The sequence below is a fragment of the Podarcis gaigeae genome (assembly GCF_964106915.1).
Source record: "Podarcis gaigeae genome assembly, chromosome: 10".
NCBI lineage: Eukaryota > Metazoa > Chordata > Lepidosauria > Squamata > Lacertidae > Podarcis > Podarcis gaigeae.
The window spans coordinates 11,714,904-12,001,437 of NC_139686.1; the positions used below are offsets into that span (position 1 = coordinate 11,714,904).

Sequence of the window (286,534 nt, forward strand, 5' to 3'; positions counted from 1 at the left end):
AAGGGAGGGAGAGAACACACATTGTATTCAGGACATAGAATTGTAGAGGTGGAAGGGGGACCCCAAGGACCATCTAGACTAACCCGCTGCAATGCAGGAATCACTGCTAATATTTGCAACTTATTTATTAAATTCATTAGCCATTTTGGGTTCAGGTGAGTGATCTATATACAATAAAAACAGTGATTCATCTTTCATTTACAAACGTCATTTCATTGTGCTTTTTACATTTTGCAAGTTACTCTGGGAATGACATTGAAGAGCCGGGATTGCGGGTGTAACTCTGAAAATTATGGGAGAATTCTCAAGAAATCACCACTGGCTAAATTCCATCTCCTCCCCACACAAACCCCAATTGCTGAAACAGGAAAAGAACAAAAACAGATCTTGAGAGGCACAATTACTAGATTGCAATGCTGGAAATCCCTTCAGGCAATCTTACGCATCCCTACTTTGAAGTAAACCAAACCCAAAGGGGTTTACTACCAAGACATTTTGATTAGAGCGAGGGGCTGCAGTTCCAATCGGGGCTCTCCACCCCAAACCCATTTGCTGCTTTCAAAAAGAAAATAAAGAGAGCATTAGGATGCACCATTTGTTATGAACACCAAGACAAATCAGTAAGGCTTGGCAGGTCCCTGGGATTTGGTGCAATTTTCCAAGGCATGCCAAGCGACTTGCTGCAGGCAGCCAGCTAGCTAAATAGGTAGGCTGCACTTACGAAACACCTTTGCAACCCATTACAGCCTAATACACAAACACACAAACACACACACACACACACAACACAGCTGACTGCACCGCATACATAGGTACACACAGATAAAGATTTTGTAACACGCCCTTCTTCCTCCTCACCAGCCAATAACAGAGTAGGTGCCTGTTATTTTGGAACCTGCCTTGGGCAGAGAAGTTGAATTGTATGTACGTCCTGGAAACAGCAAAAGCATCACGGGCTGGAGACAGAGACAGGGGTAAGAGGGTTGTGTTTGTGTGTGTATGGGGAGGGGGGGGACCGTGTACAAAGGGGGGAGGATATTTGGGGGCAGTGGACGGGGTCCCCATCTGTATAATTATTTGCCTCCCCCCAATGTTTTCTGAAAGGCCTGAATGCTACATTAATGATTACTGGCTGTTAAAACCAAGGGGTGGTGGTAGTTATTCCAGAAGTATTAATTCAGAGTATTTTTTAAAAAATAAGTGGCATTATGCTTCACCATTTATGTAACGCATAAAACACTTGACGTTGTAATTCATTCGTCTATCTGTAAATCCAGTTCCGGATCGCCTTATTGGTTTTATGGTATATATTCTGTTTGATCAGCATCCGTTTAGTTCATCGGATTTTGTAGGATAATTATCGGAGTTCTGTGCAGCGGTCCGAAATGCTTTACAGGGTGATGTAAATGGATCTCGCATACGATCAGTTTCAATTCTGCATGGCTGTCACATTTCTCGGCAAAAGGGAAGAGGGGAAAACCACACACGCACCATCCTTACCTCGTGTGACTTGTTCCTGGTACGTTTTCGCGTCATTTATAGTTTCCACAGCATTTAAAGGTAACTGTTTGTTATTTACATCATCTTGACAGATCGCCACTTTATTCACCAACACGGCATGCTCCTCCCATAGACAAACGTACTTTACAGTCTTTTTAAAAATCCCAATAACCTGCTTCCCGGGTGATTTTTGGTGCCTTCAGGCCGTCGTTCATCCGCTGTGATTTATTTTGCCATCGTCTTTTATTAATAATGACAGGTCGGGATTCTTTTCATTTTGATAACCCACCGCTAAAAAATCAAAAGAAAAACCCCACAACCATCACCTGCCCAGTTCAAAGCAGCTGCATTTTTATTTTTTAAAAAACGCATTTTAGAAGTGCCAACTCGACCGTCTGTGCGTGTTTACTTGGAAGCAAGCCATCCCCTCCGCCCCGCCCCGGCGCTCAGCGGGTACTGGGAGGGCAGCGCGGAACCTGCTGCAGTATGCCTATCAATTACTGTAAAAAAATAAAAATATTTAATATATATATATATCTCCTTGCTGCAAGCCCGGTTTGCAACGCACGCTTACTCGGATGCAAAACCCCCGTGCGTGCAATGGAGGTTTGCTTTGCACCCAAGGAAGCGTGCAAGCGGTTGGCAGAGCTCCGCCGTTTTATATAACCGGGTCTGGTGCATCTACAAGGCGCGCGGCTGCTGCTGCTGCTGCTGCGCGAGGGAGAAGCGAATCTTGCTGCAAGAATCCCGGGCTGCGGCTCCTCTCCAGCCCCGCCCACCCCTCCTCGCCCCGCCCACTCCTCCTCCTCCCTCCTCCTCCTCTGCCTGATCAGGCCGGAGAATCGAGCCGCCGAGGGCATCGATGGCTCCCTCGCTCCCACACTCTCTCTTTTAAAGCGCACCCCTTCATCCGCTTCTCGGCGCTCGGCAGCGCCAGCCCCGGCTCCGGCCATTTCGCGCAGCGGCGGCGGCGCCTCCGGAGAGACCCGGGAAGAGGAGGAAGAGGAGGTAGGTGCTCCCCAAGGGGCTAGGGGGGTGCCTTCTTCAGAGGAAGCCCCGGGACCTATTCGCACCCCGCGGGAAAGTGACCCGGGGTTCAGGGGCGACTCCCACCTCTCTCCCCCCCCCCCGCCTCTGCCCCAGGACCTAGTGGCAGCCGCGCCTTCAGAAGCCTTGCCTTTCCCTGCCCCGGGACCTAGTGGCATCCCGGGATGAGCCCCCCCCCCCCCAGGTCTACTGGCACTGATTCGGGGGTTTAGCCGCCTCCCGCTCAGCTGGCTCTGCCCCGGGACTTAGTGGGCAGCCCCTGCCTGCCCCGGGACTTAGTAGGAGCCCCTGCCCGCCCCTGCCCCGGGACGTAGTGGGCAGCCCCTGCCCGCCCTGGGACTTAGTGGGAGCCCTTGCCCGCCACTGCCCCGGGACTTAGTGGGCAGCCCCTGCCCCGGGACTTAGTGGGCAGCCCCTGCCCGCCCCTGCCCCGGGACTCAGTGGGAGCCCCTGCCTGCCCCGGGACTTAGTGGGCAGCCCCTGCCCGCCCCGGGACTTAGTGGGCAGCCCCTGCCCGCCCCTGCCCCGGGACTCAGTGGGAGCCCCTGCCTGCCCCGGGACTTAGTGGGCAGCCCCTGCCCGCCCCGGGACTTAGTGGGCAGCCCCTGCCCGCCCCGGGACTTAGTGGGCAGCCCCTGCCCGCCCCTGCCCCGGGACTCAGTGGGAGCCCCTGCCTGCCCCGGGACTTAGTGGGCAGCCCCTGCCCGCGACTTAGTGGGGAGCCCCTGCCCGGGGACTTAGTGGAAGCCCTCCCCCTTCGGCCGCCTCTGCCCCGGGACTTAGTGGGCAGCCGCGCCTTCAGAAGCTTCGCCTTTCCCTGCCCCGGGACCTAGTGGCATCCCGGAATGAGCCCCTGCCCCAGGTCTACTGGCACTGATTCGGGGTTTAGCCGCCTCTCGCCCAGCTGGCTCTGCCCCGGGACCTAGTGGTATGAAGAAGCCCCCCACCCCCATTCGCCTCTGCCCCGGGACTTAGTAGCCACCGCGAGAAGCAGCCGCGCCCTCTCCCGGCGTCGGGACTCGGTGGGCTCCCCGTGCGAAGGAGCCCCCGAAGCCAGCCGCTTCTGCCCCCGGACCTAGTGGCATGCAGCTGCCGCCCGCGCCCTTTCACTTGGGTCTTTCCCCTCCCTGCTCTGCTTGTCCTTCATTGCGGGGCTTCCCCCCCTCCCCTCGTCCGTCTTCGAAGGAAATAAACGCGGGGGGAGAAAATGAATGAGAAGGGGGTGGAGGAAAACACACGCACGCGATGGTGACTCTTCCTTGGTTCAAAATGGCAAAAATGGAAACATTCAAAAAGTTAGACATCTTTTCCTTCTCTCCTCCTCCCTCCTCCTCCTTCCTCCCTACTGCAAAGTCTTTCCTGGTAGATCAACTTTCCTGAGATTCATTCCGGCTCCCATATAGGGCGGCGGGGATACTTTTTGGGTGTGTTTTTGGTGTGTGTGTGTGTGGGGGGTCTGCCTTCCTTCCCCGCCACCCCTTGAAGGAAGGAAGGAAGTAAGGAAGGGGACCTTCTTGCCCATTCCATCCTGGATGCGCCCCACTTCCTCCTCATCCCTCCCGGACATTGTTCCTCTCCTGCGTGGGGTCCCCCTTCCTGGAAAATCTGCCTTCCATTTCCCCCCTTGGGGGGCAGTATTTTGCAAATATTCCTTTTGTGCTTCTGTCTGCTCTAATCTGTCGGAACCTTCATATTTGCTATGTACATCCAATGAGATTTTATGTAGTCTCTTAGGTCCATCGGGAAAGGAGAGAGACCCTCCTGATACCCCAGGGATATGGGGTCTTTTTGATATTAAGGCATGAGACTCTTAATCTCAGGGCCATGGGTTCGAGTGGCTGCAGAACCCAGCCAGATGAGTGGGGTATAAATAATAAAGTTGTTGTTGATGAGCGGGGTATAAATAATAAAGTTGTTGTTGATGAGCGGGATATAAATAATAAAGTTGTTGTTGATGAGTGGGATATAAATAATAAAGTTGTTGTTGATGAGCGGGATATAAATAATAAAGTTGTTGTTGATGAGTGGGATATAAATAATAAAGTTGTTATTGATGAGCGAGGTATGAATAATAAAGTTGTTGCTGATGAGCGGGATATAAATAATAAAGTTGTTGTTGATGAGTGGGATATAAATAATAAAGTTGTTGTTGTTGTTGTTGTTGTTACTATTATTTGAGCCTCAGGTTAGGCAAAAGGCTCCTGCACTGCAGGGGCTTGTACCGGATGATCCCGGGGGTCCTTTCCAACTGTATAATTCCATTGTGGGTGGAGTAACAGACAAAAAGTGGGTGGGGCCAGAGGCAAAAGGGGGCGGGGCTGCCTTATACTCCACAAGCCCATTTGGCTGAGTGTCCTCTGCACTGACCGGCAGCTGTTCCCCAGCGCATCAGGCAGGGGTCTCTATTACCCCCTACCTGGAGATGCCTGGGATTGAGCCTGAGATCTTGTACCTGCAAAACCACTGAGAGATGAATATGAACAAATATTGGGGATGAGGAGTTTAAACTTTAAACCAAACGAAATTTTGTTTTCTATATAGTGGTACCTTGGTTCTCAAACGCCTTGGTACTCAGACAACTTGGAACCCAAACACTGCAAACCCGGAAGTAAGTGTTCCAGTTTGCGAACTTTTTCTGTGTTACGCGTCCGTCTTGAGTGTTATGCTTCTGATTTGAGTGTTACGCTGAGGTCTGCTCTTTATTTTACGTTTTTGCGGCTCTTTTTCGTTTCGTTTTGCTGACTGTGTGGAACCCAGTTCAACTACTGATTGATTGTGTGACTGCAGCACATTGTTTATTACTTCCTTTTTATGGATCAATGGTCTCGTTAGATAGTAAAATTCATGTTACATTGTTGTTTTAGGGGTTGTTTTTAAAAGTCTGGAACAGATTAATCCATTTTGCATTACTTTCTATGGGAAAGCGCACCTTGGTTTTGGAACACTTTGGTTTTGGAACGGACTTCCGGAACAGTTTAAGTTTGAGAACCAAGGTACCACTGTATTGGGCAAATCTAGATGCCGAGTAGTACTGAAGACCTTGTGGATGTGCCATTTCCCTGTTCTTGTGGCGAGTGACCTGCCTGCTGCTTACTGTAACCAGAGTATGCAGGGTGGTAAAGGTTTTTGCGGAGTCCCTGTGGTTCAAATTGGAGAGGTCCTGAGTGCTGGATATGCAGAGATGGCCATATTGGGGAATTCCTGAGTGGTTAAAGTTTCCCACCACCCTGTCCATAGATGGCTTCTGTAATGTTTATTAACGTTCTGTAACTATTATTTCCTATTTCTTAAATGTGGCAAGCTTGGCTAGGATAAAGTATAATCCGGCAAAGCAGCTCAGCCTGGTGAAAAATGTCTGCGTAGCTCTAAAGCTCACCTCCGGTATTTTTAAAGTCTGGCTCGCGCAAGAAAAGACACTGTCTCATTGCATAGGCATCGTGTGAACCAGGTTTGGATGTGTTTGTTGTGGCAGCTCCAGTCCTTGTACCTTCCAAAGACTGCTGGATGTAGTTGTGGAACCTTTGTGGCACGTGGAACCCATAGAATCATAGAAATGTAGAGTTGGAAGGGACCCTGACGGTCATCTATCCCAACCCATTGCAATGCAGGAACCTCAGCCAACACATTCTAGAGTTGCAGGGATGGAGGGAACTTATGACCCTCTTAGATGCCCGTTGGATTCTAGCTCCCATCATCCCTGGCGACTTTAGCCAAGATGAACCTTAGCCCAACTTTAGCCAAAAAGAACTGGAGAGTGTCGTATTAAGCTACCCTTGTTCCGTTGTTCCAGGCATCATAAAGGTGTTTTCCAGCACTACTAACATTTTCTTCCAATTCTTACGGTGTCTTCCTGACGTTTTGGACTACAACTCTCATACGCCTCAGCTGGCATGCCCAATAGTCAGCCGTAATCACACATATAGAAATGTTTTTGGATGTGGATTTTTATGTGGATGCAGATGAATGTGGGACTGTCACGAAGAGATCAGTTATGATGGGCAACTTCCCCTGAAAAATGCTTTGCCCGCTGGTATCTATTTTCAAACCTAGACAGTATCTTAAAAAGTAGAGACATCACCTTGCCAACAAAGGTCCGTATAGTTAAAGCTATGGTTTTCCCAGTAGTGATGTATGGAAGTGAGAGCTGGACCATAAAGAAGGCTGATGGCCGAAGAATGGATGCTTTTGAATTATGGTGCTGGAGGAGACTCTTGAGAGTCCCATGGACTGCAAGAAGATCAAACCTATCCATTCTGAAGGAAATCAGCCCTGAGTGCTCACTGGAAGGACAGATCCTGAAGCTGAGGCTCCAATACTTTGGCCACCTCATGAGAAGAGAAGACTCCCTGGAAAAGACCCTGATGTTGGGAAAGATGGAGGGCACAAGGAGAAGGGGACGACAGAGGACAAGATGGTTGGACAGTGTTCTCGAAGCTAGCAGCATGAGTTTGACCAAACTGTGGGAGGCAGTGGAAGACAGGAGTGCCTGGCGTGCTCTAGTCCATGGGGTTACGAAGAGTCGGACACGACTAAATGACTAAACAACAACGCAAAGGGAGAATATTCTTTCTTTGTACATATTCAAAGGAATATAGGGTTGTATTGGGGCCATGTTGTCCATGCACAGAGCTCAAGCTGAGGCTCAGCAGGTCTGCTTAGTGCACAGGTGAGCTGGCTGCACACCTTGCAACATGTGCCAGAATTCTCGGCAACTTGCAGAGGTTCCATCAAGAGTTTTATCTGGCAAGCAAGTCCAAAGCAGAAACGGTTCCTTGAAGGCTGAAAAACTGAAAAGCACTTGGCTGGTATCTTCAAGTTTGGAAGTGAGAAACATCGACTCTAATCCCAGTTTATCCCGTATTGGCTTTGGGGAAGAAGCAGCCGCAATGTGTTTCCGCCTAACCTACGTCACGTAATCTGTTATGAATTTATTAAAAGCTCTTTGCTGAGTAAGTTTTATCGGTCTGATGAAGAAAGAAAATAGGATGTTTTTCTCTGTTAGATTAGCACCTAAACGAAGTAATATGGAATTTGTGAGTTTCATTTAATTACAGCAGGCACTGCATCATGATAACGATGTGTTTCTCAAGTTCAAAGTACAAGAAAAGTCCCTCTTTGGTATATATTGGCTCATAAATTACCTAACTAGATAAAAATGGACTTTAATAGGCGAGAACATGACAACCAACAGCAGCACTACAATAATATTGTTTGAAGTCGTAAATTTAAAAATAGGTTTTGCCGGTGCCATCAGAGTAAATGCATTTTTTTTTTTACAGATAAGACATTCAACATTCAAGTGTTCATGATAAAAAAGTCACGTAACTTGATAGCAGTTTGTGTGTGTGTGTGTGTGTGTGTGTGTCAGTGATAATTTTTCAAAATTGTGTTTTAATTGTGGTGGTGGTGGTGGTCTGATTTACTATAAATTGCTGTGGAATCTTTTCAAGTGTAAAGTGATATACAGCATTATTTTGTTGTTCTTTAGTGGTTTAGTCGTGTCCGACTCTTATTTCCTTCAGAATGGATAGGTTTGATCTTCTTGCAGTCCATGGGACTCTCAAGAGTCTCCTCCAGCACCATAATTCAAAAGCATCCATTCTTCGGCGATCAGCCTTCTTTATGGTCCAGCTCTCACTTCCATACATCACTACTGGAAAAACCATAGCTTTAACTATACGGACCTTTGTTGGCAAGGTGATGTCTCTGCTTTTTAAAATGCTGACTAGGTTTGTCATTGCTTTTCTCCCAAGAAGGAGGCGTCTTTTAATTTTGTGATTGCTGTCACCATCTGCAGTGATCATGGAGCCCAAGAAAGTAAAATCTTTCACTGCCTCCACTTCTTCCCCTTCTATTTGCCAGGAGGTGATGGGCCCAGTAGCCATGATTTTTGTTTTTTTTTGGATGTTGAGCTTCAAAACATATTTTGCGCTCTCCTCTTTCACCCTCATTAAAAGGTTCTTTAATTCCGCCTCACAGCATTATTAGGTATGTAAATAGCTCTAAAGTGATTCCTGAACCTGATTCAGTGAGTACACTGGCCTTGGAATCAGGAAACCATGGTTCAGATCCCTCTTACTCACATAGGCCATGGTGGAGCTGCCTTTAGTTAATTTCTGTCACTTTTGAGGTATGTTGCCAGGGGCTGTGCTTCTGGCCAATGCTCTCAATACGGCAAGCCCACAACTTATGAACATTTAACTTGTGTACATTCAGCTTTACGCGCATAGCAATTTTTTTAAAAAAGGGCATTGGAAAACCGGGCAGGGATCCAGGAAAATTGACTTTGGCAACCCCACCTGCCATTGAACCCAATGTGTTTTGATAATAAGAGATTTTGGCTCAAGTTTGATCCCTGGAACACAGCCCCTGCGTGAGCTGCAGGCTTACTGTACAATAAATGCCTCTGCTTCTGGCGCCTGATGACATAGAATAATAGAATTGTAGAGTTGGAAGGGACTCCAAGGGTCATCTAGTCCAACCCCCTGCAATGCAGGAATCTCAACAAAAGCATCCCTGACAGATGGCCACGCAACCTCTGATTAAAAACCTCCAAGGAAGGAGAGATCACCACTTTCTGAGGGAGTCCGTTCCACTGTCAAACAGCTCTAACTGTCAGAAAGTTCTTACCGATGTTTATTAGGAATCTCCTTTCTTGTAACTTTAAGCCAGGCATAGGCAAACTCGGCCCTCCAGATGTTTTGGGACTACAACTCCCATTATCCATGGCTAACAGGACCAGTGGTCAGGGATGATGGGGGTTGTAGTCCCAAAAATAAAATAAATGTCAATGTTATTTGGGGTTGGGGAGAGAGAAGGTTGCTCGCTGTCTCCGTCCCTTAAATCTTCTGATTCAGAAAGTCCTTGACTTTCTTTCCTGAGGAGGGGGAATCTGACGCCAGGGTACATTCATGGCAGCCACTTGGCACCTCCCCCCAAAAAAGGGATGTGAGAGCACATAATCACGTAATATTTGAATGTGCCGATTTGTATATGCAGGTTTGGATTTAGGCATCATTTAAATGCCATGCACAACATCTTGCCATAGTGTGGAAGGCTGTGTCTGCTGTCTAGATGTCCACAGTTGGTGGGCAGTGCCCCATTTCTCACTCCTCCAAGCAGTGCGTACCTTCAGATAGAGGACTGTCCTCTGTAAAGGAGGACACATGGCTGCCCATACTTCACTGCAGTCTCCCACAGTAATGAGTTTCCTATTATTATTATTATTATTATTATTTAGTTAGTTGCTGTATCTTGCCCAGGGCAACTAAAAGCGACTTACAACCAAACAGCCAAACAGATTTGTCATGATGTGAAGTGATTTGACTGATGACATGAATACCAACAGGATTGGGGGTGGGGAAGAGAGAAGGTTGCTGCTCTCTCCTTCCCTTGGCAATTGTTGGCTCAGTAATTTTTGGACACTAAATGTATTCATGGAATTACAAAGGTAAAGGGACCCCTGACAGTTCAGTCATGAACGACTCTGGGGTTGCGGTGCTCATCCGCAGACAGTTTTTCTGGGTCATGTGGACAGCATGACTAAGCCGCTTCTGGCGCAACGTAACACTGACACCAGAGCAGCGCACGGAAACGCCGTTTACCTTCCTGCTGGAGCGGTACCTATTTTGGTGTGCTTTTGAACTGCTAGGTTGGCAGGGGCAGGGACCGAGCAATGGGAGCTCACCCCGTCTTGGGGATTAGAACTGCCATCTTTCCAATCGGCAAGCCCAGGAGGCTCAGTGGTTTAGACCACAGTGTCACCTGCGTCCCTTATGGAATTTTAGGGATGGTGATTTAACTTCTCCTGAACAGGTCTGGAAAAATACTTGAAGGTGGTCAGTTATATACTTGGAATCTTAAAGTAATTTTTCCCCTGTGCACTGAACTTGAATTCCTGCTAGCCATTCTTTTGGGATGTGTTTGAAGCACAACTCTCACATTGTCTGATCTGCTGTGGCATTGTTGCCCCGGCATGCTCATTGGCATAGTGAGATGACCAAAACTTGAGTATTTGTGTCACTTGGCTGTTGCCTTTGAAGGTCATCTGAATGAATGGCAGCAATTTGGCCAAAGCTATACAGTGCCATCTGTCAGTTACGTTGATCTCCACTACTGAGACTTGAATTTTCAGTTGTACATGCCATTTTCAATGAGATTGAGTGTGGCAGGACGGCAAACACTCTTTTGAACGCTGCTGGTCATACAGTGGTACCTCAGGCTAAGTACTTAATTCGTTCCGGAGGTCCATTCTTAACCTGAAACTGTTCTTAACCTGAGGTACCACTTTAGCTAATGGGGCCTCCCGCTGCCGCCGCGTCACTGGAGCACGATTTCTGTTTTCATCCTGAAGCAAAGTTCTTAACCCAAGGTACTATTTCTGGGTTAGCGGAGTCTGTAACCTGAAGTGTATGTAACCCGAGGTACCACTGTATGTACAGAACGTGCCATGTATATGCATGCTCTGAATATTCGAATTTTGCATTGTGAATCTCATGCTTTACTGGCTGAGCTAAATGAATGATAGTCGAGTTTAGTGAGTCCTTTGGTCTGGAATTCTGTTCCGTATTTATTTACTCTAATTACGAGAGAAGTAGCTCAGCTGTTTATAGTAAAAAGAACAGCCAAGAGCCTTGTGGCTCCCTGAAGACTAACAAATATGGGACGGCTTCATATTCCTGCATTGCCAAAGGGTTGGACTAGACTAGAGGATCCTCAGGGTCCCTTCAAACTCTTTCATTTTATGATTTTATTAAATGCGAGTCCATCTTTCTTGGACTTCAGGGAGGAGCAGGTTGCCCCATATGGTGGAGACCACCAGTCGCCTTCTGCTGGGCCATGGCTGCGGTCTGGCAGGAGTGAGGGTTCGGCAAAGTCAGGCCTTTGCAGCTGCATTGGTGCGAGTGCCAGACACGTTTTCACAGTGTGCTGGTGCAACCCGGACCTTGCTGCCGCTTCGACTCTTCTGGCAAGTGCAGGAGGCCATTGCTGTGGCTTCACCCCACTAGGTGAACCACTCTTATGTTCAGATACATGAGACTGGGAGCAGGATGGGCGTATATGAGGATATCGGAAATTCAGGTATTTCTGATACCCTCATATACGCCATTCTGCTCCCACTCTCATGTATCTGAACGTAAAAGTCCAGTCAGAGACCAGCTTAGCTGTATAATACTGTTGGACAATTTATCGATAAATCGTCCAAAACTGGTTTCAAGTCCATATTGTAATATTAGTTTCATAAATTTTGACCTGACAATATATCGTGAATCACTGTGTGTGTGTGTGTGCTTTGCAAAAATCATGATGCAGGAAAAACCGTGAAGCTGGCCAATACCTCTACAAAGTTGCATCCTTATTTCAGACATGGTGATATATCAGTATATCACAATGTTTAGCTGGTGATATATTGTGATGTTGAAAACCAGATATTGCCCATCCCTACTCTACAACCCTAAAAGCAAAATAATTGCAATGGCCGATTAAACAAGGTGATGAAAGAAACATCCCAGCATTGGTGGTGTAAGGAGTGCAATCAAAAATCCACAATCTTGATTCAAGACCCAGCTGACATAATTCATAACTGCCTGATGAATTGCAGTTCAGCCCCCTGGTGTTTCCTTTTGAAGTTATTTTGTTCTAGGGTGGTTAAATGCAAGGTTGGTTGGAGAGTGTCTTGGTATACCGAGATGCCCTCCTGGTTTCTGGAATATTGCCATTTCTGATGTTGGATTTGGAAAACGAAGCCATGCAAACCTTTGCTTATTTGACGGCAGCATCCATTTCTTGTGGTTTCTGTGTCTTTGGACCTGCGAATAAAGGCAACGAGAAGAGTTACCTGTAGCCAAAGGGCCTCTGGTGTTCCATTGAATAAAACTGATATTTCTGCTTCATCTTCAACAGGCCTACAGAAGATGACGGAGTACAAGCTGGTCGTTGTTGGAGCTGGTGGCGTGGGCAAGAGTGCGCTGACGATACAGTTGATTCAGAACCATTTCGTAGATGAATACGACCCTACAATAGAGGTAAATGATTTCCTAATAAGTGAATAGGAGTCTGCAAGGGCCTTCTCGGCAGTGGCAACTGCCCTGTGGAACGTCCTCCTACCAGATGTCAAAGAGAAAAACAACTACCAAACTTTTAGAAGGCATCTGAAGGCAGCCCTGTTTAGGGAAGCTTTTAATGTTTAATAGGTTATTGTATTTTAGTGTTCTGTTGGAAGCAGCCCAGAGTGGCTGGGGAAGCCCAGCCAGATGGGCAGGGTATAAATAAATTATTATTATTATTATGCAGGAATCTTGTTTTCTCCTTTTCCATCTTGGCTGGGCTCTCCTAGGATGCATTTAGCTCTTGGATTTTGCATATGTTCATAGTGATAACAGAGATAAAGGATTAACCTTTTTTTTTAACCTTTAATCGTCTATTAATTCTTCATGACTCTCTGTCAAAGATGGATTGTCGATGTTCCTCTAGGCATGGAGCTGTGCTGTGTTTGTGCTATTCACAGACTTGGGCCCATTCATTTCAATGGATCTGCTCTCAATTCTGCTCTCGGTCTAACTTACTTCCCTAACCACCCATGGACTGTGGGAGTCATCTGGCAAAAGCCACTGGGGGAGGTGGCTTTTCTCACTGACTGACTTGCAGGGGACAAAAACGGTTTAACCCAGCAGCCTTCTTCCTTGAGTTGTGGAATTTCCCGAAACAGCTTCCGTGAGCAATGGGAGTGCTCCCAGCATGCAAATATAGGGTGGGAGATTAAGGGACGGGTCCCCAAATGCATCTTAAAAGCGTGTTCCTGCATCTGGAACGCATGGTCTTTGGCAGGTGGGTGGGGACCTTATCTCTCTCGCCCTGACCTAGCCACTGTGATCCATGTGACGGTCACCTCCAGACTGGATTATTGTAACTCGCTCTACGTGGGGCTGCCCTTGAGACTGACCCAGAAACTCCAGTGGGTGCAGAATGCCGCGGCGAGACTGCTTATGGGGTCTTCGCTGCAAGATCACATTCATCCGGTACTATATCAGCTGCACTGGCTCCCGGTGGAGTACAGGATCAGGTTTAAGGTGCTGGTTTTAACCTTTAAAGCCCTATACGGCCTAGGACCCTCGTGCCTACGGGACCGCCTCTCCTGGTATGCCCCACAGAGAAACCTACGGTCTGCAAATAATAACATCCTCAAGGTCCCAGGCCTCAGAGAGGTTAGACTGGCCTCAACTAGAGCCAGGGCCTTCTCGGCTGCGGCTCCAATCTGGTGGAACGTTCTGTCACAAGAGACTAGGGCCCTGCGGGACCTGACATCTTTCCGCAGGGCCTGCAAGACAGAGCTGTTCCACCAGGCCTTTGGTCAGGGCGCAGCCTGACTCCCTCTTCTGGCAACCTGCACAGAATTTTGCTTAATCGGTTGCCATCAATTTGATTTTAATTAATTTTTATAATGAAATATTTTTAGAATGTGTGATTATTTGACTGTTTGATTATTTGATTGTTGTTAGCCGCCCTGAGCCCGACTTCGGCTGGGGAGGGCAGGATATACATAAAATTTATTATCATTATTATTATTATTATTATTATTATTATTATTATTATTACTGGGGCATGTGGGGTCTAGTGTGGTGCAATGGGTCAGTGCGTCTGGCTGTTAACCAGAAGGTTGGTGGTTTGAGCCCCACCCCCAGAGACGGCTGTGTGCAGGATCCCTGCATTGAGAGGGGTTCGACCAGATTACACTTGAGGTCTCTTCCAACTCTATAATTCTATGAGTCTGTTGCCGGTTGGTTGGTTTGTAAGTTGCGATGGGCTGCCCCGGGCGAGATAAAGCAACTGACAAATTTAATAAACAAATAACATAATTGAAATGGCCTGGCCTGTGGTGGGTTGCAACAGCAGCACTGCCACCATAGGCAAATATGGTAAAAAAAAAAAAAGTTAAGAAAGGCATTAGTGCTCTGATGGTGTTTCCTGCTTGGCAGGGGGTTGGACTCGATGGCCCTTGTGGTCTCTTTCAACTCTATGATTCTATGATCTCCAAATGCAGGATTGAGTTACAGGTGGGTCCCATGTTTGAAGCGGTTGAAGACTATGGATTTAGAAGATACAGTGGACACTCGGGTTGCGAACATGATCCGTGCGGGATGCACGTTCGCAACCTGCAGCGGCGCGTCTGCCCACACGCAGGTTGTGATTTGGCACTTCTGCGCATGCACAAAGCACGATTTAGTGCTTCTGCGCATGCGCGACCACTGAAACCCAGAAGTAACCTGTTCCGGTACTTCCGGGTTTCGGCAGGTGTGTAACCTGAAAAAACACAACCTGAAGCAGCTTATAGCACTATAGTAGCTAGGTGCTGCCATTCCATAAAATGTGACCTGTTTACGTAACTGCTACACCAGGGGAACTGCTGGGTATTTAAAACACCCGGCCACTGATCCGTGTCACAGATTTGCGCCTGCTAATTGATATGCATAGATGCCCTTCGGCAAAGTAAGAGGGTGGTTGGTTGGGGTCTCGCAACCTACTTGTGACCTTCTTGGAAGCTCCTGGCCGGCCAAGAACAACGACAGTTTGCTGGACTAGGTAGACCTTAGTTCTGATCCAACAAGGCCAGTTCTTAAGGCCCTATTAACAGAGTTGAAAATCTGTTAACAACACCTGCTGAAACCCCAGAAAGCGGGGCGCATGTGGGAATTGGCAGGAATCCCTTAAGTCAGGGGATGAGACATTGGGCAAGGGACATTCTCATCGCCACCTGGAGATGCGTAGAACTGAAACCGGGACCTCCTTCTGCATGCAAAGCAGATGTTCTGCCGTTGCATCTCTGGCCTTGCCCAGAGTTTTCTTAATGTAGGGCTGCCATACCTCTGGGTTTTCCCCGATGCATCTGGGGATTGGGCTGCAAAATGGCGTCTGGGCGTTGTTGTTGTTTTCACCCCTGAATTGGCAAAATGTCTGGGGAAACCCAGATATATGGCAAGTAGGGCGATTCTTAAAAAAAAAAAAAAATGCTTAAAAATCCCCCCAAAGCCAAAAAAATTAAATTTAAATTAAAAAAACAAACCACAACCTAGTTAATGGGAGTTGCTAGCAATGTCAGTAGTTCAATCTTTGAGCAGGGGATGGAGGCATCTTGCCTCTATTGCACAGGAGTATTAAGGCACCGTAGGGCGAGAACCTCATATAATCAGAGAATTGTAAGGGAGTTGGAAGGGACCCCAGGGGCCAATGCTAACAAAGCCCTGTCATTTTGCCTCTTGCAGCCACGCTACTGGCAGAGTTGTTCGCCTTTGTTTAATTCACATCCAGCCTCCTTTCAGAATAAGATTATTTCCAAGGCATCCTACAACTTGGCATGAAAGAATTTCAAAACAGAGCAGCTGGCAGAGAGGCAAATAAGACTTAATTGTTTCTTTAAAAAAGTCTGGCAGAACAAAAAAAAAAGTTTTAATAGCATGTCTGAAGACGGCATGAGAGGTATCTTTTGAATTGTGAGAATACATTGTCAGGCGATTATGTATTTTTAACGTGTTATTAACGGAAAGAACAGGCATTTTCTGTGCTTTTAAATTAGCAGAGGGCAGACGGTGGAAGAATAAGTGAATATGGCAAGAACCTTCAAGTAAAGATGTAAAAGAGGTGATCCTTGGTTATGAGCACTGGGGTTTTTGCAAGGTCATCTGTCGTTATCTGTGAAGTGCTGCTGCTTTCTGGTCCTCCTGTAGCCTTCAAACTGTCCAGGGAAGTCAGATAGGTTTTCAGGTTCCAAAGTCCTTCCAGATCTTTTGGGCTACAACTCCCATCAGCTCCAGCCAGCACTGCCCAAAAGATATGCAGGGCACCCATCTGTGAAAGGCTATGGTATTGTAATTTGGTAACCAAGGGATCGAGTGATGAACTAGGAAGTCCCGAGTTCAAGTCCTGCGGCTGATCAAAACTTGCTTGACGGCCCTTGGCAGGACTGTCTCTTCTAGGCTTGTCCTACAAACACAGGAGGATGAAATGGTAGAAATAACTAGTAGAAATAATGGTAGTTGGTTTGCTTGTTGTGGACCATTTTGCAGCGAGTGTTTGCAGAGCTGGCAGATGAGCTGAAGAGCTTACCTTCTTGGCAGGTGAAGACTGAGCAGGCAAGCCATTTTGCTCCTTGTATAGAAATCCAACATTGCTTTATAAGCAGCCATCTAGATAGAGAATGCATATAATAATAATAATAATAATAATAATAATAATAATAATAATAATAATAATTTATTATTATTTATACCCCGCCCATCTGGCTGGGTTTCCCCAGCCACTCTGGGCGGCTTCCAACAAAGTATTAAAATACAGTAGTCTGTTAAACCTTAAAAGCTTCCCTAAACAGGGCTGCCTTCAGATGTCTTCTAAAAGTCTGGTAGTAGTTTTTTTCTTTGACATCCGGTGGGAGGGCGTTCCACAGGGCGGGTGCCACTACCAAGAACGCCCTCTGTCTGGTTCCCTGTAACTTGGCTTCTCGCAGCGAGGGAACCGCCAGAAGGCCCTCGGCGCTAGACCTCAGTGTCCGGGCAGAACGATGGAGGTAGAGACGCTCCTTCAGGTATACTGGACCTGTGTTGCTAGGCCAGACGAGCCACCTGCTATCCCACAGTAGCCAAATGGACGAACGCAGAAAGTTACCTTACACCGATTTGGACCATTGGGCTACCTAGCCCAGTAATATAATAATAATAATTTTATTATTTGTACTCTGCCCATCTGACTGGGTTGCCCCAGCCACTCTGGGCGGCTTCCAGCAAATATAAAAGCATAATAAAACATCAAACAGGGCTGCCTACAGATGTCTCCTACAAGTCATGTTTATCTGTTGGACATCTGATGGAAGGGTGTTCGTTGAACAGGGAGGGTGCCACTACCGAGAAGGCCCTCTGCCCGGTTCCCTGTAGCTTCTCATCTTGCTGTGAGGGAACCTCCAGAAGGCCCCCGGAGCTGGACCTCGGTGTCCGGGCTGAACAGCAGGGGTGGAGACGCTCCTTCAGGTCATTTAGGGCTTTAAAGGTCAGCACCAATGCTATGATTCTTTAAGCCACTTCTGCTACTTGCCTTCACAGTGTATCCCCCACTGAGGCCCATCAGGGCACTGATCCTGTATTACAAGGCCTCCTAATCAAATGCAAGCAAGTTTGCATCAAAGATGGGAACAAATGCGATCGGATAACTGGAGGTTTTTATCACCTTCCTAGCAGCCTTGAGCTGGAGGATTTCACACAATGGGCTCTTGATAGTTGAATGAGTCGCTGACTTTTAAGTCATCCTCCTACCTCATTCGTCTTTGTCCCTTCAAGCCTCGCTTAGGGGAGGGCTGGTCTGCGTTACTTCAGCAAAGTAAGCGGATTAAGGACCTGAGGTTTGAATTCAGATTGACACCTGACTTTCTCACAAAGGCGACATGCCAATTTTCCTCCCGTTTCTTACATTATAATCCCACCTGAGAAGCTCAAGGTGACTTGTGTGGAATTGGTCCCATTTCATCGCCATGACAACCGTGAGAGGCAGACTCTTTCTGGCCCCCAAGTCACCCACTTAACCCTGGTCCCCGTCTAATGCTTTGTTCCACTCCCTCTTGAAGATCAGTTCCTGAGTGATCTTATATGATGCTTAAATAGATACCACAAGTGGTTAAAAAAAATAATCTCTGGAATGGCGTTTCCTCTTCCGGAAATGGCATCTAGAGGAAAAATTAAAGGAGTTACAAGTCAATCTGAGGCCCAATACAGTGGTACCTCGGGTTACATACGCTTCAGGTTACATACGCTTCAGGTTACAGATTCCCCTAACCCAGAAATAGTACCTCGGGTTAAGAACTTTGCTTCAGGATGAGAACAGAAATTGTGCTCCGGCGGCGCGGCAGCAGCAGCAGGAGGCCCCATTAGCTAAAGTGGTGCTTCAGGTTAAGAACAGTTTCAGGTTAAGAACGGACCTACGGAACGAATTAAGTACTTAACCCGAGGTACCACTGTAACAGGATTATTACTGGTGATACACTGATAGGGATAATGAGTCAGAGAGTTGCTTTCTTACAGAAGATTGGGTTTAAGCCCCATGTGGGGCAAAAGATTCGCGCATTGCAGAGGATTGGACTAGATGATATTATTATTATTATTATTATTGTTGTTGTTGTTGTTGTTGTTATTATTATTTATTAATTTATTATTTATAACCCGCCCATCTGGCTGGGTCTCCCCAGCCACCCTGGGCGGCTTCCAACAAAGTACCGTATTAAAATACTTTGGCCCTAGGGATCCCTTCCAACTATATGACAAAAGCCTCCTGACCTGCGTAAGATGTTCTGCTGTGATTTTTCGCATGCAATCTACTCCCTTTTGGTGTAGATTCATAATAGGGTGAGAGAGGATAGAAGAAAAGCGAATGCCAAATTCTTTCTTCAGTGAGCTGACGGGCGTAAAAAAAGAAAGAAAAAAAGGGAAAGCTCTTGGAGACGGATATCTCTTTATGTATCGTATTTTTCGCTCTATAGGACGTACTTTTTCCCCTCCAAAAATTAAGGGGAAATGTGTGTGCGTCCTATGGAGTGAATGTCAGCTCCTTGGCATCAGCGATAGCAACGCGAAGCCTCCGAAGCGCAGAGGGAGCGCTCCCTCCGCGCTCTGGAGGCTTCGCGTTGCTTTCGCTGAAGCCTGGAGAGCGAGAGGGGTCGGTGCGCACCGACCCCTCTCGCTCTCCAGGCTTCAGGGATAGCCACCTGAAGCCTTCGGAGCGCAGCGCAAGTTCCCACTGCGCTCCACAGGCTTCGGGTTCCTTTTGCTGAAGCCGGGAGAGCAAGACTCTCCTGGCTTCAGCAGAGAGGGAGAGCTGCACAGTGCCCCTTCAGCAAAGTAGGAGGAGAAATGGAAGGGGTTCCGTTTCTCCTGCCGCTTCGCTGAAGGGCCGCTGAGCAGAGAGGGGGAGAATTTTTTCCCCCTTGTTCTCCCCCTCTAAAACAAGGTGCGTCCTATGGTCCGGTGCGTCCTAGAGAACAAAAAATATGCTGCCGCTGACCCTTTCACGTAAGATGTGAGTGTGGCATGGGCCTAGTAATTTTAAAAAATACATATATTTATAACGACAGCTATACAGAAACAATAGCAGCAAGCAACAAAACCGGCAGGACGTGAAATCTGCATCCTAGCAGGACAGCTGAAATGAAAACCAGCAGCCCAAGTTCACAGAGTGCCCTCTGCTGGTCAAATGGCTCTCTTGCTTGACCCAAAGAGAAGCCCACAGTTTTTCTCAAGCCTCTGGATGTGACAAACCCCCTTGGCTGGTGAACCCAACAGAAGTTTTTTTCTTGGTTATCTGCAGGTTCCGCCTTTCTTATTAAACAGACCAACCCCAACGAGGGCACAGAGTAGTAGGAATTGAGCGGTAACGGCTCACGCGAGGGTGTGACCAAAAGTGCTGTGTGCGGGTGCAGAGTGCCACTTCCTTGGTTTGTGTGACCAGTGTGTATTTGTGTGTGTGTGTGTTGCCTCCCCACCCACAGCTTTTGGGAGCCTCCCCAGTGATGCTGATGCTGGGCGTCTCACCTGGGTGACCTGTGGGAGGTGTTGGGTTTCCTATCATCCTGGCTGGAACTGAGGTGGACTTGCATGTCTAAAGGAAGCGAAGGAGTGGGGGAGACACTGGGAAGGGCTGAGTTGGACCCATTTATCTTTGCGCTTTTTTTTTTTTGTATTTGCATTACTTTTTAAAATAAATCAAACTCTGCCTTAAGACGTAAAAGCCATCTTTTATATATATATTTTTATTAAATTTTTTGTTTTACAATTTAAAATATTTTACATCCTTACATACAAGACTTCCCTTCTTCTCTTTGCATGGTTCATTTTTCATATCATAAATCCCTGCATATTTTACAAAAACTATACCATTCAGTATTCCGCTATTGCATCCATCACAACTTGTTTACACTGTTGAATTTATCTTAATGCTGCCAGCATTGTCAGCTGTATGCAATTATTTCCCATATATTCAACAAACGTTTTCCAATCGTCTTTAAACGTGTGTTCTTCTTGTTCTCTTGTTCTATATGTTAAGTCTGCGAGTTGTGCATATTCTGTCAACATGAGTAGCCATCCTTCTTTGGTTGGGACCTCACTCTTTTTCCATTTTTGGGCTAACAAAAGTGTATGTAGTTGCATACATAAATAACTTTTTTGGGGGACACCTGGGGAGATGTAAAAGCCATATTAATGTAACCTGAGTTACCCGAGGGTAACGTAAGCCGAGGTGCTACTGTAATTCATTTGTACAGTGGTACCTCTGGTTGTGAACGGGATCTGTTCCGGAGGCCTGTTCGCAACATGAAAAGCCCGCAACCTGAAGCGCTGTATCTGCACAGGTGCACGGCGCGATTTGGCACTTGTGCGCATGTGTGAAGCACGATTTAGTGCTTCTGCGCATGCGCGAGCGACGAAACCCGGAAGTAACCCTTTCCGGTACTTTCGGGTCGCCGCGGGACACAACCTGAAAAAACATGACATGAAGCAAACGTAACAGGAGGTATGACTGTAATTATAAAATGCACTTGATTATAACTGCAGCATCGAAACAATTAGCACGTCAGTAATAGCTACAGCTAAAAATGGGGCGCGGATGGTGCTGTGGGTTAAACCACAGAGCCTAGGGCTTGCAGATCAGAAGGTCGGCGGTTCAAAACTCCACGACGATGTGAGCGCCCCCTGCTCGGTCCCAGCTCCTGCCAACCTAGCAGTTCGAAAGCACGTCAAAGTGCAAGTAGATAAATAGATACCACTCTGGCGGGAAGGTAAACGGCGTTTCCGTGTGCTGCTCTGGTTCGCCAGAAGCGGCTTAGTCATGCTCGCCACATGACCCGGAAGTTGTACGCCGGCTCCCTCGGCCAATATAGCGAGATGAGCGCCGCAACCCCAGAGTCGGTCATGACTGGACCTAATGGTCAGGAGTCTCTTTACCTTTAATAGCTAAAGCCGTTGCTGTAAAATGTAAAACCAGCATCTGTCGGAGGCAGACTGAGACATCTTGGTCGGGGTGGGCAACTGGGGGCTTGATGTGACCTTCAGGCAATGCTGCTCCCTGACCCCCACGTCTCTCTGGCCTGGCATACCCCACATTGAGTTCTTATGTGGGGCTATGCCAGGCTGGAGGGACGTGGGGGTCGGGGAGGGGCATGTGTCCTTGAACTGGGATCATTCTTACTGACTCTCCGATTTTTAGGATCAGCTGAGGGGGCTTCTTGGTAGTTCTCCCACTCCTGGAAGTGTGGGGAACCATAGGGCAGCAGAGGGTATTCTCAGTGGCAGCCCCTGAACTGTGCAACTCCCTCCCTAAAGAGATGCACCCAGGGTGGCTCAGTTGGTTAGGGCATGGTGCTGAGAACGCCAAGGTTGGAGGTTCAATCCCCATATGGGATGGCTGCATAGTCCTGCATTGCAGGGGGTTGGACAAGATGCCCCTCATGGTCTCAGCTCCGTGATTCTATGATTTTCGCTGTATGGCATTTGCCATATGCTGGGAAAATGTACCTCTTTACCATGGTGTTCCACAGCGAAAGTATTTTGTTTTGTAGCGCCCGCCTCTGGTCAACTGGCTTTACCTGTTTTTATCGTTGCAACTGTTCTGTCGGTGTTGTTTGCACGTTGTTTCTTGTATTGTGCAATCGGCCCTGGGACCTTTATGGTGAAGGGTGGGTAAGAAATCTCATAAATAAGGCTTTCAGTTCTCCTGGATGGAGAGAGGTATGTGTAGAAATCTGTGAGCTTGTAGTGCGTGCTAGTCCTACTCCGACCCGCTGATGTCAATGGGCGCTACTTACTCAGGGCTATTAATTTCAGTGGGTCTACTCTGAGTACTGAACTCAGTGCCATTCCGCCTGGGGCTGATAGGAGTTGTAATCTAAAATACCTGGAAGGCAACATATTGCCATGCTATGGTTATCTCACGCTTGGACTACTGCAATGGCGCTCTATGAAGGTGACTTGGAAACTAATCCAGAATGCAGCAGCTAGACTGGTGACTGGGAGTGGCCGCCGGGACCACATAACACCGGTCCTGAGAGATCTGCATTGGCTTCCAGTACGTTTCCGAGCACAATTCAAAGTGTTGGTGCTGACCTTTAAAGCCCTAAACAGCCTCGGTCCAGTATACTGTACTTGAAGGAGCATCTCCACCACCATTGTTCTGGACACTGAGGTCCAGCGCTGAGGGCCTTCTGGTGGTTCCCTCATTGCGAGAAGTGAGGTTACAGGGAACCAGACAGAGGTCCTTCTCGGTAGTGGCACCCACCCTGTGGAATGCCCTCCCTTCAGATGTGAAGGAAATAAGCAGCTATCTTATCTTTCAAAGACATCTGAAGGCAGCCCTGTTTAGGGAGGTTTTTAATATTTAATGCTGTATTGTTTTTAACACTCGATTGGGAGCCGCCCAGAGTGGCTGGGGAAACTTAGCCAGATGGGCGGGGTATAAATAATAAATTCTTATTCTTATTTTATTTAATTGTCCCTGCCTTTCAGCTGCTGGAAACAGAATGCTAAAACTAGATGGGTCTTTGGTCTGATCCAGCCATGCTTTTTCTTGGTGCTTATGCTCCTTCAGCTCAGAACGAGGCCTGCTGTGTGTTTTTATTTCCCTGAGACGCCCTCCCAGGAGCTCTCACCCCGGCACTGATTCCCTTTCTCCGCTCCTTCTGCCTGCAGTGGAAACGCTCTGAAAAAGAATGAGACCGGTCACGTCATACCCGTGAAATGCGCAAGGAATTCTTGTAGGTGTGCCATGGGTGAAAGGACTCTGAGATCTTGGCATCCGCCGCTCTGATCCGTTTTGCTTTTATATAATTGCCCCTCTGTTCTGGTTACGTAATCAAGATTGCATTCAGCACGGAGCAAGCAAGATAAAATAAAAATAAAATCTGCTTCTCACCCAAGCTCTTGTTGGAACCGTGGGAAGAGAGGTGGCTGGAATGTCAGGATGCTACTTCGTCCAAACACATTTTTTTCTGGAAAATTAAAGCGTGTGGAGGAAGGTTGTGTGCCCTGCTGATGGGATCAGCGCTGCTGCAGTCCTGACCAAGAGGGACAAGGACTTTTTGTGTGTGTGTGTGTTTATTATTATTTTTTAAAGATACAGATTCGCAAAAGAAATAACATGGCATAGCTGAGAGTGAGTTTGCTGGCTGGCCGACTCTGCAAAAGTACTAGGAGAGGTTAGATAAGGTGCAGGCAAATGCAGAACGGAATGGTGGGAAACGTAATCTGGAATATCTAAAAGTAGCAAGGGGTTAAAAGGTAAAGGAACCCCTGACCATTAGGTCCGGTTGTTACCGACTCTGGGGTTGCGGCGCTCATCTCACTTTATTGGCCGAGGGAGCCGGCGTACAGCTTCCGGGTCATGTGGCCAGCATGACTAAGCCGCTTCTGGCGAACCAGAGCAGCACACGGAAACGCCATTTACCTTCCCGCCACAGTGGTACCTATTTATCTACTTGCACTTGGACGTGCTTTCAAACTGCTAGGTTGGCAGGAGCTGGGACCGGGAGCTCACCCCATCGCAGGGATTCGAACCACCGACCTTCTGATCGGCAAGTCCTAGGCTCTGTGGTTTAACCCACAGCGCCACCCACGTCCCTAGCAAGGGGTTAGGGTCGCTTAAAATACGGATCCATAACTGAGGCCAAATTAGCTATTTGTGCAGCACTGATTCCTCCTGCCCCGATTGTGAGAAAAGCATTGGTCTGGTTTGCACGCCCCAGTAAACCAAACCATAGTTACCAGGACTTGCAGGCTCCTGGAGGAGAATTAGCTGTTGTTTTGCTTCTCTTTTTTCACTCCCACGCTGCCTTTGGCATGTGGTCCGAACTTGGACTTCAGCTGTCTCCTCAGCAGCCATGAGCTGTGCCCACGTTTGCACAGCGTGCTAAACCTTGGCTTATCTTTGCAAAGTGTGGCAGTCGAAAAGTCTTGGGAGGAGGAAGCAGCTTGTGAGATCCTCTTGAGAAGCGACACGTGTTTGCATGATCCTGTTAAGCCCAAGGATCAGGTCCCTCGAGGTTCCGAAGCTGAATGCGAGACTCATCCTTCCCATAGCCCCATCTCACACTAGTCCTCTTTCATGCCCTCCTTTAATAATAAATAATAATAATAAACTTTTATTTATACCCCGCCCTTCCCGGTTCAGAAAACCGGGCTCAGGGCGGCTAACAACAAATTTAAAACACTTAATTGATGCAACAACTAAAAACAGCATAAAATACAATATAAAACGTGAATAACAATAAATTCGGAATTCAAAAATTCAAAAAATGCCTTTCCCTAGGTGGAATCTGCCCTTGAATTCCGACTGCAGCTTTTTCTTGCCTGGATCAAACGCAAAGAGGGGTGTGTATAAGTGCATAATGGTTCGCATAAGTGCAAGATGGTTTGAGCGTAATTACACTGATCTTGGAGTGACTGCACTGGCTGCCAATTAGTTTCTGGGCCCAAATCAAAGTTCTGGTTTTGACCCATGAAGCCTTAAATGCCCCATGAGTGCAATACCTCCAGAACTGCCTCTCCCCATATGAACCTACCTGGACCTGAGATCCACCTCTGAGGCCCTTCTTTGTGTGCCTCCTTCATGTGAGGCCCAGAGGTTGGAAACATGAGAACAGGGCATTTCTGGGGTGGCTCCCCGTTTGTGGAATGCTCTCCCCAGGGAAACTCACCTGGCACCTTCACTGTATGATTTTTAGGTGGCAGGCAAACACTTTCCTCTTCAACCAGGCCTTAGGTTGATTGACATCCATTGCCCTTTTTAATGTGTTGTGGGAGACCTGTGAGTATATGGTGGTATTCAAATGGTTTTGTTTTTGTTCTTATTTTTATAACGCATTTTGTTGTTTTTGTATTGCAATTCTATGCTGTGAGCTGCCCTGAGATCTACGAAGGAAGGGCGGTATACATAAAAATATAAGTGTCTGTAGAAGCCAGCCTCCTGTAGAAAGCTAAAACTCAAGTTTATTGCCCCACTCACTTTTTAAAATTTAATTTAATTTATAATTTTCAGGTTTATACATTTCAATGATTTTGCAGCCATTTTAACATTTCAGAACTTGACTTCCTTCCCCTCTTTCTGCGGTTCCCTAAATTTATTGCTCCACTTGCTTTTGCCTGTGCCTCGCCTTCCTCCATTACTGTGTGATCCCTGAAGGTCGCTCAGAAGGGAATATAGGCTGTAAAACGTTTCCCATCCCTGCGTTTAGCCACATTTTGGCTTATGGTGATGTGCAAACCAGGCCAATGTGCAGCGGGACAGGGCAGGGAGAAACCTTATAGGCTCATCACATCACCTGATTCCAGCTGCAGTACCACCCCCAACCACACTAAGCGCTGCTCGTTTTCTGGTTGCACCATTCTGCTTGCCCTGCAGGCACAATGTCTCCGGTGCGAAGGATGCTTCCAGCTCTGTAGTATTGGTGCCGCCTAAGTTAGGTATATATGAATAATCAAAAAGCGTTTTCTGCCTCCCCTCTTTTCTTCCCACCTCTCTCAGGATTCGTACAGGAAGCAAGTCGTCATAGATGGCGAGACCTGCCTCTTGGACATTCTAGACACAGCCGGCCAAGAGGAGTACAGTGCGATGAGGGACCAGTACATGAGGACGGGCGAAGGCTTTTTATGTGTATTTGCTATAAATAACACAAAATCTTTCGAAGATATTCATCATTATAGGTAAGCTTCACTTGGGTTGCGGCTCCCAGCATCCCATTGTTGGGCTTTACAGATGGCTGTTTGCAAGGCCACCTAACTCAGGTTTCCCTCCCTAGACCCAGGGGTCAGCAAACTTTTTCAGCAGGGGGCTGGTCCACTGTCCCTCAGACCTTGTGGGGTGGGGCGGACTATATTTTGAAAAAAATAATAATGAACGAATTCCTATGCCCCACAAATAACCCAGAGATGCATTTTAAATAAAAGCACACATTCTACTCACGTAAAAACACCAGGCATGCCCCACAAATAACCCAGAGATGCATTTTAAATACAAGGACACATTCTACTCATGTAATCCTGGTTTAGGTCAAATCTGCTTTTAGGGCTTCAACGGTTGAATTGTGCCCAGAAGCAAAATGGAAGCAAAATTCCAGCAAGCATTTTAAGTTATTTTCTCTTTTCATTTCATGGTTGAGCTGGTTTTTATCTCTGTCGTATCTTCCCACTACCTTATTGTGCACTGCTTAGAGCTGCGGTGTTAAGCCCTCTATACGTTGCTGCAATAAATGAATGTGTAAGACGCTCACAACACCGTGTTTTCATTGCTCCTTGCCAGGGGTCAGCAAACTTTTTCAGCAGGGGGCCGGTCCACTGTCCCTCAGACCTTGTGGGGGGCTGGACTATATTTTGAAAAAATAAATAAACAAATTCCTTTGCCCCACAAATAACCCAGAGTTGCATTTTAAATAGGAGGACACATTCTACTCATGTAAAAACACGCTGATTCCCGCACCGTCCGCGGGCCAGATTTAGAAGGCAATTGGGCTGGATCTGGCCCCCTGTGCCTTAGTTTGCCTACCCATGCCCTAGATCTGAATGCAGGACTCTCTCCTGGGTTGTGCGGATCCGCACATCCTCTGCTCACGTTGCAGCAGGTATCACCCTGAGCAGGTAGGGCAGATTATCTTGCTTCGGGCTGCAGGTGGGAGAAATGCCCCCCCCCACTTTAAAACAAACAAACAAACAAACAAACAAACATACTGAAACCTCCCTGCTGGACCAGGAGCCTGGGAGACCTGGGTTCAAATCCTCCCTCAGCCTTGAAGCTCGGTGGGTGATCTTGGGCCAGTCGCTGCCTCTCAGCCTAGCCTACCTCACAGGGTTGTAGCGATTATCAAATGGAGAGCTTGTGATGGACGGGGAAAGCATGTCCGCCACCTTGAGCATCTTGGGAGACAATAATAATAATAAATAATAAATTTTTATTTATATCCCGCCCTCCCCAGCCGAAGCTGGGCTCAGGGCGGCTAACAACAATAAAATAATACAACATTCTAAAATCATTTCATTATAAAATTAATTCAAATCAAAGTGATGGCAACCATTGGGCTAGAGTTCTGTGAAGATTGCCAAAGGAGGGAGTCAGGCTGTGCCCTGGCCAAAAGCCTGGTGGAACAGCTCTGTCTTGCAGGCCCTGTGGAAAGATGTCGTCAAGTCCCGCAGGGCCCTAGTCTCTTGTGACAGAGCGTTCCACCAGATCGGGGCCAGTACTGAAAAGGCCCCGGCCCTAGCTGAGACCAATCTAATCACCTTGCGATGTGGGACCTCCAAGATGTTGGAGGTGGGGGGATATAAATGAAATAAACAAACCAACGTGGGTTTGACGTCTGTTCCGATTTAAAATACGTAGAAGCGGTACTCATTCTGCTTGTTGTACACTCCGGAGTCCCTCAACTTCCCAAGCCTTTCTTGCGCATTACACAGAGTGAGGTGAGCGTGTGAGAGCATGACACCCTCTACCTGAAATGTTCCAGTGCAGAATCTCTGCAGGGTCTCCAACTTAAGGATCTCCCTGCAAGTAGTAAGCAAGCGTACCAGCGACGGAGTGATGCATACTGGTTCAATAGCTTCGTACATGTAGGAAACCCCCCGGAGAGCCTCTGCCAGTCAGTGCAAACAGTATTGAGTTGGATGGACCCAGAGGTCTGGCTCTGTGTAAGGAAGTGTGTGTGTGTGCGTGTTTCTATTGATTTTTTTTCTTCCTTGTTCTGCATAATATGTACATTGGCTCTAAACAAATGCTCTCTGGTCCACCCCCCCCCTTCAGCTGCCTTAAATGCATGCTAATTAGGAGGGTGTTGACTAGAAATGGGACTCTGTTGCGATTTGCGTCAAACGAAAGCCCATAAAGACTTGCCATGTGATTGCAGCAAACGCCCTCTTTCAAACTGCTCAGTTTGAAAGCAGCCTTTTTTTGAGTTATTTTTAATCCTGGCTCCAGAACCCACTGATTTCAGGATCTGTGTGGCGCTGTGAGAAGCCACACGGAGTGATCGTGAGAAGGTAGCTGTGGTTGTGTAACTTTGCCTCTCAGCCACCTCCAGTCCAGTTAACATCTTGAGCTTCTACACACTACCCTGAATTGAGCTTGTGTCTGCCTCAACCAGTCTACCTAGTCCCTTTCTTTTTGCCTTCACTGTATGACTGTTGAAACACCTGAAACTTCTAAACACATTGTAAATAATAGGCTCTAAGGAGCCATTTTCAACCTGTGGGTCCCCAGATGTTGTTGGACTACAACTCCCATCATCCCTGAGCTCTGGCCTTGCTAGCTAGGGGTGATGGGAGTTGTAGTCCAACAACATCTGGGGACCCACAGGTTGAAAATGGCTGCTCTAAGGACCCTTAAAGCCTTTTATCTTTATTTGAAGTATAGAAATTCAATAAATAAATAATAATTACACTAAATGACCCTCAGAGTCCCTTCCAACTCTACGATACTACAATCTCTGCTTGATCACCAAGTTCTGTTGGGCGAATGCTGTTTACTGCCCCCTGTGTAAATAAGGCTGCTTGGTAGCTATGAGAAATACAGTGTTTAGTGTGGACAGTCCAGCAATGTGGAACGTCCTGCCGATGGAAACCCACCAAGCATCCTTCTATATTTTTTGGTATCTTTTGAAGCCTTTCTTCAGGCGACGGGCCTTTGTACTTCAGGCGATGGGCCTTTATATCTGCTGTATGTAACCCTTTGTGGATGATTTTGTATGTGAGTTAGCAGTGTAAAAATAAAATAAATCAGTGAGCCTGGGGATGTGCTGAATGCAGATGAAAACCTTGGTAGTAAACAAAACAGATGGATTTAAACAACTTGCTTCTTTTTCTTTTTAAAATCTCTCCCTTCAAAGAAGTAACCGTGGCAACTCCACAGATATTACTTTGCTCTAAAGTGGTCTCTCACTCTTCTCTTATTTCCCCCCTCCCCGCCCCTCCACAGGGAACAAATAAAAAGAGTGAAAGATTCTGAAGATGTCCCCATGGTGCTAGTAGGAAACAAATGCGACTTGCCTTCGAGAACCGTAGACACAAAACAAGCTCAGGACTTAGCTAGAAGTTACGGAATTCCTTTCATCGAAACCTCTGCGAAAACGAGACAGGTAACATTATGTGTGTTGTCTTGCGTGTTAGAACAATCGTCCCCGGTTGAGGTTGAGAACAGAGTTTTCTGTTCGAATAATGGGTAGGATTCCTAGTACCTGCGAATCCATGTTCTTGAGAGATCCTACATCTCTCTCTCGATATGGTCTTTCCCCAAGATAGCTGAGATTCAAGAAAGCAGGCAGAGTCATGTTCCATTTTATTTGACTCTCGAGAGCCAGCTTGTATATCTGAGGTCCCATCTGCAGCCTACGCTTAAAGCAGTATCGCACCGCTTTAGCCGGTCATGGATTCCCCCAGAGAATCCTGGGAAACTGTAGTTTGTTTCTGGTGCAAGGAACTGTAGCTCTGTCAGGTATAAACTACAGTTCCCAAGAGTCTCTGGGGGAATCCGTGATTGGCTAAAGTGGTATGCTGCTGCTTTAAAGTTAAAACTTCAAAATCTCTGTGTGTGTTCTATGTGGCTTCCACTTTTAAAAAAGAAAGAAAGAAAAAACCATGCTGGATGTTACCCAGGATGGTAGTGGTGAACCTTGCACAGATTCCTTATGGGAAATAGACGTGATGACGTCTCTGTGTCTGGATTTTACCACCTCAGACTCACATCACCCGAATTCTGAGGCCAAGAACAGAATCCAGGGCAAGATTTCATATACAAGCATGCAGTTTGACTTCTCCAAGCATATATCCTTCTTTTATTGCGCTAAATAAGTCCCAGAGCAGCACTTGCCTGGTAGCCTTGTCTTCAAATTCGGAAAGGCATTGGGTTCAGAGGTCTGACTCTGCAACCCTTGCGATCCCTTTAAGATGCTGAAATAATTTGTCTGGCGTGAATTCGTAGGAACATCTGATGCATGCTAAGTGGCAGGATGTTGCAGCTGAAGCCTTGTCTGAGTTATTTTTAGTCGTTTTCATAACGGCAAGAGTTATCTGAACGTTTCTCTCCAGCTGCGCAGACCGTGGATTGTCGGGGGACAGTAAGTGCCCCGATTAACAGTTTCCCTGAACACGCATATGAACATGCTGAGTAATACTGGAATTGCAAACTGCCTGTGTGGGATTTTTTAATGTTTATAAGCTATCGAAGGTAAAAATTGAAATAAGGACTAGAGAATAGTAGCAAATGCTGCTTTGCGTCCATTTTTAAATGGTTTTCACATCCTCTCAACTCAGTAATTGCCCGGCCTTAATGCAGAAATCCCTTTCCCCCTGTATTCCTTTTCACCGAAAATAAATGTTCAGAAATCCGCTGTAGTGTTGGAATGTGTCCAAGGCTGTGTGTACACACTGCAAAAAATGCAAAATCCCGCAAGTACAGAACTGGAAGCGCGAGAACAGGCGGCATCTAATCCCCATGGGGTTTTTTTTGTAAACGGCTTGAGAAGGAAACCCACGGGCGGTGTTTTTATTGAACGGAACAGGGGCTTCTGTGATTCATGCAGCTGCATGCTCGTGATCCAGAGACGAACCTGGCTGGATTTCTTCACATAGCAAGTCCCTCCTTCCTTCTGCATCTCCTTGGTTCCAGCTTGGAATCTCAGGAACAGCATGCAGTGTGTCACTTTAGATGCTGCTGTTTGCGAGAGAAAACACCTGTAAAAAGCAGGGGAGGGAGGAGAGAAGGAGAGCAGTCTCTGCTCTGACTTTTGCCAGAGTTTCCAATGCGTGCAGACAATTCTCCTGCCTCCCAAGTGTTTTCCTTCTTCCTTTAGTGGGGAAAGATGAAGGATGTTGCCGTGGGATGGTTGAGGGCATATTCCCTTTGCCCAGGAGCCCCACTTGCACAGGAGAACGCATGAGGCTCCAGCTGAGGAAGCCCCTTCTTTACTTCTTGCCTTCTCCTCTTAGCATCAAATAATTGCAGAATCGGAAGAGACCCCAAGGGACATCTTTGGGTTGCCTTCTTTCCCCTGGGCTTTGGTAAATAAAACTCATACTTGAGTACACTTTGAAAGTAAATTATAGTGCTATGGATGTGCACATGACTGCCTGCAGAAAAACAAGAGCACAAGTCACTGCCTCAAGGAGCTTACAATCTAAAATTTGACCTGTGCGCTTCCTTCCCTTGCGCGCATAGCTTTTGAGTCCTGTTTGCAGTGCAGAATACAGCCCTGGATATATTTTGTATGGCTATGGTTACCTAGCCTGTGTGCATCATCTGTTTTTTTTTTTTTTGGGTTTTTTTCTAATCGTTGCGAAGTTGCTGGGCTTAAATCTCTGCTTGCTTTAAAAAAAAAAAATGTTGATTTTGCTCTGCGTTACAATCCACTTGCTTTGCTCTTCTAAGAGCCTGTGATTTCCACTTCACCTCTGCTCGATGATACATTTCCTTCAGGCCTTTTTAAAGAGCTGCATCAATGTATTATACCCCAAATCATAGTTGGTTGACCCGGTTCTAAATAGGTGAAGTTGCTTTTGCTGTTTGGGACTAAACGTATTTACCTGGCATCCTTGGACACCTGCCATGGCCCTGATGGGCACTCGCCAACACTGAAGCCTGCCTTGTGCCCACCCCCTCCTTCTGTGGTTGGCAGGGGGCAACTACGAGCCGCCACTTAAAATTTTCTTCAGTGCTCCTAAGATCACATTCCCACCGTCCATTTCAAGCACACTGTGTTCCACAAAGAATCCTGGGAACTGTGGTTTGCTAAGTGTGCAGGGGATTGTAACCCTGTGAGGGGTAGACTATAGTTCGCCAGATGCTTTGGAGCAAGCCACGACTGCTAAAATGGTATAAAATTCCTTTAAATGTGTGGCGTGAATGATTCTGCTCATACGGCTTAGGACCTATGTCATAAATTAGTTCCTGTACCCATTGAAAGGCATTTTATTCCATCCCGAACGTGTGGCACACTTAGTGGTAAGGGGCAGGCTTATTACTATAAAAAGTTCCAGTTACAGATAGGTAGCCGTGTTGGACTGCCATAGTCAAAACAAAAAAAATTCCTTCCAGTAGCACCTTAAAGACCAACTAAGTCAGTTCTTGGTATGAGCTTTCCTGTGCATGCACACTTCTTCAGATACAACAGGTGTATCTGAAGAAGTGTGCATGCACACGAAAGCTCATACCAAGAACTGACTTAGTTGGTCTTTAAGGTGCTACTGGAAGGTACTATAAAAAGGTAAAGGGACCCCTGACCGTTAGGTCCAGTCGTGGCCGACTCTGGGGTTGCGGCGCTCATCTCGCTTTATTGGCCAAGGGAGCCGGCGTACAGCATGACTAAGCCTCTTGTGGCCAGCAAGTGTGGCCAGCATGAGTAAGCCGCTTCTGGCGAACCAGAGCAGCGTACGGAAACGCCGTTTACCTTCCTGCCGGAGCAGTACCAATTTGTCTACTTGCACTTTGACGTGCTTTCAAACTGCTAGGTGAGCAACAGGAGCTCACCCCGTTGCGGGGATTCAAACCGCCAACCTTCTGATCGGCAAGCCCTAGGCTCTGTGGTTTAATCCACAGCTCCACCCACGTCCCTGCTGATTACTATGGGTTGGAGTAAAAACCCAAGGAACCTAGTATCCCCATCTCCACTGGTGTTTTCCAAGAACTCAGGATCTAGCCATTTACCCATCATCTCTCCCACTTTCTGGCATTTAGAAATACTTGTACTCTTAAGAGGACGTATCAGATGCTGGGAATGCTGCCATAAGCCCACTGATAACACCATTCCTGAATTTTTCCAATCTATTCTAAAAAACCAAACCAGCCATCTCAGTTACACAGCTGGCTATAACAAACGTCTCTTCTTCTTTGGCGATCACTTGTAGCCGAGTAAGATTGTCTTCCATAAACACGGTTTTAACAATGAGTCCGTAGGTGACTGTGGAGGCCAGTTCTGGATCCACACATCCTTCCACAGTGGGGACATTGGTTTCCGGGCGGGAGTTGATCACGGTGAGGGTTTGCCAAGCGTGTCTTCCTCTTAGCACGTTTTTCCCTTTCGTCCTGAGTTCAAGCGTCTTCAAAGTCCATGACACCTTTGGTAAAGGCTGTTCTCTAACTGGAGCGCTTGCAGGCCAGCATTTCCCAGTTGTCAGTGTTTATACCACAATTTTTTAGGTTTGCCTTGAGAGAGTCTTTAAACCTCTTTCGTTGACCACCAGCATTACGTTTTCCATTTCTAAGTTCGGAATAGAGTAGTTGCTTTGGAAGACGATAATCAGCCATCCGTACAACATGACCAGTCTAACGACTATAACAAACGTCTAATGTGCTCTGACGCACATTACAGGTTCTGCCTGTCAGCTTTTCTGTAGCTAAGCAACAAAGTGCAGGCTGTGAGGTTCTGCACCCCCTCTAGCCCCATACTTTTGGGGCATAAACCCCCCAACTTTTAACTGCATCTGGGGGTTCCATTAGAAACAGTAATTTGTTGGGAGTCCTGGGAGTTGTGGCTCTGTGAGAGGCAGTTCCCAGAATTCTTTGGGTGAAACAGTTTGCTTTAAATGTATGGTTATGTATGCAGCTTAGATGAGCTTTACTGTGTGGTTCCCCCTCGTGTGGAGAGAATGGGAAATTACGATGACAATTTCTTTTCCCCCCTTCCTTTGAAAACTAGTGTTCGTTTGAGGGATCTGGTAGATTTTTTGTTTGTGGGGTGGGTGGGAATATAGTTTTCCAGTAGAGCAGAGATGGGTAACATCACCCTGAGCTATGGCTCCTCCTATGTTTATTTTCCCTTTCTTCAGTAGCATGGTTGCTTTTTTTTTTTTTTTAAATGTGGCTTACTGCTCTTTGTGTGTGCTGAGGAGGGATTTGATGTAAGAGAGAAAGGCATGGGAAAGGTGTTTTTTGAGGGGTAGTAAGAGAGAAAGGTGGTCACTCAATGGAGCAGGAGACTTTTGGGTGGCTGAGGGTGATGCAGCTGGAGGAGTAAAAAGCCACAAACACAAAATATCTGGATGTGGGAGCAGATTGAGAAGGGAAAAACATGGCTGCAGAATGGGGCCGTAGGAAGCTGCGAAGAGGAGTTTGTGCTGGATCTGGGACTGCAGGGACATGGCTGTAGGAAAGATGGAGGAGCAATATAGCTCAGTGCTCTAGAATTTGTTAGAGCATGCAGACGGTCCCAGGCTGTGTTAGATATATAAGCTAGGCACCAAATGGCTCCTTAAATCGAGGTTGCCGTTGCCAAAACGGAATGTCTAGTCGCCATTTTTGGACAATACGGCTCTAAAATCTTATTTTTCATATGATGGACTGACTGTGTTAAACATCTGGCTAGTTCAGATGACATCCTTCAGCTCGGTTAAGAACTCTGAGCACTTACTATTTTTCTTAATGGTGACACACAGACCATTCATAACGTAAGAATATTCTTCACAACTGTGAGCAGGGAGAGAGCCAGTGTGGTATAGTGGTTAAGAGCGGTGGACTCATAATCTGGGGAACCGGGTTTCGCGTCTCCGCTCCTCCACATGCAGCTGCTGGGTGACCTTGGGCCGGTCACACTTCTCTGAAGTCCCTCAGCCCCACTCACCTCACAGAGTGTTTGTTGTGGGAGAGGAAGGGAAAGGAGACTGTTAGCCGCTTTGAGACTCCTTCGGGTAGTGATAAAGCGGGATATCAAATACAAACTCTTCTTCTTCTTCAGGGCAGTGGGGTGGGGTAAGTGAAGACAAGCTACAACAAAGCGTTTGGGTTCCTGAAATCCATCCCGATTGTGCAGATATAATATAACTGATAGAATTCTACAGGATGGGGTATTAGTGTGTGAAAACAGCCCAGATCCAAGAATCCCCAGGCATGAACCTCCTGGTGGCAGAGATGTCAGGCGCCATCTTGGTGCCCTGGAATATTCACTTGGTCGCAAGTGGCCGGTAGCCAGGTGCAAAATGCGCCTGGCACCTGGCTAATTTCGATCAGTGGTCCCAGGTTCAATCCCCAGCATCTCCAGGTAGGACTGGGAAAGACCTCTGTCTGAAACCCTGGAGAGCAGCTGCCAGCCAGTGCAGACAACACTGAGAGCTCGATAGACCTGACTCAGCATGGAGCGTTTTCCTCTGTTCCAGTGGCAAATGCTACAGCATTTTTCTTTGGACTCAAGCTCTGATCAGCTCCTGCCAGCACAGCCAGTCCTGTCAATGGCAACGGGAGTTGCAGAGCAGCAGCAGCATCTTGAGGGCCACCGATGAGCAAACCCTGTTCTAGAGGATGCCCCTTCCTCTTGTGGTGCTCCCTTTCTAGTTTCCATAAAGTTGTCGGAAAGCACATGCATGCCTTTGTGTATGTGTTTCTCTGTGAAAAACCTCTCCTATGTTGCAATGCTCGCCTGTAGCAAAATTGCCACTTCCGTGTTTTCTGTGGGATACAAGCAAAGTTTCAACAACTTACTCAAATGCTTCCCCTGTGTGGCTGGCTCTTTAAAAACCTTTTCCCCCAAGCCCTGCTTCTTCTTTTTGTGGTGAACTGCTTTGCCCCGAATGGGCTCCTCTCTAGTCAATCTTTTGCCTTTTTTGGTGTTGATCTCTTTCTCCATCTTGTCTGCATTGCTGAAACAAAATCACAACTCCTGCTTTCGGTGATCGGATGGAGGCGGTGGGCCCAATTGCCTTGAAATGGTTCCTGAGGGACCTCCATTGAAATGAGCTGGGCGGGGGGTGGATACACAGTCAATGAAAGATGTCCGTCCTCCCCACATTCTCCCTCCCCAGGGGTTTTGGGGAGGACACCTTCCCAGGTATTGGGCCCTTTTGGGAAGTGAATGAAATAGCATCTCGAATAATCGTGGCAATCAAAACAGTTGGATCGGATGGGTGCGCTTGTGATTATGGAAAATTTTCTGTGCTTTTCTTCTTCTTTCTCTTATTGCAAGATGGGGATGTGACTGTTTAGCTCAGAACCTCGCAGATGGCTTTCTGGGGAGCCTCAGAATTTCCTCGCTGTTTGGTGCAGCAGACAAACTTTCTGGATACTGATCTTTCCCTCTGCAATGCGCAGCCATAGGGCAGTGCTGAATTCATTCCTGGGTGCACACACTGCATTCAAAACATTGCCAGGGTGAGGCCTAAAAAGCCTGGCTAGTGTCTTGGATTAACTGTTTGTGATTGCACTTATTTGACTTAATTTGGCCCACCAACCCCTTCCATCCAAACGACTCGCGAGTGCAGCTTAAGCAAACTTCCAGTCATGCGATGTCATTTGTCATAGGTTCATCTTTAAAGGCAGTATGTATTTCGCTTACATTTTATGCACCTCAATCTCCCTACAAGGGAATCGAATGGGAAAACAGCATTACAAACAGTGTAAAATGTATGTGGAAAATATGTAGTGTTTCTTTCCCCCCTTTCGGCCTCGCCTGTCACCAGAACTTTTGTCTCCAGAAGGCTGGTGAAGTTTGAATCTAGCCGTTGGGCTCAAAGTGGTTCTTCAAATCCCTGCCCCAGAATCTTTGGCAAAGGACTTGGGTTCCTTGGCAGATGACGTCACATTGAAAGGGTTTCCTGAAGGGAAGAAATTTTTAAAATCCAGCTCCTAAAATGTTTTTGAGAATGGAGGCTCTGTTGCCATTTGCCCTGAATGCTGGACACAAGCGAAGCTCTAAATCTTAGGAAATCAAGTGTGTTAACATCTAAACAGGTGTGAACGTGACGAATAAAGGGTCTGACTAACCTGTGATATTGTTGGGACTCCCATCATCCTTGACCATTGGGCAGATTTGCTGAGGTTGCTGGGAGTTGAAGTCCATCAACATCTGGAAGGCCACAGGTTAACCACCCTTAGTCTAGATCAGGGTTTCCCAAACTTGGGTCTCCAGCTGTTTTTGGACTACAACTCCCATCATCCCTAGCAAGTCAGGGATGATGGGAGTTGTAGTCCAAAAACAGCTGGAGACCCAAGTTTGGGAAACCCTGATCTAGATCCTTAAGGACTGGTATATTTTGATATCAAAAATAATGAATATGGGATTGTACCTAAAGCCTTTCCCCCACATGTAGCTAGGTATATTGCTTCCACGCTGCTTTTCTTAGGAGTGTAGCTGCTAATTTTCAGTTTTCCTCTGACGACTGGGCCCCCACCATCTTCATCCTGGTTAACCAAAGCTGGCTTTAAAGGAGTTGTGTTTTACAATGCAGAGAGTGGAGGATGCATTTTATACATTGGTGCGAGAGATCCGCCAGTACAGATTGAGAAAAATCAGCACAGAAGAAAAGACTCCTGGGTGCGTGAAAATTAAAAAATGCCTTTTAATGTGACAGGGTAAGTTTTGTTCTTGTTTAAGAAGAAAAGAAAAAAAAGTTCGGCGGGGGGGAAAAATCTGATCACCAATACGAATCAAATCTAACTTGCAAACTTCTCTTTGGTGATTCCAGTAATTTCAAAATGATTGTAAGTATCAGCCAATCTGTTTTACTGTCGCCACTCTCCTTTAAGAATATAAAGGTTTTTCTCTGTGGTTTCACCTGTGGATGAACTTGTACGGTGCATTGAGAATGCGCCTTTCTCTTTTGGAAACCTCTTTCTGGTGGGCCAGGAAGTTTAGAAACAGACTTTGTTTGGAGCCAGTTCACAGGAGGCTGCAAACTCCTTGCCCCTTGAATTTTCAACACTTGGTTTTGCTCTCAACCATACCGGGGTGAGCAGCTTCCATGCCTTCTATTTCTGCGTGCCCCAAAGGCCCTTCTCTCGTTCTCTTCCCTTAGCAGAGCCATGTGCAGTTGCCCCGGTTAACGGGCTGCTTTCTTTAGAATTGTGGGCCAAATCCCACGCGTCTGCCGTGATTTGGCAAAGGTCAACTTATACGATCCAGGGTTCAAAGAACAAACCGCTCAACTTTTGATGTCTGTCCCTTGAAAACAGATAACACATGCTTACCCGCTCAGACCTAGGAATATTCACTGATTAGAATCCAGCGCACTTATGCATGCAGTGTTCTCCTGGGAGGTTGTGCTCCTCTCTTGAACGCAGAAGAAGGGCATTTCTCGATTTCAACCAGCCTTGCTTCCCACCTTCCTTGAGTGGTTTTGCCTGGTGGGATGTATCCTTAAACTCCAATGATGAGCTCTTGTTTGCCAGGAGATGGGTGTGTAGAAACTAGTGTAAGGTAAAGGTAAAAGGACGCCCGACCATTAGGTCCAGTCGTGGCCGACTCTGGGGTTGCGGCGCTCATCCCGCTTTATTGGCCGAGGGAGCCGGCATACAGCTTCCGGGTCATGTGGCCAGCATGACTAAGCCACTTCTGGCGAACCAGAGCAGCGCATGGAAACGGCGTTTACCTTCCCGCCGGAGCGGTACCCATTTATCTGCTTGCACTTCGATGTGCTTTCGAACTGCTAGGTTGGTAGGAGCAGGGACCGAGCAACGGGAGCTCACCCCGTCGTGGGGATTTGAACCGTCAACCTTCTGATCGGCAAGTCCTAGGCTCTGTGGTTTAACCCACAGCGCCACCCGCCTCCGAAGAAACTAGTGTACAAAGGGGAAATTGACATTCCTTGCTGTGCCCCTGTCTGCCTTTGGTCTCTCCCACCACGGGTGTGCGGCCCCCGCCACCAAATGTTGCTCAGAAGGTAAACTTTCATAGGGTTGCGCTCCATGAACTGCTAATAAGATGCAAGGAAGGCAGGCGTTGTCTTCGTGATATGTTGGATGGAGCTTTATTACCTGAAGAGTGAGCTCTTCTTCTTCTTTGGCGATCACTCGTAGCCGAGTAAGATAGTCTTCAATAAACACGGTTTTAACAATGAGTCCATAAGTGACTGTGGAGGCCAATTCTGGATCCACACGTCCTTCCACAGTGGGGACATTGGAAAGGTGAGCACTGCTAACCTCACTCAGGAAGGCAACGGGACCCCGCTTTGCCTTCTGGACCGCTGGTCAACCATGAACATAGCTATCAACTTTTCCCTTTTCTTGCGAGGAATCCTATTCGGAATAAGGGAATTTCCCTTTTAAAAAAAGGAAACGTTGACAGCTATGACCATGAAAAGGAAACTGAAGGCTGTGACAAACGAGAACTTTGGGGATGGTCCGATATAATAGAGCTGCCATCAGATGGTATAACTAGGTTGGCTCAAGTTAGCCAATCTCCTGAGATGAGATGGTTAATATAGAGCTGTTTATGAGGAAGAAGACATATACGAAACCAAACTTGATGTAAGCATGTTCCCGTTCTCTGATGCAAACAGAGCGGGATACTTCATTGGGTGATGGTTTCTGGTTGGCTAGCCTGAGAGCAGATTTGATGTGATGGTGAAAAAGTGTTTCCTGCCCTTCAATGATGCCCTGTTGAAGCATCAGAAATGTAACATCTGGGGAACAGGATGAGCTTCCTTACATGAGATGATGTCATGGGAGTGATAGAGAGGTCTTGCTGGCATAATCAGTTTGACATGTCAGCAGAATGAATGGACTGATGAGACTTAAATTGAGGTATGTTTCCCTTTTAAAAGAAAAACTTTAGTCTTGCTTCTTCCATTGGTGCTATTTTTAACATGCTCTCTGTCTTGCAGACGTGTTCTTGGTCTTGCTTGCTTTGTACTTATCACTTTTGGATGAATAGAATAATAATAATTTGGGTGCAATGGGACTAATAGGATTTCTCTGGGTATAAAAGACCCCATTTCACTGTCAAAAATTAGTACTTTGGGTCATTTCCAGCTGTACAACTTTCTCTCTTTTTAGTTCAAATTCAGACCTCCCATAATGTTTCCAACAGCTGTGAATTGCTGCTTTGATTACAGTATTTGTTTCAGTATTTTTTTTTAAAAAGTGATTTTTGCCTATAAAAGACCTGAGACCAGTGTTTCGCCAGTGATTTTGCCTTGTGGATATTTGAACTGCCTGCAATATGATCTCTGCGCACACCAGTAGACTACATTTATGGACACAATGGTCTCCCGCCATCTTGGATTAAACAATCCAGGACACTGGCACCCATCTTTGATAGTACGATAATAAACACCCAGGGGTAATGTTTTGCCTCAGAAATATTACTTCAGTTGAGAGCATCAGGTACCTAGGATAAGAGAGGGGAAACCTGATGTAAAATACACAGACAAGACAAAACTTGAGATGAAACTGTTTTGTTTTCTTTATATTTATTTTAGTTACAAAAATATTTTTAGGCTGTCAATTCATATCAACTATATGTGGTGTACAACAATATATACAAATAGCAGGGCACATAAAATACTATAAGAACAATACAAAATAATGATTTTATCGTTAGAATTGGGAAAACAATACTCTTAAATTCATTTTATGCACATTTAGTACCAGCTACATAGCAGTTTGTGTGAGTGATGTTCTCACTCATTATTTACATACATCATAGAACTTTTTTAATTATATTGTCCCAAATTCGGTAGAAAATATGGACAGCAAGAGACACAGATCCTTAAAAGTTGCAAAAATTGGAAACCAGGCTTCAAACTTCTTAGTCCTGAGTGAGAAGGGATATATTGGCTAATTGAATCCTCAAAAAGGAGCAAGTCCTTTGAGCAAGAACCACACCTGGGCCACTATCTGTAAAAAATAAAATAAAATAAATCCTCTCTCAGCTCTTCAGAAAACATGATAAAAGTGCACAAGTACCAACCATTGTTCAATTTCTCATGACTATTAAAAAGATGACTGCCTTATTGAAATTGCTTGTAGCATTTTCATTAGCTAAACGAAACCCCGGCCAATTCAAGTGAAAAGGCGTCATTTGGTATTAAAAGGTCTGACATTTCTTTGCAGGGTGTTGATGATGCCTTCTACACATTAGTCCGGGAAATCCGAAAACACAAAGAGAAGATGAGCAAAGACGGCAAAAAGAAGAAAAAGAAGTCGAAGACAAAGTGTATAATTATGTAAATGCAATTTAACCCTTCGTCCTTAAGGTGTACGTCGGTAAACGTGATTCATTTTTGTACCATTACACTAAATTATTAGCACACACGTTTCTAGCATCACTTTAAAACACACACCTTCCCTCTGTCCCTGCTTTGTGAACCCATCGGATGCCTTTTCTGGATGCTTGCTATTAAGTGACAGTGGAAAGCATTCCTAAAGTGCCAGTATTCCTGGAGTTTCGGTTCTTGAACCTCGCGATGCCTGTGATCCATCAAGAACAAGCGAGAACATTTTATTCAGTGATTTGGGTGCATGCGAAACTTGCTAATGTCTTCTGATTCCCCCACCTACTCCTCATTTCTTTTCTTTTCTTAGGAAGTTGTGACTGGCTGTTGTTGCTATTGTTTTTGCAGGAACTGCCTTACTGGTAGAACTGCCTCTGCTTGGGGCAATTGTTTCCCGGGGTTGGGGTGGGAGTCCCTTCATCCAAGAGCAGGAGGGGTGAATGAGAAGACGGGATGCTTCTGGTGGCACTCCATTCCCTGTTACATCCCATGGATCTCCTCCTTCGACATAGGTTGGAGGAGAAGGAGGAACAGGTATCTCATTCGAATCACTGTATTTCTCGCTCTATAAGACGCACCAGACCACAAGACGCACCTAGTTTTTGGAGGAGAAAAACAAGAGAAAAAATATTCTGAATCTCAGAAGCCAGAACAGCAAAAGGGATCGCTGCGCAGTGAAAGCAGAGATCCCTCTTGCTGTTCTGGCTTCTGGGATAGCTGCGCAGTCTGCATTCGCTCCATAAGACGCACACACATTTCCCCTTACTTTTTAGGAGGGAAAAAGTGAGTCTTATAGAGCAAAAAATGCGGTATCTAGAGCATGGTGAGGGCTGAGAGGGCCGACAGTAGCGGTTGAGCCACAGAGGCCCTGTGTAAAGTTTTGAGTTCCTGTTGAAATTCAGCACTTTAGACCCAGGTGATTTACAGGAACAGGGCGTTCCTGAGCAGGCGAGGACCATGACACGGTAGGATCAGGGCCTCTGCGCTATACAGAGAGTCGAGTGGAAACAAGCTGGTTTTTACGACCACGGGAGGCCTGCTGCAGGCGAGGAAAATGGACCTCAAGTTGTCACAAGAGGGGAGCTGGGAAACCTTCCACCTATGCATGGACCAACGTACTGTGTTAGGGGTGCAAGGATCAAGAGCTCCTCAGGACCCAACATTTAGGTAAGAGATGGTTCTTGTAGGAAAGGGGTAGGAGAAGAAGCCCCTTTCAGATGTGGGATGCCAGAGCTGGCTGAGTTGGCAACGGCCTCAGGAGTAGCCAACATTGTACCCTTCAGATGTTGGACTCCGAAACCCATCATCCCTGACCAGTTCCAGCCAGCATGATGGGAGTTGTAGTCCAGCATCATCTGACTCTTGCGGTTGCTGGGGTGTAGGTGTAGGTGATGGGAGCCCCTTGCCTGAAGCTGGTCCTGGGTCTTCGTTAGAAAACTGAAGTGGTTTAGCCTGCAGCCTCCCAGGTGTTGCTGGACTCAAATGCCCATCAGCAAAAATGGCCAGTGGTCAAGGATGATAGTTGTTGTTGGGAATGCAATGGCGACAGCTTCCCTGTCCCTGTGTGGTATAAAAGGCAACCTCCTGTTGCCTTTTATATAGGGCGGGGAGATCTCCAACTTATTTTCTGCTGTGTTTGTGATAAAAGGACTGATCAGCGCAAGTGATCCTGGTTTTCCAACATACTTTTTTTGCAAAACGGTTTTAATTCTGCTGACTGCAATATTGATAACACCTCCTTAGCCTTTCTTATGTACAATTTCTGCTTCGGGCCACCATTTATTGTAGCGTTTCCAATCAACTTGGAATGAATGTAAGGATTGCGGGCTTTTCACAGAAGCAAGTTTCTTTCCCCCACCCCTCCCAACCTCACTTCCCCAAGGCTGTTTGCCGTGGGTCACGCTTAAAAATCTAACTATTTTTTCTATTAAAAGTGAAAATGTAAAAAAAAGAGAGAGAAAATTCAAATTGGGTTGATTTGTTGAAATGAGCTATCTCTGCCTTCTGGCTAAGATCAAGTGTGTGCATATAGAATATACACAGGGGGGAATTTCACAAAAGCGTTGAGGTGCCAAGAGTAGCATTTTGTTTTGTCTTTTGGAAGATGATGTCAGAATCAATGAGCAGCAGTAACTTGGTGGGCTGTGCCCTTAGGTTGTACAGTTTTCCCAAACCTGCTTAACAATTTAATTTAATTCCATTGTCGTGTTTTTATGTTGAAAATAAGCCTCCTTCCCACCTTTCGTCTCTCTCTCTCGAGTGCCAAATCTCCTACTAGGACTATTTCTTAAAATGCAATGTGTTTACCGAGAATGTATTTTAACTATTTTTGTATAGTATAAACTAAAAAAAAAAATAAGAAAAATACATGTGTCAGGACTGTTTTGTACATTGTGCTTTTTGTTTTCATTTGAGGCAAAATATATGCAATGTGACCCAGGTGATGGACATTTTTTTGGGGGGGCGGGGAGAACCCCCCCCGTCTTTATTTCAATCCTGTGACCTCGAAACATTAAGTCACACCTGAAGAATGACCACTGTTCATTTAAACCCTTACAGATGTTTTTATCAGCAGCATGTGCTGTGAAGCGATATGAAATCTGTCAAGTTTGTCACAAAACAACACTGCTCCTGTTGTAATTAATAAATAAAAAAGTCTGTGTTTCTACAGTTTGTTTTTACCTCTCAAAAGCAGAATTTATTTATGTTTTGATCCTCTTCCATCATAGAACAGAAGGCATGTGGCTTACACACCCGGACACTTCGCAAATCCAGACTTGCTTCGCTTCCACAGGGGGGTGACTTCATGTGCCAATATTATTTATTAAATTTGTATACAGTGGTGCCCCGCAAGACGAAAAACCCGCTAGATGAAAGGGTTTTCCGTTTTGGAGGCGCTTCGCAAAACGAATTTCCCTATGGGCTTGCTTCGCAAGAAGAAAGCCCATAGGGAAATCTCCGGGGACCTCTTTTAAATGCTAGCGGTGGGGAGCAAAGCCTTCCCCCCCCTCCGGCCTTCAGAAGAGGTCCAGGAAGGCCGGCGGGGGCCGAAAGGCTTTGCTCCCCACCGCCAGCATTTTAAAAGCCGTCCGGGATAGCAGGCAAGCGCTTCCCGCCATCCCGGACGGCTTTTGAAGGCAGGCAGGGGAGCAAAGACTTTTGCCCCCCACCCGCCTTCAGAAGAGGTCCTGGACCTCTTCTGAAGGCCGGCGGGGGGCAAAAGTCTTTGCTCCCCCCTGCCTGCCTTCCCGGGAGAGCGGAGAAACGCAGCGCGTCTCTCCGCTGTCCCGGACGGCTTTTGAAGGCAGGCGGGGGGAGCAAAGACTTTTGCCCCCCGCCAGCCTTCAGAAGAGGTCCAGGACCTCTTCTGAAGGCTGGCGGGGGGCAAAAGTCTTTGTCCCCCCTGCCTGCCTTCCCGGGGGCTTTTAAATTGCCCCGGGACAGCAGAGAATTCCTCCGCTGTCCCGGGGCGATTTTAAAATGCTGGCGGGCGGCAGCGAAGCCTTCGCTGCCGCCCGCCAGCATTTTAAGATCGCCCGGGACAGCGGAGAAGTCTCTGCTGTCCCGGGAAGGCAGGCGGCGGGGGGGAAGCAAAGACTTTCGCCCCCCGCCGGCCTTCAGAAGAGGTCGGGGGACAGACTGTCCCCGGACCTGGTCTGAAGGCGGTTTCCATAGGAACGCATTGATTGATTTTCAATGCATTCCTATGGGAAACCGTGCTTCGCAAGACGAAAAACTCGCAAGACGAAAAGACTTGCGGAACAAATTAATTTTGTCTTGCGAGGCACCACTGTATAACCTTCCGTCCAAAGTTCTCAGGGTTCACAGTAACTGCAACGGTTCACAATAAAACCGCAAAGTGAAAAACAAGACCAAAAGAACACAAGAACACCCCCTGCAAACATTTAAAAGGACGTAAGACTGTTAATCAGCTCATGGCAAGGTTAAAAAGGAACATTTTTGCCTGGCACCTAAAGGTGAATATTGAAGGCGCCAGGCGAGCCTCCCTGGGGAGAGCATTCCACAGAGAGGGAGCCACTGCAGAGAAGGCCCCGTTCTCGTGTTGCCACCCTCTGGACCTCTTGAGGAGGAGGCACATGAAAAAGGGCCTCAGAAGATGATCTTAGGGTCCGGGTAGGTTCATATGGAAAGAGGCGGTCTTTTAGATCATACCCTATAGTAGCTGTTAGCTGTTTACAGAAGTGGTGGACAACCTGTTGCCTGACTCCAGCCTCCATCAGCCACAGCCAACATGAGCTGTGTTCAGGGATGATGGGAATTGTAGTTCACCTGGGAAGGTGTAAGTTCTGCACCTTTGGCATTTAAAAGGCCGTACTTCCTCTTTGTGAGCTTGAAAGTTGAAAACAGAGGCAGATAGGACTAGGTGTAAAATCTAGCTTTGCTTCGCCCAGGATACGGGATTCTCTTTAACATAACACACAGCCAGCCGTACCTGTTCCCACCCTCTTCCCAAGCTCCTTATGCATACCTGATTTCAATTGTACCGGCTTCTGAGTAGGCGTGCACAAGATTGTGTTGGGTAACTAAATCCCAGCCACTCCTGCTCTCCCCACTGAACAGGCTATTCTCTCATTCTTGCCCACTTTCCCAAGATGTTAGCAGACCTTTTCAGTTCTTTGCGGGGAGAGGAAAGGCGCAAGGGTCCCTCAGCATAGATGTATGTCCAGCTGAACATCCAACTGCAAGAGCAGTGGTTGTAGAAATTAGAATTGTAGAACTGTAGCGTTGGAAGGGACCTTGAGGGTCATCTAGTCCAACCCCATGAAATTCAGGAATCTTTTGCCCAACATTGGGTTCAAACCCACGGCTCTGAGATTAAGCGTCTCGTGCTCTAACTGTGCTATTCCAGGTGAAATGAAGTGTCACTAGCACAAGGGGAAAGTCTCCCCACCTCCCTTTTTAAATGCACAACTGGGAAGAAGGCTTAAACCACGGACATGTGTAGTTATGTACAGCAAAGCTCTTTTTGGGTGCTCTTTGGTCGCGTCCTCAACACGGGAGCAACGGCACACCAAACAGCTCCCCACCTCTGAGGCCACTTGCTTGCCCCCTGACAACTGAACACACAGCAGAAACATCTGTGTGGAGCTGGGGGTTGCATGTGCGAATACTTCCCCCAAAATAATAATAATAATTTATTATTTATACCCCACCCATCTAGCTGGCTTTCCCCAGCCACTCTGGGCGGCTTCAAACAAAACACTAAAATACAATAACCTATTAAACATTAAAAACTTCCCAGAACAGGGCTGCCTTCAGATGTCTTCTAAATGTCAGATAGTTGTTTATCTCTTTGACATCTGATGGGAGGGCGTTCCACAGGGCAGGTGCCACTACCGAGAAGGCCCTCTGCCTGGTTCCCTGTGGCTTTGCTTCTCACAGTGAGGGAACCGCCAGAAGGCCCTTGGTGCTGGACCTCAGTGTCTGGGCAGAATGATGGGGGTGGAGACGCTCCTTCAGGTATACTGGGCCGAGGCTCTTTAGGGATTTAAAAGTCAACACTTTGAATTGTGCTCGGAAACGTACTGGGAGCCAGTGTAGGTCTTTCAAGACTGGTGTTATATGGTCTCGGTGGCCACAAATGTGGATTTGCATTCCTCCCCTACAGCCGGCTGCGAAAAAAGAACCAAAGCAAGAGTTGCTGTACTTCAACTTAAAACAAAAAAACACATTACCTTCGTTCAATAGGCAATCTATACTTTTTTTTTAATTGTAGATCAGTCCCCCCCCCCCCCCGACACTTTAACCTATGGCCTGGGCAATCGTTTCGAACCGCAATGCACATCATTTGACATCCTCTTCGTAGTAACGCTGTTTCAGAGTTCGGTATTTCCTGAGGAAGTATAAGGCCTCCAGCTCTTTCATGACAAACTCCCCTCGGGCAAGGAGTTCTTTGATTTTCTCGGGCTCCTTCACGTCCTTGTTTTTCAAGAAGGCCGCCTTCAGCCGGGTCCGAAAGTAGTCTGCCCCTTTGGGGTATTCCTTTCCGAGGTACAGCAGCTTCAAAGCACACAATGCAAAAAAACAAAAAGGTTGAGAGTCACACAGGGCGCAGAACACGGGCAAAGCGTTTTGTTTGCATCTGGCTTCCACTCCTCAGGACTTACATTTTTGTAAAGGTTCAGCACTTCGTATCTTAGCGGATTGGTCATGTTCAGTTCACACACTTAACTCATGCGCGCTGGCATTCACCTGAAGAACAATCATTCGGAGATTAGCTACACAATGGAGCCTGACTTAGGAACAGTTACTGGTGCTTTGGATGCTGGCAAACTGCTTGACACGACTCCTTGAGGATTTGATTGATTTCCTTCAGTTTTAGGGGCCATCTAGCCAACTGCAGCAACCTACCCACTCCACAGACCTTCCACTTCCGCAAGCCCCTACTAACAGCGCAGCAGCCAGATGCAATGGGCATCTTCCTTGCGCTTGCAAAATATAATGTGCGGGCCCTAATGCAACCACCATTATTATACTCTGAAAGTTTTTCTTTTCTTTATTTTTTACCAACAACCAAAACCCAAACAGTGAAACCCCCCAGGTGGCTGATACATTGAGTATACATAATCAATGATAACATATTCAAATTGACCATATGTGCAATTCTATATACAATAACGCTCCTCGCTCCACAAGGTTTATTTAACTTTTTAATTGCCCCAAATTGTTCAAACCTACTCATATAATTCAATATCTTCTCTAACCAATCCTCCTCTTTCTCACTGACCTTAAACCCTTTCATTCTGTGTATCTTCACAGTTAGATATTCTAAAATTATAATATTATTCAATTATTCATTTTTTCCCTCCATTGGTTCACCCCTAGCTCTTCTGCATTTTTCCAGTTACTCGCTATAACCTGTCTGGCTGCAATTACCATCAATTTTACCCATTTACATTCCTCTTTTGTTTTTAACTCGGTTCTACTCAGGCTAATAAGAACCATTAATTTATATATATATGGAAATATCTAAATACTCTGAAACAGATAACATATTGATGGAAGAGGGATCGGAACAAAGACCATTCCAGTCCAGCATCCTGTTCTCACATTTTGAAGCAGGGATGTGGATCCTGCAGCTGTGGATTACAACTGTCACAATCCCTGAGCATTGGTTGTGCTGATGGGAGCGGGAGCTGAATAACATCTGGGCAGCTGCAGAGACTCTCCATCCCTGTTTTGAAGGATGGGCCCTGCTTTGCGGTTGGTTGGCATCCGTCTGTCTGGAGAGACAATGGAGTGTTGCCTCTGGGGATGAAGTCAAATGCTGCATTAACAGCACCTAAGTGACCTCTTTGGGGGGCAAGCCTGGGCAGTGTGTGAGGAGGTCCTAGGCTGCCCAGAAGACAAGACCCCCTTCTCGGACTCACTGATGTGGTCTAGAGGAAAGCAGAGCTGAATGGGGCAACTGTGCCCCTGAAGGACCAGGTGCACAGCCTGGGAGTCACTTTGGACTCACAGCAGTCCATGGAGGCACAGGTCAATTCTCTATCCAGGGCAGCTGTCTACCAGCTCCACCTGGTTCCGCAGGCTGAGACCCTACCTGCCTGCCCACTGTCTCGCCAGAGTGGTGCATGCTCTAGTTATCTCCTGCTTGGACTACTGCAATGTGCTGTATGTGGGGCTACCTTTGAAGGTGACCCGGAAACAACAACTAATTCAGAATGCGGCAGCTAGACTGGTGACTGGGGGCGGCCACCGAGACCACATAACACTGGTCCTGAAAGACCTACATTGGCTCCCAGTACGTTTCCAAGCACAATTCAAAGTGTTGACTTTTAAATCCCTAAAGAGCCTCGGCCCAGTATACCTGAAGGAGCGTCTCCACCCCCATCATTCTGCCCAGACACTGAGGTCCAGCACCAAGGGCCTTCTGGCGGTTCCCTCACTGTGAGAAGCAAAGCCACAGGGAACCAGGCAGAGGGCCTTCTCGGTAGTGGCACCTGCCCTGTGGAACACCCTCCCATCAGATGTCAAAGAGATAAACAACTATCTGACATTTAGAAGACATCTGAAGGCAGCCCTGTTCTGGGAAGTTTTTAATGTGTGACATTTTAATGTATTTTTAATCTTTGTTGGAAGCTGCCCAGAGTGGCTGGAGAAACCCAGCCAAGTGGGCAGGGTACAAATAAATTATTATTTGGCACCAGCTTGGCTGCAGGAGTTGCCGGAACGAGGCATACAAGGTGCCATCCAACTGTCTTAGGGACCCTGCTCCGGATTTGTGTAGGGTTTACTCCTTAATCTTCTCCTGTCCTGAAGATATCCCACAAGGCAGTGGAGGTCTAGGATCAGTTTTCCTTCAACTGGATGGGCTCCCTTCCCAGGTACACGAGCCCCATCTGCCCCTTACTCCCCCCTACAGCACAGGCAGAACTGCTTTCTGGACCGCTGGACCCAGTATTGGTCTCGTTCACTCAATCCTCCTGAGCCTGTCTTCGCATGCAGGGGAAGTTCCTAATTCACAGAGGGTTTGAGACCCCTCAGCTACCCTCGCCTGGTTTAGCAGGCCAGTCGAAGCTGTTCCCGGGGTGTGGTTGCTGTCGAATGCTGACAACTTCTCGGAGCCACAGGTGAGAGCTGAGTGCAGGGTGGGGACCAAAGGTGCATAAACTAACCCAGAAGGAGCATGATGTGTCCCTCCAACCGAGGTACTACCCTCTCCCCTAACACATTATACACCCCATTTTTCTACCTGCCTACTTAAAATCTGATGACACCTAATACACTAATTGAAAAGCAGGGGCTTTACAGTCCACTCACTTACAATGCCTATTTCAACATAATTTCCATTGGGCTCCATGGAGTTAACAATCTGCTCCCACTTAACCTAAAACAGCTGGTGGCAACCTAGCTCAGTCCCCATGCTCAGAGACCCAGCCAAGCCCTAAAATGGATCATTTCACTGAAGCATTGCAAAACAACTTAAGAAACAAACCAGTCCTTGCTTTTTACGACTAAGGTGAGGCACTGAGTAGCTTTGATACTGCATTTTGCTGTTTTCACTGGTGTTATATTTACAGGATTGTCAAATGTTGGTTGAATTGTTCTTTCTCCCAAGCTCCTAACTAGAACAGAGCTTGAAATAAATTATCTAAAGACGTAGATGAAGGTCACCTTCCACCCCACCCCAGAACCTTTCCAGAGCAAATAGTTCTTGTCTATTTTAGTACTAGAGAACAAGAGAGTGGAAGTTATTCTGGAGTAGTTAAATCAGTAAGAAAAGGGTATATAAACCTGCAATTTAAATGATTAAAATTGCATTTTTTATTTTGGTAAGGTTAGGATTTATTTTGTTTAATTGGACCACTTTTTCTTTTCTTTTAAGTAGTAGAGCAGAGTGTTGTGTATTGCAGGATATATTATTATCAACAACGTGATATATTAAGGAACACCTGTAGCCAGTGCTTTTTTTCCCTGGGGGTACGCATACCCCTAAACATTTTGTGAATCTAAGTTTGGCCTCATTAAGGGGCAGTATTTCTTTCTTTTTTTTAATAATATTTTTTATTAGTTTTATGAAATACAGAAAAAAGAATAAAAAGCATATTATAGAAGTAGAAAGGGGGCAGTATTTCAATATGAGTAGGAAAATGAGAGTATATTTCTTTAGAGAGAAAAAAGCATTGCCTGTAGCTCATCTGAAGCAAAACACCAAATTGTCCTGCAATATGAATACACAAAGTTTCCAACTGGTTGGTTCTGATTGGGGACAACACAGCATAAATCCGCTCCTCTGCCTTTCTCCAAGAGTTTTGATCTGTAGAAGTCAATGCCTGATGGTTTTCCTGGCATGGGAACTAATAACTATTGTTGTGCAATGTTCAGGGTGTTGAACTAAGCCCCGGAAGAACCAGCTTTGCTTCCCTGCTCTGCGTGAAGCTCTCTGGGTGACCTTCGGCCAGCTGCCAGTTCCACCCACCTACCTCAAAGGGTTGTTATGAGGATCAAATGGGCCTGGATGAAAAATAAAATAAAAATCCTATACTGCCTCGAGATAACTTGGCCTGGGGGGAAAGAAAGCAAACAGCACCTGCTCATTGCTTCTGTGAAAGGAGCAGTTTCATGGAGAGCAGTCCCTCAAGTTGGCAGTGTGGTGTAGTGGTTAAGAGCGGTAGTCTCGTAATCTGGGTAACCGGGTTCGCGTCTCCGCTCCTCCATATGCAGCTGCTGGGTGACCTTGGGCCAGTCACACTTCAAAGAAGTCTCTCAGCCCCACTCACCTCACAGAGTGTTTGTTGTGGGGGAGGAAGGGAAAGGAGAATGTTAGCCGCTTTGAGACTCCTGAAGGGGAGTGAAAGGCGGGATATCAAATCCAAACTCCTCCTCCTCCTCCCCCTATAGGCATAGCTGTCAACTTTCCCCTTTTCTTGCGAGGAATCCTATTCGGAATAAGGGAATTTCCCTTAAAAAAAGGGAAACCTTGACAGCTATGCCTATGGGGCAGGAGCAGTCAAAACTGGATTAAAAGGGGAGAATTTTTGCAACTGCAGCTTTCCTCATTTTTGCAAGGCAAGCTACTCTCCCCACCCAGGAATATCTTAAAGGTACAAAATAGAGTTAAAGGGGGAGAATTTTTGCAAGCCCAGCTTTTCTCATTCTTGGAAGACAAGCAGTCCACCTCCCACCCTAATAATAATTATTATTATTATAATTATAATAATAATTATAATCCGCCCTCCCCCGCCAAGACCAGGCTCAGGGCGGCTAACACCAAATATAAAATTGATTGAAATACAGCTTAAAAAACAAGAGTAAAATATACCATTAAAACATTAAAATGCAGCCTCATTTCAGTCTTAAAAACTCTTAAAGGTACAGGAACCTCTTTTTTTGGGTCAAGGTGGAAACTTCCCCACTTTCTTCTCTCCACACAACTTTTACAAAACAGGCAGCCCAAATCCCGACTCCCTCCCAAAACAGAAGCTTTGGGTGGGGAGATAATTATGTACACTGTATTTACCTTCGCAGCCCATGGCTTGCTAGCCTGCCCAGCTGTTGGAGAGGCGGGGCGTAGCAAACGACTACTGCGCCTGCGCGGGAGTTTCAAGAGGCGTCGGCGTCGGGTGTTGGCTCCGAGCGTCCTAGTGCGGCTGCGCGGGATTGCAGGCAAGGTGCTGGGCAGCGTAGAGATATGAAAAGTGTAGACCTGATTTCTGCAGTGTCACCCTTATTCTCCCCACGGAAGCAGGTTCCACTCAGTTCAGTTTAGTGTGGTTTGCCCTCCTAGTGGGTAGTATTTCGTAATATCATTTATGAATATTATCATTAGTCGCCTGATATGTAAAAAAAAAGTCCTACGCAACTTACAAAGATTTAAAAACATAAAATAGAATAATAGAATTATTGGGAGGGACCTCCAGGAGCCATCTAGTCCAACCTCCTCCAATGTGGGAACCCAGTCAGATAAGTGGAGTAATAATAATAATAATAATAATGGCTGTTCTTGGTGGCACCAGCCGGACCCCACTGGGAACAGCTTGCCATACTCACCTGACTCTCAGCCTAATCTATATTACATGGTTGTTGTGAGAATAAAATGGGTTGGAGAAGTATGCTCACCACCTTGAGCTCCTTGGAGGAAAGCTGGGCTAAAACTGCAATAATTAAATATGTATGGGGTTTTCTTTTTTTAAAAAAAGCCTTGCAGACAGCATCTACTCAGCCTTCTGAGCGGTTTGTGGCAGAGTGGCTCCACACAGTGCAGCCAGTTCATGTTTACTCAGAAGTAAGCCCCGCTGCCTTCAGTGGGACTTACATCCCAATATGCACGCTTTGGGTGCTGCTGAACTACTGCAACGGTGTTGAGTTCTGATCTTCTGCATTGTGTCTTTATTGACAGGAAAGAGTTAGTAAAGGCTTCAAAAATAACCCCGAAATCTGAACTGTAGACAAAAGGGCTTTTGCTGCTTAGACTCAGAGCAAGCGACTTAAATAATAGCGATTAGGGAGAAAAGTTAAAGAGGTAGAGTGAGAGTTACACTTCCGGATTCCATTTGGAGCCCCCTTGCGGGGCAAGCAGAAAACCATGGCACTTGGAGGAATCCCAGATCTTTTTAGACCAGTGGTTCTCAACCTGTGGGCCCCCAGATGTTGTTGGACTACAACTTCCATCATCCCTGAGCTCTGGCCTTGCTAGCTGTGGGTGACGGGAGTGGTAGTCCAACCATTCTATGGTATTTATGAGGGTTTCTTTGTGCATGTGTCTCACTTTCGAACCGGAAGTATGTTACAGTTTTGCGCCTTAGCCCCTTGGGAGAATTTCCTCCCTGGAGGGATTTCAATAGGCTGCAAGCGGAGGGCGGAGCCAAGGGCTAGTGGGCGGGGCTCGTTGCCTGGGAAACAGAGGGGAGGGGCTGTAAACAACTTTCCAGCCACCCTGGTCTGGGCGAGCAGAGGGAGGAGGCGAGATGGTGAGAGGGGGAAGGGGGGCAGAGGCAGCCCCAGTGGTTTGCAAGGACCCACTTCCACCCCGCTTGCACCCACATCAAAATGGGGGGGGGGGAGGAGTGGGTTGTGTCATTAGCATAAATCTGCATACCCAAATTAGGTGCGAGTCAAATAAATGGCCATCTCCTCCTCATCTGCCCTTTGCAAAATGCTTTAAAGAATCCTTTTGACAATGGGCTCCAGTATGTTTTATTTTATGCAAAGCACATAATTATGCATGCTTTAAATTCTTCAGAAATAGCAAAAATATAATTCGTTTAAACCTGGGGCGTGGTGCCCCCTTCTGCTACTACTAGGGTTGTGAAAATCTGGACACAAAAGGTGTTGAGCTTTTTGAGCAATTTTTAAAGGGTTGACAAATGTCCATTTCCCCAGACATTTCAGAGATTTCCAACCAGACACTGTTTCCAACGGCCAAATCCCGGCTGTGTCCAGGATATTCCAGACGTAGGGCAACCCTAGCCGCGGCCCCCCGTGGTATATATGTATATATATTTCCAGTTTTGACTGTTTGTTTATGATACCTGCTTTCTTCTGACTTTCTCTCTTCTTTTGCCTTGCAACATTTAGGGTCCAAAAAAGAAAAAGGTAGGTAGGTTGCTAGTTAGGTAGGTAGTCCAGTAGATCACCTGCGTATTGTTGCCACAACTGCATATAGTTACAACAACCCAAATACCAAGTATTGATATTGCATGCTTAATATTATTTCAAGTTTGTATCCTGCTTTTCTGCAAGAAATTATATTAAACGCTGCTTGTATGGTCACTTGGCAGAATCAATAATATATATATTGTTAGTGAATAATATATTTCAGTTCAAGAACTTCTTTGGTTAAAGGTTGTGGTTATTATTTATAAGGTGGCAATTATTTATATCAGCTTTTCCCAAGCTGGTACCCTCCAGGTGTTGTTGAACTACAATTCCAATCATCCCTGAAGATTGGCCGCACTGGCTGGGGCTGATGGGAATTAGAGTCCAAAACATCTGGAAGGCATCAGGTTGAGGGAGGCTGGCTTTACATGATAGTTGGCCTTGCTGGCTGGGAATTATGGGATGTTCTCCCTTTGTGTTGTTGTTTAGTCGTTTAGTCATGTCCGACTCTTCGTGACCCCATGGACCAGAGCATGCCAGGCACTCCTGTCTTCCACTGCCTCCTGCAGTTTGGTCAAACTCATGCTGGTAGCTTCGAGAACACTGTCCAACCATCTCGTCCTCTGTCGTCCCCTTCTCCTTGTGCCCTCCATCTTTCCCAGCATCAGGGTCTTTCCTAGGGAGTCTTCTCTTCTCATGAGGTGGCCAAAGTATTGGAGTCTCAGCTTCAGGATCTGTCCTTCCAGTGAGCACTCAGGGCTGATTTCCTTCAGAATAGATAGGTTTGATCTTCCTGCAGTCCATGGGACTCTCAAAAGTCTCCTCCAGCTCCCTTACTTGGTTACAATTAGCATTTTTTAAAAAGGTTCATTGCTACCTATTTTAGCTGGTCGCTCTGTCCCTAAATACTTGGCCTTGAATCACATAAGCACAGACTTGTACAGTTGGATGGGAGCACAAGGCTCATCTTTTGCAAACCCCTGCAATTTAGGGATCTTTTGCCCAATGTGAGGCTCGGACCCATGACCCAGAGATTAAGAGTCTCATGCTCTACTGACTGAACTATGGCTCCCAATGCAATACAGTCTTTGCTTTTCATCCAAACTGCTAATGTTAGGTCCTCCATCCAAACCACCTGCCGCTCCTAGCTAGGAGAGATATGCAGAAACTCTGGGTCTTAGACAATCCACATTGTTTCACTGGAATTTATCCTGCCACAGTGGTGCCCCGCAAGACGAATGCCTCGCAAGACGGAAAACCCGCTAGACGAAAGGGTTTTCCGTTTTGGAGGCGCTTCGCAAAACGAATTTCCCTATGGGGTTGCTTCGCAAGACGAAAAAATCTTGCGAGTCCCTGCGGGTTTTTTCCGCTTTCCCCCCCTTTTCCTAAGCCGCTAAGCCGCTTAACAGCTGATCCACTGATAAGCCGCTTAACAGCTGATCGCTAGAAGCCACTAGACCGCTGTAGCGCTAATCCGATAAGCTGTCAATGGGCTTGCTTCGCAAGACAAAAAAACTGCTAGACGAAGAGAATCGCGGAACGGATTCTCTTCGTCTTGTGAGGCACCACTGCATTCTATATCTATATCTGTATATTTATATTTGTCAACTGGTATGTTTGTAATGGAGATTGTTCTGCTGCCGTCCTGCTTCCAGTCTTCTTCCTCCTGCTCTGCTGTGAGCTAAGCCCTGGTTTGACTTCACTCCTCCAGGCAAACCTGTAAACCATGGTTAGGCAAACTAAGGACTGGGTCCGGATCCGGCCCAATTGCCTTCTAAATCCAGCCTGTGGACAGTCCAGGAATCAGTGTGTTTTTACATGAGTAGAATGTGTCCTTTTATTTAAAATGCATCTCTGGGTTATGTGTGGGGCATAGGAATTCGTTCATTCCCCCCCCCCCCAATATAGTCCGGCCCCCCACAAGGTCTGAGGGACAGTGGACTGGCCCCCTGCTGAAAAAGTTTGCTGACCCCTGCTGTAAACCTTAAAACAAACCTTGGTTACAGCTCATGGCTTGTCTGGAATGTGACAAACCACAAGCCTTGGTTTGGATGGTATACTAAGGCAAACCGTAGCTTCCTAAACAGCAGGACAGCAGCACTAGGAACTAGAGCAGCAGCAAAGCAGCAGTGATCTCTCTTTGTCCGCAGCCTTGTTTGTTCGCACTAAAGCCTTATTTTGGCTCTGTGCCACATACAAACCAACTCTGTATCTAGAGATGTGTGTTTCAGTAATGGACAGGGAAAACCACTGCCTCCTTTTCCTTCTAAATTCCTCCTGTTTTGTTCAGTGAAGTTTGCTAAATGGATGGTTTTCAAACAGTGCCCCTGGTAACTGTAGAAGTACCTTTCAAGTTAAATTGTTAGGCAAAACTGTTTGCAATACAGTGGTGCCCCGCAAGACGAATGCCTCGTAAGACGAAAAACTCGCAAGACGAAAGAGTTTTTCGTTTTTTGAGTTGCTTCGCAAGACGATTTTCCCTATGGGCTTCCTTCGCAAGACGAAAACGTCTTGCGAGCTTGTTTCCTTTTTCTTAAAACCGTTAATACCCAGGGAATCCGTGCTTCGCAAGACGAAAAAATCGCAAGACGAAACAACTCGCAGAACGAATTAATTTCGTCTTGCGAGGTACCACTGTATTGCAATATAAACTGTATCCCACAAATAAATATCCTTACCCCAACATTGGGAATAAAGCATTGAGCCCCAATTGTGCTACCGACTCTCTCTCTCTCTCTCTCTCTCTCTCTCTCCCCTAAAAAAATGTTTAGGGTTTCTCTCATTTTGACTCAAGAAAATCACCATTTTGTAGTTCAGATTGGGGAAAATAAATACAGTAAATGGACAAAAGTACAAAGATTCACAAAATGTTTAGGGGTACGCATCCCCCTGCATTCCCCCTAGAAAAAAAGCACTGAGAAATAGTAATATATGGGTTTCCCCTCTTTTTAAAATTCAGTCAGCTGGTGGTAAAAAGAAGCTTAGCAAAGCTGAAAAGATGAGGCTGCTGAAAGAAGAAGAGGAAAGAAGACTTCTGGAGGAAGGTAGGGCGCATTTCGCACCATGTTCCCATTTTAAATTGGTGGAGTAAGAAGGCCGGAAGCTCCATCATCCTTCTGCTTCTGGATATTTGAATATTTAGCCTTGCGCTAAGTCTTCATGTGCTGACATAGTCGGTGTGTGCAACAGTTTGCTCGCATTATTAAACTCCTTTCCGTCTCACTGTTGACAATCTCTGTTTCCCCCCCTATTTTTTCAGAGCAGGCCCGAGTCCGTGCCGAGCTAGAGGAAGCTGCACGACTCGAAAAGGAAAGGATTGAACGAGAGAAGACGGAACGGCTGGAGGCCAAGGTTAGTGCACACACAGAGAAAGTTAGAAATTGCCTTCGGTTGAGTCTGACCATTTGTCCATCTGTTGTCTACACTGTCTGGTGGTGACAACGGAGGGACATTCCTAGCTCTGGCTGAGATATTGAACCTTGGATATTGTTAATGAGCTGCAGCTTTCCCCAGGCTTTGCTTCCGAGTCGCTGTGGTCGGTACCAGGATAACAGGATGATGGTTTTCATGGGATGTGAATAAGGCTGCACAGTCAGGCTTGCAGACTCCCCTTCTCTTGTTGCGTGGCTCTAAGGAGTAGGTACATGTCATGGCTCTGTCAGGCAAGGAATGTCCAGAGGAAGGAATTAACTCTCCATTGTCCTGAATACCCTTCAGAAACTGGGTTTTGCTCCTCAAGCCCTTCTAAGTCTGGGGTTGGGCCAGGCAAAAGCTACGGTCAGGCAAAGAATCATAGACCCCGAGAGACAACAGGACTGCTCAAGGTGCCCCAGCTATAAAATTGGAGAAATTGAGAGAGATATAGCCACACCGGCAGCATATCTCTTCTTTCTCGTATCAAAAAATGCAAGAAGGGCTTTTATACTCGCCATAAGCTCAGCTCTGCCCTCGCCGGTCCTGGAAGGAGCCTTTTAAAACGTCCCATTTGCTCAGAGACTTTGCGCCTGTTCATTGGGGGATATAGGAAGCCCAGAGCCCTTGTTCTTTAGATATCCCTTTTATGATGAGCCACATAGTGAGACCATTGATCCCCTGCTGGTGAGGCTCACTGACCTCCCGGAAAAGCAAAAATTTGACCTTTTCCTGTTAGGCAAAGATCATAAGGCGACCCGGATGGTCAACAGATTTTGTGTACAGATCTATAGGCACAGACCACCCCCCCGGCCCAAACTAGTTTGTTAAGAAAACCCCCAAACCCGGTTCCATGGGTGACTCTGGGTCATCTCTCTACGGCAGCTCATCTTAAAGTTTTAAGGGTTTATACACTTATTGCATTTATAAATTTTAAATTTATTGTTGTACATTGCTTTAAATGTTTGTTTTCCTTCTGGATTGTACCCCCATGTGTGTTTTATAAGCTGGTCTCCGACCGTAATAAATTATCTATCTATCTATCTATCTATCTATCTATCTATCTATCTGTCTATCATCTATCTATCTATCTATCTATCTATCATCTATCTATTTATCATCTATCTCCTCATTGCCAGAAGTACAAGTTAGGGACAGTCCTGTTCATCCTATGGACCTGTCCTGTCCTATGTCTCTCCACTACTCTTAGGTGTGCCCCCGATGAGGCAGGTGCAGCAATAGAGAGACCCCCACCCCAGACCTTGGCTTATGTATCTTCCCCACCAGAGCTGCTCACAAGCAGGTGAAGACTATGCCTGCGTGTAACCTGCCCCTGCTCCTCCCTCTTCAGCCCTCTCCTGGTCCTGGGAGACAGCGGAGCAGCAGGAGGAGATGTGGAAGCACTTGGCTCCACACCAGCCTGACTTCTCTCTCCCTCCTCCTGCACCTGTTCCTCATTCTCCAATCCTGAAGCTTCTCCTGCCTGTGGCTCTCGTCTCCTGGTTGTTGCAGGCTCGCCCAGTTTACGGATCCTTCCTTCCAAGTCAGTCTCCAACCTTCCTTTCTCTTGGTGATCAGTACCTCACCTCCAGCCAGTCCCTGGCAATACACTTCCAATGACAGCTTTAGAACAGCTCTGCATCACACCAGGGATTGCCAACCTTTCCGGACCTGGGACCACATTTGCAAACTGTTACGAAAAAGGAGCAATACAGCAGCGAGCTGCAGCTGGCTGGAAAGCCAAACAGAATGTTGATGTATGGGACTGTACCATGGGAGCGAAGGGACAGTCTATTTACTGTACTGAGCACTGGATGTGAGCTCAGTGTGTCATCTGACCTGTACTGGAAGAACAGGGGTGGAGTTTACTCTCTCTGCTGTTGGTGTTTGGAGAGTGCAGACGTGTTTCTCTGTACTGCTGCATAGACAGAAATAAAGGCATGTAAATACATTTCTGTCTGTCTCTTTCCCCCTCCTGGGGAAGACAGGGAGGAGGGAAGAGTGGTGTGTCCTTCTCACGTTTGAGGAGGATCGCCGATAGAGACCCCGCCTGTCTCCTGCCGGGAGTCGCTGACAGGGAGGTCAACAAGTGACCTAAGCCGAGTGCCTGGAGAATGGCACATTCCTCTGACTAGGCTTGAAGATTACAACACAAACTGGAGAAGCTGTCATGGGCAACCAAGCACATAAAGCAGCCTAGTGCTTGTTTCAGGCCTAATGTAACGGATTGAGGGAGCACTGCAGGCACCTCCAAGGCCAAGAGCCAGGAGTGATGGGAGTTGTAGTCCAGCAACAGTCACAGGACCATCCGTTCCCCATCCTTGAGGCCGTGGATTGCTGAATAAATAGCTCTTCAGACAGGTGCTCCTTACCATGCAGTTCAAAATAAAACCAACCTGGTTATGTTCCATGCAGGATCAAGAACGCAGAGGGATTGAACTTTCCGAAATTCATGTTCTGGAGGAAAACTTTCTGACTGCAGCCCAGTGGAAGTCGAAATACAGAGCTCTCGCTCAGGTAGACGTGGGTCTCGAATCACACAGTGTTAATAGCCATAGAATACTTCAGCTCTGGTTTCCTTAAGAAAAATAAAAATGGAATCAAAAGTGAAATTTTATTTTATTTATTTTTATTTTATTGGGAATTTTATTTACAACATAACATAACCTCCCCAGTACAGAAATACAATAAAGATAACAAACAACAATACAAACAAACAAACAAGTAAAAGACTTCCTTTATCCTGTGTCTGGCCTCCTTATTTACTTCTTATAAGCTGTTTCCTTTATGAATAATTATTAAGATTTTTCTAATTATAACTTAAATATCCACAAAATTTCCTGCAGACATTACCGTATTTTTTGCCCTATAGGACGCACTTTTCCCCCTCCAAAAATAAAGGGGAAATGTGTGTGCGTCCTATGGGGCGAATGCAGGCTTTCGCTGAAGCCTGGAGAGCGAGAGGGGTCGGTGCGCACCAACCCCTCTCGCTCTCCAGGCTTCAGGCAGATATCCGCAAGCCTTGCGAGCAGCAGCCTGCAGCCCAAAAGCTCGGAGGACAGTGGGGAGGCGCAGCGCTGCCACCCCGCTATTCCCCGACCTGATCTGGAGGCTGGCGGGGGGGGGGGGGAGAAGCAAGCTTCCTTCTCCCCCCCCACCAGCCCCACAAGCTCGCGGGATAGTGGGGAGCCGGAGCGCCACCACCCCACTATTCCCCGACCTGATCTGGAGGCTGGCGGGGGGGGGGAGGAAGCTTGCTTCTCCTCCCCGCCAGCCCCACAAGCTCGGGGGACAGCGGGGCAAGCCGCTGCCCCACGGAGGCTAGAGAGGCTGTCCCTGAAGGCAGAAGAGGGAGACGGAGCGCTCCATCTTCCTCTTCTAGCTTGGGGATGGCTGCACAATCCTGGGGGGGAAATAAAAATTTTCCCCTTGATTTTCCCCCCAAAAAACTAGGTGCGTCCTATGTGCCGGTGCGTCCTATAGGGCGAAAAATACGGTAATCAAAATACGTCCAGGTATGTATTTTAGGGCACTGTTTTGTGAAGTATTCTCTGCATTTCCCCCATGCTTTTTGAAACTCTTGTCTAGTGTGTTCTCTAATTGCCTCTGTTAATCTAGCCAGTTCAATATAATCTAATAGTTTGTCTTGCCATTCCTTTTTTGTTGGCACAATTTCTTTTTTCCAGTTTTTAGCAATTAGGATCCTTGCCGCTCCTGTGGCATAGAGGAATATTTTCTGATCTTCTCTTGCTATACCTGTGTCCGTTATCTCTAGTAGTATTTTTCCCCCCTACAAGAGCGAAATTTTAAATTCTGGAGATGCCATGCAGCCTCCTATTAAAGATATAAGTTTATAACAGCAGTGGAAATGGTTAGTCACCTCAAATCTGGGAGACCATAAAACGCATTTATCCAGTTGCCTTGATAACTCCCTATTAATTGATTTCTTCTTTACGCCACAGTGAGTATTTCGTGTCTTAATTCCTCCTAGTGGAACCACTACACAGGCTGCGATGGGAGCCCAGACCCAACCATCCCCCAGGATATCAATACTTTCATGAGCTTGTGGAAAGAAGACCCAAATAATGACATCCAGCTTGTTATTGCAAAGGGCAACCAGGTGCTGGAAGTAAGTCTCTGTCATTTGGGAGAAACAGCTTCCAAATAACACCTTAAGAAGTTCCTCCTGGATCAGGCCCACAGCCCATCTAGTCCAGCACCCTGTTCTCACAGTGGCTGAACAGTTGCCTGTGGGGAACCAGCAACCAGGATTCGAATACAAGTGTGTCCTCCCTTCCCCTGTTCTTTCTAGCAGCTGGCATTCAGAAGAATTGCTGCAATAAATGAATGTGTAAGATGCTCACAACACTGTGTTTTTATTGCTCCTTGCCAAATCTACAGGAGAGCAAAACCACCCCCTCTCCTTCTCCCTTGATCTCTAGCATGCAGAGTATTATTATTATTTATTATTATTATCAAATAACGGAGAAAGTTTAAATGTCTCCTAGCTAATCGAGAAGTTGGAATTTTTCATCATGGACACTCCTTTCCACGAGCTCTCTGCGAAGCATGTCACGCAGTACACGGAAACCATCCAGCAACTGCAGTCTCTCCTTCATGACAAATACAACGCAGCCACAGAACAAATGCTGAGGGTAAACAGATGCTGATATTATTTCAGATCTTGAGGTGTTGCCTTGAGGTTGCCTGTTGCTTCTTACCACCGGTGGGACAGCTGGGGGGTTGTGAATGCAGCGGCGCTGTGGTCTAAACCTCTGAGCCTCTTGGGCTTGCCGATCGGAAGGTCAGCGGTTCGAATCCCCGCGGCGGGGTGAGCTCCCATTGCTCTGTCCCAGCTCCTGCCAACCTAACAGTTTGAAAGCACGCCAGCGCAAGTAGATAAATAGGTACCAATGCGGTGGAAAGGTAAACGGTGTTTCCGTGTGCTCTGGCTTCTGTCACGGTGTTCCGTTGTGCCAGAAGCGGTTTAGTCATGCTGGCCACATGACCAGGAAAGTTGTCTGTGGGCAAACGCTGGCTCCCTTGGCCTGAAAGTAAGATGAGCACCACAACCCAATAGTCGCCTTTGACTGGACTTAACCGTCCAGGCGTCCTTTATCTTTTACCTTTTTAGGAGGCCAGATTGCCTCCACTGGTGCATTTGCACTGTGTAGACCTCCCTGTCCTAGGAAGCTGCATGTTTTCACTCCTGAGAGGTCAGGTAAGCTGCCTCCAGCCCACCTTCCACTAGTGCAGCCTTTCTCAACCTGTGGGTCCCCAGATGTTGTTGAACTACAACTCCCATCACCCTAGCTAGCAAGGCCAGAACTCAGGGATGATGGGAGTTGCAGTCCAACATCATCTGGGGACCCACAGGTTGAGAACTGCTGCGCTAGAGTCTTGAGGGCTGATGCACACATTATGGCTCATTTGGTTTGAATTACACCTAAAATGTAATGTGTGTATGGGCACAAGGGTTTAGAAACCTGTATTACCATGTGGGCAATACATATCGTAGACTGTATTGGCTGCAGATACTTGCCAGTTATCCCTTGGTTTGAAAACTTGGTTTTGCTCCACCTAATGTGTTGAAAGTACCCCAAAGTAATTGGTGTTATAGAACCGTAGAACTGTAGAGTTTCTGCAATGCAGGAATCGTGTGTCTACAGCCGTTCCTGGGAGGGCTCGAACCACTGACTTTCTGGCTAACAGCTGGATGCACTGACCCATTGCACCACAATGACAGGAAGAAAAATGGGTGGGATCATTTGTAAGGGTCCTGAGAATATGTCAGTTAAAATGTGACTTGCTCTCAAGAAGGGTCTGTGTGCATCACTGATTTGTGCAGCAAGTCTTTATATATATATTTATATATATATTTATTAGTTTTTTACCATATCATTTTCAACAGTAATTAAACATACTTTTACATCTTATACTTTTTTTTGTCTTCCATCAATCACATCTGAAAATTTTCTAATCTAATCACTTAATATACATTTCTTACTTTCCCTATTACATTTAAATCTCATAGCTAATATCTCTATTCTTTTTCTACTTTGTAACACTTCTTATATTTCTCCTTACAAAACTTCTTGTAGTCCTACTAGCGTAATTTGTTGATTACCATTGCTTTTCAGATAGTTCATATACTTCTTCCAATCTTCTGTGAATCTCTGGTCCCGCAGGTTTCGAATCCTTCCTGTCATTTTATCCAGTTCTGCATAGTCCATTAATTTCGTCTGCCATTCCTCTTTCGTTGGAATTTATTCTTGCTTCCATTTCTGGGCTAGCGGTACTCTTGCCACTGTTGTTGCATATAAAAGCCAGTTTAACATCTTGCCTATTAATATCCTGACCTAGATTTGTGCAGCAAGTCTTAATTCTCTCCGTTTCAATGTCCCGTGCAGGAAGCCAGCAGCTATGCAGAATCCGAAAGTGGGAACATGGAGGTTGTCATTAAGGAGAAGAATGTTACACTGTGCATTTGGGCAAATCTCAAGAAAGTTCCAAAGTAAGCGTTTGAAGAGGAGAGGGGGCTTGTTGAAGAGCTTTCCTTTTCGCCTGGGAGCCATGATAACACAGTCTGGTCCCATGTCCTGGTCAGCTAACATTTGACATATTGATCAAGTGGAGTTGCTAGATGGTGGTTACTTAGGAATTAGCACCATGTAGTCCAACCTCTTTCGTGAAGGCCAGATGCTCTCTGTTTGAAGCATCTTGAAATCCTGACAAGACAGAAGTACTGTTTTGGGGGGACAGGGGGCGGGCAGGTGTGGGGGACTCCCTGGTCCTGAATGGGGCAACTGTGCCCCTGAAGGACCAGGTGCGCAGCCTGGGAGTCATTTTGGACTCACAGCTGTCCATGGAGGCACAGCTTAATTCTGTGTCCAGGGTGGCTGTCTATCAGCTCCACCTGGTATGCAGGATGAGACCCTACCTGCCCACAGACTGTCTCGCCAGAGTGGTGTATGCTCTAGTTATCTCCTGCTTGGACTACTGCAATGCGTTCTACATGGGGCTACCTTTGAAGGTGACCCGGAAACTGCAACTAACCCAGAACGCGGCAGCTAGACTGGTGACTGGGAGCGGCCGCCAGGACCACATAACACCGGTCCTGAGAGATCTGCATTGGCTCCCAGTACGTTTCCGAGCACAATTCAAAGTCTTGGTGCTGACCTTGAAAGCCCTAAACGGCCTTGGCCCAGTATACCTGAAGGAGCGTCTCCACCCCCATCGTTCAGCCCGGACACTGAGGTCCAGCGCAAGATTTACAGAATAGATGCGGGAAAGATATTGAGATGGGTCAGAGTTTGTAAGAACGTTCTTGTGGTCCATAATTGTGTCTGCATTCTTCGCAACCAGGTTCCGCAGCCAGATCTTTTACGACGACCAGAGGGAGCCGTGGAACGGGTTTGAGCTCCCGAAGGCGCTGGCCATTTGCGATGTGGCGGTGCGCATCTTGCACACCCATTACGACCATTTGTCCCCTTTCCGGACTTTCCCTAGCGAGCCCCCAAAGCTGGAGATGCCACCGATCAAAACGGTGAAATCCGTGAGTAGTGCGGTCAAGAAAGGGAAAAAGGGCCGTAAGCTGGTAGGAGAAGTTAGTCAGGAAAGCAAGACAGAACATCTAAAGGTAAGGGTTGGCTGAGGGGGAAGAAGGCATCATAGTGTAGTAGATTGATAAGAGACAAGAGTTACAAAGCAAATTGCCTCTGTAGTAGGAATGTACGGTTGTTTCCATCATGGCATTTCACTCACACAGCAGGGACTTCCCCTTCCTCTCCGCTTCTGTGGACCCCAAAAATCTATCCCTGAAGTTTCCCCAAGCCTCTGTGGCAGATTTTACCTCAAGGTTCGCCTCTCTCCATATGAACCTACCCGGACCCTGAGATCATCTTCTGAGGCCCTCCTTTGTGTGCCTCCTCCATGAGGGTGGCAACATGAGAACAGGGCCTTTTCTGCAGTGGCTCCCCATTTGTGGGAAGGTCTCCCCAGGGAGGCTGACTTGGCACCTTCATTATATATTTTTAGGCACCAGGTAAAACCTTCCTCTTCAACCAGGCTTTGGGCTGATTGACCTCCAATGCCCAATTAAATGTGTTGCAGAAGGGGAGATTATTCTGTTCCTATTTTTGTTATGTACTTCGCAATTTAATACTGTAGTTTTATGTTGTGAACCTCCTAGAAATCGACGGGTATAGGGCTGTATGCAAATTTAATAAATTACAATAATTTTAAGGGGGTGCAGGGGAGGGGGGAGTGGAAGTCTGTTCCCTGGTGGAAAGACAGAGTTGGATGCAACCCACAAAGAAGAGACCAGCTGCATCTGATAGAAGATCCATCTGGTTTAACATCCTACTTTTCACAGTGGCCACCCAGAAACCTCTGGAAGCTTGCACTAGCCCTTTCCGTTTGTTCCCTGCCCGCACCAGCAACTGGTGTTCAGGGCTATAATGCCTCTGTCTATTGTTGTTGGCACATATCTGTCTTGAGAGACAATGGAGTGCGCCTCCAGGGATGAATTCAAACCACTGGAGAATCACGGCGCCTGCTGTGGCCGCAGAGACTGGTAACTTCTTGTACCTGCCGCCTCCTGTGTTGCTTTTGCCGTGCTATCAGGACCAAAGCAACCTTCTCAGGGTGCAAGCCAGACCAGAGAGAGAGGCAGGCTCTGGTGGATTGAGCGACGAGAGCCATAGTGTCACGGTTTCTGCATGTGATGCAGAGGGAAGGGAGGGACAGATGGGCTTTGTCAACCTGGGGAGGGAGCCCATCTAGGAGAAGGAAAACTCTGATCCTAAACTCCTGCTTCCTTGTGGCTGTACGCAATGTAGTTTATTGTACAAAACTCACATATACATGTACAAAACTCACATACAGTGGTACCTCGGGTTACATATGCTTCAGGTTACATACCCTTCAGGTTACAGATTCCGCTAACCCAGAAATATTACCTTGGCTTAAGAACTTTGCTTCAGGATGAGAACAGAAATCAAGGCCCCATTAGCAAAAGTGGTGTCTCAGGTTAAGAACAGTTTCAGGTTAAGAAGAGACCTCCAGAACAAATTAAGTATTTAACCTGAGGTACCACTGTATACATACATTAGTAATGGATATGACCTCCACTATTTTTAAGCAGCACTTGAACACGGTTTGGCATGGAGTCTACTAGTTTTGAACAGTCACTGTTGATTTTTGGATCCCTGTACCATACTTGAATGAGTGCCTGAATGAGCTTCTCCGTAGTCGTACAGTCTGCAGCACAGAGGTGACTTTTGCATATAGCCCACAAGTTCTCAATGGGATCTACGTCCGGGGAGTTCCCTGGCCAATCAAGTACCTGTATTTGCTGCTCTGTCATGAATTTCTTCACCGCTTTCGACGTGCGACAGGGGGCTAGGTGCTGCTGCAATATGCCAGTACCGTCAGGATACCTCTTTTCCAGCTCTGGAATAACACTCCTTTGTAGAACCTCAATATATTGCGGCGAGCGCATCATTCCTTCTGTTGGCTGCAGGCTTCCGACACCATAATGACCAACTGACTTTTCGTGTTTGTTTTGAGTACAGATAGAAAACATGTTTTGTTTCAATTAATTTGCAGAAGGGTGTACTCATTCGTGCGATAGCCTTTGGGAGTAAACCTGGGGGGCCGGGGGACCCGCTGCCTTGTGGAACATTTTTGGGAGAAGAAAAGGCTAAGGAGCAAACCCTACACAAATTTGGAGCGCAATCCCTAAGATGGTTGGATGGCGCCTTGTCTGCCTCCTTCCGGCAACTTCTGTAGCCAAGCTGGTGCCAATTGTCTTGCTCTGCTTTCCTTTGAACCACATCAGTGAGGCCGAGGGGGGTGGGGTCTTGTTGTCTGGGCAGCCCAGGACCTCCAGGCACACTGTCCACCGAGATTGTGGACCGAAAAGCTCACCTCTGTATATAAAAGTTCCATTTTTAAAATATACTTGGAATTGAGTGTGAATTTCATGTTCTTTATTCAGCTTATAGCAACAATGAATGAAACTATCCCCAAAATGTCTAGCTATATATACAGTGGTGCCCCGCAAGACGGAAAACCTGCTAGACGAAAGGGTTTTCCGTTTTGGAGGCGCTTCGCAAAACGAATTTCCTATGGGCTTGCTTCGCAAGACGAAAATGTCTTGCGAGTTCCTGCGGGGTTTTTCCCCTCCCCCCCTTTTTCTAAGCCGCTAAGCCGCTTATCCGCTTATCTGCTAAGCCAATAAGCCGCTAAAAGCAGCTAAGCCGCTATTAGCGCTAATCCGCTAAGCTGTCAATGGGCTTGCTTTGCAAGACGAAAAAACAGCTAGACGAAGAGACTCGCGGAACGGATTCTTGTCATCTTGCGAGGCACCACTGTACATTATTTACACAATGGGCCCCACGTGATTGGTTAATTCCGGGCTGCTCCTGCAGGCCAATCAGGTTGCGGATTCACCTCCTCCAGATGCCTGATTGGCTGCTCCTGCAGGCCAATCAGGTTGCTGATTCACTTCATCCAGGAGCCTGACTGGCTGCTCCTGCAGGCCAATCAGACTGCTGCATTCTGGATCTTATTGTACTGGGATTCAGCTCAGTACATAACAATTTTGCTATGGCTAATAGCCATGGATAGACCTGTCCTATGTGAATTAGCCTTGCCCCCCACTTTTAAAGCCATTTAAGCTAACGGTTATCATCACGTCTTCGCGGCATCACGTCTTCGCTTTTGCACTGTGTAAAGAAATCCTTTATTTTGTATGCCCGGAACTTCCTGCCATTAAATTTCATTGGATAACCCTGTGCGGTAATATTACACAGTGGAGCAGGTACTGGCACTGGGAGATTCTGGCCCCCTCCCCCCCCCCTTTTGGGCATGTGTAATAAAGGGGAAACATTTTGTCAACTGGTTTCCACAGTTCTCCAAGAGATATTCTGTGCCCTTAGATCTTCTGTTGTGTTTACTAAACTATCTAAAAGAGCACACAAGAGTAAACCAACAACATCAGGCTCTATATTTCATGAGTCTAGATGGAATACCTGACTCATGCCAAGGTGTGTGTGTGAGAGAGCAAGAAATCAGATGAATAAATTTGACTTAATGAGGAAGTTTAATATTGTTAAACTAGAGGCTCTCCTTAAGGAGGGAGAGAGGTTTAGCAGAAGTATTTGTGAGTGGAACCTGGTATCTTTCATCAAAGGAGAGTTGGGAATTTCAGGGCAGGGAACTGATCATGTGCTCCTATATGGATATGAAATTAAGGTATTCAAGGAAAATTCAAAAGCTTTAAACAAAATGAAGAACACGTCAGATACCAGCTGAAGTACCTGCAGCCTTTTAGTTTCATTGACATCTGTCTATAACGTTTATTTTTTTGCTCTGTAATGGTAAAATGGTTTATTTTTTATATAAAAGATTAAAAAATTAGTTCTTTAAATATGGACGCTCTTAGTACTTTGGACATGTAGATTGTGTATTGATAATCTGCACTAGTAAAGTTTATTTGAAAACGACTGCAGAGATGAAGTCAAGACCCTAGCCCTCATTGTGCCCTGAGAAGTTTCCCATCCACAGTTTCCCTAACAAAGGATGTAGCAGACCACATCTGCAGCAAGGTGTTTGTTTATTGTTTTCAGAGTGCCCTGCATAACTCCTCCATCTCGGAAACGAAGAGCACCAGCGAAGAGGAGGGGAGTGCGGGCAAAGTTTTTGACAAGAGCTCCAACATCTTGAAATCTGTTTCCAGAGGTACTCAGTCAAGCTTTCTGTGCGCTGACTGTTGAATAATGGTGTTGGTTTAAAGCAGGGATGAGGATGTAGTCAAGGAATCATAGAACTATAGAGTTGGAGGGTCACCTAGTCCAACCCCCTGCAATGCAGGAATCTTTTGCCCCATGTGGGGCTCAAACCCATGACCCTGAGATTAAAAGTCTCTAACAACTGAGCTGTCCCAGAACTGGCCCATGTGATAATAATAATAATAATAATAATTTATTTATATCCTGCCCTCCCCAGCTGAAGCTGGGCTAAGAGCGGCTAACAACAGTATAAATAACGCAGTTTACATAAAATCATAATCATTTAATTGAAATACATTCTAAAATCAATTCATTCTAAAATCAATTCAGAATCAAATTAATGGCAACCATTGGACTGCAGTGGTGCAGTGGCAGCAGGAGGCCCCATTAGCTAAAGTAGTGCTTCAGGTTAAGAACGGACCTCCAGAATGAATTAAGTACTTAACCCGACGTACTACTGTAATTAATACTACTACTACTACTACTAATAATAATAATAATAATGTTTGCCTTTTTAACTCAGTCATTGCAACTGATAATTTCTGATACAACCGTACCTCGGTTCTCAAACAATCGAAAACCGGAAATGAGTGTTCTGGTTTTCAAACGCCCTTTTGGAAGCCGAACGTCTGATGGGGCTTCCGTGGCTTCTGATTTGCTGCAGCAGCTTCCGGCAGCCAATCAGAAGCCACACTTTGGAAGTCGAATGTTTTGGAAGTCGAACGGACTTCCGGAACAGATCCCGTTCGACTTCCGAGGTACGACTGTATCTGGAATACATTTACTGATACTTTGCAGTCAATGTTTTTGTCAATGTATCGTGCCAAACATGGCCAGTGTTTGTTCTTCACTCTGTGATTTCTGCATCGCAGGGGGTTCGACTCGATGACCCTTTGGGATCCCTTCTGATCCTACAATTCTAGGATTCTATTTGTATTTAAAGCCCGAATCAATTTGGGACCCAAAAAATAAATAAATTAGGGGTCAGCAAACTTTTTCAGCAGGGGGCTGGTCCACTGTCCCTCAGACCTTGCGGGGGCCGGACTGTATTTTTTTGGGGGGAAATGAACGAATTCCTATGCCCCAAAAATAACCCAGAGATGCATTTTAAATAAAAGCACACATTCTACTCATGTAAAAACACGCTGATTCCTGGACCGTCTGTGGGCCGGATTTAGAAGGCGATTGGGCCAGATCCGGCCCCTGGACCTTAGTTTGCCTACCCATGCCCCAGACAGTTTGGGTAAGGTCATTAATAAAAGGTATTTCCATTAACACGTCCTCCCTGTAGCTATCTAACACAGATTATAGCCAAAGGCTAACTTGCCACAAATAGAAGGGTATTTACAGTGTACTTTATTTTGTGCTGACTCACTCCCACAAGTTTGCTGACTCACGCTTGACCAGCTGCAGGGGGCAAGCACACCCAAATCAACCCTTTCTTGTCCTTTTTCTCTGCATGCATAAACTTGCATACACTAACAGTGGGTGGGGTTTTCCTCCCCCAGTTCACATCTCATCCCTGCGGATCATTGGCACCAGCGAAACCGAACCTTTGGAAGAGCACGTCGTGGATTTGAACCAGTTCATGCCAGTGGGCGGAGTTTACTATTTTGATGCCCTGAAGCTCCCGCCTCAAGCCAAACTCGTCAAAGGCTGGACCATGGTGGAAGTGAGTTTCATCTTAAGAGGAAATGAGTAGAAATGTGCTTTGCTTGCCAAAAGAGCCCTTCTCACCTGGACACTGGGTTGTTGGGGGTGGAAGGCAAGGAAGAAGATCCATGAGGACTAGGTAAAGGTAAAGGGACCCCTGGCCATTAGGTCCAGTCGTGTCCGACTCTGGGGTTGCGGCTCTCATCTCGCTTTACTGTCCGAGGGAGCCGGTGTACAGCTTCTGGGTCATGTGGCCAGCAGGACTAAGCTGCTTCTGGTGAACCAGAGCAGCGCACGGAAACACTGTTTACCTTCCCGCCGGAGGGGTACCTATTTATCTACTTGCACTTTGACGTGCTTTCGAACTGCTAGGTGGGCAGGAGCAGGGACCGAGCCACGGGAGCTCACCCCGTCGTGGGGATTTGAACTGCCAACCTTCTGATCGGCAAGCCCTAGGCTCTGTGGTTTAACCCACAGCGCCACCTGCATCCCGAGTTCAAGGTACTGGTGTTCAAATTCCTATACAGCTTGGGACCAGGATACAGAAAAGATGGTCTCCTGTGCTCTGCAGCAGAGGGAATGTTCCAGATGCTGCCTTATCAGAAGGTCTGTTGTGCCCACTGTAGGAACTTGGCCTTTAACTTGGTGGCCCCTTACCTTTTGAAACTCCCTCCCACTATGTATCAGACAGGCACCATCTTTGTTGTTGTCATTTCAAAGCCTGTTGGAAACCTTCCTTTTTAAGCAGCCTTTTCAGTGGAGATTTTTAAATCTCATTTGGTATCTGCATTGGATTTGAAATTCATTATTTTTGATGATGTTTTTCTTTTTAAAAACGCGTTTGTATATGAAGGATTTGTTTATATATATATATAGCTTTTACTGTGGATTTCACAGTCCTGTTATCATGAAGCGGCTTCACGGGAAGCGATTCAGAAATGAAATTTGGCAGAGGAGGGAGATTTGGGTTCTCCTCCAGCTTAAGTTTTGATCTGGATGGGGAAAAAATGTTTTGAACTTTAGCCCCTCACATCTGAAATGAGCGGCTCAGGCTACTGAAATTCGTACTTCCAAGCCAATAAATATATTTGGTTGCTTGGGAATGCAAATCAGAAGTGAGCCTGACTTGCTGGGTGAAATAGGACCATTTTCCAGACTGCAGTGATGTTTCACGGTGCAAAATCAAAGACAACTGTAGACAACTGAATGATTCTTAACAAACACGGCTGTTGCGTCTTCTCTGCTACTTGCCAAAGGTGCTGGATACAGGCTTGGAGATCTATCCCTACGAGGCAACATGTGACGAAAATGAGGATCCTTCTTCCGTGACTGTAGGGCTCACGGTCCGACTGCTTGACAGCGTGATCTATTTTGAAGAGCCTCTGATTGCAAGATGGGATGCCAAAGGTCTGATACGCCCATAAATGGCTGATGTAACCAGTTGCTCAATTCCAGCCTTTATCTACCTGGTGACGCCAATGGAGGGGTAGAGCGTTTGCAGGGGGAGAACTGGCGGATCGGGATTGCTTAACCCTTTCTCGCCCTGTCAGTTCTCCTCTGCCACTCTTTCTCCATACAATTATTTTTTACCTCCAGCTGCCTTGCAGGTTACAAATAGGCCTCTCTCTCTCTCTCTCTCTCTCTCTCTCTCTCTCTCTCTCTCTCTGTGTGTGTGTAGAAATCAGTATGAGTTGCACACCTCCTCCAAGAAAAGGGTTAATCACCTCCTGCCCACCTCCCCACCAGACCTCCAAATGATGCCCAGAGGTATTCCTGGTAAAGTGAAGATGATAGACAGCTAAAACCTCTGTCTACACTTTGCAGTGCATTTGAATGCTTTATTAAAAGGATAGAAAAAATACAGTGGTACCTTGGGTTACAGACGCTTCAGGTTACAGGCTCCGCTAACCCAGAAATAGTACCTCGGGTTAAGAACTTTGCTTCAGGATCAGTGGTGTAGTGTGGGTTGTCAGCACCCGGGGCAAGGCAAGTAATTTGCGCCCCCTAACCCGTGGATTCGCGCCCCCTTACCCTAACCCCCAGATGTTGCGCCTGGTGCGACCGGCCCCCCTGCACCCCCCACGCTACGCCACTGTTCAGGATGAGAACAGAAATCGTGCGGCAGCGGGAGGCCCCATTAGCTAAAGTGGTGCTTCAGGTTAAGAACGGACCTCCGGAATGAATTAAGTTCTTAACCTGAGGTACCACTGTATACCGTTTCAGAATGAGTAAACAACGGAGGGGGAAACAGCTTCGCACGTGCCACAGGCAGGTGTCAGACGCGCAACATTGGGGAACATTTGTCCTGAACATTTCGGGGGAAGGGAAGGATGGCAGAGAACGCGCTTTGATAGTTTCTGTCCTGGGGGGATCTCCAACTAAAACGGGGTGAGGAACAAATTCTGGCCAGTGGGCTGGATTCTGACCGCCCCACCCCCTGCAGGTCATTTTGAAGGTTGCCCACTCATCAGTTGCTGAGATTAGAACAATGTCAGATGACCCAGGGTAATGTTTTGCTTTCTGAATAATATCCCCTGCATCACTAATTTGAATTCAGACCAGCAGTGGCAAAGTCATATTTTTTGCTTTCGGCTTTCCTGTAAGCGTTGATCCAAGCAGGGCTTGCTAATCAGCATTGACAGGAAGCTCCACTTGCAAAAGGAGCAATTGAGAATGCATAGTTCTTGGTCGATCCTTTGCAGCCATAACTCTATCTGCCCCACACCTGCTGTCACATGTGGGGCAGATGGGCTGGGGACGGGGACGGGGGGGGATTGGCCGCGTGGGTCAAGCTGGGACCTGTGCCCGGTCCAGTTTTGCTTCCAGGCTGGTTAATAATAATAATAATAATAATATATTATTTATGCCCTGCCCATCTGGCTGGGTTTCCCCAGCCACTCTGGGCGGCTTCCACAGAGACCAATAATACACTAAAATGTCACACATTAAAAGCTTCCCTGAACAGGGCTGCCTTAAGATGTCTTCTGAATGTCAGATAGTTGTTTATCGCTTTGACATCTGATGGGAGGGCGTTCCACAGGGCAGGTGCCACTACCGAGAAGGCCCTCTTCCTGGTTCCCTGTAGCTAAGCTTCTCGCAGTGAGGGAACCACCAGAAGGCCCTCGGTGCTGGACCTCAGCACCTCAGCGTCTGGGCAGAGCAATGGGGGTGGAGATGCTCCTTCAGGTATACTGGACCGAGGCCGTTTAGGGCTTTAAAGGTCAGCACCAACACTTTGAATTGTGCTTGGAAACGTACTGGGAGCCAGTGTAGGTCTTTCAAGACCGATGTTATGTGGTCTCGGCGGCTGCCCCCAGTCACCAGCCTAGCTGCTGCATTCTGGATTAGTTGTAGTTTCCGAGTCACCTTCAAAGGTAGCCCCACGTAGAGCGCATTGCGGTAGTCCAAGCGGGAGATAACTAGAGCATGCACCACTCTTCCTCAAACAAAACCCTCTTCCTTTGTTCCTTTGAAAGCGAAATATTGGAGAACGGACGACATTGGGGATGTGGTGTACAACATGCAAGAGAAAGAGATCGCTTTCAAAATGAACGGCTTCTTCACTGTAACGCTGATGCAAGACGCTCACCTCAACATGCCCTACCAGTCGTGGGAACTCCGGCCCAATGGGACCGACGAAGCCTTCCTCACCATCCTCACCACCTTCGCTGAGGTGCAGATTCAAATCAAGGTATACCACTTCATCGTGTAGCCCAATTCCGTCTGTATGTTAACTAGGAAGGAAGTCCTGCACAATGCAGTGGGACTTAGGGGCATAGAGTTTGCAGGATCATAGAGTTTGCAGGATATTTCAGGGGCCTTTTTAGAGCTTTTTAAAAATAAAAACTTTCCTTCTTTTCTTTTTTAAAAGAAAAAGTATTCCTCTAGCCCTTTTACTTGTGGCCATACAAGGAAAAATAGGTGTAGGGACAATTCTACCCTACTTCTTATCCAGTACATTGAGTGGTTAATGTGCATAACAGCCAGTCATTGTGCACATTCACCAGGCCTCATGTAGAACGTGCCCATAATCTGTCCATTAGGTTGTGAACTGCCCTGAGATCTATGGATGAAGGGTTTCAAACAAATTTAATAAATGAATAAAATGAAATAAAGGGGGAATTGTGCACATTTCCCAGCCAATATGCATAATCTCCAATGGGTGTGTGATCAGGGGAGGGACTGCAAGAGTTTAGCTTCCCAGTGGCCTGTGGTTCCCTGGCACATAGATGCCAACATATACATCCTATCTGCCCTGCATACTGATTGGTAAAAGGTAAAGGGACCCCCGACCATTAGGTCCAGCCGCGGACAAATCTGGGGCACGGAAACGCCATTTACCTTCCTGACGGAGCAGTACCTATTTATCTACTTGCACTGGCATGCTTTTGAACTGCTAGGTTGGCAGGAGCAGGGACCAAGTAACGGGAGCTCACCCCGTCGTAGGGATTCAAACCGCTGACCTTCTGATCGGAAAGCCCTAGGCTCTGTGGTTTAACCCATAGCACCACCCATGTAGTAGTTCTTAAATTTATTATTTACATCTGCAATGTAAAGTTAGTTACAGGGTGGCCACCTGTATCTTTTTACAGTCAGACGTCCCGAATTGGCCTGCATTGCATTTTTCAGCTGCTTTTGCTTCTGTGCCACAACAGAACTATCTGCTCTTGCAAAGGGAATGCCTCACCTCCATTTGACTTGCTGTCGTGGGCTTGTTTACATCCATGCCCACATCAGAGACTCTGGGAGAGAAGGATGTTGAACACCGGCTCCTCTCTGAGAATAGCCAGGAATGTGGAATCGGTGGCTTTCAAGATGTTGCCTGTCTGCAACTCCCATCATCTGTGACCTGTGGCCATGCTAAGCTGGGGCTGATGGGAGTTGGAGTCTTAACAGCACTGGGGTGCCGCAGATTCGCCGGCTGGCAGTGCGATATTTCCCTGTACTCCAGAAGTAACCCTCCTCTTCTGTAAGGTGGAAAGTGCCCTTCCATCTTCAATTTGGGAGGGCAGAGGAAGAAGTGTGCATTGGCTGCCAGATGTTTATGGCATGATGGCAGCAAACTGATGATAACCCTTGCTTTGCTCCCGGAGGCAGCTCAATCAGTGTATGTTAGCTGGAATCACCACCATGGAAGACACCACTCTTCTCTCTGACCTGAGAGGGGTGTGGATGAGCCCCCTAGCTCTCACCATTGCTCTGAAAAGGGCTGGAATGAACATCTTCCCGGAGGAATACTCTCCTAAGTATGTCTCCATCAACAAAAAGGTAAGAGACCAGGGCTAAATGTCTACATCCATTCATATTTTACTTTTGGTTGCAATGCCTCATTTTTCAGAAGAGTCCAGGGCAGTGTACAAAAAGCGTGAATGGAAACGAAAAGCTGAGCTGCCAAATAGATGACCAGGAAGGTCAAAACGAAACTTGAGTGGAGAAGGCACATTAGCCTAAAGTATCGCTGTGGGTTAAACCACAGAGCCTAGGGCTTACCGATCAGAATGTTGGCGATTCGAATCCCCGTGACGGGGTGAGCTCCCATTGCTCGGTCCCTGCTCCTGCCAACCTAGCAGTTCGAAAGCACGTCAAAGTGCAAGTAGATAAATAGGTACTGCTCCAGCGGGAAGGTAAATGGCGTTTCCATGTGCTGCTCTGGTTCGCCAAAAGTGGCTTAGTCATGCTGGCCACATGACCCAGAAGCTGTATGCCGGCTCCCTCGGCCAATAAAGCGAGATGAGCGCCGCAACCCCAGAGTCGGTCACGACTGGACCTAATGGTCAGGGGTCCCTTTACCTTTTATCATTGGAAATTATGCAAACTCTCAACTACAGATGGAGAATTGCACCCATTCAGCATTCTGAAGCAATCTGAGCTGATTCGTGTTCAGAATGGATTTTGCAATGGATTTTGGGCTCAAAAATGAACCAAATGCATTTTGAAGGGTGTATTGTAGGATAAAATACATTTAGAAATGTGTGCATTGGAACACGCCCCCCCCATATTAAAATATATTCTGTGCTAGAATACAGAACTTAGATATGAATTTCTGTAGCCCCATCAGCCCAAGCCAGCATGGCTCCATTATCCAAGGGTGGTGAGAATTGTTGCCCAGCCAAACCTGGAAGGCCAGAGCTTTCTGCAGCTCTGCCCCATCCTCCTTACCTTTATATGTTGTTGGCATCTGTCTGTCTCGGGGGACAATGGAGTGTACCTCCACGGGTGCAAGGCTAGGCAGTGTATACAGAGGTCCTTGGGTGCCCATATGAGAAGACCCCCATCTCAGCCTCACTGATGTGAAAAGCAGAGCAAGACATTTAGTAGCAGCCTGGCTGCAGGAATTGTTGGAATCTGGTGTACCATCCAACTGTCTTAGGGACTCCACTCAGGATTTGTATGGGGTTTTCTCCCGAGCCTTTTCTTTTCCCAAAGATATCACAAAAGGCAGTGGAGGTTTAGGGTTTTCCTTCTCCTAGATGGGCTACCTTCCCAGGTTGATGAGCCCCATCTGCCCTTGACTTCCTTCTACAGCGTGTGCAGAAACCGCCTTCTTGACCGCTGGACCCACGATTGGTCTTGTCTGCTCAATCCATTGGAGCCTGTCTTTGCATGTTATAATAATAATTTGTTATTTATACCTCGCCCATCTAGCTGGGCTTCCCCAGCCACTCTGGGCGGCTTCCAACAAAATACAGTAATGCATCAAACGTTAAAAGCTTCCCTAAACAGGTCTGCCTTCAGATGTCTTCTAAAAGACTGGTAGTTGTTGTTCTCTTTGACATCTGGTGGGAGTGTGTTCCACAGGGTGGGTGCCACTACCGAGAAGGCCCTCTGCCTGGTTCCCTGTTATAACAAGTAAACATAGAGTGGTGGTTTGTGTTTGCATGCCTCATGTTGAGAGCGATGGCCAACATTTATTTTATTGATCTGGGAGCATAGAGTACACAAGATCCCACCTTCCATTAAAGAGAGACGATGTCGAATGCTTTCAGGTGGAGAGGTGTTTCAGTCTTCTGTTTCTATCTACTTGTTTTCAGACACTTTTAGCAGAAATCACCAGTTACCAGCAAATGGCACTCATCGCATCTTCCTTTGCCTTCAGCTGGAGCAAGTGGAACTTGCTGAGCGGAGAGGAAAATGTGGTCTTCAGGGTACGTATGGGCTATGCTACTTTTGGTTTCGTTTTCAAGCTCCCTCCCTGCATTCTACAAACAGGAGCAGGCAGCTTTCATGTGCCTTGCCCTCATCTCCTGTGCAAGTAGGTAGCCATTGATGGTGGTCGGGGGGGGGGGCAAGGTAGGAAGAGAAGACCACCTGGTAGAGGCATTTTGCCCTCTCAGAATCTGGACATAGACACCCAGTGCTGATGGTGAGTGTGCTGTCATCGCTAACCCTGCGTCAGGGATCAGAATGGTGCCTGGCTTCCCCTTTGCACTCTGGGAAACACAGGGTTAAGCAAACCAAACTTGGGTCTCCAGCTGCTTTTGGACTACAATTCCCATCATCCCTGACCACTGGTCTTGCTCGCTAGGGAGGATGGGATTCCAAGAATAGCTGGAAACCCAAGTTTGGGAAACACTGGTTTAAACCATGGTTGTACAGTGGTACCTTGGGTTAAGTACTTAATTCGTTCTGGAGGTCCATTCTTAACCTGAAACTGTTCTTAACCTGAAGCACCACTTTAGCTAATGGGGCCTCCTGCTGCCGCTGCACAATTTCTGTTCTCATCTTGAAGCAAAGTTCTTAACCCGAGGTAATATTTCTGGGTTAGTGGAGTCTGTAACCTAAAGTGTATGTAACCTGAAGCGTATGTAACCCGAGGTACCACTGTATAGCATTACATGAGGGACACGGGTGGCGCTGTAGTCTAAACCACAGAGCCTAGGACTTGCCGATCAGAAGGTCGGCGGTTCGAATCCTGTGACTGGGTGAGCGCCCGTTGTTCGGTCCCTGCTCCTGCCAACCTAGCAGTTTGAAAGCACGTCAAAGTGCAAGTAGATAAATAGGTACTGCTCCGGCAGGAAGGTAAATGGCCTTTCCATGCGCTGCTCTGGTTCGCCAGAAGCGGCTTAGTCATACTGGCCACAGCTTCCGGGTCATGTGGCCAGCATGACTAAGCCGCTTCTGGCGAACCAGAGCAGCGCACGGAAAGGCCGTTTATCTTCCCGCCGGAGCGGTACCTATTTATCTACTTGCACTTTGACGTGCTTTTGAACTGCTAGGTTGGCAGGAGCAGGGACCGAGCAACAGCAGCTCACCCTGGCGCGGGGATTCAAACTGCCGACCTTCTGATCGGAAAGCCCTAGGCTCTGTGGTTTAACCCACAGCACCACCCGTGTCCCGTCCCACAGGTTAGCCCCTCTGAAAAAAGGAGATTTTGGTGCCACCCTCCAGCCCCCCATTTTTCTAAACAAACAAACATTACTACTTCCAAGCCCATCAGGTTGTTGGCTGTAACAACTCCTGCCTGTCCTGTCGGTAGATCTGTGAACACCTTACAAAAGAGCCAGTATGGGATAAAGAATGGGCCCTCCTGATGTTCAACGGGCAGAGAGCTCAGAGGCTCCAGCTCACCGAGGAAAGTGACAACTTCTCAAAGAATATAGCAGAGGACACGGAATTCCACTCCACCCTTTACCACCTGATCAAAGACTTTGGCAGCGAAGAAGCAATGGAGAGAATTAGGCAGGCCCACCATCTATTCATCGACGTCGTGTACCAGCTACTGCTGTCTACCAAGCTACTAACGTACTCTTGAGAAGCCATGCACCGCTTAAGAACTTTATTGAGTCGAAGACACTCCTGTCAATAAAATAAGAGGTTGACGTTTGCGACAGGTTCAACATTTCAGATGCATTTTTTCCTCCAGAAAAAAATAAATACCATACTTTGTAATCTGTTGTGGACAAACTATATTCACTCCCAAGTGTTTCCTAAAACACGTTTCCTAAGAGCTTGCAGCTTCGGTACAATTTGGGGGAGGGAGGGAAGAGAGATTTTTAAAAATTCAGAAGGTGCCAGAAAGCATCAAACTGTGTTTCGTTTTGAACTGAATTATCAGGAAATAACTTGCAAGGGCAGGGCCTCCAGAAAAATTGAGATGTTGCATCTGGAAGCTGCATGGGGACCTTGGATGATGTTAAAAGTTCAGAGAGCTTGAAATATTTTCTACCCCTTTGCACCTGCCCATTGAAAACCACATGGCAGGACAGCTCCCCATCTTGATGTCCAAAAGGGACCTCATCTTGAACTCCCACCAGTGAATTATACGGGAGGTGGAGCTTGGTGCTGGAGGCGAGTATATGGCCACAGCAGCTGCTGCACAGATGTCCAAGCGTCGCCTGTCCCGACAGGGGCTCCTTCTGCTGGCCTCTGGAAGGAGAAGCCCAGGAGGAAGGTGGAAAGAACAGCAAGGAGCACCACCGCAAAGATGGAGACGAAGAGAGTCTTGCTGGTCCTGCAGATGGTAATCTGGAGAGAGGAGGCCCAAGAGGAGAATCTGCTATACCTGTAGGGAGGAAAAAGATGGTGGCTATCTGCAGACTAGTTGTACTGCAGAAGGCGTGCTGGGGAGACCACACATTACAAGCAACACAAAATAACTAAGGTAAAAGGTGACCCCTGACCATTAGGTCCAGTCATGGCCGACTCTGGGGTTGCGGCGCTCATCTCGCTTTACTGGCTGAGGGAGCCGGCGTACAGCTTCCAGGTCATGTGGCCAGCATGGCTATGCCACTTCTGGAGAACCAGAGCAGCGCACAGAAACGCCGTTAACCTTCCCGCCGGAGCGGTACCTATTTATCTACTTGCACTTTGACGTGCTTTCGAAATGCTAGGTGGGCAGGAGCAGGGACCGAGCAACGGAAGCTCACCCCTTTGTGGAGATTCGAACCGCCGACCTTTCGATCGGCAAGTCCTAGGCTCTGTGGTTTAACCCACAGCACCACCCGCGTCCCTAAAATAACTGTAGCTAGGTTTTAATAACAAAAACTCATTTTACATTAATTATAATATATCAGTAAGCATGACCCATCCACCAACCCAACCACCAGGGAACAGAGAGAGCTAGGTGTTGCTCTTTATATACTATACCCAACAGTTTAATTAACATAACTTAACAGCACCTGCTATACTGCTTCACAGCTGTAAAACTAGGTCACGTTCTTTGCTCTGGCCCTTAAAGAAATACACATCTTGTGGAACAATAATGAACCTTCACATTTAAAGAGACAATTCAACAAAAGCATGTGGGGAGGAGACTTTTGGTGCTTTAGGCTAGGACTCAGTTGGCAACAGCATAGGCGATCAATACTTGCAGCAACTTGTTGTGTTGCAGCATGTGCTAAAGTAAATCTGAAGATCTTCACTGGATTCATGGAGCGAGGACCTGCTGAAATGTGCTCCAATTTCCCTTTTTAGAATTTTGGTTTTAGGATGGTTGAGTCGCCATCAGAAATGGACCAAAATGGGTAGGTAGGCGAGGAACAGAGGACAAAAGAAGGGGGGGGGAGTCAGGATCTGTGTCTTAACATTACAGCCCCACAATTTAACAACGTAATGTTGTTAACCTCTCCCAGGATCTGCGTGGGCAATGGGAAATCTCTTCCATGTTGGTGGACATCAGAAACAAACGCCGGCCACACCATGTGTATGTTCACCTTTAAATGTGAGCTGAATTCCTCCCCCTCCCTGCTCAGAAGTTGCCTTTATTTGCTGCCACCGACTGATTCAGTCGCTTGAAAACCCCCAAATTCCAAGCATGCCCTTTCCCTCTGCTACTTACAGTGAGTGCAGCCCCCATTTTGATGAGCTGCTTTCCTTTTCGCTCAGTTTCCAAGCTTTGCTTCCTCGCGTCTCTGGAGCCGGTGGTTCCAAGGGAGTGTTTCTGTAAGGGAGAATTTCATGTAAGGGTGCCGTCGGCTGGCGAGATTATGCATTGCTTTGGCAAAAGGATTAGTCCCTCAAATGCTCCTCCCTTTTTCATTGCAACCGTATGAGGGGGAACTATACGGTCTAGGACCCTCGTACCTACGGGACCGCCTCTCCTGGTATGTCCCACGGAGGACCTTACGGTCTTCAAACAAAAACATCTTGGAGGTCCCGGGCCACAAGGAGGTTAGGCTGGCCTCAACCAGAGCCAGGGCTTTTTCGGCTGTGGCCCCGATCTGGTGGAACGCTCTGTCACAAGAGACTAGGGCCCTGTGGGACTTGACATCCTTCCTCAGGGCCTGCAAGACAGAGCTGTTCCACCAGGCACAGCCTGACCCCCTCCTTTGGTAATTCTTCACAGAACTCTAGCCCAATGGTTGCCATCAATTTGATTTGAACTGCTTTTATAATGAATTGATTTTAGAATGCTGTATTATTTTACTGTTGTTAGCCACTCGGAGCCCGGCTTCGGCTGGGGAGGGTGGGATATAAATAATATTTTATTATTATTATTATTATTAACTACCTTATGTGCTTCAGGTTGCTACACAAGATTCCCGGAGGGCATAAGAGGGATTTGCCAAATGCAAAGTTTCTATTCCTCTGCAACATTTCCTTCCCAATGCTTTTCCTCCAGAATATTATCATCCTTACAGCTTTAATCCATCTGCCCAGCCAAACTGGCCCCCAAGGCAGCTCACAATATTAAACACAACCCAGTCCAACAGCAGGCAGTTAAGCTTTAATTGAAATTGTACAGCCAACTACAAATACCAACAAGAGAAAGCCTACAGACAGCTTTGATATCATGGTCCGGATCCGGGGTCGCCACCTTGGTGACCTCCAAATACTGTTCCCACCATTTGTGACCATTGACTTAAGAGTTAAGAACCACTCCACTCAATAGGGTCAATTGCCGCATCCAGTTCTCACAGAGGCCTCTGGGAAGCCTGCAAGCAAGAATCAAGCCCAACAGCATTTTCCAACTTTGGAATTGGAGCCCAAAGAGTACTATGTTAGCTACCCCTGGTCTAGACAGTATCTAGACCACAAAAACTTTCAATAATAATAAAAACAATAATTTTTATTATTTATACCCCGCCCATCTGGCTGGGTTTCCCCATCCACTCTGGGCGGCTCCCAACAGAGGACTAAAAACAGAATAAAACTTCAAACATTAAAAACTTGTTTTTTGTTTTTAAAGTGAATTTCAGGGGTTCAGGAGCAGAGACACAGGAGATGGAGCAAATGGAGAGTGAGGAGGAATCCAAGGGGGGTGTAGGCAGTGACAGTGGTCAGAGAGATTCCACGAGTCTCTCCAGTGAATCGGAAGATTCACAGAAAGGAGCGCCGATGGCCAGGGCAAGGGGGGTGCCAAGGGGGAAACCCCAGAAGGAAGGGGCCAGCGGGGACTCCCTGAGCAGCAGTTGGAAATCAGGACCAGCTTCCCCACCAGAGCGCAGTGGGGGGGGAGGAGTCCCAGGCATCGGGACCAGTGTTCTCACCACCAGAGAGAGGAGATGAGTCAGGATTGACCACGCCTCCATCGGAGAGCGGGGAAACGGTCAAGAGGAAAGTCACAGGCTGGGCGCGCGTGCCAAGTTCAAATGTACAGGCGAGCGGCACAGCAGGTAGCCCGGATAGGGAGCCAGGTCCTAAAGCCCGCCGGAAGGAAGGGCAAGACTCAGGGGGGTCAGCGTCAGAAGAGTCCAGGAAGGAGGAAACGCCAGGGGGCAGAAGGACCCAGAGGAGGAAGGAACAGCGCAGGAGGTGGAGCCGGGCTAGGATCTTAAACTGGTGCGGAAGGGATAGTGACTCAGAGGGGACTTCGCCGATCTAGAGTCAAGACGTAGGGCTGCACGCTCTGGGGTTTGAAATGGAAACTAAACTTCAATAAAGACTTTTGTACATTACATCAACCGGGCGTTGGTCCTCTGTGAGCTGGGACCCAGAGGCAGCTCTGACAGTGAATATAAAGCAGGCTTTCTTAATGGACTAAAATACGCTGGCTTGGAAGGGAGCAAGACAAAAAAAGGGGCCACTATAGAGAAGGACCAGTATCTCAGGTACTTGCAATCACCTTCTCTGGACATGTGTAACTTTTGGAAAGAAGCTTATGGGGAGACGCTACTCCTTCAAAATATTTCCATTGGATGATCTCTTGATATAAGGAACTCGCAGAAACTTTCATCTCTCACACACAAATGTGCTATATAAACTATAGCTTAAACCAAGGTTATCCAACTCTGAATGGACCAATCTGTCCATTTCCATTTCTCTTTTTTAAGTTTCAGAACTCCACATCAGTTTGCAACAAATTTTTTCATTCATCGGTGAATTTCTTCTAATAGACACAACTTTGCATTTAATTTCTCTTATTAGACTCTGCAAACCAATTTCCCCCTAACGCAGTGCATTTTGTATGTTATCTTCACTAACATATGCATTTCTACTCACGCTTTTCCCATATAGATTTTTGTGCCCATTACATGGCTCGGAAACAACATTGCACAATTTGGAGAAGTGCAAATTTCGAATTAGGCAGGTTTGCCTTTAAATGTGAACTGAATCAAATTCTCTTCCCCCAGACTTAGCAGTGACCTCCAGGTGTTCTAGACTACAACTCCCAGATACACAGGTGCTTTCTAGGTAGGGAGTTAGGAGGAAAACAATTACCACCATTCATCAGAAAGCAATACCCTGGCGGGGGGGGGGGGGAGACATATGAGGTACAATTTTGACATTGGCTTCTAGGGCCAGACAATGTGCAAGAAGCATAGAAACTTACTTGGGCTCAGTGTGCTCTTCCTCCGACTCAGCCCAGGAAGGCGAACTTACGTACCTCTGCAACAAAGGGCGCTTCTCACCTTGCTTTGCTCCCATTAAGCCCCTGTTGGAAGAAGAGGTTGGATCTGGTTACTTTGCCCTTGCAGAGCAGACGCTGCCAGATTTATGCATAAGCTAAACAAGCTATAGGTTAGGGCCCCACTCTCTTGGGGCCCCCCCCCAAAATAAAGGAAAAACAAACCTGGTTGTACATTTCAAAAATATAAGATAAAAAACAAATAGAATAAAACCCACATACAGCAACCGTGTTTTGTTTTGTGTTGTGTTGTGTAGGCTCCTATGATGGAAGTCATGGGCCCCGCCTGCTAGCCTGCTCCCCAAAATATCACTGGTTTGCTCATTTCTATATACAGTGGTACCTATATACAGTGGGTTAAGTACTTAATTTGTTCCGGAGGTCTGTTCTTAACCTGAAACTGTTCTTAACCTGAAGCACCACTTTAGCTAATGGGGCCTCCTGCTGCCGCCGCGCTGCCGGAGCACGATTTCTGTTCTCATCCTGAAGCAAAGTTCTTAACCCGAGGTACTATTTCTGGGTTAGCAAAGTCCATAACCTGAAGCATCTGTAACGTGAGGTACCACTGTACAGTGGTTCCTTGGTTCTCAAACTTAATCCGTTCCGGAAGTCCGTTCCAAAACCAAAGTGTACCAAAACCAAGGCCGGCTTTCCCATAGAAAGCAATGCAAAATGGATTAATCCATTCTAGAGTTTTAAAAACAACCCCTAAAACAGCAATTTAACATGAATTTTACTATCTAATGAGACCATTGATCCATAAAATGAAAGCAATAATCATATAAAAAAATCATTTTAAGTTAGAGCTTAATAATTATTTCACTATTACTATACCTCTTCTTTATTGTATTTCACTATTAATATACTTCTTAACTGTATTTCAAACAATTACTTTGATAAAATACATATTTTGTTATGTGCAAATAGATACCTACTAGGTCCATAAATGACCATATAGCATATGTTCAACGCAAAAAACGGGCAATTTGTTGTTGACCAAGGACAGCTGGACATAGAAAGGGCCCCACTGCCTTCAGTAGCTTAGGGCCTCATCAAACCTAAATCCGACCCTGGGAGCAGATCATTGCCATATATGCAGAATACCTTCGGCAGCGGTGAAAGGAAGGTCCAGACACCTCCCTAATGCAGAACATTATGGATTTATCACACAAAAGCTAAACTACGTGTTGTGGGGCAGTTAATCACAAGTAAGGTTGGACATATCATTCAAGCTTCTCTCATCTTTCTGCAACAATTTGTGTGTTTTTTTATTTTAAAAAAATCGACAAAAATTCACAAGCATTTTAGCATTATTTTCTCCTACAACATACAATTTTGTATCTGGGTTTGACTAATATGCACCAGCCATTTCCCCCCAACACAATGCATTTCGGTATGTTATTTTTTTACAAATGCATGGGCTTGTACGCACATTTCCCTCAAACTGTTCTTCCAAAGAAGTTTGCCTGGAGCTGTTATTATATATCTTTAGATGCCAGGCAAAAACATGCCACATTAAATAATCTATGGCCTGCGAAAATGTAGCTATTACGATGACTATTTTATGATTAGGCTGCCTGTCAGTATACTTTTTACTATGCTTTTATCACTGATGTTCCGTAATGTGCTTTTAATGCTGCACACTGCCCTGGGATCTTTTGATAAAGGGCGGTATGTACATTGAACAAATAATGCTAAATAATAATAATAGTTTTCTTAGCACAGAAGAGAGGACGCAGGTGGCGCTGTGGGTTAAAGCCTCAGCGCCTAGGACTTGCCAATCGAAAGGTCAGCGGTTCGAATCCCTGCAGCGGGGTGCGCTCCCGCTGCTCGGTCCCAGCGCCTGCCAACCTAGCAGTTCAAAAGCACCTCCGGGTGCAAGTAGATAAATAGGGACCGCTTACCAGCGGGAAGGTAAACGGCGTTTCCGTGTGCGGCTCTGGCTCGCCAGATGCAGCTTTGTCACGCTGGCCACGTGACCCGGAAGTGTCTCCGGACAGCGCTGGCCCCTGGCCTCTTGAGTGAGATGGGCGCACAACCCCAGAGTCTGTCAAGACTGGCCCGTACGGGCAGGGGTACCTTTACCTTTACCTTTACCTTAGCACAGAAGAGAGAGGAGCAAATGTGTTTCTTCCTGACATTCCAAATCATTGTATTCAAACCTGCTCAAAAGGCCAGTATGAAGGCATTTCAATAGGTGGTGTCCAAGTTCAGATACATTTCACTAGGCTAGGGTCCCAGAAGCATGTTTCACAATATAGCTCCTGCCTGTATTGGGAACTGAAGTACTGTATTTTCTGGCGTATAAGACTACTTTTCAACCCAGGGAAATCTTCTCAAAAGTCAGGGGTCGTCTTGTACACCGGCTACAGCAGCAGCTCCTGCAGCAACTCCCCACCAAAGGACAAAACGACAGCAAATTTAATTAGAGGACATCAAGCTCTCTAAATGAAGCAGGAATACGCTTGAAAATTGGCTCCAGAAGCCCCCCCCCAATCACCAGCAACAGAACGACCCTACTTTCCTGGTAGTAGACCACTAGCAAATTCCACAAGAGCGGCTCAACAAAAGCAGTAAAAAATCCCCCCCAAATGCTTCAGCAGGTCCGACAAAAGCAATAACCGAGCGAAGTTCAGCGACGTCCTAGCGATTGAGGAAGCGAGCCAAAGAGGAAGCCATCTGGCTTGCTCCTCCATTTAAACGGACCCGGCCAGGCCAGGCCCACCCCCCCGGGCCACTGGGAAGTGGAGCAGATTTCCGAGCCGAACTGGAGACTGGTTTTTAAAATTTTTATTTGGTGTGCGTTGGAAGAGGGGTAGTCTTATACGACGTGTATATCCCAAACTCTGTATTTTAACTGGAAAAGTTGGGGGTCATCATACACCCAGTCGTCTTATACGCCGGAAAATACGGCACTTGAATTCCAAACATTTTAAAGGTATTAGTGAACACACACAGTGCATATCCATCTCTTTCAACCACACAAACTCCTTTCTTACCAACTAGGGCGCCTGTTGAATTTGTCACTTTTGTCACTTCCATCCGTTTCATTTAACTGGGCCTTTGGAGAAAAAAGGAGAGGAGAGTTCAGCATGTATGTATCCGATACATCAATGGTAATAAACTATCGGTACTGGAAAATGCCTACATACCAGCGGCAAAACAGCATTTCCAGTATTCCTAGGCAAGGTTGCAATGCTAACTCGGCGTAGGGATGAAGGCTACATAAAATAAGAGACACTGTTTGTTGGGTTCTGCCTTCAAGAGCTTACAAGCCCTGTGGTTTTCTATGCAAAAGGAACACTCACATGAACCAAGTACAACTTAGCAATATATAAGAATAGATGCCATTGTTATTCTTATTTCAATATGTCCTTCTGCAACTCTTCAGCTGTGTAAGAATACCCGGTCTCACAAATGTGTACAAGTTAGTACAGGCTGGTCCAATGCAACATTTGACAGGCCCCCCCCTCGCCGCAGCCCTCCCACTGGCTTCCCAAAGCTGGTTAAACGAGGTGCTGGGCTTTGGAAAGGGGGTAATTGACAGGGTCCTAGAGCAGGCATAGGCAAACTCAGCCATCCAAATGTTTTGGGACTACAACTCTCATGATCCCTAGCTAACAGGACCAGTGGTCAGGGATGGTGGGAATTGTAGTCCCAAAACATCCAGAGGGCCAAGTTTGCCTATGCTTGTCCTAGAGTAACCCCGCCTCCTTCCCCAAACCTAGGTTAATGCTTTCCGAGCTTTGGGAAGGAGGTGGGAGGGTGCTAGGATCTTCTTCCCAAAATCCAGCACCTCACTTAGTTGGTTTTGGGAATGTAGTGCAAGAGCTGCAGGGTGTGTGTGTGTGTGTGTGAAATTTTGGCCCTGCTCCTTCTTCCCCTTTCCCGCGCAACATGGCAGTGTGCAGCTCACAGCTTCCATGCTGAAGCATTATTGCAGCCCACTTGCTATGAAAAATTGGGGCTTTTAATCTTTTGTTGGAAGCCGCCCGGAGTGGCTGGGGAGGCCCAGCCAGATGGGCAGGGTATAAATAATAAATTATTATTATTATTACACTCATACCTTGAGTTGAATGTGCTTTGGGTTTAATGCGTTCGAGTTGCACTTCCGGGTTTCGCCACTTGCGCATGCACAGACGCTCAAAATGACGCCACGTGCATGTGTGGAAACAGCGAAACGCGACTCGCGCACGCACAGACATGCCATCGCATCTTGCATTCCATTCAGGATGTGAACGGGGCTCCAGAACAGATCCAGTTCGCATCCCAAGGTACCACTGTATTACTTTTCATTGAGCAAATATCTCTCCTTGGAAGTCCACTTGGGACCCAAGCTGATAAGGTGCCTCAAGGAATAGATGATTCCATTGATGTTAGTTTCTCATATATATATTTTCAAATCTTCATTGCGGCTCTTCACATTTTCCATGTCAGTTTGCAATTTTGTTTTACAGCCTTTGCAAAAACCCACCAACCTTTTAGTGCACAATCTGCCCTCCTCATACATTTTTCTCCTAAACATACACATTTTTGAGAGCAAGCGCCCCTAACAAAACACATTTTTTGTACACGTGTGGTTGGAGAATGGCATTGCAAAATTTGGAGGCGTGAGCGTGTCAAAGCACTGCTGCATTTCAGTTCTCATATTTTTTCAGAAAAATGCAAATCGGGCATTTTCATGCAAACCAAACCGAGCACCAGCCGCATCTGTAGATGCAAACCAAACCAAATTTCTTCCCTGTCCCTAGATGTTAATCGCATGTCAGCTCCCTTTTCTGAAATGAGTAGCACTTGACCACAGACACATAATTTCACATCCCCTGCCTCTCCCCGATAGAAGCCATTGATGTGGGTTGGAGATAGGGACATTCAGAGTGCCATGATGTTATGACACAGATAAAATATTACCAGGTTGCCTTTTGAAGCAGCACCAGATGTGCGGCTAATTGGGGCTTACCTTGGAGAGTGCAAGAAGAATAAAAACCAAGTGGCAAGGAATAACAGGTCATGTGAACGAAACTTCAAAAGGAAGAGCATGGCTGTGCAAACTATTGCCAGTTGAAGAAGCAACTCCTCCATCCAATTCCTTAAAAAGGCTACTCAGCAAGAACACCAAAATGTTGCCCGATTGTAAATTCCAATTGTCTTTTGGAAGGGAGGGACTTCTTTTCAAGATTCTTTGCTGTATTACATTTCAGGTCATTTAGAGGCATAAGCATACCATGAGAAAAACCAAGCCTGAATTTCTGCAGTTCAGGCAGCCAACTGTTTTTGAGATTTGTAATCGCAGGGATTTTCCAAGTTCCCAAAAGTTCACTCAGAGGGGTTTTTTTAAGGGCATCTTCCTCCTTGTGAGTTCCTTCAACTAGGGAATTAGGTGGCAGAATATGGAGAAGCAGAACAGAGGGAAAGGCAAAGAGCGAGCAAAGCGCAGCAGCAGGTCATGTTCAGAATCAGCTCCAATTTGAGCATTTATGTCTAATGTCCCTGCTAGGTTTACTTGAAAGTGTGTTAATGTTGGTTTCTTATTTTCCCAGGCTAAGTTCAGTTCACACTGTTTTTGCATACATTTGTGGAGTAAATAATTTTTTAAAAAATCATGTGAATATCCATGTGCATTTTCATGCCTGTCTCTGACACACCTCTTTTTGTATCCAACACATGCATTTTTGCAAGCAGTTTTCCCTTAACAGAAGGCTTTCTTTGTGCAATTTTCACTAATGTTACACATTCTGCTATCTGCACTCTTTGGCTGGAGAACGACACAAAATTTTAAAGGAGGAAGTGCAAATTTGGCGAGTCCGCATCAAAATGTGAGCCAGACGAATTTCTTCCTCATCCCCCCTTGAAAGTACTTAAAGGTACTCATTAAACTTTCAACACAGGATGCACCGCCAACAAACTTGAAAATCTGTATTTTCAGGGTTGCGGCCACTGTTTGCACAACTCTTGAGTTCCACTTGAACCATCAGCACTAGAAAAACAAACTCCTATCAGTAACTTGCATTTTAACTCCAGACCAGCATGTTGTATTCTTCTACAGAAGCTAATCTCATCAGAACCTATAGCCTACAGTTTGTTTCTTCAACGACTGATGCTGAGAATATTCTACTCTGTATATATCACCTGCATCAGCTCCACATACAAACCAACTCCAATTATTTTGCTTCGGCCAGTGGTGGTAAGGGAGCAAAGTTACCATGCAGAATATTGATTCTCCCTCCCGCTTGAGGCTTAACCAGACATTGCCCACACTTTCAAAATATCACAGCCCTATGAGCTAGAACGTAAAATTTTCTTTATAAAAAGCAAGCAGATTGTCAAAATGCCAACTTCTGCAAAGGATGGCAATTTGGTTGTTTGTGTAGAATAATTAAAAAAGGGAATCTAGTTCAAGAGACATCACACACCCAAATTTGATCAACAGAGAAGGTCGCGAGGTACATCGAAAGAGCTATGAAATTGAGGGCCACCATCTGAGTGACAGACTTGTTCATCTGACGGACCTCCTTTTGCTTGTTCTTTTCTCCCTTTTATCCTTATTTCTATTTTTAATTTTTGTATAGCTGTGGCCTGTTGGCTTTGCTAATAAAGTTTTGATTTGACCCAAATTTGACTTCAGAGCCTTCTTTAAGGAAAACAAGTCAGATTTTTTTTAAAAAATCACATCATTGGAGTGGAGATCAATAGAGTCGAAGATTGCAGCAGGGCACAGCATAGGAAAAAGCAGGTTACAGTGGTACCTCGGGTTAAGTACTTAATTCATTCTGGAGGTCCGTTCTTAACCTGAAACTGTTCTTAACCTGAAGACCACTTTAGCTAATGGAGCCTCCTGCTGCCGCAGCACCGCCAGAGCCCGATTTCTGTTCTTATCCTGAAGCAAAGTTCTTAACCTGAAGCACTATTTCTGGGTTAGCGGAGTCCGTAACCTGAAGCGTATGTAACCCAAGGTACCACTGTATCAGGGGCAAAGTGTGCAGAGAACTAGAAGCTTAGAACTGCAGCAACATTTGTACCTTTAAGGAACCAGAGAGCTTTTTAATCGAAGATTCATCTGCAACAGCAATAAGAGTAGGGGGAGAAAATGAATCTATGGCACAGCTAAAGGTCTGCAGGGCTATCAAGGGCTACTAGCCATAATAACTATGCTCTGCCTTCACATTTTGTTGGCCACTGTGAGAACATGATGCTGGACTAGATGGGCCATTGACCTGATACGGCAAGCTCTTATGGTCTTCTTAAGCCCACACACAGCAGAGAAGGAGAAGAAGAGTTTGGATCTGATATCCCGCTTTATCACTACCTGAAGGAGTCTCAGAGTGGCTAACAATCTCCTTTCCCTTCCTCCCCCACAACAAACACTCTGTGAGGTGAGTGGGGCTGAGAGACTTCAGAGAAGTGTGGCTGGCCCAAGGTCACCCAGCAGCTGCATGTGGAGGAGCAGGGAAGCGAACCCGGGTCCCCAGATTACGAGTCCACCACTCTTAACCACTACACCACACAGGCCAGGGGTAGTTGATGCCTACTGCAACCAGTAGGCTGGGAGACTAACAGCAGGTGGCGCCAGAGCAAATGCCAGGCATAGCAATTGTGTCTCCATCTTCCTCCCTGCTGAATCCTACAAGGGACAACACTGAGATAGGTGAGGAGGAAGCTGCAAGGCAGTAGCAGCCCCAGACTGCTTGACAGGCAGGCAGATTGAAGGTCCATTCATCCTAATGGTTCCAGCCTCCACTAGCTCAGGCCTGCATTCATGCTGCCCTCCCCAGTAAGAGTCCAAGACGCTCAGTGTGCATCAGATGCTCAGCAGTCAGGGAAGCAAGGGAGAAAATGGTGGCAGCTAATGCGAGGCCAAGTCAGGACCTCGCCAGCTGTTACCTCGGTCCCCGAGAGAGCTGAAGGACTTTTCGTTCTGGAGCAGCACCTGCTTCAGCTCCTCCAGCTCCACGTGCTCCCTGGCGTACGTACGCTTCAAGTTCTCCACGTGCTGAATCATCACTTCTACAGCTTTACTGGCCCGGCTCTCCTGAGAAACAGAAAGTTAGGGGGGCATGCGGAGACCAGCCGGAGAATTTGTAGAGCGGTCCTTGCGTGCAAACGCAGAACGAGCCACTGAGGCCGATGGGAAGTGTTGCCCCAAAAACGCATCTAGAAGGACGCTGGGCTAATTTGTTCCAGAGCTGAGCTCGCCTAAAGCGTTGAGGGGAAAAGGAAGAGGACAACCTGGCGAGCCGCAGAATGGCTCCAGTAAACACTGGACTGTACAATCTGATCTGCACACACAGTGGAAGGCAGCGATTTGCTTCTATTAAGATAGGGAGTTGAGGACTTCCGGCTGCTGCAGAGGATAATGGCAGCGTGCTGAGTGTCGTCTGTGACATGGAGCCGGCAGAGAGGCTTGGAGGGCAGCGCTAGAGCTCAGCGCACCCCCAAACCCGCCCCCCACAGGAGTGTGGGAACCCAAGAGTTCCAGCAGAGTGAGAATTCTCGCCCCCCCCCAAGCACCCCTGGCTTCTATTAAGATAGAGAGTTGATTCTTCAGCCTAAGATGCCATGGGGGGAGTCAAAACTAGTATCCTCTGTCTGTAGCGAAGATTTTCTAAAAAGAATATACTTGCTTCTAGTTCAGCCTGCTTTCTGCTGTGCTAGCTTTCTACTTGAACAGGTGGGTGTGCTTTACATAGGAGAATATTAAAAATGCAATTCCCCCTTCCAACTGCAGTCTACAGAGGTTCAGTCCATTCTCTTACTTGATCCTGCTGCAACTGTCGACTAGGCTCAAACAGCTCTGTTCCAATTACGATTAATTACGATTAATTACAATTACGATAATCTTTATTGTCATTGTCCCATACAGAACAACAAAATTGAAAAACCTACATAAAACAATGAAAACCCAACAAGCCTGCTATCTCAGCTATCCCAACCTGGTTAGCCCCCTACAAACTCTGATACCCCATTTTTAAATACAATATACTCCGTACACTGTGTTTAAAACCAAAATTGCATTTGGGTAGAAACTCTTTCTCAGGCGGCTAGTCCTAGTCTTTATAACCCTGTAACTTCTTCCAGTAGGCAGAAGCTGAAAGAGATAATTTCCGGGGTGCGCACTATCCTGCGCTATCTCTGCAGCTTTCTTATGGCACCTGGAAGCATAGATTTGATCCGAGGTGGGAAGCATGCACCCAATTATTCTCTCCAATTATTCCAAGCTGCATTTGCATGGCGTTTTTCACATCAGAGGATGTCTACACCCGAACGAAGAACACAATCTTTTTTACTTTCCCCTCCCCACACCAAGAACTCCTCTTCGTGAAGTTGTCATCTGCAGAGGCGTGACACCTGTCTCTAAAGCAGACTCTCTTCTGAAGTGCAAAGTGAATGCAGCTTAACTTTGCTCGTCAGATTGAAGTTGGTTTGAGAAAAAACTAAATGCATGCAAGCAGCAGTATTTGTCAAGAAACCAGAGGGTTGATATGGCTTGTGGCTAATATGTGAACGCTGCTTCAAAAATTAGCAGTGGGAGCTCGCTGGGTGCGGAGCATGCAGTAATGTAAACATAACCATATACAGTCATACCTCGGGTTAAAGTAGCAATCGGGATAAGTATTTTCGGGTTGTGCGCTGCAGCGACCCAGAAGTAACGGAGTGTGTTACTTCTGAGTTTTGCCACTCGTGCATGCGCAGATGGTCAAAATGACGTCACGCGCATGTGCGAAAGCGGCAAATCGCGACCCACGCACGCACGGACGCGGGTTGTGTTCGTTTCTGGGTGCGAACTGGGCTCCGGAACAGATCCCGTTTGCATCCGGAGGTACCACTGTAGTTATAGTAAACATGATCAGACGGACAATTCCTGAGCAATATTGGTTTTGCCCACGAGATAGGACTGAAGCCTCAAACCCCCATGCACAAACAGGAGTCCTTATGTTAGCTTCAGGTTAGTTTAATCTGGCCTTAGTGACTTTAATCATTATCAGAGACTAGACCCTGCAAGTGTCCCTATTTTTCAGGGACAGCCCTGGATTTACTGAAGCCATGCCAGCTTCTGATTTGATTCCAGAATGTCCCGCTTTTCCTTAGAACATTCCAGAACCTATTTTCCTTGGGGGGAAAAAGCACTGGCGACAGCAAATGAGTAAACCGACAGAGGATGGGACCTTTGCTCTCTGCCCAAGTCCGCACAAGTTGTATGAAGTAGCACAAGGCAAAATAAATCTCCCAGATAAGTTTCAGCCAAGGCGAGGTTTTACTCCAAATCCATTTGTGGATTTTACTTAGAAATCAGGCATTCAACAAAGCTGCCCAGGATCAATGCATAGCTTTTCCTTCCCATGAAAACCACAGCAGTCTTCCTGGCATGTGACCCTCTGCTACGGTGCCCCTCAAGTTTCTCTCCTGCTTCCTTGCCCCAGACGCCGCAACTCCAAAACCGATCTCCCAAATGGACCTTCCACTTCTTCTGTAACGACTGCCCTTCCCTGTCTAACTGTTCCTCCTCAGGTCTTCAAACATCTGCAGATATAGCAAGATCACACCATCCACCCAATAAAGGAATGGCCCAATTTTAAGCTTGCGCCTTCTAACAACAGGGTTGAGGGACCTGTGCCCCACCCTAGACATTGCTGGACTCCAAATCCCATCAGCCCCAGCTAGCTTGGCCAATGGGGAGGGATGACAGGAGTGGGAGTCCAGCAATCTCTGGAGGGACCCAAGTTCCCTAACCCAGCTTTTAAAAGAAAGAGGCAACGTTTACATTTTCTGGAATGGACCACTTACTTGATGAATGGCCCCCAGCATTTCTGCCTTGCTGGCAAGCCTGGTGGCATACTGGTTCAGCAGCTCCAAGCTCTTCTGAAGCTTTTTGACGATCTCCTGTGCCTGGTTATCTTCACTTAGAGAGGACAGAGACTGAACAGGAACAGTGTTCAAAAAGAAAAAGAGGGCATGTAAAAATTGCAGCCATTGTATAAATGAAGATTAAGCAGCAGGGTAGAATGGTCATAGCTCAGGGCATGCAGAAGGTCCCCCGATTCAGGCAGGCTACTCACACACTGTTGCAAATGGCCTTGGAGCAGAGAAACAATGGAGGGAAGTGTGTTGGTGACTTCCTAGGTACTAGCCAATCAGTACCTTTCACTGGTTTTCAAAGCTTGCTTTAGGAGGTGACAAAGCTGCAATGTGGACACTCTCAATTTACCCACCTCACTCTAAAAATGTTATGTCCATCCTCACCCTTTTAAAGCAAAGCCAAGGGAAACAATGAGCAACAGATGCACATAGCCCATCCTTACATCAAGTAGTTTCAAGGCGCTGGCAATCTCCTTCCTCAGGTTTCCCTCTGCTAAATCCCGGGACCTTTCTTCCAGCCTGACTCTCTTCTCCAAAGTGAAGAGGTCACATTTGAATCCCAGAGACAGCCGAAGAAATTCTCCCTGGAGAAGGGGAAAAAAGATACACACAACCCCAATGCAGGCAATGACATAAATCAAGTTTCCTGGTCAAAAGGGATTGCCCATTAATAGCTACCAGCAAGGGGAAATGGAAAGCATAATGCTGGTGGTCAACAAAAGGGATTCAAAGACTCTCTCAAGGCAAATCTAAAAAAAAATATAGTAGTATAAATTCTGACAACTGGGAAACACTGGCCTGCGAGCGTTCCAATTGGAGAACAGCCTTTACCAAAGTTGTCATGGCTTTTGAAGACGCTCCAATGCAGGGCAAAATGGAGAAACATGCTAAGAGGAAGGCATGCTTGGCAAACCCTCACCGTGATCAACTCCTGCTGGGAAACCACTGTCCCCACTGTGGAAGGACATGTGGATTCAGAATTGGCCTCCACAGTCACTTATGGATTCATTGTTAAAACCGTGTTTTTGGAAGACAATATTACTTGGCTACGAGTGATCGCCAAAGAAGAAGATGAGGACCAGTTCTTGCAGATGGAAAGCAAGCAGATAACAACTTCTCTTTAAAAGGAGGAGAAACTGACCAGCAATGAAGGATAAACCTAAAAGTAGAGGCATGCTGTTCACAAGATCAGAAACAACTGTGTGGATTTGGAAGAGACTATACTGTGGACACACATTTTATGCCGACATCAAGATAATATAATAAACCAGTAACAAGATGATCCAATGGACACTACATAGAAGGATGACAAAAGCAATTCACTTGCAGTTCTGAACAAATGCCAGACAGCTTTAAACCAGGGATGGAGAGAACTGGTGGCTCTCCTGATGTTGGATTGCAATTCCCAGCAGAACAAGCCAGCAAGCCCAATGATTAAGGATGATGGGAACTGTAGTCCAAAATATATAGAATGCACTAGGTTAGGGGAGGCTGATTCTGGGCATGGGAGAGAAGGCAGAAGAACAGCAAACATTTTGAAAGGCTTACCTCCACTTCCTTCTCACTGGGAGACACACTGAAAACAGAAGAGACAAATGATTACGCTATCAGGCCATGTGGTTATAGGCAGTGCTATTTTTGTAGAATAAAAGGTGCCGGAACTCACCACAAATACCTCCCTTGTTCTCTTAAGAATGGCAATGGCGCCCAGCTGATAGGTGCCAGAGCTGAGTTCTGGCAAGTTCCCTGGTTATAGGAGAGGTGATGGGGTTTGAAGGAGCACACTTTGAATATTTTTTCTCAGATCTGTTCGGGGTGCTGCCCTCCCCGAATTCCTCAGAGATGGTGAAACCAGCTTTAAATAAGGTGTCTTTGGCACCAGAAACAAGAAGTGCTTAAGGAAACAGGAGTCTCCCCAAAAATGCCAGTTTTGCTGCCACTGATTTTGCCACCACTAAATGCGGTTAGGACAGACAACATTAAAATATAATATAGTAGTAGTGGGGCACAGGTGGCGCTGTGGGTTAAACCACAGAGCCTTGGGCTTGCCGATTGGAAGGTTGGTGGTTTGAATCCCCATGACGGGGTGAGCTCCCGTTGCTTGGTCCCTGCTCCTGCCAACCTAGCACTTCGAAAGCACATCAAAGTGCAAGTAGATAAATAGGTACTACTCTGGCGGGAAGGTAAACGGCGTTTCCGTGTGCTGCTCTGGTTCGCCGGAAGCGGCTTAGTCATGCTGGCCACATGACCCGGAAGCTGTACGCCGGCTCCCTCGGCCAATAAAGTGAGATGAGCGCCGCAACCCCAGAGTCTGCCACGACTGGACCTAATGGTCAGGGGTCCCTTTACCTTTACTATAGTAGTAGTAGTAATAATAATAATCTGCCCACTTGAGTGAGTTGCCCCAGCCACTCTGGGCAACTCCCAAGAAAATATTAAAAACAATAAAACATCAAACATTACAAAACTTCCCTATACAGGATTGCCTTCAGAAATCTTCTGAAAGTCAAATAGTTGCTTTTTCCCTTGAAATCTGATGGGAGCCGGCTGCATCAGGGCAATGACCCATTCAGTCCAGCATCCTGTTCTCACAGTGGCCAACCAGATGGCTGTGGGAAACCTGCACAGGTTTGTCTACTGGAACTGCAAAGGCCTCCTGTGCTCCTTTACTAGCTAAGATTCTTGACAAAATGGAGGCTTGAGAGAGAAGGTGACCATGTAGGGACCAAGGGGGTGGGATGATATCCATAGGACCTGAAACTCACTTGTCATTCTGCCTGGTTTTACACACAGCAACACTAGCCAGGTCTTCAGATGAAGAAGGATCTCCTGCTGAATTGTGTGGATGGAAGAAATAATAATTAAAAACAAAAACGAAACATGCAATCAGAGCAAATCATCTCATTCAACAGGGAAGCTCAAAGCAGGAGTGGGCATTTATTGGTCCACTGGTATATTTTTCGGGTGGGACAACAGTGCTGCATAGATACCAGCTTTGCACTGGCATGGGTGAAGATGAGTTCATCAAAATTTTACCTGAAGTGTGAAATGTAGCAAATCCTTTGTCTATGCACAACTGACTTCTGCAAAAAGGGAAGCTTTGAGGCAAAGGTGGGCATGTACAGGTGTGAACAGGTGCATTTAAAGGCTCTTTAAGATGCTGGGTTTACTCTGCAAATTTGACTAGTGTCACAAAAACACAAATCATTTTAGGATTAGGACAGCCTTGTATCCAAGTGCTGGCCTGGTAGCCACAGGCAAAGTGGAATGTCGTGCAGGCAAGTGAGCAGGCTGGTGGAGAAGGGTCCTGTCAATCTTCTATGCCTACCACAGAAACCAAGGGACTTGCTGGAGCAGAAGGGATTGGAGTCCAATAATCCAAAGGTACCATACCAGTGCTCTTGCTGAAAGTCTCCCCGTTAGCTTCTTCCTTTGCAGCAGTTTCTTCACCTGGCAGCAAAGTAACTTCACAGACTGTCTCCTCTATGGTGTGCAGTAGTGTAGAGTCCAAGTCTGCAATGGGTAGGAAGAATTGCAACAAAAAATAATGTCCAATATCATCTCTCAGAATTCTAAAGGTTTGCATCGGTTTCACAGCAGAGAAAAACACAAGTGGGATCATCATTAGAATGGTCCTGGTTGTGGGCAGGCCCCCAGCCCGGTTCCTGGTGTGGGCAGAGTAACACTTTCATGCCAGGGTGGCATCACAATCACCTATTGGCCAATCATTTTTGAGCGGGGGGATTGTGAGGAGTTTAAAAGCAGCATGGCTATGCACCTGCTTCGCGCTGCCGAACACCTGCCCACCCGCTCTGTAATTTACCATATTTTTCGCCATATAGAACACACTTTCCCCCCTACAAAAATGAAGGGGAAATGTGTGTACGTCCTATGGGGTGAATGCAGGCTTTCGCTGAAACCTGGAGAGCGAGAGGGGTCGGGGTGCAACGACCCCTCTCGCTCTCCAGGCTTCACTCAGCGCACGCAGGCTTCGGCATGCAGGCAACTCTCTGCAAGCAGCGGGAGTGCTCCCGCTGCTTGCGGAGAGGTCCGCGAAGCCTGGACGCGCTGAGCTCAGTGCGTCCAGGCTTCGCGGACCTCTCCACAAGCAGCAGAAGCCAGCGCTGGGCTCCCACAGCTTGCAGAGAGCTGCCTGTTTGGGGGCTGGGGTCGGGGGAAGCTTGGGCCTCCGCCGCCCCAGCCCCGCGCCTGGGGGAAAAATAATTTCCCCCCTTTATTTCCCCCCCCCCAAAAAAAACTAGATGCGCCTTATGAGACGGTGCGTCCTATAGGGCGAAAAATACGGTATGTGTTCTCTGGCCTTGCTTTGGACATTGGTTGGTTGCCTGTCTTGGGAAAGGGGCCAGGTAGGAATTTTTCCATTTGGCAAATTGGCACGGGCCACTTGGTTTTCGCCTACCTCTTAGCAATCGTCACAACTTTGTAAGGTTTAGCAGTTAGGCATTGGCTCAATGGATTGTGGGGGAGGAGAGGTCAGCCATTGCCTGCCCCTCCATTGACCCAGGGTATTCTATTAAAGGAAGCCAGGGCCTGGTTTCTGTCCAAAGTCCGCTTGAGGGGCTAGGGCCATGCCAGGCCTCTGGGAACACCGAGGAAAGCTACAGGCAGGTTCCCTATGGCTTCTTATTGGGATGGTTTACCCTTATTGACTTCCTGCAAACCGGGCAGGTGTCTTGTATAGTCTATGCCAATCCCTTAGCCAATACCACTCACATTTCTGTAATTCAATAAAGTTCTGGCCTAAAATTTTGCCAGTAACCTTAAACTAAATATTCTGTGTCCGTGTGAATTTATTTTAACAAGGGGCTGGTCTGGGGGCCTTGCCACGCAACCTGCTGTTAAGGGGATGCAACTCTGGAGAATCATTTCCTTCTAGATATGGTGTCCAGTCTGCATCTGGATGTGCTTCTCCAAGATGTCAGGCAAAGGTCATTTCCAGCCCTGCTACCCCGGAACCTTACAAAAACTCAACACACCCAGGGATTTGTGCATATAAGGCATGTGCCCTTGCCTCCAAGCTGTGGTGCAGCAGACCTCCTAACAGTAGTGCTGTTGGGCACAAGATTTCCAACTCTTTTAAGGCTGTCTGGATTTGCCCACAGATTAGAAGGCTTGAGAGGCTGCCAACTGGGCACTCCAGGCTATAGATAAATGACCTCCTGGATGGTTAAGTCCAGTCTAAAGTGTCTATGGTGTTGCGGCGCTTATTTTGCTTTCAGGCCGAGGGAGCCAGCGTTTATCCACAGGCAGCTTTCCTGGTCGTGTGGCCAGCATGACTAAACCGCTACTGGTGCAATGGAACACCGTAATGGAAGCCAGATCGCATGGAAATGCCGTTTACCTTCCCGCCACAGCGGTACCTATTTATCTACTTGCACTGTTGTGCTTTCGAACTGCTAGGTTGGCAGGAGCTGGGACAGAGCAATGGGAGCTCTGTCCTTCCAATCAGCAAGCCCATGAGGCTCAGTGGTTTAGACCACAGCTGTAGGAACAGGGAGCCTGCGGTCTTTCAGAGGTTGTTGGACTTTTGACTCCCACCGGCTCCAGTCAGCATAGCCAGGTATGTTGGGCATTGGAGCCCGGCAATGTTTGGGTGGGCCACAGGTTCCTCATCTCCTCCATAGTATTTCCTTCCTGGCAGATGTGAAAACCCCAACCACCCACAAAAGTAATTCATACATTTGGCAATAGCAAGATCCAGGTTGTTGCTTACCATGTGTTCCATTAGTGCATTCTGAAGTGGAGGAAGAAATCACCTGGGGTGGACTTTGTTCGCTGCTAAAAGAACAAGGGCCCAATTTGAATGCATGGTTCAACATCAGAATGGAAGTGGACTATGAAATGCATGCACGCATTCTCACCTAGATGGGACATCTGTCAATGGTCCAGCATCGCTCTCCTGGGATGGGTGGGGAGAGATAAAGAGATGAAAACTGTTAGGAGCTCATCCTACACTCAAGTAGGACTCTGGCAGAGACTCATGCCCGACTGGCATGTTCTCTTCCACCTGGTCTTTTGTTCGGGAGCTTCAAAAGCTTTCTTCTGCCTGAACATCACAGCAACCAATGCCAACAGACATCGGCACACTTAGGGATCCACAGAGTTTGCGCAGCTTGCATAACAGACTCCAGCAACTCAGCATTTTGGCTAATCTACTTTATTTACATATAAACACACACGGAGCACTGCAACATGGCTCCCCCCCTCTCTAGCATCAGACAGCAAAGAGAAAGAACAAAGGACAATAGTCCCACTTCACGGAACACAGTAACACAAACATCCTGTCTCTGTCACTTCCCACTCTGTGGAGTCAAAACATATACTATCATGTGATAGACAACAATCCCATGACTGCAATCATGGAGCAGGAATTCTAACATATATGTTTAGCACATACTGTATTTTTTGCTCTATAAGACACACTTTTCACCCTCCAAAAATTAAGGGGAAATGTGTGTGCGTCTTATGGAGAGAATGCAGGCTCCATGGCTTCAGCGATAGCAACGCGAAACCTCCGAAGTGCAGTGGGAGCGCTCCTGCCGTGCTCCGGAGGCTTCGGGTTCCTTTCATTGAAGCCAGCAGAGCAAGACTCTCCTGGCTTCAGGAATAGCCGCCTGAAGCATCCAGAGTGCAGCGGGAACTTCCTCTGCGCTTCGGAGGGTTCGTGCTGGTTTCACTGGAGCCTGGAGAGCAAGAGGGATCGGTGCGCAACGATCCCTCTTGCTCTCCTGGCTTTGCTTCGCTGGAGAGGCGCTGTGCAGCTTTCCCTCTCTGTGCAGTGCCCCTTCAGCGAAGCGGGAGGAGAAATGGAAGGGGTTCCATTTCTCCTGCCGCTTTGCTGAAGGGGCGCTGCGCAGAGAGGGAGAGATTATTTTTTTCTTGTTCTCCCCCTCTAAAACAAGGTGCGTCCTATGGTCAGGTGCATCCTATAGAGCGAAAAATACGGTATACTCAAAGCAGGAAGAGGACACTTCCCAGCCATTAACACCATGCTGCCTGGATCAAATCCCAGAAGCATTTCAAACAAGAAGGCAGGCTGGTTGAGTATTAGAGAGAGATTCCTAACTGGATAAGCTTATTGACATGCAAATCTTTAGCTAGTACACGATCTGGATTTGCATTGTATTTGCTTTGGCGGAAAGCATGCTAGTTTGTTCCCAGCCATTGCAGCAGCAGCTGTTTCCTACAGCTGCAAGAAAAGGCTACAAAAATAAACCACAGACCTCTTCAGCTCACCATCCAGTTACCTCAAGTAACCATGAGAGCCCCAGAAAAGCCATTAAAGGCAAACAAACATGAAGACACTCAGCGTTTCCCTTCTAAACTCGATGGGTTGTGTTTGGCATTTTAAAAATCCAGTCCCAGACCTTCACTATTTATTTTGGATGTGTTTAAGGGCTCCTCCCCTTCCCTATAGGGGGCAGTTCCCCCACTGGCCCCCAGCTAAACTGAGTCATAAATTCATACAAGGTTCAGGGCTAAGAAAAATCAAGAGGCCACTTATTATTTAGTTAGCATTTGTATAACTTTGGGCTCATCCCGACACCTGCTTATCCCACTGTTTCCCCCAGGAAAACCCACTCTTTCTTCCCTTTGTGTTTTATTAAGTCTCCCCTCCTGCCACACCTTACCTTCTATCTATTACACCATAACCACAACATTATAATCTAATTACTTCTGCTGCTCATAGCTCAGATGTTGCTCATAGCCCTTCATCGGAGGATCACAGGTCCGGTTTGCAAGTTTAACCCCTGCGGAGCTACGATTCCTAGCACCCTGACCAAACTACAGTTCCCAGGACTCTTTGGAGGGTGGATGCGCTTTAAATGTATTGTGCATACACAACCTTAAAGTGGTTAGGATTTTTAATCCTCACCCCTTTGAAAAAAAGCACATCACATTACACTTAATGTGGATCTGGTATTTCCTTAGCTCATGCCCTGAATGAAAGCTAAGCACATCTTTCAACAGTGCATTGTCTTGCAGAACTGTTCCCAGAAGAAGCAGGATACAGGTATTTCAGAGAGTTTAATACGAACCCACAAAGCTTCTCCACCGTGGGGGGGTGGGGAATAAACTTGTTGTGGAACCATTCTGCCACAGCAACCCCCCCCCAAGCTCTCTCCCCACATGACAAACTGTAGCCCCCACCCACTGGATTTAAACTATCCAGTTTTCTCCCAGAGAAGCTGTGCTGTCACTCAAAACTGATGGGAAACTTGAGTTGAAGAAGACTAGAATCATAGAGTTGGAAGAGACCACAAGGGCCATCGAGTCCAACCCCCTGCCAAGCAGGAAACACCATCAGAGCACTCCTGACATATGGTTGTCAAGCCTCTGCTTAAAGACCTCCAAAGAAGGAGAATCCACCACACTCCTTGGCAGCAAATTCCACTGTCGAACAGACTAACCTTGGTAGAGTCTGCATCCATCCTTCTGGCTAAGGCAAGCTCTGCATCGGTCTGGTTACCAACAGAGTGGGCATCGCACCTGATGGCAGAAAGCTTCATTTGCATGAGGCAGCCAAAGCATTGCGCTTCACCATCGTTACTCCTAAAGCAAGCTGCACAGGGGATATTTTTATCTACAGCATTTACATAGGTGAACAGGCCCACTGGCCGTGACGCAGAAAGAGTGTTGAGGAAGTGGCTGTAGGCCAGAGTGGAAAACAAGCCAGACTTAGGCAGACATCTGCTTGTTCCGGGTGTCATAGCCAGTGGTATAGTTCAGGTAGAATCACAGAATTGTAGAGTTGGAAGGGACCACAAGGGTCATCTAGTCCAACCCCCCCGCCATGCAGGAATCTTTTGCCCAACGTGGGGCTTGAACCCACAACCCTGAGAGTCAAATGCTCTACCAACTGAGCTCTCTCTGCAATTTAAGACTCTGGATTTAATGGCCTTAAGGGTCCCCCACCCCCAGAACTTTATATGGCAATGTGAATTATTATTTCACTAGCTTACAAATGTGGTTTGCCAACTCTCAGGGGTGGCTGGTGCCCATTGGGATTGGGGGGGGGGGAGGCAGGGAGAACAACAACTGAATGGATCCAGAGCAAATGACAGGTAGGTAAAGGTAAAGGGACCCCTGACCATTAGGTCCAGTCGTGGCCAACTCTGGGGTTGCAGCGCTCATCTCGCTTTACTGGCTGAGGGAGCTGGCATACAGCTTCCGGGTCATGTGGCCAGCATGACCAAGCCACTTCTGGCAAACCAGAGCAGCGCACGGAAACGCCATTTTCCTTCCTGCCAGAGCAGTACCTATTTATCTACTTGCACTCTGACGTGCTTTCAAACTGCTAGGTGGGCAGGAGCAGGGACCCAGCAACGGGAGCTCACCCCGTCGCAGGGATTCGAACCGCCGAACTTCTGATCGGGAAGTCCTAGGCTCTGTGGTTTAACCCACAGCGCCACTTGCGTCCCATAAATGAGAGGTAGGGTCAACTAAATCTAGGTTTGTCTGCATCCTTCTCCTCTTGCTGAGTTCTGCAACTGCAACACTGAGACTTAGGGAGGAGGAAGACGAGAGGCCATGCCAGCCCCTGGACTGGTCCCCCAAAAAGTGGGCAGGTTGGGACAGGCTGATGGCAGGCTGATGTTTTTGGACCCCCTCCTCCAATGCCAGCTCTGCTCATTATACTTGGTGAACCTTTGGGCTTCTCAAGCCTTGCCCTGGTTATTCCCTGGCCAGTGGCAAGAGTGAGACATTGGAGGCATTTCTGTCCAAGATGGCAGCTTCATTCAGAGAAGAAGTGCCCATGGAGCCTATATTTTAAAAACTTGGCCACTGGTCTTACTTGAGCCCCTCCAGATTCACATCGAAGATGGAGCCATTTCTCAGATGTTTCTGTCCAGAAGAAGTCGGGGTTCTCGTATTTTCAAAGGCCCTGGACACAGAGGTCCTCTGGATCAGCTGGAGAGGGTCAAGGGCCAACGCATCTGTCAAAAGCATACATAGAACCATAGATGGGCTTCAAGGTTGTATAATCCAATTTGTTGCTTCGTGCAGGAGACTTGCAACAGCTTCTCTAACAAGATGACCATCCCAGCCTCTGATTAACAACCTCCACCAACAAAGAGCTCACCACCTCCTGAGTAGATTTAAAGGACATGGCTTTCCGCAAAGGAATCCTGGGAACTATAGTGTATCCCCCCCCCCAGAGCTACAAAGCACAGCACCCTTAACAACCTACGATTTCTAAGGTTCCATGGGTGAGGCCATATGCGTCAACATGGGTGTCAATTGTGCCTGAAATGTATGGGGCGAGTCACAATCTGTAACCTTGCTTTCCCAGAATCCCACAGAACAAGGCTAACTAACTGGCAATTTTCAGAGGCCTCTCAAAACACGTGGGGCTGAACTAGCTAGCTAAAATTTCACTGAAGACTAGACTACATATCGGGGTGTGGGTGGGTAGGGATTTTCAGCCAGAAAACTGTGTGGGCCCCCCAATCTGGACTGGTGACACATTCCAAAACAGGGTCCAAAATGTACCCTATTTTCATCAACGTAGGTCTGGGTGGTGCATGCTTTTGTTTCATTTTGTTTTGAGGGGGGACGATGACAACATGTTTATCCTAAAAAGTAGTTCAGTCCTCAACTGCTGAGCACAGTGCAACCGGTATCCAGTCTTTCTTGTCACCTGAAAGGATGCTCTCAAAATAAAGGACTTTAGGTACTCATGGCTAAGAAAGGGCTTTAGGTTGTGTTTGGTATGAAAAGCCTGCACTTTCCCCTGCTGAACTGCATCATTCAAAGAATAAAGGGGAGATATTTTCAATCTTACCTAGCAGTGGAGAATATTGCAAGCACCGGCACCTTGAAGCGTGTGACCAGGACAAGTCAAACAGCAGATTCTCTTGGTACCCGAATCCTTTGTAGCAGCAGTTTTTCTAAGTGAAGAAGAAAAAGTTAAGGCATAAGCCTTCTTACTCCCACTGCCGCGCCTCAAAACCCGGAACTTGCCACGTGATTAGCTGATGGAGCTTTTGTCAACAGAGAGCAATCTAGCACTTGGCACATGGGTTAGGAGGACAATTTTGTAGTCATCTCCACCCACCTTTTAAAAAACGGAGCATTAGCTTAAAGACATCCCCATTGTTAGAGGATAAGATAACTTTGCAGTTTCCTTCATGGGAATGGGGATGGTTTTGTTAAGGAAGCCCTAGAAATCTTGAAGCATTGAGTTCTAAGATTTTTGGCTCACCCACTTTCATTATCCTTCATTCTTTCTAGGTTCAGGTTCACGTTTTTCCAATCTGTAGCCGAGCAGGTGGTATTATTATTATTATTATTATTATTATTATTATTATTATTATCTTTTTTGCCCTACTGCTTCCCCCATGAAAGCCCACTCTCTAATGCAAGAAAACCCAAATTTCCATTTGTTCTGATTAGCATGAAAGAGCTGGTTTCCCTGGTGAAATTGATAAGGCAAAAGGGGCGGCGGGGGGTGGGGTGGGGAGAGACCATCCAGACACAGACCAGGAAATTGTGGACCCAGAAAGTATGTAGGGAAAGGTATGTGTAAATGGGCCCTTAGTTTAGGTTCAGTGGTAGTAGTAGTAGTAGTAGTAGTAGTAGTAGTTAATTTATATACCACCCCTTCATCTGTTGATCTTAGGGCAGTTCATAAAATAAATATACAACATAAAAAACACAAAATACATAATAAGGATTAGAACAAACACAAACCAATCCACCCCACAACATAGTTCAAAAGGCACCAGATGTTAATTAGCCAAAGGCCTGGTTGAAGAGGAATGTTTTCGCCTGGCGCTAAAAGGCGTATAATGAAGGTGCCAGCCAAACCTCTCTGTTTTAAGAGCTCAGTTTAAAACATGAGCACCAGTTTGGATCTTCTCAATGGGGGAAAGGCATTTTGCAGAGTATATCACTACATTAAGTGCTGTATAGAACTTTATTCTAAATTCCTTTCCAGCTAATTGTGGGAAAAATAACTCACTAAAAGACACTAGTGTGGAACTAGCCCTGGATTCACCAATAGTGAAGGTAGTAGGGTAGGGGCACACTGTGCTGTTTAGCTCGTGGTAACATTGCGATGTTTAGCAGGTGATATTGTGAGGTTTAGCAGCTGATAACATTGCAGTGTTTAGCTGGTGATATTGTGAGGTTTAGCAGCTGATAGCATTGCAGTGTTTAGCTGGTGAGTTATTGTGATGCTTATCTGGTGAGTTATCATGATGTTTAGCTGGTGAGTTATTGCGATGTTGAAAACCAGGTATCACCTAGCCCTTACGCACATTGTGATTCGCGATACATTGCCAGCTCAAATATTATGAAACAATTATCACAATGTGAACTTGAAACCAGTTTTGGACGATATACAGTGGTACCTCGGTTGTCAAACATAATCTGTTCCGGAAGACTGTTTGACATCTGAAACATTCAACAACCGAGGCGCAAAGGGCGGTCGGGAAAGCCAATGGAGAAAAAAGAAAAACAGGCAGCGGAAGCTGTTTGACTTCCGAGGCGCATTCAGAAATGGAAGCAATTCCTTTTGAGTTTTTGCCGCTCAGGTTCAGAAACGTTCAGCTTCTGAGATGCTCAAAAACTGAGGTACCACTGTATTGATATATCGCCCAGCTCATGTACCTAAACGTTCCTGAATTGCATCATCTCTGCTGTGGGGTTTTCAAAGGGTGAAAAGTTGCCCTTCAAATAAGAGGAAGCTACTTTTTCCTGTTCCACTTCTCGTACACCATGCACGCTCTCCGTTAAAGAGTCAGGAGCTGCTAGGGCTTACCTTCTGCCGTGTTCTTATCTCTTCGTTTACATTTGGGATGGACGAAGGACTCTCATCATCACAGGCACAGCTCTGTTTTAATTCAAATAATTTTCAGCAGGGTGTTAGTATTCTGGGTCAAGTGGTCCTGACATCACACGCGAGATCGTTTTGGAGGTGTGGCTTATATTCTATCTGACACTACAGCACTAGAGGTGACACGTCAATGCTTGGAGCAAGAGAGGAAGGGGGAATTCCAAATCCTACTGGGGAGCTGTCCTAGCTCAGTGGCAGAGTATCTATTTTGTATGCAGAAGGTCCCAGGTTCAATCCCTGGCATCTCCAGGTAAGGCTGGAGGAGACTTCTGGGAAAGACTAGAAGGACAAACCATCCAATTAAGTGCAGGGCAACTTCCTACACTACAGCAAGCAAACAGAACGTCTTGGAAGGAAACTTGCAGTGCAGAACACTGTAAAATTGGGGGATGGGTAAGGTAGCCAGAGAGGGATGCGGGTGGCGCTGTGGGTTAAACCACAGAGCCTCAGACTTGCTGATCAGAAGGTCAGCGGTTCAAATCCTTGCGACAGGGTGAGCTCCCATTGCTTGGTCCCAGCTCCTGCCAACCTAGCAGTTCGAAAGCACGTCAAGTGCAAGTAGATAAATAGGTACCACTCCAGCGGGAAGGTAAATGGCGTTTCTGTGCACTGCTCTGGTTCGCCAGAAGCGGCTTAGTCATGCTGGCCACATGACCCGGAAGCTGTATGCCAGCTCCCTTGGCCAATAAAGCAAGATGAGCGCCGCAACCCCAGAGTCGGTCACGACTGGACCTAATGGTCAGGGGTCCCTTTACCTTTACCTTTAAGGTAGCCAGCAAACCCCAGATGTTGTCACAATTCTGCTCGGCATCACTAACTTTGTAATAATAATAATAATAATAATAATAATAATAATAATAATACCTGACAAAGAACTCCACACAACAGTCCTTCAAAATGCTTCTGCCTGAGCGAGTCAAGAGCAGCTAAGAAGCAAGACGTTGCAAGGATTGATCAGAAGCTATCCAAATTATAAAAGAGTTTGTTTTCTTTAGCCAAAATAAAAGCAGTCCACCAATATGAGTACAAAAATGGTGGATGACCAGCCACGTATAACCAACATGCTTAAATCTAATTAATGCATGAAGGGGTTAATACCATAGAGTAAACTGTGCTATCAGGCTTAGCCATGTCACTTCTCTTACCTTTGGGAGGAAATAGGTAATCAAGCCTATTGTTCCCTGTGCAGACTACCTTAGAAGCTCAGCGTGCGAAGAGGACTGAGCTGGTTGCTCCAGCTTAACTCTCACCAGTCACTCTTGACTTCCTATACCAATAAACTAGGAACTTTCACCAATTTGTAAGTAAGTTATGTTTTACTGCCTGTGCAACTTATCTGACTGATGTATGCAAAAACATATGAATTTGACCTTTGAAGAGTTTGTAAGTAAACCAATTTTTAACTTACCAAATATGTAGTCTTTTCCTATGTTGTGGGCACAGGGAAATTTTGGAACTCACTTGGAGAGGCATATTTTAAAGGTCTAACAGTCTATCTTTCCACACTTTGCTACATATTTTGTGACTTTAAATCTCTGCCGGGATTCTCTCATCAAAGAGTACTTGCCCCAAATTTGGACCTTGGTATTCAGGAATTCATATACATATATAGCACCAACAATAACAGCAAGGCCTAAAAAAACTGTGGCAAAGTTGGGACCAGTTTCACATAAAAACATAAGGACAGGCAAATGTTGATTTCTGAGCGAGATTCAGAAAAGACACCAATGATAGGCCTCTATTAACATTTGAGGCATTAATTCTCAGATGTGTTCCAGTGCGCAGCTGGGTAAGGAGTGTTAGGTTGTTCTGCCTTGTTCCTACATTGGGCTCCAATTGGATCCTTCAAATTGCTCCCAGTGCATGGACACTGGATACTTTTTACCCATTAATAAGCACATCTCTTTGCACAAGTAGTTGCTCTGAGATTTTGTACTGCTCCGAATTTTGCAATATGGTTCTCGGCTCAAAATGAAAAACAAAACACCAAAATTTGATGGTAAGATTGGGTACCGTATTTTTCGCTCTATAAGACGCACCAGACCACAAGACGCACCTAGTTTTTGGAGGAGGAAAACAAGAAAAAAAATATTCTGAATCTCAGAAGCCAGAACAGCAAGAAGGATTGCTGCGCAGTGAAAGCAGCAATCCCTCTTGCTATTCTGGCTTCTGTGATAGCTGCGCAGCCTGCATTCACTCCATAAGACGCACACATATTTCCCCTTACTTTTTAGGAGGGAAAAAGTGAGTCTTATAGAGCAAAAAATACGGTATTTTAGGAGAAAACCCAGAGTGAAGCGAACACTCCCATTTTCATGCAGGCCAAAGAACACATGCCAGCTGCCCTTAAGTCACGGAAAGAGTAACTTCAAGCAATACTTACTGCTCTGCTCTTTAGCTTTCAGTTCCAGCACCTGGCAAGTGCGTTTTAAGTTTATATTTACACTCCGGAGGTTTGTTTGCTCAGCGATGCTCTCTTCCAGCTCCCTTTGCAAAGACCTTGCTTCCAGGCTGGCAGCGTGAAGGTCGTTCTCCTGATCCTTAGCCTGCGGGAGCAACAGCAAGTCAGCAAAGTTTGGAGGGACTCCCTTCTAGACGGCTCAGCAGACCTCACACAAACAAAAGCCGAAATGCCTTTGCTTGCTCTCTCCGGAAGCAATGAACTCCTGATCTGCCGCTTCATATATATATAGTTTTAACACTCGCAGGTTCTGTTGGTTTTCTCTGAGCAGACGTATGTGTCAAGTCGCTTCTTTCCTGCGTAAGGCGCTTAAAAGCCACCAACCCTTCCTCTCAGCTTAGACTTCCTCTGCATTCAGAATTTTGCAAGTTCCAGCGAACGCCCAGGTTCTGCTTTTCCCCAAACACACAGGATGCACTCTACAAAGGCTACCTTGCCAGCAACCGCAAAGGTCAGGCCCTCTAGCACTTCATAGATGAAGATAAAACCCTTGCTCTTATTCCATCACCTCTTCCCCAACACTGCATGTTGAAGCGTTACCGTTATCAACAGATCAAAACTATCTCAGCAGCTGCATTCTGTGTGAAGCAGGAAAAAGAATATCAGGTTGTGTCCTAGCCATGCTCTCCAAGTTCACATGTATGTGCACTGGAGTTGTGATGTGTGATGCATGGTACTGACCTTTAAAGCCCTAAACGGCCTCAGTCCTGCATACCTGAAGGAGCGTCTCCACTCCCATTGTTCAGCCCAGACACTGAGATCCAGGCCCGAGGGCCTTCTGGCGGTTCCCTCATTGCAAGAAGTGAGGTTACTGGGAACCAGACAGAGGGCCTTCTCGGTAGTGGTGCCCGCCCTGTGGAATGCCCTCCCATCAGATGTCAAGGCAATAAGCAGCTATCCTAACTTTAAAAAACATCTGAAGGCAGCCCTGTTTAGGGAAGTTTTTAATATTTAATGCTGTATTGTTTTTAACACTTGATTGGGAGCCGCCCAGAGTGGCTAGAGAAACTCGGCCAGATGGGCAGGGTATAAATAAATTATTGATGATGATTATTATTATTAACTTCCCCTCCTCACCCCTGGGCCCAAACTTGTCAAGACGCTGGCGATCTTCAATGGGATTCAGATTCATTGGAAGGACTGTAAAAGGTAAAGGTAAAGGGACCCCTGACCATTAGGTCCAGTCGTGACCGACTCTGGGATTGCGGCACTCATCTCGCGGTGCCTATTTACCGTATTTTCTGCCCTATAGGACGCACCGGACCATAGGATGCACTGGACCATAGGACGCTCAAAAACAAGGTGCGTTCAAGGTGTGTTCAAGAGCAGGAGCTTGTGGGGCTGGCGGTGGGGGGAAGCGCTGTTTTCCCCCACCGCCAACCTCAAAGATCCCTGAAGCCTTTGGAGCGCAGCTGCAATCCAAAGGCTTGAGGCTTCGGGGACACCCTTTCAAGCCTCCGCAGGGCAGCGGGGTGCCTTCACCCCACCGCCCTGCGGAGGCTTTGTGCAACCATCCCAAAGCTAGAACAGCTTCGGGCTGCAGGCTGCTATCCGCAAGCCTTGGGAGCCCGGCGGATAGGTGCCTGAAGCCATAGACAGTTTCCTATGCTCCCAGAGGCACTCAGGGGGCGCTAGAGTCAGCTGCCTTTAAAGAAAAAGAAGGAGGAAGTAGCTCTAGTCCCATCAACCTCACAATAAGTACCTCTAAACAGGGGATGCTGAATCATCGCACACACATGCAAAGCAGGATATGGAAATCCAATTGCCACTCTGTATTAGGATTGGTCTCTTTTGTCTCTGCCTTACTTTTAGGCCTTCCTTCTCTGAGGCTCCAAACAAGACAATGTCTTCCACATCCTGCTCTGGTCCTCCAAAGTTGTCCTTCTTCCATCTTCCTGTATGCAGTCTTAAAAGCAAGAGCAGCACAACATGCTGCACTTACCCGCTTGCTGGCATCCTCAAGTTGTTGGGTTAGCTCTTGCAGTGCTGATCTCAAGATGCCTCCTTCTGACACAGTGTCATCTTTCAGCCGTCTGGCCAGCTCCAGTTCATGCTGCCTAAGGGATATAAGGGAAGAGGAGCTTGAGGGCATGCAGAGGATTTTAGAGCAGCACTGCTCAGAAATGTAATTGCTTCCTCTTCAAATTCTGCTTGATGGTATATGGCCAGTCCAAACCTAGAAGCATTGTTGGGTACACCTGCCCATCTCCTACACCTGTGCAGGTCCACGTTCTTCTAGCTCCCTTACTCCTACCAGGCATCTTTTCTCTGTCACCACTTAGAAGTAATTGGGCCCATGACACACAGGGACTCATTTGTCCCATTCAACAGAGTCGAATCCCTTAGGCACAAACGCCAGATTAGCAAAGAGATTCAGAATTCAAGCAATTTCCAAAGTAGGGGGGGGGGGGAATCAAGCATTAACGTCCCAACAGATCTTGCTTCTCCATTAGGTTTCCAGGGAGCCCTAAATCTAGCACAACGCAAGACATGTCTCTGTTCCTCCAGCTTCAGCTGAAATTCTCTCTCACACAACTCTCACATGCCCAGCCCTGCTTGGCCTATTGTTCTCCATGCTAGGATAATAAAATCATAGAGTAGGAAGGGGCCCTGAGAGTCATCTATTCCAATCCCCAGCAATGCAGGAATCCTGCCTACAGCCATTCTTGGGTGGGCTCCAACCACCAACCTTCTGGTTAACAGCCATACATGCTGACCCATTGCTCCATGATGTGGCATCCAGCCAGGTGAAGTGAGAAAAAATTGTCTCTGTGGCAACCAGATGCACCAAGCTAGGGGGCTGAGATGTCTTTGGCTCCCTCCATGTTTGTTTGAAGGGAGCTCAGCTCCCTCCATGTTGAGGGGGCCCAGCGCATCACAGCTTTAGCTCCCGGCTCTGCCAGAGCACTCATCCTCCTCCAGAGGATGTGATGGCACACACATGTGATGCATGATGTCACACATGAGCAACGTGCACTGGGCCACTTCAATCATGGAGGCAACCTGGTGCCTTGAAGGTGCAGGTGTTGGATATTTAACAGAGCTGCCATGGTCATTAGGTAAAGGTAAAGATACCCCTGACTCTTAGGTCCAGTCGCGGACGACTCTGGGGTTGCTCGCTCATCTCGCTCTATGGGCCGAGGGAGCCAGCGTTTGTCTGCAGACAGCTTCCTGGTCATGTGGCCAGCATGACCAAGCCACTTCTGGTGAACCAGAGCAGCACACGGAAACGCCGTTTATCTTCCCGCCAGAGTGGTACCTATTTATCTACTTGCACTTGACGTGCTTTTGAACTGCTAAGTGGGCAGCAGCTAGGACAGAACAACGGGAGCTCACCCCATCGTGGGGATTCCAACCACTAGGCTCTGTGGTTTAGACCACAGTGCCACCCACGTCTCTGCCATGGTCCTTACCTTGACCTATTTAGCAAGCCTCCTTCTACAGATCCTAACCTGACAAATACAGGATCACTGTTTGGGTAGGGACCCAGGGGTATCATTCAGACTGAACCCCCCCCCCCCCCCCCGGGTCTCACAGCAACACACACACACACTACTGTGAACAAATCTGTTTTCTCTCAATTTCTCATTTTTCCAGTAGTAAGTTTAGTTTGCCACATTTTTGCAGGCTTGCAATTAAAAACCAGAAACACTCATGTGCAAGTTTCTCAGCATTCTGCTTCTTCTAACGCACACACTTTCCTATGCATTTTTGCCTTATATACACCTCCTCTTGCAAACCATTTTCCCCAGTATAATGCACTCTTCTATGTTCTTTTTGCTGGCACACACGACTTTCCCCTGATGTACGTATATTTTGGTTTAAGAACTGCATAGCAAATCTCAAAGGACGTCTGTGTGTTTCGCTTTGCCTGTTGCTTCAGGAAGTGAAAGTTGCAATCTGAATCAAATTTCTGCCCCATCCCCAACACGCACATACTAAAAACTAAAAGGAGGAGAAGGGAGGGGGGGGGATAACCTGGATGAAAGTGCTTTCTTCAAGTGCAGCTGTTCAGTTCTCATCCTCCTCAGGTTCCCCGCCATCTTTATCAGCTCCTTGTCCAACGAGTCCTTCTGAGCTTCCAAGAGATCAAGTCTCTGAAGCCAGAGAGTTCTTTTCTTCACCAGATCTTGCTTGAGCTCCTGTATTGACATTTTAACAAGAAAAAGAACCCGATACGGAGTGTTCAGAAGAAATACTTAGCAAGCTATTATCTATGAATGTGTGCTGGTTTAACCTGAAAAAGCCCCATTCCCATTTAAATTTGGATCAAATAAATACAAACGAAAATTAACCTGAATGGAGTAATAACTGCAAAGGAATGCCTTTGTTCTGCTTTCTCTTTTGTATTTGCTCACTGGGAATTATATAGCTGGAATGGTGGGTGGGGAGAGACAGACTGCGGTCCCTATGTTGAGGGATGGGGAAATGAAGTCACCTCACCCCCCCCCCCTAAAAAGTACAGCTTTGCTGCAAAGGTCCTTAAGAAGAGGCTGGCTTGCATCCTGTTAGCGAAGCCACTTAAATAATTGTTATGTACTGAGTTGAATAGGATCCAAAATGCAACAGTCTGATTGGTCCTAGAACAATAGGATCCAGAATGCAGCAGTCTGATTGGTCCTAGAACAATAGGATCCAGAATGCAGCAGTCTGATTGGTCCACAGGAGCCACCCAATCCAGCTCCAGGTGGAAGTGAATCCGCAACCTGATTGGCCTACAGGAGAATCCCGGAATTAGCCAATCACTTGGGGCCCATTGTGTAAATAAGGTACAGTCATACCTTGGGTTGAATGTGCTTCGGGTTGAGCACGTTCAAGTTGCGCTCCACGGCAACCCAGAAGTAACAGAGCGCGTTACTTCCAGGTTTTGCCGCTCAAAATGATGTCACTCGCATGCACGGAAGCGGCAAAACGTGACCCGCGCAGGCGCAGATGCGCCGTTGCAGCTCACGCTGCGTTCAGGATGCAAATGGGGCTCCGGGATGGATCCCATTCGCATCCCGAGGTATCACTGTATAGACATTCTGGGGAAAATTCCATTCCTCCTCACCACTATGAGCTGAATAAAGAGCATGAAATCCACTCTCGACTCCAAGTATATTTCAAGAATGCAGGGTCCAGAGAGAGGACAAAATCTTGTTAAGACATTTCAGTGCTCAAGAGGGTGAAAAACGGCACATAATTTGAGGAGAAAGGAATGGAGGTCTCGTTTTTCTTACTCGAGGCCTCATACATAGCAGGGAAGCATTCAACCAAATGTACAGAGGAAAAACTCTCTCAGAACTACACAGCCAATCAGGGCACATCCTGCTTCAGCTCTGGCAGGGTCCTAGAGTCCTCCTGCCTCCTCCCCAAAGCCATGTTAGAGCTTTCCTAGCTTTAGGGTGAAGGTGGGAGGGCTCTAGCACCGCCAGAGACTGATGCCTCCTTCCCCAAACCCAGCACCTAACTTACGCAGCTTCGGGAAAGCAGCAGAGGGGGGGGAGGTAAATTTTGGCCTTGCACAAGTGCCACAGTGCAGCGGTACCTCTGGTTGCAAATGGGATCCGTTCCGGAGGACCGTTCTCAACCTGAAAAGAACGCAATCCACATCTGCGCATGCGCGAGTTGCAATTCGTCACTTCTGCACATGCACGTGACATCATTCTGCGCATGCACAAGCATGAAACCTGGAAGTAACCCTTTCCAGTACTTCTGGGTCGCCGCGGGGCGCAACCTAAAGTAAATGTAACATGAGGTATGACTGTACCCAAGTCTGCCACTGTCGGAAGTGCCAAAGCTCTTCTTTAACTTAAATGGAGGGGTAACCCCCCCAAAACCCCCCCCCCCAGCCATAACCTGAAATGGACAGGTGGGGGAGAGAAATTCACACCTTCTGCCAAGCACCCTGGGGGGGGGGGGCAACAGGGTCCCAGTTCATTTCAGAGCAGTAGGCCCCTTTCTGGAAACACAACTTGAGATCAAGAATACGAATAAACTGAGTGTGAATGTTAAAAATGTGAATAACTGCTTTGTGAAAGCAGTTAAAAGGTAAAGGGACCCCTGACCATTAGGTCCAGTCGTGGCCAACTCTGGGGTTGCGGCGCTCATCTCGCTTTATTGGCCGAGGGAGCCGGTGTGCAGCTTCCGGGTCATGTGGCCAGCATGACTAAGCCGCTTCTGGCGAACCAGAACAGCGCATGGAAATGCCGTTTACCTTCCCGCTGGAGCGGTACCTATTTATCTACTTGCACTTTGACGTGCTTTCAAACTGCTAGGTTGGCAGGAGCAGGGACCGAGCAATGGGAGCTCACCCCGTCACGGGGATTCAAACCGCTGACCTTCTGATCAGTAAGTCCTAGGCTCTGTGGTTTAACCCACAGTGCCACCTGCGTCCCTGTGAAAGCAGTTACGAAACCCCAAAGAGGGATATTTTTGTGCCAGTACACATCCCTGCAAGCTCCCCCCAAGCCCTTGTAATTCAGACAGTGGGGAGGTGTCCTAAAGCCCCCTTTCTAGCCATTCAGTAACATTTACCATGAGCTTCTCCTTATGGGCTTCTTGCATATTGGCCTCAAAGCCCTCTGCCTGCAGGACGGCTATTTCCTCCACTCGAGAAAGTTCTTGCTTCTGTAAAGAAAAAGGTCATGTCCCATGAACTTTCACATCTAAACGGTAACACGCTGTTATGTCCCGAGTTGAATAGGATCCAAAATGCAGCAGTCTGATTGGTCCTAGAACAATAGGATCCAGAATGCAGCAGTCTGATTGGTCCTAGAACAATAGGATCCAGAATGCAGCAGTCTGATTGGTCCACAGGAGCCACCCAACCCAGCTCCAGGTGGAAGGGAATCTGCAACCTGATTGGCCTACAGGAGAATCCCAGAAATAGCCAATCATGTGGGGCCCATTGTGTAAATAATGTATATAAAGTATGAGCTGAATAAAGAGCATGAAATCCACTCTCGACTCCGAGTATATTTCACACGCTCTCTTTTTCTTGTTCATATACCTGCACATGAAGTGCCTGGAAGCGTGAAGGCCACATGCATGTCTGAATGGCTGCGCTACTGCTTCCGGGAGCGTTCTAGGCAACCAGGAAAGCTTTTTAGGCTGCTTTGCTTGGCTTTCTCATTCCCACAACTTGCATCGAAGCAGCAATGCTGCAAAGGCTGCTCCTCTCTTCCTGACCCTGTCCCCCCAAGGGCCTTTGAACTTTGCATAACTTCAGGATTCAATCATGCGCGGGTCTTTTGATGTGGAACCTTAGCAATGAGAGGCTATTTGCTTCTCTAAAATATGCAGTGCCTGTGAAGGAATAGGACTGTTTTAAAAGGACTAAGCCGCTAAACCAGTGTTTCTCAACCTGTGGGTCCCCAGATGTTGTTGGACTACAATTCCCATCATCCCTGACCACTGGTCATGCGGGCTAGGAATGATGGGAGTTGTAGTCCAACAACACCTGGGGACCCACAGGCTGAGAAACATTGCGCTAACAGATAAGCATACATATCGACAGCTATTATTTCCCTACCTATCAAAAGCCTTTAAGCAAACATATGTGGTGAAGAATCTAGATTTCCTGCACCACTCTAAATGCTTCTTTCAGCACTAACATACTGTGGATAGCTATGAATCGGCATAAGAAGAAAAGGATTTGCAGAAGGGGGGATGAGAAGAAGCATCTTGCTCAGGTTCTGAGATGAGCAAAAACTTTGGAATGGTTTTGCAGTCTTCCATTTGCTATTCCACCCACAGTCTTTTTCCATACCAGTTTCTGAACGGTGGCCTTGAATTTTTCTCCCACTCTCTCCGGCCCTTGCAGGAGCAGCAAAACTTCCGCGTCCAGCGATTCATCCAGTGCAGTCCATTCAATTCCAGAGACCTGCATAGCAAAGCAATCAGAAAGGGGCCATATGATTGCCTTGTTAGAGTTTCCAAGTTGTTCTGGGAAAGTGCATCCGTTTGGCTGGATGTCATTTATTTGTATCACACCACCAGTGTCCCTGGCACTTTGCAGAGTATGTGAAGTCAGGCCCCTGCCCCGAGAAGCTCCCAATCTAAAACCCAGCACCGGGGGCGGGGGGACAGTGAAGGGAGAGGGAGCAGGGGAGCTAGAAGTAGCTGCATGTGCACCTTAGAAAGGTGCACTCATTATCCAAAGGCACAGAAATGTGCCAGAGATCTGTGTGACAGTCTGGAACACAGCAAGGTAGCAGTCTCTGTCTCACTTACCAATCACATCAGGGACGTCCAACTCCCAAGTGACTGTGATCTACTCCTGGATTAAAAAACTAGCAGCAATCTACCCATTTTGGGGGGAGGGAGGAACCTAAATTGTTGAGCTTTTTTGGGGGGGGCAAGCCACAGTTGTTTACCATTTTTTGGGGGGAGACTGCAAATTCTTATGTCAATTTTTTTGGGGGGGGTCACATGCCATTGATTGAAAAAGAAGTAGTCCCACCAGCGGTAACTCCATCTTCTGTTCTTGAAATACAGGATACAGGAAAGAGCGAGGGGGCAGGGCCAGATGCCCCTTTTCCCCAGTGGAGGAAAATGAGCCTGCGATTGACTTACTGTATTTTTCGCTCTATAAGACGCACCCGACCATAAGACCCACCTAGTTTTTAGAGGAGGAAGGGAAGAAAGCAACGCAAAGCCTCTTGAGCAAAGAGGGAGGAGAGCTCCCACTGCACTCAAGAAGCTTTGTGTGGCTATCCCAGAAGCCAGAAGAGCAAAAGGGATCACTGCGCACCGATCCCTCGTGCTCTTCTGGCTTCTGTGATAGCTGCGCAGCCTGCATTCGCTCCATAAGACGTACACACATTTCCCCTTACTTTTTAGGAGGGAGAAAGTGCGTCTTATAGAGCAAAAAATACGGTATATCAACCAGCGGTCGACCTGTCGATCGCATTTGACCAGTTGTACATTAGAGGAACTGGCTCTGGGGAACCAAGGGAGAGAAGAAAACAAAATACAATTAAAAACGCCCACCTCCGCTTGCTCTTGGGCAAGCTCCAGTTCGCAGTGCAAAGAGTTGGTCCCTTCAAGGATGCTGCTGTTGAATTTGTATATCAAGGGGAAGTTGAAGCCATTCCTAGCAGAAGGATAGTCAAAGAATTAAATCTGCGAAGCTCCAAGAGTGTCTCTCATTATAAGGACGCTGAATCTTGCCCCCTTGGAATGCAAAAATACTCACGAGATCAACTCCTGCTGCATTTGCTGGATGTTGTTCACCAGTTTGTTCTTCTCCACCCGCAGGGTCTATAGAAAAACACAAAGCTCTCTCAAGACAAAATCTGCAAGCAACCCCCCCCCCCAAAGCACCCCTCTTCTACCTCCAGTTCCCAAACAAATTATGGCAACTGTACCTCTATTACCGAGGTGTATTCCTTGAGGGTAGACTTCAGCTCCTGAATATCCAGGTCCTTCTGCACAGGTGAAAGTGTTTGAATTAGAAGTATAGGACCAGAGAGAGAGAAAGAGAGGCTAAAGGCATTGAGACAATTTCTGAAGCCGACTCCATACCAAAAAAAACAACAACATTCCTAACAGATTGGCCTAGTTAAAAGAAAATTGTCATGGCCATGAAAAATGAGGGACTGATCTTTTTAATAAGGCAGTGATAGCCAGAAAATGCTTGCTTGAAGGAGCATCAACAGCTTTTGATGGCTGATGGGTACTAGTTTTTGCACACACATTGTCTCTGTAAGGATATTTAGCCATTTGGATGCATCTTGGACCTGGATTAGACCTGGCTTTTCCATCCGGCTGGGAAAGAAGACTTTTGGGAAACTGTTGCTTTACAAGCCAGCAATGCATCCAACTATCTCCCATGGTCAGTTTGTACGTTGGAAAGAGATACAGGATTGCAGGAGGAGAGAGATTTGGTTCACATTTTAATGCAAGCCGGCCTAATCTGCACTTCCTCAAACAATACATGGACCAAAACATAGCTATCTGCCAACAAATCCATGCGTCTTCAATTTCTGCGATTCAGTTTTGCAACCAAAAAATGTGCAGCGAACTCCACATGTTAGGTGAAAGGATGCCGGTATTAGTGAAAGTAACATAAAAATGCATTGAATTGAGGGAAATGGCTTGCAAAAATGTGCACCTTGGGCAAAATGGTGCAGAAAAATGTGTGTATTAAGAGAAATGTGTATTACAAAGTTGAAGTTGCAGATTAATTTCCATGAAGGCTTAAAAATTAAAAAAAAACAACACCAGAAACTAATGCAGAAATTGTCAATTCCAATTCAAGTCTGGAAAAAGGAGAAATGAAAATTGAGAGATCTGACTATCCCCAACAAAGACTCTATAAGTCTCCAGGTCTTCTTTTTCTTTCAGAAACTTTTTTTGCTCAAACTTTCTGCTGCTCAGAGGAGTCCAGAAAATGGCTATTCAGTCTTCAACGTTGAAGATGACCTTCCACATAAAGTACTTCCAGGAGATTAGTCTAGATGACACAGCATCGCCCATTCTGGTTGGCCAAGAACATGGGGCAAAGAGGTGCCCTTTGCCTTGAATGCACTCATTTGGGATCGTGCTTGTTCTATGACATTGCCAATGAACATAGAGAGAGATCCAATGAACATTGCCAATGAACATAGAGAGAGATCCTACAAGGACAAGTTCTGCATTCTGTCCAGACAGCCATTGGATGCTTGCACCCAGTTTAAAGTTTTAAGTGGTGCAGGAAAGAAGAGGAAAATGCAGAATATGTTGACAGGAGACGGGAGATTCCTAGCTGCAGGTTTGTGAGCACACTCTGCACTTGGTTCTGCATTTGGAGTTCATTTTTTTTTAAAATAATAATTTTTATTAAGGTTTTCCAAATTAAAACAAATTAAAACAAATTAAATCCAATTTATAAACTTTTTGCCAATAACCAGGACTTCCCCTCCCTACCCCCTCTTGTGTTCCAAATCTTCCAAATAAGCAATTAAATTCAACAAGTTCTTATCCCCAAATTACACTCATCATCAGTAACCCAATTTATCCAAATTCCCATCCCCTAAGATCGATCTATTCCCTTCCACGAGTTCCCCCCTTTCAAACATAGTACAGATGGAAATAAAATAAATATGAGTAGTGATTTTACAACCTTTGGATTCCAACTTTCCCTCCCCTCTTTCCCCTTTGCGTTTCACCTAACCCTCTACTTCTAATATCTTCCTGGAGTTCCCACATTACACTATGCCCACATCCCTCTGGTTCTTTGCCAGTCTTTAATTACGAGTGTCCAATCATAGAAGGAGTCTATCAAAAAAGGGGCCCATTTCTTCTATCCAGGTTTTTATATCCAGGAGTAAAAACTCCAATTTTGTTTCCATATGCTTGTCAAACCTGGATATCCCAAATGTTCCCTCTCCCAGTTCTGTCCAGTTCTTGTTGTTTCCTTAGTCTTGTCAATCATTCTCCTCCTTTTTGTTTCTCTGTTCTCCCACAGAAATGTTCTTTTTCCAAAAGTTCTAGTGTCTCTGCAGAGGCTTGTTATTCAGGAGCAAAGCATTGCATCATGTTCCTTTCATTTTTCAACAAATAGTTCCATTGTTTCCTGTAGTGTGTAAACCTCTGTAGACAAAATAATGTTCCATTCCTGCAGTTTCCCAGGAGATTAAAAGTTCCATTCAACTGTTCAAGTTTCCTGTCAAAAACACATGCAATATCCCTCAGCTCCTCTAGATGGATTACAGTAACAAAGTTCCCTTCCAGAATCACATCCACCAGTCCAAGTAACTTGTTAGTCCATATTTAAAGCAGTTTATGTTCAATTTATAACAAATGTAACCGGCAAAGTCCTCATAACAAAGTCTCTATTTTAATCTTCCTTTTTGACAGCTCTTTGACAGCTGTCAAAACCTCCATTGCTCTTCTCCAGGCAGTTTCACGAATCGCTCCAGGGATGCCGGGGGGGGGGGTTTGCTTTTTTTAAAACAATTCCACTTTTCTCCTCCAGCTCAATCTTATAATTTTCCCTCGCGAAGTTGCTAATTCGGCAAAATAAGGTTACACTCGATCTTAGTTGTCCAGTCCTTTGTTTTGGCTCTTCTACAATTTAGGGGTGGGCTGACTTCCTTTTTTCCGCCTCCCCCGTTCGCTCCAAATTTTAAAAATTTATCCCCCCTTTTTTTTAGTCCATATTCCAGTTACTCACGGGTTCTTCTTTAGATCCAAATTTTCAATAGAAGAAGTCAGCGCTCTCCGCCGGATGGCATGCGGCTGCGCTCGGCAGGGATAGCAGAGAACTCAAAGCACCACGCTTCTCCCCGGCACCCGATCCGTAGCCTTTAAAAAGGCTCCTTCACGAGTCGGGAGGGCGCTAACGGTGCCAGCCGAGTCTCCATGTCCACGGCCTCCTCTGGCCGTGGTTTTTAAGGGTCCCCGCATCGCCGGTGCGGTAGGACCCAGCCCCTGCCAAGCAGGCTCCCTCCGGAGCTCAGAGGGAGTCCGCCATTCGGCGATGGCGCCGACCCGGAAGTCCCGGTTCTGCATTTGGAGTTCAATCTCTAGTTTGAACTACACATCTATTTTTCAAAGGGCCAGGGTAAAGAGGCTGTACCTCAATACATCCAATGAGCTTGCAGAATGAGACTTTGCAGGCAAGTTTAGGGCTTCGTTTGCAGAATACCAACCTGACCCTCAAACCCTTGTGCCTCTCTTTGTTTTTAGAGGAAGGCAAAGGAAAAGTGGAAGACAAATTGTACTGCAATATCTGAAAGAAAGCCTCTTGCACTAATATTTAGGTTAAAAAGGACACTTTGTGTTATATACTAAGCTTGGATCCTAGAACAATAGGCAAGTAGGATCCTAGAATGCAACCACTGATTGGCCTGCAGGAAAAGACCAATCAGGCTGCAGGAGGAAAGCAGAATCAGCCAATCAGACGGGACTCATTGTGTAACTAATGTATATAAAAGCCTGAGGTATGGGGGGCAATTCAATCACTGTTTTGCAAGCTGCAAAAAGAGTATAAAATCACTACAGGACTCCGAGTATATTTCACTTTGCTTGATGGACATGTGGCCCACCTGTGGTGGCTCCATAATGTAAGGTTAGGGGAGGGTGGCATTTCCAGAGAGGGATGAGCTTAACCCTTTCCTTATCCTTGTCACCCACAATCCCTCCATCCCTGCTCTCCATCTCAAGGAAGCCAAGCTCAGACACAGGAAACAAGTTGTTTCCACCTGCAGAAATGCTTGCCAACACCCACCCTGGGCTTCCATAATCCTGGAAGATGCTCCATGTGTGTTTCATGCCCAGCATTATTTAAAACACTCCTGGCATGCAGAAACATGTGCCCAAATGGTGTGTTTTTACATAATTCAAATCAGCCACAGGTGCCTGGAGAAGGAACAAGCCAAAGCTATGCAAAACAAGAGAGGAAGGGAAGAAGATGTTTGCATGGTGTGTTCCTGGCATTTTCAGGCTCGTCGCTTTCTGCAGAAGATTGTACACAGAGCTTGCAATCTCCTGCAGCAACCAGATCCCCTTCTGCCACTCTGAAAGCTCAGTGCTGGGCACAGTCAGTCTAATTCGCAGCTTGGCCAAGTAAAGATGCCAACTGGGTCACAGGGAAAGGACAAGGGAGACCTGCAACAAGAATGCTGCAGCGTGCTCCAACCAGTCACACCCACTGTCAGGATACGCCATTCCATCTCCACCACCCCTGTTTTCCTCCCCCAGCTCCCACTATCAGCATTCTGTACCCACTAAGCATACTCTGACCGCATTGTGTGATTTGGGTTTTTTTGTACTACTTTAGCTTGCAAAGCCAAAGGATACACCTTCCTTGCACATGGATGATGATGTTTTGGCCAAATAGAAAAAGGTGGCATTCAAAACATGAGTTTGCAATAATAATAATAATAATAATAATAATAATTTTATTTATACCGGGCTCAGGGTGGCTATCACCAGTAAAATTACAATAAAAATGTAATAGGGGAAAAGAAAACCAATTTAAAATATAGGTTAAAATGGAATTTAAAATGCAGCCTCATTTTAAAAGTAGCCCATGGATCAAAACCGTAAGGGGAGGGAAAACATAAGGGTCAGACTGAGTCCAAAGCAAAGGCCAGGCGGAACAGCTCTGTCTTGCGGGCCCTGCGGAAATATGTCAAGTCCCGCAGGGCCCTAGTCTCCTGTGACAGAGCATTCCACCAAGTCGGGGTCAGTACTGAAAAGGCCCTGGCCCTAGCTGAGACCAATCTAACCACCTTGTGACTTGGGACCTCCAAAGTGTTGTCATTTGTGGACCTTAAGGTCCTCTGTGGGGCATACCAGGAGAGGCAGTCCTGTAGGTACATGGGTCCTAGGCTGCGTAGGGCTTTAAAGGTTGAAACCAGCACCTTAAACCTGACCCTGTACTCCACCGGGAGCCAGTGCAGTTGGTAAAGCACTGGATGAATGTGATCTCGCGGCAAGGACCCCGTAAGGAGCCTCACCGCGGCATTCTGCACCCGCTGGAGTTTCTGGGTCAGCTTCAAGGGCAGCCCTGCGTAGAGTAAGTTACAATAATCAAGCCCGGAGGTGATCGTCACATGGATCACTGTCGCCAGATCAGGGCGAGAAAGGTAAGGGACCAACTGATTAATATGCATGTAAGTGTACATAGGAGCCAGCTCTTCAGGCCCCCAATATAATATTTGAACGACCCGGGTGCCCCTAAAGTTAATGGCCATTGCCATTCAAATGGTGTGCGTTTATCACATCATGTGATTGATTAGGCAGGGTGGGGCTTACCTGCCCCCCTCCCCAATCTTTTATTCAAGTTGGTATTGGTTGACACCTGTCTGTCTCAAGAGACCATGGAGAAGTGTGCCTTTGGGGGTAAAGTCAAACCGTTGGAGAAATGGCTGTCAGTGTTACAGTGCGATGTACAAATTCAGTCCTGCAATCCCACTATCCTTAAACCTTCATTGCCAAAGCAATCTTCCCATGGCTTTCACATCTGGCCCAGCAAAACACTGCCTAGCAAGTCTGTCTCTGCAGCACCGCAAGAGCTACTCACCTTGAGGATGGAGGCGTCTTTATTCTCCACCGTCTTTTCATACAGGTGTACTTGTATCTGGAGGAGAGGAACTGAAATTACTGTTTTGCCTTATGCCTTAAATAAATAAATAAATAAAAAGGTATTGTGATTCGAGGACCCGATCCCCGCTTGGGGGAATGAAGACACATGGACACAGTATATTGGGTTAATGGGCAAGAAAAGGCCACAACTTTATTGATTACAGCATGTAAGAAGGTATTGGCTGAGGCACTGGACCACAGCAAATTTGACTCCACCCACTCGGAGAGGGGTGATTCTGACAAGGGGTTAACCACCAGTAGGGGGAGCCTGTTGAAGCAAATACAACTATAAGCTCTCCCCTGATGTCACCGGGGTCGTGCCATGGCCCCTAGCCCCAGCAGGGCATCGGACAGGATCCTGACCGCCGGATTCCTTTAACGGAATACCCATAAGTGACAGGGTAGGCGATGGCCACACCTTGCCCTTCCACACACCAACAACACATTCCAATGCCTAACCGCCAAATACCAAGAAAGTTGTGACGATTGCTACGAGGTAGGTGAAAAAAACCAAGAGGCCGGTGCCAATTTGCCAATTGGAAAAAAACTCCTACCAGGCCCCCTGAGCAACCAGGGCAACCAACCATGGGTCCATAGCAAGGTCGAGCAAGAAGCTACGCCCTAAAGGGAGTGGTGGGTGGGTGACTCGTGGAAAATCTGAAGCGCAATGGCGGAGAGAGCTGGCGCGGCCGCATTTGAGCGGCTAAACTATGCCCCCCGCGGTGGCACCCGATTGGGTGCCCAACTGGGAGGCGTGGCGTGCCAGCGATGATGAGAGGGCAGGGGGCAGAATGGCCCCCTGCATGACACGGGAATCATCTCCCGCTCACAATCCCTCCCCTCCAGAAGGAGGAGAGGCTTTCTCGAAGTTGCTTCAGAGTGCAGAAGATGCTTTAAATCCACTCTGCAGGTTGTGGGCTGCAAAGGGTCTTGAATGCTCAAACTCTGGGTCTTCCCAGAGATATCTTCCTTGGCCAGTTTGGAGCTCCCCAACCCTGCTCAGGGCCCTTGCTTCAGATTCAGATGCTGTGATTCCTGCATTGCAGTGGGGATCCCTATGTCCTATGGGATCCCTTCCAATTCTACGGTTCTAGGATTCCATTATTTCCTTCCTCAACCAGGTACCAGCCACTCTGAAGGAGAGCCACCAATGAGTGGCTGAAAATGGTGAAGCCAGGTTGTATGGAGAGTTCCTGACCCCCTGCCAGGCAGAAATAATGACACATGACACAATTATTAAGGCTAATGGGCTAAAAAAGGCCACAACTTTATTGATTACAGGTGATGAGCGGTATTGGCTTAGGCATTGGACTTAACCGACTATATCTGACTCCAGCCTGTCTGCTTGAAGTCCAGGAAGGGTTAACACCAGTAGGGGGAGTCCTGCTGATGCACATCAACTAGGAACTCCCCCTGGGTCACCAATAGGGGCCCTCACCTCCCTAGGCTTTGGACAGGGCCACCCCCCCCCCGAATCCTTTACCGGACTACCTTTCAATATGTGGGGCAGGTGATGGCGCAACTTCCCCTTTCCCCATCTACAGAACTTTCCAATGCCTAACCGCCAGTGCCCAGAAAGTCGTGACAATTTGCTACGAGGTAGGCAAAAACCAAGTGGCTGGTACCAATTTGCCAAGTGAAAAAATTACTACCAGGCCCCTCAACGGTGACCAACCAAGGTCCATAGCAAGGTCAAAGGAAGCAAACTTTAAAGGGCGGAAGGGTGGGAAAACTGGAGCAGCTGGCAAGCGGACAAAGAGGGAGATCCCCGGCCGCGTCCTGCCTTTAAGGGGCAGGCCACACCCCCAGAACAACCCGATTGGCCGGCCAGAGGGTGATGCAGCTGGGAATCCCCCAATTGTGCAGGGGCTGGCCTCCCACCCCCTGGGTACGTGGAAGGGCCGTGAAGCCTGCAACCTCACCTCCTCCCGAAGGCAGAGGTGGCTTTAGCATCAACAAGGTACGAACTGTCGTTGATACTGATGAAGGAGGAGGGTTTCTCCATCAAGCCACCTCTCTGAAGGAAGAACTGGGCTGTCTTACTGCCCTGGATTTTGTCACTAACTCTGCTCCTCCTCCTGATCTCGGGGCTGGGGAAGGCCTTCAGGGGATGAATTATGTCTTCATCAAGGGCAAGAGAGAGAGAACTGCCACTGACATCAAGAGCTTGCTGCTCTTCCAAACAGTGGAGGGAGACATCCAACTACAGTGGTACCTTGGTTCTCAAACGCCTTGGTTCCCAAACGCTGCAAACTCGGAAGTAAGTGTTCCAGTTTTCAAATGTTTTTCGGAAGCCAAACATCCGATGCGGCTATCGGCTATTGTTTCCAGGGCGCCTGCCCCAGTCAGAAGCCATGCCTTGTTTTTCAAACATTTCAGAAGTCGAACAGATTAAGTTTGGTGCTTTTGTTCCTGCTATTTATTTTGCGTTTTTGTTTCTGAGGCTTTTTCTGTTAATTTGTTTTTGTGACTGTGTGGAACCCAGTTCAGCTACTGATTGATTGATTGATTGTGGAACTGCGGAAATGGATAAAAGTCCCCCATCCAAACAATGACTATCATCAGTGCAGGTAAGATTTTTTTTTTAAAAAAAAATTCATCATCTGTCTTATTTATTTTATAGTACAGTACATAGATTATTGCCTTTATTTTATGGATCAATGGTCTCCTTCGATAGTAAAATTCATGTTAAATTGCTGTTTTAAGGGTTGTTTTTAAAAGTCTGGAACGGATTAATCCGTTTCACATTACTTCCTATAGGAAAGTGTGCCCTGGTTTTGGAATGCTTTGGTTTTGGAACGGACTTCCGGAACGGATTAAGTTTGAGAACCAAGGTACCACTGTAACTTGTTCCATCAGAACTTGAGCAATGGATCTGTCCCTGTTCTTGTTTTCCCTGTGCACCACCTAAATCTGTTCTAGGAGTTATCCCAATGCTCCAGAGCAGATTTGGGGGCTGGACATGCAGAGGGAGAGAAGAGGGGGAGAAAATTCAACTACGCACATGGTAGTCCTTGCACTGACAGAAGGAGTTAGCTGCATACTGCACAGAATATACACAGAAGAGAACTATACAGCACTGTTATAAGAACTGTTAACTTTAAGAACTGGAGCTTGACCTTGTTTTCTCCTCCTCCCTCCTGTTTCCTTTTCCTTGTGTGTGATGTCTCATCTTCCCTGTCTTTTTTAAATTGGGAGCCTGTGGGGATTTAAGTACTGGTTGCTTTGAAAGCCTTTTTGGGTGGGCCATAAATACCTCAAATAAAATATAACCCCCAGGTCAAAAGGAGGAGCTGTTAGAGCAGGAGAAGGCTCCATCCAGTCTTTTATACTCTACATAGAATGTCAGGATAAAAATCTCCCAGATAATTTAAAAATAAAATGAAAAATCTAATATTCATGTACTCAGAATATCTGACATCAGGAGAGTTTTAAAGGGCAAGTTGATTTCAGCTCTAGTTGTCAGAGAAACCAGTGAATTCATTATGGTTTTTACATGACATTCTACCTTGGAATTTGAGTGTAAAATTGCAAAAACTTAAGGTTTACATGTAGGAATCTGACCTACAGTGGTGCCTTGCAAGACAAAATTAATCTGTTCCGCGAGTCTCTTCGTCCTGCGGTTTTTTTGTCTTGTGAAGCACGGCTATTAGTGGCTTAGCGGCTATTAACGGCTTAGCAGCTATTAACGGCTTAGCGGCTTTAAGAAAAAGGAAACAAATTCGCAAGGACGTTTCGTCTTGCGAAGCAAGCCCATAGGGAAAATCGTCTTGCCAAGCGACGCAAAAACTGAAAAACCCTTTCGTCTTGCGCGTTTTTCATTTTGCGAGGCATTCGTCTTGCGGGGCACCACTGTATTTCAGTTTGGCAACTCAGATTTAAAAAGAGTGCTCATTTGCTTACAGGTAAGTTGATTGACGATTTAAGCTGAAGCATCTCTTAAAAAACAAATCTTAAAATAAAAACTGTACAGCACCCTATAACACACATGCACACACATGCTTAATCCTTGAGGAAGAAACAGTCCCTAAACCTCCTGCCATCTTGCTTATAGATGTCATGGAGAAATATTTGGCATTTGAAGCCCTGCATCGAACCATTGCTTCCCCACACTGAAAATAAGTGTTGCAAGCACCTACTTGGAGTTCAGCCATATTTCTTGACAGCTCTGAAATCTTCTTCCGGAGACCATCCGAATCCAGAGCATGCCTAATATTCTGGATTAAAGCAGATACTATTTATTATGCACAGCAAGACTAGCTAGCAAGACTTTTCCCAGCGTATGAAACTGTCTGCAGACAATTCGCACGCAATTCACACTTGCCTCTTCTTGTAGAGATGAGATCTTGATGATGAGGGACTGGTTCTCCTTTTCCTGGTGTAAAAAGGAAAGGGGGGATGGTTTGAGATACTGCCAACACACATACACCCACCCACCCAGTTACTCAGGGCCACTAGACACAACTACCATGTAAATATTGAATGTTTTCCCCGTCCCACCTGTGGAAAACTCTGCCCTCAATTTATGGAAAACTGGGGATGTCTTCGGTTATAATCACCAAAGAGCTTTAAGTCACATAGGTAAAGGTAAAGGGACCCCTGACCATTAGGTTCAGTTGTGACCGACTCTGGGGTTGCGGCGCTCATCTTGCTTTATTGGCTGAGGGAGCCGGCATACAGCTTCCGGGTCATGTGGCCAACATGACTAAGCCGCTTCTGGTGAACCAGAGCAGCGCACGGAAACGCTGTTTACCTTCCTGCCGGAAGTATTTATCTACTTGCACTTTGGCGTCCTTAGGTTGGCAGGATTTAAGTCACATAGTGACCTATAAATAGGGTTGACTGACAACTGTCAATTTCAGTTTTCACATTTGTGTATCAGTTTGCTCTCTTTTTTATAAAGTCCTTATGAAAGCTCATCAGCATTATAGTGCAATTTGTAATACTGCATACGCATTTTGTCAGACATACACATTTCTCTTAACATAATGCATTTTTGTATGTCGTTTTCACTGACATGTGCATTTGTATGTCGTTTACATTACTATATAGCTATTATATTTTAGTATGCATTACTTGATTGGGGAACTGCACAGCGAAATTTGGAGAAGTGCAAATTTCAAAGGACTTAATGCACTGTTAGCGACGCGGGTGGTGCTGTGGGTTAAACCACAGAGCCTAGGACTTGCCGATCAGAAGGTTGGTGGTTCGAATCCCCGCGACGCAGTGAGCTCCCATTGCTTGGTCCCAGCTCCTGCCTACCTAGCAGTTCGAAAGCATGTCAAAGTGCAAGTAGATAAGTAGGTACTGCTCTGGCGGGAAAGTAAACGGCGTTTCTATGTGCTGCTCTGGTTCGCCAGAAGTGGCTTAGTCATGCTGGCCACATGACCTGGAAGCTGTATGCTAGCTCCCTCGGCCAATAAAGCGAGATGAGCACCGCAACCCCAGTCGGTCACAACTGGACCTAACGGTCAGGGGTCCCTTTACCTTTACCTTAATGCACTGTTAAGCCTCAGTCAATAAACACTGTCTGAAATGGTTCAAGTCCACCTACTAGCTGCTTATTCTGGGCTGCTGTTCTCAGCCTTTTTTCCTCTGCAGTATTAAGGTTATTCTTTGCTTCCTCCAGCTCCTCTTTTAAGGTTTTCACTCGGGCCACAGACTGCTGGAAACTGAAAGAACCAAAATCACCAAGCCTGTTATGATGAGCAACATGCTGTTGTTATAGGGCATTTTAGAAATAAAAAAATTTAAATTAAAATAAAATAGACTGGCAGGATTTTCCTACTCTGACTGACCGTCTCCAATCTGGCAAGAGGAAATGAAGACATTTGGATTGCTCTGTCCCTGTTGCTTCAACGACATGGCATCAAAATAAAAATATGGACAGCAGCCATTAGCAGAAAGGGTTGCAGCTCAGTGCATGAGCATCCATTTTCCATGCAGAAGGTCCCTGGCATCTCCAGGTACAGCTGAGAGAGACTCCTGCCCCGAACCCTGGAGAACTTCTGCCAATCAGCACAGCCCATATGGAACTAGGTGGACCAGTGGTCTGACGCTGTATAACACAGCTTCCCATGTTGCTAAATCAGTGCTGGCTCCAGGGTTTGGAATAAGGTTACCAGACTTTTTTCAATGAATCAGGGGACACTATCAATCAATTTTTTTTTAAAAAAAAAAGAGGGGGAAAGTTATTTTTTAAAAAGAAGAAGTCATATCTTCTCTTCTGTTGTGTGGCCTTCCTCTGGGTCCCAGCCTTTCTTGGAGTGCTAGCCGTGCTTTCTCCCTCCCTCCCTCTCCCTCCTTGCACTGTGATCCCCTACAGGCTTACTCAGGAGTAAGCATTAGCAGAAACTCCCTCCTCCTGCTGCTGCCCTGCCTGCCTGCCTGCCCATCTCCTGTGCAGGCACCGTCCGGCAGCTGCCCATCCGTGCCGGTGGCAAGCGAGCAGGAGGAGACGTGCTTAGGGAAGATCAGCTCGTCTCCTGCTCACCTCTTATCTGCGATGGCCAACCAGATGGCCATTGGAGAAGATGACCAGTACCACTCCTCTCCACCCAACTGCTCCAAGTTTTCCCCAACCATTGGAGAAGATTTAGGGGTGGGGGGAGTTCTGCTGCACCTGTAGAAGCAGTTCTGCTCGTGCATTGGTTTAGTAGGACTCAACCCAAAATGTCCCACCTTTTTATCTGATTATTCAGCTCCACATTGTCCTCCACTAATCTGTTGTTGGTCTCCTCCATGGTGTCCAGAGCTGTCTTCAACTGGTTGTTCTCATCTTGAAGTTTCTGATTGCTGAATTGAAGATCTGCTACACAAGTGATCAAGTCAGAGGTTTCCCTGGATGCACAAGGAACAAAAGGCCCCGATCAGCTGCCATGTCTGCATTCTTCACATTTTGACGGGAGGGTTCCAGCTTCAAAGATCAAAACCCAACGTCTCCCATTTCTTTTGCATCTTTCTAGCTGAACTGCCAACCATCCCCAGTACCAGCTGTGGGTAGCCAGCTGTCCTCTGGGCCTGAGCACCCAATCAAAAGTGGCTTTGCACCATGCTGACGTCCCCAATTCCTCACCCTTCCCAGTCAGTAGCAGGGACAGCACTGTTAGGAGGCTGCTTTCCACTCTGTTAACTTACGTTCCTCCAAAATCCTCTCATATCTTCGAAATCCCCCATCATTAAAGCTTCCCTTTCCACCAACCCATGCTTGTCCCTCAGCTGCAAATGCCAGCAAACTGCAGATTGGGTACGTGCCCTACTAATGCAAATAACGTTTTAAAAGGGGGGAGGCAATGCAGTGGTAGCCATAAGTAGTTCATCACCAATGGCATGAGTCATCATGATGATGAGTGATGAGTAGTTCATCAATGGTGATGAGTAGTTCATCACCAATGCTCTATGATGGCATCACTTCCTGGCCCAGAAGACGACTAAATTGTTTGTGTGGTGTATGACAAAGGTCTCATGGGCTACAGCAGAGACTGCTCCAAAAGGCTGATCAAACTTAGAGGATTTTGTCTGTTAGTCGTATTTGAAAAGAGAGGAGGACTTTATGACTACAAAGGGATTTAGCATCGCACTCTCAGATTAGAAAGTGGCCGAGCATAGAACTCTTTTGGGAAATGTGTTTTTAAGTGACAATTTAGCAAGTATAATTGTTTAATCTCTGTATGCATATCGCTGAAGGGTTTAACATTGGAAAATTCCATTGCAGCATACTGAAGCTCTCTGATTAACTGTTGATGCTCTCTGCTCCTACACGTGAGTGTTTAACCTTAGATCACATGATCAAGGCAATCAATTCCAAATCTCCATCTTGAAGGCAGTTGTCTGTTTAGTCTTCTCTCTGGGAGCCACAGAGAACAAAAGAATATGATAATGATGCCTCTCAAGGAGTGCATAAGCTTAGCCTGGATGCAGGCTAATATAGGCTTTGGGAGAGACATAGCTTTGATTTTTGCTCTAATAGTATGTTATGTATTTAAGAAGAACCACCTATGCTTGAATATGCATATGCTTTATACAACTTTCTGGATGTATCGTTGGCTGTTTCGTACCTGTTCTGAAGAAGTTCTGGTTAGCAAAGCACTGATTCATATTTATGGGTCTGGACATTTTTTTATTCCAAAAGGGTTCAGTTTTTTATGCATCCAATTGCTTCAAATAACAATTTTAATATCTGAAATAGCTTATAAAAATATTTTAAAAGCGACTCACAAGTCTCCTCTGGACACATCGCCACCAAGTGCCTCTAGGCTTCCGGAAGTTACATTCAACCTCACAAGAGGACTTTTGGCTGAAAAAAGAGGTTTCCTGTTACAGCTCAAGAGACAGACATTGGTACAGAGCATTTTGGGTTTTTCTCACTTTCTGCTGACATCTCCACACAACACATCACCCTCCCCCCACCCTTCCTGACCTTCCCCACACCTCTTGCAGTTCCTTTAATAATATCCCAGGCAATACTTTCCAAGCGCTTTAAACCCACAGTGAGCATTTTCTTCCCCTCACTTCCCCTCCCATGGCTGGAGAAGATTCCTTCATCCATCCCCCTCAAGCATATTTGTCTTTGCATCCCCTTCACTAATCCTCTGCATGCACAGGCTATTTGCAAACCCCTTTCAGCTACAGGACAGCACCCACAAGTCTTAAGTTGTATGCTGCTTCTAGTACACTTTTCAGTAAATTAAGTCTTCCATAATACAGAGAGCAGCTGATACCTGCTAGCATGCTTTCTCTGGTTGTATCTCTAGCAGATGGTTCTTTCCTGGAATGAAAAAACAACAACACACCACCCTACATATTTATTTCCTGTTTTAACATGAATTTAGAGTTTTAACAAAAATCACTTTTCATCAGGAGCAAGAGAAAACTCTGCACTTTTTTTTTGCAGTTTTATTTCAGTGTCGGAAAACATTTTCCCTTCTGCCCCACCCCCCAACTGCTTGCAAAAAAACAGTTTTAGCTATGCAGCATCATGAGCCCTGATTGGGTGGGAACATTAATGACAAACAGGTTTCAAAAAAGGAACAAAATAATCACTAAGTGGGGCTGGGAGGCGTCATTCCTCCTCAAACCATTAGTTTAATTATAAAAGCTGGAAGCAGAGGGTACTTGGAGCAGCTCTGCATTTCACTCCACAGAAGAGGTCTCTAGCTTACAGCGACAGCAGCTCTGGATAAATTCTCACATAAGCACAAAACCAACTCAGTGTTACATTTTGCCTAATTGTAATGTTGCAGCAGCTTCCCACTCTAGTAATCCAAAATTGGGGCCCAAATCACAAGATTGCGGACAGCAACTTAGTACTGAACACTTCAGCTAGCAAACAGCTTCCTCCCCTTACTCGTAAGTTTTCTGTTCTTGTATATGTGCTCTCTCTCACACATATCAGAACATGAAGGAAACCTAGCAAAATTTACTGCAGTGGTTCTCAAGCTTTTTCCTCTGAGCCACACTTTCAGAGTGAAAATTTGCTCGTGCCCCACCAATTTTGTTTATTGATAAGAAATACATTGGGGGGGGGGGACGACGCCAACTTCTAGCAGTGCTTGATTTATAACACAGAACAAAACTACTTTATAATATGATCATGGGACATCCAGAAAGTATAAAAAGGTAAAGGACCCCTGGATGGTTAAGTCCAGTCAAAGGCGACTATGGGGTTGTGGCGCTCATCTCGCTTTCAGGCCGAGGGAGCTGGCGTTTGTCCACAGACAGCTTTCCGGGTCATGCGGCCAGAACGACTAAACCGCTACTGGCGCATGGAGGACCATGACAAGTGCCAGAGCGCATGGAAACACTGTTTACCTTCCCGCCGCAGCAGTACCTATTTATCTACTTGCACTGGCGTGCTTTCAAACTGCTAGGTTGGCAGGAACTGGGACAGAACAACAGGAGCTTACCCCGTTGCGGGGATTTGAACCGCCAACCTTCCGATCAGCAAGCCCAAGAGGCTCAGTGGTTTAGACCACAGTGCCACCCGCCTCTGTGCCAGAAAGTATAATGCAATGCAGCCACATAATAACAGGAATCATTCATATAATTATGAAATTGCCTTCTCCAGCACCCTGCTTGAACAGCGATTCTGGGTCACAGTTAGGATTGTACTCAGTATTGCTTGATGCTTTTGCTCTCATTTTGAAAAATGAGAGCATACTCATATCAAACCATATATTGAACCAAATATTGAAAAAGCACCTTTACTCCCCCCAAAGAGTCCTGTATATTATTAATGGTTCTGGGAATTGCAGCTCTGAGTCGTAGACCATGGATACTTTGCCCAAAGTCACATGCATTAAATGCATGCAACCCAAGAAGCCTTGCAAGACCCGTCAGTTACCAGCTTCTCCTGCAGTCGTCAATCCATTCCTTCATGATGGCATGATACGTTTCCAGGTCCATGGAGATGTCCCTTTGATCAGGATCAAGCATGTTGCACAGCTCCTCGAGACTGCTGTCCTCAGAACTCCGGCTAGTTGTGTATCTCACAAAGTCAACTAATTTGGAAACAGGCACTTTGCCTAAAGACAACAGCAACAATGAACACTGAGAGCTTGGCCACACCTCCCTTTTCTCAGCTGCTCCCCCCTGGAAAAACTCGCTCTTTACCGCTGACTCAGAACAAATGGCAACCGGGTTTCCCATGGATTGCTGTTCGTTCCGATAAGGGGTAAAGAGCAAGTGGGAATATTCTGAGACTCATGCTTTCTAGGTACTGGACAAGCAGAAGTGTGGACTGTTAAGTATAACTGATTTAATTCACACAGAAATGAACAAAGTATGCGCATTAATGAAGATTTAAAATAGAAAATGGCTGAATGTGTATTGCTAACATTGGAGTTTTTCCACAGTAGTTTTTCTAAGGGACTCTAAGGTCCTAAATGGGTTAATGATTATAACCTTTCTGTTCCCCTACCGTTGTAACCTTAGATCATGTGATGAAGGCACTGAGCTGCAAATCTCCATTTTGAAGGGAGTTGCCTTTGTGTCTTTTGTCTCAAGGCACTGTGAAGTAAGGACATGTAAAAGACTCCCTGATAGAGAAAACAGTTCCAAGCTAAAATGGATGCTGTGGGAAGAGACAGACCCCTGGTTCTAGATCTCTTAGAGTTATTTCATATTTTACCCGGCTTGTGCCAGACAGCACAAGACATTGCATGGATGTTTTGAGTGTACATTTGAAGTTTTAATTTTGTTTCGAACGTTCTGCCAGCAAATGTTCGAACAATGTTTTTAAGAGCCTAGACAATGCTTCGTTTCTAAAAAGAGTCAGTTCTTTTACTTCCAGTCACTTCAAACTGTGCAATATTAATACCTGCAACAAGGATGACCCCACAGTCAAAGCACCAGGGATTCACAGGTCTTGTTTCATAAGCAGAAATATTTCGAGGTCAACATACCTTGATCTAGGTCGACATCTACCGGGGAGAAGTGGGCCTCCCCAGGACACATGGTCAGTTACCAGTGGGGACTGAAATTCCTGGCTGGCCCCATGAAAAAATGGCACTGCCCTAATATGGATTTGTATATAACAGCATTACCCAAAAAATACCATACAGGTCCCTAGTGACCACATTCCAAGCACGCTTAAGGCTCAGAGAATTTGGGCATGCTCAACACTATTTTATGGAGCAAATTAACAAATAAACAAATACACCTGTAAGCTTCCAACAGTTGCAAGAGAAGGTTTGGGGCTGGTGTTTTTTTACCTCTCCTTTCTATGTCGCAAGCAGAGAACATAGTAGTCAAAAGGTCTTCCTCACAGATCAGGCTTACTTCAGCGCTTTCGTCATCTTTGTTCTCTGCTGACAGTCTCCATCCTACAAAGGGAAAGGGCACTGACAGGATATTTGATTTCCATGCAGTATTACGAGTCTCGATTACCAGGGAGCCTGCAGCAGGGCTACAAGTTCTGTACACAGTCTGTCCTAGACCCGAAATAGAGTTGCATAAAAAATCCAACTAAAGTTTTAGATTCCTTGAATTGCATTTGAAGGCAATGATGCTTTTCTTTTTAAGTTCAGCTCTGAGGGATACTTTAAAAAAGCACTAGATGTTTAAATACTAGCTACTCTCTTACCTAAGGGACACGGGTGGCGCTGTGGGTTAAACCACAGAGCCTAGGGCTTGCCAATCAGAAGGTCAGCAGTTCGAATCCCCGCGACGGGATGAGTGCCTGTTGTTCGGTCCCTGCTCCTGCCAACCTAGCAGAAGGTTGGCGGATCGAATCCCCGCGACAGGGTGAGTTTCTGTTGCTCGGTCCCTGCTCCTGCCAACCCAGCAGTTCAAAAGCATATCAAAGTGCAAGTAGATAAATAGGTACCGCTCCGTCAGGAAGGTAAATGGTGTTTCCGTGTGCTGCTCTGGTTCGCCCAGAAGCGGCTTAGTCATGCTGGCCACATGACCCAGAATCTGTACGCCTTTGGCCAATAAAGCAAGATGAGTGCCACAACCCCAGAGTCAGCCACGACTGGACCTAATGGTCAGGCGTCCCTTTACCTTTACCTACTCTCTTACATAATATCGTAAGATGAACTCTGCTGGATCAATAAACAATAATTTTATTATTCATATATGTCACCCATCTGACCGGCTGCCCCAGCCACCTTAGGTGGCTCTCAACAGAATATTAAAAACACAATAAAACATCAAACATTACAAAACTTCCCTATACAGGGCTGCCTTCAGGTGTTTTCTAAAATTCAGATAGTTGTTTAGTTCCTCGACATCTGATGGGAGGGCGTTCCACAGGGCGGGTGCCACTACCAAGAAGGCCCTCTGCCTGGTTCCCTGTAAGCTCACTTCTCTCAATGAGGGAACCACCAGAAGGCCCTTGGAGCTGGACCTCAGTGTCCAGGCTGAAAGATTGGGGGTGGAGACACTCAGTGCTATTTTCTAGAAAAGGAGGAGCCAGAACTCACCATGAACACCTCCCTTGTTCTCTTAAAATGGCAATGACACATACCTGAGAGGTGCCAGAACTGATTATACAGGGCTGAGGCCATTTAGGCCTTTAAAGGCCAGCACCAACACTTTGAATTACACCTGGAAATGTACTGGAACCAATGTAGTTCTTTTAGGACCAGTGTTCTATGGTCCCAGTGGCCACTCTCAGTCACTGGTTTAGCTGCTAGATTCTGGATTAGTTGTGGTTTCTGAGTCACCTTCAAAGTTAGCCCCATGTAGAGCGCATTGCAGTAACCAGAACATGTACCACTCTGGCGAAACTGGTAAAGGACCCCGGACGGTTAAGCCCAGTCAAAGACGACTATGAGATGCAGCGCTCATCCCACTTTCAGGTCAAGGGAGCCAGCGTTTGTCCACAGATAGTTTTCTGGGTCATGTGGCCAGCATGACTAAACCACTTCTGGCAAAACCAGAGCAGCGCATGGAAACACCGTTTACCTTCCTGCTGCAGTGGTATCTATTTATCTATTTGCACTGGTGTGCTTTCTAACTGCTAGGTTGGCAGGAGCTGGGACAGAGCAACAGGAGCTCACCCTGTCGCGGGGCTTTGAACTGCCGACCTTCTAATCGGCAGGCCCAAGAGGCTCAGTGGTTTAGACAACAGTGCCACCCGCATCCCTTCTGGCAAGACAATACACAGGGGCTGAACCGGCTTACCAGTTGGAGCTGGTAAACAGCTGCCCTGGACAAAGAATTAACCTGCACCCCCATGGACAGCTGCGAGTCCAAAATGGCTCCCAGGCTGCGCACCTAACTCATGACCCCTAGCAACTAAGATTTTGAAGCATTTACATTTTTGCCATTCTTTCTGCGAGTTTGCATTTTGTGCCAAAGTCTTTGACAGGAGCCAGCATCCCCTTTTTATTTAGAAAGAACCAGGCCTTTTGCCCTTTCCTTACCCAAAGAGAGTCTCTTGCTGACAGGAGAGTTAATTTTCCGGGCAGACAAATTTGGGCTTGAGGTGATGTAGCCACATTCCTGAGAAGCTGCAGCCTTCTGCTCTGCACTGGGGGAACCAGGCAGCTGACTGGCAGAAAATTCCCTGCGTTTGGAAAAGCACGGAGAGCTTACTCCCTGGCCTAGAAAAAGCCACGACTTGTTGGCTCTCTCTTTGTTTCTACCACCTGAAACGGACTCTGAGCGGATGTCCGAGAGGCGCCGGTGACTCGGTGACGCCGCTTGCCGACTCGGGGAGAAGACATTATCGCTGAAGGGGCTCAGCAGGTTGTCGTAGCCCTGCGCATTGCTGTCACTCGCTTTCAGGGTCCTTTTCTTTAAGATCTCCTCCAAGTTTTTCTTCACATTGCCCTGTGGGCTGTCAAAGTTCTTGGACTGGAATTTTGGGATCTGCAGAGCAGGATTGGAGGCCTGGTCCTTCATGTTGATGTTCTGGAGCTTCCGGCAAAGGCTGTCGACGGGGTGATGGTGGCGTTTGTCACGACTGCTTCCAGAGGACATTTCTCCCCTTCTTTTCATCCGTTTCTTTAACAAAAGGGAACTGCAAAACAATGGATTTCATCTTCCAAATTATTGCTCTGATATTAGAGTCAAGTACAGTGGTACCTCAGATTACAGACACTTCAGGTTACAGACTCCGCTAACCCAGAAATAGTGTTTCAGGTTAACAACTTTGCTTCAGGATGAGAACAGAAATCGTGCTCCGGCGGCGCAGTGGCAACTGGAGGCCCCATTAGCTAAAGTGGTACCTCAGGTTAAGAACAGTTTCAGGTTAAGAACGGACCTCCAGAACGAATTAAGTTCTTAACCCGAGGTACCACTGTAAACCCACATAAATTCTTTCAAAAAAAAGGGCCCCTTCAAACAATTTTTTTTTGGGGGGGGGGAGTGTGTATACATTCTGCAACCTGTCATTCACACAATAGGAGTTCATTGGCTGTGGGTTTAATGCAAGCTGTCCACACGCCATTTTGTTAATTGTTCTGTAATTCTTCTCCAACGTTACCACATTATTGCTGTCTGGAGCAGCACTCTTGCACTACAGTGGTACCTCTGGGTGTGAACCGGATCCATTCCATTCGCATCCTGAAGCGAATGCAACCCGCGTGCACGGGTCACGATTCGCAGCTTCCACACGTGTGCGTGACGCCATTTTGAGCATCTGTGCATGCATGAGCGGCAAAACCCAAAAGTAACACGCTCCATTACTTCTGGGTCGCCATGGAGCGCAACCCGAAAAGGCTTAACCTGAAGCGACTTCAACCCGAGGTATGACTGTACAGTGGTGCCTCGCAAGACAAAAAGAATCCGTTCCGCGAGTCTCTTCGTCTTGCGGTTTTTTCGTCTTGCGAAGCAACCCTATTAGTGGCTTAGCGGCTTAGAAAAAGGGAGAAAAAAGCGGGGGGAAACGTAAGACTCGCAAGACGTTTTCGTCTTGCGAAGCAAGCCCATAGGGAAATTCGTCTTGCGAAGCGCCTCGAAAAACGGAAAACCCTTTCGTCTAGCGGGTTTTTCGTCTTGCGAGGCATTCGTCTTGCAGGGCACCACTGTATAGCACAACCAAAAACAGGACAATTCCCTCCCACCCCAGAACATTTGTGGTATAAAAAGTTACAGGATTTCTGCAGGAAGCTACAGGACATACAGCTGGAAGCTTTTCTAGGTACAAACAGCATCGAAAGAGGAATCAATGTCATTGATTCAACACTGGTTTAATTTATTGTTATTTATTTCATCCATTAATTGCTTCTTACTTGGAGAGCCACTGCCAATCAGAGTTGCCAGTATGGGGGCAAATGGACAACGAATCTGAACTGACCCAAGCCAGTGTCCTTACATTTACATTTCCTACGTACATCAGAAAGAAGCAGTCTTCATCCTACTAGACCAGGGTTTCCCAAATTTGGGTCTCTAGCTGTTTTTTGGACTATGACTCCCATCATCCCTAGCTAGCAAGAGCAGTGGTCAGGGATGATGGGAATTGTAGTCCAAAAAAACAGGTGAAGACCCACGTTTGGGAGACCTTGCACTAGACAGCGATTTTACTGCCAGAGATGGAATATACGTTTTAATAATATATTATTAATTTGTTTTAAAACATATCATTTTTATACAAAGAAAACCAGTTTAAAAAGGCCTTTACACTGGAACCCAATAGCCAAAAATCACTATTTACTTAAAAATCAAGGCATCCAAAGTATTTGTAGCAAAACCTACTCTGCGTCTTTCTTCTTTAAGAAATTATTTACACCCTGCTTTCCCTGCAAAGAACTCAACGTAGTGAAAGCAGCGCTTCACTCCCTCTTTTAATTCTCGCAACAACCCTGTGAGGTAGGTCAGCCCCCCAAGGTCATCAACAAGCTTCGTGGCTGAATGAGTTGAACCTAAAATCTCTCCCATCCTAGTCTTACATTTATTTCCAATAAGTAACTACAAGAGATAAGAACAGCTTTCTCAACTAACGCACAGTAATAAATATTTTAACAAGGAATCTTCCAAAGCAAACTAGAGAGGGTGATTTATCAGACCAAAATAAATCACGGTCTCTCCTGGCTAAATTAGGGCAGTCAATATATATATATATATATGGGGGGTAATTAAGAGAACATGCTTGCAACAACGTTAAGATACTTTAAGAGGAATAAAACTAAATATCAAATACGTTTGGCGGCCCAACCAAGGTAACTTCCTTATACCATAATCCAGACCAGAAAAAAGAAATAACACAAACCTTTCAGTTCACAACAGGAAAGATTACGTATGGGAGAGAGCTTTGGTTCTCTTTAACTTCATACCTAAAATAGCACAGAAGGGAGACTTCCCCACCCCTTGTCAAACTTTCTCCTTTAAATTAAGTAAAACAAATAAAACAAAGTTCAGGAGAGAAAGAAAACACTTTTAAGTTTCTCTCAGCCAAAAGGTGGCAGAACCTATTCTCTTTTGCTTTTTTTCTGGCAGTGAACTCCGGGAGAGGGGCCTGAACTAAAGTCACGGCAGCCCCAGCTGTGAAAAATCACCTGACCAGAAACACCTGCAATGCGTTGAGTGTTTTAATAAGCAACCATTGCCAGCTATTATTATCCTCTGTCCATGAATCTTTTCCCTGCCTCCTCTCTGCACTGGTTTGTTATCCGCCGAGTGCCTTCTGTGGCATTACTAACGAGAGAGATTATCATTTAATGCGAGATCCGGTCAGTTCCCAGGGCCTGCAAATTTGTCTTAGATCACCCTGGAGAACCAAGTTGTGCCAAGTTGTCTGCAAACCCAGAATCATCAGAGCATTGTTTTAGCCTTACTCAAACAGCAGCAAGCCACATTTCAAGTGCATAAGTCAGCAATCTCCTTCTTAGTGCTATGCTGTGAATATCCGCAGGCCGGAATTCAACAGGCAAGTTGAAAAGCTATATCTGTTGCCTTTCTGCCTGTCAGCTCACATAACCATTGAAGGCATTGGGGCAGGGGAAAGGAGATGTAGTATATTTATTCCCTGCTATTGTCCTCTCATAGGATCAATGCCCTTATCACAAAGGGAGAACATGTACTTGCAGGGGCTCCTTAACAAAAATATGTGGATATTTAATACTGAAACTAGCTTTTGGAAGGGACCCTGCTATTTCAGTTATCTGCCTCCTAGCCAACTGGGGTGGGTTCTGCTGCTAGATTTCTTCCTGTACTTTGAATGGCTGTGTGGCAGGTTGAAATTCAGCAGGAGAAGCTTTCATCTTTGCTGCAGGGGGGCAGGCTACACCTGTTGAATTATATGCTTGTAGAGAGGTTTGCCAAAAGCACAGGGGCTGTTATGTCCTGAAGTTCTCACCCTGGGCCAGCAGGGGGATACTGTAGATAGTTTTCACTCAGGTCCACATATGCAAATAAGGAATTGAAAGTGACATTCAGTGATTGGATAGTTACAGAAAGTTGTTACTGCTATTTTGTAGTTGAGCTCTATATAAGCAGATTGGCTGAACCCTTCAGCCCAGTTCTGTTCTGGGCCTGTGAATAAACAAGAGCTGTTTGAAGAATCGCTGTGTCGTCTGATATGTTCACCCACAACTTAACAGGGGCCTTGCCAGATGGATGGAGGCAACTTTATTCATTTTTAAGGGGCAGCAGTGGGTCTGATTACATTTTCCTAGTGACGCTTTGAGAACCGGGTTCCATCCATGAAGATCTGTCTGGTTGCCGTAAATGTGATCGGGAAAGATCGAGAGGGGTCTGGGGAGATACGACTCTGCCGTACAAAGGTAAAATTTACATTCATTGCCCCTCCCACTTTTGCTTCTGCCCTGCTCATCCCTCGTGTGTGGCCCCCAGAAGATTGTGCAGAAGGTAATGAAGCACTGGATTAAAATACAGTGGTACCTTGGTTCTCAAACTCCTTGGTACTCAAACAACTTGGAACCCAAACACTGCAAACCCGGAAGAAAGTGTTCTGGTTTGCAAACTTTCTTCAGAAGCTGTACATGCTCTGTTTTGAGTGTTACGCTTTTGATTTGAGTGCCACACTTCCATTTTGAGTGTCTGTCTGTTTTTGTTATTTTGCGTTTTTGTTTTTGCGGCTCTTTTTGTTTTGTTTTTGTGACTGTGTGGCACCCAGTTCAGCTACTGATTGATTGATTGATTGATTGATTGATTGATTGTGTGGCTGCAGTACATTGTTTATTGCTTTCCCTTTATGGATCAGTGGTCTCGTTAGATAGTAAAATCCACGTTAAATTATTAGGGGTTGTTTTTAAAAGTCTGGAACAGATTAATCCGTTTTGCATTGCTTTCTATGGGAAAGCGCACCTTGGTTTTGGAATGCCTTGGTTTTGGAACACTTTGGTTTTGGAACGGATTAAGTTTGAGAACCAAGGTACCACTGTAGAAGACAGACGGGGAAGCTGTGGCTCTCCAGACAGACTCCCCTTCACTGTAATGCAGCACTGCCTGTGAAAACACCTGCCGCAAAAAATCTGGTGGTCTTTCGGATGCCATGGGCTCTTTCTGTAATGTTGAAGTTGTGTGATGCTTTCTGAAAACAAAAGTCTGCCTATTGATGGAACGGAAGAGTATGTAGAACTCACCTTAGCTTGGGTTCACCATTTTGTTTCCAAGCACCCGTGACAGCTCACATGGCTCATTTCTTGACTGGCTCGGAAGATGAGGCCACCTGATGCCAGTGCCATTTAACGGAGCGGCTCAGCGCTGAGGCCTCATCCATGTCCCCTTGAGGCTGCTGTGCCCTCGATGGTGGGGACAACTCTTTGCTCTGCCAGGTTCACTGAGGCAGGAGAGAAGGTCAGCTAACGCTCTCGCCTCAAGGGAATCTGCCATTGCAGGAATGAAGTCAAAAGGCGGGGAAAGGAGAGGGAAACATGCCTCTGTTTGTGTGTTCCAGGGGACACATGAAACTCCTTCATCTAGGGCAAATGTGGGGAACTTTTGGTCTGCTCGACGTTGCTGGACTACAAACCCCAGCAGCCCCAGCAAGCATGTCCAATGGTCAGAGATGATGGGAGTTGTAGTTTAGTAACTCCTGGAGGGTCAAAGGTTCCCCACACCTGATTTGGGGTCTCCTCACCCCACTGCAATGCCCAGCTGGGGCGGAAGAAGGGGGGTGCGGTGGGTCTAGCCGCCCCGGGTGTCACCACTGAGGGGGGTGACAAAATGCTGGACGGCACTCACTGCGGGGCCTGCAATGCGCCCAAGCCACGCATCTCTCCTGGGCGCATGGCCCCAGGTGCCTGATTGTTTTTTTCTGCCACTGTGCCCAGCACTAGGCATGAGAGCTAATATGTTCAACCTTCATGGCCAGAGGCTGTATGCCTTTCATAGTAGAGGAGGAGAGCTGAAAATAATGTCAATATATTTCACATCTGGCAAACAATGATAAATTTATTTATACCCCGTCCATCTGGCTGGGTTTCCCCAGCCACTCTGGGCGGCTTCCAACAGAATATTAAAATGCAATACAGTGGTACCTCTGGTTACGTACTTAATTCGTTCCGGAGGTCTGTTCTTAACCTGAAACTGTTCTTAACCTGAAGCACCACTTTAGCTAATGGGGCCTCCCACTGCTGCCACACCGCCGCCGCACGATTTCTGTTCTCATCCTGAAGCAAATATCTTAACCCGAGGTACTATTTCTGGGTTAGCGGAGTCTGTAACCTGAAGCGTATGTAACCCAAGGTACCATTGTAGTCCATTAAACATTAAAAGCTTCCCTAAACAGGGCTTCCTTCAGATGTCTTCTAAAAGTCTGGTAGTTGTTTTTCTCTTTGACATCTGGTGGGAGGGCGTTCCACAGGGCGGGTGCCACTACCGAAAAGGCCCTCTGCCTGGTTCCCTGTAACTTGGAACACGGCCCTCAAAATATACACCAGGGGGCTTAGTATGGGCAGAATCAAGTATATACTTCCAGAGTTAATGCTTACAGTAATACATTACTTCTGGTAAAGGAGCCACCATAGCTGCTAGTATAATAATAATAATAATATAATGCTGCAAACTATTAAAATGCAGTCCTAATCATTCAATCATCTCGCTTTCCTCGCACCCAGCACATCTTTTCATCCACTCAATTTTCACGTCAACACAACTTGCAGACATTCAACAACCAATAATCATGTGTTGAAAAGCATTTCTTCTGGTTTGTTAGAGTTCTTATCTACCCTTCGCCATAAGGTCCAAGGGTGGGTTACACCAATTAAAACAAAATCTTAAAAACAGCAACAGTCAAGAGGATAGGATGGCTTCCAAAAGTCGTTATGTATCAGGTGTCAAAGGTCAGGGCAAAGAGGTGCGTCTTCGGAATACGACAAAAGTTACACAACTGAAAGCTGCGTACTTTCGACGGGGCTTGCGGGATACTTGCCCCAAAGCTTAGCCGGCGATGAATAAATTGCCCCCAAAGTTCAGCTACAGCAGTTGGGACTCTGCGATGGGGCATGTCAAGTCAGACTGAGCGCTGCCCTTTCAAAGGTCTTTCGGTCCGAGCAAAGCACCCTTGGAGCTCCCTCTAACAAGAGGTCCTGCTGATCTTCTCTTCTCAAGGCTGACTCTACAATATTGATTATGTGGCAAAACTGATGTCTCGTCTATGTCAGGTCGAACAGGAAATGGCAGGTTTTAGGTCATGCCTTCCCTTGGACCAAAACTCATCAACGGGAGCTGTCGGAAGGGAAGGGAACATGTTAATTTCCTTTTGAAACATTGGAAGGTCGTTCTGAACAAAGATCAGATCCCACCCACACTCGAGACATGTACCCATATACAGTGGTACCTCGGGTTAAGTACTTAATTCGTTCCGGAGGTCCGTTCTTAACCTGAAAGTTCTTAACCTGAAGCACCACTTTAGCTAATGGGGCCTCCTGCTGCCGCTGTGCTGCCGCTGCACGATTTCTGTTCTCATCCTAGAATCCTAGAATCATAGAGTTGGAAGAGACCACAAGGGCCATCGAGTCCAACCCCCTGCCAAGCAAGAAACACCATCAGAGCACTCCTGACATATGGTTGTCAAGCCTCTGCTTAAAGACCTCCAAAGAAGGAGACTCCACCACACTCCTTGGCAGCAAATTCCACTGTCGAACAGCTCTTACTATCAATAAGTTCTTCCTAATGCTTAGCTGGAATCTTCTTTCTTGTAGTTTGGATCCATTGCTCCGTGTCAGCTTCTCTGGAGCAGCAGAAAACAACCTTTCTCCCTCCTCTATGTGACATCCTTTTATATATTTGAACATGGCTATCATATCACCCCTTAACCTCCTCTTCTCCAGGCTAAACATGCCCAGCTCCCTTAGCCGTTCCTCATAAGGCATCGTTTCCAGGCCTTTGACCATTTTGGTTGCCCTCCTCTGGACACGTTCCAGTTTGTCAGTGTCCTTCTTGAACTGTGGTGCCCAGAACTGGACACAGTACTCCAGGTGAGGTCTGACCAGAGCAGAATGCAGTGGCACTATTACTTCCCTTGATCTAGATGCTATACTCCTATTGATGCAGCCCAGAATTGCATTGGCTTTTTTAGCTGCCTCGTCACACTGTTGGCTCATGTCAAGTTTGTGGTCAACCAAGACTCCTAAATTCTTTTCACATGTACTGCTCTCAAGCCAGGTGTCACCCATCTTGTATTTGTGCCTCTCATTTTTTTTGCCCAAGTGCAATACTTTACATTTCTCCCTGTTAAAATTCATCTTGTTTGTTTTGGCCCAGTTCTCTAATCTGTCAAGGTCGTTTTGAAGTGTGATCCTGTCCTCTGGGGTGCTAGCCACCCCTCCCAGTTTGGTGTCATCTGCAAATTTGATCAGGATGCCCTTTGACCAGGATGCAAAGTTCTTAACCTGAGGTACTATTTCTGGGTTAGCGGAGTCTGTAACCTGAAGCATATGTAACCTGAAGCGTATGTAACCTGAGGTACCACTGTATGCCCAAATAATAGCTTGATCTGGTCTTTTCAAGATCTTGATAGGAAACAAGGCATTGGTAAGAGACAATAGGATATATGCAACTAAGTTGTCCCATTGGCGCAAAAACCTGTGCCTGGCGCTTCCTTTCTTCTCCCTGCGCACCCCTGTTCCCCCACATTTGGAGGGCTGAGCGAAAACCAAGAATGGATTTGGGAGGACGGTGTGAGGGGGACAGAGGGAAAGAAAGTTCTGTCACGCAAGGAGAAGTCCTTAAGAACGTTAAGAGCCTGATGGATCAGGTTAATGACCCATCTAGGTCCAGTGCCGAGGGCCTTCTGGCGGTTCCCTCACTGCGAGAAGCTAAGCTACAGGGAACCAGGCAGAGGGCCTTCTCGGTGGTGGCGCTCACCCTGTGGAACACCCTCCCATCAGATGTCAAAGAGATAAACAACTATCTGACATTTAGAAGACATCTGAAGGCAGCCCTGTTCAGGGAAGTTTTTAATGTGTGACATTTTTGTGTATTTTTAATCTTTGTTGGAAGCCGCCCAGGGTGGCTGGGGAAACCCAGCCAGATGGGCGGGGTACAAATAATAAATTATTATTATTATTATATATCTAGTCTAGCATCGTGTTCTCACAGTGGCTGACCTGTGCCTGTGGAAAACCCACACACAGAATTTGGACTCAAGGCTGCTCCTCCCCTCCTGTTGTTTCCAGAAATTGGTATTATCTATAAGCCCTGGTATCTTTTGGTACCGCCAAGACCATATAACACCGGTCCTGAAAGACCTACATAGACTCCCAGTACGTTTCCAAGCACAATTCAAACTGCTGGTGCTGACCTTTAAAGCCTAAATGGCCCCGGTCCTGTATACCTGAAGGAGCGTCTCCACCCCCATCGTTCTGCCCGGACACTGAGGTCCAGCTCTGAGGGCCTTCTGGTGGTTCCCTCACTGCAAGGAGTGAAGTTACAGGGAACCAGACAGAGGACCTTCTCGGTAGTGGCACCTGCCCTGTGGAACACCTTCCCTTCAGATGTCAAAGAGAACAACAACTACCAGACTTTTAGAAGACATCTGAAGGCAGCCCTGTTTAGGGAAGCTTTTAATGTTTGAAGTTTTATTCTGTTTTTAATGTTCTTTTGAAAGCCACCCAGGGTGGCTGGGGAAACCCAGCCAGATGGGCAGCATAGAAATAAATTATTATTACTATTACTATTATTATTATTATCAGCAGTTAACCACTACAGGTGAAGGACCAAACTTTGTGAGAGCATCATTAGCAGGGATTGGCTCTGAGCGTCGCTCAGCAGTAGCGAATGCGATGCCTTCCAGATAGTTCAGGGATAGGGGACCTGTGGCCATCAGGATATTTTCGGACTCCATCTCCCATCATCCTCGGCCATCAAGGCCAATGGTCAGGGATGATGGGATCTGTAGTCCAGCGAAATCTGGAGGATGCCACATTGGCTGCCCACAGTATAGTTAGGAGATGTTTCACTGATTCTTGATTGTTGGAAGAGAGGATTGTAGCGTTACTTGCAAAGCAACAACCGCCCTGCTTAAATATCGTCTTCTGTTGCTGCTACACTAAGGTCACGATGGGGATAAATTGCTACCTTGTCGCAGGACCTCCTCCTTTTATCACAGGAGGAAAATTCCCATGTTAAGGTCAATCATTTATACCTGCCTTGCCTGCGAGGGTCTTGATCCTTCGGCCAGAAGGGTGATGTCTTTCTTGCTGGGTATCGATGCTGATATATTCACGTAGCGTGACAAGTGTATATATGTCAGATTTGTCCATCAGATTCGTTCATTTTGGGGTGACTTCCCCTCAAGCTTTGTAAACATCCTCCCCCCCCCCCATCTCCAGAAGACGTCAGTCGTTTCCACATCTTCCTGTCTGGGCTTGACAAGTGGTCCTTTTTGAAAGCTGTTCCCTGCCTCTGAAAGGGGAGGGCATCTCTGTACAGAAGACTTAAATAGGGATTCCTACATGACAAGCACATTGCACGTTGCATGGAAGGCACTCCACAGCTACCAAAGGCTTTGGCGCATCAGGAGAGCTGAGCATGAAGGTATGTGGGAACAGCAGTCATTTCTTCTTGGTTTTGAGCTGATCTCCTTATAGCTGCTAACAATGGCAAGGGATGTCATGCCCTATTCTTGCAGTTCAAAATGCCAGAGCAATTGATCACGTATTGAAAACTCATAAATCTTCCGTAGCAGCACAAGGTGATCTTAGGGCTGTGTTTAGAAACCCCAATGAAATGTGGAGATTCTCATCCCACCCCCCTTATGATTAGTTTTAGTGTCTGCATGCCAATAGGATGGCTCCAATAATTCTTTCAATCAAATGGTGTCTGATTTGATTATAAAAATAAACTTCAGAAGACTTTGGGAGGAGGGGGGAAATGTAACAGGAGGTTAGATTCTTTCAGATCGCTAGGAAGTCTATTATTGTGTCTCTCAGATTAAAGCTCAGCCTCTGAAATAATGTCAACGAAGTGAAGATGATTAGGATTGCAAAGTTCTTAAGGCTGCAGTCCTTTACCTGGAAGTAAGAACCACTGAACTTAATGGGTTTGACTTCTGAGTAGGCAGTTATAGGAAGCATGTCTCTCCCACTAAAATTAGTTAGATGTAAAATTTGGCTTTACTGTGTCCAGGAAGGATATACTGTATAATGTACATGCACATGTAGATTTGGATATAGATACGTGTGTAGAATTATAGCTATATATTAGGTTGGTAATCCATTTACTGAAGTCTTGGTTGATCAATCCCATGATTTTCACTTAATTAAATATGCACGTTTTCAAATACCTAAAAGGCAGAGTTTGTTTTGGGAGTGATGCGAACATCCATATCTCATGGTAGGTATTCCCTGCTGTGGAAGAATTTTGAGATAGCCTCCGCCATCCATGATTTTTGTAGAACACTCTTCTCAATGTGATTTTTAAAATCTACAGTCCTATGAATGAGGGGCACCTTTGAAAGTGGTCAAAGTTTCTTTGGCTGAGATTCTGTATAGTGAGTCTTTGCAGTCAAATCTACTACTACTACTATTATTCAAGCTGTGGCTGTGAAGGAAGAATTTCCCCCTAAAGTTTAAAACCACTTGACATCACCTGAAAATCTGCATTAATAACTGCATAATGAATTGGTCATGTGATAACAGGTGAATGACAGGTAGGCACCTTCAATGACTGGTCAAACTAGCCTGTACAAGGTTGGCCAAACTCAGTTTGAAATATACATTTACGAACATGAGTCTGACCAAACTGCGGGAGGAAGTGGAAGACAGGAGTGTGTGGTGTGCTCTGGTCCATGGAGTCACGAAGAGTCGGACACGACTAAACGACTAAACAACAACAAGCCTCTTTGAACACAGTGGTACTTACTTCCAAGTAAACATTGATAGGATTGCATTGCTAATAAACTGTTAACACTGTTATTAACTCAAACCTATTGCAAACCCTTTTATCTAGACAAGCCTTCCCAAAAGAGTGATCTCAGCCGTGCAATTTGGATCTGGGCAACTTGCTTGACCTATGTTTACAGATGTTATTAGAGCTGTCACAGAGGGAGGGAGACAAGAGTCGCTCAACGACACTCACTCCGAGATACTCTAGGGAAGAACAAGCTGCCATTTCCCAGCTCTCCAACCTCTGATATACCTTATGCTTGCAATCAGACTTCATTTCAATACTGGTTCATTTTACAAGTGCCACTTAACATTCATTCCTCACTTGCAAGGAATTGATCTTTTAGTGTGGTGGCGCCCAATCTGCGGAACTCCATGCCTCTTGATAATAGGCAGGAACCTTCATTGTACTGCTTCTGGTGCCCACAAAATGCATTTTTGTTTAGAAACATGGGAACCAACTCCTAGGGGCTGAGGTCACCTCCTCCGGTAGATGATTTGAGGGGGCTGGGCTCCCCCCAAAGTCGATGCGCATTGCCATTCAAATGGTGTTTGTACTCCGTGTCTTGCTGTCGATTATGTGGGGCAGAGTTTATCTGCCCCCCCCATATTTTATTCACTTTGACACAAATCCCAACTTTTTTTATCTGAAAAAGTTGGATGGTATGTTACACCAATCTTGGCTTGACTGTCCTGGCTGCTGGTTGATTTCTAGGCTCAAGTCAAAGTGCTGTTTTAGACCTAAGGTAAAGGTAAAGGCGCTCATCTCGCTTTACTGGCCAAGGGAGCCAGCATACAGCTTCTGGGACATGTGGCCAGCATGACTAAGCTGCTTCTGGCAAACCAGAGCAGCGCACGGAAACACCGTTTACCTTTCCGCCGGAGCGGTACCTATTTATCTACTTGCACTTTGACATGCTTTCGAACTGCTAGGTTGGCAGGAGCAGGGACTGAGTAACAGGAGCTCACCCCATTGCGGGGATTCGAACCGCCAACCTTCTGATCGGCAAGCCCTAGGCTCTGTAGTTTAGACCACAGCACCACCTGCTTCCCTATAAAGCCTTAAATGGCCCAGGACCACAATAACTTAAGGACCACCTGTCCCCAAATGAACTGACCCAGACCCTGCAGTCATAATTTGAGGCCCTTCTTTGTATGTCTCCTCCACGTGAGGTCTGGAGGGAGAAAGGACCTTTTCTGTGGTGGTTCCTTATTTGCGAGGACCCTCTCCCCAGGGACGCTCACCTGGCGCCATCATTACATCTCTTTAGGGCGAAGACGTTTCTCTTCAACCAGGCTGACTAATGATTCCATGGCCTTTTAAATGTGTCTCGGCTGGGGGGGGGGCATTATCGATTTGTTTTGCTTTGGCTTTGTTATGTATTTTGTGTTTTCCTTTTGTATCTTTCTGTTGTGAACAGCCCTGTGGTCTTTGAATAGCGGGCGCTTTGCAAATTTAATAAATAAAAAATAGAACAAACGCAATAAAATAATAAACAAATAACAATGCAGTCATGTCCTCTTGGCCTCTTTTGCCCACTCCAGGGACTCCACCGGGGGACGGCCACTGCCCTGGCCTTGCTGCTCTCTGCTTGCTTCATCACTTTTTCCAGGACTGCTCCTCAGGTAAAGGCAGCTCTGGGTTTGTATTGGCTAGTCGTACAAAGTGAAACTGTGCTGGTCCCAGGGGTGTGTGTGTGTTACCATGCAGCGTGGTCTAAGTCCGGTCCTAGGTCGAGGGTAAGGAGGCTGTCTGTCAGGGGCGAAGCGAGGTCCAAAGCGAGGAGTCGGGTGTGGTTAGGAACTCAGGAGAGCAGGTCAGGGTGCTGGCAGGAACAGGTTACCAACAATGTTGCCCCGCAACTTGGGTCTGGGTTGACTGGCCTTTATCTCCTCTGAGGCCAGGGGCGGCCCCGGCCCACAGGTGACTCACCTGTCCTGGCCTGGAGGAGAGCACTCCTCCTGAGAGAACTTAGTTCCCTCCACCTCTCTACCCTGAGCCTCTGCAGCTCAGGAGAGGCTGGAGGTTTACTGGACCCAGAGGCAACCTCACCTTCCCCTGACAGGGCTGGGAGAGGAGCACCTGCAGGCAATGGGTCCTCGATCACCTCCAGAGCCAGAGCGGATTTAGCTGGTGTCTGCTCCTGAGGATCCGGCACAGGTGAGGGCCCTTCAGATTCAAGCCCCTGCCCCGACTCAGCCAGCCCTGGAGGCGGGGACTCCTGTGCAGGCTGGGATTCCTCAGGTTCAGCCTCTGAATCAGATTCCCAGGCCATCACAGAAACTTAGGCAGGAGTCCACAGTTCACTGCGCATGATCTAAGGGGAAGAACCCTTTTCAGTCTGAGGCCCACATTCTCTTCTGGGCAACACTCTGGGTGCTGTACACTGTTGGGATACTGCCAGGGAGACGGGGGGCATCAGGCAGGCCCTAGATGGCTCCAGCCACCGGCCGGCAGCGGGACGATCACTGGTCTCCCTTGGAACAGCATCAATCAGTGACACGAGCCTCAGATACGTTTAGAGACCCGTGCACGCTCTATCAGCAGAGTGCATAAATCTCCCCACAGCAAAAGAGGTGGACAGAGAAATGTGTAAGCATAATGTACAGCGTTTTATTCAGCATAGTGCTTCCCTTCGTCTCCAGCAAAACAACCGTAATGCAAAAGCTATATAGAAACTGAAGCTCCCAGCAAGCGCTGGAAGTAAACAGGCATGTGACACACAACAGTCATGCCTGTACCCTTTTAAGGTGGAATGGAACTATAGCCTAACACATGTGTAATCATCATCATCATCATCATCATCATCATCATCATCATCTCTCCCCTTACCACCCCTTTCTTGTTTTGTTCCAAAGGATCACTTCCAAAGAAGAAACTGGACTCCACAAGCAATGCTCTATTTAAAGGGTGCACGTAAGTCTTGATTCCAATTTCTCCTCCTGGGAAGGAGCTTGTTTGGAGTGAATCCTTTCTCCCTGGGAATCCTTTTTTTTAGTGTGTGGAGGAAGGGAGTGTTTCTTTTTCTCTATAATAATAGTATTTGTGGAAGGGGCGTTATTAGTTTGTTTTCGTTTTATGTATTTTGTGTTCTCATTCTGCGTTCTTACGTTGTGAACTGGGATCTTCGAATGAAGAGCAGTATACAGCTTCAATAATAATTATTTTTGTGGGTCCAACACACTGAACCAACTTCAATGGGGTGGATCAGGCAATTGGGAACAACAGATAGGCTTGGCTCTAGAGAGTGGATGGGTGGGGTGCTGGCTAAGGGCCAAGGTGCTCTCAGGGGTCTACTGACCCACTGGCCATTTTGACCCTCCAGGACTCAAACTGGATCCACTGGGCAGACACTGCTGCCCTGAGATCTGTCTAAGCAGTGAAACCCTGGGGTATTGCAGCTGAAGGAATCCTGTTTGTTGCTTCTGCCACGACGGCCTCTCCTCTGCCTTTCTCTTGGGCCTCAGTGGTTAATAATAATAATAATAATAATAATAATAATAAATATTTATACCCCGCCCATGTGGCTGGGTTTCCCCAGCCACTCTGGGTGGCTTCCAACCGAATATTAAAAGCAATACAGCACCAGACATTAAAAACTTCCCAAAACAGTTATCTTTTAAAAGTAAAATAGTTGTTTATTGCCTTGACATCTGCTGGGAGGTTGTTCCACAGGGCAGGCGCCACTACCGAGAAGGCCCTCTGCCTGGTTCCCTGTAACCTCACTTTTCGCAGGGAGGGAACCGCTAGAAGGCCCTCAGCACTGGACTCAGTGTCCGGGCTGGATGATGGGGGTGGAAACACTCCTTCAGGTATACAGGACCGAGGCCGTTTAGGGCTTTAAAGGTCAGCACCAACACTTTGAATTGTGCTCGGAAACGTACTGGAAGCCAATGAAAGATCTTTCAGGACCGGTGTTATATGGTCTCGGCGGCCACTCCCAGTCACCAGTCTATCTGCCACATTCTGGATTAATTGCAGTTTCCAAGTCACCTTCAAAGGTAGCCCCACATAGAGCGCATTGTAGCAGTCCAAGTGGGAGATAAATAGAGCATGCACCACTCTGGCAAGACAGTCTATGGGCAGCTTCTCCACCTCATCTGGAGTTACTTCATACCATTGAATTCCACCACGTCAAACACATCTCTTCTAAAATGTGCAAAGATTCCTGCACGCAGTTGTGTTTTCATGCACTCCACTGCGACATCCTTGCTAGGGTCTTTGGAGTATTGTCAGGGACCGTGCTGAGGAGGGCTGCACTGGGGAGGAATGGTGGGATCCTGATCAGGATCCCGAATCTTCCCAGGAGCAGGGAAGTAGTATAGATTTGGAAGAGTGGTTTGCAGAGGGACATAGTTCAGAAGGCAGAATCTGGGAAGTACTGGGTGGGGAACAGCTACGAGGAGGAGAACTGGGAGAAAGAGAGAGTTAATAGACTCACTGTCGCTGGAAAGCATCCATCCGCTCAGCCCAAGGTCAAGGAGAGCAGATAAGGTGGCAGCACAGAAAGTACAGTGGTTGCGAGATCAGGCTACACGACATGGTAGTGATGTGGATGACTAGGGAGGAAGTGAGTGGAGCCCTTAATTAGGAGCACCGCCGTTTCTAGGAATGGATTCTTTGTTCTCTCACTGAGATCTTTTACATTTCTAACTGGTAAAAGACTTCTTTCACTTTGTTCTGCTTATCTATGGCCGGGGTGGGGGTGGGGGAGAATCCTGACAAGCTAGTATCCCACATTGGCGTTGGAAGTCTAGCAGCCCAGGAAGCAAATTGTATTGAATTCAGTGAGGTTTACTCCCAGATAACAGAGGTTAGCAGGATGTCACAGCCTTCCAAAATCTTTTGAATCCCTTGCTTTATAAAGTTATGATACTTTTCTTGAGCTCCTTTGCTTAGTGCCAGTCACCTCTCCTAAAACAAAAATCTCTTAACACTGTGATTTTCTCCCAAACCTCCCCAAAGATTACCTCCCTCCACTTTGCCCTACCTCTTACTGCCCACCTCCCAAACTCTTTGACACTGCAGGAGACTTTTGGGGGCTCTCAGTTCTGGTGCATTTATTTGCAGGTCTCTTCTGTGAGATGTAGATGCAACAATAGGGCATTCCTGATGGATTCAGACACACTGTTCTGCTTATTGTCCTGAGATTGTTCCCTAACAGTGACCACATTATGACACTCTGGAGGGGTTCCCTTGCAACGTAGTGGAACAAAACAGCAACAGCCTTAGAACATTTGTGGTATTAAAAATGACAGGATTCCATCGGGAGGTTAGGGGCCATGCGCTGATTGGAAATGAAGCAGTATGTCTGGCCCAAAACATTTGTAGGCACCAACAGAATTCTGGCTCAGGGCTTCTTTTCAGCCGGAATTCAGGTGGGCGTTATTGCTATTATAAGAGAACCAGGGAGGCGTTCATGGTGAGTTCTGGTTTTTTTTTTTGCTAGAAAATTAGCTCTGTGTATAAAGGTAAAGGTAAAGGGACCCCTGACCGTTAAGTCCAGTCATGGACAACTCTGGGGTTGCACGCTCATCTCACTCTATAGGCTGAGGGAGCCGGTGCTTGTCCACAGACAGCTTCCGGGTCATGTGGCCAGCATGACTAAGCCGCTTCTGGCGAACCAGAGCAGCGCATGAAAACGCCGTTTACCTTCCCACTGGAGCGGTACCTATTTATCTACTTACTTTCACGTGCTTTCAAACTGCTAGGTGGGCAGGAGCTGGGACTGAACAACAGGAGCTCACCCCGTCGTGGGGATTCGAACCGCCGACCTTCTGATTGGCAAGCCCTAGGCTTTGTGGTTTAGACCACAGCGCCACCCACGTCCCTGTGTATAGCCAGCCCAATACAATCCTGGATGCACAATAAAGAAGATAGCTTTGGAAGACCCCTAGGACTGCAAATGTTGCCCAAGAATTACCACCTAGTATTCCAGCTCATTGTCATTGCATTTCAGAAGGACGTCGGTTCATCTCAGAGGAAAGCCAGAGGAAGGATCTGTATGACAGGCTGCAGCTAGGTAAGCAAAGCTGTGTGTGAAGCAGATTGAAATTGGACACCACACCACTTTTAGAAAACATGTAAGTGCCTCTGCCTAGTAAAAATGGATCCTAATGTGTATTAAAAATACGTTTGCCTTTGCAGAAACACGGAGCCAAAACGCAAACCCTCTGACCCTTCCCGAAGCTGTGGCGTTGTTTCTGTCCTCCTTGCAAAAAGCGCATGAGGAAGGTAACATCTCATTTCGCTCCAGGAGTTCATTTTGCAGATTATTGCTCATCAAAACCAACTTGCTGCTCCTTTGTCATTTGCAAGGCCCATTTCTTGTGCAATTCCTTCACTGCGATCCATTGGTTTTTATTACTGCTGTAGCCATAAAATGCATGTGTGCCCATTGTCATGAGATTAAAAACCACCCAGTATATGTGTGAGTCGGAAAATGTAAACAGCCATTTGTCTCTCGGATAATGTCCCAAGACAGCTTTTAAAAACATATACGCTAAGGACGCAACTCAGTACTCCATTAAAGGTAAAGGGACCCTTGACCATTAGGTCCAGTTGTGGCTGACTCTGGGGTTATGGTGCTCATCTCGCTTTATTGGCTGAGGGAGCTGGCATACAGCTTCCGGGTCATGTGGCCAGCATGACTAAGCCGCTTCCGGCGAACCAGAGCAGCACACGGAAACGCGGTTCACCTTCCCGCCGGAGCGGTACCTATTTATCTACTTGCACTTTGACATGCTTTCGAACTGCTAGGTTGGCAGGAGCAGGGATCGAACAACGGGAGCTCACCCTGTCACGGGGATTTGAACTGCCGACCTTCTAATCGGCAAATCCTAGGCTCTGTGGTTTAGCCCACAGTGCCACCCGTGTCCCTAAGTACTCCATTATCTTCTGGTAAATGCCAATGAAATCAATGTAGAATGGCTACCAGTCAGTGTTGGCATTGCTGACTCCATCTAAGGAGTCTCATGTTTCTATTTGGGAAAGACCAAAATTCAGTAGAAGAGCATCTGATTGATTTCATGTAATACATAATTTATTTTGATCTCATAATGGCTTTAGATACCTATTAGGTCCATAAATTACCATATAGCATATATTCAACACAAAAAACCAGCGGCAATTTGTTGTTGACAAAGGACAATATAAAGGGCCCCATTACCTTCAGGAGCTTAGGGCCTCATCAAACCTAAATCCGGCCCTGCACAGAGGCAGCATTTTTAAACATTAAGTCAGTACTAGGCCATCCTGTAGAGCTCTCCTGAACACTACCACTGTTTGTTCTAGCAGGTGAAGAGGATGCTGAAGAGAAGCCTGGCTACGTTGCTGACGGGCTGCTGAACTGGTGAAAGGTGTTCGAGCTTAGATGAAAACGTCCTATTGCATGTACTTAAAAAAAGAAAAAAAGAAAATATCTTCCATAGAAGAAGAAGAAAACTCAACTTTTCCCATTCATCTCGTCCGCCTGCCTGGCCTCAGCTGCCCTCTGAATCGCCCTGTGGCATAAATGCTAAACAATTAAAGGGCAGTTTCCAGCTTAGAAACCTATTTTTTACATGCATTTGTTATTATAATGTTCAGCTCATACTATATATATCATGGGCCTTCTGTATGCGTCATGTATTTCCTCCCCTATCCCCTCCCTTTGGTTTTGCAAATATCTGAAGGATAAAAACTGAAAATGACTTAGTCACACGTGTCTAGGTAAGTAAGACATGGAAACAGAAGTGATGAAAGCTGGATATTTGTAACAAAATAGTATTTCATTCTTAGGGGTCAGTTGCCCGGTTAGCTCTTTATTTCCTCTCCAGTAGTTGCCAGTTTTGGATGGCGCAGGCTTGTGTCTACACAACATGTGTAGGCTTGGTTTAGACAAATTCAATTGCCATGGCGTCTCTCAAAGAATAGTGGGAAATGTGGTTTGGTGTGTGTGCTGGGCGTTCTCCGTTAGAGATCCCTTGCCCGTCTTACAAAACTACAGTTCCCAAGGTTCTCTGGGCTGAGAGAATGACTGTTAAACCAAATAAAGCCCTCAAGTGTATGAATATGTGTGTTTGTGTCTCTGTGTGTACGTACACACACACACACACACACACACATCACCACAGCATTGACCTTACAGGGTGTATATCTGTGCTGTGGATTCTGGAGTAGGTAAGCAAAAAGAAGTCCTTTTTCACACCAATGCATAATTGGCTTGTGGAACTCATGGCCACAAGAGCCCCCTGCAGATGCTCCCCCATGAATTCAATGAAGTATCAAGATATTACCTGCTAAACATGTCCCCCCGGCCCAGTAGCTGCACATCGAGTGGTAATGTGAAGGGATCTTATGTGCCTACAGATCTATGTGAGCAGAACATGGGAAGCACTGAGTGGATTCAGATCACTCTGATGCAGGTGGAAGTGGTCAAGCGGTTTCCCTTCTTGTCCATCCTTGCAGGTTATGGGTTTGGCAAAGAGTTCAGAGACTTTTAAATACTTTGGATGCCTATCCGCATCAGTGCACACTCCCTCCCTCCCTTGCTGATTTTAAGGCTCATCCACTTGCTGTGGATACGATGCATTGAAACTTGTGTTTAGCCTGTAGTTGTTCCGCAAGATTGATGCTTCCTCCATATTTCTGGGTTTCTGTTTTGCATTTTGTTACTCCTCAGTTCAGTAAGCTTTTCAGCGCTATTACGGAATACATCCATTCCAGCTAAACTGTAACCTACTCCTTCAGACCGGGGTGGGGGGAGAATCAATATTGCGCCTACCGGTATTTATGATTATTATTGCATCTGTACTGAAGAATCATTTAATAAAAATTTGGAAACAACTTCACCTGTTCCTTTGGCCTCAAACTTCGCCCTAACCGGAAGCCTAAGACAAAGCAATTAAAAAGCTAAAAGCATAAGCTCAGATTAAGCATCATTTAATAATACTTCTAATGGCGAAACCAGATGAATGCATGTTTAATAAACAGAGGATGGATCTACACACAGGGGGGGGGGGACACTATAAATAAGTCAGAAATTAAATTGTTATAACAAAAAAAATTGCTATGGAAAATCGCTTAGAATTTTTCTTTGCTCTCTGGCGCCATCTGGAGTTGCAGGTTTGTAATGCATTCAAAACGCTCTTTCTTGACTAATGTAGCTGGGTCCACAATCTCACTAGTTCAGCTATAAAATGGAGGTGGGGTAACTTTCTAGAGGTAAAAGAGAATGCAGAGACAGGAGTGAAAATTGCCCACCCCCAATTCCACCATCTTAAGAACCTATGAAGAGCTTGCTAGATCATGTCAATGTCCAGCATCCTGTTCTCACAGTGACCAATCAGATCCGAGCACAAGAGCCCTCTCCCTTCCAGCAACTGGGATCCAGAAGCCTTTGATTTACTGCAGGCCTCCTCAACCTCAGCCCTCCAGATGTTTTGAGACTACAATTCCCATCATCCCTGACCACTGGTCCTGCTAGCTAGGGGTCATGGGAGTTGTAGGCCAAAAACATATGGAGGGCCAAGGTTGAGGAAGCCTGAATTACTGCCTCCAACCATGGCTAGTAGCCATTGATAGGGATGGGGGGGAAATTCATTTGGTTCACATTTTATTGCGAACCTAACACATTTCATCCTAACACGTTTCTAGACAGCATCTTAAAAAACAGAGATATCACCTTGCCAACAAAGGTCCGTATAGTTAAAGCGATGGTTTTCCCAGTAGTGATGTATAGAAGTGAGAGCTGGACCATAAAGAAGGCTGATCGCCGAAGAATTGATGCTTTTGAATTATGGTGCTGGAGGAGACTCTTGAGAGTCCCACGGACTGCAAGAAGATCAAACACATCCATTCTTAAGGAAATCAGCCCTGAGTGCTCACTGGAAGGACAGATCCTGAAGCTGAGGCTCCAATACTTTGGCCACCTCATGAGAAGAGAAGACTCCCTGGAAAAGACCCTGATGTTGGGAAAGATGGAGGGCACAAGGAGAAGAGGACGACAGAGGACAAGATGGTTGGACAGTGTTGTCGAAGCTACAAACATGAGTCTGACCAAACTGCAGAAGGCAGTGGAAGACAGGAGTGCCTGGTGTGCTCTCGTCCATGGGGTCATGAAAAGTCGGACACGACTAAACAACTAAACAACAACAACACATTTCATGCTTCCCGAACCAAACAAAAAGCTGAAATGCAACGATCCATTGAGATTCACACGTATTTGAATTTTGCAATGCAGTTCTTCAACCCAAAAATAAGCACACAAAATAATAATAATAATAATAATAATAATAATAATAATAGTAGTAAAAACCTCGGAACAGAAATAATTATACTCATCAAGATAATGTACAAAAATGCATTCTGGTAGGGGGAAAAATGCTTGCAGAAATATGTGTTATGTTGTGGGGGAGGAAATGTATGAATTTTCACGTGGACTGAATAATTAAAAAAAGAACTTAATGAGAAACGGAAATCAAAATTGACAGATTTCCCCACCCCTTCCTTCAATGCTTCAAAACGTTTTCCCATTTCTGATACAGGTTACATACGCTTCAGGTTACACACTCTGCTAACCCATAAATAGTGCTTCAGGTTAAGAACTTTGCTTCAGGATGAGAACAGAAATCGTGCTCCGGCAGCGCAGCGGCAGCAGGAGGCCCCATTCGCTAAAGTGGTGCTTCAGGTTAAGAACAGTTTCAGGTTAAGAATGGACCTTCAGAACGAATTAAGTGTTTAACCCGAGGTACCACTGTACTGTAGTCAGGCAAGTATCCTAAAACAGCAAATCGCAGGGAGATAAGGTAGAAGGGGATTTCCCCCCCTGCTCCCATCTCCTGCATGTTTCCTTTGAGTTAACCATCCTTTTCCCACCCTCTATCCCCAGATTGACAAAACCCTGTTTAATAAGCCCTGTGCCCCTTCAAATGTTGCATGACTACAACTCCCATTGTGCCTTTATGTCTGGGGCTGATGAGATCTACAACATCTGCATTTGTTTTCTTCCCACCCTCTTCCCAATCCCTTTCCCCCCCTGCTCTAAATCTTCCCAGTGAATTGTAAACATAAATAGTTGAGTTTGGGGGATAAAACTGGCATCTATTGCCCTTTCCATAGACAGACCCCATAAACAAATCTGCAATAGCATCAGCTACGCCACTGACCCTTTCGGTTCATTCAATTCTCACAGAAATCAGAAAGTAGTAATAGTTTGTGGTTTATTGTGAATCTGGACAAGTTCAGACGGACTTTTGGCCAGGAACTGTATGCAAGTACTGAATAATAAGATGTTTTGAGGTCTGCTGGTTGACAGCAAATCATTCAAAGTAATTCTAGACTGGTTGTTTTAAAGGTGGCGGAAAATGATCGTTCTTTGGAATACAGGATAAGTAGTACGATTATAAGCAGCGACCCCCCACCACCAAAACATTTTAGCTTAAATAAATTTCCATTTACGGATCTCTAGCTGTGGAAGAGATTCTTCAAATATTTCTAGATCGTGGTTCTAAGATGGAGAAGCTGTGGGGAAAGGATGTATAGGAAATGCAGAAGAAAGGAAGTTTCTGCTTAAACATCTCTTGGAATAGGGTGCTTCAGTTCTGAACCGTAGAATTTTAGAGGGGTACCTAATGGCCATCTAGTCCAATCCCCTGGAATGCAGAAATCAGAGCTCAAAAATCCCTGACAGATGGCCATCCAACCTCTGCTTAAAAGTCTGTCCGATGAAGGAGAGTCTACCACTTTCCAAGGCGGTCCATACCACTGTCGAACAGCTCTTACCGTCATAAAGTTCTCGCTAATATTTACTCAGAAAATCTCCTTTTCTGTAATCTGAACCTACTGGAGCAGCAGTCATTCACAAAAGTAAGCAATCAATTCTGAATTATTATAAGCACTAACCCCCCCCCCCCCACTCTTGGGAAGATAATATCTCTCATCCTATAACCCATTACATCAAAAGCAAGTAAATTAGACAAAGACATGGGGCTTTATCCAACTAAGCTATACTCAGAGTAAACCCATTGAAATCAATGAAATTAGCAAAGTGCGTTTATTCCAGTGGTTCTACTCTGAGTATGACTTAGCTGGATACAACCTGGTCTTGGGGAGCTGGGAAACAGCTAGTAAGTCATAATCTTTATGTTTAATAATGCTCTATGCTGGTATTTGCTTTTGATATTTTCAAGTTTTGCTTTCTATTAACAGGCATGGCTGTCAAGTGTCCCTTATTTGGCGGGACAGTCCCTTATCCCAGCGCCATGTCCCGCTGCTGTCCCTTATTGATGAGGCTTCATTTGGCTGCTGGCTGGGCTTTCTGCCTTTGGCTCAGAGGGGCTCAGAAGTTGAACATACCTGTGCCCGGAAAATCCCTTATTTTGGCTGCTGATCCCTTATTTTCGAGTCCCTCATTTTCAAATCTGTAAATTGACAGCTATGTTAATAGCCTCTCTCTCTCTCTCTCTCTCTCTCTCTCTCTCTCTCTCTCTGAGGGTATTGATTGTGCCTGTTAGACAAAACTTTTGGAGAGAAGGGCAAAAAGACTCACTTTTAGAAGCAGGTCTAAGCCAGCTACCAATTGTGAAAAGAATATTAGATATACATAATGATGCTTGGATCTCTCTGACTTACAGATGAGAGTCTCAAAGTTCTTAAGGTAGTTCCACGACAGAAAGCTCAAAATTTCTTCATTGCAAGAAGTCTGAAAACTGACCTTCAAGGTGTTTGAAGTCTTCTCTGATAACAGGGAGTAGTGCTCAAAAAGGTATCTGAACCAGCTTTGGACTGATGGGGGAAGGTTGGGGTTTTTAATCTGTGAATGGCCCTCCCAAGGCATTTGGTTGACTGAGGCAAAGAACAAAATGTTTTCCGCTGCCCCAAATTCCATGTACAGGACATGGCCAGACTAGCAGTCACAGCTTACTTCAACCCTGTCAATGAGACAGAAAGATAAATTTCGAAGGAGCAGACCAGGCCATGTGGGACACACAGCTCTAGCCAAAGCTTTGCCCCTAACCCCTTTCTCTCTAGTAACTGCTGCTTCACTTTGCCCATTGACAGGGCCGGCCCTGTATCCACAGCTGATGGATACAAACCGGATTTACTTGCATCGCACCAAATTGAAAAATAGCAGCAGGTTGAGTAGCAGCTCTAAGAACAGTAGCTGTTCTTTCCCTGCCAAATTTGCAGTCAATAGGTGGCACTTTGATCCTCCTTCTTACTGCCAATATATTAGGGTTAAAGGTAAAGGGTAAAGGGACCCCTGACCATTAGGTCCAGTCGTGGCCGACTCTGCGGTTGCGGCGCTCATCTCGCTTTATTGGCCAAGAGAGCCGGCATACAGCTTCTGGGTCATGGGGCCAGCATGACTAAGCCACTTCTGGCGAACCAGAGCAGCGCACGGAAACGCTGTTTACCTTCCTGCTAGAGCAGTACCTATTTATCTACTTGTACTTTGATGTGCTTTCGAACTGCTAGGTTGGCAGGAGCAGGGACCGAGCAATGGGAGCTCACCCCATGGCGGGGATTCGAACCGCCAACCTTCTGATCGCCAAGTCCTAGGCTCTGTGGTTTAACCCACAGCACCACTCGCGTCCATATTAGGGTTAGGGATTATTTTAAAAGCCAGCATACAATCCTGGTTTTTGACATACACTTCTAAATTATTTCTTCTACTGCCAAAGGGGGGGAAAGAACGAGGGAAGGGGGAGATGCACCATCAAAACTATTTATAATGGAGGAAAGAGGGCAGGGGATTCGAGGTATTTCAGACATCTAGCTCCCACCAGAATCATCCACACTTCCCTTACATCAGGTCGTACCCAACTTTAAGGTAACGTGTACAAGCAGGATTGGCAGTAACCATTTGCCACCAAGCTGCATCAGTTCCTATATTCTCCGTGCTGCTTCTTTTTCCCATCCGGCACAGCGCTGAGGGAGAAAGGGGCCTTTATGTTCTGCCTGTCCCTCTCAGCCTCTTCGTCCTCGTCATATCTTTCATCCTCCTCGTCCAGCTCTTCGTCGCTTTGGTGGGGGCTGTTGTGCTGAGAGACGGAGGGCGAGGGGGGCACCGATGGCGGGCGTGGGTACCGAAATCCTTCCGTCTGCAGGAGAAATGGAAGCGAGGGATAAATACGATGCAGGAAGGGCCCTTGATGTAAAAACGTGCCCTTCCTCCCCCTGCCACCCAAAATATTTTTCATTAATTTAAAAATGTACACTGAGGTCCAGCTCCGAGGGCCTTCTGGCGGATCCCTCACTGTGAGAAGTGAGGTTACAGGGAACCAGGCAGAGGGCCTTCTCGGTGGTGGCACCTGCCCTGTGGAACACCCTCCCATCAGATGTCAAGGAAATAAACAACTACTGTACCTGACTTTTAGAAGACGTCTGAAGGCCGCCCTGTTTAGGGAAGTTTTTAATGTCTCATGTTTTATTGCGCTTTTAATTATGTTTGGAGCTGCCCAGAGTGGCTGGGGAAACTCAGCCAGATGGGCGGGATATAAATAATAAATTATTATTATTATTATTATTATTATTATTATTATTATTATTATTGAAACACCTGTTTCTCAGACCGATGGTGACATGTTCAGTGGTCATGTCTGACTTATGCCCCTTGAAGCATAGGAGGAGTTTCTTTCCCCAGGGCTACAACAGTTTAACAAGAAGGTACAGCAACTTGGGATGTCAGTGGAACCTTTGTGATCGATGTCCCTACCATCTGCCAAGACTATAATAAAAACTAGGTTGTGGGATATTGAAGACCAAGAACTAACAGTAGCAGCAGAGAAAACATGTTCGCCTCTTTATTTTCATCTTTCTTGGGCACATGAAACTAATCATAATTACCTTGAATTTCTGCTTAAGCCTCAAGAAAGCAGGGCATTCTTGCTGGCCAGGTTTAATTCAAATCCTTCGAACCTCCTTTGCGGAAGGTTCCCAGGCAGGGTGGAAGGAGAAAGAACTTGCCCATGTGAAGACCACCTGGTGGAAACCCTTACACATATGGTTTTCAATTATAAACTATATGCTGATCTCTGCCAGCAATTTCTAGATCAACTCTGTATCCCCAAATGGAAACCAGAGTCAGAGGTCATACATTTTCTATTACTGGGGAATGATCAGGAGCTCACCATTGTAGTGGCTAAATATCTCTATTTGGTTTTTTGTCATCGAAATACACTGCAGACGTCTGATCTCCCTGGAGACCAAGAGATATGACGATAGACTGCTCTGCCTCCTTTCTTTTAGCAAATATTTAGTGCCAGTCGGGAAGTGGTGATTCTGTATTGATTTGTTTTGGATGTTGTATGTGAGGCCAATTTTTGAATTATGGTGCTGGAGGAGACGCTTGAGAGTCCCATGGACTGCAAGAAGATCAAACCTATCCATTCTTAAGGAAATCAGCCCTGAGTGCTCACTGGAAGGACAGATCCTGAAGCTGAGGCTCCCTGGAAAAGACCCTGATGTTGGGAAAGATGGAGGGCCCAAGGAGAAGGGGACGACAGAGAACGAGATGGTTGGACAGTGTTCTCGAAGCTACCAGCATGAGTTTGACCAAACTGCGGGAGGCAGTGGAAGACAGGAGTGCCTGGCGTGCTCTGGTCCATGGGGTCATGAAGAGTCTAAACAACAACACGTGAAGCCAATAAAGGTTTTACGGTACGATGTAGGAGGAGTTACCTTTGGTGGAGCATTTGGTTCCAGCACGAATTTTTCAGGAAATGTCCGACTAAGAGCCAAGTGCCTAGCGTGCATATAAAACTGTAAGGAAAGAGAAAGAGAGAGAGAGATGTAACTTAACGGTCCAGGCATTCACCCTCTCATGATCACAACTGCGTGAGAAGGTCCATGCCTTACCATGGTGTCCTTGTCACAACTCTATGACTTCTATGACTATGACTTCACGCAATCATTCACAGAATCGTAGAATTGTAGAGTTGGAAGGGACCCCATGGGTCATCGAGTCCAACCCCCTGCAATGCCGGAATCTCAACTAAAGCATCCATGACAGATGGCCATCCAACCTCTGCTTAGAAACCTCCAAGGAAAGAGAGTCCACCACCTTCTGGGGGTGTCCATTCCACTGTCAAACAGCTCGTGTCAAGAGAAAGTTCTTCCTAATGTTTAGTTGGAATATCCTTTCTTGTAACTTGAAGCCATTGGTTCGAGTCCTACCCTCCAGAGCAGGAACAAATGGGCTTGCTCTGTCTTTCATGTGATGGGCCTTTAGATATTTGAAGGTGCCTATCACATCTCCTCTCAGTCTCCTCTTTTCCAGGCTAAACATCCAACTTCCTAAACCGTTGCTCATCAGGCTTGGTTTCCAGACACACTAATAAGCCCAGGCTTGTAGTGGACTTTCGGGCCGTCAATTCGGTGTCAGAACCAGTAGCCTTCCCCATGCCCAGGATTGACGACATTTTGACCAGGGTAAGGAAGGGAAAGATTTTTACCAAGCTGGACCTGAGGGGGGCGTATAACCTGATACGGGTGAGGAAGGGGGATGAATGGAAAACTACCATGTTCACCCCCTTGGGGGCCTTTGAGTATCTCGTTATGCCCTTCGGACTACAGGGGGGCTCAGCCTGTTTCCAATCATTCATGAATCACGTGCTGGGACCTTTGCTCTATAAGAACTGTGTAGTCTTCTTAGACGATGTGTTAGTCTACTCAGAGGATGAAGAGCAGCATGTCCGAGATGTCCGGGAGGTCCTAAGCCGACTGCAAGCAAACCAGCTGTGGGTCAAGCTGGAGAAGTGCCAGTTCCATACCAGAGAGGTGGAATTCCTTGGGTACCGTTTGTCAGACAAGGGATTGGCCATGGATCCTAGCAAAGTCCAAGCGGTACTGGAATGGAAGACACCCAGAACCAGGAAAGACGTGCAGAGATTCCTGGGGTTTGGAAACTTCTATCGGAAGTTCATCAAAAACTTTGCCCACTTAACGGTTCCCATCACCGATTGTCTCAGTAGTAAGAAGAAATTTGCATGGACGGAAGAGGCGCAGCGAGCATTTGAAAAGCTAAAGAAAGCATTCGCTTCGGAAGAACAGCTCTTGCACGTGGATCTACAGAAACCGATGAGGGTGGAAACAGATGCATCAGATCGAGCGGTAGGGGCGGTTCTGCTCCAGCCGGGGAAGGATGCGTCGGACTGGAGACCGTGTGCCTTTTTCTCGCGGAAGTTGAATAAATCCGAAAGGAACTACATAGTGTATGACAGGGAACTGCTCGCCATTTATGAAGCGTTTCGACGATGGCGGCACCTGCTAATAGGAGCACAGCACAAGGTTCAGGTGTGCACGGACCACAAGAACCTGGAATATTGGCGAACGGCCAGAGTACTGAACCAGAGACAAGTGCGATGGGCGCAGGAATTTTCCAAATTTCATTTTGAGATTCGCTACGTACCGGGACCAGAGAACGTGAGAGCGGACGCTCTCTCTCAAAAACCAGAGTATATGGAGGGGGAGGGAGCGCCAGAAGAGAGACATGTCATCCCCGAGGACCACTGGGTGTGTGGGGCAGCATTGGTAGGGCAACGAGAACTAGTAGAAGGGACAGAGAATGATGAATACGCCCAAGAGAAGCTCAGAGGGCTCAGGAGAGCCGGGGAGATCACCGGGGGTTTTGAAGAAAAGAACGGGGCGTTGTACTACAAGGGGGCCTTGTACATACCAGAAGGGGAATTGAGGGGTAGGGTACTCAAACAACTGCACGACAGCCCCACCGCGGGGCACTTTGGGCAACACAAAACAATGTGGTTAGTTACCAGGCAATTCTGGGGGCCCAAGGTGAGGGAAGATGTACGAGAGTATGTAAGGGGGTGCGACCGCTGCCAGCGAGCAAAGGGGGAAAGGGCGGCACCAGCGGGGTTGGTGGAACAATTACCCACACCTGAACGACCATGGGAGGCAGTTTCCATAGATTTCTTGACGGATTTACCAAGATCCAAGGGGAAAACTGCGGTAATGCTAGTGGTAGACCTGTTAACCAAGATGTGCCACTTTATAGCTTGCTCACATGCGGTAACGGCAGAAGAAACCGCCAGGTTGTTTGTAAAACACGTTTTTAGGTTGCATGACGCCCCCTTGAGGGTGGTTACAGATCGAGGGAAACAATTTACGTCCAGGTTCTGGAGGAAGCTCATGAGCTTACTGCACATAGAGGTCAATTTCTCAACCGCCAGACACCCAGAAACAAATGGGCAGGCGGAAAGGACAAACAGTATTCAGCAACAATATCTGAGGTGTTATGTAAATGACAGGGAGAATGATTGGGTAGAGAAATTAGCCCTGGCCGAATTCGCGTACAATAACGCGGAAAATGTGTCCACGGGCATGAGTCCGTTTTTGGCTAATTATGGGTGTCACCCCAGGGCCTTTCCAGAGGAAGGGGGGAAGGATGGAGCGTACCGGCAGCGGAACATTTTGTGGAAGAAATGGAAGCAATACACCAACAGCTCAAAATGAATTTGGATAGGGCCAAGGCAGAATACAAGAAGCAGGCAGATTGGAACAGAAGGGAAGGAGAGACCATAAGGGTGGGGGGCCGGGTGTGGTTGTCAACACAAGGGTTACCGTTCAAAGGCGGTTGCAAAAAATTGCGGCCAAAATGACTGGGACCCTTCGAGGTTATACAGCAGGTCAATACGGTGGCCTTTAAACTCAGGCTGCCAGACAACATGAAACTGCATCCAGTATTCCATAGGTCATTACTATCACCATACAGGGAGGGGCGAGAATTTGGGGAACGCGAAAGTGAGGTTACTGCGGCACTGCAAGTAGAAGAGAGGGAGCGGAGCAGTCATGTAGCAGAAATTCTCGACTCTCGGTGGAAGGGGAGACAGGTGGAGTACCTAGTGGCATGGGAAGGGGAATCGGAGTCCGAAAATACCTGGTTACCGGCAGAAATAGTCAAGGATGAGGTCTTAATAGGAACATTTCATCGCCGGTTCCCAAGGAAGTCCCAGCCCTTGGCTAGGTTCTGGGAGGAACACTTCGGCACCACTGATGAGGACGAGGAATTCGAGGGGTTCCCAGAATCAGGACAGGAAGAGGAAGAAGAATCAGATGGGGAAGAGTATGGGGAAAGAAGGGATAGGAATAGGTGGAGAGCGGTTTTTGAGTCCACCGAAGATGAGGAGGATTCCTTCCGGGGGTTCCCAGCCTCACCACCCAGAGAAGAGGGGGAAACAAGGGGTGAGGGGGGTCCTGGAGGGGAGGTGGATGTCAGGGAACTGCCATCGGAGAGTCAGGTGGTGGAAGGGCTCAAGGAGGCTAGGAGAGCCTCGGATGCGGAGGAAGGAACCAGTAGGGGGAGAGGGAGAGTTCCTGCAGAAACTCAATCGGAGGAAGGGCTCCAAGATGTTTCCAGTGAGAATAGCGGGGAAGGCTCAGGACCTCCGCTGGGGACGCCCACTCCGCGGAGGAAACTGTCACACAGAGAATCCAGAAGAAGAGTCTCCGTCAAGGAACTCTTATGTTGGAGTAAATTCCGGAAATGCCCACTGACGGATTCTGCCAGCGATTGAGGTAGCCATGCACCCATGGCTCCTCGGACTGGGAAAGTTTAGGAACTGATGGTAAAGCTTGGAGGCTTTAAATGCTTACGCACGAGCAGCCCCCTTTTCCCATTACATTATTATTATTAAAAGCGGGCATAGCAATGGATGTTGTTCTTGCCTTGCACATTAGGTTACATCTCAGCCAAGAATAAGTCAGAGATTAATACACAGAGACATGCCTCCATCTCCCAGTCAGGCATTGCAGTTCAAGGATACATTTCAGCAAGGCAAAAACCACCTGAGGAGAGGTAGAGCTGATGAAAAGTGTGGCCAGGGTTGGCGGTGTGGCCTGTGGAGAATCCTAAGGGCCAGATAAGAGAGGCCTGGAAGGCTGCATTCATCCTCTAGGCCGAAGTCGCCAACCCCTGATCTCAAGCAACAGGGAGCGTGATACACATGCAATCATTCAGTGTACCCTGCCTAGATATCGCCAGTCCAGCAAGTCCGAGAGCCTCTCCGTTCGGTTTCTCTGAACGATCCTTTGCCGACGTGACTGCTGGCAGAATCCATACAGGAACTGCGTCAGCTGGTTACAGGACTCATCTGGGGAGCGGAATCTCCTGTCCACAATGTAAATACCTGCAGGAGACAAACCAAGATTGGAAAGAAAAGAGTTTGCAGTTGCTCTTTGGCCTTTGAAGGCTTCTGTTGCATCTGTCATTATGCATAATAATGACCTTTGCAAAATCCCATCCCTCATCAAGTGGAGATGTTTGTGCTTTGTATAGCCAATCTGAACTCTCCTCTTCTCCCACTCTCTTTTTAAAGTGGAGAGGAACTTTGGAAGGTCCAAAATGTGGGATATATCCAGCCTCATATAACCAACCTCTAATTAATGCATGGAGGGGTTAAGACCATAGAGTACATTGTTCTGCCAGGCTTAGCTAAGTCACATCCCCTAACCTTGGGAGGAAGGACTACCAAACTTTTTGTTCTCCAACTTTCCTCCATCCTGCCGTGATGTGAACCCTTCCAGTAAGGATGTCTGAGCTAGAGGCTCAAAGCTTAGACCGTGTGGCTTCAGCAAGCCATCTTTGTGTTTCTATGCAAATAATTTAGGAAATTAGCATTTTTGAAACTAAGTCACCCTGCCTATCTTTTCTTGCTGCTATATGGAAAAACACATGAATTGGGCCTTTGAAGAGTTTGTAAGTAAACCATTTTTAACTCACCAAATGTGTGGTGATTTTCTATACTAAGGGAAGTGGGAAACTTAGGAAATACAGTGGTACCTCCAGTGATGAACTTAATTTGTTCTGGAGGTCTGTTCTTAACCCGAAACCATTCGTAACATGAGGTGCGCTTTTGCTAATGGGGCCTCCCGCTGCTGCCAGGCCACTGGCGCACGACTTCCGCTCACATCCCGGGACAAAGTTTGCTACCAGGAGACCTACTTCTGGGTTAGCGGAGCTCATTATCCAAAGCGTTTGTAAGGTGGAAGGTATGTAACCCGAGGTTCCGTTGTAACTTAGAAGGGGATATTTTAAAGGCCTAACTGTCTATATTTCCGTGATTTACTTTGCTACATGTTTTGTGATTTTAGATTTCTGCTGGGGCTTTCTCACCAAAGAGTGATTGTCCCAAGCCTGGATCTAGACATTCAGAGAATTCTCCTTTTAGTCTGTAACCAAAATATTAACCAAAAATGCAGCACAAAAACCTGCAACCAAATCAGCCCAATCTCTCAAAGTTGGGAAAAAGCATGTGGAAATGCACTGTGCTGGCTAACCTCTAGCACATTAATAATCTGTTCCATGGCTGCAATGTCCTCACCGTAGGCAGCTGGGTCAGCCACATGCTCCTGCATGAAACAGCCAAATCCGGAGAGATTTGTTGTCACGCTGGGAATCCCCATGACGGTGCACTCAGCTGCCAAAAGACAAAGAAGGTTTAACTCTCACAGTGATGTGCAACTTTGCAGGGTCACACCAGAAGCAGGCTGCATTGAAACTGTGCGCCCCCCCATCTGTAATAATAATAATAATAATAATAATAATAATAATAATAATTTATAACCCGCCCTCCCCGGCCAGAGCCGGGCTCAGGGCAGCTAACACCAATAAAATCACAGTAAAAACATAATAGGGGAAAAAGAGAGGAGGGAAAAAACACAATTTAAAATACAGGTTAAAATGCAATTTAAAATGCAGCCTCATTTTAAAATAGCCGATAAATCAAGACATTAAGGGGAGGGAAACATAAGGATCAGATCGAGTCCAAACCAAAGGCCAGGCGGAACAGCTCTGTCTTGCAGGCCCTGCGGAAAGATGTCAAGTCCCGCAGGGCCCTAGTCTCTTGTGACAAAGCATTCCACCACGTCGGGGCCAGTGCTGAAAAGGTCCTGGCCCTAGTTGAAACCAATCTAACCTCCTTGAGGCTCAGGACCTCCAAAATGTTGTCATTTGTGGACCGTAAGGTCCTCCGCGGGGCATACCAGGAGAGGCGGTCCCGTAGGTATGTGGGTCCTAGGCTGCATAGGGCTTTAAAGGTCAAAACCAGACCTTGAACCTGACCCTGTACTCCACCGGGAGCCAGTGCAGTTGGTAAAACACTGGATGAATGTGATCACGCAGCAAGGACCCTGTAAGGAGCCTCGCCATTGCATTCTGCACCTGCTGGAGTTTCTGGGTCAGCTTCAAGGGCAGCCCCGCGTAGAGCGAGTTACAATAAAAGGCAGTGAGTCTGTCATTTGCTTACCGGGAGTGTAACCCCAGGGTTCATAGTATGATGGGAATACCCCAAGATGGCAGCCTCTGACAAACTCTTCGTAGTCCATCGGCAATAAGGGACTCGTTGAAGAAAGGAATTCAGGGTGCAAGATCACCTGAATGAGAAGAAGAAAACCCACACAAACATTGCCTTTAGAGGTGTAATTAAAAAAAAGGGGAATTTTCAAATCTAGCAGTCCCTTGCTATGTCCAGCAGAGACACAACCCACCTGAGCAGTGCCAGATTTACGTATGAGCAAAACAAGCTATAGCTTAGGGCCTCACTCTCTTGGGGCCCCCCAAAAAAATTAAAGAGGAAAAAACCTGGATGCACATTTCCAGAATATAAGATAAAAAACAAATAAAATAAAACCTAATAGAACAACAGTGTTTTGTGTTGTGTAGGCTCCTATGATGTAAGTAATGGGACCCGCCTTCTAGCCTGCTCCCTAAAATATCACTGGTTTGCTCTTTTCTATATATAGGGTGCCTACATTCTGCATGTAATATACTTCTTCTTAATTGTATTTCACTATTAATATACTTCTTCTTAACTGTATTTCAGTTCAACAATTACTTTGTATTTTGTTATGTGCAAATGGCTTTAGATACCTATTTGGTCCATAAATGACCATATAGCATATATGCAACACAAAAACAAGCAGCAATTTGTTGTTGACAAAGAACAGCTGGACATAGAAAGGGCCCCATTACCTTCAGTAGCTTAGGGCCTCATCAAACCTAAATCCGGCCCTGCGACATGAGTGACAGCTGCTCTTCACACATAGGAACCAGGAGGTGAGCATAATTGATCTATGTGGGATGGTTGAACTTCCAGATTGGATTACTGCAATGTGCTCTGCATGGGGCTTTCCCATTGAAGATGACTTGGGAAATTTCAATTGGTGCAAAATGCAAAATTACTGGCTAGTATTTAATTTAGAACTCATATAACCCGTTTGATCCTGGACTCAATTCACTAAATAAATAAGCCTGTTGCAGCAAAAACTGAAGACTCTTTTGGCATCTTAAGGATTCCTGGCTGGGGTTCAGTTTAGACCTCATATAGCCCCTGTTTTAAAACTGGCTGCCTTGGTTGCCGTCTGGGGGTTCAAGGGTGGGAATGGCTGGTCTAGTTAAAAGGAACTCACGTAGCAGCAATAGTACTGGGAGAGAAAGATCAATGACCTGGCTTGGATTAGGACAGTGTCATGTTTTCCCTCCTGCCTTCTGAAAATAATGCATCTTTTTTATAATTATTATTATTATTATTATTATTATTATTATTATTATTTATTATTTATACGCCATCCATCTGGCTGGGCCTCCCCAGCCACTCTGGGCGGCTTCCATAGAAACCAAAAATACAGTAAAATATCACACGTTAAAAACTTATCTGAACAGGGCAGCCTTAAGATGTCTTCTGAATGTCAGGTAGTTGTTTATCACTTTGACATCTGCTGGAAGGGCGTTCCACAGGGCGGGCGCCACTACCGAGAAGGCCCTCTGCCTGGTTCCCTGTAGCTTTGCTTCTCACAATGAGGGAACCGCCAGAAGGCCCTTGGCGCTGGACCTCAGCGTCCGGGCAGAATGATGGGGGTGGAGACGCTCCTTCAGGTATACTGGACCGAGGCCGTTTAGGGCTTTAAAGGTCAGCACCAACACTTTGAATTGTGCTCAGAAACGTACTGGGAGCCAATGTAGGTCTTTCAAGACCGGTGTTATATGGTCTCGACGGCCGCCCCCAGTCACCAGTCTAGCTGCCACATTCTGGATTAGTTGTAGTTTCCGAGTCACCTTCAAAGGTAGCCCCACGTAGAGTGCATTGCAGTAGTCCAAGCGGGAGATAACCAGAGCATGCACCACTCTGGCGAGACAGTCTGCAAGCGGATAGGGTCTCAGCCTACGTACCAGATGGAGCTGGTAAACAGCTGCCCTGGACACAGATTTGACCTGTGCCTCCATGGACAGCTGTGAGTCCAAAATGACTCCCAGGCTGCGCACCTGGTCCTTCAGGGGCACAGTTACCCCATTCAGGACCAGGGAATCCTCCACACCTGCCCCCCTCCTGTCCCCCCAAAACAGTACTTCTGTCTTGTCAGGATTCAACCTCAATCTGTTAGCCACCATCCATCCTCCAACCGCCTCCACACACTCACACAGGACCTTCACCGGCCTCACTGGTGTACTCTGTGTACCAGCTGTTCCAGATTTTTTAAGGCAGAGAAGACATGGAAATATATATTTTTTTAAAGCCCTGAGAGTTGCACCTTGACTCGATCTGTCCGGTTGTTGAAAAGGCCGATGCGTCTAATGGTGCTCAGGATTGGGTCGGTGGAATCATCGATCATGTTGTGGGTTGTCACCGGCGGAAGTCCCTGTCGCTGCAACAGAACAAGATGTGCATTTGGGGACATGTTTCAAATAAACACAAAAAAGGCAAGTTTGTAGCCAATGGGGTCTAAAGACCAGCATAGCCTTTTTGAAGTGGCCCCAATTTATTTGGAACCTTCTGAATTCAGAAGGAAGTTGACCATCTCTGTGGTTACTTTTAGGAAACTCGTTTCATGCTCTTTTAAGGTTTCAAGGGTGGGTTGTTGTTGTTGTTTAAAAGGTTTCTATTTATATCTTATTCTGCTGTGATTTTCTTTATTATAAGCCACACAGCGGGCCTTAATGGGCCTGGGAAAGGGATAGGTTGTAGCCAACCAAGTTCTCCTCAGAGTAGTAGAAATTAATACATCGTTATACACAGAAGAAATTAATAGTTGTGCTCATTAACATCAATGGGTCTACTCTGAGTAGGCCCAGAACAGGATACAACCCATAGCATTTAAAGAAAATAAGTAACTTTTTAAAAAGAATGATATTGATGGTATGTAGATTTACTACTCTAGTGAGAGCTAGACTATAAGACAAATTTTATGCTTTCCATTAAATAATCAGAAAAAAGCCTCTAACCTGAGTTGAATAGATGGCCCGTTTTATGATGGTGAGGTCATCACGATCTATGATCTTGCTCATATCAGGGATTTCTCCTCTGTGGGTGCAATAGGGAAGATCTTTTTTTGTGAAAAGAAGGGAAGCATTTCCCAAGATAATCATTTAAAATTTCTGAAGCAGGAGCTCTCTCTGGCCCACAATACTGGGATTGTTTAACTAACCCAGAACTTCATACGCAAAACATAACTCTACAGTGAAATATGAGACACCTGAATCCATCTGTCATGGATGCTTTAGCTGAGATTCCTGCATTGCAGGGGGTTGGACTAGATGACCCTTGGGTCCCTTCCAGTTCTATGATTCTGTGAATGAGAGCTCACCTTAATAGTGCATCATAGAGCTTTTTGCCAAATTTTTCCTTGAGCAAATGCGCAGTGTCCCTAAGAGAGAGAGAGAAAGAAAGAGATCATCATTAAAGACTTCCGATCCACTTTCTCCTGTGTGAATGTTTCCCATATGAATCATGTTGATCTCTGCTTCTTCTTTTTCCTGCCAGCCTCCCCCAACTTGGTGCCCTTCAGACGCTGGACTACAAAGCCACTTCCGAGCTCGAGAGGAGGTGGGGTTGCGGGCTTCACGCCTTCCCCACGTGCGCAGGGGCTGGCTCCCAGCCTCCGCACCATTGAGGGAATCCTTGGCTGTGTCATCTCCCTAGCCAGCCAATCGGCTGGCCTGGGGGGGAGGCGTGGTTTGCGCTATTTAACATGGGCACGGCCAAGGATCTCCCTCTTTTGCTGCCACAGCTCCTCCGGTTTCCCACCCTCCCGCCCTTTAGGTTTTCATTAAGACCTTGCTATGGACTTCGGTTGGTCGCCGTTAAGGGGCCTGGTAGGAATTTTTCCACTTGGCAAATTGGCACCAGCCACTTGGTTTTTTCACCTACCTTGTAGCAAATCGCCACAACTTCCTAGGATTGGCGTTTAGGCATTGGTAGGGATTGGTAGGGGTATTGTTATGCAGATGAAGGGGGGAGGAAGCGCCATCACCTCCCCCGCATATTGAAGGGTAATCCAGTAAAGCAGTGTTTCCCAACCTTGGGCCTCCAGCTGTTTTTGAACTACAATTCCCATCATCCCTGACCACTGGTCTTGCTAGCTAGGGATGATGGGAGTTGTAGTCCAAAAACAGCTGGAGGCCCAAGGTTGGGAAACACTGCAGTAAAGGATTCCGGGGGGCGTGGCCCTGTCTGAAGCCTATGGAGGTGAGGGCCTAAGGCACGCCCCCTAGCAGTGACCCCGGGGGAGTTCCTAGTTGATATGCATCAGCAGGTCTCCCCCTACTGGTGGTTAACCCTTCCCAGTCTTCAAGCAAACAGGCTGAAGCCGGATAGTCGGTAGGACCAATGCCTAAGCCAATACCGCTCATCACCAATAAAGTTGTGGCCATTTTTTAGCCCATTAACCTAAATACTTGTGTCATGTGTCGTTATTTCCACCAGGGGGAGGCGGGAACCTGCCACGCAACTCCCATCACCCCTGACCATTGGCCATATTGGCTGGGAGGAGGAATCGAACAACATTTAGAGGGCATTTGGGTGAGCAAAGTTGTGTTCCCCTGATCGCAGAAATGTTCGAGGGGCAGCAGTGCCTGGGTTTGGCTTCCTTTGCAAGGAAGAGAACACTAGAGATCTATGACATTTTTTTTGTGTTGCAATTTTTGGGGAACCCATGGCCCTCCAGATGTTGTTGGACACAACTCCCATCAACCCAAGACAACATGGCCAATGGTCAAGGATGAGAGGAACTGTAGTCCAGCAAGGGACACAGGCTCCACATCCCTATTGTAATATTTGCTTTATTTACAAATATGCCAATAGATGGAAGATAAGCAAACACGAGCACTCCTAGCAGGTCACAAATCCACTGTCCCCAAATCACCTACTGCAAGGTATCTCAACATCCTGCCAGCCTTCAGTTCACTCCCTGAACCTCTCTAAGGTGGCTGTGTCATGCTTTACAGAGGACAGTTCTCTACTCAAGGTCTAGTTTAAAGATAACAGACCATAAGAAGGAAAAATAGGAGAGGCTCTGAAGTCCACCATCAACAGTGAGACCAGGGCAGCAGACTAAGAAGGCATACCAATCCACCTGGCTGCAGCTTTCCCTGCTGTGTTGACAGGTAAAGGTAAAGGTAAAGGGACCCCTGACCATTAGGTCCAGTCGTGGCCGACTCTGGGGTTGCGGCGCTCATCTTGCTTTATTGGCTGAGAGAGCCGGCTTACAGTTTCTGGGTCATGTGGCCAGCATGACTAAGCCACTTCTGGCGAACCAGAGCAGTGCACGGAAACGCCATTTACCTTCCCGCTGGAGTGGTACCTATTTATCTACTTGCACTTTGACAAGCTTTCGAACTGCTAGGTTGGCAGGAGCTGGGACCGAGCAACGGAAGCTCACCCCATTGCGGGGATTCGAACTGCCGACCTTCTGATCGGCAAGTCCTAGGCTCTGTGGTTTAACCCACAGCACCACCCGCGTCCCTCTGTGTTGACAGGTATTGCTTTTCTATTTAATTTGAATAACTATTTCTAAGCTTTTACGTGTGCATATAAAACTCGCATGTGCATAAAGTTCTGACCCCGCCATTCCAGAACTGCAGTTTCACCCCGCACATGGACATTAGCTGTGGGGCAGGGGAAGAAAATGTATTTCCTATTGCGGAGAGATCTCTGTATCTCTCCCGCTGAGGAAACACCGTACAACTGCAGCTCCCCAAGGAGATATTGGGCATAGGACACATGGTTTTGTGTTTCATTTGGAACACCTTTAAAAGAGAAGGATGTGGTTACTTTATCAGACCACAAGGCAGCAGTCTCTAAAACACCTAGTGCAAGTTGGATACATGGTCCAGAAATGGCAAGAGTTACTGTGATGCAGAAGCAAAACTGCCTCTTGCCAAATTCCTTCCTGTTTCATTCTTTCTCTTATTTTTTTTCTCCCTTTCAATTCTCCTCCTGCCAAAATTCCCCTTCCTGCCTAATGACTGCAGACACAGCGGGGTTCACCCTAATTTTGCAAACTGCGCATCAGATCCAGGTCTTGAACCAGGTGTGTGGGCATTGACCCAATTCAATAAGAGTAAGATGGGAACCACAGCTTGAGCAAGCCCTGGGTCAGCTGCCAGATATTTCATAGAATAAATTGGGTGGTGTGCAACTATATTTTACTTAGAGCGGACCTCCTGAAATTAAAGGACCTAACTTGGTCAGGTTCACCCTTTTGGCAAACATGAAACCCACCAGCCGTTTCACACACCAGAAGCAGTCGATCAATCAGTCATGGACTGTCATGAATCAACCAGTCAGTCACGGACTGTCATGGACTGGTTGGACACAGAGGAACGGTGGGAGGATCTATCAGGGAACCCCCAAAGGAAGAAGACTCAGAGCCAGGGGATGGGTGTTGGGACAATGAGGAGCGGTCAGAAGAGGGAGAAGACTGGAAGGCGGAGGTGTCGGAAGCTGAAGAGGCAACAGGGCTTAGTGAGCTGGGGGAGTCAGTGACAGAGGGCAGTCCAGACTCAGAAGCAGGAGAGGAGGGAGGCAAAGACGCAGAGATGAGTGCGGCTGGTAAAGATTCATGGGTGCCTCCTCTCGCTCCTACTGCAACAAGCTCCGCTCCCCCTTGGTCTCCCAGAACCAGGAGAGGCATGAAGAGGGAGGAGCAGAGACAGCAGCCTCTCCACGTGTCCCTATTTTCTAGGGATGTCCCTGATTTAGAGAAGCCATCTTGGTTTCTGATTTGATCCCGGAATGTCCCACTTTTCCTTAGGATGTCCCCATTTTCATTGGAGAAATGTTGGGGGGTATGGAGGACGCAGGTGGCGCTGTGGGTTAAAGCCTCAGCGCCTAGGACTTGCCGATTGAAAGGTCGGCGGTTCGAATCCCTGCGGCGGGGTGCGCTCCCGCTGCTCGGTCCCAGTGCCTGCCAACCTAGCAGTTCGAAAGCACCTCCGGGTGCAAGTAGATAAATAGGGACCGCTTACCAGCGGGAAGGTAAACGGCGTTTCCGTGTGCGGCTCTGGCTCACCAGAGCAGCGATGTCACGCTGACCACGTGACCCGGAAGTGTCTCCGGACAGCGCTGGCCCCTGGCCTCTTAAGTGAGATGGGCGCACAACCCCAGAGTCTGGCAAGACTGGCCCGTACGGGCAGGGGTACCTTTATCTTTACCTTTATGGAGCTATTCGACTCCTGAGCCATCTGAAGGCAATCCTGTATAGGGAAGTGGTTTTTTTATTAAAAAATGTTTAATGTTTTATTATGTCTTTATATTTATATATATTGGAAGCTGCCCAGAGTGGCTGGGCCAACCCAGTAAGATGTGTGGGGTATAAATAGTAAAATTATCATTATGGAATGGGACGTCCCTATTTTCATTGGAGAAATGTTGGAGAGTATGAGACAGGTGCGCTGGCAGTCTCAGATTGCTTGGAGGGGACCTGGGAGAGGAGGGGGCTTAGGCGACTGTGGGGAGACGAGGACCTTCAGTCTCGGCTCCTGCTTCAAGGGGGCAGGACCTGCCAGAGATGAGTTGCTCTGCTCATTAGGCCTGACACTCCTGTGCAGATCCTGTTTTTGCTAATAAAGAGTTAACTTCAACTTGCTCTGTGTGATTTACCGCTGGCTCCCTCCTGTCATTAACTCTTTTGCCACGCCAAAAGAGAAAGAAAGAGGTTTACCATAGCTGCTTCCGGACTGCCTGGCCTTTCAGGGTTTCCACGTTGAAATTGTTGGTATTTGCTGGCATTATGAAGAACACCACGACGGTGACATCGCTCCTGTGCACCTGAATGAAGAAAAGATGCCCGTCTCAACAGGGAGAGATTTTTTGCAATGCCCTCCCCTTATTGCTCATCTTGTTTGACCTTTAAAGACCTAAATGGTTTGGAACCACGTTATCCGAAAGACCACTGACACCAGGGTTGGGAAACCTTTTTTCAGACCAAGGGCCGCATTCTGTTCTGGTCAGCTTCCTAGGGGCCACATGATACTGTTTGCTGTTGCAAGGGGCCAAAGTGGGCGGAGCAAAGAATATTCATCCAGGCAAGGAAGAAGCATTATCAGAGTTCAAAGACACATTCCAGCCAGGCAAAAACACTCATGGAGGATGTAAAGCAGAGCTGGTGAGGGGTGTGGCCTAGGAATAGGAGGTGTGGCCTAAGGATAGTCCCAATGCAAAAATCGGATGCCGTTCCATTGCACTATTAGTCTTCCCCTAGCCCATACATATCAGATTTGACTATGTGTGCGCTGCATCTGAGACAGCCAAGTGGCAAAGACCATTGCACCATATCCATTGCACTATACATATGTGAGTTTGTATTATACCCTTGTTGAGCTTTGTGTAGAGGCAGGGCCCATAAAGTACATGCATAAAATCTCAGTAGCAGTCCCCAGCATCTCTAACAGTATTTAGTCCTTCTCACATGCAATGTATTTGCACTCTTCCATTGCCTCTTGACACAGACAGATGCCAACTCGATTCATTGTGCTCTGTCTCTGGGACCCGGAGGACAGCTGCCAGTCAGAGCAGGCGAGGGAAACAGACTAAGGCAGCCTCATATGAATTTGCATTTTTTCTTACCCTCAAGAGGAAGTTCAATCTTGATAAGGCCTCTAAAAACATGTCGGCTCCTTTGTTTGAAAACTCGTATCTCCCAGCAATGAAGAAAAACAAAGTCCTTTCAAGGTTGAAATCAAGATGTCTGAAATCAAGGGCAAACAAACGTAAAATGGGTCAAGTGGTCGATCAAAGAGGGCTCATGGTAAACTGTGCTGCCGACTGAAGGTCATTGACACAGCAACAACACTGCAGGTTTCCTGTTCTACCTCTCATCTGCGTGAATCTTGACTAGCCAACACACACAGCGATGGCACCAGTGTTGTGGAACGCCCTCCTGGCTGAAATATGAATGCCACCATCTGCACTGGCAGTCTTGAAGACACACCTGTTTGGGCAAGCAGTCCCCTGAACTTGATTGTTTTTTTTAATTGTTTGTTTACTTATTAATTGTAATGCTTTTAAATGCCCCTACTTTATGGTGTATCATAAATATGGGTGCTTTTAGCATTTGGATGGAACTGTTTCGTTGTTTATTTAAAACTGTGCACTGCTTAGAAGCCATTAAAGCATGAAACTAGTCTGTTAATCAGATAGTAATAGCCATTGTTAACAATAAGAACATAAAGCCCAGATGAGTAAACTGTGATCCTCCAGGGGTTGTTAGATTACAGCTACTGTCTTTACTGAAAGAGTATCTCATGCCATATATACACAATCCGTCACAGCATTCTGTTGCTGTTATTTATCATTATATATTCTGTAGCACTTAATGTAGCAAAATCTAAGCCTGATGAAACAGTAAGTTTTCTGCATCTGTTTATAAATCTGGGCAAAGCGGGTTCCTCCTGGATTGCCAGCGACCCCAGTACAGGCTGGTAAATCCTCTATCCCAGTAACTAAAGCTGCATATTGTTTCTCTGCTCTTTGGAATAATGAGAGCAACAGATGATTCTCAGTTTTTCCATCTTAAATTCTGTTTTCTACATTTCCACAGCAGTTTACAATTTTTTAAAAAAATTCTTAGCATTTTAGTGAAAATTTCTCTTAAGAAACTCATTGGCAAAACTTTGCAAGCAATTTTTCCTAGTATGCTATTTTCACTAATCTATGCATTTTAAGGCACACTTTGCCCTCATGAATCCTTTTTGTACACTTGGCTGGACAACTGCACTGTAAAATTTGGAGAAGTGTGAACTTTGGATGATGGCTGTGTTTCAGTTTCTATAGAGGAAAATGGTAGAATGGGAAAAACCAGAGATCTATTCAAGAAAATTGGAGATCTGAAAGGAACATTTCATACAAAGATTACCCTAATAAAGGACAAAAGTGGTAAGGACCTAACAGAAGCAGAAGACATCAAGAAGAGGTGGCAAGAATACACAGAGGAACTATACCAGAAAGAAATGGATGTCTCGTATACCCCAGGTAGTGTGGTTGCTGACCTTGAACCAGACATACTGGAGAGTGAAGTCAAATGGGCCTTAAAAAGCACTGCTAATAACAAGGCCAGTTGAAGTGATGATATTCCAGCTGAACTATTTAAAATTTTAAAAAGATGATGCTGTTAAGGTGCTACACTCAATATGTCAGCAAGTTTGGAAAACTCAGCAGTGGCCAGAGGATTGGAGAAGATCAGTCTACATCCCAATCCCAAAGAAGGGAAGTGCCAAAGAATGCTCCAACTACTGCACAATTGCACTCATTTCACACGCTAGCAAGGTTATGCTTAAAATTCTACAAGGCAGGCTTAAGCAGTATGTGGACCGAGAACTCCCAGAAGTGCAAGCTGGATTTCGAAGGGGCAGAGGAACCAGAGACCAAATTGCAAACATGCGCTGGATTATGGAGAAAGCTAGAGAGTTCCAGAAAACATCTACTTCTGCTTCATTGACTACGCAAAAGCCTTTGACTGTGTCGACCACAGCAAACTATGGCAAGTTCTTAAAGAAATGGGAGTGCCTGATTACCTCATCTGTCTCCTGCGAAATCTCTATGTGGGACAAGAAGCTACAGTTAGAACTGGATATGGAACAACTGATTGGTTCAACATTGGAAAAGGAGTACGACAAGGCTGTATATTGTCTCCCTGCTTATTTAACTTATATACAGAATTCATCATGCGAAAGGCTGGTCTGGATGAATCCCAAATTGGAATTAAGATTGCCGGAAGAAATATCAACAAACTCAGATATGCAGATGACACAACCTTGATGGCAGAAAGTGAGGAGGAATTAAAGAACCTTTTAATGAAGGTGAAAGAGGAGAGCGCAGAATATGGTCTGAAACTTAACATAAAACCCCCCGAAGATCATGGCCACTGGTCCCATCACCTCCTGCCAAATAGAAGGAGAAGAAATAGAGGCAGTGAGAGATTTTACTTTCTTGAGCTCCATTATGATTGCAGATGGTGACAGCAGTCACGAAATTAAAAGACACCTGCTTTTTGGGTGAAGAGCAATGACGAACCTAGAGAGCATCTTAAAAAGCAGAGACATCACCTTGCCGACAAAGGTCCATATAGTTAAAGCTATGGTTTTCTCAGTAGTGATGTATGGAAGTGAGAGCTGGACCATAAAGAAGGCTGATCGCCAAAGAATTGACGCTTTTGAATTATGGTGCTGGAGGAGACTCTTGAGTGTCCCATGGACTGCAAGAAGATCAAACCTATCCATTCTGAAGGAAATCAGCCCTGAGTGCTCACTGGAAGGACAGATCCTGAAGCTGAGGCTCCAATACTTTGGCCATCTCATAAGAAGAGAAGACTCCCTGGAAAAGACCCTGATGTTGGGAAAGATGGAGGGCACAAGGAGAAGGGGACGACAGAGGACGAGATGGTTGGATAGTGTTCTCGAAGCTATGAACGTGAGTTTTACCAAGCTGCAGGAGGCAGTGGAAGACAGGAGTGCCTGGCATGCTCTAGTCCATGGGGTCATGAAGAGTCAGATACGACTAAACAACTAAACAACAATTGCGTTGGACAGTGTGAATTAGGTGCATTTGCCTTTAAATGTTAACTGGATCGAATCCCTTCCCCCCAAACATTAGGCCTAATGAAGTCCACCCCTTGGCGCACCTCACATGCCACCCTCACCCTTCCTCAGATCCCAGCATCTTTGAAGTCAAACATTGGCAATCATGCCAGCAGGGGTGCCAGTACCCTCCCTATATTTTTGGGTTAGGGGCTGGGACCCCCAATGACCCAAATGTACGGAGCCAAGTGAAACATGCCTCCAGCGGCCAGCTCCTTCTCCTCCCTGCCATGGAGGGGAAGGAAGGTTGAAGCAGCCTCCCGCCAGTGGCAACACCAAGAGGAAGTGAGAGAGGAGTCACTGCCGTTGAGCCGTTTGGCCCCCAGCTCCCCCTCGACATCCTGATGTCACACAAGTGATGTCAGCTCCCCTAATCACTCCTCCAATTTGGCACCTTTGTCTGCCAGCAAGGCTATTTCCCAGTCCCACAGATAAACTGTGAATGGGGTTTTGGGTGTCTGGGGCAAGGTCTACCCTAACATTTTGGAATAACCCAATTGTCCATTTTTTGAACATACCCGTAGAAATGGCCTCGAACAAACTCTTGGATCCTAGCTTTACAGGTGGCATGCAGATTCTGGAACTCGTGCATAGCGGAGAATTTCTTAATGTTCAGCCCGTTCGGAGTGATGACATCTGGCAAAAGAAAAGGGAAAGCAGCAGCAGCTGAGTAGATCTGAAAGACATGGAAGGAACAGGGTCTCTCTCCTTTTTCGACAGGTGTCAGGAATTGGACACAAGGGGGAGAGATGGAGGAGGAATGATGGAGGTCACCCCCTTCTCCTGACGCTGCAGGAGAAGAAAGAGGAAGGCAAAACAACAACAACAAACCTATGTGAAACATACTCCATAAACACACAAGACGTAACCGGCTGTACTTTTGAATAAATAAGGTATAATATTCATTGTATCAAATTACGGATTTCAACGGAAGTCTCATAAAGTTCACCGAAAAAAGCAGAAGACCCAGTGGATCAGTTCATGCATGAGGTCCAGACATGTATGAGTATCTATTCCACCTGTCTGTTCATAGAGTCCAATAATCCACATGAAGGGTTATTACAGTTCCACAGAATCCTTTCACAGAGTCTGACAAGGATTTCCAGAATATTAGCCTTGTTTCACCACTACTGTGCTATAAGATCCACTAACCTGTAAATATTACATATGAGCCATATCTACTGATGAAGCCTAGGATCCGCTGGGTCTTCTGCTTTTTTTCGTTGAATTTTATGAAACTTCTGTTGAAATCTATAATTTGATACAATGAATATTATACCTTATTTATTCAAAAGTACAGCCAGTTACATCTTGTGTGTTTATGGAGAAGAGGAAGGCAGCATTGATTTATGTTGCTTTTATAATTAAGTGTTTTAAAGTGTTTTAAATTTGTTGTTAGCCACTTTGAGCCCGGTTTTTGAACCGGGAAGGGCAGGGTATAAATAAATTATTATTGTTGTTTAGTCGTTTAGTCGTGTCCGACTCTTCGTGACCCCATGGACCAGAGAACGCCAGGCACCTCTGTCCTCCACTGCCTCCCGCAGTTTGGTCAAACAAAATCCCCTTCATGGATCACTGCCTTGCCGTGGCGAAGGGGCTTGAAGAACTCAGAGAAGCTATGAACTATGCCGAGCAGGGCACCCAAGATGAACAGGTCATAGTGGAGAGTTTTGACCAAACGTGATCCACCTGGAGGAGGAACCGGCAAGCCACTCCAGTATCCCTGCCAAGAAAACTCCATGGACAAAGACAACAGGCATATAAAATTATTATTATTATTATTATTATTATTATTATTATTATGAACGGACCTCCAGAATGAATTAAGTTCATAACAGGATGTACCCCTGTATCTCTATGTACGGGTCTCCCAACTCTGCAAATCACAAGCTGTTTTGATCGTAGTGCCCTTGTGTAGACTTCAGGCTTAATGATCTACTGTGGCAGGGATCATCAACCCCTTCTTTGACCAACAGCCAAATTTCGCAACTTTGCAGTCCGGCAACTCTGACGCAGGGGTCCTCTGTAGGTCTGCAAGATTGAGTCAGCCTCACCTGTAGTTAGCTTAATCTAGGAGTGTAGAAGCACTTGGGGCGAGGGAGCAGATGAGGAGGGTGGCGTGGTGCAAACTGGTGCTACTCCTGCAGTGTTTGCACTGCGGTGGTGTTGCGGCTCCCCCTCCTGCTAAGCAGCAGTGATGTGGGTGATGGAGGTCAGGTGATCAGCCCTCTCCCACCAACCATGCTGCAGAGGTGGGCAACGTCAGGCAAAAACCATCCCAGTTTACAGAATAACCTCATCTTGTTTAAGGTTAGAGGTGGCGCTATGGGCTTCTTGGGCTTGCTGGTTGTAAGGTCGGTGGTTCAAATCCCTACAACGGGGTGGGCTCCCTTCACTCTGTCCCAGCTCCTGCCAACCTGCCAATTCAAAGTGTTGGTGCTCACCATTAAAGTCCTAAACGGTCTTGGTCCAGTATATGTGAAGGAGCGTCTCCACCCCCATTGTTCTGCCCGGACACTGAGGTCCAGTGCAAGGGTCTTCTGGCGGTTCCCTCACTGCGAGAAGCAAAGTTACGGGGAACCAGGCAGAGAGCCTTCTCAGCAGTGGCACCCACCCTGTGGAATGCCCTCCCACCAGATGTCAAAGAGAACAACAACTACCAGACTTTTAGAAGACATCTGAAGGCAGCCTTGTTTAGGGAAGCTTTTAATGTTTAATAGGTTATTGTATTTTAATATTCTGTTGGAAGCAGCCCAGAGTGGGCAGGATATAAATAAATCATTATTATTATTATTAGTGGTGGTGGTAGTATTGGTATTATTATTATTATTATTATTATTATTATTATTATTATTATTATTACCTAGCAGTTCAAAAGCACGTCGGTGCAAGTAGATAAATAGGTACCGCTGCAACAGGAAGGTAAACGGCATTTCCGTGTGCCCTGGATTCCATCACAGTGCCCCATTACACCAGAAGCGGTTTAGTCATGCTGGCCACATGACCCGGAAAGCTTTCTGTGGACAAATGCCGGCTCCCTCGGCCTGAAAGGTGAGATGAGAGCCGCACCCCATATTCGATTTCGACTGGACTTAACCTTCTAGGGTCCTTTACCTTTTACCTTTCTACCTCTCCGTCTTCACGAAATACCACCATATACCTGGGCTTAACCATGTGCAAAGAGTTCAATCAACCAGTGCTTTAAACAGAGAACATTGTCAGTTTCCCACTAAGTAGGAAGGTGGTCCATCAAGGCAAACAGGGCATTGCCCCCCCCCCCAATCTCAGTTGGCAACTCCTGAAGTTGTTAAAGGTAAAGGTAAAGGTACCCCTGCCCGTACGGGCCAGTCTTGACAGACTCTGGGGTTGTGCGCCCATCTCACTCAAGAGGCCAGGGGCCAGCGCTGTCCGAAGACACTTCCGGGTCACGTGGCCAGCGTGACATCGCTGCTCTGGCGAGCCAGAGCCACACACGGAAACGCCGTTTACCTTCCCGCTGGTAAGCGGTCCCTATTTATCTACTTGCACCCGGAGGTGCTTTCGAACTGCTAGGTTGGCAGGCGCTGGGACCGAGCAGCGGGAGCGCACCCCGCCGCAGGGATTCGAACCGCCGACCTTTCGATCGGCAAGTCCTAGGCGCTGAGGCTTTAACCCACAGCGCCACCTGAAGTTGTTACTGCCTGCCAACTTCCTTGCCCTTCTAAGACTCAGCGGGGAAGAGGATGTGGCAAAACTAGAGCCTTTCTCAATTTGCTGACTCTTGGCAAGCGTTCGGCACCAGTTCCCCTCCGACATCTTGATCTTACCAGCTGTTCTCTTGAGCATGTGCTCTGCTTCTATGGCCGTTATCTGAGAGACTGTGGTGAAGACGTGGGCACAATGGACCGAGGCCCGTTCCATACAGTACCGGTGATATATCTGCCTCTCGCCTGCTTCTTTATCTATGTCAAACTGTTGGACAGCAAAAAGGAGAACAAGAATTACTTGTGTGTCGAGGTCCCCAAGCCACCCCCCAATAATTCACACATCACACATCAATTTTGGTTTGGGTTTTTGGCACGATTTTGGCCACAACTTTATTTAAATACACACACGTGAGTGGTTGCTTAGGCATTGGTTCCGACTATCGGTCCTTGCCCAGGGACAGAACTGACTTCCAGATTCCAGCGGAAGCCAGTGAGGGAAACAATTTTGGGGAGAAAATGAAGCTGGGCCTCAGTCCCTCACTTCTCACCCTCATGCTCCTGGTGGCTTGCAAGGCCCAAGTCTGATGCTAGGGACAAGGACAAAAAGAATGGCAAGCCCCTGGATTCCTTTAACGGAATTCCCTTTCCGCACCACCATTGGAGGGGTAGGCACTTACCCCTCCACCAACCAATTTGAAACAATGCCTAACCCCCAACCTTACAAGTTGTGACGATTTGCTACGCAGGAGGCAAAAACCAAATGGCACCAGCCAATCAGCCAAATGGACAAAATTCCTACCAGGCCCCTGCCTCAAAGCAGACAACCCCATGACAGGCATAGCAAGGTCAAGCGAACAACCCCCCCCCCCAATACAATGAGGGTGGGCAGGTGATCTGGTGCAAGCAGCCAGGAGGACGCCCAAAGTTGGGCTTCCAATATTTAAAACCCTCCTTCAAAATTGGCAACAAGCAATTCTCCCCAGCGACCCAATTAACCAATTCACTGCCTGGGTCACTCCACAAATCCGCCCAGCAACACTGGGGTGGCTTGTATTCCCCACCGCAACACGTGCTCTCTGCTAGGGAGAACACGTTTTGTCAGATGTTGGGCGTACCTCCACAAATGGCCTAAGTGTACAGGCAAGTTATTCAGCCAGAGTAGTGGGGTGTTGTTGTTTTTTTGGGGGTCACATTTAAAGGGAAATCTCTGAACCAGAAGCGGAGCCTCTAGCTGAAATGGTATGCCTGACCACCAATATGTGAGCTTTCTGGACGAATTCTAATTCACCAAGTCACCCAACATCTAAGGGGCATCTTAGAAATGAGGTCAACAAGTGCTTGGGCAAGTCTATCCCATTGACACAGAAAGTTCAAAGGGGAAAGGAAGGCGACAGGGCATGGAGATTAGACGTGGTGGAACCCCAACAGAGATGTCGGAGCACTTGATTAAGAGTTCAAATGGTCATCACCCATTTTCCACCCGCAAAAGCCAAATCTCCACAATGTTAACCAATTCTTAACTCTAATAAGGTGTCAATGATTACAGTTGAATTGCAATCCTCTTAGTCTTAAGTGATCCTTTATGGCTGGGAGACCATGGGTGGTTCCCTCAAAGTCAAGGTCAGGGAGACGTTCCAGACTACAACTCTCCTATCCAGGACATTAATAGCCAGCTTGAAGATTGAGACTGGAGAAGATCTTCAGTTTCTCCAGTGCCATATGACATCTGATGCAAAATCTATGTAAGCTTCCCCCACCCCCCAGGGAAGCAATTTTTAAATTACAGACAGTTGATTAAATCAGGGTTGGTGGGGTAATAAGGATAATGCTTTTTTGAAACTCCTGTTTTTATAACGTGCTTCACTTACTACATTTTGGGAGAAAGTATCGGTTTGCATAAACATGACTGTGTGGAAATAGTTGACATTTTCAAAATATTCTTTTGAATTACGTACCTAATATATGGAATCTGAAAACTGGACAACGTAAATGGGATTTTTTTGTGCCCCTGCTATGGCCAAAAGACTGATATTGATGCACTGGGAAGATAAACCTATGGCTCCCTTTAGTCAATGGATTGCAGATATGACAACACTCGCAACTTATGAATGGATTGCTTGCAGACATAGACGCTGTATGGATAAGTATAGTGATATTTGGAATGCATTTATTAAAAGTAATAGGTAAGTTATAAATAACCATATATGTATTTGGGTGACAATAATATTTATATGCCTATATACTAGACAAGCATATGTGGAATTGTAGTTCTTGGCATATACAGTGATATAATATACCTTTTAGGGACGCGGGTGGCGCTGTGGGTTAAACCACAGAGCCTAGGACTTGCCAATCAGAAGGTTGGCGGTTCAAATCCCCACGACGGGTGAGCTCCCATTGCTCGGTCCCTGCTCCTACCAACCTAGCAGTTCGAAAGCATGTCAAAGTGCAAGTAGATAAATAGGTACCGCTCCGGCGGGAAGGTAAACGGCATTTTCGTGCACTGCTCTGGTTCTCCAGAAGCGGCTTAGTCATGCTGGACGAGATGAGTGCCGCAACTCCAGAGTCGGTCACGACTGGACCTAATGGTCAGTGGTCCCTTTACCTTTAATATACTTTCCCCCCTTTCTTTCCCCTCCTTTCAGGGTGGGGGACCTTTTTCAGACTCCCGCATTGCAACATGGGCAACCATCTAGAGGCAACATGGGGGGGGGGGTAGAAAGAGCAATGGATAGGAGTCTTACCATTGTGGTGTTAAATATCTCTCTCTCTCTCTCTCTCTCTCTCTCTCTCTCTCTCTCTCTCTCTCATTCTTTCTCTCTCTCCACCAGGCAAGCAAAGAACATTATCACAATTCCAGGACACATTCCAGCTTGGCAAAATTATTCAACGCTGGGAGGGGGGAGTTCAGTGGGAGGGCATGGCTTGCAGAGAGGGTATGTGGCTTGGGAAGCATCCCAAGGCCACACAGAAAGGCTTGCGTTTTGTTAGGGATGGATCAGTATTTTATCAGAAAATGCACATTTCATCTTCTAGCCTTATCTCTGTATACAGTGGTGCCTTGGGTTAAGAATTTAATTCATTCTGGAGCTCCGTTCTTAACCTGAAACTGTTCTTAACCTGAAGCACCACTTTAGCTAGTGGGGCTTCCTGCTGCTGCCGTGCCGCCGGAGCACGATTTATGTTCTCATCCTGAAGCAAAGTTCTTAATCCGAGGTACTATTTCTTGGTTAGCTGAGTGTGTAACCTGAAGCATATGTAACCTGAAGTGTATGTAACCCGAGGTACCGCTGTACACAGTTCTAAACACGTTCCATCCTAAAATATGTGTCCCAATGCACTTTGCTTTGCCTTCTCAGCCCACAATGGCGCCACAAAATCCATAGTAGTGCGAGGGCGGCAGGTTCCGATCTGCCCATTAGCGCAGGAGGTGCAGACCAGGTCAGTTCACGCTGGAATTAACAGAAATCGAATTTATCAATCACCCCTAATCCTGGGGGCCAGTTGCTTCTTCTGAGCAGACTTAGGCATCAAGGCGCACCATTATAATCCTATTTAACCGTAGAAGACAGGTCTCCATTTATAGACCAGACAATTCCTTCTCCTCCCATTATTTGCCTCCCCTATGAATTCCAGCCATGACCCTTTGCCAAGGCCATACATGATGTCTAGCCTTTGACCTCGCTCTGCAAGGTTGTGAGAGAAATCTCATTGTCTCCCTCTTGGCAGCCTAGTCCAAGAGCCTCGGGTTCTAATAGCCTTATGGTGAGTTGAAGGACAGGTTGATTGGAATTTATCTGATGAGACAGTACAACAGGGTAGACCAGGGGTCACCAACCTAAGGCCCATGGGCTGGAAACAGCCCGCAGAGGTCATTTGAACAGCCCACAAGCTGCCCCCAAACTGAGTTGCCCGCTCATGCGCTGCGCTAAACCAGTGCAGTGCAGCATGGGGACTTGCTTCCGCGGTGCCGGAAATCGCGGTGGCGCATGCTCACGCGCTTGTGTCTGTTGGAAAAATGCCCAGGCAAGATAAACCTGGCCGACCCCTGGGTTAGACTTTTCTGATGATTCACTCCATTGCTTGATTCCAGCCTGTGACTATACTGAGTGCTCCTGTCCTTCATGCTCTTGGGAGTTGTTGTTGTTCTATCACCTAACATCAGGCAGTGTCTAGGCAACTTACAATGAATTTAAACATCATTGTATTACTACTGCAGCTGCTACATAATACAGTGATACCTCGGGTTACAAACGCTTCAGGTTACAGACTCTGCTAACCCAGAAATAGTACCTCCGGTTAAAAACTTTGCTTCAGGATGAGAACAGAAATCGCACAGCGGCAGCAGGAGGCCCCATTAGCTAAAGTGGTACCTCAGGTTAAGAATGGTTTCAGGTTAAGAACGGATCTCCAGAACGAATTAAGTTCTTAACCCGAGGTACCACTGTACCCTGCCCTTTGGAACTCCCTGCCTATTGAAATCAAGCAGGGGCCTTCCCTTTGGCGCCTGCTAAAAACATTCGTGTTTAGACAAGCCTAACCAGATGCTTAGAAAGTTAAGGTGATTTTAATCTGTTCTAGCATTTTTTTGTATGTTTTAAAATATGGTTATGATTTCTCTCTCTCCATTTTATTGTTCTATCTTTCTGTAAACCTCGTTGAGGTGTTGTTGTTTTACAATCAAGGGGTGCATAAATTTTATGAAATCAAGCAATTCCCTGTCACAAAATGAGCCTACAGCAATGGGAGTTTCGAACACCGCCTGCAGCAATGTCCTGCCATATTGTGACAATTCTGTCGCTCATTTTTATCTCTTGGTTGGCTGTGTGCTTTCCCTCTCTGGCTGCTAACTTTTAACACAGACTGCTTGAGCCGGCGCTGAAGGGCCAGTTGATGAGCTTTGACCTGATCACTTTCCCCCCTGAAGTGAAGAACAGGCAAAGATCCTGTGTCTGAACCGAGGAGCTATCAGTCTAGCTAGATGACTGGAGGCAAATTCTGCTGTGCCTAAACAACAGCTACCCTACATGTAAAAAATATGTCAGAGACCCACTCTTTTGCAGCGAAGGCAAAGTGGTTCATTGGCTTATCAGCCACCATTCTCCTGGTTTATCAAACCAAGTGAGGAATGTTTATATGAGGGAGGGAGGAGCATCTGACTCGACCTAGACTACTAGTGAAAGAGGGTTCACAGAGGGGTTAAGTCTCCTTGCAGTGCTATCCTTTGGCCAGAGATGGTTGGAAGTACACAGCCTTAAACTCCCAGCTCAGATTGCTGGTTCAAGACCTGCCACAGGCTTGAGTCCGCCTGTCATAGGATTGCCATATGTCCGAAATTTCATGGAAATAGCCGGTATTCTGCCCCCGTAAACAGTGTCCATTTTTGTGTGTGTGAATTTAATTAAAAACAGCTGGAAAACTCTTCCTTTTTAAAAGAGACTTTTTGGGGGGAGGGGGAGAAACCTCAACAATTTTGGGCAAAACTAAATAAAGCTCAACAACTTTGTGTTTTGTGTTTGTATAAATAATAAGTAATAAACAATTTTGTTATTGTTATTGTTATTATTTTATTCTCTGAGCAATAGCAGCCAGCAAAATGCTCTGGGAAGCTGATAAGCAGGACGTTGTTCCCCTTATTGTTTATTCCAGGCCTCTGTTACACATACAGTGGTACCTCTGGTTCCGAACGCTTCTGGTTACGAACGCTTCAGGTTATGAGCTCTGCTAACCCGGAAGTAGCTGTTCCTGGTTGGGAATTTCCATGTGAATGGAAATTGCACGCTGGAAGTGTGCACACATTGGGAGATCCCATTAGCGAAAGCGCACCTCAGGATAAGAACAGTTTCAGCTTAAGAACGGACCTCCGGAATGAATTAAGTTCGTAACCAGAGGTACCACTGTACTGGCTAACAGCATCGCAGGTGGGCAGACATTGTCTAATCATTCACTGCTCACTTTCCACATTCCTCTTACAAGCTCCTCCTTAGTCGGTTGTCATTTGGAAGAGCCACGAATCTTCACTCTTGGTCGCAGAGGGCAGGGCAGTGAAAAAGAAATGGAGCAATCCAACATATGCCACTAAATAGCTCTCTCAACCTCTAATGGGCTTTAGGTCTTTAACAGCTCTGAACTGCTGACCTAGAAGTGAAAGGCTTATGATCCAATTACTAGACCCCCTGAGCTGCGCTGCGGAATAATTCTAAGGAGGCTTTTAAAAGCCCTCACTTTAGAAAAATAAAAAATGAATGCAGCACCCTCAGCCTGCCTAGAGAGTTGCTCCCAACACACACACACACACACACACACACACACACACACATATATCAGATATTTATATGCTGCTTAATTGACTAAGTTGCAAAAAATGCCACACATGAACTCTATAAAAAGCATGCATTTATCATAAAAACAGAAAGATTCTTCAAAATGCTTAGTGGAAGAGAAAGGTCTTTGTCAAGTTCCACCAGAGGGGCTGTCTGAATTCAGCCACATTGTCACCCCCGAAACGAGAAGTCATCGACTAGAAATATTATCTTGTGGAAATAAACTAAATAATTAAAAATCAAAAAGCTTAAGGAAAAAAATTAGAAAACCCTAAAATAGAACAAAGCCTTAACGGGATGCCGGCTACAAACCTTGTTTCACTGAACTATTCAGTTTCCTCAGAAGGAAATAGAAAAATCATAAACTTTAAATAACCAAAATTCAAAAATGAGGGTAGAAACCCCCCCCCCCCAAATCGGAAGTATTATAATCCTAGCTCGACCTAGTTAAAGCAAAGCGCAGTAATAAAGGATTGAGGACTGAAAAGTACAGTTTCTAATACTGAATTTACAAAAAAGGTTTGGAAACCTAAATGGCAAGTTTTAAACAAAGCCCAACTTGAAGAAAGCAAACACAGTAATAAAGGGTTGAGGACTCAACTATAAATATCACGGTATTTCATTTGTATTGTGCAATTTCTCAGTTCCGTGACTGTCTTTTTTCTATTGACATTGTCAACGCCAGCTGCAACCTGAAGTGGGGAAGTCCAGAAGAAGCTCCTGTACATGAGTCTATCTAGCCCCTTCTAGACCTTTCCCACCAGGTACTTTGAATGTGTACAGGAGAGGGAATTACCGCTTTGTGTGTTGACTCCTTTCCCTTGATGCTGAGTGCCACACTGGCCCTGCCTGCCTGTCACCTGCGTATGTCAAGTCCAAATGTCTGAAAAGGGATGTTTGCCACAGGTCTAGGAGTGTGCCTGCTCCATATGGTCACAGGATCCTCAACCGCACAGAAGGCTCCAATTGCTTAGACAGTGTCCTTCAACCTTGGGCTCCCAGATGTTGCTGGTCTACAAATCCCATCATCCTCTGCCATCTTAGATGGGAGTTGTAGTCCTGCAACATCTGGGGAATCAAAGTGGAAGAACGCTGGCTTTAGGACAGCTGTGCACCAGCAGCTATGTGTGGGTAGGTGCCCCTTGTTCAGACTTTATACGATACAATACAATACGATAATCTTTATTGTCATTGTCCCATACACAACACTGAAATTGAAAAAATCTACATCAGATACTCAAAATCCAACAAGCCTGCTATGCCAACTATCCCAGCCTGGTTAGTCCCTAAAAACTCTGATACCCCATAACTGAATTCAGTGGTACCTCAGGTTACATACGCTTCAGGTTACAGACTCCGCTAACCCAGAAATAGTGCTTCAGGTTAAGAACTTTGCTTCAGGATGAGAACAGAAATCGTGCTCCGGCGGCGTGGTGGCAGCGGGAGGCCCCATTAGCTAAAGTGGTGCTTCAGGTTAAGAACAGTTTCAGGTTAAGAACAGACCTCGAATCCAGCTTCCCTTTGTGACATCTGGTTGATCACTATGTGAACAGGATGCTGGACTAGATGGGAAATTGGCCTGATCCAGTAGACTGTTCTTATGTGTGAGGCTTTCAGTGCGTTTGGCCTGTGACCCTCCCTCCCTCCCCACCACCAAAATACTCTGGCGATCACTACCACCACCTTCCTAGCTGGCCTCCGTTGACCCCTTCTGAGAGCAGATGGGGAACGCATGCATTTGTTTAAGCAAATCAAACACCCTGCTTCCTAGTACGTCTTTAAAAAGACAAGCGGCGAGGCCCATAGCAACGCGTCTGCAGTTCAGAAGCAGGAAATCGAGAAGAAGCCTTTCAAGAAATGTCTGTCCCCCCCCCCCAAAAAAAAAGGTCTGAGCAAACTAGCATGCCCTGGGGACCAGGAGTCTTTTAGTAATGGACAAATCACTCACTTGACCTTAATGGTCTTTTACCAAGAGGCAGCGGTAAGGAAATCTCCTACGAACCTGCCCATCTGCATTGTCTTTTTTCACGCGTGTTTTGGAGATCAAGCCTTCTGCTTCCACCCTCCCACCCCCACCCTCTCCTTGAGCTTTTGGGCCTCGGTGACCTTTTCACAGCCAAAGACGCCCTCATTAAGACAGCTGATGTCTTACGAAATGTTAGCATTTGTCGGAAAGAGCTTTAGTGCGCTGTAAGTATCTGTGGAAGAGCTATGAGGAGGGTGGTGGGAATCAAACTGGCAACATTTCCTGTATTAATACCCTTTAAATGTCAGCCGTTCATGTAGACGCCATCCACGATCTGTAGAATCCCATTAGCCCCCCACAGTTAGAGGACTTTCGTCTTGATCACTAACATGCAGTTTAATATTGGGAATATTTGGGCACCTTTGGAATTCTTGGAGGCTTTGCAGTTCTCCAGACTGAATATTCCAAAGCTGTGTGGCATCAGATCACAGCCAGCGCAGGCTTCTCCAACCTAATTCTTTCCAGATGTTTGGGACTACAACTCCCATCAGCACTGTGTTGGCTAGGGCTGATGGGAACTATAGTCCAAGACAGGAGTGCCAGCACGGCTCTGTGACTGTGGGTGCCCGGGCCTGTGGGTGCCATGCAGCGTGCATGGCCCGGTACTGAAATTTGTGGGTGCCCAGCCCTTCATGGGGAATTTTGTGGGCGCTCGGCACCCAGGGAGCTGGCATCTATGGCCCAAGACATCTGGAGGGCACAATGTTGGTGAAGGATGTGTTGGAAGGAAATGACCTGCATAAATAATTATACAGTGGTGCCCCGCAAGACGAATGCCTCGCAAGACGGAAAACTCACTAGACGAAAGAGTTTTCCGTTTTGGAGGTGCTTCGCAAAACGAATTTCCTATGGGCTTGCTTCGCAAGACGAAAATGTCTTGCGAGTTCCTGCGGTTCCCCCCCCCTTTTTCTAAGCCGCTAAGCCGCTTATCCGCTAAGCCGCTAAGCCGCTAAAAGCCGCTAATAGCGCTAATCCGCTAAGCCATCAATGGGCTTGCTTCGCAAGACGAAAAAACCGCTAGACGAAGAGACTTGCAGAACAGATTCTTTTCGTCTTGCGAGGCACCACTGTAGCTTCCTGTGAATCAAAAACGCCTGTTCCTCTATGATGTAACACTCCTCTGACATCCTTCAAATCAAAACATGCTGCATATGCAAAATTCTGCCATGTTTCTGCATTGTATGTTGTTGGGCCATTAGTTATTCCCAATCAGTGAGGTGCAGTAACTCATTGTGATCTACCCTGTAACCCTCACACCAAAGAGTAGCAGTATATACATGCAATTTATAAGGACTAGCATAACTGCAATCCTATGTATAGTTTCCTGGAAATAACTGAACTTAGTGGTGCTTTCTTTTGACTGCATGGATGCAACTGGTAAAACTTCAACAAGAGATCTTCAGCTAGCTGAAATGCAACCTTTGGTTTCTAATTATAAAGGAAAACAATCTTGCAAAGAAATGTTACCATTAAACTGCTAGTCTGAATCGGGAACCCCATCAAAGGAAAGGAAAGAAGGACCCAGACTCTCCTTGCTAATTTCCCTCATTCCCACACTTCCTCTGAACTAATCTGTTGCAAGAAAACCTGAATGACACCTCATTTTCACTACCCAGAGCAGGGGAGATCTGACAACCCCTCTGGCACCCCATAATACTCCTGCTTTGAAATAAGCCATGGAATTGTCTTCCCCAGAGCTGTGCTACTGCCATGACAGCTCCTGATGCAGAGACGCAACTGATTTTTCTATCCTAACAGAGTTTTCTATCCAAGATAGACAAAGCACAAAATGACATCCTCTGCAATTTCATGTGCCGAAGGAAAAATGAATCTTACTGCAATACCTGTGACAGAGTAGCAGACTCCACCATCTGACATGGGAGAAAGCAAGCTTAGGGGGTGCAAGGCAGGCAGTTTGGCACACAGTCCTCCCAAACCTTTGTGCTACTCCTAAAAAAAACATCCTTCTACTGGATGGGCAACAGCTTCGCTTTGCATAATGGTAAAGCTGTCCCTCTTTAAAGTAGAAAGGAGACTTCCTGTTTGGTCTTCACAGAGAAAGTCAACCAGTGTTGGAGATATAAAAGAGTTTGTGGAACTGTTAAAATATTTACTGATGCAGTACAAAAATAACAGAAATGTGCTTTTTTTTTTTTTTTGGCCTACCAAATAAATTGTGGCATATGGGACAGTTACCTATCGTTGTTTTGCTATGATATATACAATTCTATGTTCAATACTGATAGGCAATCAGCAGAAAAACTATCCAGCAACTTGAGAGAAATGGAAATGCAAAAATTGGAACTTTAACATACAAGTTGACAGTCTAAAGAGTTTGGGGAAGGAAATTACAGAGACAGTAGATTCCATAGAGTGGTTCCTGGAACTGAGTCATAGCTTTGGAAAATATTCAGTGTGAAGTGCTAATGCTAATTTGGTACAGGGACAGAAGATTTTATAATACGATTAATTAAGGTTTTGGATGTTGCTTTGCCATAGTAATAATATAATGCAACCTTGGCTTATGAGGGTGTTGTTCTAGCCCCCATGATCAGGTAACTTCCGCCCTAAGATAGCTGGCGGAACCAACAGTGACTTGTGGTCAGAAGGGAATGCAAGACAATGTTATCTTCCTTACCTGGTCCAGGTGGTTGTAGAAATCTATACTCGCTGCACACAGGTACCTTCCCAGCAAGGTTGCATGAGTTGTGAAAATGGTTGCGACTGGGATCTTCCTGGATCTACAGAGGATCAGCCCAGGCCCTGCTTGCCATTCATGGAAGTGGGCAATGATGTTGGGCTTGTCTTCAAATTGATCGGAGAGCTGGAAAGAGATAGAAAGTAAAGTGGTATTTGAACCATATTTGAAGAGTGAAGGACATTCAAAAGCACACCTGTTTTATTAAAGTCACGAAGGAGAGCTATGTGATTACAGTCGTACCTTGGAAGTCAAACAGAATCCATTCTGGAAGTCCGTTCAACTTCCAAAACGATCAGGAACCAAAGCGCGGCTTCTGATTGGCTACAGGAAGCTCCTGCAGCCAGACTTCCGGTTGGTCGCCTGATTAATGGTGGACGGGAGCTCTTTTGGCTGAAAGAGCCCCAGCGCTTTGAAGATTGGGGTGACTGTGAGAGCGTTGCGGAGCCCCGAAAAAAAACTCAGATTGAGCATTCTGTTGGTTTCTGCTTCCTTCACTGAGCAGCGAAGTGCTTGTCACAAGACAATGTTTACAATGTTTACATTCCACAGTCAAGTGCTGTTGGGTTTTCTCACGGGAAAGGAGACTGGATGTGACGTACACTGGTTTCCTGTTTTTCACTGTTCTTTGCAGTTCAGTGTGATTCTCTCCGTGCTTTAGAGGAGAGAGGATGCCTTTCTCTGCTCCGGCAGAGGGAAGATGTTTTTCTGTAAATTACCAGCTTTGAAGTGTAAATAAAGTAATATAGAGCATGTTGGCACGTACTTTTCATCATTCCGCTGTGCACTGGACACTGCTTATCTCCAACATTTGGTTATGGGCCCAGAAAAACGCAGTGTTTTGAGAATGGACTCCAGAAGTCGGGCTCCTGGCAAAGGAACAAAGGAGCAAAGAATTGGAGTGCCGGCAAAGGATCGGAATGCAGAGGGCCGGATCGGACGATATCTCTGCGCGTCAAGATGATTTGATGAGGTATGTGCTACAGCTCCGGGCAGCCTGCCAGCTTCTAATTAATGGCTTTATGGCTGGACTTTGAACTTTTATAGCCGGTTGTGCCGTGGCACAGGCAAAAGGCTAGAAGGATAAATTTTTCCTATGCTGGGGGAAATCGAAAGTAAAGCAGCTGCAGCAGTGTCGCAGCATGAATTTAAGACAGCAGAGAGAACTTTCACTTTTGAACTTGCCTTTGGAATGCGGTTTGAAGCAGCTGCAATTAAGCAGAGTGGCACAGGCTCACAGGCAGAGGCTGTTTTTGAATTTGCTTTTGGATTGAAGCAGCTGTAAACAGACACAGCTTGTATGAAGCAGCCTGATTTAAAGCAGCAGAGATGACGCAGAAGGCTAATGCCAAAGTCATGATGGCTAGCTGCAGAAGGCTGGATGAGGCAAGTGGGGAATTTGATGCCAATCAGCCAAATGCTCACCTCACAGTAGCCAGTGATACTGCCGTGATATTGAATGAAGCGGATCGCCGGGGTGCTAGCTGCATCAACAAGGGGGAGACTTCACAGACGTCATCCCATAGTGCAGTGGAACCACCAGATGGCGCCAAAGCTTTGAAGGCAGTGAAATGCTACTCGTGTGGACGTCTAGGCCATATGAAGAGGGAATGCAGATATCCCAGGGCCAAGACAGAGCAGCGCAGCGAAAGCTCATCGCGTGGAAAAGGCCGAGGCAAAGGCAAAGGTCCGGTGTCCAGGACAACGCAGCACAAGGCAATGGTCTCACGCTTCACTCCAAAGGTTGCAGAGGTCCAGAAGACGTCTAGATCTTTCTTCGTTGTTGATTCGGCTGCAACGCATCACATGTGCAACGATAAGCGACTGTTCGTGTCTTTTACACCGCAGGAAGGTGCGATTCACCAGGCGGATGACCACACAATTCCCAGTAAAGGCTACGGAACTGTTGTTCTTCACAGTTTGGACTTATCGATACAGGATGTGCTTTATGTGCCAGATGCCAAGCATAATCTGCTCAGCGTTGGACAGCTGAATGAGCGGAAAATTGACGTTTCCTTTAAGAACAAAAGGTGCATCATCACAAAGAAAAATGATTATGTATTGCATGCTGAATATGTTGATCGTTTGTATGTTTTGTATTTTGATGATGTTGTGCAGGATGACACTTGTTGCATTGCAGGTTCTAACAAAAGTTTGCATGCAGAATGTATTCACGATTTTCATCGAAAATTTGGTCATTTGCATTTTGAGGCAGTATCTAAAATGCCTGCCTTGGTTGAAGGTATGACTATTAAACCCTGCAGGTACCACATGAAGTGCAAGGCATGCGCAGCAAACAAGGTAAAAATGGCTGCGAAAGGTAAGGTGTCTAGTAGGCAAGCTACAGAACCATACCAGGTTGTTCATGCTGATTTGGTTGGACCACTAGCGCCCTCTTTGGGTGGAAACAGGTACTTCATGGTTCTCATTGATGCATTTTCCAGGTATATTTATGTGTACAATCTCAAGCAGAAATCAGAGGCTTTTCCAAGGTTCAAGGAATTCTGTGCTTGGTTGGAAAATGTGCATGGTAAGAAGATAAAAATTCTTTTCACTGATCGCGGGGGAGAATTCACTTCTCAGCAGTTTGAAGCTTTTCTGACTGAGAAAGGAATTCAACACGATTTGTCTAGTCCTCGCTCGCCATGGCAGAATGGACTTTGCGAGAGGGCAAATCAGACATTGCTTCAAGGGTTAAAAACCTTGCTGCATGATGCAAATCTTCCAGAGAGTTATTGGGCCGAATCTCTCTCGTGTTTTGTTTACAGTTATAATCGCAGGTTATCTTCAGCGATTGGTTGTACCCCCTATGAGAAGATGTTTGGCAAGAAGCCATACATCAAACACATGAAAATTTTTGGTTCTGACATGTGGGTTCACTCACCACAAAGCTCCAAGTTAGACAAGCGTGGATTGCATGGTATCTTTCTAGGTTATCAGAAAGGGTCTTACAGAATAATGATGACTGCCTCTAAGACAATTAAGCTCACAAGAAGTGTTGAGTACAATGCCAAGTGGGGGGAGAATGTGGGAATTTTCCAATGTTATCCTGATGACAGTGATGAGACTGAGGATAGTCAAAAGCAACCACAACAACCCACACCCACTGATGAAGGTTCTGATTCTGAGTCTGAAACTGAATCGGGTGATTCAGAGGATTTCAAGAGTGCGAAAGCCTCTATGCGACCCTCTGAAAGCTCTGATCAAGAATTGGAGGAACCATTGTTCACAATAGGTCACTTTTCTCCTAAGAAGGAAGAGGAGAGTATTGAAGATTTAAGGCTAATTCGTAGGTCACAGAGAGCCACAAAAGGCAGACCTCCAAAGAGATTTGCTGATGAGTTTGCTAAGATAGCAGTAACAGCTGTTAAAAGCTCCAAGAAGGTGTTTGAACCTTCAAGTTTCCAAGAAATCCAGGATTTGGATTCAAAGGAAGCTGAGCCATGGTTAAATGCCATGAAGGCTGAGCTTGATTCCTTGGAAAGGAACAAAACATGGGACCTTGTTCCAGTAGTTCCAGGAATGAAACTGCTTGGAAGCAAATGGGTCTTCAAAGCGAAGACAGATCAAAATGGCAAGATAGTCAGACACAAAGCCAGATTGGTAGCCAGAGGTTTTGCACAGGTACCAGGTGAAGACTATCATGAGACCTACTCACCCACAGTGAGGTATGAGAGCATTAGGCTTATGCTCAAGCTAGCTGCAGAAGAGAATCTACACATTAGTCACCATGATGTGAATACAGCTTTTCTGTACGGATCTCTAGATGAATCACTTTATATGCTTCCACCTGATGGCGTACAGGTAAAACAGGGATTTGTTTGTGCTCTGAAGAAGTCCCTTTATGGTCTCAAACAAAGTGCACGGTGTTGGCACACAAAACTCACTGAAGTATTGTTTTCTCTAGGTTTTAAGCAAGGGAAAGCTGATCCATGCGTATTTGTCAAAGAGGAGGGGCAAAAGAAACTGTATTGTTTGTTTTATGTTGATGATCTTTTATTCTTTTGGGAAGATGTCACAATGTACAATAACGCCCTAGCTCAACTGAAAGAGCACTTTGACATGAAAGATCTTGGTGAGGTAAACAACTACCTATCTCTGGAAATAGAGAGAGATCAAGATGGTAACATTCTAGTACACCAGTCACGGAAAATTGCTGATGTGTTAAGCAAACTAAACCTGATGGATGCTAACCCTGTAGACACACCGATGATAACAGGTTATCAGGTAGATGACACTGAAGAAGCATTTTCTGACACTACACTGTACAGAAGTGTGCTAGGCAAGCTAAACTTCATTGCCAGATGTTCAAGACCTGACATTGCTGTTAGCTGTAATTTGCTAAGCAGACAAGTCAACAATCCTACTGTTAAGGATTGGAAAGCTCTAAAACGCATAGCGCGGTATTTGAAAGGCACTATGCATTACAGACTGAGATTTATCAATCAGAAGTCTGGTGGTCTTGAGATATTTGCAGATGCAAGTTTTGGAAGTGACACTACAGACAGGAAAAGTACGTCTGGAGTTTGCTATAAGTACAATCAGGGTCTATTTGATTGGTCATGCAAGAAGCAAACAACAGTTAGCTTAAGTACTTGTGAAGCTGAACTGAATGCACTGTCTTATTCACTTAAGGATTGTGAATGGTTGTTACAATTGTGCAAAGACATAAAAATTCCTGTCAAATGTCCAATCCAGGTTTACCAGGACAACAAAGCATGTTTGGCTTTGCTGAATTCTGAAGGTTGTAAGCAAAGCACGAAGCACTTGCAATTGAAGTTGCAACATGCTAGGGAACGTATTCAAAAGGGACTCGTAACGGTGTCCTATATGCCAGGTAGTGAAATCCCTGCTGATGTATTGTCCAAGATTGTATCAAGGGATCAACACTGTACCTATGTGCAGAAGTTGGGTTTGTACTGATATTGTACGAACACGCTGCCCAGTGATGTTCACAGAAAGGGGGAGGATGTTGGTTTCTGCTTCCTTCACTGAGCAGCGAAGTGCTTGTCACAAGACAATGTTTACATTCCACAGTCAAGTGCTGTTGGGTTTTCTCATGGGAAAGGAGACTGGATGTGACGTACACTGGTTTCCTGTTTTTCACTGTTCTTTGCAGTTCAGTGTGATTCTCTCCGTGCTTTAGAGGAGAGAGGATGCCTTTCTCTGCTCCGGCAGAGGGAAGATGTTTTTCTGTAAATTACCAGCTTTGAAGTGTAAATAAAGTAATATAGAGCATGTTGGCACGTACTTTTCATCATTCCGCTGTGCACTGGACACTGCTTATCTCCAACAGTGTTCCGGCGGGTACCCTGAGCGACTCCCCCACTCCCCGGTAAGCTCTAAAAAGAGCCCCGAGAGCGAGCGGGGTTGGAGACATGGTTACTGTGGAATCGACTCGCTTTCTTCACTGTGCGAAGCTCCAAGTCTGGCAATCGTTAGCGACCAATCAGAAGCCGCGATGGACATTCAAGTTCCAAAGAACATTTGCAAACCGGAACTCTCACTTCCAGGTTTGCAGCATTCAGGAGCCAAAACGTTCATCTCGCAAGGCGTTCAGCTTCCGAGGTACGACTGTACTTCAAAGTAATGGGGTTGTATCAAATACTAGACATACTTAGAGGAGACCCATTAAAATGAATGGGCATGGCTAACTTAGGTTCCTGAATGTCACTGGGTCTAATTTGAGTATAACTTAGTTGGATGCAACACTAAGTTTAGGCACTAGTGCATAGAATTGTAGAATCCTCTCTTTGGTAGTAACAATACAAGAATAATATAATTTAAAACTATTTGCTATCCTTTCATGACACCCAAAATCAGCTGCCTGAGATGAAAAGGGCCCTTTTGCCATAGAAACCCAGCTTGCTTCTGAATGTGGCAGAATCTGTAGAAGGGCCTCAGACTGCGACCTTACTTGCCACGCTGTTTTGCTCCGGGGGAAGACAGACCTTCAGAAACACAGTCTGGTTGCTAACTAGATATTGTTGGACTACAACGCCCATCATTCCTTGTTCATGCTGGCTGGGAATGATCACCCAGGTCATTTCCCAGACATATGCAGGATTTGACCATCAGAATTAGCATCTGGGTGGAATCTCCGAAGATTGGCAAAAGTGTCTGGGAAAAACTGGGCATATGGCAAGCCATGTTGGAAGTGGGGTTGTTGTTTTTTTGCTGAATTTCCTAAAAAAATTAGCTCTAAAACCTCAAGATTTTTTTTAAAATAAAACCCTTCAAGAATTTTGCCCCCTCCTCCACTTAATAAAAGTTCAGCAACTTTGGGCAAAAAAAGCTCAACAAGTTTTGTGTCCGGATTTTCCACTCTTTGAAATATGGCAACCCTAAATAAGTTATTTCAAATGTTAAAATCGCCACAGCGACAGAGCTTCAGGTTTGAAAGGTATGGTTTCCTCTGTTAACCTCTTTGATAATGTTGAAATATTGGTGCCAAAAACCTGATATATATTAGCATGACCACCAGATATGTCTGAAGCCTGACATTTTGTTAGAGACCTATGTCTCCAACAGCTACACATCTGAATGAAGGAGCGTCTCCTCCCCCATCATTCTGCCCAGACACTGAGGTCCAGCTCCGAGAACCTTCAGGTGGTTCCCTCACTGTGAGAAGCCAAGTTACAGGAAACCAGGCAGAGGGCCTTCTCAGCAGTGGCACCCGCCCTGTGGAACGGCCTCCCACCAGATGTCAAAGAGAAGAACAACTACCAGACTTTTAGAAGACATCTGAAGGCAGCCCTGTTTAGGGAAGGTTTTAATGTTTAACAGACCACTGTATTTTAATATTTTGTTGGAAGCCGCCCAGAGTGGCTGGGGGAACCCACCCAGATGGGCGGGGTATAAATTATTATTATTATTATTATTATTATTATTATTATTATTATTATTGGCATATGATGTACATGGTGCAATGTGCAAACCTTAGCACAGTACCTCTTTGAAGAACCAGGCAGTTAGCGACCCAAAAATAAGCACATCATTCGCTTCTCGGTCGTGGTAAGGAATTCCAATCTGGCTGGCGTCCCAGAACTCCCCTTTCCACCTGTCCAAATTCCAAGCCGCTGATCCTATATCGAACAGCAATACATACGGACTCCCTTCTATCAGCCACCTGCCAAAATACACCTGATAAAAGGGAGAAATAAATGTTAGGGATAACCCACCATCTTGGTACATAAATGTAAAATAAAAAGAAAGTGTGCAGTGCCAGATTACCATTAAATAGGCAGAGCAGGCACAAGTCTATGGGCCCCATGTCTTTTAGGGGCTCCGCTACAGCAGATCAAAATAACATTGATTTGATCTTGTGCAATAAAATTGGTGGATTTAAATTATTGGTTGGTAAAATCCAAAATAGGTGGCGCTATGGTCTGAACCACAGAGCCTAGGACTTGCTGATCGGAAGGTCAGAGGTTCGAATCCCCGCGATGGGGTGAGCTCCCATTGCTTGGTCCCTGCTCCTGCCAACCTAGCAGTTTGAAAGCATGTTAAAATGCAAGTAGATAAATAGGTACTGCTCCGGCGGGAAGGTAAACGGGTTTCCGTGTGCTGCTGTGGTTCACCAGAAGCGGCTTAGTCATGTTGGCCACATGACCTGGAAGCTGTCTGCGGACAAACGCCAGCTCCCTTGGCCTATAGAGCGAGATGAGCGCTCAACCCCAGAGTCGTCTGCGACTGGACCTAACATTCAGGGGTACCTTTACCTTTACCTAAAATCCAAAATGTATTAGGAGATAATTTGCAAGCCGCCACCCCCCAAGATTTCAACTGCCTAGGCACATCTGCAGCGTTTAATTTGGCACTGAAAGTGTGCAGTTGTCAGGGGGATAGTGTAGATAACAGAGAAAAGCTCAAGTTAGTGAATAGGGTGGTAGCTCAGTGATATTCGTGGCTCAATTGGGGATTCGAACTCTGGTCTCCCATGCGCCTGTCTAGCACACTAACCACTAAGCTACACTGGCTCTCCTTTGTATTAGGCTTGTTTCCTTGATGCCTTTTCGCTGGAGAAAAAGGGGGTTGAATTGGAGGTATTTGTTATGCATTCCAAAGTATGTACTCTCTACCGCTGAGCTATATGCTGTCCTGTTAAAATTAGCTCCCGGTTTGCAGTATGTCATTACTGATCAGTGGAACGCTGCCCACAAATAAACTACGAACAGCATGGATACAGCAACTGCAAGATGAATGCTCAACTCTGCCCTCAACGGATTGCAAAACACCGTTGGCGCAGCCGTAAAAACATGCCTTTGGGAACTATGTTCCTTATAAATTTGGCTCATAGGAGCAAAACAGCACCACACTGGAACAAATTTCAGGTCTACACTTCGATCCCTTTGCCATGATTACACAATCACAAAAGGCAGCCGTACAATGCCTGGCAACTCCCCTGGGTTAACACACTGCACCTCTCCTGCAGTGTGAGAGGCCCTTGCGTATATTTATGTGGATTGAATAAACTCGCTTTGTCTTTAATGCCTTACTGTTCACACCAAGGCTGAGCCACAAAGTTTACTGTGTGGTGAACAATGATAAGTAATTCCAGCCCAACCTGCCCTGCTCAGTTTAACAATTTATTTGTCCATTACATTTGCATACCACCTTCTGCCTCACGACTTCCAATGATATCTTTCTTAGATTGCATAGTTAAAACGTACCTTTAAAAAAAAAATATTGAGAAAATTGCAAACATGCACATAAATATACATTATGCTTCATATAATATGCTATTAGAAGGCAAGACGTTAACACTTCTGCAATAATTGCAATCATGCACATTTTATAATTTCATTGAAACAGATCATTAAAATGAAATTGCATATACCTTCTCGACTTTTCTAATATCTTTTACACTGTAAAGTTTTTTAAATTTAAAAAAGCTATTGATGATAGATAAATGATATAGAGATAGATGAAAGATAGATAGATATAGATAGATAGATAGATACAGTGGTGCCCCGCAAGACGAAGGCCTCGCAAGACGAAAAACCCGCTAGACGAAAGGGTTTTCCGTTTTGGAGGCGCTTCGCAAAACGAATTTCCCTATGGGCTTGCTTCGCAAGAAGAAAGCCCATAGGGAAATCTCCGGGGACCTCTTTTAAATGCTAGCGGTGGGGAGCAAAGCCTTTCCCCCCCCTCCGGCCTTCAGAAGAGGTCCAGGAAGGCCGGCAGGGGCCGAAAGGCTTTGCTCCCCACCGCCAGCATTTTAAAAGCAGTCCGGGATAGCAGGGAAGCGCTTCCCGCTATCCCGGATGGCTTTTGAAGGCAGGCGGCGGGGGGGAGCAAAGACTTTCGCCCCCCCACCGGCCTTCAGAAGAGGTCCTGGACCTCTTCTGAAGGCGGGCGGGGGCAAAAGTCTTTGCTCCCCCCTGCATGCCTTCCGGGAGAGCGGAGAAACGCAGCGCTGCGTTTCTCCGCTCTCCCGGGAAGGCAGGCAGGGGGGACAAAGACTTTTGCCCCCCGCCCACCTTCAGAAGAGGTCCAGGACCTCTTCTGAAGGCCGGTGGGGGGCGAAAGTCTTTGTCCCCCCTGCCTGCCTTCCCAGGGGCTTTTAAATCGCCCCGGGACAGCGGATAATTCCTCCACTGTCCCGGGGCGATTTTAAAATGCTGGCGGGTAGCAGCGCTGCCGCCCGCCAGCATTTTAAGATCACCCCAGACAGCAGAGACTTCTCCGCTCCCGGGGCGATTTTAAAATGCTGGCGGGCGGCAGCGCTGCTGCCCGCGAAGCCTTCGCTGCCGCCCACCAGCATTTTAAAATCGCCCCGGGAGCGGAGAAGTCTCCGCTGTCTGGGGTGATCTTAAAATGCTGGCGGGCGGCAGCGCTGCTGCCCGCGAAGCCTTCGCTGCCGCCCACCAGCATTTTAAAAACCCCGGGACAGCGGAGGACTTCTCCGCTGTCTGGGGTGATCTTAAAATGCTGGCGGGCGGCAGCGCTGCTGCCCGCCAGCATTTTAAAATCACCCCGGGAAGTCTCCGCTGTCCCAGGGGCTTTTAAAATGCTGAGGGACGGCAGCGAAGGAAGTCTCCGCTGTCCCGGGAAGGCAGGGGGGGGAGCAAAGACTTTCGCCCCCCACCGGCCTTCAGAAGAGGTCGGGGGACAGACTGTCCCCGGACCTGGTCTGAAGGCGGTTTCCATAGGAACGCATTAATTGATTTTTAATGCATTCCTATGGGAAACCGTGCTTCGCAAGACGAAAAACTCGCAAGACGAAAAGACTTGCGGAACGAATTAATTTCGTCTTGCGAGGCACCACTGTAGATGATAGATAGATAGATAGATAGATAGATAGATAGATAGATAGATAGATGATAGATAGATTTACATGCTTATCCAGCCAGGCAAAGATAAGGTCATATTGTGTCTACAGAAATCTGACTGCATTATTTGGGGACTGGAAAGCCAAAGGCCGAAATCCCATTAAGCAGACTTCCAGATAAATGCACTCTTAAAACGTGTAATTGGATAAACGGGTCCCTTTCTCAAAAATAACCTGGAATGAATCGACTTTGACTGAGACCAGTATGTCAGGCAGAAAGACAAGAGCATTAGTGGAACCAGCTAATCTCTGAGTGAGTCAGCTTAGTTGCCTCAGGAAACAAAAGGAGAGGAATCCCGTTTACCTGGCACCCGCTGGTTCTCATGGATTCCATGGCCTTTTTCACGGCTCCGTTGGGAGGTTCACAGACTTCCACCTGGGTCTTCACGTTGTGCTCAAAATAAGGGCCGATGAGGAAGTAGTTTTCCCCCCATTCGTCCAACGTGATTTTGGCTTTCGTCTGAATCACGGTGTAGATGCCACCAACTGTGAGAGGAGAAGCAAAGCTTATATTGGTTGGATGGCTGTCTGTCATGACTGCTTTAGCTGAGATTCCTGCATTGCAGGGGGTTGGACTAGATGACCCTTGAGGTCCCTTCCAACTCTACAATTCTATGATTTTATGTTCTGAAAGGAGTAGTCTTCACATTCACCTCCCGCAGGTCTAACCTGCCTATTATGGGTGAGACTATACTTACATTGTCCTAATTATATTTGGCCAGATTTCCTTTGTTAACACTATTGCTTTCACATCCTATTTGCACCGACTTATGGTGCTGGAGGAGACTCTTGAGAGTCCCATGGACTGCAAGAAGATCAAACCTCTCCATTCTGAAGGAAATCAGCCCTGAGTGCTCACTGGAAGGACAGATCCTGAAGCTGAGGCTCCAAGACTTTGGCCACCTCATGAGAAGAGAAGACTCCCTGGAAAAGACCCTGATGTTGGGAAAGATGGAGGTCACAAGGAGAAGGGGACGACAGAGGACGAGATGGTTGGATAGTGTTCTCGAAGTTTGACCAAACTGCGGGAGGCAGTGGAAGACAAGAGTGCCTGGTCCATGGGGTCATGAAGAGTCGTCACGACTAAACGACTAAACAACAACAACAACAACCTCCATGAAAATCTGTTGCTGAAAGCCACTGCCTCCCCACCATGTTTTCCCAAGCAATCAGAGACTGCGCCTGTGTGCAGCCAACCTCTCCTCTGCCCTCTTCATGCCTCTTCTGGGGAGGAAAGCTTGCAGCAGGAGACACCTGTGACTTTTCACCAAGCCTATGCCTCTTGAATTCTCACCCTCCTGCTTCAGCCTCTGCCTCTGATTCTGGAGACTTGTCTCTCCCACAGACTCTCCTGGTTCACTAAGCCCTGTTACCTCTTCAGCTTCCATCACCTCCTCGTCCCAGTCTTCACCCCTTTCTCCCTCTGACCCTTCACCATTGACCCACCACCAAGGCAAGAAGGCTCAGAGCCAGGGGAAAGTGTGGGGCAGCAATTGCTTGATGTAACATTATATAACTTCACAAAACAGATCAGAATGAATGCTCAGTGAACAGCTGGCACCATTTAACCTTCCCACGAGCGTCGTGCAAACAAATCAAGATGACAGTCAGTTAACAGGTAATCTGGAAGAAGGCCCAAGCTCTCCTCTCGCCTTCTCTCCACACATAAACAGAGGCATATTTTCCCTTAACATTCCCGTCTCTGCCTGCACCCCTTCACAACACTTCTGACCTCTGTTGGCCCTGTTCTGTTGGGGTCCATACCTTGCAAGGAAGCTTGTTCACACATTACACTGAACAAATGCGAAAGTGTTTGCGTGAAAGTATTGTATACTTGTTCAACGTCACAATCGTTCAGGCGGCCTCTGCTACCAATTTAGAGTGTGGCATTGTGGTGGCAGGGAAGGTGTGGGTGAGTCCTGGGTGGCCATGGGAAGGTCGGGAGGCACCGATCCGCCACTCCTCCCGGGTCTGCCATCTGAGAGAAGTGTGTCAAGTTGTTTAATGAGAGTGTCGCCCCCGAACCCAGCATCCTTTTCCCTACATTGACCGGCCAGATGCCTTTGGGAAGCTTACAAGCAGAGCACAACAGCCAACAGCCCACCTCTGCTGCTTTCCTTCCAGTATAGTGCAATGACAAACCTAGACAGCATCCTAAAAAGCAGAGACATTACCTTGCCAACAAAGGTCCGTATAGTTAAAGCCATGGTTTTCCCAGTAGTGATGTATGGAAGTGAGAGCTGGACCATAAAGAAGGCTGATCGCCGAAGAATTGATGCTTTTGAATTATGGTGCTGGAGGAGACTCTTGAGAGTCCCATGGACTGCAAGAAGATCAAAGCGATCCATTCTGAAGGAAATCAGCCCTGAGTGCTCACTGGAAGGACAGATCCTGAAGCTGAGGCTCCAATACTTTGGCCACCTCATGAGAAGAGAGGACTCCCTGGAAAAGACCCTGGTGTTGGGAAAGATGGAGGGCACAAGGAGAAGGGGACGACAGAGGACGAGATGGTTGGACAGTGTTCTCGAAGCTACGAATGTGAGTTTGACCAAACTGCGGGAGGCAGTGAAAGACAGGAGTGCCTGGCGTGCTCTGGTCCATGGGGTCACGAAGAGTCGGACACGACTAAACAACACAAGTGCCCCTTAACCTGGATGTTCCATTTAGGTACCACAGCTAACATCCACGGATATCGTGAAGTGAGATGATTTAAACCACCGCCCTCCCAAAGTCTGGCGCGCGGCAATGCAGAGCAGATCAGGCAAACAGTTACGTCTCCTTGCTTCTCTCGCCATGATTTTTCTGCTGACGCATTCCACACCCGCTGTGCCTGGTGGATCAGCTTCTGTCGTCTTATATAGCCCATGTGCCCAGCCAGAGATAGTAATCCGAATGCAGCCTCAGAGCTCAGCATCCCTAAGATGATAAAACCAGCCTTGGTCATCCCAGCACGTGGAATGCCCAGAAATGAGACTGGGAAGGAATCTCATGAGCTTCAGCTGCCCGTATTATTTCTAAAGCAATAGTTCCTGTTTCTTGAAACTTATCCCTGCAAAGTCACTTCTGCCCCTCTATTGGTGGTTCACGGCATTTGGAAATCGGTGGGTAGGCACCTTTTAAAGTAAATATTATTGTATTGGCCTTGGGGCAGGGGGAATGTTGTTGATTAGGGCAGCAGAACCACCAAGGACATCAGCGTAGCATTAAGCAAGTGTAGCTTTATGAATTTGAGCTTGCTTTGCCCTCCTTCCTCCTGTTGCTTTTTTCCTCATGTGCTGTGTCTGCAGGTGAGCCTGCAGAAGTGATTTTTGCAAACCACTCTGAAAGCCTTCTTGGCTAAAAGGCCATGATAAAAATACAAAGCAGACTTTCCCCAACACAATACATTTTTGGATGTCATCTTCATTAGTTATATACATTTTAATGCACACCTTACCACAATCTATGTAAATTTTTTTTTTGGGTGCACATTACTTGGCTGAGGAACCACACAGCAAAATTCAGAAAACTGAATTTCCAAGGAAGTATTTCAGTTGTGAATTGTTCTGGAAAGAGTGGATTGGGTACGTTCTCCTTTAAATGTCAGACAATGGAGTGTGCCTCCAGGGTGAAGTAGCATGCACAAAAATGGATATACTAGGGTAAAGTGTGCAGAAAGAAATGCACAGATTGGTGAAAACAGTGTGCAAAAATGCATCGTGTAAGGAAAAATTGCTTCACGAAGATGTGCATCAAGGGTAAAAGTTAAATACAAAGATGTGTGATTTAGGAGAACTCCACACTATAAAATGCTGATGGATTTTCATGAGGACTTGCTTAAAAAAAAAAAGTGATGCAGAAATTAGGAGAGCTGATTCCCCCCCTTTTCAGTTCTCCTAAATTATGCATCACTTAAGAAAAGCAAGTCCTCATGAAAATTCACCAGCATTTTACAGTGCCCCACTGCAGCCTCTATAACATACCCACAAGCCTCATCCAGCTCAGTGATTTAATGGGAGACACCCACCAATGCTGTTAAAGGCCTCTCATTTATGGCAAGTTTAAAAGGAAAACCCCAAATTCCACCATCAAGGAAGCTCGATCCCAACATGTCTACGCCAATGGCGCAGTTTATAGCAATGGCAGACCCACTGATTCCTGATCACCTTTGGCAGGCCCCAGGTAAACAATTTCTGCTCCTCTTCTCCTATGTATAACATGGGTAAGTCAAACCTCTCATTTTTTCCTTATATACATGGCTAATTCTTGTTGCTTTTGCTCAACATACAGTATGCACAGTGAGCCCGCAACTTGCTCAGCGGTCACGCCTGAAGCGAAAATAGCCTATAGTCAAAACACATTGGGTGCAATGGCAGGTGAGATTGCTAATGTCTTCCCCCCACAGATGCCTGCCCCTTTCCACCCCCTTTGATTTTTTTAAAAACTTGTGTTTCGCCAAGTACATAAAGCTGAATGAGCGCAAGTTAAATGAGTGTAAATTGCGGGCTTACTGCACTGCTGTCAAGTTGCCTGTGTGCTTGATTGCTTTCTGCTCAACCTATACATATTGCTGCTTATTTTCTATATATTAACACTTATATTCCTGCATTGCAGGGGGTTGGACGAGACAAATTCTACAATTCAATGATTCTATGATCACAAAGAGCATCGTAAGTCCCTGTTACGTTTTCATGTTGTTTTTCGGTCTCCAGCACTACTGAGAAGAATTTCAACCCTCGACAATGTGTTTTCAGAGACTAGCCTAAGATTTGTCCTCCTGCGGGTTAAGATTTCAGTTTTTACAAACGACTCTCTCAGCTTAAATCTTTACCTTTAGCCAACACAGAGAACGAGAGGGGAGGTCAATCATTTACTCATTGTAACTCATTTACACTATGGCATTAGGGGGGGTCGTTCCCCAGCTAGGCTCTGCATGTTTTGTGGAATACAAACAATGTCCTGGCCTTTGAAACATGCAGCTACATCGTAAAGAGAACATCTCTTTATAACTTTTCTAAGGAACTGGAGGAAATGCCCACGGAGCGCATCATTTATTCTCACAGCCCAGGGTTTACCTATTACGCTTTTGTGTCGCAGCAGGGATTTGAACTCGGGTCTCTGCCCAGTATGCTGCACCAGAATGGCTCCTAGTAGCATCCGTTACATTTTTTAAAGGAACTGTTAAAGGCACAGGTCTCCACCAGGAAAAAAGACAGAGGCAACACAATTGTACTGAGACGATGCAAAATTCAGCTTGCGTGTCTCGAGCGTGATATAATTTGGGTTTCTCTCTAGGATGCAAAACCAGGTTTGATTCACTCAAAGGTTGAAGCAAAAACAAGCCCTTCAAACCCTTCGTCAACCATTAGCAACCCGGAGGCCATGCCCATTCTAGCTAATGCTGAAATTATCATTTGCGAATATTCTAAGCTTGCCAACACTTGCAATTTTTGCCATTCTGAGTTTGGAATTTATACATTCGAATCCTTGTGGTTGCATTGCATGCAGCTCACTTGCCATCTGTGGTTAAATATTAAATACAGTTGCATGTCATCTGTCAGATGCTATATGACTGTTCTCCAGCGTCCTCAATTTTTGAAGTAAAATACAATGCCAAATACTATAGATATCAAATGATATGCCCCAAAATGTGAAATATTCAGGGGAAATATGGAGGTTTAGCAGCACAATACATTTTGGGAACCAGGAGAAATTGGGGGAACAAATTTGGGGAAATAAATTTGTTTCACTACTAATTCCAAGCATCCAAGAAAAATGAGAGTAAGTGGCAAAGCAGAATGGTAGATGATGGCAAGATTGGGAGCAGCTACTTTTATCCTTCAGAAAGAAGGGAAATGCTTCAAGAGAACATAGTTTTTAAGCCATGCAACTGCCATGCAACTATGCAAGGGGCACAAATTGCACATCTTTTTCTTATCATAGTAAAGTCGTGAGCTGAATTTTTGGTTAGGTTGATATGCAAATTCTCTAACACATGTCAGAATTGTGGATCATTGCTTCTCTGAAAACCTTTGAGTCACAGAGAGTTCCTGTTTATGGCAATTCCAAAGACCCGCTTGCCACAAGGGATGGGTATCTGTCAATTTCAGTTCCTCTCACATTTCCTCACTCTTCTGTTCTCCACATTCCCACATCCCATTTCACCCCCAAAAAATCTTTGTCATTTTAGTGTGATTTTGCTCCTAAGAGACACATTTTTGTATGCAATTTACACATTTCTGCAAAGCAATTTCCCCTAATATTGTGCCTTTTTATATACTGGGTTCACGAATATATACATTATCATTTTTTTGCACAAGCTCCTTTTGTTCACATTACATATTACAAATAGGGAGAAGTGCAAAGGTCCACGGATCATCATGCTTCAGTTTTTTGTAGTGCTTCAGAAAGTGCAAATTGGGAAGGTTCACCTTTAAACGCAACCCAAATTGGATTTCTTCCCCCATCCCTACTTGCCGGGCCAAAGTTTTAACTGAAAAGTCACCCTGAAGCGGACCTTGCTGCATAACAAATGGTTGTCTGAACTGGTTCTGGACTGGCAAATTCAACAATCACTCCAACTCTGAAATGCAGAGATGGATTAATGGATGCAAATAGGAAAGTGTCTTAATGTGGCGACACAGTGAAAGCAATCGTGTTAAGAGTGGAAATCTCACCAAATAAATTTAGGAGGACAAAATAAGTTCAGTCAGACTCCTAACAGACATCTACTTCTATGTTAATAGCAGATCTTAACAGAATCAAAAGCTACCAGCATCTGAATCTGTTTTCAAATTCTAGCATCCCACACAAGCAGAGCAGAAAGTTACCTTTGTGCTAGAATTGAAACAAAATTGTGGAATGTAGGAAGGCAGGAGCCTCAGTAAAATATTCACCAGATTTGAATGTTTTCTAGTCTTCCCAATCGTGGGCAATGTGGTTCCTTTTCATATAAGTGAAGGAAGGGAATAAACACTAAAGTAATGCATTCGATACTTATGACTTGAAAATGGATCACCAAGATGGGAAATTGTTTCAAGGTACGTCTAGAAGGTAAAATTTCAGGGAAGGGGTTTGCAATGTTCTCAGTTTCTTTCTTTTCTTTTTTAAAATGGTGGTGATTTCCAATTTGTACTCCAGTTTGTTCAAAATTTACCAGCTCGGCTACACTCTGGGAATGAACAAAATATATTTCTGCTGAGAATCCCATGGATTGAGCAAGAATGTTCAAGCGGGTTAAAGCTCTAACCTGTTTGCAAAAACTGTGACACATAGCGATTCACAGTGGGCACCACGTTCAGTTAGTTACATGTGCCCATCTCATGCCACGCTTCCTGCAAATAAATGCACACCTGTTCCTTGACTCCTTATCTTTATGAAAGGATGGACTACTCTTAAAATAACCTTTGGCTTCTCCAGTTCTTAATGAACAAAAACGTTAATTAACATTTTAACAGTGTTTCTCCAACCCTTAATTTATAACATGTAGGGTTGCAGCTTCAGCTCGGAATATATAAACTTTGTTTCTCCAATACCTTAATTAAAAGCATATGAGGATGAGGCTTCAAGCTGGAATCTGAAAGGTTCTGCTCCGCTGCGCTGTGTTTTTAACCAAGGTGTTTGAAACGCTCTTGTTGATTTCTGCATTCTATTTGGCAGCTTGGGTTTAATTTTCATGGTTTCATGTAGCCCATCATTGCATAGGTAACAATGAGGTCTGGAACACTTTTTAAAGACAAGCAAATAAAGATTGGAACCCCAATTCTACCTCCCCAGATTCCAGAGCTAAGGCAACCAGAAGTAAAATATGACCCATAGCTCACAGGCAGATGAAGAAGAAGAGGAGTACAAACCTTTATTAGTGACTTCCCAAGCCACTTCGAAGAGTAATAAATCCTCCACTGGGAGATCTTCGTCTTCCCACTGAGGAAGCCCATTGAGAGAGGTGACAGAGAGCGATCGTACCAGAGGCATTGGTGATGCTGGGGCTATTGCTTGGGTTACACGGCACAACTCAGTCCTTACAGCCTTTATGCCTTTTTTTAAAAAAGATGATATTTTCCTCCTCCTTGTTTATCACCGCCTGAAAACAAAGCCCAAAGAGGTTTCAAGAAGAAGCGAAACTTGCCCAGAGAGCTTGACGGCTAATGAGTTTTAGAAAACGGCCTGACCCACCAGCCTTTAAATTGGCTCAGCAAAATCCCCCAGGCTTCTCCGATGAGGCTTCTGCTGCTGCTGTTATTGCTGGCTAGAAGGGGGAGGGGGGAAATCCAAGCTGTCCGGCGAGGGCAAGAACGGGCCCCAGATCAGTAGTAGAGAATTGCCACCGGACTCATCGCTCAGCATTCCTGAAAGCCCCCAGACTCAGGAATAAGCCAAAGGGCTGTGAATTGCCTTAAGCCAATCCCGCAGGAGGGAGGAGACTGCCTTAATGCCACCCAGTTGGAGCCCTGCCCAAATTTCCAGAGAGGCATGTGGAGAAATCGCAGATCAAAACTCTTCCCAGAGGTGTGGATGTTAATTAATTCAAAATCCTTTATTAGGCATAGCACACAACACATTAACAAACAAACATCATATACAGATTGTATAAAATACGGGCTCAACGAACACAATTTATCCCAGTCCTATTCTAAACTCCAATAAATAAATCAATGTACATAGATATTATAATACAACACAGCAACATCACCTACCATTAAAAACCACTAAGTGGATGTTCTGCACTTCAGCGATCATTTTTATTATTATTATTTTTTAAGAGAAGAATAATACTTTATTTCGAATTCAACAATAACAAAGAGGGGGGAAACCACAGTAATTGTCGCATCAATTCATTACAGTTCACCAATTTTAACAATATATAAATAGTAATAGAAAAATTACACATCACTTTTGACTTACTGAAGTTTTCGTATTACACTTTTATCTCTTTATCTCCTTCTTAACAAATCAAAAAGAGAAAGACCAAGAAAGGAGGCACACACAAAAAAAAAACGAAAAGGGAAAAGGAAGAAGAAAAAGGGGAGGGAAAGGGGGAGGAAAGGAAAAAAGAAAGAAGGGGGGAAACAAAACAAAATAAACACATTTGACTTTCGATTAGACTCACTGTATTATTATTTCTACTATTTCTACTATTTTTTCACACACAGTTCCAAATTATTGTATTACTTTCTTTGTTTTCATCTGCACTTCAGCGATCAAAGATAAACCTACATCCCAAGCTGAGGCAAGCGGGATTTGCATGCATTTTGCAAATCAAGCTGATACAAATATATTTGCCATCTTGGCATGATTTATCCTGCTTATGGTAGACATAAAAGGTAAAGGTAAAGGGACCCTTGACCATTAGGTCCAGTCATGGACGACGCTGAGGTTGTGGCGCTCATCTCACTTTATTGGCCAAGGGAGCCAGCGTACAGCTTCTGGGTCATGTGGCCAGCAGGACTAAGCCACTTCTGGCGAACCAGAGCAGTGCACAGAAACACCGTTTACCTGCCCACTGGAGTGGTACCTATTTATCTACTTGCACTTTGACGTGCTTTTGAACTGCTAGGTGGGCAGGAGCAGGGACCGAGCAACGGGAGCTCACCCCATGGCGGGGATTCGAACTGCCGACTTTCTGATCGGCAAGTCCTAGGCTCTGTGGTTTAACACACAGTGCCACCCACGTGGAAGAGTACCATCTCTGGTATCAAGTCTTCACCAGCCTGGTTCCCTCCATATGTTTTGAATGACAACTCGGGCTGATAGGAGTTGTCGTCTACAACATCTGGAGGAAACCAGGTTGGCAAAAGCCATCTTAGATACATTGCCATACATTGCCAGGATCCGGCCGTCGGAAGCAGTGTCCGGATGGGAATCACTAGAATGTCCAGGAAAATCCAGATGTAGATTTTGGTGAATTTCCTTTAAAATAGTTCAAAAACTTCTCTCTTTTTTGAGATTATGCACGAAAAGCTCAAAAACCTTTGTGTCCAGATTTTCACTTTTTGAAATTTGGCAACCCTATCTTAGATCATCCATGGCTAGCAAGTTCCCGTCGGGCTCCCCAGCCTTGTGGATAGCAGCCTGCATCCCGAAGCCTGGGGGCGCTGCACAGTGCGCCCCGGGCTTCATGCAGATATCGGGCAGCCCCACAAGCTTGGGGGACAGCGGGGAGGCAGAGCGCCGCCATCCCTCTATTCCCTGACCTGGTTTGGAGGCTGGCAGTGGGGAGAAGCAAGCTTCTCCCCACTGCCAGCCCCACAAGCTCGGGGGACAACGGGGCAAGCCGCTGCCCCACGGAGGCTGTCCCTGAAGGCAGAAGAGGGAGACAGAGTGCTCCGCCTCCCTCTTCTAGCTTGGGGATGGCTGCGCAAAGCCTCTGCAGGGCAGCGGAGTGCTTTTTTTCTCCTCTAAAAACTACGGTAGGTGCGTTTTTAAAAGCTCGGGCTTCCCCCGCCCCAGCCCTGTGGCTGGGGGGGGGGGATAATTTCCCCCCCCCTTGATTTACCCCCCAAAAAACTAGGTGCGCCCTATGGGGCGAAAAATACGGTAAATTGTTATTATATATATTGTGGTTTTTATGTTGATCTTTTCTGTGAACCACCCTGAGAACTCCCAACACTCTAACCACTAGGCTACACAGGGTCCCATAGCACTTCCTTCAAGAAAATTCCCTACATGAAGATGCTATCATCCATGTTGGTTGGCGCAGGGGGAAGACATATAGCATAGCTACCTTGCTCTCTTTCCTCCCCTCCCAAGGATGGTTATACTGGTGGGGAAAGCCCAAGCAGACATCAATCATCATCATCATAATCTTATTTATTATTTATGCCCTCAGCCTCCCTTTTTGGGGTTATTCTTCCTCTTAGACCAGACAGCCCACTCCAGATTTAGGGATTTAGGGTGGTGCAAGTGGCTGCCCCACACAGGGCTGAGAGGGCACATAATAATAATAATAATAATAATAATAATAATAATAATAATAATGATGATGCAAGCTACCGTATTTTTCGCTCCATAAGGCGCACCTAGTTTTTAGAGGGGGAAAAATTACCGGTATTTAAAGAGAGCGCTGAGCAGAGCCTGCATGCATCCCATGCTCTGCTCAGCGCTCCCTTTCACGAGCCACGCAGAGTGTGTGTGGCTCTTGGGGCGGCCCTTCTCCCTCCTCGGGGAAAAGCCCCCAAGAGCCACACACTCTGTGTGGCTCTTTAAAGGGAGCGCGGCTCTTGGGGGCTATTGTGGGAGGTGGGGGAAGTGAGAGAGCCGTGCTCTGTCCCTTCCCCAACCGCCCGCAAAAGCCAGGGATAGCTGCGCGAAGCCTCTGCAGGGCAGCGGGATGAAGGCTCCCCCGCTGCCCTGCGGAGGCTTTGCGCCGCTAAGTCAGAAGCTAAAATAGCTAGAGGAAGTGCTGCACAGCACTCTCTCTAGCTGTTCTGGCTTCTGAGGTAGCGGCGCAAACAGGGGCGCCGACTTATAAAAAATATTGGGGGGGCCCATACCGGGGTCCTGCCCCGGGAAGTTTTCTAAGAGCCGCTCCCGGCCCGTTGCTGCTGCTGCCGCCCGCCTCGTGGCCCCCTCGCCAGCTGAGGGAGGGAGAGAGACCGAGAAGGAGAGAGATGCGTGGTGGGCAAGGCAAGTGCCCGCCGCGCCTCGCCTCCCACCGCCCCTCGTGCCGGCCGCCCCCTCCCCTCCCTTCCCCGTGCGCTCGCTCGCTCGCTCGCCCTCCTCACCCCAGCTCTTGGCCGTTCGCCCCAGGAACTCGCCGCTGTTGGGGTTGTAGATGAACCTCCGCCACTCGGCCATAGACTGGCTGAAGGGCTTCTTCTCCTCCTTGGCCATAGCGAGAGAGAGAGAGAGAGAGAGGCTGGAAAGAGAGAGGGAGCTCTGCGGTTCGCGGGCGGCGGTTTTCCCCCTGCTGAAACAACAGCGGCTCCTCAGAACCGCTAAGTAACTCTCCCTCAGTCGCCCGGCGGAAGAGCAGAAGAGAGGAAAAGGAAAGAGGGGCTGGGCCAGTCGCACGCACCGAGCAAAACTACTCACGCCGCCTCTTTTACTACCGTAATAATTATTTGTTTTAACTCATTACTGAATGTATTTTAAAAGGTAACTATTGTCAAACAAGGAAAATAAAAAATACCAACATAATTTTGTGATTTTACAAAGCATAATATAACTAATAATTTTTTTAAATTATTGGGGGGGCAGAGCCCCCCCAAACGATTTTTTGAGGGGGCTCGGGCCCTCTCAGGCCCCATGGAGTCGGCGCCTATGGGTGCAAAGCCTCCGCAGGGCAGCGGGCTTCCCCCACCAGGCCCGACAAGCTCTGGGAGTATTCCCCACCTCCCGCAAAAGCCCACAGGAGCTGCACACCCTTTAAGGTGTCGGTCCCTTCTCCCTCCTCGGGGAAAAGCCCGCAAGAGCCACGCGGAGCTTGTGTGTGGCTCTTGGGGGCTTTTCCCGCCTGCCTCCCCCCTGTATTCGCTCCATAAGACACACACACATTTCCCCTTACTTTTTAGGAGGGAAAAAGTGTGTCTTAAGGAGCGAAAAATACGGTATAGTTATTTATTTATGTAGGTACCTACTCCAAGTGGGGGGGGTGTGCCAATTTTGTCCTTGCTCAGTGCGCCATATTACCATCCTCGCTATAAAGGAGGTCACACAAGTACCCTTGATGCAAAATGCATAAGAAAACACATCAACTCAACTCAAGAAACAAGATTAAGAAACAAGATTAAGGGTACATGTTGATATAGGAATGAAGGTGACCCGGAAACTGCAATTAATCCAGAATGCGGCAGCTAGACTGGTGACTGGGAGTGGCCGCCGGGACCACATAACACCGGTTCTGAGAGATCTGCATTGGCTCCCAGTACGTTTCCGAGCACGATTCAAAGTGTTGGTGCTGACCTTTAAAGCCCTAAACGGCCTCGGTCCTGTATACCTGAAGGAGCGTCTCCACCCCCATCGTTCAGCCCGGACTCTGAGATCCAGCGCCGAGGGCCTTCTGGTGGTTCCCTCATTGCGAGAAGCGAGGCTACAGGGAACCAGACAGAGGGCCTTCTCGGTAGCGGCGCCCGCCCTGTGGAACGCCCTCCCTTCAGATGTGAAGGAAATAAGCAGCTATCTTATCTTTAAAAGACATCTGAAGGCAGCCCTGTTCAGGGAAGTTTTTAATATGTAATGCTGTACTGTTTTTAACACTGATTGGGAGCCGCCCAGAGTGGCTGGGGAAAACTCAGCCAGATGGGCGGGGTATAAATAATAAATTATTATTATTATTATTATTATTATTATTATTATTATTATTAGATAAAATGTAAAGAAATATACAATAATAAGAGTACATTCATTTGTAAAAAAAAAAGAATATACGACGAGATTGATAGGAAGTCCGTAGTGTTGGTACAAACATTATTTTGAAATGGCTTTACGTCTTTGTTTTTTCTTTGTTCTTTCCTTAGGTACATAAATTTGGTATATAAACTTTGTATACATGCTGGAAATTATATTATAATATGCCCTCTAATGTAATATGTAAATGTATACATATGTGACATAAAAACGTGAATAAATTTTAAAAAGGGAGAGAAAAAAAGAAATAAAAACAAGAAAACAAGAAAACACATCAAGGGTTTTCATTGCCTCGGCATACCAGCAGAGGTCACTACACACCCATTTAAACCTATTGCCTTACTACTGCAGTCTTGCAACCTTTCTAGTTCTGAATTATATGGGAAGGATCAGATGTAGCTTAGTAAGACAACCAGCTTTCTATGTCAGCCTAATTCTCTCCCTTCCACCACTCCCAAGTTGCATTCTTTTTATGTCATCCATGTGCATCTAGCGCCATCGGTAATGACTTTCCTATGGAATTCTCTGATAGGAACAGGGCTTTTAGAAGATCTGTGGAAGCAATTTCATCACAAAGCACAAAAAAACATAAGTAGCCATCCATGTTGGTTCATTAGAGCAGTGGCGTAGCATGGGGGGTGCAGGGGGGCCCGGCCGCACTGGGCGCAACACCTGGGGGGTTAGGGGGCGCAAATTACTTGCCTTACCCCGGGTGCTGATAACCCACGCTACGCCACTGCATGAGAGAGAGAGAGAGAGAGAGAGAGAGAGAGTCCAAAAGCCACAATAGGGCAAAATGTTGCCACCAATGAATATGTGAAGGGAGCAAGGTTTTGAGGTATTTGGGTCAATTCTTCTGGCAGGACATCAGACAAAGAAACCAGGGAAGGGAGGCGGAGGGGGGAAAGCTAGAGATGGATACAAAGGATTTTTTTTTATTAAATGCTAATGGTGCATTCTGGACCAAAACGTCCTCAACAGTTCCTGGTGGGTGTCGTCTGCAAGAAGATGAACCAAGAAACAGGCAAGAAGGGCTCTTTCGCAGAAACACTCTGAACTGCGATCGAATCTTAGGAACAAAGGACTGATCCAGACCATTAGTCCATTCAGTTCAGCACCACCTGTCGGCATGCAGACGGTCGCAAGGCCAGCTGGCTAGCCCCAGCTGGGTCGTCTCCTTCCAACCGTCCCGCTGCGAAGACCCATCGGCCTCTGCTCCGACGCAAATCAGCTTCAAAGTCAGGGCACACTACCAGCAGATCGAACTGCGCACACAGAATAGGTGTGAAGCTTGTGAAAGCATACTACAGCTACAGATTTATTAATCATAAAACAGGACAAAGAAATGTGTCGTCTCTCTCGACGTCTTCTCAGAGAGACAGGAAAAGCAAAAGCTATACACACAAGGTTAAAGCTATGGTTTTCCCAGTACAGTGGTACCTCAGGTTACATACGCTTCAGGTTACAGACTCTGCTAACCCAGAAATAGTGCTTCAGGTTAAGAACTTTGCTTCAGGATGAGAACAGAAATCGTGCTCTGGCAGCGCGGCAGCAGCAGGAGGCCCCATTAGCTAAAGTGGTGCTTCAGGTTAAGAACAGTTTCAGGTTAAGAACGGACCTCTGGAACGAATTAAGTACTTAACCCGAGGTACCACTGTAGTGATGTATGGAAGTGAGAGCTGGCTGGACCATCAAGAAGGCTGATTGCCGAAGAATTGATGCTTTTGAATTATGGTGCTGGAGGAGACTCTTGAGAGTCCCATGGACTGCAAGAAGATCAAAGCGATCCATTCTTGTGGAAATCAGCCCTGAGTGCTCACTGGAAGGACAGATCCTGAAGCTGAGGCTCTAATACTTTGGCCACCTCATGAGAAGAGAAGACTCCCTGGAAAAGACCCTGATGCTGGGAAAGATGGAGGGCACAAGGAGAAGGGGACGATAGAGGACGAGATGGTTGGGCAGTGTTCTTGAAGCTACCAGCATGAGTTTGACCAAACTGTGGGAGGCAGTGGAAGACAGGAGTGCCTGGCGTGCTCTGGTCCATGGGATCACGAAGAGTCGAACACTAAACGACTAAACAACAACAACAACATACACACAATGGAAGTTCCCAGCATACTGTGCTGGAATGTAAACAGACATGTGACATGCAACAGTTCCACACTTCTGCTCCTTAAGGTGGACTAGAAATCTCAACACCACCTACATTGACTGGCAGTGGCTCTCGGGATTCCAGGCTGGGTCCATTCCAAGCTCTACCTGGAGACACTGGGAAATGATCCTGGGACCTTCTGCTTGCAGGTGCATTCAGGTCCTATTTAATGATGCTGAAGGGTGAGACTATATGTGTCCATGTGGGCAAGGGATATTGGATATACTATACAATTGGCATCATGGGAAAAGTTATGGAGGGAAGATTTAAAATTCACAGCATGCTGTACGCTGAAAGAGAAGTATAGGAAAACGATCTATCGCTGGTACCTAACACCTACTAAACTAGCTAAAATGTATAGAACTGCTACAGATACATGTTGGAAGTATAAAGAGAAAGAAGGCACATTTTGCCACGTGTGGTGGAGATGTAAAAAAGCAAAGGTATATTGGGAAATGATTTCTAATGAGTTGGAAAAAATGTTTAAAATTACTTTTGTAAAAAAAAAACCCCTGAAGCTTTCTCACTAGGAATTTTAGGTCCAGAAATACCTAAGGATCAGAAGAGACTATTTATGTATGCTACAACAGCTGCGCGGATGCTACTTGCCCAAAGATGGAATGAGGACAATCTATCTACAAAAGAAGGATGGCAGGTAAAGATGATGGACTACGCCAAATTGGCGAAAATGACTGGGAAATCAGAGATTAAGAGGACAATAAATTTGACAAAGAATGGGGAATTTTAAAAAAGTTACGGAGAATACGACACGATGCAGTTTGAAAAGAATATCTGGGGAAACCATGGAGGGAAGTCTGGAGATTCTGAGAATCCTATTTGTAAAATGAATATGATTTATGTAAGATGATAAATGCTAAAAGTGAAAATGAATTTTAAAAAAAGAAAAGAAAATATGTGTCCATAAGCCCTTTGACAGCTTGTGCAGGAACAAGTCAGCGGGCAGAACAGGGTCCTTCAGTCCCTGCTAGCTTCAAAATATGCCCCTTCTCCAATGTGTGCTGGTGCGTCACAAGGTCATTTTTGATAGGGGAACCAATGTCCCCACTGTGGAAGGACGTGTGGATCCAGAATTGGCCTCCACAGTCACTTATGGACTCATTGTTAAAACCGTGTTTATGGAAGACAATCTTACTCGGCTATGAGTGATCGCCAAAGAAGAAGAAGAAGAAGAAGGTGCATCTACACAGGATTTCAAGCATGGACAATAAGTTTGCTTAGGATGAGAATCCTGGTTCTGTTGAGTTCAAACTTATAGCTGAATTCTCAGCTGAGCCCGAGAACAGTGCACTGCAAAGACTGTTCAGCAGGCGGCGCTGTTGTTATGATGATGATGATCGGTGCTGGGTTGTTTTGTGGGAGCAAAAGAGGGTTCCACTTTATTCTTGCTATTAAATCATGGTTGGTGTGAACCTCACAGCTTCATGAAGCCTACAAAAAGAGGATGGGCAAAACAGTCTTCTTCACTGCTGCTTCGAGAGAGAGAAGCGGAAAGAGGCAGATACTCCTTGACTAAGGTGAGTTCTTTGTACTCTGAAGTGCTAAGAACCTGGCATCCATAAGGACCAACTGCAAAAATTATCAAGGCAGAATTAGTTCCTGAATGTTATTTCATGCATTTGTTGAGATCGCTAGAGGAGTTTATAGAATGACTCCAGAGGCAAGGTGCCAGTCCTGGAATTGCATATATTCTATAACATTTCACGTCTCTTGCATTTTCTAACTTTTCTAGAACTTCCCTTTCTGCAGCACTTTCTGTTGCAGTCCATTCTGTCAAAACCTTTCCTTTCCTTCCTTGATATTTTCTCATTGCACTCTGTTTACCGTTCTAGTGCAACCTTTCTGTCTATTTCTCCCATTCTTTCTTGCCCTTTCCCCTAGCTTTATTTATTTGTTTTCATTCATTCATTCAAATTCACACTCGAGTTAGTTAGAAAGAGCTTTAGAAAAAGTTCTGTTAGAGAAATACAGTAATGCATCACTTTACTTGTGTGTACTTTACTCTAGCATTTTACTATCTATTTGCCGCTTGTAAAATGCAAAAACAAAAGACATAATGAGAATGAATGACTGCAGATATGAATGAGACAGATGTGGCGGGGAAAGCATTTTGCATGATAAAAGTCTGTAAGCATTGCCAGTGCTTTTTTCTGGGGGGACGCATACCCCTAAACATTTTGTGAATCTAAGTTTGGCCTCATTGAGGGGCAGTATTTCAATATGAGTAGGAAAATGGAGAGTACACCTAAACATTTTTTATAGGAGAAAAAGCACTGAGCATTGCTATTTATTTGTTGCAGTCTATAGCCTGTCTTTCCGAAACTACACACACACACACACACACACACAAAAGCAGAGAGAGAATTCAAGGTGGCTTAATGGCTAGTTGGAATTAGCTACTTTCCAGATGACAATTAAGTAAGATTGGGAAAGTTTTGAAAACTTATGAGCACCAGACCAGTATAGTGAAAAGAGTATAATATATAACAGAATCTCTGGTTCAAATCTTTGCTTAGTTGTGAACTCATAGAATGTCTGCCAGTTTTTTAAACACACACACACACACACACACACAGAGAGAGAGAGAGAGAGAGAGAGAGAGAGAGAGAGAGAGAGAGCGCTTTTTTTTTTTAGCAATGTTAACAAATAAAGGTAAGTGAGGGGAAGGGAGGAAAAAGAATAGAATGCAATAAATTAAAAACAAAGACATCATGTATAACACTAACAGTAACAAAAACATAACAAAAACAAGCTTTTGCCAGATTGACCTACAGGACAGGATCATTGTGAGGATACCATGGTGTATACCCAGATTCTCCGTGTACATGGCTCAGAGTTCCTTGGTTAAAGATCAGAATGCAGAGGAACCTAGGAAGCTGCCTTCTACCAAGTCAGACCATTGGTCCATCTGGCTCAGTATTGTTTGCTCTGGCTGGCAGCATCTCTGCAGAGTTTTCACAGAGGTAGTCTTTCCCAGCCTTAACTGGAGATGCCGGGGATTGACTGACAGAGCAGATGACCCACCACTGAGCTGCAACTCTTCTCCTTTGCAAAATGCAGTAAGATGAAGAGGCTTGTCACTAACTCGCCTTCTGTCTTCTCGCCTTTCCTCACTCCGCCGACCCTTGCGATCAGGACTGTGACATGATCAGGCTTTTGCTTCTGTCGTTCCTGCTGGCAGTCATCGGTCAGAATGGGACTTGGGGAAAACCTGTTCACGGGGATATCAGATCCATCCTGCAGGTTGATTTTTCAGGTATGGCTTTCCTATTTATCCATCTGTCTGTCCTGCCTACCATGTCTCTCCCCTGGTTCTCTTATTCCTGGGTTGTGGGTGTTCTATGCTCTCAACCATCTAAACCAGGCATCCCCAACCTGCGGCCATCCAGATGTTTTGGCCTACAACTCCCATGATCCCTAGCTAACAGGACCAGTGATTGGGGATGATGGGAATTGTAGTCCAAAAATCTGGAGGGCCGAAGGTTTGGGGATGCCTGATCGAACCCTAACCCTAAGGGCATAGCAGCTGCTGGACAAAAGTCAGCTCATTCTGATCTCCTGCCACTTTAGGTCACGGCAAGCTGGTCACGTGCTGGGCAGCCACCTTAAATGTGGGACTAGGACGTGGGTGGCGCTGTGGGTTAAACCGCAGAGCCTAGGACTTGCTGATCAGAAGGTCAACGGTTTGAATCCCCACGACAGGGTGAGCTCCCGTAGCTCGGTCCCTGCTCCTGCCAACCTAGCAGTTCGAAAGCACATCAAAGTGCAAGTAGATAAATAGGTACTGCTCTGGCGGGAAGGTAAACAGCGTTTCTGTGAGCTGCTCTGGTTTGCCAGAAGTGGCTTAGTCATGCTGGCCACATGACCCGGAAGCTGTACGCTGGCTCCCTCGGCCAATAAAGCAAGATGAGCACTGCAACCCCAGAGTCGGTCACGACTGGACCTAATGGTCAGGGGTCACCTTTACCTTTACCTTTAGTGATGAATGGGTTTGCCCAAATTGGAATCCATTCTCTCCTTCAGGAACATTCCCCAGTTGTTGGCTCCTATGGTCAGTGGTGTAGAATGTAGTGTGCCCCCTGATAGGCTCCCTCATCGAGGCCAGAGCTGTGGGAAGGCAAGCAGCGCCCAGGCCGGGCCTTCGGGACTGGGCCAGTAGTGGTACCTCCTTCTCCTCATGGCTGGCAAAGGGACGACCATGTCCACCCCACCCCTGGTCTGTCCAAGAGGGGGCAGAGGGAGGGCGCCAGTGCCGCTCACCGAGGAGGGAGGAAGAGGAAGGCAGGAAAGCACTGCCAAAGCCACATGAGTTGCCCAGGGTGCTGCACTTCAGAGACAGGATCCAACACAACAGCGCTCCTGGCTTCACGTTTCTGTGCTCTCAGGTTGGGGCTAGTTTGCAAGGAGACTTCCTTCATTAGATGCTGGCCGGCGAAGGGACTAACTGCTGCCCAGTGCACCAGGGAGTTCAACACTTGCCCCAGCCCGGGTGCCAGCAACCCATGCTATGCCCCAAGTCAGCTGTGCTTGGCCAACTGTTTTGCCTAACAAGGCCAGATCTTTGGGGCAAGCTAGACTACATAAGTGGCTCCTCTGTTTGTCCAGATCTTACAACCATGGAATTACTAAACTGGGGTCATTCCACTCAACCACAAATACCACTACAGGCTTATTGTTCCTGAGTTTCCTCCTAGACGCAGCAGATGCAGCCAACGATTTCCAAGCCAAGAGGAATTCTTATCACTCTGCCCGAGGCCCTGAGGTTCTCAACCCGGCAGATCCGTCCAGCCTTTGCTACCTCATCCAAGAGAGTGATACCGAGAGCCAGATCTCTTGCAGGCTCCGCTTCACCAGGAGCAAATTCAATTTCAACCCTTTCGGACTGCGATTTGGGAAACGGCAGGGGGGTGTCTTGGATGCCGATCCCAGGAAACTGGGTCCCCAGAGCAGCAGCAGCAAAATGCTGCAGTCCCTGCTGAAACCCAAACTGGACAGGATGATAGAGCTGTGTGGGGAGATGTGGGGAGAAGATTGTTAAGCTTTGCAAATCAAATCCATTCCAGGGGCCATGCATTTGTAGCACAGATATCAATAACTGTGTTAGGGAAACAATTTCAGGCACCCACAAAGAACCCTAAAAAAAACACAAAACAAAAAAAACACTGTTGAAACCAACAAATCAGGTAAACTACAAATTCTGGCCCTAAGAATATACTCAGCCGTGGCTGAGGTTATTAAACATCCCCTGCTTTCAAAATTGTATATGCTTCTGCGTGGGTGCCTCTTTTCATAAAAGGAACAATTATTATTATTATTGTCAGATGAAAAAGACTGAAAAGTCCTTCTAATTACATGCCATGTGTCTTTTCTTTACGAAGGAGGCTATTGTCCTGCTTTTAAAATAGACGGAAATCTTCCAGGGTATGTGTTGTTTTTCCTGAAGGAGATGCTCTGCTTGGGTGGCTATTTATACATCACCAAAAAAGGAGAGAGAAAATGCATCACCACAGCTATGCACAACATTTGAATGAGTTAGTTTATAGGTAGATGTGCAAAATTAGAAGTTTGGGGGGGGGTATTAATGTGATTTAAATAGAAATACAATTATTCTCACTTAAGTGAGAAGTTACGCAGGTGAGGTTACACAGGTAACCTGGCTGCAGACATTCCTAGTATAGTAAGAAGTTCTGAATTTCTATTCAAAGAAATCTTTGATGGACAACTGTCTTCTGTAAAGCAGGACAAATGGCGACCCTTCATTCTATACCTTTATGCCTCTTTTTTGATTAAAAAAATGAGGTGCCAGTCCCCATGCCTTGATAAAAGTGCCACAGGTGCAGAAAGGTCGTGCCATTACACCGTACCAGCAAGTACCATCACAAAAAAGGACGGCAGAGAAAAATGGCATTTTGGTGAATTATTTATTTCATAAAATTTATGTAGCGCTCGATTGCAGAACCAAAGCGAAAACCCATCCCTTAGGCCTTGTCTCAGGCCTGGTAGTAAAACTCAACAAGTTTGGAGAGCAGAGTCCAGCCCCCACCATTTACCATGTAAACCCAAGAAGAGAAGACCTCATTTGAATTTACTTGTATTCACTGTATTTTTTGTTGTCATTTAGGCTTAGTTCTGAGGTGAAAAACCTTTGTTTGGAGGCTACACAATGTCAGACCACATGTGGAAGCTTATGTGGCAAAACTCCTTCATAACAAAAACAGTTCCTCCTGTAAGAAAATTAGAACGTCAGGGGGAAAGTTAAGCTGGACCCCTTTCGTGATAATATTCAGTGTGGAGGCCATTATTTCAGGAGGAGAAAGATTCAAACTGTATTGCCATTGTTGTTGTTGAGTCATTTAGTCATGTCCGACTCTTCGTGACCCCATGGACCCGTAGTCAAGACTTAAATTTACCCTCAGTGGGAACTAGGCCTCAGCACAACCAATATTGAAGTTTGCTGTCTCGTCAACAATGCTTTTTCGTGTGCTATTAATATGGCATAAAAGCTGCACGTTTGTTTTCTGACAATAAAATGTGTTATGTGTGTCAAAATATGGATGTGAAAACGGCCAGTGTTGTGACTTAATTTCCATCTACAATGAAGCAAGTGGGAACACTGGTTTCACTTGCTTCCCTCAGACTTTTGCCCTCCTTCCAGGAGCAGAAAAGGATGTTTTACCAAATCAGACCATGGGCCCATCTGGTTCAGTCATGTACACATTGTATACAGAATCAGGTCCAACTCCCTGCAATGGAGGAATCAAAACTCTGGCTGGATCTACAAGGTTTTGGGCATCTCCCTATCTGGAGATGTGCTGAACCTGAGTCCTTTTGCATGCAAAACATGCTCTACTATTGAGCCACAGCCTCTCTTTCCCAGTTTATAAATACAAATGTATCCCACCCCACCTGCCAATTCTGTTTTATCTATCCAGGAGTTTTGTCACTGACTAATAAAGTATTTGTGAATCCCTTTTATCTGCAGTGAACAAGGCAGAAATTCACCATTGTTGAGGTTCGGACAGGCCTTTTCAAAACAGGGTCAGAGAGTGGATTTATAGATCCTGGAGGAAATGACTCAGATTGTACTTCTTACATGCATTGGCTGTCAAGTTTTCCTCTCTGCTTCATATGCTACTGGATCTTAGTGAAATAAGATTCATCTGCGAGACAATTTACAAAGCACCAACTCATAAAAATATGTCACTGCATAACAGAACCATCAGATTAGCACAGGATTATAAAATACAGAGCAAATGACCATCACTGAATCAAATTAGTTCTCTAAAACTCATGAGAAACACATGTTTTCAGCAGGAAGTGAAACAGCAAAATCGTAGATGCTGGTTTGCTACCAATGGGGGAAATACTGAAATACTGGTGCCGACAGTTCACACTGAAACTAAACAAGTATGAGTGGGGCTTCTCCAGATCAGTGATCTGGCCAGTGGCTTAAGAGATAATATGGTCCTTCACTTTTTAAACTTACTCCTCCTCCTGACTTAAGCTAGTCTTAGGCCAGGCATCCCCAAACTTGGCCTAGTTTTGGGACTACAATTCCCATCTTCTCTAGCTAACAGGACCAGTGATCAGGGATGATGGGAATTTTAGTTCCAAAACAGCTGGAGGGCCGAGTTAGGGGATGCCTGGCCTAGGGTGTTTAGGACTTTGTACGGTGTGGGTTTTATGGGGTGTTAGAGGGTAGGGCTAGTGCCTCTGCTGGGGGACACACTGTGTTCCTTCGGGGGCAGTTTGTCCACCTTTGGTCCCCACCCTGAACTCAGCTCTCACCTGTGGCTCCTGGAAACTAGCTGGCTAAACCAAGTGAGAGTAGCCAACAGGCCTCAAACTCTTGGTGAATTAGGCACATTCTCTGCATGCAAAGTAATCTTTTCCAGACATTTCAATTAACCTAACTGAAGTCTGTTGCTTTCAATGGATCTACAGTGCTACCTCGGGTTACAGACGCTTCAGGTTACAAACTCCACTAACCCAGAAATAGTACCTCGGGTTAAGAACTTTGCTTCAGGATGAGAATAGAAATCGTGCAGCGGTGGCGCAGCGGCAGCCCCCATTAGCTAAAGTGGTAGCTCAGGTTAAGAACAGTTTCAGGTTAAGAACGGACTTCCGGAACGAATTAAGTACGTAACCAGAGGTACCACTGTACTCGTATGAGTTAGTCACATACAACCCTATAGAAAAGCAGAAAATTAGCATTGAAGGAATGGGTTTCTCAAACCCCAAAACTGACTGTGCAGGCAGTTTTTAAACTGCACCAAAATCCCCATTTCTCCTTAGCTAAAATGCATAAACTTTAGCCGTTGAGCAAATGCAAAACAAGAACACAGCTCTCTCCCTTATCAGTTTGACGGCAAGACTGGCCTTGACTTTACCAGTAGAACAGACACAGACATATCTTATGTCCTGACCACAAATGACGCAGAGACCCAAGTCTGGGACTAACGCCAGAGCATGTTCTCGGAAGTAGTGACCTCTTGCTCCAAGATAGGAGTAGGAACAGGAATATCCTTTTATGGTCAGAAGTACAGGAAGAAAGATGCTTTTATGGTTGAGAGTACCAGAGCAAGAACATATGTGATGTCAACCTGCGTACATAGGCTGACGTGGTTGGGTTTACATGGGAAGGAGGGAGAGTGTGCCTGGAGGATATATATACTGCATGAAACTTGTCATTTCTTTGGACTTGCTGTGGACTCACCACGCAAGTGCCTTCTGCTATCCGGAGAGCAGAATAAACTCTTTCTTTGAACCAACTTCGGTGTCATTTTGACTTCCTTCCTCCTGTCCCGGAGCAACGCAGACCCAATCGGTGAACTCCAATAAGGCTGCAGCATCTTCTTGTAATATTAATAATCCGAATAATAATAATAATAAATGCAAAGCTGCCAGATTGTAGATGTTTGGAGAATTCTATCCCCCAACCCCGTCATCACATACATAAAATCTGAACGCTGAGGTTTTGTATTATTTCTTTAAAAAAGAGCACCCACTGCAAGAATAGAGCACACACAAAAGAGCTGGTTTTATTTAGTTTGAAAAGGTCTGCGTTACACCAAGCACACATCTTAACCGTGGTGGGTGAAAACTTGTACGGTTTTGGGGTTGATTACTGGAAGCTCAGCTACGGAGATACGCTAGAGAGGCTCGCGCAAAATTGCGGGGTCCAACTTTGAACGTTGGTTATCATTCTTGCTGCTGCTGCTGCTACTAGTGGGAAGGTGGCCTTTCTAAGCCTACAGGTCCTTGATGTCCTTCTGGACGTTCCACAACGTGGTGGCACTCTTCTGGAGCTGGGCCACCTCGTCGTCCTTCAGCTTCTGGTTGATCACGCTGGTCAAGCCGACAGACCCCAGCACACACGGCAGGCTCAGGAACACTTCGTTTTCAATGCCATACATGCCCTGCAAGGGAGATTTAAGAGAGAAATTGGAAACTAGGAGATCCCTCTTAACACGTACTCTTGGCCCTGAGTGGGAAGGCTCAGGTGGCTTCCATGGCCGGAAGCGGCTTTCAGAAGCTTGGGTTGATATGGCAATTGTGACCCTAAGCTAAGAGACCTTTCTTCCATTTGTTTGTTTCACATTTATATACCGATTGATTGTCGCAAACCCTTTCCGATATCCATGCACTAGCGACATCCCGTCAAAGAGCGAGCCGGCAGTAAATTGCACTATTCGAAGATGGGAGTTTATTAGCAAAAGAACAACCGCCATGGACTTGGTGGAGTGTCAGCCCTAATGAGCACAACAGCTCATCCCTGGTAGGTCTGGTCCCATGAATCGGTTGACTAGACTGAAAGTCCCCGCCTCCCCATGGCCGTCTAAATCCTCTCCTCTCCAGGGCTTTCTCCAAGCAATCAGAGACTGAGCCTGTGTGCAGCCTGCCACAGTTCCACTCATTTCAGCCCTCTACTTGTTCTGGGAGAACAGGAGTGAGGGCAGCTAGTCGCAGCAGGAGGGAATACACCCATGACTCTTCACCAACCTGACTCATCTCTGTCTCCTGGTCATCCTACTGCTTCAGCTTCTGCCTCCGATTCTGGACTTCTCTCTGCCATAGACTCTCCCACCTCACTAAGCCCTGTTATCTCTTCAGCTTCCGACACCACCTCTTCCCGGTCTTCTCCCTTTTCTCCCTCTGACCACTCCCTGTGTTCAGAGCCGTCTTCCTTTGGGGTTTTCCCAGCTGGTTGTCCCCACTGTTCCTCTGCCTCTAACCAGTCCACGGCACTTCCCTCCAACAAACTGATACACAAGTAATATGGAAGAGGGCAAAGGACCACCACCACCACTGAGTAAACCCAATCCTTGCCCCTGGTGAACCCAACCTTGCTCGCCCTGCAAGTGACGCAGCTGTTACGACCTACACTGTTCTGCAAACACAGTTTTATGTTCCCCAAATCTACTGCACTGAGCACCCAGGAAATGAAAAGGTGGAGGGGGAACTGTTCATCCCCATTTCTCTATTTCCCATCTGGAAGCAGGGACGAAATATAGCAAAGGGCAGAAACATAACCAAGCTATGAATGTTCCTTACCTTTACCATGGTGGACACTGGATGAACTCGGCAAAGGTTCCCGAAGATGGTCTCCAATAGGTCAGCAACACTCAAGCCAATGGCCCAGTTGGTGTAGCCTTTCAGCTTGATCACTTCATAGGCACTACAAAAAACACATCGCAGAAAGCCCAGTTAGACCACGCAAAGTGGTTGTGAAAGATAGCAAGGGAACAGCGAAACATGGTCATGGCAAGAAAGAAGAAAGAGAAATTACGTCATTTCTAATTCTGGGGGAAACTAGCACCAGGAAAAGTCCTGCTAAAAAAGGAGACGCTCTAGTACAGGGGTGGGAACTTCTGTCCTGTGAAACAAATTAGGCTTGTCAGTTCTCCCCGTCTGGCCTGCAAGGCTGTTTTGGCCAAGCCACAGCCGCCTACCTGCCCCTCACCTGTGAAGGGCAGGTAAAGAGGAGGTAGGGCTGTAAGGAGGCTTCCACCTGAAAAGTGCTTTGCAAGCCCCGACAATCAGCTGGTTGACGGGGCTTGCAAAGCACAGCATCTCTGCCTGCACATTTTGAGGACGTTGTTAGGATGTCAGATGATTGGCAGCTGGGCAACTCCTCTCTCTAGTGGGAGGAGGGTGGGGGAGATAAAAAGATTCAGCCCGCTGCCCAGATACAGATCCACCTCTGCTCTAATTGAAGGTGTGGGGTATGTATGTGCATGAAACTCCAGGTTTAAATGCATTAGTAGGCATGAAATTTTGAATGGCGCATGTCTGAAATATGAACAACCAAATCTCCACTAAAAACATGTGGCCCCATTCCAACCAGGCTCAGAACCCACTTCATATCAGGCCTGGAGCTAGCAGGTGACAGTCTTGGGCACCACCAACATCTACAGAATCTCTATCCTGCCCACCCCCCTTTTAAAAACTCATTGCAAAGCAACAACTAAGCACTCATTCCCAGACAACCCGCACTGCTTCTCTCCATGCCAGTGGGAACCAGGAGGTATCACTTCAAATTAACAATTTTGCCTGATTATGTACTCCAGAGAACTCAAAAACCACTCACAGTTTTGGTGATAAATGTACTGACCATGGATTTTGGAGGTTTCAAGTTTGCTGAGACTGCCGTTTCTCCAGATCCCTCATACACACATTCAAGAAAGCAACCCTCATAAGGACTGATGTTGTGTCTGCCAACCTCGGTCATCCTCAATGCACCATTACCTGTCAACCACCTCCTTATGGACTTGCTTCCAGCCCTCCGGATCTTGGTCAGTCCCCATGTCAGGGTTTAGCTGCTGGAGAGAAACACCTGCGACGTTAACCCCACTCCAGACAGCCACTGCAACGACAAGAAGAAAAGAGCCCAGGTTATGATAGGGTAGGTTCCCTGTTTAAAGGTAAAGGCAAAGGGACCCCTGACCATTGGGTCTAGTCGTGGCCGACTCTGGGGTTGCGGTGCTCATCTCGCTTTACTGGCCGAGGGAGCCGGCGTACAGCTTCCGGGTCATGTGGCCAGCATGACTAAGCCGCTTCTGGCGAACCAGAGCAGCGCACGGAAACTCCGCTTACCTTCCCGCTGGAGCAGTACCTATTTATCTACTTGCACTTTGATGTGCTTTCAAACTGCTAGGTTGGCAGGAGCAGGGACCAAGCAATGGGAGCTCACCCCATCGCGAGGATTTGAACCACCAACCTTCTGATCGGCAAGTCCTAGGCTCAGTGGTTTAACCCACAGCGCCACCCGCGTCCCAGGTTCCCTGTTTAGGGAAGCTTTTAATGTTTAACAGACTATTGTATTTTAATATTTTGTTGGAAGCCACCCAGAATGGCTGGGGAAACCCAGCCAGATGGGCAGGGTATAAATAATGAAATTATTATTATTATTATTATTATTATTATTATTATTATTATTATTGGTTCTGGAGGTTTCAGGATAAATCCCTGGCATGCTGGGTTATGTTTAGCCTGGAAAGGAAGACACTGAGAGATATGATAGCCATCTTCAAATATCTCAAGGGCTGTCACATGGAAGAGGGAGCAAGCTTGTTTTCTTCTGCTCCAGAGGGTAGGACACCCAAACCAACAGATGCAGGTTACGAGAAAGGAGATTCTGGCTAAACGTCAGGAAGAACTTTGGGACAGCAAGACCTGTTTTGACAGTGGAACGGTCTCCCCTGAGAGATGGTGGACTCCTTCCTTGGAGGTTTTCAAGCAGAGATTGGGTGGCCATCTGCCATGGATGAGATTCCTGCATCGCAGGAGGTTGGACTAGAAGACCCTCGGGGTCCCTTCCAACCCTACAATTCTATGGTTCTATATCCTATTGGGCTGGGTATGTCCCGTCTGAAGCCCCTGGGGAGCTGGGCTAGACAGACCAATGGTCTGGCTCACTATAAGGCAGCTCCTTTCCTATGTTCACATATACTGGGGCTTATAGCTCAGAGGTGGAGCCTCTGCTTTGCATTCACAAGATCTCAGGTAGGACTGGGAATGCCCTGTTTGTAATCCTGGAGCCACAGCCACACAGTGAGGCAATGCTGAGCTAAGGTCAACGCTCTGACTTCAATGCCATCTTCCTATGTTCTGTACCATTCAAATAAACAATACTTTATTCGTTCTGGCTACTGTCCAAAGGCACGCATGTGTGTCTGTACAACACAGAAGGGACCGGGAACTCAAGAAGTCCAACTAGGAAAAAAAACTTCCTTAGAAAGGGATCTCTGCTCCTGAGTAGAACGCTTCCCCCGCTATAGTTGATTTCATCTCTCACGGCCGTGTTTGAACTATTTTCAACAATGGGGTTGTTTGCTTTCCTTGCTCCATGTTAACTGCTTTGGGCAGGAAAGGAGAGATGGGCAGATCTGCTCCATAAATAAGCACAGGAAAGTATGATTTATAAGCTCAGCTATCGTCTCCCGTGATTCGCAAGGAGCTCTCCAGGGAAGAGTCCTTCGCATCACCTGGCAACGTTTTAACAGGAGATGCTAAGGAATGAAACTGGGACCTACTCAAACACTGAGCTATGGCCTTTCCGCATGAAATAAAAAATTAAGGGGGGGACACGCTTTAAATCTCTGGCACTTCTTGTTAAAGGATTTCAGCCCTGCCTGGACCTTTGAGGTCTCCTTGCGGCAGGGGAAGCTGGACCTTCTTCTAGAAGACCCTCACAAGACCAGTGACCACGAGGTCTCAAGATATGGTAGCCACAAGGCTGGAGGACTCCACACTTGTTTACTGATTTCCTGGCTGGATCTCACCTTTTGCCCCCATCACCTCCAAGAGCAGTCAGGAGAAAGCTTTCAGGAGTGCCAATTAGCCACACATGACTGTACATCGGAGGAGGGGGCGAGCTTGTGAAATCGCCTGCTTGGATCAGGGCCTGGCTCAGAACCAGGAAGGGATGGAGCCTCAACTTCAATATAGCCTGAAGCCCTAGTTTCCAACCCTCTGTGAACTGTGTAACACAATGGTTCTCAACCTGCGGGTCCCCAGATGTTGTTGGACTACAACTCCCATCAACCCAGCAATGTTCTTCTTTTCTTGGGTTGCCGGATGTTGCTGTTGGACTACAACTCCCATTATCCCTGATCACTGGGCCAAACAGGTTGTGGGTGATGGGAGTTGTAGTCCCCCGCACTTGGGGACCCAAGGTTGTAGAACGCTGCCCTACGGGATCGCTGCAAGTTTCAGACAGCACCGCTCACCGCTGGAATCGCCGTGTTCTCCCAGGATCCAACCGTGACAGCTGGTGGGATGGACGCCCAGCTTTTCGGCCATCAGGAAACGGAAGCGAGCCGAATCGAGGTTGCAACCGCTGCCGATGACACGGTGCTTAGGCAGGCCGCTCAGTTTCCACGTCACGTAGGTGAGGATATCCACTGGGGAAAGGAGGAGAGAGAGGATGAGGGGCTGGTGCGCTCAAGAGTCAACTCTCTGGCCCCATCTGCACTGCACGTTTAAAGCGCTATGATACCACTTTAAACAGATACGGCTTCCCACAAAGAATCCTGGGAGGTGTAGTTTGCTAAGGGTGCCAAGAGTGTTTAGGGGACTCCCATTGCCTTCACTGATGCTCAAGATGCGGAATGTCCCAGGAACGAGCCAGTGCCACACTCTCATAAAAAGGTAAAGGACCCCTGGATGGTTAAGTCCAGTCAAAGGCGACTATGGGGTGCAGTAGTCATCTCGCTTTCAGGCCGAGGGAGCTGGCGTTTGTCCACAGACATCTTTCCAGGTCATGTGGCCAGCATGACTAAATCGCTTCTGGCACAACGGAACACCGTGACGTAAACCAGAGTGCACGGAAATGCCATTCACCTTCCTGCCACAGCAATACCTATTTATCTACTTGCACTGGTGTGCTTTCGAACTGCTAGGTTGGCAGGAGCTGGAACAGAGCAAAGGGAGCGAGCTCACCCCGTCACGGGGATTCAAACCACCAACCTTCTGATTGGCTAGCCCAAGAGGCTCAGTGGTTTAGACCACAGCGCCACTCCTGTCGATAATCAACGCAAATAATTTAAAGCAAGCCTTCCACCACAACCTTGCCCCTTCCACGTTTGCCGCAAATTGATGGGGAGTTGTAACACAAAAAGCCAGCAGAGCACGAGGTGAGGGAAGGCTGGCTTAAGCAAAGATGCCAGGATCCAAATTTATTTCTTGTTTACTGAAGCGGCTGCCTTGTGCATCTGGTTTTCTCTGGATTGCAACCAGGCTCTGGAACTAGACTGGCAGTGAGTGCAAGAAACATTTCAGACATAGAAAAGGCCATGATCTAGCTATGGGGGCTGCTCTAACTGCTAGCCCAATTTACCTGGGTTCGAAACCACCAGGATGATGCAGTCCGGACTATGTTTCACAACCTGTGGGATAATGAACTTGAAGACATTCACATTCCTCTGGACCAAGTCAAGGCGAGACTCCCCTTCCTGCTGGCGGACTCCGGCAGTCACCACGACAACCTTGGAATTAGCGGTGACCGCGTAATCTGCAGGCAAAAATGTAACCGAGAAGTTATCAGGAGCCAGGGCAATGTTCTGCGGCCTTCCAGAAGTTGTCAGATGACAGCTCCCATCATCCCCAACTGACGAACTGATGGAAGATGGAGTTCAACAACATCTGGAGGCCCAACAGCTGGGTGTCAAATGGGAACCAGGGGGAAGGCAGGTTCAAATTCCCACCCAGCCCTGAAGTTCATTACGACACTTTGGGACAAGCCACTATTTCTTTAAAGGTAAAGGGACTCCTGATCATTAGGTCCAGTCATGGCCGACTCCGGGATTGCGGCACTCATCTCGCTTTATTGGCTGAGGGAGCCAGTGTACAGCTTCTGGGTCATGTGGTCAGCAGGACTAAGCCATTTCTGGCAAGCCAGAGCAGCGCACAGAAACGCTGTTTACCTTCCCGCCGGAGCAGTACCTATTTATCTACTTGCACTTTGATGTGCTTTCAAACTGCTAGGTTGGCAGGAGCTGGGACTGAGCAACGGGAGCTCACCCCCGTCGCGGGGATTCGAACCGCCGACCTTCTGATCGGCAAGTCCTAGGCTCTGTGGTTTAACCCACAGCGCCACCCGTGTCCCTTAAGAGTTTGGATTTGATATCCCGCTTTATCGCTACCTGAAGGAGTCTCAAAGCGGTTAACATCCCCCTTTCCCTTCCTCCCCCACAACAAACACTATTTATTTACAAGCATTTATAAACCACTTTACACATAAATACTAAAAAAAATTATCGAAGTGCGTACAAAATAAAAATAATAAACATGTGTTATCATTACATTTATTATAGGCCCTTTACCAGTAGTCCCAAGGTGGGTTATCATTATATTTAAAAAGTTTGAATATGCTGCAGTTACAGGAATAGGTGGAGCCCTGAAAACACACATCTTGAGTGTCAAAGGGCAGAGTAAACAGGTGTGTCTTCTGCATATGCCAAAAGTTACACAATGAAGGTGCTGGGCGCACCTCTATGGGGGTGGGAATTTCACATCCCAGGGGATGCCACAAAGAAAGCCCTTTCACAATCTATCATCCCCCACAAACTTCTGAGGGAGTTGGAACTACAAAGGCGGCTCCATCTCCTGATCTTAACACCCAGGAGCGACCATAAGGAAAGAAGCAGTCTTCAAGATCTTTGTGGCCTCGGTCATTTATATTGAAAACCAGGCAAGCAGTGGTATAAAAGCATATAAAAGCAGGGTTTTCGGGCAAATGAAAACTAAAAACAGTCCAGTCTTGTGCACCAGGGAAAGCCTGTGCAAAAACAGGCCCCTTTGCTATCTCTCAAGCTACTTCACCAGGTTGCTGACAGCATACAGCAAGGAGACTCACATACATCAGCCTGGACTCTGTGCAGGTGCTTGCCCAGGATATAAAAGAAGCAGGCGAACAGGCGTTGAAAAGTCTGAGGCCCTCCTTTCCACCCACAATAATAATGAATGTTATAATGGACTGCATAACTGCATGTCCTGGCTATAGACAAAGGTCGCCTGTATGTTGAGATTCATAGTCCCTGTATCAGCTTACAAAGAAGTTCACAGAAATTCTGCATTGCTGGTCTCGAGGGATGGGGAGCCAGCCCCCTCCTCTGAAACTGGCATAGAAACACAAGTTCCTAGCCTCTTAAAGGTAAAGGTAAAGGTACCCCTGCCCGTACGGGCCAGTCTTGCCAGACTCTGGGGTTGTGCGCCCATCTCACTCAAGAGGCCAGGGGCCAGCGCTGTCCGAAGACACTTCCGGGTCACGTGGCCAGCGTGACATTGCTGCTCTGGTGAGCCAGAGCTGCACACGGAAACACCGTTTACCTTCCCGCTAGAAAGCGGTCCCTATTTATCTACTTGCACCCGAGGGTGCTTTCGAACTGCTAGGTTGGCAGGCGCTGGGACCGAGTGACGGGAGTGCACCCCACCGCGGGGATTCGAACCGCCGACCTTTCGATCGGCAAGTCCTAGGCGCTGAGGCTTTAACCCACAGCGCCACCTGCGTCCCTCCTAGCCTCTTAGGAGGTAGTTAAAAACAACAACCCTGCCTTCCATGAAGGAGACTGTTGGAGGACAGTGGTCTGTTCCTCCTCGCTTGCCTGCGTGGAATTTCTGATCACCTATGGCTACCAGGCAAGTTGTGGCCTTCCACTCTTCAGTAGCTCAGGGAAAGCGGATTTCAAACATCTGTTTCCCAATGTGACCTGTTGAGCAAGGACATAAGTCTGGCTCTCCCCCACCGGGCTCACGTGGCGGTAAGATATAATATAAAACCTACCCTTGCCCGCTATGATCTTATGCGTCTTAAGAAATAAGCTTCCATGCTGAAGGTCCATCATTTCTCCCTTCAATTTGTCTTCCAGGACATCAACCAATGCAAGCTCATCACAGAGACCCTGGCAGCGAAGGTGGGGAAAAACCACAGGTGTTAAGTATATGAATGATGATGATGATGATGTACCCCACACATTTGACTGGGTTATCCCAGCTGCTCTGGGAGGCTCACAACATAATATACAGAAACACAACATCACAGTGGATCATCACACATTAAAAGTGTCCTGATACTTCCCTTGGACTGCCTTCAGATATCTATGCAAGGTCATATAAATATTTATCTCATGCAAGGGACAGTGTTTGTGCACTTCCAATATTTCTAATCGCAGGTCTAGAGGAAGTCCATCCTGCGTCCAAACAGCACCCAAGCCTTCTTGCGTTATAGCAGAGAGGAGAAATATTTATACAGTGGACGCTGAGGTTGCGAACGTGATCCATGCGGGATGCGCGTTCGCAACCCGCGTCTGCGCATGCGTGGGTTGCGATTTGGCGCTTCTGAGCATGCACAAAGTGTGATTTAGTGTTTCTGCGCATGCGCCGAAACCCAGAAGTAACCCATTCTAGTACTTCGGGGTTTCGGTGGTCCATAACCTGAAAAAACACAACCTGAAGCATCCGTAACCCGAGGTATGACTGTAATGTAATGTAATATTGTACCAGCAAAAAAGTGGTACCAGTCCTGACTTGATTCGCTTTAGGCTAAGTTAAATCCAGGGTTTGCTCTCCTACCGCAAATGCCCATGACTGCTGCCCTTGACACCTTGGTCAGCTAACATGAAAAGGGACTCCGTGCAGGGAAGGAGCCGTACAGAACAGAGCCTCTTCTCAGCCTGGTCAAATTTGTGCAAATTTGGTAGCCCACTGAGTTGTCCAACTGAATGTTAATTACAAAAAAAAAAAAAAATAGCACCAAGAGAATAACTTCATGCATTTCTATATATATTCATGGAGTCATAGAATTGGGACCACATGGGTCATATACTGCAACCCACTGCAATAATGCAGGAAACTTTTGCCCAACATGGGGCTTGAATGCATAACCCCAAGACTCTCGTGCTCTACCAACTGAGCTATCCTAAGTCCTGGAATCGAATCATGTGGATTCTAGCCCTTGGAGCTTATAAAGGCAAGGATGGGGCTCCAGAACTCCCATCAGAGCCCAGCCACCAAGGACGATGGGAGTTGTAGTCAAGCTGCAACAGGAGGAACCCGTATGTTCTTCTCACTGTCTGTAATATCGCTAAAGAAGCCCATCCATCACATTCCCCTTTTGCTGCAACAGGGTAACAGAGTAACCAGATGGTTCTGGACTCCCCGCTCCAATCTTCCCTAACCATTGGTCATGCTTGCTGGCGCTGGTGGGAGCCAGGAGCCTGCCAACGCCTAGATGTCACCATGTCAGCCCTCTTTGACTAACCAATACTCCATGGGTAGGCAAACTAAGGCCCAGGGGCCGGATCCAGCCCAATCGCCTTCTAAATCTGGCCCACGGATAGACCTGGAATCAGCATGTTTTTACATGAGTAGAATGTGTGCTTTTATTTAAAATGCATCTCTGGGTTATTTGTGGGGCATAGGAATTCATTTATATATATTTTTTTCAAAATATATAATCCGGCCCCCCACAAGGTCTGAGGGACAGTGGACCGGCCCCCTGCTGAAAAAGTTTGCTGACCCCTGCGTTTGTCTCTTTCAATGAAGTTGACTTAAAGGGAAGATGATGGAGCATCTGTTTTGCATGGTCCCAAGATTCTCCAGGTAGGACTGGGAATGGTCCTCATCTGAGATCCTGGAAAGCTACTGCCAGACAGTGCAAATGAACTAGATGAACCCATGGTCTGACTCTGCACAAAGCAGCTGCCTGCATTCCTAACCGGAGAACCTGCATCTTGCTCCTCTAGATGTTGCTGGATGACAGCTTCCACCATCCCTCTGCCCATGGGTACCACTTGCATGGAAGAACCTATTAACCATTTTTTTTGTGGGGGGGGGGGGAGTCATAATTGCACTTAAAAAGGTAAAGGGACCCCTGACCATTAGGTCCAGTCGTGACTCTGGGGTTGCGGCGCTCATCTCGCTTTATTGGCCAAGGGAGCCGGCGAACAGCTTCTGGGTCATGTGGCCAGTATGACTAAGCTGCTTTTAGCGAACCAGAGCAGCGCACGGAAACCCCGTTTACCTTCCCGACAGAGCGGTACCTATTTATCTACTTGCACTATGATGTGCTTTCAAACTGCTAGGTTGGCAGGAGCTGGGACTGAGCAACGGGAGCTCACCCCGTCACGGGGATTCAAACCGCTGACCTTCTGATCGGCAAGTCCTAGGCTCTGTGGTTTAACCCACAATGCCACCCGTGTCCCTAATTGCACTTAGGTCTGGCCATTTATGCCACCCAAACACACACACACACACACACACACACACACACACACACACTGACCTTTTCCAGGACGCTGATGGCACAGGCCATCCCAACTTGACCGACTCCTACCACGGTGACTTTGTTGTTTGGCTTGGTGGCCGGCTGCGTCACGGGTGTGATCAGTTTGTCCTTGAGCGAAGCCATTTTTTGCTGCAAAAAAAGGGAGAAACCAGATAGAACAGAGGTTAATTTCCACCTTCAAAACAACCAAAGCAAGGTTCTCAAGCACTTTCAAAAGAAGACTCCAGTTCCTACCAATATGCAGTTGAGAAATAAACAGGATTAGCTTGAGACTGACAAAACACAGCACGTGGCCTCCAGACTAATTCATTTCTACCCGTTTACGTTTGCTCTACAAATCTGCAACACCTGCCAGCAGTTTCTCAACGTGCGGTTGCATAACGCCACAAATTGTGGAGTCTCAGCTGTTCCTTTTCATTTCAGTACCTCCCCATTTCATTTCAGGTCTGTCTTCCCTTCAAGGTCAGTGTTATGCACAGGTCTTCTTCCCTCGATCCATTTTATTCTCATGATGACCCTGTAAGGTAGATCAGGCTGAGAGATGATGGCTGCCCCATGGCTAAGCAGGGATTTAGAGCAGCGACTCCCTAGTCCTAGCCCAGCCACACAGGATTTTTAATTTTTTTCGGCCCAGCAAATACTTCTTCGAGGCATTGCCATTAATTTGCACCAGTACAGAGGTGCTTAAAAGGTGTTAGGAGATGCAAAACCTTCATTACATAACTATTAATTTGATTTAAAACTCACACCTTCCTCAAAAGGAGCCCAAGGTGGTAAACCTATCAACACAATTAAAACTTCTACAATGAAAAAAAAGTTTACAACTCCTGAAAGCAACCACCTGCTCTCAAACTAATAATTTCAGGGTTGCCTTGGACGGAAACCTTCACCCATTTAATGCCTGTATAAGCAGGAATGTTTTAAAACTTCTCCGAGAAGTTACTAGTAAGGGAGGCTAGAACACCACACAATCCAATTTATACCCTTTCCTTAGCAATTCAGCTTCCCATCCTTACAGTCATGTTTCTCCACCGACAATTTCCTGCTGCCTTATACACGGTACTTATACATTTATTCATTTATTTCATCCTGACTATCCTTCCCTCACTTACACAGTCGTACCTTGGTTTTCAAACACCTTGGGAGTCGAACATTTTGGCACCCAAACGATCAAAAACTGGAGGAAATTGTTCTGGTTTCCAAACGTTCTTTGGAACCTGAACATTCGACGTTACTTCCATGGCTTCCGATTGGCTGCAGGAACTTCCTGCAGCCAATCGGAAGCCGCGCCTTGGTTCCTGGACATTTTGGAAGTCAAACGGACTTCCAGAACGGATTCCGTTCAGCTTCCATGGCACCATTGTACTTCAAGACCTGCTCACGATTTCATTTGGCTAGAATACTGTTTTGAATAGTCCGAAAGGAATTTCCATTCTTCCATACACCTTTCTTCGTTTTGGTCTCCTATTTTCACCGTCAATCTCTCCACCTCCACATAGTTCTTCTAAATCCGGTCCTCTTTTCTTTGAACCTCGCTTTCTTCCCATTTCTGCACGTACAGAACTCTGGCTGCTGTGGTCACACACATAAACAATTTGACCATCTTTTGGGGGGACTTCTCATCCTATTTTTCCTAATAAGAATGCTTCAGGCTTTCTTGGGGAATAACGATTTTAAACATCTTTTAAAATTCATTATGGATCATTTCCCAAAAGACAGTTGCTTTTTTACAAGTCCGCTGCATATTTTTTTAAAAAAGGTCCTTTCTGCCTGCTGCCACTTCCAGAATTTATTTGACAGTCTTATACAGGCTTCCTCAACCTCGTCGCTCCAGATGTTTTGAGACTACAACTCCCATCATCCCTGACCACTGGTCCTGCTAGCTAGGGATCATGGGAGTTGTAGGCCAAAAACACCTGGAGGGCCGAGGTTGAGGAAACCTGGTCTTATACATCTTGGCTAATTTACTCGGAGTTAGGTATCACACATATATCATTTTTATGTAGTTTTCCTTTAATGTATAACATGCCATAATTTTCAAATCTACTTTCCACAGCTTTTCCCACGCTGCTGTATCGATAAAATGGCCCAAGTCCTTAGCCCATTGTATCCAGACTTAACCAGCTCATTTTTTTGTTTTCCATTCTCTTCCACCACTTTTATGGTTTTCAGAGGTTTGGTTGCATAAATTCTGTCATAAGGTAGAAACGGTCTCTCATGCCTTGTTACGCTGCCGTTTCTACGGGGATATACGCTCGGGATTTATTACCCCTGCTATGCAAAAATCTCCAAATGAATCTGAACTTCAGCGTCTAAAATCCCTGGTAGAGGACAAGGATCCTGAGATCACGTTAAGGGTAGCCAAATTCTGTGCGATTGCCATAAAACTGAGGGAACAAGCTGTGCTATCATAAAGGTTTTAAATGATAATTTTAGGTTATATGTTAGTGACTAGGTTTTAATTTATATATATTTAAACTGTTGCTATATCTGTATTGTCCTTGTTATACCTAATTGCAAATTCAAATGTATCCCTATCGTGTTTTATGACTTCCTTGATATTGTATGTGGGCTGGAACTGGTCTGTGACCGAAATAATAAAATTCATTCATTCATTCATTCAAATTCTGTCATATTTAATTGCTAGTCACTTTATCTTGCCCAAGGCAACCCAAAGTGACTTACTACCAACCAAGCAAAAACAAACACACAAAGCCCATATAAATACATTGGGAGGGGGGAATAAATCAAAACCTTCCCACCGACTTCTAAAAGGCCACTGATAGAATTGTACAGTTGGAAGGAACCCCAAGAGCCATCTAGTCCAACAGCAAAACACAGGAATAAATACCATATTTTTCGCTCTATAAGATTCACTTTTTCCCTCCTAAAAAGTAAGGGAAAATGTGTGTGCATCTTATGGAGCGAATGCAGGCTGTGCAGCTATCGCTGAAGCCAGAACAGCAAGAGGGATCGTTGCGCAGTGTTCTGGCTTCTGAATATTTTTTTTCTTGTTTTCCTCCTCCAAAAACTAGGTGCATCTTATGGTCGGGTGCGTCTTATAGAGCGAAAAATACGGTAGTTAAAGGCCAATGGCCTGGTTGAAGAGGAACAGTTTCGCCTGGCGCCTATAAATAGGTAAGGAAGTCACCAGGCGAAACCTCCCTGGGGAGAGCGTTCCACAAACAGGGTGCCATCACCGAAAAGGCCCGTTCTCATGTTGCCACTCTCCGGACCTCTTGTGAAGGCGGCACACAAGAAAGGGCCTCAGAGGATGAACACAGAATCTCGGCTAGTTCATATGGAGAGAGGCGGTCCTTGGGGTATATATTTGTTGAAATATGAAGCAGCATATAAATTAATTAAACTAACTAACTAAATAGACCTATGCTGTTCAGTAAAGATTGCTTTTTTAAAAGTTGCATCAGCATTGCAAATCAGCCCCTGAAAGTTACTAGTCTGCAAACGAACAACTTACTATTCCGCTGCGATCTGGCAGAGGGCGGGCAGATTGCTGAGTTCCGCCTCTAGTAGGAGGAGCTTCCTCTCCTGTGGCCCTGATCTTTTCCTCCTAAAAAGTAAGGGGAAATGTCTGTGCGTCTTCTGGAGTGAATGTGTGGTCCCTGGAGCTGAATTGCCATGGGGCAAAAAGCAGATTGTGCTATATATATATATAGGGAAGGGGGTGTTGAAACAAAGCCACTGAGCAGCTAATAGGCAAGCTATCAGGGAGGGAGATAAGGGACTCTAGAGATAAAGGAGGCTGCCTGGGAGGGGGGAGGTAAATGCCCATGGATCCTCAGGATTTTTGCATTGGGTCACCCCAAATTCACCATCAGGTCACATAGCATGTCCATGGCTACAGCCTGCACCCAAAGAATCACGCATCCACTGTTCCGTGGGGCCGCAATGGCGCAAAAACGTGGTTACAAAGCACGGATCCACATGGATCCTCAGGATTTTTGAACTGGGTCACCCCAAACTCACCATCAGATCACATAGTATGTCCATGGCTACAGCCTGCACCCAAAAAAATCACGCCTCCACTGTTTCGTGGGGCAAAAACGTGGTTAGAAACCACGGATCCACATGGATCCTCAGGATTTTTGCACTGGGCTACCCCTAACTCACCGTCAAATCACATATCATGTCTGTGGCCACAGCATGAACCACAAAAATCATACATTCACTGTTTCATTCAGAATATTTTTTTTTTTCTTGTTTTCCTCCTCTAAAAACTAGGTGCGTCTTATGGAGCGAGAAATACGGCAACTACAAAGCTGCTCTGCCCTCCTGCTTACCTTCTCTTGAGGGCTCCGATATGGAGGCCAACTGTTGCCGTCGCTGTCGCTATCACTGCCGCTGCCGTTGCTATACGTGCTGAACACGTAAAGAAAGCAAGTGAAGTCACTCATACTGAACTGCCACTGGCTCTAACGCACCAAAGACATGCTGGCAACATAAGGAGCTGACAAGGTCCCTGCTCAGAAAGGCTTACAGTCTACAATAACAGACAAAACAGGAACGGGGGGAGAAGTCAAAGGCTGCGTATATCTCCTGCACGCTTCCAGCACAGGCGGCAGGAAGGGGGAGGCCCCCCCGTGAACCCAAGCAATAGTTGGAAGAGACCCTCTGGGTCCCCTGGAATATGCTGACTTCCATTCTTTTTTAAAAAAATAATTTTATAAGTTGTGTGTCCTTGTTGCTCAACTTGACCCTTTTGCATGATTTTGTATCTTTTGTGGCATTTGTGCATCGTGATCTGCTGTTATTTTATTGATTATAGATTAGCAATTCTTTATCGTAACTGTGAACGGCTAGATTATTACTTGATGTTTAATTTTACCGTTTAGTATTGGATCCTAATGGATTGTTGAGTATTGCTTTATTTGATATAAGTTGTTTATTTTAAAGCTATTGTGGCTTTTTATATAGGATCTTATTGTTACTATTAATCTTTTGATTATTATTTTTTTATGTGCTTTGGAAGCCGCCCAGAGTGCCTGTGACAACCCAGCCAGATGGGTGGGGTATAAATAATAAATTTATTATTATTATTATTATTGCTGTCTCAAACGAGGATCGAACCTGCAACCTTGGCATTATCAACACCACGCTCTGACCAGCTGAACTAGCTAGGCCGATTTCTGATCTCCATGTTGCATAGGATGCAGTTCAGAGGCTCTCAGGGGGGTGGGAAAGGGGTGGGGTCCTGGAAACTATGGCCAGGGGGTGGAAGTCAATAGTAGAGCACATATTTTGCATTCCAAGTCATAGGTTTGATTCCCGGCATCTCCGAGATAGGACCATTGTCCAAAATTGGTCCAACCATTGTCCCTGGAGAACCATGGCCAGCCGGTGGAAAGAGATGGTGGGGGAACCTCAGCCTAGAGGCCAATTATTCTTGAATGTGGCCCTCTAAGCATCTCTGTCTGGCCCTTAGGACCACTCCCCTTCTCCCACAGGCCACCCCTCTCAGCAGCCCGGCTATGCACCCTCCTCGAATGTTTCTGTCTGACTGGGATGTGTCCCTGAACTGTGACAGAATCGTAGGGTTGGAAGGGACCCTGAGGGTTATCTAGTCCAACCCCCTGAAATGCAGGAATCTCAACTATAGCATCCATGGCAGAGAGCCATCCCTCTTGGCTTGGTGGACATCTGTGCTTGTGTAGAACAGTCTAATTCAGGTTTCCTCAATCTCAGCCCTCCAGATGTTTTTGGCCTACAACTCCCATGATCCCTAGCTAGCAGGACCAGTGGTCAGAGATGATGGGAACTGTAGTCTCAAAAACATCTGGAGGGCCGAGGATGTGGAAGCCTGGTCTAATTTTTGCATGGGTGGGATGTGGTCTGCTGTACAAACGGTGGCCTTTGTTGATCTACCCAATTTTTGGCCCTCTCCACCACTGGCAAGCAGCCCTCTGAAGATTGCCTATGAGGGAATGTACCCCATAGGCTGTAAATAATAATAATAATAATAATAATAATAATAATAATAATAATAATAATAATAATAATTTATTATTTATACCCTGCCCATCTGGCTGGGTTTCCCCAGCCACTCTGGGCGGCTTCCAACAGAATCTTAAAATACAATAACCTATTAAACATTAAAAGTTTCCCTAAACAGGGCTGCCTTCAGGTGTCTTCTAAAAGCCAGATAGTTGTTTATCTCCTTGACATCTGGTGGGAGGGCGTTCCACAGGGCGGGTGCCACTACCGAGAAGGCCCTCTGCCTGGTTCCCTGTAGCCTCACTTCTCGCAGTGAGGGAACCGCCAGAAGGCCCTCGGTACCGGACCTCAGCGTCCGGGCAGAATGATAGGGGTGGAGACGCTCCTTCAGATATACTGGACCGAGGCTGTTTAGGGCTTTAAAGGTCAGCACCAACACTTTGAATTGTGCTCGGAAACTGAATTACCCCCCCCCCCCCGTGTCTGCCCTTGGTACAGGCTAGTAGTCTTCAGCCTTTGCAGAAACAGTATTCCCCTTAACCCAGAGATGGAGGTCCCATCTGTTGGTCCAAGACCAACCAGTTGAAGTCCAACGGCGCGCACCAGCGTTTCTCAACCTTGGGTCACAAGGCGTCATAGAATTGTAGGGACCCTGAGGGTCATTTAGTTCAACCCCCGGCCGTGCAGGAATTGGACTACAACTCCCATCATCCCTGACCACTGGGGTCCTGCTAGCTAGGGATGATGGGATTTGTAGTCCAAGAATATCCAAAGGCCCAAGGCTGAGACGGGCTGGTATAGGCAGCTCTGAACGAGACGGGCCAATGGCAGGACTCAAGGTAAGGCAGCCAGCGGCCGACACAGGAGGAATGAGGAGTACAGCATGATGCACACATGTTTCTCTAAGGTATTCATAAGCAGTATTGCCACCAACTGGGAAGGAGAGAGCAGCCATTGTTGCTAGTAGCCACTGCCTAGGTTTTCCCTCAGCCAGGTGAAAATAACTAGGCCTCAAAGGGATGCCTCATTCCTTATCTTCTTCTGGTCTGGCGGCTTTTGGAAGATCTCGTTCCTTCCTCATTCCTAAGTTTTATGCCCGATAGCAGTAATTATTATTCCTGCACCATTTCCCACCTCTTTATGCCCTCCCCTGTTTTTGTGCATTTCTACTCCATCTCCCAACAGCCCCAGCCAGCAAAGTAAAAATCTTGCCGGCTCCCCCCTTGCCGTCCTCCTGCAGGGAGTTGAAAACATTTTATTCCAACCGGCTTTTGGGAAAAGACTGATCTTAATGAACAGCATTGCGCCATGCTGTTTTTTTCTGAAATTATCTGTATGTTTTTAATAGATTACATAGTTTTAATTCTAGCCACATATGACTGTGTTTTTTTAGCTGCTTTTTTTTATCTGTAAGCTGCCTGGAGTCCCTATGGGGGGGGTCATATATACCATATATACCCCCCCCCTCATTCTCCACCCCCAGTAGAAGATAAACTTCCATTCATGCTGCAAAGCTAGCAAGATCATGGACAGAAGGACAGTGCAGTTGGGCTCTGACGGGGCACTCATGACCTATGGCAGCCACAACACGCCGCTTCGTTCCAAATTCACGTGGCCACCCGTTTTCCACAGCACGCGCGCGCCTCGCAGGCTGCATCGCGCGAGGCTCTTGCGCTCCAGCGCGCGCAGGATCCCGATCTTGGCCTGGGAAAGTCGGGCAGGATGCGGCCCGGCCCGGGAGCTGAGCGGGAAGCATTTTCCACGCCTGCCTCACCCGATTCTGCTAAGAAAAGGCAGGGGGTGCGCGCATTTCGCTGCCCCCCCGCCTAGGCACGTGATGCCTTTGCGCTCCTTCATTTTTTGGGAGGGTTCTTCCCTCTTGCAAAAAGGGATGAGCAGCCTCCCCCAGCGGATGCTCCCCGTTTTGAACGCGCGCATCCCACCCCAAGTTGGCAGGGCCATTTCAAGCACCCGGGGAGATTCTGCTGTTGCAAAAAAATAAAAATTTAACTGCTTCCTTTCCCCTCCCGCTCTTTGGCAGAGCACATGCGAAGGCACGAGGAACAGGGGGTGGGGAGGCGCCGCGATGCGCAACAAGTTTTCTTTTCCTCCCCCGCGATGGTTGCCTCTGTGGCCCGGCCTCCCTCCCTCCTCCTCCGCTGAGCCAAGGCCGGCCCGAAATCCTCTACCAGGAAGAATTAAAAATGCAATTCGCAAACCTTTAAAATGCAACAAGCCTGTCCCGGGGAATCAAAAGGAAAAGGCGGAGCGGGAGGTGGGTAGATTGCGCCTCTAACCACTAGGCCACCGCTCCTCTGGGCGGAAAGAAAAGGCAGGGCAGGATCGTCCACCCGGAGCGTCTTTCCAACGCAAAGGGAAAAAACTACTCGCTTTTTACTTTGCACCAATCATTTTTGCTTGTTGTAAGTCCTTGATGCGTTTTAGGGAGAAAGGGCTATATATATTTTTGCAACCGCATTGACCTTTAGAAATAAGGGAGGGGGACACACGATGCAAAGCGGGGGGGGGGGAGAGATGGGGAGGGGGAGATGGCTCAAGACCCCTGAGGGCAAGAGATCGACCTCCAACCCCCCTCTTTCTCACTCTTTCGCACACGCGAGCGCCAGGCCACGATGCGCAGGAGAGATCTCCCCTAACCGATCCCTCCCCACCCATTTGAAGCGCTTGAGTCCATCTTCCATTGCCAAAGGCTTTTTGGGGGTGGGGGGAAGATGGAGGGCCACCCCTCCCCCCAAAAAAAAGAAAACCAGAGGATCGGTGCGTTTGCTATGTGATACCCACCTCCGGGGTTTGTTTGTGCGCCTAGGACCGGCTTAGCAGCAGCAAGAAGACGAGGAGCGCAGCTGAGGCACAGCCTGGATGGAGGAGGGGAAAGAAGACAATGTCAGCCGGGCAAGGGGAAGGAGGCGGATCCGGAGCCGCTTTCCTCGGGTTACGCTTTTGTGATTGGAAACCAGAGCCCCGCCCGCCCCCTCGGCTCGCGCAATCCTCTTCAAGGACGGCGCGCCAAGGGTGAAGCTGGTGCGCGCAGCCTCGGTCCTCCTTCCTCCAAATTCCTGCCTTTCTTCCACCTGCGCCTTGCTCCCCAAAAAAGAGAGGAGAGAAACGACCTCGTGGGTGCTTGCACCCAGGAGGACGGGGAGGTCATCGGGCCTCTGCTCACGCCATCAGCACCCCCCCCCCCCAATCATACAATGCAGCTTTGTTGTTCTGGCTCATTTTTATTTATTTATTCCGGCCTTTTCTCACCGGCAAAGCCAGAAGCGGCCTGCTAGATCTCCGCCTGCGGCTGTTGCAGACAAACATCTCGTGTTTGCCTTAAGACGCCTTAATTTATGGCGTCGGTTTTCGCAGGCTGCGTCTCATCAACTCGCCTGCGCCATGTAGTTGCAGCAATATTGTACAGTACTGCTTTAGCAGTGGGGTATCATGGGAAGTGTAGTTTCCTAAGGGCGCAGAAATGCCAGATCTACAGTTCCCAGGTGGTGCGCCATAACAGGGCTGCGGGCTTCAGAGATGCTACAGGACTCCCGCTTCACGTCGCTTTTGCAGAAACAGACTAACAATGCAGATAGTCCCTCTGGAGGTAGGAACTAGGAAAAGTCTTGTGGCAGTTTAAAATAGCAGCTTTTTACTGTAGCTTTGAAGGATACAGGAACTTTCGTGGCAACCAATCTTTAAGATGCCACAAGAGTTCCGTTTGTGCTGCAACGGGCTTATTTATTCAGTGTGAGCACCTTGAATTAAGTCCAGGAACAAACGGGTTATACGAGTTCTAAATTAAATGCTAGCCGCTAATCTGGCTGCTGCATTTTGCACCAGTTGAAGTTTCCAAGTTGTCTTCAAGCGGAGCACCACGCAGAGTGCAGTGCAGTAGTCCAAACTGGAAGTCCATGCTGATCAGCTGATTGGTAGTAACTTTTAACCACCGCTTGGATCAGCTTGGGACTTCCCTTTGCAGCTTGGCTGGAACTCAAGGCATGCTGTAAAGGAAAACGGGCTACCTGAAGCCAAGGTGATGCCAGGTGACTGACAGGTGTGGGGGGGGGGGAGGCAGAGGAACCCAGGATCCAACCAACCAGCTGGAAAAAGTTACCAGTCCCTGCTGTACCTGCATGCTTCCGCATGCCCCTCTTTAACCTTCCAGATCTAGGGCCTTTTTTGGGAAAGTTGGGCTTTTTAACATCTATGCAACAGACTGAAATCAAAAGGTGTCTTGTCATCAAAACATAGGTTGCACCTATGAAAGTTGCTTGTTTGAGACTGGAGTTGGGACTTTTAATGTGCGTGGGAGCTCTTCCACTGAATCCTGTGCCACCAAACTGGTATTCTGCACATCTTCTGTTGCAGTCGTCCCCCCCCCCCCATTCTTATATGCCAATATTTCATGCAGTAAGAAAACTGAGACGATATGCAGAGGGACAACTTGTGCAAGTTTCTCCCCCAATCCTGGCTGACCCCACCCAGCTGCCCAGCCTCTTGGCAATCTACAGTACAGGGAATAAATATCCTGTTACCCAGAGGAGCCGCACTGCTACTTATCCCGAATGTCCTTCAAATTAGAATCCTGGCACCAGCCATCAGGATGCAGGGAATTCTTCGAGAGAATAAACACCACTGCAGGAACCCCAGCGGGCACAAATTTCACACTGCAAAACTAGTTCATGTGCCAGTTTGGAGTCTTTGCTCAAAGCAGCAAAACTTGGAGCAGGTATGGCACATCTACGTAGGCAATTGATTTGGGAGTATCTCCAAAGGCTTTCAACCATTTTGGGTGGGTTTTGCTTTGTTTTTAATCCTTTTTTATACTGTTCTTAAGAATGCTGTCATGAGAGGTTGAGTAGGCAGAGCTTGGTTCTGAAAAAGTTAAGATTCCCGAATTTGGGAGACCCCTATCATTTTCTCTGTCCCTCGCTTCCAGGTGTGTAGGTGACATCTGGCAGATGTTCCGTGCTGCGTGTTCCTTTATTGCACTTCGTATATTTTTAAATTTTTATTAATATGAACACACAGAAAAGATAGCAAAAGTGATGTGTAACAGATAAAAATGCCTATAGAACTAGAAAAAATAAAAAAACAGGTGCAATGGGGAGGAAAACCCAGAAAACAACTGAGAATACAGTACCGCATTCAACTGGAAATATATATTCCACATGCTTATGACAGCTGGGTAGGTGGAGATAACTTCAAGGCCAACAGGACCTGCAAGAGCTTTTGATCATTTGTTTTACTTACACCACTTATGTGCTCTGCAGAGTCCTTGGCATGGTGGTCAGTCCAGCCCTGGTGTGTGCTGCAAGCAGAGAGCAAGAATCAGTAGGGTGCCTTGAAGCAAGATGCATGCAGATGACTCAAGCAAGAATTACCAGGGAAGGCAGTGCCGAGTCATTAAGCAATCTGGCTGTAAGGGGGGAAATTCCTTGCTGGTGACAAACAAGGTGATGAACCAGATTCTGAGCAAACTCCAAACCCATGCTCTGCGTCACCCATGGGAAATCTGGGGGCGTGCAAAGCTTGGTGACCCCACTTGTGGTGGGATTCCTAGCAGTGCTACACAGCTATCAACCCATTCTGCTAGCCAGGTTTCACTTGGATATAGCTCTAAATTAGGAGAAAACAAGCCAAGCTGAATGCTTCTTATGACTAATCCTAGGCAAAGTATAAGAATCACTAGAAGTGGCCTTAGCAATATAGTCTTTCTAATTCAGAATCTTGTTTTAAGACGACTACTACTAATAATATTTTTAGTATTTTTATAATAATAATAATAATAATTATTATTATTATTATTATTATTATTGTTATTGTTATTATTATTATTATTATTTATACCCCGCCCTCCCCAGCCAAGACCAGGCTCAGGGCAGCTAACAACCAATAATAAAAACAAGTTGATTAAAATACAACTTAAAAAACAAGATTAAAATACAACATTAAAATGCAGTCTCTTCGCAGGATGAGAAAGGAAAAAAGAAAGAGGGGGAGGGAATCAAATTGATTCTAAGCCAAAGGCCAGGCGGAACAACTCTGTCTTACAGGCCCTGCGGAAAGAAATCAGATCCTGCAGGGCCCTGGTCTCATGAGACAGAGAGTCCCACCAGGCTGGAGCCAGTGTTGAAAAGGCCCTGGCTCTGGTTGAAGCTAATCTGACTTCCTTAGGGCCCGGGACCTCTAGGGTGTTGCTGTTTATGGACCTTAAGGTCCTCCGTGGGGCATACCGGGAGATGCCACCCATCTGATGGGGTTGCCCCAGCCACTCAACTAATTATTAAAAACACAATAAAACATCAAACATTAACAACTTCCCTATACAGGGCTGCCTTCAGATGTCTTATAAAAGTCAAATAGTTGTTTATCTCCTTGACATCTAATAGGAGGGCAATCCACAGGGCGGGCAACACTGCTGAGAAGGCCCTCTGCCTTGTTCCCTGTAACCTCACTTCTCACTGTGAGGGAACCGGCAGAAGACCCCCGGAGCTGGACCTCACTGTCCGGGTTGAATGATGGGGGTGGAGACGCTCTTTCAGGTATGCTGGACCAAGGCCGTTTAGGACTTTAAAGGTCAGCACCAAGACTTTGAATTGTACTCAGAAATGTGTTGTTGTTTAGTTGTTTAGTCGTTTAGTTGTGTCCGACTCTTCATGACCCCATGGACCAGAGCACGCCAGGCACTCCTGTCTTCCACTGCCTCCTGCAGTTTGGTCAAACTCATGCTGGTAGCTTTGAGAACACTGTCCAACCATCTCGTCCTCTGATGTCCCCTTCTCCTTGTGCCCTCCATCTTTCCCAACATCAGGGTCTTTTCCAGGGAGTCTTCTCTTCTCATGAGGTGGCCCAAGTATTGGATCCTAAGCTTCAGGATCTGTCCTTCCAGTCAGCACTCAGGGCTGATTTCCTTAAGAATGGAGAGGTTTGATCTTCTTGCAGTCTCAAGAGTCTTCTCCAACACCATGATTCAAAAGCATCAATTCTTTGGCGATCAGCCTTCTTTATGGTCCAGCTCTCACTTCCATACATCACTACTGGGAAAACCATAGCTTTAACTATACTATGCTACCTCTTCATGGATCACTGCCTCCCCTTCATGGATCACTGCTTTGCCATGGCGAAGGGGCTTGAATAACTCAGAGAAGCTATGAGCTATGCCGTGCAGGGCCACCCAAGATGGACAGGTCATAGTGGAGAGTTTTGACCAAACGTGATCCACCTGGAGCAGGCACCGGCAAGCCACTCCAGTATCCCTGCCAAGAAAACTCCATGGACAAAGACAACGTACTGGGAGCTAATGTAGATCCTTTGGGACCAGTGATATATATATGTTCATATATGTTCCCAGCGGCCACTCCCAGTCTAGCTGCCACATTCTGAAATAAAGGCCAGGCTCTCATCCATCATTCTCTTCTCTCAGTGGCCAATCAGTTGCCTCTGGGAAGCCCACCAGCAGAAAAAAGGAACACAAAGGCCACTAGCAGAAGCCCATCAACCCACGCTAACATGGTCCATGGTCAGGGATGATGGGAGCTAGAGTCCAGCACCGTCATAAGAATGTAAGAAGGGCCTGTTGGATCAGTTCAGTGGCCTATCTAATCTCACAGGGACCAGTCATATGCCTGGTGGAAACATGGAGGGACACATTTCCTAACTTAGACAACATCTGTATCTGAGGGGCAGATTTAGCCCATAAAGGCCACCTTCCAGATGTTGTTCAACTGTAACTTCTATCAGCCCCAGCCAGCAATATCTTAGGGTCTCCTAACTCCAGTCCAGTTGTTTGGGCTAGTTTATGGAGCACAACAAACCTACCTCTTTTTTCTCTCCTTCCTCTCTCTCTCTCTGTCCCTCCCCCCCTGCTCCCCTTTGTCCTATGTCCTGAACTGGACTTTTCATTATTTATGTGCCAGATGCTTTGTGATGCATGTGAGGCAAGGACAGTCATCCTGACGCATCACAATAGCAGCTTCCCGGGGTAACTGTGGTTAGGGCTGGGCACCTGTGGGAAATTGTAAACAAAAGTGCAGGGGAGCTTAGAGTGAACAGGAATGGGCGGTAAATAATATTCAAGGTGCAGAGGTTCTTTCTGGGTGGAAAGTGAGATGCCCTCCCAAGAAACAGGGCATGACAAGACAACAAATAGGCATTGAACTCCAACTCCAACCACCTGATACCCAGTTCTGACCTCGAGATTAGACCATCTTTTTAGCCCACCTGGTCTTGCCTGTAGTCCATGCTCTTGACGCAAAGTCCTTGATAAGCTCTATCAGGAGGACAAGAGAAGAACCAAAAAACCAGCACATATTATAAAAAGAAAGGAAGTAGCCACAATCAGTATTACATCCAATCTTTAATGACTCCAAGGAACATATCTTCAAATTTCTCCTACCAAAGTGAAGTAAAAAATAGCCCACTTTTCACAAATTTGTTCTCTTGCATTGTCGTTTATCACAAGTACAGCATGTTAGCGTATCATCACCTTGATATCTCATATTGTGACAGAAGATGGGGACTCCCCCCCCCTTCAATATTTTGAGGTCAGTGTTTGAGATGCTATTAGGAGTTTGGGGACGATTTCCACATCCTTCCAAATAATTCAAAAGTGTGTTGGTTGGGTTTCTCGGAATCTCATTCCCAGTAATTTGCTTGACTTGTTGTTCCAATATTTGTTGCTAAAAACGTTGATGCTTTCTACATCCCGAAAAGAAATAGCTGTTTCAGTCTCCCATTTTGCCCCAGCTTGCACCTGCGATGGTGTTATTTACTCTTGGTTCAGTATGTATAAAGGTCGCGCGGTGCCCCAGATAACCGTCACCAGATGATGTTGTACAACGTCAATTAAACAAACATGGCAAATGTGAAAAAAAACAGGTTGATCGCTGAAATTTAGAACAGCAGGTTCAACAGGGGAAACTAAATGGAGGGATGCCTTTACAGTGGTACCTCGGGTTAAGTACTTAATTCGTTCCAGAGGTCCATTCTTAACCTGAAGCTGTTCTTAACCTGAAGCACCACTTTAGCTAATGAGGCCTCCTGCTGCCGCCGCACCGCCGGAGCACGATTTTTGTTCTCATCATGAAGCAAAGTTCTTAACCCGAGGTACTATTTCTGGGATAGCGGAGTCTGTAACCTGAAGCGTCTGTAACTTGAAGCGTATATAACCCGAGGTACCACTGTAATTAGAAGGGACGCGGGTGGCGCTGTGGATTAAACCACAGAGCCTAGAGCTTGCTGATCAGAAGGTTGGCGGTTCGAATCCCCCCAACAGGGTGAGCTCCCATTGCTCGGTCCCTGCTCTGCCAACCTAGCAGTTCGAAAACACGTCAAAGTGCAAGTAGATAAATAGGTACCAGTCCAGCGGGAAGGTAAACGGCATTCCCATGCGCTGCTCTGATTCGCCAGAAGCAGCTTAGTCATCCTGGCCACATGACCCAGAAGCTGTACGCCTCCTCCCTTGGCGAGAAAAGCGAGATGAGCCCCACAACCTCAGATTCGGCCACAACTGGACCTAATGGTCAGGGGTCCCTTTACCTACCACTGTAATTGCAAAATAAATTGTCAGGCAGCGGAGGTTGAAGACCAGAGTTTTCCTGCTTTTAGATGGGCTACCATCCCAGGCTGATGAGCTCCACATACGCCCAGTGGCGTAGCGTGGGGGGTGCAGGGGGGGGCGGCCGCACCGGGCCCAACATCTGGGGGGGGGCACGCTCGAGACTCAAGTACTAAAATCCACGGGTTAGGGGACGCAAATTATTTGCCTTGCCCCGGGTGCTGACAACCACGCTACGCCTCTGCATACGCCTCATTTCCCTCAACAGCACGTTCAGAAACTGCCTTCTTGACTGTTGGACAGATGGGAGCTGAGTGCAGGGTTGAGAACATCTTCCTGAGACAGAAGGATGCCAAAACTGCCTCTGACAGTGGGAGCAGAACATAGATATTGTGACTGATAGTCTCATCCTCTGTGAATTTGCCTGGTCCTCTTCTAAAGCAATCCAAGATGGTGGCCATCAACTGTGGGAGTTCCACAGTTTAAATATGTGCGGCACATTCCAACCAGACACAAACACTCCGGGATGTTTGAAAAAGAGGCATCTGCCAAGGGAAAGTGTGCATAAAAATGAACACATTAGTGAAAACAGCACACAAAATGCATTATATTAGAGGAAACCACTTTGCAAAAAAATGTGTACAGCCATCAAACTCCATACAAAAAAAAAAATGTGTTTACAAGAGAAATTCACTCTAAAATGCTGGTGAAATCTGCAGAGGATTTTTTTTTTTTAATGGCAAACACTTGCAGAAATGTGGAGAACCGGATTTAAGACTGAGAAAGCGAGAAGCCGAGAGAAGTGCAGGGAGGGACAGAAAGCAAATCTGGGTTAAAAGTCACGTAGGTTATTCTACGCGAACCGTTTCCCCAATAGCAGCCAATGAGTGGCAGAGGGCAATATGCTTTCTGCAGCTACTGACCTGGCCCAGTTTCGAAACGCTCACCTTGACATCACATCAGCACCACCAGAACCTTTCATCTCCCTGCCTCCACCATGTCCTTTGTTGTTGTTCTTCAAATAATAGGGAAAAACAAAAATCGGTCCGGCTGATCATTTACAAAAGGAACGAGGCATTTACAAAACAAGCTGATGGGCAAACATGAAGCCCCACTGAATGCAATGAGGCTTGGTCCGAAGAAAATGAAAACTTAAAGGGAGATAAACCAGGGTAGTCAAGAAGTAAAGGTAAAGGGACCCCTGACCATTAGGTCCAGTCGTGGCTGACTCTGGGGTTGCGGCGCTCATCTCACTTTATTGGCTGAGGGAGCCGGCGTACAGCTTCCGGGTCATGTGGCCAGCATGACTAAGCCGCTTCTGGCGAACCAGAGCAGCGCACGGAAACGCCGTTTACCTTCCTTCCGGAGTGGTACCTATTTATCTACTTGCACTTTGACGTGCTTTCGAACTGCTAGGTTGGCAGGAGCTGGGACCGAGCAACGGGAGATCAACCCGTCATGGGGATTCGAACTGCCAACCTTCTGATCGGCAAGCCCTAGGCTCTGTGGTTTAACCCACAGCGCCACCCGCATCCCTAGTCAAGAAGTAAACCCTACACAAATCCAGAGTGGAGTCCCTAAGATGGTTGAATGGCTCCTTGTACACCTCCTTCTGGCAACTCCTGCAGCCAAGCTGGTGCCAAACGTCTTGCTCTGCTTTCCTTTGGACCACATGAGCAAGTCCAAGAAGGGGGTCTTGTCGGCTGGGCAGTCCAGGACCCCCGCACACGGATTGCAGAGCCAGTTGTGGGAGAGTGCTGCTGCATTGAGGTCCTGCTTGCAGGCTTTCCACAAACATCTGGTTGGCCACTCTTGCGAACCAGAGGCTGGATGAGATTGGCTGTTGCCCTTATCCAGCAGGTCCTTCTTACCTTCTTAAGCTCTTCCAGCTTTTGAACCACATAAGGTGCCCTAGTGCCTTCAACTTTTTTTTGCTCCAGCCTCAACTACCTAGAAAGCTATGAGTTTATGTTATGGCTAAAATCTGGGGGTCTATGGGTGAGGCTTGAGGGTTTTATTAGAATAATAATAATAATAATAATAATAATAATAATAATAATAATAATTTATACCCCACCCATCTGGCTGGGTTTCCCCAGCCACTCTGGGCGGCTTCCAACAGAACACTAAAATACAATAACTTATTAAACCTTAAAAGCTTCCCTAAACAGGGCTGCCTTCAGATGTCTTCTAAAAGGCTGGTAGTTGTTTTTCTCTTTGACATCTGACGGGAGGGCGTTCCACAGGGTGGGTGCCACTACCGAGAAGGCCCTCTGCCTGGTTCCCTGTAACTTGGCTTCTCGCAGTGAGGGAACCACCAGAAGGCCCTCGGTACCGGACCTCAGTGTCCGGGCAGAATGATGGAGGTGGAGACGCTCCTTCGGGTGTACAGGACCAAGCCCATTTAGGGCTTTAAAGGTCAGCACCAACACTTTGAATTGTGCTCGGAAACGTACTGGGAGCCAGTATAGGTCTTTCTACAATCTCCTATTGTCTCCTGCATAACTTTTCAGAACCTGGCCTGTTGGTATCCTGTGTCACTGCTGCAAGCAGACCCACTCCACGGTGGTGGGCCCTGATTTCTCTCTGACCTTGCCTCCTTTCCACATCTTGACCTCCACACTGCCATCATGCACAGCTTCAAGCAACCGGCACAAGCCACCTCCTGCCTCATGACAGCATCTGCCATTCTTTTCCTGTACGCGCATTTTAGGTGCTTAACATTCCTGTGACCAGCGATACAGAAACGCTGCTATAAATATTGCCGGAGGAATGCGACCTTGGCTGTTGAGGCTTTGGCTCACACAATACCCTTCAGAAACCGTTGTAGGGCATCCCATAACCGTGCCCTTCCATGCCCACCCGTCAGTGAGGGTGGAGACATCCTGCTTTGCACTAAAACTCGCAAATTCAATAAAATATATTTTATGGGCACTAAAGGAAATATTAAAATGCATGTATGTAGTCTTAGCCCACGCATGTAGTGTTAGCTTGATGAATTTTGGGAGGGTCTTTTTTTAAGAGAAGGAAATGGGGAGGGTGCTTAACCCTTTCCTTGCCAGCCTGTTTCCTCCTGAAACTTTCCACACTCCCCCTGAAGATATAATAATAATAATAATAATAATAATAATAATAATAATAATAATAATTTATTTATACCCTGCCCATCTGGGAGGCTCCCAACAGAATATTAAAAACACAATAAAAGATCAGACATTAAAAACTTCCCTAAAGAGGGCCGTTTTCAGATGTCTTCTAAAAGTCAGATATTTGTTTAAATGGCCTCGGCCCAGTATACCTGAAGGAGCATCTCCACCCCCATCATTCAGCCCGGACACTGAAGTCCAACTCTGAGGGCCTTCTGGCAGTTCCCTCACTGTGAGAAGCGAAGTTACAGGGAACCAGGCAGAGGGCCTTCTCGGTAGTGGCGCCCGCCCTGTGAAACGCCCTCCCTTCAGATGGGAAGGAAATAAACAACTATCTGACTTTTAGAAGACATCTGAAGGCAGCCCTGTTTAGGGAAGCTTTTAATATTTGATGAATTGTTGTATTTTAATATTTTGCTGGAAGCCGCCCAGAGTGGCTGGGGTATAAATTGTTGTTGTTGTTGTTTCCTTGGCACCTGATGGGAGGGCGTTCCACAGGGCGGGCACCACCACCGAGAAGGCCCTCTGCCTGGTTCCCTGTAACCTCACTTCTCACAGTGAGGCAACAGCCAGAAGGCTTTTGGAGCTTGACCTCACAATCTACTTTAGTGTCATTTCCCCCCCCCCCTCCACTTTACCATTCAGATTAATGCTTCTCACACCTGTCGTTAAATGCATAAGAACTCTGATCAGGAAATCTAGCAACCATTCAAAACTCAACCAGAACATTAGTAAGTGCTCTAAAGTCACCAGGGAAAATTCCCATCCCAGTCATTAAGCAACTTAAGCTTCATTTACAAAAGTAGCAGAAGTCATGCGGAAAAATGCTTTCGGTGTACCAAAGCTGGAAAGTTTTGAGGTTTGACTTTTAATAAGTGTTGCGAAAACCCCTCATTTTCCTGACGAGTCTCATATGGACCATGTGTTTTGTTCTTTCCTTTTTTTCTGGTTTCAGAGCAATCTGAATTTTGCCTTTTAACCACAAAAACCAGAGACAGTGTGTGTGTGGTGTAAGAAAACTTGCATACCATGCAATCACAGCCCTGTTTATGCAGAACTAAGTCCCTGTGCTTGGTGGACAGAAAGCATGGAGAAGGTGTTCGCCCAGGGTACGTCAGAATCCATCTTTGGGATCCGTAGGAAAGGGATTGAAAATAGAACTGCCAATATCACAATGCTATTATATAGATCTGTGGCACGGCTGTGTACAGTTCTGGCTGCCTCACTTGGAAAAGTGTCTTGCAGACCTAAAAACCATTCAGAAAAAAACAAGCGAAATGATCAAGGGGTTGATCAACTCCCTTGTGAAGAAACTGAAATATACTCGGAGTCGAGAGTGGATCTCATGCTCTTTATTCAGCTCATAGTGGTGAGGAGGAATGGAAGTTCCCCCAGAATGTCTGCTTTATATACATTATTTACACAATGGGCTCCACGTGATTGGCTAATTCCGCGATTCTCCTGTAGGCCAATCAGGTTGCGGATTCCCTTCCACCTGGAGCTGGATTGGGTGACTCCTGTGGACAAATCAGACTGCTGCATTCTGGATCCTCTTGTTCAGCTCAGTACATAACAAAAACCTTACATCATTTGGGGATTTTTAGTCTGGAGAAAAGGCAAGTAAGAGGAGACATATTAGAGGTGTATAAAATTGTGTATGGAGGAAGTGGAAGCACACCCCTCCTTTGATAACAGAATCTGGGAGCTACACAGCTGCAAATAAAATGTTTCAAGTGTATTATACAGATGTGTCACTAGATGGCGATGGAGAGCTATGGCAGATTCAATACATTTTTCAAAACGTTTTTCAAAAAAGCATTTTCACAACGTGTGTGTGTGTGTATTCTAGATTTCACCTAGGTCTTCCAAGGTAGCTGGTTATTGGAAAAATCAGGACAGGACTTCTGCCTGTTTCACACTTCCATGTCATCATCATCTCCTCTTCTTCTTTTTTTTTGGGGGGGGGTAGCATTGGATGGGGAGAACAGATTGCTGATTGTGCTGTTTATTAAATTTACTCCCATAGGGTGTAGTAACGGCCACCAACTTCAATAGATTTTGAAAGAGGTTTAGACAAATTCATGGGATATGTAAATCCGCTAATTTGTACGTGAGCCATGTGATGGTTGTGGAACAATATGTAACCCCCCACCAAAAATTAAGCACTTTTAAGGCCCACTGATTTCCGTTGGATAATTGAGCAGATGCTTAAGGCTAAATCCTAATACCATTTTCTAGGGAGTAAACCCAATTGAATTTAATTATATTTAGTTTTGAGGAAGCATGTGTAGGATTGTGTGGTAAGGCTGCAGTCCTACGCACTGCTTACCTGGGAGTAAAGGTAAAGGGACCCCTGACCATTAGGTCCAGTCATGACCGACTCTGGGGTTGCGGCGCTCATCTCGCTTTACTGGCCGAAGAAGCAGGCGTACAGCTTCCGGGTCATGTGGCCAGCATGACTAAGCCACTTCTGGTGAACCAGAGCAGCACATGGAAATGCCCTTTACCTTCCCACCGGATCGATACCTATTTATCTACTTGCACTTTGATGTGCTTCCGAACTGCTAGGTTGGCAGGAGCAGGGACCGAGCAACGGGAGCTCACCCCGTCACGGGGATTTGAACTGCCGACCTTCTGATCGGCAAGTCCTAGGCTCTGTGGTTTAACCCACAGCACCACCCGCGTCCCTTACCTGGGAGTAGGGATGGGCAAATCTGTCATTTCCACTTTTTTTCAATATTTGATTTTTTCCCCATTCTTGGGTATAGTTCTCCACATTTCTGCATGAAAACACACCAGTATTTATAGTGCAAAATTATCACAATGTACCCATGTTTGCATGCAGTTTTGCCTCACTTGAATATTTTTGTGCAGCAGTTTTCCTTAATATGATCATTTTTGTATGTTACTTCCACAAATATATGCATTTTAATGCACACTATATGCATTTTTTTGCACACTTGCCTGGAGAACTGCAGAATGTCTAGGAGACCCCAGTTAAATAAAAATCCTCATTTGTGATTTCTGGGTTAACACGGTGGGTAATTTGCCTGTGATCTGCTCTGCTGTTTCGTACATGTCATGAACAGCAAACATGAGTACCGGAATTATGTGACGTCAGGCTGCAGGATTCTGGTTCCTTGCCAACCAGGTTATCTTTAAGTGTGCATGCTGAAGTCACGTGACCAAGTGCTCCCAAGATAACCAGATTTTTCAGCTCTCATTCAGTTCTGAGCTGACTGGACTCCCACAGGTTTAAAAGAAAAAGGGAAAGGGAAAAGCTTCCAGTAGAATGAAAGTCGAGTGTGTAATGGAGCTTGCTTTGGTTGGCATCCATCTGTCTCAGAGTCAAGGAAGGAGTGTGCCTTTGTGGGAAAAGTCAAATTGATGGAAGGTTGCAGTGCCAGCTGTCACTGTAGAGACTGATCCCTGGATCCTGTGATCCTCGGATGAAGGGTGGTATAGAAATTTAATAAATAGTAGTAGTAATAATGGAGTTTTCTTGTCAGGGATACTGGAGTGGCTTGCCGGTTCCTGCTCTAGGTGGATCACGTTTGGTCAAAACTCTCCACTATGACCTATCCATCTCCAGCTATGAGCATGGCATAGCTCATAGCTTCTCTGAGTTATTCAAGCCCCTTCACCACGGCAAGGCAGTGATCCATGAAGGGATCACAAATGCAGTGACAAACCTATTTAGCATCTTAAAAAGCAGAGACATCACCTTGCCAACAAAGGCCCATATAGTTAAAGCTATGGTTTTCCCAGTAGTGATGTATGGAAGTGAGAGCTGGACCATAAAGAAGGCTGATCGCCAAAGAATTGATGCTTTTGAATTATGTTGCTGGAGGAGACTCTTGAGAGTCCCATGGACTGCAAGAAGATCAAACCTATCCATTCTGAAGGAAATCAGCCCTGAGTGCTCACTGGAAGGACAGATCCTGAAGCTGAGGCTCCAATACTTTGGCCACCTCACGAGAAGAGAAGAGTCCCTGGAAAAGACGCTGATGTTGGGAAAGATGGAGGGCGCAAGAAGACAGAGGACAAGATGGTTGGACAGTGTTCTCAAAGCTACCAGCATGAGTTTGACCAAACTGCGGGAGGCAGTGGAAGACAGGAGTGCCTGGTGTGGTCTGGTCATGGGGTCACAAAGAGTCGGACATGACTAAATGACTAAACAACAACAGTGGTGATGATGATGATGATGATGATGATGATAGTAATAAATAACTTCAAGGCTCTCGCTGCTCTCATTTCTGAAGGTTCATCATATTTAAGCTGAGCTAGGACCAGACAGCTGCTTAACCTGAGGACCATAATCTGTCAAACCGAACACAGGGACACCACGATTTAGAAATTCCTTAGCTTTCAGATACAATTAAGTCCAGTACCATTTTGTGGCTTAACTGTATAATGGCACTATCAACACATGTCCCTAAGCCTGGCTTGGGCTGTACTGTTTCATCCCGCAAGTGGTTCTCCCAAGACAGAACGAACCTCCATCCAAAGAGATTTCTGTACACATTGAAAACCTGCAAGTCAAGCCTGGGGTTAGCGATATAAAATTTTTGGAAATTTTGAAACCACGGTAAAAAAATCAACAATAAAAAACCTGTTGCATTTTCAGGGCTTGGGGTTGAGACAATAACAAAAAATGGGGTGTGTGAGAGAAAATATGCAATAATTATTATTTTCAGCGCCTTTTAAAGTTTGAAAGTCACTACATTACGTCAAGAGCATAGAACGATTTATGTATACCTTGGTTTAACATTAGGTTGTCATGCTGGGTATATTATAAGTACAACTTACTCAGCCAATAATTGCAAATTGATTTTGATTTTGATTTTTACGAAGTGTCAAGCAGACATAAAGTACTCATTTTTGTGAAGAGAGAGGGAAAACCAAGACTCAGTGAATACTATATGAAATTTAATCAGTCTCATTTCCTGAGCTACCATTTTCTGCTTCTTCATATTTTTCATCATATTTATCACAGACTTCTAAAAACCGGAGGTTTGCCTGGATGCAAACAAGCTTCTCTACCCTTCTGTATGTCATACTCCAACATTTTTCATTCCCCCCCCTGATTTTTTGAGGGGGCAAAGGGCTTTGGGAGAAAAAAAGGGGGGGCTTTATTCTCTCAAGCCTTCATGTCTCTGACTTGAGTAGAAGAAGTCTTCACCATGACACCTTGTTTTCAACACAGAGGCATTTTTAAAATTTATTGTAGCAGTTAAACATGTGAATCGGCTCCCCCTACTGAAAGAATTCAAGGCAGGCATGGGATTTAATCTCAGTGAGAACTGGGCCTGGATTCTGAAGCTCTGTGCCATTTCTTTCCTTGATAAATTCTGGGAAATGAAAAAGAAATGGTGAATTATTTTCTCCGGCAATGTAGAATTTGGAATCCTTACATATACCCATATGTACAAGCATATGTCAGCTACACTTGCGTAACAGAAATCAAGTCTGTTATCCTTAAGCTGGCTGCTAAGAAGGTATTATCTGACACTGCCCTGATGGAAAACAAGGGTTGTCATGGCGCTGATCCTTTCAATATTTTGCAAAGCCCTTTTGCCTAATTATATGGGTGCATTTCAGGGCCGCGGGAACAAATCCATTAGGCAGCCACTTAAATTCCATGTGAAATTTGCTTCGTTAACATGGCAAGGCAATCAACCCAGCGCATGTGTCTTCTGTTTGGGGTTGTTTTTTCCCCCAAATAAAATTCACAAATGAGCTAATGGCAGCCAGCCTTGCCATTTTGACAGGTCCTGAAACAACCAATTTGTACCTCGGGTGCTATTTTGCCACCCGGCTTTGCTGATTGCGGCAACTCTGGGAGACTCCAAAAAGGATGCTTTCAGTAAATTAATGGCTAAGTGTATCATTATCTGCAGGCTCAGAAATGGCTGCTTCTTTCAGTTCACATATTGCATCCTTCCCAGCCTTCCCTGAGTGTCGGCGCAGTTACAAAGACCCTGAGATATTTGATATGAATAAGGAGGGCCCATAACTCATCATTTGAGCACATGCAAGAGGTCTGAGGTTCTGGCATCTTCACATCTGAAGATCTCAGGAGATGAGGAAAGCTGTGGATTGGATCCAGATGTTCAGTGCAACCCTGAACATGTCTACTCAGTCTTCTGTTGCATACAGGGAAGCTCACTCCCAGGTAAGTGGGGTCAGGATTGCACCCTAAGGCTAGATCTGGTGAGATGAGCAAGATTAAGATGTAGTGCAGGGGTCTGTAAAGTTTTTGTGGCTTGGGCCGGTTCACGGTCCCGCAGATGCCGCAATGGCCGGAGTGTGTGTGTGTGTGTGTGAGCACACATGCGCAAAGTGTATTCTTCATGGAGAGCACGGGTTGTGGTGGGGTTAACAAGACACCTTGCTGTTGCCGGGCGGGTTAGTTTGGTTGTCCACTGTTGTGATTGGGGAGAGTTTGATGTTGCCAATTATTGATTGACAGCCTTAGGTTATATTTTCTCGGTGCGCAGCGTTGAGCTTCCTCTTTTCGCTGCGCGCATCAGATCACCCACCCACCCTAATTTTAGGGCTTTTGCGTATGACCTTGCTATGCCTGTCATGGGGTCGTCTGCCTTGGGGCAGGGGCCTGGTAGGAATTCTGTCCATTTGGCTGGTGCCATTTGGTTTTTGCCTACTGCGTGGCAAATCGTCACAACTTGTAAGGTTGCGGTTAGGCATTGGTTTTAGAAAATTGGTTGGTGGAGGGGTATGGATTGGCTGTGCCTGCCCCTCCAAATGCTGCTGCAAGGGTATTCCATTAAAGGAATCCAGGGGTTCACCATGCTTTTGTCCGCACTTCTGTCAAGGGGAGAGCGGTGGGAGTGCTCCCTCTGCGCTTCGGAGGCTTCACATTGCTTTCGCTAAAGCCATGGAGCCTGCATTCGCTTCATAAGATGCACACACATTTCCCCTTAATTTTTCTTGGGGGGGGGAGTGTGTCTTATAGAGCGAAAAATACGGTATTTTGTTTGCTCTCTTGAACATTATAGTTCTCTAGATGGGGGGGGGGGCATTCCCTGACCTGCTACTTGGAGATACTGTATGTACGTGGAACAGATTCTGTTTCTCTGAGCTACACCCTTCCCCACTGGCACAACTGGAAGGTGTGTTTTTTTAAAACAACAACAACAACATTGCAGCTGCTCATTGTTTTGCCTGCAGAACATCAGCTTCCATGCTTTACAATGTAGCTTGAGCTTAGTAGCTTTTCCCACCCACCAAGGGGAACCAGCTGGGAGCAGCAACTGTTGCTAGTATGCATCATTGCGCCGGCCTGTTGCTCAGCCCTGTTCCCCATTGCCACTTCTAGCCTGTGTTTGTTTGCAGAGCTTAGATGTTGAAGAGACGATGGATGAGTTTTCCTATCTCATTATTGTGCAATTACGGCTTCCACCAGAAAGTCATTCATCTCACGTTAACCTTCTGTTTTAGGGCCTGCAAGTGCTCTGCAAACATTTGCTTTTGACGGTCTTCAGTAACTCCTGAGCTGTAGCATTGCTGCCCTAACCCAAAGCGAATGGTGTGCAGAAGTAACGGAAACTAGAATTAATTCGCAGGGCAAGGGAGTTAACGGTTATTCAGCCAAGTTATGATGCCAGTTTTCTTGAACGTAGGAAGCTATTGCTATGTACACAGTTTGTAGCACAAAAATGTAGTTTTTTTCTCAGTCTGCAAAAGTTCCTGCTCATCTTCAACATGCTGCTTTCAATCTAAATTGATTCTGGATCCTGGTGCCTACCAGGCTGGGTGTCGTTACTTGAAAATCTTCCCCTTCATTTGGTAACCTATGCATTTTCCATTCCTGCAGAAGTCAATGAAGTGGAAGGATCCTTCATTGTTCTTGCACCGCTGTGGTTGACAGACAACAGACAACAACGTGAATTGGGACAGTGCATGCTGCTGTGATGTCACAGAATGTTTGCCCACAATGATTCTCTGTGTAAGTGAGGGCGGGGGGGGGCGCGAGAGGGAGAAGTGGTTAAGGTTGCCATATTTCAAAAAGTTCCTGACATGCAAAATTGTTGAGCTTTTGGGGGGAAACACTGTTAGAATTCCTGCTCCATGGTTGCAGTCATGCAGTGGAAAGTGACCCCCAAAATAGTGATTTTTAGCTTTTGGAGCTATTTCTACTGATTTTTCCATTGCGTTGCCATACACCTGGGTTTTCCCTGACATTTTGCCAGTTCGGCAAAATTCCCCCCGACGCCATTTTTACACCCGAAAACCAGGACATGTCAGGAATTTTCCTGTTATATGGCAAGCCTAACAGTGGCAACTCTTGTCGCATCTACTGAAGCGCTCAGATAAACAACTGGTCTTCCAATTCATCATCTGTTAGAGAAGAAATTGCTTGTTGTTGGGTTTGCTATCGTTATTATTATTATTGCTTCCATTGTTTCGCAGCACACTGAATTTTCCGTGCAATCATTTTACTCCTTATGCAAGCCTAATCAAGCGGCCGCAGGGAAGGAAGTGCAAAAGAACAGCAAAAGGCCCCAAACAAATCCCAGGTGAATCATCTCAAGCCGTCTTTTGTGTGGAAGAAAACCTGGCAGAACAATGAGTGTGTTTGAGGTTTATAAAGGGCAAAAAAAAAACGCTTGACGCATTATTAGGCTTATTATCTCTCACCTATCCTGGCTATGAGATCTTTCTGGACCTCACACAAACCTTATGCCACCCTGCACATAACTCTTACAATCTGTCCATGCATTTTTAAGTTCAATGGCAGTGAAATGGAGCATCGTCTGCCACCGGCGTCATTCTGAAGACCACTTCAGACGTCACACAACAGGCGCAACTGGCAATTGCGTGCTGCACATCCGTCAATGAAAATCACGCAAGTGCGAAGTCGAGACATGTATTGCTAAACTAGAGCTGTGCCTGGATACAATTCATGACCATTTCAATTGTGCATTTCAAGTTTATTTTCCAATATGTTGAATGACACAAACCCTGCTTTTAAGAATTATATCTGAACTAAAGTCCTACATGATTCCAAAACTTAACTTTTGGCATTCCTTCATATTGTTGCAACTTTCAGCTGCGATTTGATCCCAAAGCAGCAAATTCAGGTTGCAGAGTTGTAGCTGTATACGCGTTGTTGCTCCAAAGTTCAAAGAAACAAAACAAATTGGTGCAGGTTGGTTCAGTTCTCCATCTTAATTCAAAGTGGCACCCAACTGTATCTGAACATAGACAAAAAACTGCTTCTTGATCGGCAGAGCCACCATGCAAAAATTGGTTGCGATAGCTTAAGAGATGCCCCAATGTTTAGCGAACAGACAAACAACTTTCCAAATTATGTAGTGGAACAGGAGGTCTTGTGCAAGAAACCTGTTTCCCATGTGCGTGTTAAGGAAACTGATGGGACGCACTGGAAAGTGTGGGATAACACATGACACAACTTCATGTAACCTGCCTTCAAACAAAATCAGAACAAATATTCAATAGCCAACGTCGTCTAATCTCCTTGCAAACAAATTAGGACGCAAACTCAATGAGCAGGCTGTCTAGAAGCATCGTAAATTGATCAGACGAAGGGATTGCGACATAATGTCTTAGTAGCACCAATATCAATAAAGAGACTTTGTTTGGTAGGGATATCATGACCTCTGGTGGTGATCATGAGTATTGGCGTTATAAAATTAGCATGCTTTGTTCTGCAAAATAAATTCCTTCTTGCATATTCAGATATACTCTCTCTCTCTCTGTGTGTGTGTGTGTGTGTGTGTGTGTGTTGCAAACATGCCTCCCGCACGGATCACGTTCACAACCCGAGCATCCACTGTATAGTGGAAAGTCAAAAATAAACAGAGAGAAGAATGGGAAAATTCTCATTAGACACCATTCCATAAATGATTATCTGAGCCAATCTGTTTTATTGTAACAGTATGAACAATTACAAAAACAAAAAGTGAGGGGTGTATAGAAGAGGGGGCATAATAAGAAGAAAAAAGAGAAAAGGTGTCCGGGAGTATGGTCACTAAGTTCATGGTAGACACTGTCCTAAACTCTTTCATTCCATAAACTTATGAAAAGAACCCAGTGTTCTAAGAACTGGTTTTCTTGTTGGTTTCTCTCCTTGAGTATGTTGATGTGATACACATTAACAGTTGCTATGCCTGTGTTGTTGATATTGTTATTGTTATCTACTATATATTTTGGAAAGTTGTTTGTCTGTTCACTATGCATTTTGGACACCTCTTAAGATATTATAACCAAATTTTGCATGATGGTTCCCGATATCAAGAAGCAGTTTTCACCTAGATTTGGATACCAATGGTTGACATTTTGAATCAAGATGACATAATAATAATAATAATAATAATAATAATAATAATAATAATAATTTATTTGTACCCCACCCATCTGACTGGGTTCCCCACTTTGGGTGGCTTCCAACATACAGTGGTACCTCAGGTTACATACGCTTCAGGTTACAGACTCCGCTAACCCAGAAATAGTGCTTCAAGTTAAGAACTTTGCTTCAGGATAAGAACAGAAATCGTTCTCCGGAGGCGCAGCGGCAGCAGGAGGCCCCATTAGCTAAAGTGGTGCCTCAGGTTAAGAACAGTTTCAGGTTAAGAACGGACCTCCGGAATGAATTAAGTACTTAACCCGAGGTACTACTGTATATAAAAACATAATAAAACCTTAAACTTTAAAATGCTTCCCTATACAGGGCCGCACTGTTTTTATCTGCTGATGTCAAAACTGATTTTGGTTCATTCAGATTCCTGAACAATAGTGGGTACAAGGCTGGTAGTAATTATTCTTTGAGGTCTTTTTAAGAAAAGGGGGAGGGATGGGCTCTCTCACATGAAGGGGGCCACATCGAGCATGACAAACAACAGCAGAGGAAAAAGTGACATTGTCATGGGATGGAATGAGAAGGTACTACCGCTTTAAAAGATCATTCAACCTCGTAGCATCTTTCTTGGTGATGTTGATGATGATAAATTACTTTTGCCCTGCCCATCTGACAGGGTTGCCCCAGCCACTCTGGGCAGCTTGCAGCATAATGATAACACAGCTAAACATCAAACGTCAAAAACTTCTCAATAGAGAGCTGCCTTTAGATGTCTATGGAAAGTTGTGTATTTGTTTATCTGTGCGTTTTTCAGGCTTTCAAATAAATACCTTACTTTTCCATGTGTAAGACAAGGTTTTTATACTGCAAAATAAGGTCAGAAAACTGGGGGAGTCTTATACACAGGTAGTGGGTGGGGGGGGTGACAGATGATTGGTTGCAGCCGTGAGCTGCAGGTTGTCATTGGTGTGTGATTGGTGGCTGCAGCAAAGGCTGTTTCGTATTGGCTAATGCTGTGTTAAATAGGTGTGTGACTGGTTGCTATGTCAAATGCTGCTTTGGATTTGCTGCCGCTGCTGCAATTTGGGTTGCGATTTCCTTCTGCTGTGGGCGACCGGGCAGACGCGTTTTGCTGACACGAGTGATTGTTAGCGAGCGGCGCACACAATTTTAAGCGTCAGGTTGGTGATTTACTACATTTCCCCCCATAAAAACCTCAACAACCTTTGTCATCCCCCACCCCCCAAAAAAGTTGTACAACTCTGGGCAATCCTCTGTAAAAAAGCTCAACATTGTCTTTATTTGGAGCCCCCCCCAATAGGGGGCGTCTTATACAAGGGTGTGTGTTATCCACAGAAAAGTAAAAAGGTAAAGGGACCCCTGACCGTTAGGTCCAGTCGTGGCCGATTCTGGGGTTGTGGCGCTCATCTCACTTTATTGGCCGAGGGAGCCGGCGTACAGCTTCCGGGTCATGTGGCCAGCATGACTAAGCCGCTTCTGGCGAACCAGAGCAGCGCACGGAAACGCCGTTTACCTTCCCGCCGGAGTGGTACCTATTTATCTACTTGCACTTTGACGTGCTTTTGAACTGCTAGGTTGGCAGGAGCAGGGACCGAGCAACGGGAACTCACCCCATCGTGGGGATTCAAACCACCGACCTTCTGATCGGCAAGCCCTAGGCTCTGTGGTTTAACCCACAGCACCACCCGTGTCCCACACGGAAAAGTACTTATGCTTAAAATGGCCACTTTTTATTCTGAAGAAGGATCTACCTAGCTCTTATCCTTGACATGTTCTCCATCCAGATCGGGGGCACGTAGCAATTTCCTGTGAACCTCGGCAACCACCATTTTGGGTGCAAATAGCACCTGGGTGACAAGTTTTCACAGAAAAGTGGCTTGTTCCCCAGTAGTGTATGTGCCATGCCTAGCTCCTAGGCTCGCCACACGGAGGAGCTGCGCTCAGATCCAGCAGTTCCTAATAACTTGGGGGCAAGTTATTTCGTGATTTATTTTTGTAGAAACCTTGGCACCGCAAGCGGCCTGCCTTGGCGGTATCGCTCCCCTGAGATTAATGGCGCTTTGGATTGGCTCAGCCGGCTTTTCAAGCTCATGGAAATGTAATCACACCGTGCAGCCATTCCCGCAAATTGATAAGGTGTCAGGTCAGAAGGCCTCGTCTGCCTGTTAGCGGGCTGGGGTGAAACATGCTGTTGTTTCAGAGTCGCTCAGAAGATGTCATGGGCACAAAGCCCACTTTCAAATCTCCCCCGGGAGCATCTCTTATGAACGTCAAATCAGACTTACAGTAAAGAGTTTATAACTGCCTATGGCTGGAGTGCAGGGGGAAGTGGAGGGGAGCACGAACACAAAACAATTTATATTAGCTGGTGACTGTACAATTTTTCTTTTCTGCGTGTGCCCTGAACACTTTGGCAACACATCTAGCCAAGAACAATGGGTATCTGCCAGACTTCCATGATACAAGATGAATTGTGTTTTGCGTTTCATCAAGTGGCTAATGACACGAAAAGAGCTGTTTCAAAAACTCTTGCCAAGGTTGCAAATTTGAGAACTTGGGCTTGATATAACAGCACGTTGAGCAAAATGCTGGCATTTGTTATCTTGCATAATTCTGGCATTAAGGAAGGTGAGGTCTGGTCTTCTGGAGAGACATACCTAGGCTCCTGGTACCTAGAGCCAGTGTGGTGTAGTGGTTAAGAGCGGTGGACTCGTAATCTGGTGAACTGGGTTCGCTTCCCCGCTCCTCCACATGCAGCTGCTGGGTGACCTTGGGCTAGTCACACTTCTCTGAAGTCTCTCAGCCTCACTCACTTCACAGAGTGTTTGTTGTGGGGGAGGAAGGGAAAGGAGATTGTGAGCCGCTTTGAGACTCCTTAAAGGGAGTGAAAGGCGGGATATCAAATCCAAACTCCTCCTCCTCCTCCTCCTCCTCTTCTTCTTCTTCTTCTTCTTCTTCTTCCTTTGTGCCCTTGGCAAGGGGCTGTATTGGCGACTCCCCCCCAAAAAAAATCACTGATATAACTGGAATACTGCAGTTGGAAGTACAGTCATACCTCGGGTTACAGGTTGTGCTTTTCCGGGTTGCGGACCGCCAAAACCCAGAAGTACCTGAACGGGTTACTTCCAGGTTTCGGCGGTCACGCATGCACAGAAGCACTAAATCGCGCTTTGCACATGTGCAGACGGGCCAAATTGCAACCCGCACGTGTGCAGACGCACCGCTGTAGGTTGCGGACGCTGCAGGTTGCGAACGTGCATTCCGCACGGATCACTTTAGCAACCTGAGCGTCCACTGTAATATCCTGGCAGAAAGCACTAAAAGTGTCAGGGGAAATCCAGAATGTATAGCAACCCATTCATTTTTGGGTGCAATTTTGCCCCAAAAAATCTCAACAGTATTTTTGTCTGGATTTTTACTTTTTGAAATATGAAAACCCTACTTTCACCCTTGGCTAGAATGACCGAGCCAGAATGGAGAGGTGCCCTTGGTGGGGGGCAATCTAACCAACCCCTTGGTACTCCATTGCTGAGACTCCAAAGGAAAACTTCATTTCCCTCTACATCTAGTCACTAGTCTAGCCAGGAGATTACCAATGCATGGGCCACTGTAGCAAGTCTATCCTTGTCCAGGAACGTCCTAGCAGAAGTGGCGGTGGGAAAGCCCATTTTAAAAACACCCAGAACTATAAACGTCCAATAAACAAAGTGCTTTGGCCTGAGCAATAACTCTGCCGCATTCAATCATTTATTCTAGTACTGCAACATTCCCATATTCCCATCAGGTTTATTATAATGGAAGCATTGTTTGTGTTGTGATGTCACAGCTTCTGGGAGCTCATCTATAAATGGTCACCGTGATTTGATGCCTCGAGTCCAGTGGTTCAGAATTTTCTCCTGAGAGGTTTTGAAAAGCCCAAGGCGGAACAGTTTTTGGAGGCATGGGGTGTGTCAGTTCTTAATGCATTTAGGAGCAAAGGAACACAACCAGCAGAAAATAGATGACAAAAATAAGGTGGCCAAGTCATAACCCTAACCCATCTCCTGCCCTACTCCTCCGTGGGTTGGTTTACCCCCCTTTCCCTCCCGCAGAGCTGGCTCCGGGTTTGGGGGAGCCCTATAGCAATATCCCTCCTGGTACTCCCCTATCAACCCTCCTGAGCAGGGGTGCCAACTTGAATAAAATATTTGGGGGGGCAGGAAAGTCCCACCCCACACAATCGAACACAAGACATGGCACACACCATTTGAATTGCAATTCCCATTAACTTTTTTGGGGGGGGGCTTCAAATATTTTATTGGGGAGAGATGAACCGGTTCCTAGCAGTTGGCTCCTCTGCTCCCCATTGTTGGTGAGCCTAGGAGACCTTACATGGTGTCAGAAGTGGGCTGCTAACCCTATGAACCAATCAGGTCTCCGTCCTGATAAGCACAAGGACACACCTTCACAATGACCAATGAAATACAAGGAACAATAAAAACATTTACTTGGAAGTATTTCTCATAGTTTTTAGAATTTCCTTCCAAGTGAGGCTCATGCATACTGCTGAATAGCAGCCTCTTAGAGCATAACTCAAGGAGATGCTGTTCTCAGATAGCAGACATTCAGAATAATAATTTTTATTTTTTATACCCTACCCATCTGGCTGGGTTACCCTAGTCACTCTGGGTGGTTTCCAACACACACAAAAATAATAATAAAACATCAAACATTAATAATAACAATCTGATCCAATATAAAAAGTCATAGTAACTTTAAAATAAACAACTTATATCAAATACAGTGGTACCTCGGTTTACAAACTTAATCCATTCCGGAAGTCCGTTCTTAAACCAAAGCTGTTCTTAAACTGAAGTGCGCTTTCCCTAATGAGGTCTCCCGCTGCCGGTGCCCTTCCACTGCTTGGCTTCTGTTCGTAGACCGAGGTGCAGTTCTCAAACCAAGACACTACTTCCGGTTTTGCAAAGTTCATATACCGAATAGTTTGAAAACAGGGCTGCTCTTAAACTGAGGTACCACTGTAAAGCAATATTCAACAATCCATTGCAATCCAATAGTAAACAGTAAAATTAAACACCAGCACATAAAAATTAAACAGTTTACACTTATCAGGGACGCGGGTGGCGCTGTGGGTTAAACCACAGAGCCTAGGGCTTGCTGATTGGAAGTTCGGCAGTTTGAATCCCCGTGACGGGGTGAGCTCCCGTTGCTTGGTCCCTGCTCCTGCCAACCTAGCAGTTTGAAATCACGTCAAAGTGCAAGTAGATCAATCGGTACCACTCCAGTGGGAAGGTAAACGGCGTTTCCGTGCGCTGCTCTGGTTTGCCAGAAGCGGCTTAGTCATGCTGGCCACATGACCCAGAAGCTGTACGGCGGCTCCCTCGGCCAATAAAGCGAGATGAGCGCCACAACCCCAGAGTCGGCCATGACTGGACATAGTGGTCAGGGGTCCCTTTACCTTTACACTTATCAACTACAATAAAGAATTACTCATTTGTAATCAATAAAAATAACAGCAAATTACAATGCATAAAATACCACAAAACAAACAAAGCCATGTAAACGGATCAAATTGAGAAACACTATCCCTGGACTCCTCTCTTCACAGCTGCTGCTGCTGTTCTCAAATTCATGGTCTGGGAAATGGTCCTGGGGCTGGAGGCTGGGGCAAAGCAGGTGGGAAAGCCATTGCCTGTAGAAAGTCTCTCTCCCATGAACCTTTGCCTGGTGAATTTCTGGCTGTTGTGCTATTATTATTATTATTATTATTATTATTATTATTATTATTATGGTACCTCTGGTTAAGAACTTAATTCATTCCAGAGGTCCATTCTTAACATGAAACTGTTCTTAACCTGAGGTACCACTTTAGCTAATGGGGCCTCCCGCTGCCGCTGCACCGCCACCGCCACCGCACAATTTCTGTTCTGATCCTGAAGCAAAGTCCTTAACCCGAGGTACTATTTCTGGGTTAGCGGAGTCTGTAACCTGAAGCGTCTGTAACCTGAAGCATCTGCAACCCGAGGTACCACTGTAGCATTAACACAATTTTCATAAGGACAAGTATAAAAATAAGCAAATGTATATTGAAATGGAGTGAGCTGATTTTAAGACTGGGAAAATTAGAAACCGAGAGACACCAAAAATGGCAGTTTCATCTGTTCCCTCCTCTCAGGAGGCAAATTTCAGAGGAGGAAAGTTAGTTTCCAGGTTAGGATGGGTGTCTTCCTCACCTTCTTCACAGGATCTGGAGAGAAATAGGCCTTAGTTTAAAAGGAAAGAGACAAGGCCAGATTTGGGGGAGGTGGGGGGGGGGGAATCCACCAAGATTTAAATCATTGTCATCATCAGATGGGAATTTGATTCTTTCTCAATATCTCCTAATCCCTTTCCATAGTCTTTCATTTCCCCATTCATCACGTGCACGCCCTTTTAATGAACTGTGTGATATTATGACAGATGTCCCGAAGCCCTGAGTAGCATATTAACAATGTGTCTTGGATTCCCAGAAGTCCTTCGTAACTTCATGAACAATCTGTTTCGTGCTAGCGTTGTCCTTCCTGGGAAACAAGGACCCTGGGAAACTAGAGGAAATGGGATTTGTTCCCAGGCGGAAGATAATAAAAAAGGATGCAGTCCTTCTTAGGCTCCGTGATAATGAGGCCTGCGGTCACGGTGGAGGTTGAGGCTGTCTCCACGGGGGCTGAAGGATGCTCTTTAGATTACCAATGTTGGTCTGAGGGGGATTATGGTTCCTCAGATAGCTTCTGCCTCTGCTTATGAACCGAGTGGATCCCACTTTACAGAGGATACACAGCTGTTTCAAGGAGTCCTCAATTTACAGGGCTGCCCATTCTAAGTCCTGTGTAAAGAAAAAGACCCCTTCAAAAGAAGATTCGAATTACTGCTAGGGATGGAGGAATCTATCAATTTCAGCTTAGTTTCTCATTTTTTCTTAAGTTCATTTCACATTTCCGGGCTGGAAAATGTGCATTTCAAAATTTGGAGATGTGCACATTTCATCAGCTGCTTTCTGGTTCACATATCATTTTTAACACTGTGAGTCTGGTTAGGTTCACCTTTAAATGTGAACAGAATTGAATTCGTGCCCCCATCCCTATGACTGGAATATCTTTTGCTCCTGACATGAAATCTGAAATGACACAGCTAAAAAAAGGAAACCATTATTGCATACCCCCCTAACATATAGTATTTATTTTCTGCCGTGAAACCAGAATATAATATCTCCCCCACCCTCTCTTGTTTAATTATTTTTTGTTTTGTAAAAAAACAACCCTATTTGGAACCCTTCAACACAAATGCCCCCAGAGATGTTCACTTATCCCAATCTAATTAATCTCATGATTTTTCATAGCATGTAACCTCTCTCTCCCACACACAGCAGCATGTAGCATCCTACTTTATTTATTTTGAAGCAGAGATTTTGTGGCTGTTGACATCAGTTGTCCAGCTTTTATAATATGAAACATCTGCCACTCCATCTCACATTGTTGCCTGTAGGTCATGGGAAAGCTTTCTTTATCTTCCTAAATGAAGGATGTCCCACTGTACAGTCTAGCCCAGATGACCAGGGCCAACCCTTGGTCTTGTCCGGCTGTGAGTGCTTCCCACCATGTCTCTGAGGAGATAAGATTTAGCCTTCAATCCTCAAGACATTTGCTCCACAGCAATCCCACCAAGCTGTCGTCAAAGGGAGTTGGCGACCTGCCCTCTTCTGTGGTGGGTGAGAACCTTTCTACCGCAGCCGTATGTCGTTTGATTTATACACAGACAAAATCCCCCAGAGTACTAACTCAGTGACTCTGAGAAGTGAAATGCTTCAGAGCGCTTAGGAATAATAATAAAGACTAATTGCCTCTCCCCAATTTGCTTCCTTGTTTTCTCTTCAACAATACTTCCTACCAGTTTTCCTGAGACAGACATTAAGCTAACCGGCCTGTGCTTAACAGAATCCGCCCCAGATCCTTTTTTGAAAATTGGTGCTACATTGACTATTTTCCAGTGCTCAGGTATGGAGGCTGATCTGTGAGACAAGTGACAGATTTTGCCCAGTTATAAAACCACAGTAAAACATCGAGCATTAAAAACTTCCCTATACAAGGCTGCCTTCAGATGTCTTCTAAAAGTCAGATAGTTGCTTTGCCTGGTTCCCTGTGACCTCACTTCTCGCAGTGAGGGAACCACCAGAAGGACCTCGGAGCTGGATCTCAACATTATACAATAATCTTATAATTATACAATAAATAATAATTGGGAGTTTATTGCAGAACTCCATGTGTTGCCTTTCTACTGTTTTCTAAGCACCTGCATGGGCAAATGAGTTGGAGACCTCCAATATCTCATTTGGGAGGGACTTCTAGTTGTGTTTTCCACGAAGTCCCATTGCATGTAACAGAACTTTTGCACCATTCTTCTGGAACAGAAACACCTTGTGTTCTCAGTGTACCCAAATTCTTAGCTTCGTAGCACACTAGGGCTATATATATATATATATATATATATATATATATATTGCTTTCGTAGATTTTCACGGGTACAGGAATGCAGGTTTATATATATATCCCCTTTTATGTTGGTTAGGCAGCTCTGGGACAACGGAGGCGGTGACCCTTAAGATCCTGCTGCAAATATAATGGAGTCTTTGACCTGCCTCAACCCCAAGCCATTATACCACCGGCTAGATGTATTGATGGATCAGGATTCCTACTCTTCTAAGAATGTTCATAAGCTACAGAGATCGACAACCACAAATGGTCAAGTAACTCCATGCTCATTCCCTGCACACGATGGGCATTTTGTTCTTGTATGGTAAAAGGAAAGAAGCACACTCATGCTTCATGTTGCCATGTTCTAAAACTTCAGCCTTTGGCTCTCCAAATGCTGAGCCTGGGTAGTATTACACAATTTAACTGTACGTTCTCAGTTTGGATGTCTTGGTTCTGCATCCCCAGTGATGTAAAAAGAAAGTAAGAACATGTTCTCTCTCAGGGACCTTCTGAATTATCCGTGGCACCCAACTGAAGTCTACCCAGATGGAGTGGGACATCTATTATGCCTCAGAATCATTGTACACCCTTTAGTAACTGTGCTCATTACCAGAAGAGAGAGAGCTTTTTAAAACTTGACGTTTCTATAATTTTTTTTATTCATCTTTGAAATAAAGACCCTGGGGAAGAAAGCCACATTTACATGGTTAGAGAAATGTGGCTTTTTGTATTAATTCTTTGTGAGTAATTTTCTTAATTTCAGAACTACAATGTACTTTACCTCAAAAGAGAGGGGGAACATGGCGTAGCACCAGCTGGCATTGTTACTCTGCTGCCCAACTGGCTGCCCAGTCTGTTGGTTGGTTAACTGGTCAGCTACACTGTTGCTCAGTCAGTCCGCTGCTCACTTGGTCAGTCGCTCCACCCCTCTCTCACTTGCTCGGCAATTCACTTGGCCAGCCAGCCACTTGGTGAATCGGACCTCAGTTGGTTGGTCACCCTGCTGCTCATTCGGCCATCCAGTTGGTCACTCTACTGCCTGGCCAGTCTGCTGCTCTCTGGGTCAGTCATTCTGTCATTTGCTACACCACTTGGTTGATACTTGGTCATTCGGTCTGTCATTCTGCCAGCTGACTGGGTGAGTAGTTTCGTTGCTTGCTCAGGCCACTGTTCAGTCCCTCAGTTGTTCCACTGCTCAGTAGGTCAGTCTCTCAGTTGGACCACCAGTTGGCCACTTCTGGTTGGTCGGCGGCCTGTCACTCCCTGCCACTCAGTTGGTAACTGGGCCACTCTCCCACACTTGCTTACTTCCTCTCACTAAGTATCCGACTCTCCTCAGAAAGCCACTAAAGATGTCTGGCCGTCCTTCAAGAATGGAACGTGCCACAACACAGGCTATGTCACTGTTACTTTAACAACAGCATCCCAATAGCTTAGTTTTCATGGCCCTCAATCTGTTAAACCTATTGTGTGTTACATATGTATTTTACAGGTGTCTAATCGCCTTTTGGTCAGCAGTTCAAATCCCCACGGTGGGGTGAGCTCCCGTTGCTGGGTCCCTGCTCCTGTCAACCTAGCAGTTCGAAAGCATGTCAAAGTGCAAGTAGATAAATAGGTACCGCTCCGGCAGGAAGGTAAACGACGTTTCTGTGTGCTGCTCTGGTTCGCCAGAAGCGGCTTAGTCATGCTGGCCACATGACCTGGAAGCTGTACGCCAGCTCCCTTGGCCAATAAAGTGAGATGAGCCCCACAACCCCAGAGTCAGTCACGACTGGACCTAATGGTCAGGGGTCCCTTAACCTTTAATCGCCTTTTAAAGCCATCCACGTTAGCGGCCATCATTACATCTTGTGGGAGCAAATTCTGTAGTTTAATTACGCACGGTGTGAATAATTACTTTCTTAGATCTCTCCTGAATCTTCTAACATGCAGCTTCAACAGGGCAAGCATATGCCTGGGTTTTTTTTTTTTTTTTGGGGGGGGGGAGATACTTCTAAAGCTCAACAACTTTATCCAGATTTTCATTTTTGGGAATATGGCAACCCTAGCTTCAATGGCTTCTATTATTATGAGAGAAAACTTCTCTCCATCTGCTTTCCCCACACTATCTA

The 286,534-nt window shown here is 46.4% G+C and overlaps 6 protein-coding genes and 2 long non-coding RNA genes across 31 annotated transcripts; 3 read left to right on the top strand and 5 right to left on the bottom strand.

Moving 5' to 3' along the window:
* The first annotated feature begins 840 nt into the window (after positions 1 to 840).
* Positions 841 to 80,326, top strand: LOC310825973 (GTPase KRas). 10 transcript variants are annotated; one of them, XM_083700271.1, is made up of 18 exons: positions 1,540 to 1,560; positions 12,451 to 12,572; positions 26,086 to 26,264; positions 29,521 to 29,680; positions 57,538 to 57,622; positions 57,838 to 57,929; positions 60,405 to 60,506; positions 61,981 to 62,118; positions 62,498 to 62,644; positions 64,400 to 64,503; positions 65,355 to 65,628; positions 69,623 to 69,734; positions 71,293 to 71,456; positions 72,694 to 72,844; positions 74,914 to 75,128; positions 76,535 to 76,705; positions 78,469 to 78,582; positions 79,914 to 80,326. In XM_083700271.1, exons 2-18 carry the CDS (start codon positions 12,462 to 12,464, stop codon positions 80,187 to 80,189), a joined length of 2,595 nt encoding a protein of 864 aa, XP_083556397.1. In that variant the 5' UTR covers positions 1,540 to 1,560; positions 12,451 to 12,461; the 3' UTR covers positions 80,190 to 80,326. The 10 variants fall into 10 exon arrangements, with proteins under 10 accessions (XP_083556401.1, XP_083556402.1, XP_083556403.1 ...); XM_083700270.1 differs by lacking the exons at positions 1,540 to 1,560; positions 12,451 to 12,572; positions 26,086 to 26,264; positions 29,521 to 29,680 and adding exons at positions 53,849 to 53,950; positions 54,558 to 54,575; XM_083700274.1 differs by lacking the exons at positions 1,540 to 1,560; positions 12,451 to 12,572; positions 26,086 to 26,264; positions 29,521 to 29,680 and adding exons at positions 53,849 to 53,950; positions 54,558 to 54,575 and having other exon boundaries at positions 65,355 to 65,544.
* On the bottom strand, positions 15,898 to 19,936 carry LOC310826303. Of its 4 annotated transcripts, none has more exons than XR_014555715.1 (3): positions 18,858 to 19,936; positions 16,648 to 16,727; positions 15,898 to 16,524 (listed from the first exon to the last, which is right to left on the bottom strand). It is a non-coding gene; the product is annotated as an uncharacterized lncRNA (long non-coding RNA). The 4 variants fall into 4 exon arrangements; XR_014555716.1 differs by lacking the exon at positions 18,858 to 19,936 and adding an exon at positions 17,998 to 18,662; XR_014555717.1 differs by lacking the exon at positions 18,858 to 19,936 and adding an exon at positions 17,844 to 18,662.
* ETFRF1 (electron transfer flavoprotein regulatory factor 1) lies at positions 47,218 to 52,642 on the bottom strand. Of its 2 annotated transcripts, none has more exons than XM_083701070.1 (3): positions 52,501 to 52,642; positions 47,645 to 47,729; positions 47,218 to 47,537 (listed from the first exon to the last, which is right to left on the bottom strand). In XM_083701070.1, the coding sequence occupies exons 2-3, from the start codon at positions 47,687 to 47,689 to the stop codon at positions 47,322 to 47,324; spliced, it is 261 nt and encodes an 86-aa protein (XP_083557196.1). In that variant the 5' UTR covers positions 47,690 to 47,729; positions 52,501 to 52,642; the 3' UTR covers positions 47,218 to 47,321. The 2 variants fall into 2 exon arrangements, with proteins under 2 accessions (XP_083557196.1, XP_083557197.1); XM_083701071.1 differs by having other exon boundaries at positions 52,492 to 52,554.
* Positions 71,887 to 219,521, bottom strand: GYS2 (glycogen synthase 2). Of its 2 annotated transcripts, none has more exons than XM_083700289.1 (17): positions 218,943 to 219,521; positions 211,415 to 211,596; positions 207,729 to 207,920; positions 200,718 to 200,903; positions 189,851 to 189,995; positions 186,563 to 186,680; positions 183,037 to 183,157; positions 182,132 to 182,238; positions 177,776 to 177,835; positions 177,414 to 177,492; positions 176,723 to 176,836; positions 174,442 to 174,568; positions 173,518 to 173,613; positions 172,160 to 172,323; positions 167,861 to 167,941; positions 165,767 to 166,281; positions 71,887 to 71,920 (listed from the first exon to the last, which is right to left on the bottom strand). In XM_083700289.1, the coding sequence occupies exons 1-16, from the start codon at positions 219,061 to 219,063 to the stop codon at positions 166,060 to 166,062; spliced, it is 2,115 nt and encodes a 704-aa protein (XP_083556415.1). In that variant the 5' UTR covers positions 219,064 to 219,521; the 3' UTR covers positions 71,887 to 71,920; positions 165,767 to 166,059. The 2 variants fall into 2 exon arrangements, with proteins under 2 accessions (XP_083556415.1, XP_083556414.1); XM_083700288.1 differs by lacking the exon at positions 71,887 to 71,920 and adding an exon at positions 163,382 to 164,372 and having other exon boundaries at positions 164,611 to 166,281.
* On the bottom strand, positions 80,199 to 140,884 carry IRAG2 (inositol 1,4,5-triphosphate receptor associated 2; the record flags this gene model as incomplete). The annotated part of the gene is made up of 37 exons (XM_083699668.1): positions 80,199 to 80,939; positions 82,215 to 82,316; positions 85,149 to 85,250; positions 88,223 to 88,284; positions 88,376 to 88,444; positions 92,243 to 92,280; positions 93,105 to 93,252; positions 96,006 to 96,137; positions 96,521 to 96,661; positions 97,626 to 97,653; positions 98,843 to 98,909; positions 99,471 to 99,590; positions 101,812 to 101,876; positions 101,960 to 101,997; positions 104,510 to 104,588; positions 105,895 to 106,036; positions 106,885 to 106,990; positions 108,865 to 108,936; positions 109,804 to 109,865; positions 111,323 to 111,530; positions 113,343 to 113,457; positions 115,379 to 115,542; positions 117,917 to 118,009; positions 119,151 to 119,264; positions 120,374 to 120,476; positions 120,579 to 120,643; positions 120,751 to 120,810; positions 126,396 to 126,452; positions 130,597 to 130,674; positions 130,782 to 130,832; positions 132,012 to 132,129; positions 133,139 to 133,297; positions 134,675 to 134,753; positions 135,178 to 135,224; positions 136,800 to 136,980; positions 138,169 to 138,279; positions 140,326 to 140,884. 37 exons carry the CDS (start codon positions 140,882 to 140,884, stop codon positions 80,696 to 80,698), a joined length of 4,179 nt encoding a protein of 1,392 aa, XP_083555794.1. The 3' UTR covers positions 80,199 to 80,695.
* On the top strand, positions 143,536 to 161,023 carry SPX (spexin hormone). Its single transcript, XM_083701061.1, has 7 exons — positions 143,536 to 143,771; positions 150,643 to 150,847; positions 153,742 to 153,822; positions 155,056 to 155,113; positions 158,157 to 158,219; positions 158,345 to 158,431; positions 159,491 to 161,023. The coding sequence occupies exons 2-7, from the start codon at positions 150,842 to 150,844 to the stop codon at positions 159,550 to 159,552; spliced, it is 357 nt and encodes a 118-aa protein (XP_083557187.1). The 5' UTR covers positions 143,536 to 143,771; positions 150,643 to 150,841; the 3' UTR covers positions 159,553 to 161,023.
* Positions 219,522 to 228,012: 8,491 nt separating the features above from the next.
* Positions 228,013 to 233,155, top strand: LOC310826329. Its single transcript, XR_014555753.1, has 3 exons — positions 228,013 to 228,123; positions 229,742 to 229,862; positions 231,301 to 233,155. It is a non-coding gene; the product is annotated as an uncharacterized lncRNA (long non-coding RNA).
* Positions 233,156 to 235,622: 2,467 nt separating this feature from the next.
* On the bottom strand, positions 235,623 to 260,745 carry LDHB (lactate dehydrogenase B). 10 transcript variants are annotated; one of them, XM_083700754.1, is made up of 12 exons: positions 260,670 to 260,745; positions 258,102 to 258,159; positions 255,648 to 255,721; positions 251,195 to 251,394; positions 250,372 to 250,464; positions 246,891 to 247,022; positions 244,392 to 244,509; positions 241,947 to 242,120; positions 240,838 to 241,011; positions 238,355 to 238,472; positions 237,161 to 237,284; positions 235,623 to 236,025 (listed from the first exon to the last, which is right to left on the bottom strand). In XM_083700754.1, exons 4-12 carry the CDS (start codon positions 251,306 to 251,308, stop codon positions 235,858 to 235,860), a joined length of 1,215 nt encoding a protein of 404 aa, XP_083556880.1. In that variant the 5' UTR covers positions 251,309 to 251,394; positions 255,648 to 255,721; positions 258,102 to 258,159; positions 260,670 to 260,745; the 3' UTR covers positions 235,623 to 235,857. The 10 variants fall into 10 exon arrangements, with proteins under 10 accessions (XP_083556880.1, XP_083556884.1, XP_083556881.1 ...); XM_083700758.1 differs by having other exon boundaries at positions 251,195 to 251,273; positions 260,670 to 260,725; XM_083700755.1 differs by lacking the exon at positions 251,195 to 251,394 and having other exon boundaries at positions 260,670 to 260,725.
* Between the last annotated feature and the right edge of the window lie 25,789 nt (positions 260,746 to 286,534).

Coding starts and splice junctions, on each gene's coding strand:
- LDHB (XM_083700754.1), bottom strand. CDS start 251,308: ATGAGTGACTTCACTTGCTTTCTTTACGTGTTCAGCACGTATAGCAAC. Junction 244,510..246,890: donor CCATCAGCGTCCTGGAAAAG/GTCAGTGTGTGT, acceptor CTTCGCTGCCAG/GGTCTCTGTGATGAGCTTGC. Junction 236,026..237,160: donor CAGTGTCCACCATGGTAAAG/GTAAGGAACATT, acceptor TCTCCCTTGCAG/GGCATGTATGGCATTGAAAA.
- SPX (XM_083701061.1), top strand. Junction 153,823..155,055: donor TTTCCAGGACTGCTCCTCAG/GTAAAGGCAGCT, acceptor TTTGTTCCAAAG/GATCACTTCCAAAGAAGAAA. Junction 158,220..158,344: donor GTATGACAGGCTGCAGCTAG/GTAAGCAAAGCT, acceptor TTGCCTTTGCAG/AAACACGGAGCCAAAACGCA.
- ETFRF1 (XM_083701070.1), bottom strand. CDS start 47,689: ATGACCAATCCGCTAAGATACGAAGTGCTGAACCTTTACAAAAAT. Junction 47,538..47,644: donor TGCTGAACCTTTACAAAAAT/GTAAGTCCTGAG, acceptor TGTGCTTTGAAG/CTGCTGTACCTCGGAAAGGA.
- GYS2 (XM_083700289.1), bottom strand. CDS start 219,063: ATGCCTCTGGTACGATCGCTCTCTGTCACCTCTCTCAATGGGCTTCCT. Junction 200,904..207,728: donor CTGCCTGGTTCTTCAAAGAG/GTACTGTGCTAA, acceptor ATCTCTTTCCAG/CTCTCCGATCAATTTGAAGA. Junction 186,681..189,850: donor CATGCTCAAGAGAACAGCTG/GTAAGATCAAGA, acceptor TTCTTTTGCCAG/ATGTCATCACTCCGAACGGG.
- LOC310825973 (XM_083700271.1), top strand. CDS start 12,462: ATGACGGAGTACAAGCTGGTCGTTGTTGGAGCTGGTGGCGTGGGCAAG. Junction 72,845..74,913: donor TGCAAGATGGGATGCCAAAG/GTCTGATACGCC, acceptor TTCCTTTGAAAG/CGAAATATTGGAGAACGGAC. Junction 78,583..79,913: donor AGGAAAATGTGGTCTTCAGG/GTACGTATGGGC, acceptor TCCTGTCGGTAG/ATCTGTGAACACCTTACAAA.